The sequence below is a fragment of the Microcebus murinus genome, chromosome 9 (genome assembly GCF_040939455.1).
Source record: "Microcebus murinus isolate Inina chromosome 9, M.murinus_Inina_mat1.0, whole genome shotgun sequence".
Classification (NCBI taxonomy): Eukaryota; Metazoa; Chordata; class Mammalia; order Primates; family Cheirogaleidae; genus Microcebus; species Microcebus murinus.
In genome coordinates, this window is record NC_134112.1 from 51,069,468 (window position 1) to 51,275,476 (window position 206,009).

At 36.8% G+C, this 206,009-nt stretch overlaps 1 protein-coding gene across 2 annotated transcripts; it reads left to right on the forward strand.

Annotated features, from left to right (window-relative positions):
- The first annotated feature begins 57,375 nt into the window (after positions 1 to 57,375).
- Positions 57,376 to 205,774, forward strand: ELAPOR2 (endosome-lysosome associated apoptosis and autophagy regulator family member 2). Of its 2 annotated transcripts, XM_012779528.2 has the most exons (22): positions 57,376 to 57,703; positions 130,665 to 130,785; positions 137,333 to 137,528; positions 141,666 to 141,813; positions 144,589 to 144,675; positions 146,820 to 146,925; positions 147,975 to 148,127; positions 148,726 to 148,814; positions 156,886 to 157,066; positions 158,602 to 158,730; positions 165,366 to 165,456; positions 166,118 to 166,220; positions 169,333 to 169,470; positions 170,960 to 171,223; positions 171,925 to 172,098; positions 174,144 to 174,333; positions 175,609 to 175,705; positions 176,767 to 176,868; positions 186,999 to 187,125; positions 191,952 to 192,130; positions 193,189 to 193,354; positions 202,081 to 205,774. In XM_012779528.2, the coding sequence occupies exons 1-22, from the start codon at positions 57,515 to 57,517 to the stop codon at positions 202,138 to 202,140; spliced, it is 3,090 nt and encodes a 1,029-aa protein (XP_012634982.2). In that variant the 5' UTR covers positions 57,376 to 57,514; the 3' UTR covers positions 202,141 to 205,774. The 2 variants fall into 2 exon arrangements, with proteins under 2 accessions (XP_012634982.2, XP_012634983.2); XM_012779529.3 differs by lacking the exon at positions 130,665 to 130,785 and having other exon boundaries at positions 57,624 to 57,703.
- Positions 205,775 to 206,009: the final 235 nt, after the last annotated feature.

Sequence of the window (206,009 nt, forward strand, 5' to 3'; positions counted from 1 at the left end):
GGAGCAGGTGTGTCACACAGCAAGAGAGGGAGCAAGAGAGAGAGGAGGGGGTGCCAGGCTCTCATGTGAACTAATAAAGTGAGAACTCACTACTGCAGGGAGGCCACCAAGCTGGTCAGAGAGTCATTGGTTCCCATGACCCAAACACCTCCCACCAAGCCCCACCTCCAACACTGGGGATCAAATTTCAACGTGTGCTATGGAGGGTCAAAGGTCCAAACTATATCATTCACTTTGACCACTTGTTGAAGGTGGTTCCTGCCAGTTTTCTCCACTGTAAAGTTACCTTTTGTTCTCTCTGTAATTAATAATTTTTATGGGAGAAATTCTTTGGGACTATGTAAATATAGCATTCCTTATATTAATAGAATTCTCTTTCTTTTCTTCATGGACTCATGGATTTTTATGGACTATAAAGTAAAATGTAAAATAGTTATTTATAAAATAAATAAGTAAACAAACAGACCTCTTGTTCCAGGCTCATTTTGTACTTTCTTTGCTCCACCTTTTGAATAAGTCATTATTTCAAGAGCTCCTGGTTTCTTTTTAGTGGAGAATGGTAATTTAGTAATGAAGTACTGGGCACAGGTGTGGTCATTACTATTGGAATGTTGCTATTCTCAGTTCCTCTCAGTTGACAGAGCTTGACACATACCTTCATAAAGAGATGTATACAAGAATAGTTGTGCAGCTTTGATCATAAAAGCTTAAAACTGGAAGCAGCACAAATGTCTTCATCAAGAGAGTGCATAAAAAATTGTGGCATATTCATACAATGAAATACTGCTTAGGAAAACTATTTTTAGAAGATAAAACAAGAAACAAATGACATTTACTATCACATAGATAAATCTCAAAATCATTGTGCTGAATAAAAGGATCCAGACACAGACAAGAGCACTCTGCATGAATCTATGAGGCTCTAGAACAGGCGAAACTAAACCATAGAAATAGGTCAGAGCAGTGGCTGTCTGAGAGGACTGGAGTTGAGTGGAAGGAGGCAGTAATTGCTGCCATTATGGAAACATTTTATGTCTTAATTCGATTCTCATTGAATTATACATGTGAGATATGTACATTTTATTGTATGTAAATTTTAACTCAATTAAAAGAAAACATAAGTGATGGGCTGACTCAGCCTAGAAGAGAGGTTTTTGTGCCTTCTCTTGCCCTTTCTTCCTGGCAACCATCATGCAACTTTGAGGATATGTGTTTTATGGTTCTCCAGAGAAACAAATGCAATAGAAGATATATATTTATTTATTTACTTATTAGTAATTGGATCATGTGATTATGGAAGCTGAGAAGTCCCCTGATCTGCTGTATGCAAGCTGGAGACCTGGGAAAGTCAGTGGTATAAGTCAGTCTGAGACCAAAGGCCTGAGAACCAGGGGAGCAGCTGGTATAAATCCAGGTTCTGTTTAGCCCTCTATAGACTGGATGATTCCTGCCCACATTGGGGAGGGCAATCTATTTTACTGAGCCCACTGATTCAAATGCTAATCTCATCCTGAAACACCCTCACAGACACACCCAGAAGTAAGGTTTAATCTGGGAACTCATGGTCTGGTCAATTTGACACAAAAAAATTAGCCATCACAGGATGGAAGCCATGAGATAAGAATGATAAAATAGACAAAGTTTAAGTTCGTCATAACTTTGCAGGACCACATAGCACTACTGAACTGCATACCTCCAGAATGTGCATGTGTGCATGTGTGTGTGTGTGTGAGAGAGAGAGAGAGCGAGAGAGTGAGAGAGAGAGAGAGCGAGAGAGAGAGAGAGAGAGAGAAAGAGAGAGAGATTGATCTCCTTTTCTTTCATCTTGTCTGGTTGGGAGCACAATATTTCTAAAATGAAAAAAAAATACTATCAATCCTATCTGGGAGAATTAAGAAGTTATCTCACACAACAGTAATTTCCTACTCCTAAAATGTATTCCATGACATCTTAATATTACCGAAAGAATATTGTATATTCAAATAAACTGGATTTACCTTTTATGTATGAATAATTATAAATTATTGGGAATTGTAAATTCAAATTATTATTGGGAATTGTAAATTCCCACTAGGGGAAAACATTCTACTCTTTTCTCAAACATTTCTTGGCCACAGAAGTTTTTTTGTTTTTTAATGGTACATGAGGCTGGATCAGAATATACATCACTCTAGATCAAGTGTGAACCTTGGAATGAAATCCCAGCTATAAATAACTCTTCCTGTTTGGATTTGGTCTTCTTTACCCAACCTCTCCTCACTACAACAGGATATATAGCCTCCTTCAATTTGCTGGTATAGACCAGTCATACTTAGGAAATGTCTTTTTACCTTGGCAGAACTATAGATAAATTCCCTAAGAAAAAGTGTTTGAATTCTTAAAGTCCTCTTGATGCCATGACCTCACAGCTTTTGTCCTGCCTGTTTTGCTCTTTTTCAGTCCCTTATTCCCGACCATCTAGTCCTCAGATCTTACTCTTCTGTCCAGGGTGTCTGTAAATACCATGCATGTGCATGCAAAGCTCCAACAGGCACCATTCATATCGACAGTGGCATGAAAGGTGCCCCTCAGAACTGTCCAGTGGGGCAGCCCTAATCCTACTCTCAGTTTTTGGTTCTTGCCTGCACCAGTTTTCTGACTGACTCTATGTTCTGCGTTTCACGTTCATGGATCATGACTTCTGTTTGCCTTTCTAGTTTCTGACTTTTCTTGGTTTTCTTTACTTTCATCTTGTGTATGTTTTAGAGATTCTGACCTACTGCTCTGGGGACTGACTATGGCTAAAGTAAACTGGCACCCCCCCATCCAAATACCCAAATACTAACACTTCCCAATTATCTCCCTTTCTCTTTAATTGCAGCTCTGCTTAAAACAGTGCTTTGCCCAAATGACACTTCAAAGACATGTACAGGAGTCTAAAGAAGGACAGATTTTTGAAATTCAAGATTACTATGTGCTGTGAATATTTGGGGGTGAAGGTGAGCTCCCTTCCCCCTCAGAAAGACTTTAGATTGCCTGTTGAGAATTAAAAGTTCAAACAGATCACAGCATAGAATAGCAAAATCTTCTCTAAAGAGAAAGAATGGTTGCCCAGCAGGTAACATTGAACTGTAACCTGATGGAATGTATTTAGTATCTAAAGAAAGAATGTGTTAGTCATGTCTTATAGGGGCTTGGTTAGCACTGAAATTTCAGAAAGGGAAAGATCACAGAGGCAAACGTTGACTGTATCTAGAGACAGGATACTTTGGCCCAGAGATAGCATAAAAATGACACCACTCATTCCAAGTTAATGGTCTCTGAGAAAGTTTTTGATTATAATTTAGCTTCTCATGTAGTGTGTTCCTATAGGAATGAGTAGCGGGAAATACTTTTTCCTCTGCAAATTAATATACTTGAGTTTATATGGCAGTCTGTGAGCTGGATCAGTGAGAAGCTGCACGGTGTACTGACAGATCAGGGTTATGAGCTTTCGAGGCTGAGAGCCAAGCCTGTGAGGGATTCACTAAGGCAACACCACCCTGTTAGGAGGTGAGTGAGTGGCTAGCCACTCCTCCGTAGTCATCTCCTCCAGATCAAGGATGTGGTGTGAATGTAGTTTTCTTCAGATTTCTTGTCCGTGTAACTCAGGTTAGTTAAGTGTATCCATATGAATGGCATAGCAGTGTCCACACACGTTCACAGTCTTCCTTCCTGCTTCCATTTCGGAGTGTAAGTATCAGCAGGAAATACAGGGATATTATGACCACACATGGGAAATCAGATAAAAGAAAGGATTTCTTAACAGGTCTTCTTTAAAAGGTTTGCTTCTTTTTTCTTTTAATGTAATTTAATTAATTAATTAGTTTGTTTTAGGAAAAGAATTCAACAGCAATTTGCCTGAAATAGGTCTTTTGTTTACTTTTTCTGCAAAAAGAGAGCTGGGCCTGATGATACCATTCTGTTCCTTCAAGCCCACAGATCCTTGATATGCCCATTGATATCAAAAGTACTGTTTGAGCAAGGACCTCTGTCAGTTACTTATTTAGGTTCGGGTGTTGGGTTTTCTCTCACAAAGTTGGGTGAAAAAGTAGGAAATTAATGTGTTTATATACTTATTAATAATTTAGGCAACCTCCCCTGAGTTTTGCTAAACTCTTGATTCCCTATTGATAAGAGAAACCTAGGTGGTTTCCTTTTATCTCAGCCTTTCTCTATGGAAACATCTTAATCAATGTACAATTGTTCTAATTGCTGTAACTGTCTCGTTTGATGTAGATCGCCACCTAATCTCTTCAGTGTCATAAGCTATACTGTTTTTAGATTGCCAAAATATTTATCTTGGTTGTGTTGACATGCTATTCAATGACAGTTTATGACCATAATTAATATGTTTAGGCTTCAGTTTCCCATAATGTAAGTGCAAAGTACAGTATTTGATGGATTATCTCATTGATGATTATAATGTTATTTGCATTTTTGAAACAATTCCAAATCATATGGGAGAAATACACTTAGGTTTACTGTCAGAAATAAGTTAAATGAAACTCTTAAACATTAAAATTGACAGAAAGAAGTCTGCGTGGGATGGCTGCAAGAACAGATCTAATTTTGTTCATGTTGAAAAAGTTAAATTTTCTATTCTGAGTAGCCATCATTTAGTGACAACAATTGTCACAAACCATTTTTGTTACAGTAGGATCAGGAAAGATCAGTAGGCCACTGCACCTATTAGGCCTTCCCGTCCCTGTACCCAGAGCTGTGTAATTTCCCTTGGAGAGCTGTTTTAACCCAGGCTCCAAGCTGACCTATTCTGATTCAGAGAAAATTTAAGGAAACTGCACCAGTCACTCAAGTACTAGTGTTGTGTAGTGTTATCTCTAACTGTAGTAATTTACAAACAAATCTCATTAGCTTTCATGAACTCCCAGTGATGACAAATGTTGCTGTGTAAATACAACTATAAAACTAGGTTTAAGTTACTTATGTATGTAGATGCACATTCACAAACCCAAAGTACATTTACAAATTAAATACCAAAAATATAACAAAACCAAGTAAGTTCAAATGCACAAGACTTAATGAGATAGATGCTGTTCTTTTACTGAAAGTAAATTTTTATTTGCAATATACATATCATATTGACCCATGTGGTGAAGGGTTTTTAAAAAATATCTAGTATGCCTACCTTTGAATGACTCAATTCCTACACTAGTTTTCTGTATTAGAGTCATTTTGCAGCCTCAGGTAACATTTCTGCTGCTCTTGGTGAGCTGCTGGTGGTGTGCCTCTCATTCCGAGGTGTCAGAGCTCCTCATAATCAGATCCTTCTCAGGCTAGGGTTGCTGTACTTCCCCATTCATAATCATAACTGGCAAAGAGAGAAACCAAGAAATGCCCAAGTGATCCCCTGAGTTTCACACTTACTCCTCCATGCCATGAATATGTCACAGAGCCCCATGTGTCCTACTGATCATGATTATTCACCTTTGATGCTATGGTAACTCCTCACCATGCCTACTGGTCCCTAGTTACAAATTGCCCTAAGCACCCAGGTGGTGTCTGTGGCATTCAGTTTATTAGGATCCTTGCGGTGTCCCCTGGCAAGAGTGTACTCCCTGCAGAGCCCAGAGTGGAGAGGATAGAAAGCTTTAAAGTCTCCCAGTACATCATTGGGAGTGATGGAAAGTGGGGTTACTTCTTCCACACTTGGTTTCTGAATGCTTGTATTCTTTTTTATTGGGGACACAGAATCATGTAAAGATCTCTTGACTCAAAGCATATATTGTGTCCTAGAAAAATGGTGCTTCATTCTAACAGAGCATTGCCTCTAAGCTAGTGCTGCAGCTGTGCCTTTAAAAGACCATTTCATTATGCTATCTGGCTGACAGTTTCTGGGTGGTGAGGTATGTGATATGGCCAGTGTATCCCATGCTCATTGTCTCATTCCTGTACTTCCTTTGCTATAAAGAGGGTTCCTGGTGAGATGCTGTGTTGTAGGAGACTCCATGCCTATGGATCAACCATAGTGGTATTGGCTGAGTCCTTGAGGGTAGTAAAAGCAAATTTATAGGTGTTTATTTTTTCAAGAAAGAATTGCTGACCTTCCAGGATAGAAGGGGTCTAATATATCCAACTTGCTACCAAGGAGCCAGTAGTTGATTTCCTAAAAGATGAGTATTATAGTAGGAACTTGGCTTTGGTCTCTGTTGCTGGAAAACAAGGCATTCAGAGGAAACCATGGGAGTCTATGGTATAAGGTCCATGCATAGCCTCCACCTCTGCTACCTTGATTACTTTGTTGTTCTAACTATTAGCTAGCACTGGAGTGGCTCCTAAGAAAGTCTGGCTATCACCAGCCAGTCAATTCATTTTGCCTAAGTTGTTTAGTCCCTTTTTGCACAGTGGGTACTTTCTGGTGGGTGTTAATATGTGCTACAAAGACCTTCACCCTTTGTGCTCATTCCCAAACATCTTTCCACATAGGCTTTCATGGATGACTCCTAATATAAAACATTGTGTTTTCCAGGTAGCAGATGCTAAGGTGGAATTAAAAGTTAAAAAGTTTTACTGGGGAGTAACATCTGTGAAAGAAAGTGGAGGAGAGAGAATTGGGCAGGTGGAGCATCAGACCTTGATGCAGAGCTGACAAATCTCAGGTAGTTGTGGAGCAAAAGAGTAGAGGAGACCTGCATTGTGTGGATATGGTTAGGCCTTTGTGCCACCAACTTGCTCCATCATCACTACCTTCCCAAGGAGAGTATGACTTTGTTTTGAAACCTGAGATGGACCCTGAGGGAGCCAACAGTCAAAGGCTGTCAGCTTGTTATGATGCATTTTTTTGCAGCTGGATGGTGAGTCATTTTTGAAGGGATTGGGGGTCTAAGTGGTGCTTATCAGTGTTTGCCACAGTTAGACAGTTGGATAACTGGGTCTGGGGCCAGTTGACTTGTCCAGGCCAAAGATATAAATTTGCAATCCATCTGCATGCAAGGGCTGGTGTAATAGGGTGTATCAAACCACTGTGTGCATGTGACATTTCCTAGAAAGAAAGGGAGGAGTGAGATAAAGAAACAGTCCTAGACTGATATTGAGGGGGACGCCTACATTTGATGGTCAGATAGGAGATAATAAGCCTATAAAGAAGACACAGATGGGGTGGTTAGAAAGATAGGAGGAAGATCACAGGAGAGAATAGTCAAAATGTTCAGAGAAAAAGAGTGTAATTTGTCCAAGTGTGGAAAGCCTTGAGAAACCAAGTAATGACATTCAAGGACTGAAAAATATCAGTTGAATTTAGTGATATAGAACTCACTGGTGATGATGATGGGATAGAAGCTAAATTCTGGGGAGGTTGAAAAATGTGTATGAGAGATCAGGAAGTGGAAATAGGAAGTATAGATAAATCTTTTGAGAAATATAGATTTTAAAGATATATTTTAATGATATATTAAAAATAAAGTCTAAATATGTTTGTAACTCTAGATAACCAGTCAAAAATGTGAACTGGCGTAGCAATTATACCATTACCCTTAACATTTTATTCTATATTATTTTAATTACTTTGAAAATTATTTGTCCCAGAACTTTAAATTTTAACTCAAGTATTTACCAAATGTATTCAAATCAACTGGAACAGATAAATACATTAAAAAGATGATAAAACAATATAGAAAAGCTTTGTTTTAGCAGTTTATACTTGGTGGTAAAGGTAGATATATAGCCTTACCTCTTGGAGAAAAAATTAGTTAAATGGGAACTTTTTGGATACACAGACAAATCAATTTTTAGCTTTTTAATAGTTCAATATTAAGTAAGACAATTACATTGAAATTAGAACATTTAGTATATTGGAAAGATTGTGTCTGGGTAAGACAAATGACTAAAAATGAGACTGAATATAATGAAAAAGTAAATGAGTAAAGATACATTTTTTTTTTTTGGTTTTACCTTGCACTTTAGTTTTTTGAAATAGTGGTAAGGAAAATTTCAGACCCCTTAGGGTATAATACAAAGAATGATTTAAAAGTCCAATGATTTAGTGATGTCCAGCTGCTTAAATGGTAGTCTTTAATAAGAATAGCATACCTCCAGAAAAATATTTATTTAACCAAAAAATTTTGATCTCTTATTATGAAAGAGATATTATTACAGTTCCTAGACATATAATAAAAGATGATATGATTCCATCATCATTTCCAGTATAAGCTTGGATTTATTTGTAATAATCCATATTTTGTTGCTGCATCTCATTTTCGGCACAAAGTAGGAACAGAGATAGGTACACTGTGCACACGTACTTATCTTTTTTATTTTTAAAAATATTTTCAATTTTATTTCAGAATATTATGAGAGTACAAATGTTTTAGTTACATAAATTGCTTTTGTACCATTTGAGTCAAAGTTATAAGTGTGCGCACCCCACAGATAGTGTGCATTGCACCCATTTAGGTGTGAATTTACCCATCCCCTGAACCTTGTTTTTGAACAGTGGTGAAAACATTCTCACCTAACACAACCGGGACTGGTTATTGCTTGGCTAATCAACAATGTGTCTAAAACCTAGAATCTTTTCTCACAATATTTTTTCTTTTTATTCAGATAATTCTTAAAAATTAATATATAAAACATGTAATTTAAACTTAAAACATAAAAAGGCATATTTATATGCCAAACTTTTGAAATAAAATAATGGCATTTTTATTTTTTGCATATGGGTCTCATGATTGAAGTTTTGTGATCTTTTTCATGTGTACATAATGTATACACACAATAGTTATCACCTATGTTTCTCACTTTTGTTTTCTTAAAATAGAATGGAAAGTTTAAAACACTTGTGAAGTGAACTGGGAGAAAGCTCCTATGTTTTTATAGTTTTTTTCACCTATTTTGGAATACCTGGCCAACACTAAATTCAATGACAAAAGTCACTAAAGTGAATAAGAGATAGTATGATTCTATTACTTATCATTTCTAAAACATTTAGTTTTTGTTAAAACAACTTCAGTTTTTCATTATATTTCATTGATTTTGGTGATATTTATTTGAATTTCATATTTACAATAATAAGCTCAGATGGAATAAACATGTTTGAGCAAACCCAACAGACTTGGTGACAGCACAATTCAACTGATGGGAATAGAATGTGTGGGCACCAAGCAGAGGAGTGTTAGATTCAAGTGTTCGGTGTGAGAGGGGCCTCAGTAAGTATGTTTTACAGAAGAAATAGAGAGCATCAGTTTTCCAGCAGGGCAGTTACATGAATAATGTTGAGAGATATTGCTACAACTGTATGTTGAGTAGATTTATCATATAGACATGATATTATGGTTTTAAAACTTTATATAATGTTTTCAATGGAAAGGTTGGGGCAGGAACTTCAGACATGGTTTTACCAGGGCTTTTCATTCATGAGTGATTCCTTCCTCCATATCTTGGCTTCATGCTCAGGCTGACTTCCCTTACAGTAGCAAAACAGCTACAGAATTCACATTCATATATTCCACTGATCAAAAGGATTAAGATGATCTCTTTAGGTGGTCTCAGTAGGAAGGGCAAGGATGCTTTCTTCCTAAAAGCCTGCAGCAAATATGTCTTGTTTCATTGACTTGAAGTATATTATGTGCCCTTCCCTGAATTAAATACTGTGCCCAGGTGATGGGTATGCTTTTAGGCTTAAACTCATCAGTGTATACCCATCAAACACATGAACTGAATGGGGGGAGGAGGATATTGGAATGAAAATTGTGGTACTCTAAGGGAGGGAAGAAAGAGAAAAAGTCCACTATAGGATAAAAACTAAGTCTATAAGTCTTCAATAAGTTGATTAATTTAATAATATATAATATCATCTTTGAAATTTCAGGAATTATTTTAAAGCAGTGGAAACTCAGCTAGGGTTTTTTTTCTTTTATTGTTATTATTGATGGGAAGTAGCATCTGTAGTGTAGTAGAATTAAATTTGTACATTGAATTTGATAGTAGGAAAATATTATTATGTTACTTACTGTCTCAGAGAAGAGCATGGCTTAGTGGCAAAAAACATGGGCTTCAAAGAATATTTCTGGATTCATATCCAAGCTGTACCATGTATTATCTCTGTGACCTCAGACAAATTTCATAACCTCCTTAAAACCTCAATTTCTTCATCTATAAAACATTAAGCATCATAGAGTTGTGAGGATTAAATAAAATCACCCATGTAAAGCACTTTCTATAGTTTCTGCACTTAATAAATGTTAATTATTATCATCAGGTTTGAACAGAGTGGGCTCATTACCATCTCACTACCTAGCAGACTTCTGGAGTTCTAGAATCAAACTTATTGCTACATCTTTGGAAAAAGCTTATATCACTTGAAGACCCATCCTCTTTATTTCTTTAAGTGAACTGATATATTCATCAGTTACTTTTCTTTCTCAAGATGAAAATGGAAGAAACTATACCTACATAAACCAACATAATGTTAAGCTAAGGAAGCTGGACAGAGAAGAGTAGTTACCATGTGATTCCATTCATATAAAGTCAGTACAGGCAAAACCAATCTATGTTGTTAGAAGACAGGATACTGATTAGTCTTAGTGGGTAGGAATTAAGTGACTGAAAGTGCACATGAAGGGAGACTTCTGGGCTGGTGGTCATGCTCCGTATCTTAATAAGGTGCTAGTTACAAAGTATGTTCACTTTGTGAAGATTTAGCTAGCTGTACAATAATAATTTTCCCACTCTCCTCTTTCTCTATTTTTATACTTTTAAAAAAGGTAAAAGTCAACATGCCTGATTTCCTTTTGATTAAGAGATATATCCTTAATTTGTGTTCAGAATAAAAGTTAAATGAAGATAAGCCAATAGGTACCAATTTCTTTGCAGGAAATGTGGCATTACAAGGGCAGTCTCTCCCATGACTTCTTGTATGGCAGAGCTGGCTACTGAGGTGGGAAATTTATGTGTGAGAAAAGAAGCATCCTGGAAAAGTAGAAATTGAAATATCAAACCCTTCTTTTTTGAGGTCCAATGTTACTAGTACCTTATTAATGGACTGTGTTGGTCCTGACAAAGGACAGATGACAGATTGTCCCCAAAGCCCTCCAAAGAGGAGCTAAACATTAGGGAAGGAGGAGATGGTCTGATATTTAAAGCTTGGAGGCTCATGAGTACAGAGCTGAGCCCATCACACATCTATTGTAGAACACGTGGTCCATGCTGGCTTGAGCTAATCTGTGTATCTCATTCTTCTGACCATAGTGATTGTTCCAGGCATAGGTGCATAACTGGATCTGAACAGTATTTAAGGTGAAACTTGCTAAACTATCTTGTTAAAAGGAAGGTAACAAAAAAATTCAATTCTGTGCAAAATGCCAGGGGAGATATCTCTTTTCTCCTAGGTGTTGAGGTGGAACATGTAAAGTTGGTTTCATTGTAGCCATGTTACTGCCACCAGCAGGAAAACCCTACACCTTCCCAGGAAGGCCACTGTATAGACCCTGAGGATAAAGCCTATGTTATGCAAGGCACAGTAGAGAGATGAAGAGAAACCAAGTCTGTGATGACATAGATACCTTTATTGTTAAAGCAAGTTTGAGTTTCATATGTAATGATTGCTAATAGATTCAATAATTACATTATTTTGAAGGATGTGTATAATATAGTTTTACCTGATTTCACCTGTATATGAATGTTGGCATGGGAAGCAACCACTTAAAATGACTGATGTGAGTACCTTAACCCTCATCAATAGTTCTGCGCTTATCACTCCCTAACTTCTACTTCTTCCTCCTATTTAGTCTTGAAGGGTGTCCCAAGATTATTGTGTCCTTACATCTAGTTTATTCTTATGTAAAATCTACTATACTTCCTTCACATATGGAAGAAGGCAAAAATTTGGTCAATAAAATGTTTGTTGAATAATGATTATTTATTTTAAAGTAGTCCTTACATTGTTTCTTTAATAACAGGAAGAGATGACTTCTTGTAATCACTTCTTAAGTAACCATATTTTAGAAATCTGTCATTCCTACATTTAAACTATATCCGTAGAGACCATGGGAGATGATTTTTGCTGAGCAACAGGAAAATCATTAACAGCCTGGCTTGCCTCCATTTTTTTGGTCCACACTCTCATATCCTCTTCTAATCTATTTCCAGTATGTTCATGTTTTCCCAGAATAGCTATAAAATCATGTAATTAGTCTCCAAATCAGCCATGCTGACACAGCCATTGGCATAAAGTACAGAAAAATTGATCAACTTATTTCTAAGAAAACATTCCAAAAGAGTCAGGTCTGCTTCCAAACACCAGGGAGAGTCTGATCTGTCCACTAACACCATGTTTCTGTTAGTAATATAATACTTTTTCCATGGCTACTGAAAGCTGTCCCCACACTGACTCCAAGAATGCCTACTCCTGGATGCAATAAACACCCTGCCAGTAATAGGTATGCCCACCACCAGACCAAAGTAGTTATACTCAGAGGCGATTACAGCCTCAGAAAAAGCCTGTAAAGTAATATGTTTAAAGGGAAAAGTACTCAATAGGTAGGTGGTATATAAGGGAAACATTGGTTTGCCATCCAAGAAATTTTAAAATAAGAGAAATGAGATTTTTCTTTGGGATTTAAACCATAAAATTAATATATGTTGGATGGGCCAGATATATAAAAGTTTACCCAAGAAGAAAGACTCATAAATAAAAGCAGGACACGATGGTAACCTAATTGGTGATTTGTGTGTGTGCGTGTGTGTGCGCGCACAAACACGTGTATTTGTGTGTGTCTATATATAAAGTGAGTCAATCCAATTTTCTCATTTGAAAAATTCAAATAATAACTGTTCCTATTTTATAGTGGCAAGGGAAGAATTAAATAGAATGATGCATGTAGAGCATTTAGTAGAGCACCTGCTGCATAACAATAGCTCAGTAAATGTTCAGTGTGATTAGAGGGGATGGGAAAAGAAGGAGCAGGTCCAAGAGTACACAAGCTATGCTATCCATCGTCTTCTTTCTGCACAGTCCATGGTCTCCCCAGGAGTTGCTCTAAGGGATTTATATGTTTTAACTTTCTTAATCCTCACAGTAGTCCTGTAAGGTAGGTAGAAATGTTATGCCCATTTTTCAAATTAAGAAACGGGCACCAGGAAGTTACTTAAAAGTACCCTTAAGATTACAGAGTTGGCAAGTGGACAGATGTTGCAGTCAGGATGAACCTCAGTCAGCCAGGTGTCAGAGTCTGTATTCTTGATCACTGTCCTGTGCTGTCAATGTCTGTGGAATGTTAGCGTATTCAGAGCAGCTTTCAAGGTTCTTTTTGCCCAGAGGCTTTCTTTTTAAAGACAAGGGCTCTGTCACCCATGCGGAAGTGCAGTTGGTCACAGCTCACTGCATGTCCTGAGGCTTTCTTATCCAAAATTAGTCATCTCATGGTTCTTGGTCTGTAAAATTGTTTATATAATCAAATAAATTTCCATAATTGTAGGTTTACAAAAGACCTCTATATCCTTTCATCTTTCCATCTGCTACAATGTAAACTTTTACTATTCTAGATGGATGGGAATTTTTCATAAAATTTTGTCAGATACTTTTTCTTCATCTATTGAAAAGATCATCTATATTTTCTTTTTTATTCTGTTAATATGGTGAGTTGCATTGATTGATTTTCAGATTTTATAGCAGTTGTGCATTTCTTGGATAGACTACACTTGGTTGGATGTATTATCCTCTTTATATATTGCTCGATCTTTTTTGTGTGAAAGACCCAGGAATTGGTCCATTTCACATAATTTGTTGAATTAATGGACATGTAGTTGTTTGTAGTATTTTTTATTACTTTTCAAATTTTTATAGGATCTGTAGTAATATTCTTTCTTTCATTCTTGATGTTTGTTAAACTGTCAAGTCAGGAATTGTGAAGGATCTGAGATTTTACTATACTTACGAAGTAATAAGTTTGTGACAGTTTCATAGATACTGGCATAAAAACATGAGGATCTAGGTCAGAAATAAAAGACAGTTTATTACAACAATCTCAGTAACCAGGGTAGGCAACTTTACTTGGAAATTATAACAATAACAGAATTAAAATATTTGCCTGATCATCCCAACACTTGGCATTTTGGGTTTGGCATTTGGTGAGCTTTTTTCTTATGAGTCATTTAGATTTTCCTGGTTCTTTGTATGCCAAGTAATTTTGGATTTTATTATAACCTGAACATTTTGAGTATTTTGTTATGAGCCCTTGGATCCTATAAAAAATCTTCTGGAAATTGTTGGTTTTGTTGTTCTGGTTGTTTGAGCAGGTGGTAAATCTGGTGAGGTTCGGACTACAAGTCCTGACTGCCTTCTGTAGGCAGTGGCTCAGTTTTTAAAGCCTTTATAGCTGCTTGGATTCATCCCATGGGTGTGCTACTGGGTGCCAGTCTGGGACCTGGGTGAGGCCTTCACTGTAGGTCAGTTCTAAAGCCTTCACAATGCTGTTTTGGGTCTGTCTTGAGCATACATGTCTCAGGGGTGAGCCTAAGACTTGTGTCAGTTCATATAGAGGTACACAGATTTAGAGACTCCTTCCTCAGCTCCCTCTCCTGTGATTAACTCAGGATCTCTTATCCCAGTCCTCTGGCTGGAAAGCTTCAGTTTCTCTCTGAGTTTTAGCCTTCCCACACTTTGTGCATTTTCTATAACTGGATATTCATTTGGGACACAATGGCAAAAGAAAAAATAGAGAACGGAGTAGCTTGGGTTTCTCCCAACACTCTCTGGGATGGTGAGTGGGCTCTTTCGTGGGTCTTCTGGCTAGAGATAAGGACTTTTTTCCCTGAGGTTTTTAGGGACCTGTACAACCACCACTGCCACTGCCCTCATTCTGGGGCTTACTTTGGGGTAGGGCTAGCATAGAAAAAAGAAAAAAAAAAATGGACAAACCCTACTGATTTGTGCTTTGATCTCTGGCATGCCCCTACTCAGTCCTCTGATTAGAAACAGAATGTTTCCCACTTAGAAATTTTCCTGCCCACACCTGCAGCACAGTTCCAGGATTGGGCTACCCTCAAGTCTAAACTCAGTGCTGTAAGGGTGGTTCTTTGAGTTTTGTTTTCATTCCCCAATATGCCTGCTTTTGCTTATTTTCAGAGTACTCAAATAGTTGCTTTTTGTATTCTGTTGCAGCAGTTTTAGTTGCAATCAGTTGTAGAACTAGGGTGTAGTGGGCTTATACCATCTTAAATGGAACCAGAAACTTCTTAGTTACCTGTTAAGTCAAAATATCACATTCCTCTGTTATCTGATAAATTCAATAGGACACCATGATAAGAAACCCTAATCCATTAGAATTACTCATTTATTGATTTGTTTATTCACTAAATACTTGAATGCTTACTATGTTCTACACTCTGAACAATGTGTTGGAAGACATATCTAAATAAGGCCCAATTTCTACCCAAGTTTCTAATTGTCTGGTGCTGAAGACAGATAAACCAGTAATTATAGCAGAGAATAAGTGCTACAGTGGAATTTGGATTTTTTTTTTTTTTTTTTTGATAAACTGCAAGTAGGGAACTTTCTCTTTCAAAGGCTAAGCTCTTTAGAACTCCTCTCTCCCTAGTCTTTCTTTTCCTCTTATAGTTTCCCCTTTTCCTCTCTCCCTATTTCTTTAATATAGTCCAGAATAGTTGGTTCTAGGGCACAACTAAATGTTCATATGTCACACAAAAAATGTCAAGGCATGTACTTTAAGCAAAATTAGAAGTAAATTCTCAGTGTACTTGGTTATTTGAGAGGGATATAGAACCTGGATTCATCTTTCCAATCTCTTCTAGGGTCATGACCTCTCGGTTTCAAGATCTTTTCTCTAAGGATTGATCCTTTGAGTTGCACATGTCAAAAATACATTCTCCTTTTAACCTTTGAGCTAGTGATATAAGGTATAGTTGTAAAAATTTTTTTTAGCTTCTCTTCAGGACTCTAAATCACCCTTTGTTTTAGTTTTCTATCACTATCTAACAAATTATCCTTAACACTAGCGATTTAAAATAGAAAACATTCATTATCTCACATTTTCTGAGAGTCAGGTTGCTAGATGCCTGTGGCTCCAGGACTCCTATGAGGTTGTGGTTAAGCTGTCGGATGAGACTGCAGTCTCACCTGAGTCTTGACTGGGGGAGCACATACTACCAAGCTCACTCATGCTTGTTGGCAGGATTCACTTCCTCCTGGGATGTTGGCCTGAGGGTGTCCATTCTTTGCTGGCTGTTGGCCTCTGTCAGTTCCTTGCTATGTAAACCTCTCAACATAGCAAGGGGAATTCTCTTAGAGTGAGTGTTTGAGACAGCAAAGGAGAGTATCCAAGATGAAAGCCACAGTTTATGGTACCTAATCTCAGAAGTGATATGCCATGACTTTTGCCATATTCCATTTGTTAGAAGCAAGTCACTAGATCCAACCCATAGCCAAGGGAAGAGGTTTATAAACCTTAACTGCCTGGATCAATGCATTTCTTATTGGCTTTATACAGAACTTCTCTGTCCCAAGCCACAGGCTATTATAACATTTGTATTAATATGTTGGCTCAAAGCTTCTTAAATTCTTTAGACATTAATCTCTACCCTGTTAATTTTATTTATCTTAGCTGTGAACTGTTAATATTTCTTTTCCAATATTCCAGATTTAGCCAAATGAGATCCTGCTTTAAAAATGTCCTGCAGGAAGTCATGATATACATTTATATGTTAACTAACCATTTTCCTAAGGAAGTTTCTACTGTCTTTCAAAAAGTATATAAAATATTTAAGACTCCATATTTATATTTGATTAAGACATGCCTTATCTGCTTGTTTGGTTCTCATTCTCATTTCCCAATTACTTTTGGGGAAGGGGAACATTTTCTCATAGTGGGAAATCTTTTATCACTCAGACCACTTCGGGTATAATTTTTTAGGACATAAGATTCTTTCTGGGAGAACTCTGTGAATTTGAAATCATATAATTATTTATGTGTTAATGGATAGCTAAAGAGTACTCATCAAAATCACAGTAAAGGTATTGCTACCATGGAAAATAAATATATTCCATTTTTATTATGTGATCTGTACCAATAGGACTATCTCTAATAGAAGAAAATTAGCAATCCTAACATTTTAGCACTGTATGAATTAGAATGGCAATACCGCTTATAATCTTCTGTTTATTCGATATGGATCCACTTCAGATTTTAATGAATTAAGTATATCTCATATCCTACAAAATATATTATTTTTCTTTTTTGGGATTCAATTCCCCCCCCCCCCCAATTCTTGAAAGTTCTCCATTTAACAAGACTAAATTTGGAGTATAGTCTTTCATCTGTTCAGGTAATAATCTACTTAAAGTTAATTGAACATAATTGTCCATATTATCTTCACAGTGTTACAGAGGCACATGGCACTTATGTTGAGAGCCATGTGAGATAAGGGTATGCGCACTCTGTGCTGAGGAGTTTAAAAGTCCAGAGATAGACTCTAAAGATAAGAAAATTAAAATAAAATCACTAGTACATAGATTAAGCAGAAGTGCAAAAATCAATCTTACTCCTATCCTGAAATGAGATATTTCCTTATCCATCATCAAAAATTTTATTCATTGAACAAAATGTATTGAATACCTATATGTGTCAGTACCAAACTGAGCACTGTACTTCCTTCAGAGTTCATGGTACAATAGAGAACACAGGAGTAAATGCTAGAAACAGTGTCTTTTTACACCTGCTTCTATTCTCTATCCTCTAAGGTTCAGCTTACAGCACACCTTCTTCAGGAAGTCTTTCAGATAATTTCTGCTCACAGAATTCTTTCCTTCCTTTAAAATTATTACGTCAAGGTAGTATGGAATAGAGCAATGGTTCTCAAACATGAGCAGATATCAGAATCCTGGTGGGGTGGGTTTGTTAAAGTAAATTCCTGGCCTCCACCCTTGAAGTGTCTAATAAGAAGGTCTGAAGAATTTGGAATTGAAGACTTTGCATTTTTAACAATGTCCCAAGTGAAACTGATGCTGCTTGTCTTGGGACCTCACTTTGAGAACCAATGCTGTATAGAAGCATAGAAGTCTGGCCTTAGAGCCAGACAGATCTCTATTTGTATTCCAGCTCCTCTGCTTACAAAATATATGACACTGAAATAGTTATTTTACCTCTCTGGTAAAAAGGCAACAATAATAATAACTATCTCAAGATAGTTTATTAGAATTAAACAAAATAAGACATGTAAATATTATAAAATACTGGATATCTTTAGTGTTATTTTTGTTTTATGGTAAATACTAGAAAGTGACATTGTTATTGTTGAAAGTGACAAAGAAATTGTATTTGTTATTAAGAAATTGTTATTGTAGAAAGTGACAAAGTTATTGTTGTTGAAAAATAAAAGGTTAAAGAGTAGTCAAGTGACATATAAAGAAAGTAGACATTTGTTGACATTCTTAGGTCAAACCCAGAGAGAATAGTCAGCACTTCCAAGACTGGTATGTGAGCAAGCTACATGGAGAAATGGAACAATTGTTTATCATACAATGGCTGCAGTGACCCACTTCTGAGTGCCTATGACTTCATCCTTAACAAGAAGAATGGATTTGGTTGGTGTTAGCATCTGATATGGAGCATTCCTCTTGGGCAGTTTCACTCCTAGCTTCTCAAAGGATTAGATCTTCTTAATGTTCAATTTATCAGGTCTGCCTTTAGCATAGACAACAATATCTGGAGCAATCTGCTGCGGTCAGAATAGCAGGATTGCTTATACTTGATGTACATGGGATAAGTCCCCGCAACTTTGTACAGAGATAGCAGGGAGCTGCTTTCTTCGCAAGAGTGCAATGAGAGTGGCAAATAGGAGTTTACATGCACCGTCCTGTGAGGTATTTTCACCCATAGTTCTTGGCGGAGCTTAGCTAAATGGCTGTGTTCAGGTTCTGTCTCCAGATTGAAGGAGCAGAGGCTACAAGGAAGCTAGCTACTCTCGTGGCTATGGCAAAGGCACAAGAAAAGAACAGAAACATGCAGGGATATTAAGCCCTAGGCTTAGCATGAGCATGCTGTCATTTCTGCATTTTTTTGACCAAAGCAAGTTTCATGAGATGGGAAAATATAGTCTGCCTCTATGATGCCATTAATGTAATCAATTTAACAAAAATTGTAACAAAACAAATAGACAATCTACATGAAGAAAACTATACCATTTTTAATTTAAAATCAAGGTTTGAACAACTGAAAAGCATACCATATTCTTGTATAAGATTTAATTATAAAAAGCTAATTATCCCAAATCAATTTATATATTTCATGCAATTCCAATGAGAATACTAACTTGGATTTATTTTTTGGAACTAGATACGACTTTAAAGTTCAGTTGGAAGAAAAAAAATACTTAAAAATAGCCAAGAAATATGCAGGTATCTAAAAGAAGAATAATTAGGGGAACTTTCCAGACATAGGAATATAGTATGAAGCACTGTAGCCCAAGTAATATGGAACTTGCATAGGAGTGGACAAATAGTTCATCTAAACATAAACCAGGAAACATGAAAATTTAGTGTATGATGAGATCATTTCAATTCAGGGATAAAAAATTTACTTAGTAATTGGTGCTGGCATAACTGACTTCCATCTATAAGAAAGTAAAATTGGATGCCTATATCTCATATATACAAAAATTAATTCCAGTTAAAAGACTTAAATATAAAAATTAAAATGATAAGAATTTTAGAAAAAAATCTGTGAAACAGCATATAGAGTTTAGGCGAAAGAAAGGCCTTAATAAAACAATCCTAGAAGCTATTATTAAAAATTGAAATATATGAGAATATAAATACTAAAAACTTTGTATGGCAAAAGAAACGATAAGCAATGCCTACAATCATTAGATTGTTACAAATATTTGCAAAACATATGATGGTCCTAGTAAGAATTTATAACTATAATATACACAGAACTCTTATCATTTGGCAAAAAACTCAAACGACTCAACAGAAAAACAAACACAAGATATGAATATGTAGTTCACAAGAGAAAATCCAGATAGCCAATAAACATATTAAAGTATGTTCTAATGCACAATTAACTTACCATTTTGGTACTGAATGTCACATTTTTCTTCCTATTTGTATAAAACTCTCACTTTCTTCTCAGAGTTCAAGATCTCTGTTTATTCTTCTTCATCAGGTCTCCTTGTGTTTTCCCAGGGTCAAATGACATATACACCTCAGTACAAATTACTGGTTCCCAACACAATCATATGCAATGATTAAGATGCAGAATAAGCTTCTATTTGGATGGGGGCAAAATGAAAAACCTCTGGTTGTCACTGGACCACAGCAAATATCAAACCCTGATGAGCAAGAGTGGCAAGACTCTCTGTTGCGTTAAGGAAGTTGCTGTCAATCTAGCAGACTGTTTCTGTTTTCTGGGATATCTCTCTTGTTGGCTCTGTTCTACAGCCTCTGGTAGTTCCCAGACTGGGTGTAGAGGATGCTTCTTGTCCATATATTTCATAACCATGGGTGTAGGAAAACAGCCTGTTGTATGGCAAGAGTGATGCCATCTTGAAGTTAAACCTCCATAATGACTGATGTTTAAGTCTTGCATACCAAGATGTTCTACAGCAAGGTCATTAAACAATGCCTATAGCATAGATAACCCCTAATAAAGATACTTGTTTAACCTCCCCAGTGGTCACAAATTTCAGCAAGAAAGTCTGACACACAACCAGCCGCACATGTCTTTACCCTAAAAGCTTGCTATATAAAGGATACTTTCTGGAGGTGAGTGTGGGGATCTATCCACTGTTTTGCAGCTGCCTAAGACATCACTTCTTTTGTAAGTCCTTATTAAATATTTTCTTTCTGAGAAACTGGATTTGTCAGCCTCTTTTTTCAGTCTCTCAGCTCCCAAAGCCTTTGGGGGTAGGTTTGCACAGACCTGCTCACCATGGAACAATGGGTGAGGTCAGCTGCCCCATTTTAACAGATCACTTCAGATTGGAGTGAGTTTGGGGATCTAGGGATGGCTTTAGGGACTGATTCATGGAACCAACAATCCAGTTTGAGGGTGGGGGTGGAGAGGTGGGATGGGGAGGTGGAAAAGGGAGTAGAGGGTGGGCCCAGAAGGGAAGGGAGTATATCTGCTGGCTCTTTTCTCTATCTCATCTCTCATAAAATGTAACCTTCTTCAAATCTGTGAGTTATTTTTACCTGGCCTCTGCAGTGGGGGATCAAGATCCCATGTAGCTGTTCAGAGCTGAGGTGGAAGGAAGAGCCAGAGCCTCAGTGAGCTTGTCAGTCTGGCTGGGACACAGGAACTGTGGTGGCTTCATCATGGTGGGCACAGTGGTTGCCATGCCAGAGCCTAGCCCTTCTGGGAGGACTGAGTCAGCAATGGTGGTAGGAGGTGCTGCCAACAGTGTGGACAGGTTTGGACACCAATGCATCACTGTCCTATGTTGGAGAGGCACAGGGAGGACTGAACAGACCCAGTATCATCAACCACCACTCATTGAGAGGGCTGGGTCTTATATAATTTCCTGCATCTCATGCATATGCACATCTTTAAAATGACTGTAATTGTAGGGCACACATGCTATTTAATATTTATTTGCATATGTGGTGTTTTTATAAAAATTGTGCAGGGTCTTATATTTTATCTCTGTTAATTTTCATTTTGTTAATTTTGTTGAAGGGCTGCTGAAATGGATAATAGGAAGGAAGCGAGATAGTCTGTGGTTTAGACAGGAGAGGAGCAAATCTTTTTATTAGGGCTTGCATATGCCAGGAATTGCACTAGATGGGGCAAATACATTAACTTGGTGGTTCTCAGCCTTGGGCATGTATCAGAGTCACCTGGGAACTTGGTATAAAATGCAGACATTCATGTCTTATCCTATTTCCCTGAGCCTCTGTAGCCCTTATTAAGTGCCCATGCGATTTCAATATACATCCAAGTTGGAGAACAAGTGCATTAACTCATTACCTTTGTGGTAGATATCATTTTTCTCTTCACAGAAACCCTAGAGTGCAAGGAAGTTAGGTAATTGGTTCAAATTAGGCTGGAAGACAGGGAGGGGCTTAAAAAGTATTTTCTGCCTGAATTGGTGGGGAGTTTAGAAGCTTGAAGATATTAATTGATGGTACTATGACATTATTCTTGTTTACAGTCTGGTGAGGATTGATAACATTACAAGTAGGTTTAGAAAAAAGTATTGCACATTAAACAATAAAGAAACATACAAAAATTCTCAGCGTTAGTTTGCCATCTTATATCCTTGCTCACTTTTTCATTAAACATTCAAAAATCATATGCACATAACTTAAAAAACAATAAAGAAAAAGTTCTTCCCCCAATATTAGCTATTTCTAATGCATTCTGGGGACCAGCATGGGGGTGTTTATGCATTTTAAAAAATATGTAAGTCATTCTGGGTGACCTTGCCCCAACCCCAGTTTTACAAGACTCTCCATGATCTGGCTCTGCCTGCTTCTTCAACTTCTATCATCTCCCCTGGCCATATTTCTCCTCACTGGCCTTGTGCTGTCTGAGGATCTTGCATTGGACGGTTTCTCTGCCTGAAAGACTCTCCCTCAGATGGGTCTGGCTTTCAGGTCTTGGCTCACCCTATTTATGTGATTTGTCAGTTGGTCTGTTTTGTTTTCTTTATAGCATTGATCATTATGTGAATGTATCTTATTTATCTGTTAATTTGTTTACTGTCTTTTTCCTCCACTCACAAGTAAACTCCATGAGAATAAGGACTTTGTCTTGTCCCCCTCTCTTTCCATAATATTCAGAAGAGAATGGTGCCTGGCACATAAAAGGGCATGATACTTATCTGTTGAATGAATGAATATATAAGGACACACACACACATACATACACACACACACTTTAAGAATTTACACCAATATGATGTAAAGGAAAGGAAAGGCAGGCCTTTCTATGTCTTAAGAAGCTAGTTATTGTTCTTACTTCTGTAACTTGTGGCTGCCCACGGGATGGTTAACATGCCAAAATGTAGACTGGGGTTGGGGGCAACAGGTGGAACGCTTAGGCTTATGTGAATGGTTTTAAAATAAACGCTGATAAACTGGAGTGTGTCCAGGGGAAGGTAACCCTCTGAGAAACACCGATCTAGGATATGCCATCTTTTTGTTTTTTAATTATGTATTGTGAAGACTTTTCCAGAAAAACAATACAGATCTTCGTTTTTTTTTTAATGGCTTTCTTTATTGATATGCTTATTTTGGTTCATTCCAGGTGTTTGCCATTTAAAAAACGCAGCGATGAAAAAATCCTGATACTAGAAACTTGGAGTACTTTTGTTTCTCTCTCAAAGATTTTAATATTTCAGATGCTCACATATTTGAGCAACATGTTATCAAAATCACCATGTTATGAGACTGTTATTGCTGGTAGGAGAGAGATATTACTATTAATTAGGATTAATACCTGAGATTTTTCAAAGATCAGTAGGATGATATTCAGGGAGAAAATCTTACTCCTCTTACTTAAGCTCCAGACTCACTGTAACTTACTATAAGTGATATTATTATATGTGAGATGCCAATTTTAAAATGAATTTTCTGGAAAAGAAAGAAGTAGTTTCCTGATTCCTCTGACTTTTGAAATAAAATCAAGAATTGGTTAACTTCTCAAGTGTAAAATTCAGCAGGACCCATGCTTGCTGACCCATGAGAAATTTCAAAAATCTGGCTAATGGATTATTGATTGTACTTACTCTAATTAGTTCTAGGAAGTGGGCAGTCTTTTGGGTGGGGTGGAGTGTGAAGGGCCTAGGGAAAATCATACTGTGTGTTCCCTGCTCTGCTCCAACAGGCTTGTTAATCTAGTGCTGTCAGGTTACACAAACCGGCACCGTGGAGAAGAGTCTCTGAAACAGCTATAGCCTGAGAAAATGGTGCAAGGAAGTATGGGGAGAGGCAGTTCCTCCAGCTGAGCTTTGTGGATGAGGATAAGAATAGACTTTTATGGACTGAATGTTCCATCCATAAGACTCGGGTCTGATTAGCCAGCAGAATCAATTCCTGCCTCATCCATGGCTGCCTCGTTGAATAATCCTTCATCTTTCAACTAGACGAGAGGAGAAAGGGAGGGGCTGTTTACCCCGGGGTGATTATCTGATTCACACATCCTAGATCAGTGTTTCTCAGAGGGTTACCTTCCCCTTGACATACTCCAGTTTATCAGTGTTTATTTTAAAAAGCATTCATGTAAGCCTAAGCCTTCCACCTGCTGCTCCCAACCCCAGTCTACATTTTGGCATGTTAACCATCCTCTGAGCAGCCACAGGTTACAGAAGTAATAACAATGACTAGCTTCCTAAGACCAGCAAGGCCTGCCTTTCCTTGGTGGCAATTCCAGATTGAGTTACACGCAGTCCCAAGAAGAAAGAGGCCAAAGGAGAATCTGTATGCAGCTTTTGCACTTGAAATGCACAGTGAATTCTTGCACTTTAAAGTGTGGCCAAATGAGTATTTTGAGCTTTATCACTCTGGTTAGCAATTCCTCTTCCCTTAGGGAGAAGAAGAAAGGGGTTGGCATAGGTAGGTAGAATGGCAGATGTGTTTTCTCTTCTATATATCTAGATTAAGTTTTAAAAGAGATTTTTCAAGCAGAAATGCTAGAACTCAAGTTTAAGCAAGAAAATTTGAAGTCGTGGGGGGATATTTTGAATCTATCTTGGCCTGTGTTCCTTTCTCTTTTGTATTTCTGTATTTCTTTTATGTAATTTTGATATTGGATTATATATTTCAATTTTAATTTTTAAACTAGATCTTGAGAAGGCAATATATAGATCTAAGTAACATCCCTGTTTATATGATATGAGGAGTGTTCTGATATATCCAGGGCCTTTTTCCAGTGCTAAGGGCTAAGATTGCACAAGAGGCCAGAAGACCTCAGGAAGAAGATGAGGTAACTGGCTGAGACCCTCATTCCCTAACCAGGGCAATATCTCAGAATTGCAGGTGAAAACCACATTGTTAGTTTTTTTCCCTCCCATCTTTTTATATCACAGTGCTTACTATTGAGAGTTTAATGGTAATGAGTATAGTATTAAACTCTGAGGAAATAATGAAATGTGGACAGGTTTTACATATATATATGAGCCTTTTCAAGAATGTTTGCCTTTGAGCTGGGCTCGAGGCATCTCATTACCTATTCCCATGAGGCCAGTAGACTGAATTATATAACAATTTCAAATGTTCTACATGGCACATTATTGTCTATTTTCATCTTGTATTCCAGAAGACTTTAGAAGGACCTGAATACTAAGGGATAGACAGCTGGCTCTGCTGGTGGTAACTGTTGGCATTTGTTAACTCTCTATTTGGGGAAATTGCCATTATTTCACCAAGATATTTGCTTTATTTTTTAAAAAAAATTTTAAATGATAATGTGGCATTTCCCCTTCAAAATAGGAAGAGTATAAATATTTTTCCCCAGACAACCTATTGTTAATGTTAATGATTTGTATTAATAAGTTACTGATTATTTTGCTTGCTACTGGTGGTGTAGGATCTGAAGGTCCCAGAACTTTACTCTCATAATTATATATACATTCTTTCTGTTACTAATTGAAAATTTGTTTGTAAATATAATTTTGTAAGTTGAATTGTAATTAAAGCTCTGTGGTGAATTCTTATATTTTGTGTTTCCATTTTATTGTATTGAGCTTTTTTGTTTAAGCCAGGTACACTTGTACTTTTGTATTGAGTAGTTTCCACTTTGGAAATGAATAATCACATATCTTTTATCCTAGAAAGGGGTAAAGGGGTGAAAATTACAGGAAATAGAAGTAGATTGAGTTATGTGGCCCACCTTGTGTATAATAAGGAGCACCTAGAGAATATGGTGTAAGGATGGAAAGAGGCTATTTCTTGAGTCTAGTTGCAGATATTCCATTAGAATAATATACTGTAATGAGCAGAGATGAGCACAGTACATAGTGAACAGTTTGTCTTCTCTATAGGAATAAAGGTTTACATCAAAGGCATATTTTCATACTTAATTTTTGGTTCTCTGCTCTGTTTCAAAGCTCCCAAATTATATCTGTGTAAAAGATTTAGAAGACAAATTGTGCATCTCTGGAAGGCTACAGTGAAGACAGGACCTGGAAAATCACTGTAGACAGTGGTAAAATGATCCAAATCTATGATACAGCATTCTCTAGCTTGACCAAATCTAGATTGAGAAATGGTGGCATAATGGAAAGGAAGAATAGGTGTTGTAAACCTCTGTAAGGAGGCAGCAGTGACAGGAAAAAAAAGAGGACTTTCAGTGTTGGCTTTTCATTGTCCTATCCTGAAAATACCAAGAAAATGCTTTCTAGAAAGTTTGGAAACAATGATTTGAAGGATGACAGCATTAAGACATCTTGACAAGCTTAGTACAATTCAGAGTGGTACAGGTAATAGAGTAAGCACAGAATAGCCCTTAATATGTAGACCAAGTTTTCTTGAGGGCCACCATGTCTAATTTCACATTGTCATGAAAAGATGGCAACCAATAAATAGCAAGGAGATAGGCCCGTTTATTATTATTTATTATTTCCTTTTTATTTTGTTGCTGTTTCATCCTGCAAGTCACCTCAAGAAAGGAATGGATACAATAGCATGCTCTGAGACCTCTCAGGCTTTGCATTCTTTCTCATTCCTCTTTTCCCCTTTTTGCTCAGTCTTAGGACATAATTCAGTGCTCTAGTTGTTTACCCTTTGAATTAATTATTATGAGTTACAGAGTCACAAGTTCTACTATCTGTTGCACATCGTTAAGTGGCTTCATTAAAGCATTAAATTATATCGGGGTGAAAAACATTTGTGAGTTTTGCTCATTCATATACCACCTTTGAAAATTCTCTTTCAGAACAACCATCTGCACAAAGATCTTGATGAGCAAAGAGAAGAAAAGCCTATGTAGTAAATAGCCTCTGATAAAAGCATAATTATACAGTAATTGATGGTTCACAATAAATCTAGTATGCAAATATAATTTGGTTGGGATTATGGCAAGAGGTCACCTGCCTTAACCTTTAAGAAAACTGTGTTCAGGCTGATCAGGGAACTTATACCAGCTTCCTACTAAGAGCATCCGTGTCACAGCATCTCTTTTAGAAAGTTACTGAACTCTGTAGGAGTGCTACTACCAAGGGCTCTGAATTTATACTTTAGATCATTGGTAGGAGGATGAAAAGTCAGCACATGAGCACTCACTGTGAGAGGCAGAAAAGGATGGATGTGAGGTTTGTTTGCAGTCTACTTCTGGGTAGTGATCACCCTGGGCTGACAGAACCCTAGAAATGGGTCTAAGATTTAAATCCATCATGCAGTGTAGAGTTTCATCTGTTAGGGCTCTGATCTCAGACAGCTATAAGTCTTAGGTCTGCCACTTACTGGCTGTGTGAACTCTAAGCCTCAGTTTCCACATCTATATTGCTTCCTAGAATTGTGAGGATTAAATTAAATCATGTCTGTAAAGGGGCACTTAAGGCTGGTCATTGTTGCTTCAGTGAGGTAAGGTGAAAGTGAAAATGCATGTCACAGATGCTTCAATTCTTTCCTAAAGACAAGGTATGAGTGCTAAGGGGCGGAAGATGAGTGTATGACTAGGAGCTAGCATGGGGACACTGCCTAGGATTTTCTCTATTCCCAGGGCTCACACTGAGTGCTGGCTTCTTGTCTATCCTTCGCTTCCTTCCCTTTCAGAGCCTGAGTTGTAAGAGTCAGAAATAGTGGACTGTTGAGGAGGTGGTAAGGTAAGCCTACAAAATATTTGTTTCTGGATAGATCTAAAATTAAATTGTAGTTAAAAGGAGGCCAGAGGCTATAGGTCAATCCTGCTCACCACTGAGTCCAAGGTAGAGTTTCTGAGTTCAAACTTCTACTAAATGTGGTCTCATGGGTTGAATTGTGCCCCTTCAAATTCATATGTTGAAATATCAAGCCCCACTACCTTAGAATGTGACTTTATTTGGAAATAGGGTGATTGCAGATGTAATTAGTTAAATTAAGATGAGATCATACTGGAGTAGGGTGAGCCCCTAATCCACTATGACTGGTGTCCTTATAATACGGGCAATTTGGAGACAGACAGACACACAGGGACAATGTCATGTGAACGTGAAAGCAGAGATTAGGGGCATCTAAAAGCCAAGGGATGCCAAAGATTTCCAGCAAACCATCAGAGCTAGGAGAGAGGCACGGAACAGATTTTTTAGCACAGCTCTCAGAAGGAATCAACCCTGCCAACACCTTGACCTTGAATTTCTAACCTCCAGACCATGAGACAATAAATTTGTGCTATTTAAGCCATCCAGTCTGTGGTACTTTGTTATAGCAGCCCTAGCAAACTAATACATATGGGTAATGTTATCTCCATTTCTCTTAAACAGAACTGGAACTAGGGTGAAGCAAATGAGGCATTTGTCTCAGGCACAAAATTTAAGGGGCACCAAAAATGTTTAGTAATCAAATAAATAATTTTTAATGCAATATATAAAAAAATCAAAATTAATGCAAAAATTCATGCCAAACAAAATGTCAAAATTTCAAATAAAGACAGGATTAGTAGTGGCTTCATGCTGAGCATATCAAAGCATGGGGCAAAAATAATGAAAATTAGCAATACTGATTTTGTCTTTATTTAAACTTCTGATATTTTGTTTATCATGGATTTTTATCTTAATTTTTTTCACAAAAATATTACATACAAATATTATATATCTTGATTGCCGAGATGTTTAGTGCCCCTTAAATATTCAACTATATTTTAACTTCTCAAATATGGTTGTTAATGTTCTGATGTTTAGGGTGTCATTAATTTTTTTGTTAAAATAGAATTTAAATTTACATTTAGTGAAAAGCATGATTTTAAGTGTACAATTTGATGACTCTAAGAAATGTACGATAAATCCCCAAGCTCCACCCACCAAAGAAACTATGGTTTTGCTTTCTATCACCATCTCTTGTTCTTGATAGAATCATGCAACACATGCTCTTTCATGTGTGTTTTTTTGTTGTTGTTGTTGTTGTTTGCCATAATGTTAAACAAATAGTGTAGCATGCCTCAGGAGTTCATACTTGTTTATTTGTGAGTAACATTTAATTATATTAATATAACCACACAATGCTTATTCATTCTCCTCCTGATGAACATTTGATTTGTTTTAAGATTTTGGCTATTATGAATAAAGCTTCTCTATACATTCTTGTAAACATCTTTTTGTAGATATATGCTTTCATTTCATTTGGATAATTACCTAGGGGAGAAATTGCTATGTCATAGCATAGGTATATATTTAACTTTATAAGAAACTGTGAATTTTCTTCAATTATTGTACTATTTTATACTTCCAGCACCAATATCCCAGAGTTCGATTTTATGCTGTCATTTCAGTAGGAATATTTTAATAGAAATAATACAAGTGGTTTTCTTGTGTGATAAAGTTTCATCTCAGCCTCATAATGAGTCTAACTATTTGAGTGTGAGCTAAAAATTTGATTTATACATAAAATCTAGGCACTGTTGTTTACCAGGCAATGATGCAAGTCTTTGGAATACAGCCTGGAATGGAATAACTACAGGCCTACCCTAGAAAAACCAGATTCATAATTGGTGGAAATAATAACTCATTAGGTAAGAAAGTGAAGGATTTTAATAAATTCTTATAGCCTAGTTCTTCTACCTGATATAATCAGAATCAGAACATGCCTACCAGGTGTGGTTTGCCTTTTGTGACAGAAACAGCAAGTTGTCTCCAGCATTCACTCCCCATTCTCTGTAGAAGGTCACCTGGCTTCCCAGCATTTAGATAATGTTCCTCAGCCCTCTTAGTAGATATGGCTATGTAACTAACTTCTGGCCAATGCATAGACATAAGGAAAGAAACATCTGGCCAATGCATAGACATAAAGAAACATCTTTTGGCAGTGTACCAGGTACTTGGTTATTGCCATTTTGTTCCAAATCTTCTCAACTCTGCTCTGTGATGATATAGTTGGGACTCTGTGAGCTACATTTCCCAGAATGCTTTGCCTGTTCTGTTCATCCAGTAGCTAGCCCTATAGGGAGATTGGAAATTAGGAGGAGGAGAGAAAGGATTTTCATCCTGTTTGCTTGTTATTCCTATCAGTGAGATTCCAGCATCAGTATTTTATTTCAGGCTTCAGCTTCTTTTGGTACTTACACAACTAGCCTCATTTGTCTCCTCAGAGGTACCTGGAGTAGCCAGGTCCCACTGCTTTTCAGAGCTTTTCAGAGCTTCTAGATTCTGATAATCTAAGCACTTCTTTTTCTCCTGGACTAAGGAATGGTTGCTGCACTTATCTCTTGGTTACCTCAGTCTTTCTATTTTGCTCTTTCAGCTCACCAATAACTGTGCAACCAATTCCTTGTATTTAATCCCCTTGTTGAAATACTTACTCTGGTGCTTGTTTTCCTGACTAGATCCTAATGCATAGTAATAGGAATGGTAATAGACCTAAAAGATGGAATTCTGGAATTGGTTCAGTTTTGTTCTTAGCCTTAAATGCACTGTTCAATTCCTTGCCAACAAAAAAATGAGTTGCTAATAATCCGTGACATGCAGTGGTATCATGATTAATTTAATGATCTCTTGTGGTTGAGTGTGATGAAGTATTTACTGAAGTAAATGTCTTGGAGATCAAGTAACATATCCATATCTATTTGGTAGTAATGAGAACCATAAAAACTAGAAGTTAGGGTAACCACTTTTAACTGCACTAGAGAACTTATAGAGAAAAAGTGACCAGTTCAGGTCTTTAAACTTTCAATTAAAGACACTATAAGAGAACCAGAGAGTTTCTATAGAAGCCAAAAATAATCTCTTATTTTTTTGTAGCCACGGAGCTGACTTTGCAGGTCAGTCCAGAATTTAATTGTGTGGGTTGCAGAATTACAAACTGAATTTACAGATTTGTCAATCTATTACTTGAAAGTTAGGACATTGATTGGCAAGGAGTGAGACTTGGAATTGGGTATCTGGGTGGACTTAGACAAAGCTGAGAGTCTCGAACTCCCAAATTTTCTTGCAGCAGAATCAGCTACTTCTATTGTCTTTGAAAAGACTGGCTTATTCAAAGACTTCCCTTATTCAAAGACTTCCTTTATTCAAAAGACTTCCCTTATTCAAAGGTCTTGTAATAACCTCAAAGGTCTTGTAATAACCTCGTGTGAGGCAGTTGCCTTATAGGGGAATGCCTAGTTTTGTCAAGACCCACCAGCACCACCTCTAATGGCCTATAGTTTAAGAATTTGAGTCAGATTAAGTACAGGGTATGACTCAGGAGAGTATAATTTATACATGAAAGAACTGCAAATGTTTGCTAATATATAGGTTGACAGAAACCTAGTGAAATATGTGGGAATGGATTTTCTGGTGGTTAGACTAATGTAAAAGGATTACGTTAAGTTTATTGATATGAATTCATAAAGAGTCTGGATTTAATGTATTAGCTTGAATAGCTGGAAATGACTGTAATAACTTGATTGGTTGATTGACTCAGTGGGAGTCTACATTCAGTGAGGTTGAGATGCTAGAGCTTCTGAGCATAATGTCGAGGAAAAAACTCAAAGGTTTAAGGAGGTTAGAACATTGGAGTGGATTAATCATATGGAATCTCACACTACCTTACCCCCTCCACTATAATACTAGGGAGGGCCCAGCGATTTTTCCCTTCACTAAGGCATTGAGACATATGTTAGTAAAAGGAGCTCCAGAATTCATAAAAATAACTGCAGTGGCTGTTCTCTGGAGGCTAGGGAGCATGGTGGGAAATGCTGCCATTGAGATAGCAGGGATGACGGCATCCCAGAAAGGCAGAGGGCAGGTAGTAATGCTTAAGTACCAGAGATAAGGTGGTATAATTGCTATAATTGGCAGCAGAATAAAGTAGAATCAAAATGCTTTGACATACTTTACACAGGAAGAAGACACTGAGGCCCCCTAAATTTAAGTTTGTTGAAAATGTAGAACTAGAACCCACATCTTTTGACTTCCCAGTCTGAGACTCCCCTTCATGTGGCCTAAACTTTATTTAGGCCAAAATCCATCATGTTGTTTTGGTCTGTACTTTGATTTTCAAGGCTAGTTTGATTTTCCATGTTTATATTCATACATACTTATTTTTGCACATATGACTAATAGATAGAAAATAATGAGACAATCCCATCATATACAAATACAAAAGTGTAATCCATTATAGCAATTTCATGTTTATGCTGCTTTTGAGCTACAAAGGCAGAGCTGAGTAGTTGCAACAGATATCTTATAACCTGTGAAGTCTAAAATGTTTGCTATCTGGCTTGATACAGAAAAAGTTTCCCTATTGCTGTTCTAAAAAATAAAAGCACAGCAGATAAAGCTTAGGTTCTTTGGGATCACTCCTCTTTTTTTGGTATCGAATCTGTAAGACCATGTTTTCAAATTTGTAGATTATTTGTAGGTTTGAATAATCTATCTAAAAGAATTGAAATCAGGATTTCAAAGAGATATTAGCACTCCCATGTTCAGTGTGGCACTATTCACGATAGCCAAGATGTGGAAACAACCTGAATGTTCATTGACAGATGAGTATATAAAGAAAATGTGGTATATGCATATAATGGAATATTATTTAGCCTTAAAAAGAAGGAAATGCTGCATATGCAATGAGACGAATTAATTATGTTAATTAAAATAAGTCAAACACTGCGTGATTTCACTTACATGAGATACCTAAAATAGTCAAACTCATAGAACAAAGAATGGAATGGTGGTTACTTGGGGTTAGGGGCAGAAGGGAATAAGGTATTACTAATCAATAGGTATAAAGTTTCAGTCATGTAATATAAATAAGCTCTAGAGGTCTGCTGTATATCATTGTACCTGTAGTACCAATAATTATTATACAGTTAACAATTTAAGAGGGTAGACCTCATGTTAAGTATTTTTATCACAATAATAATTTAAAACATAGTATACATTCATTATATTAAATTGGAAAAATATATTAAAAAGTAGAAAGAAGAAAAAAATTATAATTTTCTAGGTCCATCACTTAAAAACAACCATTGTTAACAATCTGGTTTCTTTCTTAGCATTAATTTTAATTTAAAAATGCTAAGTACCTAAAAAATTGATGCACTTCTTTTTTTTTCTGACTGTTTCTAGTGTAGCCTCAAATGTACTATTTATAGAATATTATTCAATAAATAATTAGTTGTCATCTGCTTATTTTGATATGGAATGTAAGGTTGTATGTATTTTCTGAAAATCAAGAAACATATCATATCTAGGACAGGCCATTACTTCCTAAATTATTGAAGTCATCCTGGAAATGAAGTTGTTTTGAGATGACTGATTTTTTTCATTATCCCAGAAGCCTGAATATTTACTACTGTGTTACTTTTTTACTGTTCATGTTTTAAAAATCTCTCAGGGAAACAGAAACATAAAAAATTTCTAGGATCCTGCCATTTCAGTGCCTCAGGTCACCCCATGCCCTTGTCTGGCCTCTTACCTTCCCTCCGGAACTCCACTGTAGGGAGGACGTCTCAGTCCGACTTGTCCACCGGAGAGGACAGTCCATGCTGAAATGCTTCCTGATGCATGGAACAACTGAAATTGTGCCAGTCTTGAGACCTATTTTGAATGCCACTTCCTAGGTGATTAACCAAATACATTGATTGAATAATGATTTGATTCTTACTTCAGCCTTGCTTCCCTCCCCCAAGATTATGTTTACATTTTAAAAGAGGCCGTCAATGACTGCTATATTAGTTTCCTATTGTATTGTAACAAACTGTTTCAAATTTAGTGGCTTAAACCAACACAAATCTATTATCTTACAGTTCTAGGGGGCAGATATCCAAGTGGTTCTTACTAGGATAACATCAAGGTGTTAGCGGGGCTATGTGTTCCTTTCTGGAGATGCCAGGGAGCATATCGGTTTTCTTGCCTTTTCCAGTTTCCAGTGGTTTTCCATATCCTGCTACCAGCTTCAAAGCCAGCAATGGCCGGTCAAGTCTTTCTCACATTACAGGACTCTGACGCTGACTCTTCTGCCTCCCTCTCCCACACTTAATATCCCTCATGATTCCACTGGGCCTGCCCTGCGTATTCCAGGTAGTCCCCCCACCAAGGTCCTTAACTTAACCACATTTGTAAAGTCCCTTTTGGCAAGTAAGGTGACATATTCACAAAATCTGAGGATTAGGATGTGGACATCTTTGGGGGAGGGGTTTGCATTATTATGCCTACCCCAAATTCTTTAACACAAAAGAGTGGAGAATATCTGAAATGGCAAGGAATCATTAGGGAGAGACTGCTTTCCTTTTGCTATTTCTCAATCATGCAAGTTTGCTACTTCAGCTGTTACAGCAATAAAATATCTCTCAAGAGTAAAATTACAGTTCTTGTACATTCTTTCTCAGGGCTTGACCCAAGGCAAAATTGTGAAGCAGAAATTTGTTTGGCCTGTCAAATTTTCTTCCTTCACTCCTATTTCCCCATGCCCCTCGAACTATCTTTCTAAGGTGATATCTCGTTTCATTTGGGGGTGAGGCTTATGTGATCACAAGATTGTAGGGTGATAAGAGTCTCTGGATTTTAGCTGGTCTCTGTTCTGGAGTGGCTATTCTGGCTGTCTTGCTAGACTAGTGTCCAGTGAAGTGCACTTGGGTCTGTGTGATCATTTGGACACCATGCTGGCATATACCCTAGTCCTAGTCACATGTTTCTAGAGGTGAAGTCTCCACATATCATGGCTTCACCATCCCAACTGTTCTTCCAGCTCTCTCGGCACCTCAGGCTCCTTTATTAGGGCATGCGGGGAATATATAGGTTCCTTGCATTTGTTGTGTGGGCTGTAGGAGGACAGGAGTGCAGCGTTAGACTTCTCGAGCCTTGGCCAATGCAGCAGCATTGCTTCTGTGCTGAGTGAGACTGCATGTGGCACTCCATCTAGAGGTACAACCTCTTCCAACCTATGCTTGGCTGGTACAAATAAGATTGCTGGAAGACAGACTCTGACATGGAGATATGCATGCAGAAATTTATTGAGGAGGGCTCCCAAATCTACTTCTGTGTGGGAATAATGACAGAAGGACTGAACTGTGATGCAATGCAGCAAAGCCTCAGGCAATCCCATGGAGAAGCTCTGAAGCTGCAATGAAACTTAAAGTTGTCCCAAATTAAGGCAAAGGTGCTGGGAGTGTATAGCCTTGTACTGATCAGTCACATGATGAGAGGTGCTTTCCTCACCCCCTCAAAGAAGGCATTGCCTTAGGCAATGCAAGTCTCTTTAGCTGAGAGCAGTTCCTAGAGAAATGTTTAGCTGTGAACTGTCAGACATCAACACTCAGCAGCTGGGGAAATGAAGAAGGGGGAACTGAGGGGCATATCACAGCATCCACAGCTCTAGGGAAGCATGACATTACCCTGTCCTGAATCCCAATGGACACTCTTGGGATCCCTCCCTCTACTTATCTGTATATTTCTACTGGTATCCATTTCTCCAATTCTATAGGCATTCCATCCTGAGAGACATAGTCATTTGATCTAACTTCTTGATTTGCTTGCCATTTCTATTTTCTACACTCTCCCTGGAACAGTAAGGTGTGGGCTTTCTCTGTCTCTTTGGAGTGGACTTCTTCTATATCATGTTGTTAAGAACCATGAAAGGTCTGAGATTTTATGCTGCTTTCAAGCTAACAAGTTGGCTTGCTGCAGTTTCATGGATGCTGGCAGAAGACATGAGATTTTTGAGTCAGAGGCTGAGGGCTGCATTACTAACAGCATGTTAGGTAGCATGAGCTTCATGTTACAGCCCATTCCCCATGTCCCTCAAGTCCCATGGAGCAGTGCTGATGGCCCTAGACGGGTCCTGTGGATGCAGCTGAGGAACCCTAAGCTTAGAAAACCCCAAACCTACATAAACTTTGAACCAGAGGAAATTATTATTTTTATTTTACTGTACAGCAAACAAACCTACCCTGTGTTTCCAAAGCTGTTCTCTATATCTGCAGTGCCCAAACTCAGGGCCATGGTACTGGTCTGTGGCCTCCTAGGAACTGGGCCGCAGAGCAAGAGGTGAGTGGCAGGTGGAGCCATCAAAGAAGCTTCATCAGTATTTATAGCCTTACAGCTGCTTCCCATCACTCACATCACCACATAGGCTCCACCTCCTGTCAGATCAGTAGTGGCATTAGATTCTCATAGGAGTGCGAACCCTCCTGTAAACTGTGCACGTGAGGGATCTAGGTTGCGTGCTCCTTATGAGAATCTAATGCCTGATGATCTGAGGTGGAGCTGAGGTGGAGATGCAAGTACTGGGAAGTGGCTGCAAATACAGATTATCATTAGTAGAGAGGTTTGACTGTACAATAAATGTAATATGCTTGAATCATCCCAAAACTATCCCCACCAACTCCAGTCCATGGAAAAACTGTCTTCCATGAAACCAGTCCCTGATGCCAAAATCGTTGGGGACCACTGCTCTATATGGTTATCTTTGAAAAGATAGTCCAGAATAAAAGGCTGTCAGTTTTTCTCTTCACAAGATGTAAAGAAACATGAAAGATTCATGGAAAATTATCTCTCAACACATACACCTTTAACCTATAACCACTAAGTTTCACAGTTCAGCCTTAAAGGTAGAAAGAGTATTTATTCTTTTTATATTATGGAAGAAACTGCGATAGGAGTCAAGTGTAACAATAGCTCAGTAAGAGATTTGGACTGGAAACTAGGGGTTATTAAGGATAAATGAATTGGTTTGATATCCCCCAAATATTTCCCACAGTATCTATCAGTTTTATATTCTTATGACTTTCCAAGTATTTATTAATGATACTTAGGGAGATCACACTTACATAGTGCTTGTAACACACAGATATGGTCTTGACTAGGACAATCACAGCCTGGATTATACTGACAGATCAGAGCCAGAGTATATAAGAAAATATTCTCAAAGATAGTTTAGGTTTCCTTTTCAAGGATGTTTAGGTTTCTCAGAATGAAGTTCATTTTATTAGCAGTTGCAGAGGAAGATTTATTTTAAAGTCAGAAGTGCTTAGGTGAAACAGTTAAGAGGAAGTTTAGGAGTTTATATATTACATCTAAGGTCTTTTCCATAGATAATTTGAACAACTTCATTTTTTAAAAACTGCACTTACCTGAATTATCAAAATTACTTTTAGGAACATTCCACAATTTTATCTTGTGCTTTATTCAAATATGTAAACTGTCAGGTAGTAAGGTGGTTCATTAGTCAGAGTAATTAACATTAGCTGCTATAAGAAACAACTTCCAAATGTTCAACTTCCTATATCAGGAGTCAGGCCAGAGAGTGAGGTATATCATCACCCACTTTTCTTTGGCCCAAACTAGTTACATGGTCTGATCTAGATCTAGCAAAGGGTAGGAAAAAGTGACCTTCCTAGTGTCTATGTCACATTCTTCCTAGTATCTATGTCAGTACTAATGATCAGCTTTGTGCATTTCACTGTATTAGGCACTGTGAAAGCAAAAGGAGAGTCAAAAGTTCCCATGCACAGATAGATATAGAAAATGGATTAAGGCAGGAAGTCTGGACTCATTCTGTTTAAGTAAGCCTTTCAGCAATAGGTTGAGCCCAAAGCTCCATTCTGAGTTAGTCATTTAGGAATTTGAGGCACATTTAACCCCTAGGAATAATATAAATTATAGTATATATCAGATGACCTGTTTTCTGGGTTCAAATTTTAGGTACCCAGATTCTCGGTAGTGGTTGCACACAGTCCTTCAAATACAGAGGACAACAGCTGGTGCAAGGTGGGCCTTAAGCAGTGTAGGAAATTGTGTGCACCAATGGCAGGTTCATTCTTTTCATAAGAATAAAAAGAGACTTCATAGTAAGTAGTCAGTGGTAACCTAAAGGAAGACTGAATTAGGAGTTTGGGATCTGGGTCATGAAGAAAATTACATAAAAGAACAGGAAACATGACAGAACATGATGATTGTCCTCAAACTGGCCAATGACTGTTACATAAAATGGGGGGAGGGAGAAATAAACTAGTGGGATTATTGAACAGGCAGTGATGTTAATAGCTAAGGAAAAGGAAACGTAAGTTAAAATTACCATGACCTCCTTTTTTGTCATAACAGACTTATAAATATATTTTCAACAGATTTAGTGACCTTAATTATGGAATGAGAGCAAATTAAGCAGCTGCTTGCCTTCTGAGGTCCAATTTACGCCTCCCCCCCCCCCCCCGGTTAATTTTATATGATCCAGATGATCAATTAGCACGATTATGATAGTAGGGAATTGATATTTGTTGAATGCCTACTACATGTTGGGCATCACACAGAAATTTAAAAAATTTGTTTACTATTTTGATTCTCAGGAGGATGTTCTGAGGCAGGTACGAGTATCTTTGTTTTAACAGAAGAGAAAACTGAAGCCCAGTGAAGCTGCAGGACTTTATGAAGGGCTAACTAATGGTGGAACTGGAACTAGAAACCAGGTCTTTGGACATGGCTCACTGCTATATGTTGTAATGCTGATATTAATATAACTGATTATTGTATTGTCTGGTTGATATTTTGAGTATTTTATAAAGGCATTTATGGTGGAATAAAAATTGTTTACTTGAACTCTGAAAAAAGGTAAAACAAAGAAAGGTATAATATTGAAATGTATTAATTTTGGCACCACAGAAAAATGTGTGTACCTCTCTCATTCTGCTGTTCATGCTTTATTCTCTTTTCCTTTCTAATTTATACCTCTCCAGTTGCTGAAAAAAGCATTGATGGAAGCTCTTGGCTGACTCCCAGGAAATTCACAATGTGATAAAATTATTTTTAAATTTCTAGCTAAATAGATTGCTTGCCTTCAGATTGTAAACAACAAACAGTGTTGATAAATAAGAAAATTCACTTAGGTGGTGCATATTTTTGTGCTTTATATACATGGTACTTATATTTATGCATTTTCTATAGCTTGCTTTTTTGTGTAATACTATGTTCTTGGGATTCATCCGTATTGCTTTGTGTAGCTGTAGTTTTAAAATTTTCACTGTTTTGTGTGAAGTTCCATTGTACATATATACCATAACTTGTTTTTCCTTTGTATTGTTGATAGACATTTGGATTGTTCCCAGGTTTTTGCTATAACCGACAATGCTGGTATGAATGTTCATTAACAAGTATTGTGCACACATTCAAATATTTCTGTAGGGGACATACATTCTTAGGAGTGCAATTGCTGGGTCATAGTATAAGTGCACCAACTTTTTTAGATAATGTCATAGTGGGTTTTTTTCCATAGTGTTTACCAATTTACACTCCCAAAAGCCATGAAAAAGGTTCTATTTACTCCACAACCACATCCTACTCTTGATGTTGTCACTTTTTAACTTTTGCCAATCTGGTAGCTAGCTCAGTGTAGTTTTAATTTATATACCTCTTGAGTTCTCATGAGTTTTAGTCATTCATGTTTTCGTTTCTTTATATCACATAGTTGTACATAGTTGATAAGTTAAATCTGTTGAAGGAATGTTTTTAAAATTTTTTATTGGTTTTTCTATTCTTATTGCTTTATAAGAATTTTTTACCTATTCTGGATACAAATCCTTTTCCTAGGAATATCTTCTTCTAGTTTATGGCTTTTTGTTTGTTTATTTTTAATATTTTTATCATGTCTTTTAAGGAACATAAGTTCTTATTTTTAATACAATTTTATCAATAATTTCTTATGTTTGTGTACTTTATTTAGGAAATAAATAACTCACTCTGAAAAAGAGTGAGGTCACAAAAATATTTTCCTATATTGTATTCTAATTATAGTTTTTTCAGTCACATATAGATTATTAACACAACTGAAATTGATTGCTGTTTATGGTATCAGGTAGGGATGGGTACAATATCATTTTTTTCCCCTTATGGATTCCCAACTGTCCCTGTACCATCTGTTGAAAAGTTCATTTATCTTCCAAAAATTTTCAATACCACCTTGGTCATATGTCAAGTGATAAATGTATGAGTTTGTTTCTAAGCTTTTTATTCCATTCTACTTCTCTAATTATTACCCCATGTTAATAGCAAATTGTGATATCTACTAGGGCAAGTACTCAATACTTTTTTCTTCTCCCTCAATAGAATATCTTGATAATTTTTGAGTTTTGAACCTCAAAATAAATTTTAGACTCAACATGGTAATTTAAACACACATACACAGTGAAGAAAAACCTGTAGAATTTTTTATTGGCACTGCATTGAATTTACATATCAATTATAGAACTGGCATCTTTATGAGATTGAGTCTTTTAGTTCACGAACATTGTATAGCTCCTGACTTATTTAAGTCTTCTTTAATGTACAACATTTCTGTACAGTTTTATATTTTTCTTAATAATAGATTTTTACAAAATTCTTAATTTTTTTGATTTCAGCATATTATGGGGGTACAAATGTTGAGGTTACATATATTGCCTTTGCCCCACCCAAGTCAGAGCTTCAAGCATGGCCATCCCCCAGATGATGCACACTGTACCCATTAGGTGTGAATAAACTCATCCTCTCCTCCCCTCTCCCACCTGACCAACACCCGATGAATGTTACTACTATATGTGCAGTTGATCAAATTAAAAAGCTTCTGCACAGCCAAGGAAACTATCACAAGAGCAAACAGACAACCTACAGAATGGGAGAAAATATACGCATGCTACACATCTGATAAAGGGCTGATAAGTAGAATCTATTTAGAACTCAGGAAAATCAGCAAGAAAAAAATCAAACAACCCTATCAAGAAGTGGGCAAAGGACATGAACAGAAACTTTTTTAAAGAAGATAGACTAATGGCCAAGAAACATATGAAAAAAATGCTCAATATCCCTAATCATCAGAGAAATGTAAATCAAAACCACAATGAGCTATCACTTATATCCAGTGAGAATAGCCTTTATCAAAAAGTCCCCAAACAATAAATGTTGGTATGGATGCAGAAAGATAGGAACACTCATACACTGCTGGTGGGACTGCAAACTAGTTCAACCTCTGTGGAAAGCAATATGGAGATACCTCAAAGAGCTACAAGTAGAACCACCATTTGATCCAGCAATCCCTTTACTGGATATCTACCCAAAGGAACAAAAGACATTCTATAAGAAAGACACCTGCACTCAAATGTTTAAGCAGCACAATTCACAATTGCAAAGATGTAGAAACAACCCAAGTGCCCATCAATACATGAGTGGATTAATAAAATGTGGTATATGTATACCATGGATTTCTGCTCAGCCACAGACAACAATGGTTATTTAGCACCTCTTGTATTATCCTGGATAGAGCTAGAGCCCATTCTACTAAATGAAGTATTACAAGAATTGAAAAACAAGCATCATATGTACTCACCATCAAATTGGTATTAACTGACTTGACTTTCAATAATGATTTTACACATTTTTATTACATTTATTTCTGATTGTTCCATAAATTTTTATTTTAGTTAAAAAAATTCCTTTCCAACTCTCTATTGGTGGTATATAAAAATGTAATAGATTTTTACATACTGTTTTTGTACTCTGAAAACTCTTTTCTTAATTCTAGAAATTATCTGTAGATTTTATTGAATTTTTTATAGCAAAGTTATAGCAATTTCAAATAATATTTTAATTTCTTCCCTTCTATTCTTTCTAACTTTATTTCCTTTTATTCCCTTATGGTATTGGCTAGAGACTCCAATACAAGGTTGAAAAAAGTGGGCAGTCATAATTTTCTTGATCTGAAAATAAATGTTTTTACCATTAAGTATAATGTTCAGTGGTAGTTGTTTTTGTAGATACTCTATATCGGGTAAAGGAATTTTGTTAATTCTTGGCCTGAACCAAGGGAAAGGGAAAGAGAATAAAAAAGGAGAATTTATTGAGTTTTTTTCAATTGTTATTATATTTTTAATTTCTGAATATTCTGTCCTTTCTTCCTTCCTTTTTCTTCCCTCTCTTCTTTCTTTCTCTTTTCCTCTCTCCCTTTCTTCCTCCTCTTTTCTCTCTCTCTCTTTCTTTCTTTTGAAACCCATTTTGTCTTTTCAATATTCTCTTATTTCCCCCTTATACTTTTAGGACCCTTTACATTTTTTAAATATATTAGACATATTTTATATTTATTCTTTGTCTTATAATTCCAATATCTAAAGTCTTTATGTATCTAACTTTGCCATTTGTTTCTTTTACTACCTCACCCTAGGTGTCTTGCTTCTTTGTGCATTTTGTGAATTTTAACTATCAGTTCACATTTTTTGGAATTTTATCTGTTTAAAGTTTTTGAGCCCTATTGAAAATTTATACCTCCAGTGACTATTGCACTTGCTTCTGCCAAGCACAGGGTGAGGGGTGCTTTACTAACACAAAAACATTTTAAATTTTCTTTTCTCTTTTTTTGGGGGGGAATATCCCCAGGTAGTGTAAGATTGGTTTATAAGCTCAGGTGAGGATAAGCTTGTGGATACGAATTCCAAGGGGGCAATTTTATGTTTCCTTCTACCCAAGGCCATATTTTATAATAGGTAATTTTCCTTGCTGTCCCCTGGATTTATTTCTAGTTCACCTTGAGGGTTTAGGCCTTTGGGGTCCCTGATTTATTAAGGATCTCTTATTAGATTCCTCATCTTGGGCATGTTCCTGCCAGGATTTGTTTCCTGTTATCTGTGAATACAGAAGCTCAAGTTCACCTTTGTGGGCAACTGTCCTCAAGGTGAGAGCCAGATTCAAAGCTCAGCTTACCTCTCAGGAGTCCTATTTTTACTTAGTTTTTTTACTTCTGAGGGTCCTTACTTTCTTGCTAACATACTAATGTATTTTTAAATAATTTTTATTATTTTAATTATTTTCAGTGGCAGGGTAGGTCATGGTGTGAAGTATTTCATATAACTGGAAATTGGATTTTTAGCGTCTTTGAAAATAATTTCTTCCTATAATAAAATTAAGATTGACATGGAAAGAATGGGGGGTCCTCTATGAAAATGATATAGTATAAATACAAGATCACAGACTAGACATTTATTTACATACACACACACACACATATATGTATGTATTTATTTACTGGGTATTCTGTTATATGAGGTGTTGTGTTATACTGCTGAAGATACCAGTAAACATATTGAAAGGTCTCTGGATTTCAAAGACTTTATGGATATAAGTGACAAATATAATAAAAATGATATAAATTAAATGCTCATACCTAATTGGGGAAATAAAACAAAGGATATTAAAGAAGGTTATGTTTTATCTCAATCTATAGGATAGACATAGGGAGATGAGTGGAAGATCGTTCCAGGTAGAAGGAACAAAGAACATGAACACAGGTATAGAGGTAAAAAAAGCATGGAATAACTTTAGATACCTGTGTATTTGGGTGGATTGTAAGTGATGTTAAGGAAATGGTTAATGACAAGAATGAAAAGCCAGACTGAGGCTAGAGCATAAAGGGGCCATGAATTTTGAACTTAAATTATAGGGAGACTAATTTATTTAATGTATTATTAAATTATACATACTATAAATGGTGAATGCATTTTTTATTTAATATATTATTTTTGAAACAAAATATGTTTAATATAATGTTTTTCAATAATATTTATTATTTTATTTATTTATTTTTTAGAGACAGGGTCTCACTCTGTCACCCAGGCTGGAGTGCAGTAACCCAATCATAGCTCACTGCAGTCTCAAACTCCTGGGCTCAAGTGATCCTCCTGCCTCAGCCTCCTGAGTAGCTGGGACTACAGGCATGCACCGCCACACCTGATTCATTTATGTTATTTTAAAAGAAAAATATATGTAACATAATATTATTTAATAATAACTTGAGTTATTTATAGAGGCATAAACCTGTCAGTTTTATATAATCTATAATGTGGCATTTATGGGAGACTGATAGTAGAATTAAGACTTATTTAGCTAAACTTTAGCAATTATAAATGGGTAAAATGAGAATGGGAGTGTGAAACAGTAAAATGACTCTATATTTTACTCTGTAAAAACTGTATTATTCAGTTGCTGACCCAAATTACCTCCACCTCTGATGATGGCTTGTTGTTGTTTACATAATCGCTTTCTTCCATTGCTTAGAAAAAATTCATTTGCTGAATAGATTTGACATCATGTCTTGACATTTCCTCCTATGAGTAAGATTCAAGCTTGAGTTATAGCTCTAAAAACCTAACATTTAGAGACTCTCTCCACCTCCTACCCCCTTACTTTTTAAAGAGAAAGAACTAAGTTGGTTTTTGCTCAAATGGTTTTGGTAATTTTATTTTAATTTTTTAGGTTGTAATACTAATTTAACAGGGCATCTTTATAAATTTCTTTAGGCCACCTCATTTTGTTAATAAGAAAAAGAAGCATTAAATGCCAGTCAGGATATATGGTATAAAAATTCAAGGTCTACTTTGTAAGTGCTAAGGATCAGAAAATCAAAGGAACACTAATAGGCATACTACAAATGGCTAATGCAATTTTTATTTCTGAACTGAGATGAAAAATGAGAATGTGTGTCCTTTTTCCCCTATTACCAAAAACCTCATTAAGATCTGGCCAACATGTGGGAAAGTGACACAGCTGAGTCTTTCTCAGGCAAAATACATTAACATTACAAATGAAACTTGGTCTGAATCTATCTCAAGGAGCATTTTCTCTCAGAGGTATAGTAAGAATTACATTAGCAGTGCAGTTATTAAGCTCTGTTGAATAATTCTGTGTTTTAGAAAAGGAAAGTGACCTTTTTTTTTTTATCTCTCAGAGGGATAATAGCATTACAAATATATTTAAAATGAAACTAATTAGGACACAGGACAGTGGCCATAATACCAGCTTTAGAAAAATACGTGTGGGGGGGTATGGTTTCCTGTTAAAAAATATAAGGTATTTTAAATAAAGTATTTCATAATATTAGATTTAGATATATGACCTTCATTTCTTCTTAATCAAACAGCTTCATTTTCTGTTTTAGGTTGTAGATAGAGGATGGAGACCAGAAATATACTGTTGAAAATTCTCAGTTTTGTATTGCTTTGAAATATGGATACAATTTGGGACCTCAACTTCTCAATAACTATTGTATTTCTTCAATTTTCAGAGTGACATATTTTCCAATTTTGACATACTTGAAATCTGGGTGTTCCCTACAAAGCAATGTCAAAGGAAACATGTCCCAGCTTCTATGCTTGTTACTGGTTATTATCTTTGTGAGTGATAATACAGTCATATGTGGTAGCATTCAGATGCTTGCATTTTGACATGTTTGAATCCCTAATGTTGCTTTAACTTTTTAAAAGAGATAATTCTGTAATGCAGAACAGAAGGAAATGTTATTTTATACAAAGAAGGGCTAATGCATGACAAATAATGCAATAAAAAGTAGTAGAAAATTACCAAATCTGTTGCCTATATTGTGGCATTTCAAAGCCAGGAAAGACTGCATGACAGATTCGTGGTCTTATAGGATTATTACTCAGGTGCCAAGCATCAATCTATCAAAAGCTTCTGGACAACGTTCAAAAGAAGGTAATTCAAGGTCAATTACCTTGCAGTGATGGATAGTTCAATTAAGGAAAAAGTGAAATTATTAGTTTAACTAAATAGGAAATGCAAACAAACCCTACAATTATACTCTTGGTCTTAAAGATGCCCAAGAGGTCAATCTCAAAAACATGGATTTTAAAAAGTAACATGCTGTCATGCTGCCTGGCCAAAATCAATTCAGAAGACTCTTAAAACTGAGTGGGAAGATACTGGAACTCAAATTTGATTTTGATAATGCAGAAAGTGCTATACATAATTACATGAATAAATACATGGTATCATGAGTATGGAAATAATTTAATGTATATCTAATTTAATGTTTTCTTAAAGCATAATAAATACTTAGAAGAAGAAATGGTAATAAAAAAGATTCAAGGTAGATTTACTATCCACAAATTACTTCACACTAACATGGTATTTTTTTGGATAAAGTTATTACATTTGAGCTGGGATGAGAAATCTATATTTCAGTAGGATACTTCGAAAATTCGCTATATCCTTGTGGACAAAATGGAGAAATATGGACATTAGTATTAGGGGTTGAATGACTGTGCTGACAAGGTCTGATGAGTGGATGGATGGCATCTGGAAAGAGGTTTCTAGTGGCTTGTGGATGAATCTTTCCTGGGCCTTCCATGCAATGTAATTTTTCTGTAACTTAAACACAAAAAGCCTTGTAAGATTTGCAGTTACATAAAAATAGCAAGGATAAAAATACTTTAAATGATGAAATCAGTATCTCTAAAAATTTTGACAGAGTAGAGTGATGCACTGAATCCAGTAAGTTTAATTTTGTAAGAAATAGATATAAGATCCTGAACCTGGAAAAATAAAGTAAACTTGTTCAGATAAGCTAGTTCTTAATTTCTAAACATTTTACTATACCTTTCTAAGCCTCAGTTTCCCTGTGTGTAAAATGGGAATAATAATTTTTCCCACTGAGATAAGGATTTAACACAGTGCTGGCACATAGTAAGTACTCAATAAATGCTATCTACCACTTTTCCAGAAATTCTGGGATAGAATCCAAATTTTGCCATTTATGGAGTACTTGACCTTGAGTTAGGTAGTTATTTTTCCTACGGTTTGTTTTCCTCATTTGAAAATGAGGATAAAAATAGTATCTACCTCATAGGTGGTTGTCGCAAGAGTTAAATGAGATGATGCATGTGGGGCTCTCTATGAGGTGCTTGGCACCTAGTGAGTGCCTAATGAATGTTAGCAATTATACCGGACATTGGAGTAGCTTCCAGAAAATCCACCTTGACATTAAACTGCAAAAATAGAACCATAACTTCTCTAGAATAAGGGAAATTATACTTTTACTGTACTCTATTGCAGACTAAAGCTGTGCTATTATGTCAGCTTGAGTGTAAATTTTAAGAGGAATATTGGAAAACTGAGGTGTATAAAAATCAAATCATGTGAAAAATAATGGAATAAACTGGGGATGTTTACCCTGGAGAAGAGATGATGAAGTGAGAAAGCTAAGTGCAGGGTCATCATTGGAAGAGGAATGAGGCTTGTCCTGTGTGGACCCTAGAGTGAGAATTGTGACAATACGAGATAGACGTTTGGCTCCCCTGAAGACTTTTTTACTGTGACAGCTGTCCAAAGGTAGATGGCTGCCTCAGAAGATAGTGATTTCTCAGTCACTAAATTTTTTTTAGGGCTGAAAAGTCATTTGAGGGCGAGTTGCAGAGAGGATTCAGGGATTTGAGATGGGATTTGGCTCAGTGATCTTTAAAGGCCAATCCTTCTCTGAGGTTCTGCGGTTCTGTAGCTATTGACTTTCTCACAGTGCTTAACATTTAAAACTCTTTAAAGCTTGTGTCCGGTCATTTCGTCTTTTCTTTCAGATTATTTGACTGAAATATCCCACACTAAGTAAGAATTGCATATCCCTGACCTTTAAGGACTAAAATTTATTTCCTTCATTGCTCTTATATGAGATATCTGGGTAAATGGATTTGCAGAATCTCCGCATGCCAATCATACTTGCATTTCTTCTAAAAATTGGGATGTTGGTAAAATAGTTAAAGAATTGCCAGGTCACAGGATTTCTGATGGTTCAGCTTTAATATCCTGCAATGCTCCTGTCCCAAATAAGGTCAATATTGGTTAATAGACATGCAAATATTGGGCATATGATTCACAAACAAGCTTGCTATTATAGGGAATTCTTTGAAACAAAGTGTTTCATAGGAAAAAATTGTATTGCCATTTACTGTCTCATTCAGGATAACATTCTGCCTCCAAGTGGTTTAATTTTTCATTTATTTTTAGTTCATGCTTCCTAGCCTTAGAATTATGATTTGGAAAACTCAAGGACTAGCCTTTTATATAGATTAACAAATATATCATGAGTGGCCCTGAAGGACAGTGGAGAGGGGAAGTCCTCCAATGGGTACAATCTTATGGTGTACTTTATCTGGGAGAAGGTGACATGATGTCAGATCTATACTAATTCATGGATAGTAGTTAAAGCCTTGGCCATATGGCAAAAAGAGTTAGAAGGCACAAAATTGGAAGTTTGCTGCAAAGAAAGATTGGGGAAGAATTTTGTGAATGAACTTCTTGAAATGGGCCCAGCATGTGAGACTATTAATGTCCCATGTGAATTTTCACCAAATGTTCAATAACCAGGTAAATCAGATGACCTACCCTATTGATGTCAGTCAACGTCTTTCCCCAGTGACCTTACTGTGTCATGAGTTCATAAACAATGTTCCATAATAACAGTGATGATGATTGTACATGCCTCAACAAAAATTACTTGCTTCTTTTCAAGGCTAACCTGGCTACTACCATGACTGAATGCCCAGTCCACCAGTACTAGAGACTAAGAGTGAATCCTCTGTACTGTATGATATAATGAGGGGACCGGCTTGCCTTCTGGTTAATTATATTGGGCTCCCCTTCATTATGAATTATATAGTGTTTTGTCCTCACTGGAATAAGAAATCAGGATACGGTTTGTCTTTCTGGATTACCATTTCATTTCTGTTGACTTAAATGAATATCTTATTTATATCATGCCTTTGTGCACAATGTTGCATTTAATCAAAAAACTCATTTTACAGCAAAATAATTAAGGCCAGTGACTTGGGGTTCCCCATTATGTCCACAAAACCTTTAATGAGAAGGAGCTGGCTTATGGCATACCAAAATAATCTAAGAAAGACTTAACTGTGTTAGCTGGAAAGAACCCTATTTGACAATGGGGGAGGGAAGTGCCCTTCAGAATAAAGTACATTCTCTGCACTAGTGACTAACATATGATGATGTTTCTCTCAAAAAGGAGTGAAGTGGGGGTGGTACTTCTCATTTTAAAACTGACTGACATCATGCACAAAATTTTTGCTTTCCAAGTCCATTACTTTAGACTCTGCAAGTTTGGAGGTCTTAGTATTCAGTGGAGAAATATTTCATCAGGGGATACAATTGAGCTGGAGGTTGGGATCACCACTTGGCCTTTTTGAACTCTTCTTGCCAATGGACCAGGAAGAAAAAAAAGTTTTCCATGATGGTTTAATGATTTTCTATGATGGAGCTCAGGGATTCCCTTGGAGTGCCACCTAGTATAGTACTATCCAGTGATAAAAGTTAATGGAAGACTACAGCAACTTCCTATAGTTAGGACCACCTAGGTTCAGCCAACTCAGGAATTAGACTTTATATTACCCTATCAGACAAAGAACCATGGCCAGGTAAGATGCTGGCTGAGCACAAAGGGAATGTGGAGAAAGAAAGTTATCAATACCAAAGATAATCCCAAAACCAACTGCAGAAATTAAAATTATTATGGCTGCTCATATGTTCTTCCTCGTTCTTCTATGTATATAGTTATATTGTTTTCCTCTTGTTTCCTTAGTTTGTTCCAAAATAAATAACCATTTAATATCTATAGATGTATCACCAACTTTAGTATTCATTAGGTTTCACTACTTTTCTAGAAATTTAATTTTTAAAAACATGCAGTAAAATTGACTTTTTTTGGTGTAAAGTTCTATGAATTTTAACACGTGATAACTAATAGCACAATCAAGACATAAAATAGTTTTATTACCTCTAAAAACCTCCCTTGTGTTATTGCCTTGAATTTATTAATATATCTCACTATCATCCCCTCAACCTATGACAACCACTGATTTCTATCACTCTAGTTTTGTCTTTTTGAGAATGCCATATAAAGGGAATCATATAGTAAATAACCTTTGAGAATGGTTTCTTTTCTTTAGCATAATGCCTTTGAGATTCATCCAAGTTATAATGTATGTGAAATAGCTCACTCATTTTTATTGCTGAATAGTACTGTAATCATCTAGTTTTTAATATAGGGTGGATTGGCAGTAGCCAACTTTATAATTCACTCAATAGATTTCAGGATATCAAAAGGGAATTGTCATTAAACTAGAAGAAAAATGAACATCACCTAGAGATGGAAATTTTAATGCAGGAATAAGAGTGTTTATGTATGTTGAATGGCAAGAGGGTGACTCTCTTACACCCCTTCTATTCCACTTTTAGTGCTCCTTCCCGAATCCAAGGGGCTAGACAGGTAGAAAATTCCTAAGATTCCCTTGTAGTAAGTGAGCAATATGAGGCAGCAGCTGCATGAACATAGGTTATTTCTTCTGGCAAACATGGCAACAGGAGCATTTGGTTCTTCTGTTCCAGGGGTTTGAGTGGCATGTGAAGGCTGGAATGTAGTTTCCACTACAGCACTCATGTGAGCTAGTAGGGCATCACTCCTAGCTATGTTTTACCTGGTTGCATAGATCCAAGCTTTGCTCAGTGGCTCTCCAAGAAATTCTGTAAGGTACTGAATCCTATATAATAAATTCCTTCCTTCTTAAAATTGGATGAAGTGGATTCTATTATCTGAAACTGATCCTTTGTTTCTCAAATTGAGAATTTGGGGATTCCCTCTCAAATTCATCTTTGGATAAATTTTGGAAACTATTAAATTGACTGCCCCGTGTCTGAAATATTTCATATTAGTAAAATCAATTGTTCTCATTTATGGTACTCACATAATGCATTCATTGATGTAACACATATTTATTGAGTACCTACATACTAGTTATGGAGCTATAACAATTGAAAGCAAAACCAAACCCTATTTTCATGCAGCTTCCTTTCTAGTGAAACGGACAATAAGTAAAGTATGCAGCAAGCAAGAAGATGATAGTCTCAGGGAGAAGCATAGAGCAAGGAAGGGATATAGGAAATGTCAGGGAAAGGGTGGCCAGGAAGTTCCTCACTGAGAAATGACATTTGAGTCAAGACCTTATTGTGGAGGGAACAACAAATCCAAGGCCCTGAGGTACCAGCATATCTGGCAGGTTGAAGGAACACCATGGAGGCAGGTGTGGCTGGCATGCAGGGCACGGAGTTGCACTCATAAACTTGAGTGCAAACAAAGGTACTAAAATTATATACTAAGAATCAACATACAAGTTATGTAAAATTGACACTTTTTTTTCTGATTAGTAATAATATGTAAATAAAACGAAAATTCTCAGAGAAAACTCCGGATCTAGGAAGACATTGGAGATGCCTCCTCTCCTGGGGTTTTTGGACTCCTGGGGTTATATACCGACGTAAATAATGTAGAAAGAGAATGTTTATAAGGAACCACAAATATACCAATAAGCATGGCAGATGGTTTATGTACATTAACTCGTTATGTACGTCAACTCGTTGCACATCAACCCTACAATGTCAGGTGTTTTTAGCTCTAATTTACAGTGATGAAAGTGAAGTTGAGGGTGGTTAGGTAATGTTCCCAAGATCACACAGCCAGTAAGTAGGGGAGTGTCAATTTAAAATGCTAGTTTGTCTGACATCCCATTTGTGATGGTTCGTTTTATGCATCAACTTGACGGGGCTAAGAGATGCCCAGAAAGGTGGTAAAACATTTCGGGGTGTGTCTTTGAGGGTGTTTCTGGAAGAGATTAGTATTTGAGTCAGTAGACTGAGTACAGATCTGCCCTCACCAATGCGGGCGGGCATCCTCCAATCTGTTGAAAGCCTGAATAGAACAAAAATGTGGAGGACAGACAAATTCTCTCTCTCCCTTTCAGCTAGGATATCCATCTTCTCCTCCTCCTGTCCTCAGATATATGAACTGCTGGTTCTCAGGCCTTCAGCCTCAGACTAAGTTACGCCACTGGCTCTCCCAGTTCTCAGGCCTTTGGACTTGAACTGAATTACGTCACCCACTTTCCTGTGCCTCTGGTTTGCAGAGGGAGGATCATGGGACTTCTCACCCTCCATAATTGAATGAGCCAATTCCCATAATAAATCTTCTCTTATATCTATATATCTATGCATATCCTATTTGCCTTGTTTCTCTGAAGAACCCTGACTAATACGACATTCTTCTTTCTACCACCTCTCACAGTAGGTTCATCTCTATATTTAAGTTTTTTTTTTTTTTCTCCTTTAACCACAAATAGTTTTGTTTTGATCCTTGAGGGAAATGGAGAGCAAAGGAGATATATCCTACTGGCGAAAGGCTTTCATGGACTTAGAGAAAGTAACTCAAAACACCCTAATTTAGCCTTTCCTCATATGACCCATTTTCCATTTTTTGAAATCATCTCTTTTTGTTCCTTTTAGAATCCTCTCTATTTATCCTTTCCACTTCCCCATTCTTCTTCCCCTGCAGTTATTTAAAATATGATGACCAAATGGATGTATAAAATATAGACTAGAAGAACAGCTTAAGTACCATACTCCTTTTCAATATACTCCTACCTTTCTTGTTTTAGAAATTAAACATATATTTTCTGTAAAAAATATTTAAGTGTGGAAAAGTATAAAAAAAAGAAAAAAAATTACCCATACATATTATTCAGAAAATTCCACTATTAATTATTTGGTCCATGCTCTTAGTTTTTTAAATATGGAATTTTAACTATATTCTTTTTTAAATTTCAAAATATTAATTAAGGGGGTGAAAGTGTTTTTGTTACAACGATGTCTTGTATAATGCTTAAGTCAGGGCTTTTCGTGTGTCCATCACCAGAATAGTGTTCATTGTATCCAATAGGTAAGTTTTATTCCACACTTGCCTTCCTACCCTCCCCCCTTCTTGTTTTTTCATGTGCTTTATATAGCTTTGTACCTGTGTGTACCCATCTATGAGCTCTCACTTATTAATGAGAACATAATGGTGTTTGTTTTTCCATTCCTCAGATACTTCACTTAGGATAATGGTCTCCAGTTCCCTCCATATTACTGCAAATGACATTATTTCATTCTGTTTTATGGCTCAGCAGTACTCCGTGTGTGTGTGTGTGTGTATATATATATATATATACACACACACACACACACATTTTCTTCATTTTCTTCATCTACTCATGAATTGAAGAGCACTTCCACATTTTTGCAATCATGAATTGTGCTGCAATAAACAAGACCATATTCTATGTAATAATTGAAATTACTAAATATTTTTAAAATATAGAAAAGTGCAGGGGGTAATAAAACTAACTCCCTAAGGTGATGAGCCTTAGAATCCACCTACCTGTGTTTGAAACTTCACACTATCACTTGCTGAGGAACTTGTGCCTTTATTTCCTCATTTGTAAAATGGAGATAAGAAAACCTACCTCATGTGGTTGTTTTGAGGGTTAAATGAAGTAGTAGTTGTAAAGCTTTTAGAATAGTGTTGGTATCTATTAAGTGCTCAGTAAGTGTAGCCATTATAATAACTGCCATCCATAATGCGCAACAAAGCAATAACACATTTTCTCACATGCTTCAGATATGGCTTCAGATATTCCTTCCTTCTTTTCTCCCTCCTTTCATTCTTATTTCCTTTCAGAAATAAAGTATAAAAGATGTAGTGCAGCCCCTTTTGTGCTCCTTCCCAATCTCATTCTTATTTCTTCTCTAGGTAATTACTATCCTGAAATTGGTTTGTATTCTTCTTTCCATGTTTTTTATAATTTTACTATGTTGAATATATCAATTGTGTATAAATATTGTATTGTGATGTTTTCCCACTTAATTGGAAGCATTTTCATAAGCATTTCCTTCTGTTACATACCTTTCATAAAATAATTCTTTGTGTCAGAATAATATACCACTGAATAACATTATTTAGTTTCTGTGGTATTAGATACTTAGGTTTCATTTATTTTCTTTTACAAATAACACTGGTGAACATTTTTGTCCTTGCGTATTTGTATATATACATCTTTGATGATTTTTTTCAGGTAGGATTGATTGGCATCAAAGAACACAAATACTTTAAGTAATTTGTAATAATTACAAAAATAATATATGATGATTATGGAAAAATTGAAAACACAGAGTCTGTGAAAATGAAAGTAAAAACATCTGTTATGCTACCATTAGAAGATAATCACTGCCGATAGTTTGGTTTATTTCCTCCTAGTCACATCCCTTCCGTGAGGCACATCCAAACACCCTGCCACTAACATCATATTTGGGGATGTACTGTTTATTCAGATTTGTTTCCAACTTTTTACATTAACATTGCAACATCACATTTCCTCAATTCATTTAGTATTCTCCAGTAAACAATTTTTAATATTTACATAATTCTACCACATGAAATAGTATTAATATAAGTTATTTAACCATTCCCTTATTTTGGAGTACTTTAGGTTATTTCATGTTTGCTCATACTAGCGGTCCCCAGTCTTTTTGGCACCAGGGACTGGTTTCGTGGAAGACACTTTTTCCATGGGGGATGGGGGTTGCAGTGGTGGATGGCTAGCGATGGGGAGTGGCTGTAAATACAGATGAAGCTTCTCTCACTCTGGCCAACCAGCTCACCTCCTGCTCTGCAGCCTGCTTCCTAACAGGCCACCGGTACCAGTCTGTGGCCTGGGGTTTGGGGACTGCATTAGTAAACAATACTGAGTGTTCTTGTACAGAAACTCTGTGCTCCTTACCTAAAAAGTTCCTTAAATTAGAGACCTATAAGTAAAAATTACTGGGTTAAGGCATAAACATATTAATGACATTGAACACATATTGTCAAATTGTTCTCCAGAAATACATGTTCTCCTGAATGTATAATCCACAGCATAAATTTGCCAGAATCATTGTGCTTTTGCTAATTTGATATGGAAAAAACACTTTACATTAATATTTCATTGATTGTTTAAAATTAATTTTTTAAAATTTTGCTGCTTGAATTCATTCAGATTATTTTTCTAAATTTTTGTGTTTAGATAATCTTTTAAAAATTGGAGTTGTTTATATCACAATCTGCTTTAAGTTAAAAAAGAAAACACAAATCTCTGTGTATAGCATCACTTTGGCTATGGCTTTTTTTGATATAGCTAAGGCTTTTGTTGATTTCTAACAAAGTTCAGTTCAATTTTCAGGTATACACTGCAAAAAAATAAAGTGGAAAACTGATGATCAGCTAGTGACTTTAAGCTATTTAAACCTTCATAATTAAATCTTTGCCCCCAAAATTTTCATTAGAAATTTTCTATTAAAGTATATTTTTAAAAAACTACACTTCAAGAGTAAATTTATTGATCAGATAATCACAAACTATTTGAATAATTTGCTATTAGATTCTAAAATAACAGGTACAAGGGAACCTTAGAGTTTTTGTGGAATTTCTTTTCTCTGTCAGCCTGTCTGGTGATTTTGGGTGGTTTTAATTACCCAAAGTCAAGATCTTTTCTATAGATGAGCCTACCATAAAAAAATTATGTATTGACAGTGGCAAATTGTCCCACTTAGTAAAATCTGTAATTTTCATTTAATATAGGTGCGTTGGCTGGGATAGCCTTTGTTTTTACAAGTAAAGAAGTTGTTTTCAATTCAATAGCCATGTTGTTAGTTGTCACTCAGATGACAAAAATAATATAATTTTACTCATATAAATTCCAGATGAGTTAAATAAAAATAAATAAAAAGGAAATAATAACAAATAAAGAAATGTAACAAAATAAGAAAATATAGGCATCTGTATGATTTTGCAGAGGTATGGTTACTTCTAAACATAAAAACAAGAAATCACAGAAGGAAATGTTGCTATATTTGAGTACATAAAAATGAAAATAATTTTAACCTGCAAGAAAGGTTACCAGAAAGAAAATTAAAAGAAAGGCTACAAACTGAGAAAAGTATTTGTGACATATATGATAAACACATACAAAACTTAGATTGCTTACAAGTCAATAAAAATGATGGAACTTCCATAGAAAAATAGTGAAAGAGTGCCAGTGAGAAATTCTCACATACTGACAAGAGAAGGAAATATACAAGTAGCCAGTATATATATATATGAAAAATTATTCAATATAACTAGTAATAAAAATACATTTTAAAAACAATAATAATATAGCATTTTTCTCTTCTACCAAAAAGCAAATATCTGAAGTATTATATTCTGGGGTGATGTGAAATAAATACTCATAAACTGCTGGTAACAATTGCTACAAAATTTTTGGAGGAAATTTGTGCACTATTCATCAAAAACTTTAAAGGTGCACATACTATGTGATCCAATGATATCAATTTTAGAAAGGTCTCATAGACAATTAAAAGATATGCACACAGATTATGTACCAAGGGTATGCCTTCTAGAATTATTTATAACATTGAATACTTGAGAAACAATGCCTAATGTCCAATAGCAAATTGCATGTATCTAAAGAGTGAAGATATTATACAAGGATTAAAGTTGTGTTGTTGGGGACTTTAATGACTTGAGGAAATATTCACGTTAAGAAAACAAAAATAAAAGGTTATAAACTATTATTCGAGTTTTGCAGTAGACACATAGTTAAAAGACCAGAAAGGAAGTTCCTCAAAATGTTAATATCATTAATGATGTCATCTGTGGGTAGTGGGATCTCTGTGATTTTTATATTCTTCCTGATACTCTTAAGTATTTTCCAAAATGTTTATAATTAACATACATCATTGTTATAAACATACATCATTGTTATAATCAAAATCTGTGTATGATACAAACATATACACACATTCTGATTATGTGTATTCTCTTTGTGTGTGTATATGAAGGAGTATATACAGAATATGTGTTTAGGATATACACATATATATGTGTATACATATATAACATATATACATAGAAAAAGAGAGAGAGAGACTTTCATGTGGAAATGTTTATTAAAAGGACATTAGAGACAGTGTCACAGAAAAATTCAGGTCAACTTATATTGAGCTTGCCAGGTAGATTTCAACCAACACATATGGCACCTACTGTGTGCCAGGCATTCTTCCAAGTGCTTTAGTTGTGTCAACTTATTTGATCCTCATAACAATTCTATGAGGTAGGTGTTATTATTTTCATTAAATAGGTGAGAACACTGAGTCACACACTCCATCCCCACCTCAGTCCTCCTTCTTCCGCGCCATTTCCCGCGAACGCTGACCACCTAGAAATTCGGCCTGACTCTAGCCAGCATAGATCCTCACGGGGACGTTCCCTGGGCGCCCGCGTGTGTGTGTTCGTGTGCGATGAGGGCAGTAGGGAGATTTTAAAGGCCCGCCCCCCAAAACAAGGTCCAGCTGCCCAGTGTTTACTCCGGCTTCCTCCCTGGAGCGCCCCTCCTGGTGGGCCACGAGCACTGGAGACAGGAGACGCGACCGGCGGACCCCAGCCCCGCTCGCCGCCGTCGCCTCACGAGCGGCCGCAGCCCCCGCCGCGCCACCTGCTCCCGCTCCCGCGTCCCCGCCCCGCGTCCCGCCCCCGCGCCGCGCCCGCGCCCCGCCGTCCCTCCCTCCGGCGTGACGGGAGCACCGGCGCCGGCTGCCCGGGCCGCGAGCGCAGCCGAGTTGTCAGCGGGCGGACGGGCAGGGGGCGAGGGAGCCGCGAGCCGAGCGCGCAGCCCTCGCGGCCGGGAGCCGGAGCCGCCGCCCACCGGCGAGGAGGCCGCCTTCCTGCGCGCCCGCCGCCCGCGGGGGCACGAAGATGCTGCTCCTCGCCCCGGGGCCGGCGCGGGGCGGGGGCCGGGGGCGGCCGGCGGGGCTTCCCCGCCGCGGGCGCTCGCCGCCCTGGAGCCCCGCCTGGATTTGCTGCTGGGCGCTCGCCGGCTACCAGGCGGCCTGGGCTGGGGACCTGCCCTCCGTTTCCAGCCGCCCGCTTCCTCCTTGCCAGGAGGTGAGCAGCACCTGGTCCTTCACCTGGAGTTTGCTGGGGGGAGGGGGCCGCAGAGGAGGGGCGAGAGCGGTGCCTGTTTGTGTCTCTGTTTACCGTCACCTTTTCCCTTGCTTGGAGGACAGGAGCTTTCGTCTGCTTCGATGGGTGAAGTTGCCCGCCCCGGGCAGCTGGCCGGGAGAGGGTGTGTGGCTTTGCTGTCTCTCGGGTGATGCTTTTCTGTCCGCGCTCGTGTGTTTTGGGGCTCTGCAGGACTTTGCGGCGCCCTCTTTGGAGAGCCTGGCTTGAAGACCTGGGGTCCAGGGACAGATTTCAGGAAGGGGAGGAGACTGGGGAAGCCCCGCCAGTGGGATTTGGAGAACCATCTCATCACAGCTTTTCCAGAGAGCCAGACACTGGCACCGGAGGATTTCCCGCTCCTCCTCCCCTTTTCTCCACTACCCAGTCTCTACAAACGCCTCGTCCTACTCCCCTGCCCTCAGCCTCCTGATAAGGCCCTGGGGGTTTGCTAAGCCAGTGTGCCCTGTCACTTGGCATCCTTCTGGCAAAATGTGGATTTGAATTAGGAAAAAAAAAGAGTTTGTATATAGAGAAGAGGCAGGTTGATGATGTAGAAAATTAGAAGACAGAGTGAATTATCTTTCTTGTGGGAGGTACTTTAACCCCTGGCCGAAGATTGCCTCTGTGTATTTTATAACTTGAGATTATTGTTGATTTACAGCCAAAAAGGATAAACAGTGGGTGATGAGACTTAGTGTGTCAAAAATTTACAAGGGGTGTCATTGGTACTTGTATTGGGTGTTTATCTCTCCCTTTAGTGTTCCAGAAAGTGAATTCTCTTAATGAAAATCAATGAGGGGAAGAAAGCAACATTTCTGACCTACTTTGAGTGATTATGTTGGGGAGGATATGAGGAGTGGATACTGTTTTTAGGAGATTGCTAGGAATTGGGGTGATGGGTCATTTTAATTTATGTAGCAAAAATAGGTTAGCCAATAGCCCCTCTGGGAAGAAAGGCCAGGCTCTGTTCCTTTGTGTATGTTGCTATAACTTCTGACTTTTACTCAGGCTTGAACTATAGAGAATCTGTGTTCTAGACATCATCCCTCATCCGTGGATTTTCATCTTTCTCTCCTTGGGTACAAGTCCCAAGACAGACTGAAATGAAAGAGAATCAGATCAAAGGCTTGTGTGCAAACACCCAGCAGTGTTGTAATTGGGGAACTCGGGGCAAGCTCTCAACAAACAGCTATGTTTAATTTCAGAGTTTTTTAGTCTAATTAGCCTAAGCTGTATCTACAACTTTACCTATCACCTGGGAATAATTCATAAGAATTCAGTAATTCAAATAATTCAATAATTCTTTCAGGTTTCCACAGAAAGCTGCTTCTTGGACATCCTCAGATTGAACAGTGGTGACAGGATAAATTTTATCCTCCAGCCTCCCCACCCCCACTCCCAATATGCAGAATATCATTTCTTTTCTAAATTGAAAAGTCTTAAACTTCTTGTAACATTAATTCTTAGTAATGAAGAATCTGCTTGAAATGGGTGAAGGTCAGTAACAGTGGAGGTGATGCTTTTGATCACTACAGCTAGACTAACCCTTTAGAAAAGCACACGTTCTACACATGTGTAGCTAGAAAGAACGGAGTAAGAGTCTGCAACCTAAGACAGAAACATTGAAAAGAGAGGCAGGGAAATGACAGAACGTTCAGGAAGGCTGTATTCAATTAATCCCAGCTCCTTATTGCATTGTCTTTATAAAAATTGTATATGACTCATCCTTTGAGGTCTCAAGTTTGAATTTTCCTTCTGAAAATGGGAATAAATAAAATACCTAGGATGCTACTGAGTCTGCCTATGGCTGGGTGCTTTTAGAAATGCTAATGCACAGAACCATTTATGTTCTTCCTGATGACTAACAAACAGCTGGAAGAAGACTGGGAATTAGAGGTTCCTTAGAACTAGGAGAGGCCTACTGGCCTCCCAAGGGCCAAATATGCTTCTTAGTGTCTATCTGGTCTGACCAGGGGGGCTAATTTATAGAATTGATAATTGTTTCTCTCTGACATTTTTAACGGAAAAGCAGGAAGGAAAAGTGATTGCCAGGCATTGAGGGTAAGAATCAGCTTATACTGGGGGTGGCAAAGGGTGTTCTCTTGAGCTTAGCCCTTTCCTCTGAGATATAGTTATGGGAATGAGGGGTAAACTCCTGTGGCAAAGACACAGTTACTATGTATCCATTCCTGCCCATTTATCCCTTTCCACTCTTTATTAACATTAAAGGAGGTGAATATCACAAAGGATAGCACTATATGACGGAGAATAGAATGAGAGCAATGACAGTGAGGTGTTTTGAGGCTGGAACCTAAAGCCAACTCTCAATATAAGAGCATGTTGAAGAGTATGGAAAAATATGTAGGTCATGCTGAACTCCAGTAGTTTTTCTCACCCTCATTCATCAATATTTTTATAAATACAGGCTTAACTCAGTTACATAGACTGTAATTTTCCTTGTTGTGTGGTTTTAGAGGAAAGGAACTAAAGGAAGAGAAGCATAGCAAATTGACCTGGGAGTAATCTACTCACGACTGCCTGAGTTCAGGAAAAAAGGCCCTTCACACAGGCAACTGTGTTATGGGTGAAAGTTTCACTTTGATTTTTTGCAGAAGATTGGATTCCGGGGTGAAGTTCCTAAAATACAGCTTCCTTCATCAAAGTCCTTGGATCATGGAGTCGAAAAGGGGAGAAAAATGATTGCTTTAGGATGTTCAGCTGGTGATCAAATCAGCAGAGTGGACACACAAGCACAAACAGGAAGTGATGGTTTGGGAGACAGAAATAAAAGTAAAGTCAACCTGCCAGCAGATGAAGGACAGGGATAGGATGTGACTTTGGTGAATAATATTCAGTGAAAAACAAAATGAGGGCTGGACATCAGAAAGTACAGAATTCCTTGGGTTTTTGTATAGGGGGACTTATAAAGGATAAGTACTTTCTGGGTTTCGTGGTCTCTGTTTTAACTTGTAAAATGATGGTAATAAACACTGACCTACCTGTTTTTGTGAAAATGAGAAGAGATAAATGTAAGTTAAAAGAAAAAAATGACATAAATGTGAGAGTCTATTTCTAGATTAATAGAGTTAGATCTTGATATTTCAGAAAGAGTCTACAGTGAGACCTCAGAGGTTCATAGGATAGGCCTATCCAAGAATTGGAATGGAGTTTTTGACTCAGTGATTAATAGGACTTAATCCGGCTGCCAGAGGAAAAAATATAAAGGCCAACAGATGATTCAGAGCTGGAGTAAGGTGTTAGAAGATAGAGTGCATGAGATTCAAAGAAAAAGAACTAAGTGGATTGTGTATGCATTATTTAAATTTGATAAATTAAATCACAAAATAGTTGATTCTCCACTGCTCTAAAATCTTGCATAATGAGATTCTATTGTTCTATCTGGATCTTTATTGAATGATGACTTTTGCCAACAGTTTTTATTCCACAGACATTTATTCAGTTTATACTGTGCCAGGCAAAATGTCAGAGGATGTGAAATTACTAATTTAAAAAATATAATTTAATTGGGTAAGGATGAGACAGATATGTAAAAATACCCTGCAATGAAGTAACTTGGAGCCAGGAGAGAACAAAGGGGCATTCAGATCTACAGGGGAGGATCAGAAAATGACTATAAGGGAAATGAATGAGACTTGAAAGATAAGTAGGAATTTGCTAAATAGATAAAAGTCAGATGTGAGTGTGGGCTAGATTGGGGGAAAGACGTTTCAGGTGTAGAGCACAGATTGGAAAAGGACAAACACAAAACAGCTTTGCGTTATAATTGGGTATCACTGATAGAGTGCATGATGAGAAGCCTAATGAGAGCTGAGTCTGAGAGGAAGGAGCCTGCTGGTAAGGGACCTTATGTCATGCTAAGAAGCTGGTCTTCATTTGGTAGGTAGGGAGCATAGAAAGATTTGAAAAAAGGGAGTCATAAAATATCCTTTAGTCTGGCAACAAGATGGAGGCCACATTGGAGAGGCAGGAAACAGAAAGAGGTGAGACCTGCCAGGAGGCAGTTATAAAAGTCCAGGTAAAGGATGGCAGAACCTCAGCGAAGGAAGGAGTGTCAATACGGTTGGAAAGGAGGGCATGTTCTTAGAAGATAGAATTGATAGTAAGTGGATGTGGAGGGTGAGGGAATGAAATGTTCTGGCTTGATTAGAGGATGGTGCCTCCAACCTCTGTGAGAAGGAATGTGAGGAAGATGGGATAAGGAGCTTGGTTCTTTCTAGAGAGGTTGAATTTGAGTAGAGTTGTTCAGTGCACAGGTATCAGGCCCTGATCCTCAGGGGCATGGTCTGGGCTGGTGTGGAGATTGCGGGATCACTTGAAGGAAAGGGATGGTTGAAAGTACTGGATTGGATGAGATCATCCAGGGAGTGAGAACAAAGAGGGCCAAAGATAGGACTGGAGTTTTACCAGCCTGAAAGGGGGCAGAAATTGAGGAATCGACAAAGGGGACACATGAGCAATGGCTAATCTAGGAGAAATGTGACAGTGTGGAGTTGTGAAGAAAGGGAGATAAGCCTTTGAAGAGGAAAGGGGTGGTTATGTGTCAGTTGCCCAACAAAATACAAATAAGATGAAGACTGAAAATAGAAGATAGAATTTGACCATGAGGTCACTGGTGATCCGTGCCAGAGTGGTTCCTGTGGGATGGCAGGGATGGGTTGAGTACTAACAGGGAGGTGAGCTGGTTGTGATGGGGTAGAATGGTGTTAGATAGCCTTCCTGGATTTGGTAAGGTATTAGGTCTTCCAAATCCACATATATCAGAAGACTTGTAATGGTCATGCTTTCTGTTTCAGAATTTTAAGGAAACAGTTCAGAAATGTCCTTTGTGCAAGTCTCTGAAGGTCACAGGCTATGGTTGGAGGTGTCAGAGATTTAAAGTCACACTGTCACTGAGTTAGGACTCAGCCTTTGTTTTCAAGCAGTTTATATAATTAATCTTGCCTGTTAATGCCTGCGGAGGTGAATTTTCCATTTCAAGTTCTTATGCTGAGAGCCATTTCTCATGTTTTAGGCAAATGTGAGCAAGTATTCACACCATCAATATTTACAATATAAAACCAAGAGTTGACAGATCTGTGAAGTGTCATATTTTAGCACAAGGGATGGAAATAGCAGAGCACAGTGTAGAGTGGCACATTTTCCTTTCATAGTGTAATTTTTTATTGTTGAAAACACCAGTCAAATTTTGGTTGCCTTTTCTTTCCTCTTGAAGAAACCATGGCTAATTCTCTTTCTTTTTTGCTTTTTAAAATCTACATTATATATTGTATTTCAGTATTCACATATTTATTATGTACTTATACCAGGAACTGAGAGTAAACTAATGAACAAAGCATATGACACCTGTCCCCTGGAGCTTTATAATCTCATGGGAGCAGGTTCAAAACAAAACCACACATCATATAATTACATTTGCTGTAAGTGCTGTGATAGAAAATTACTAGGTGCATTGACAGTATATAACCACCTTAGTTGGCTGAGGGCAGGGGAATTACCCAGGAAAAGATGTTTAAACTAAGACCCAAAGAATGAGTAGGAGTTAGTTGGATGAAGGTCGTGGGTGATGGAGATAGAACATCTCAGACAGAGGAAGCCTCCTGGCCTAGATCAATTCCTATGTCCTCCCTTAACCTTTCCTGGACTAGCAAAGACAAAGGGTTTTTTCTCTTCTCAGAATTCTAGTCACAGCTTATTGTTTACTCTCTGGCACATACATGCTGTCCTACAAATGGTTTGCACATACGCAGCGAGCCTATGTGGATGGGTGAGTAGTGCTCTGTACAAGGGCACACAGGTGAGGGGGCGAGCAAGAGCAAGAACCCATCCAGTCTCAGTGAGCCCAGCCGTCTGCCCTGGCACAGATCTGCATTCATCTGGAGGAAGGGATACCTTTTCCCAGTTTAAAAATGACCAGAGGGGGCACCGTTTTCTAAATCACATGAAGACTCCATATGCTTTACCAGAGGCTTCGAACACACAAACCTTATCTCTGCCCAAGTACACAATATGTTCATAGCAGGGATTACATCATCTTATTTAGCAAACAGCGAGTAAATATCTTTGTTTAAGGCATGTTAGGGATTTTAAAAAAATGAGTAAGATGTGTGTTCTCTTCTCTGGGAGCATTAATCATTGTGGTAGAAATATAGTAAGTGGATGGCTTCTGATTTTTTAGTTATAAACAGAAATTGATCTTTATGGTACATTTAATTCTAACTGACATCTCCTCTTGGTTGCACCAGATTTAAGACTGTGAAATAAAAATCCAGTGATCAGAATGTACTGGTTTACTGTCAACTCAGTTTATAATTCTGGAGTTGAAGATACTATTTATTACCCTTATTCAAAGCTTCCCTTTTTTAGTCTCTTTTCTCTAGGTCATTGGTTCTCAAAGTGTGATCCTAGGACCAGCAGTATCAACATTATTTAGGAACTTGTTAGAAATGCAAGTTCTTGGGCCCCGCACACAACCTACTAAATCAGAAACTCTGGAGTTAAGGCCCAGTGAGAACCATTGCTCTCAGTATAAAGTAAGGAATACAGTTTGGTTGCATGAAACCCAAAGACCTGTTTCATAGCTAAAATTCATTAAAATGTCACCCTTGCTTACTTCCTGTTTCTTCAGGGCATCTTAGAAACTGCTTAAATAATCACATCAAATAGACCATGAGATCCTCCCATTACCTTGAACTATAAGATACTGGTGATAAAACAAGATATGGAGGATATTGTCATCATTCTCTATGAGCTCACAGCCTGATAGAAGAAGCAAACATGGAAATTAATAAGTACTTTTTCCTTAGAGCAACATTAAAATAGAAAAACATGCTAATATTAAGAGGGAATGGTTAGCCTTCTTATTAAATGTTTGCTACTTATGGAGAGGGTAGTGTTTACATTTTGCTCCAACTGCAAAGTGTCTTCCTGTTATAGTACAAGTAGTACCTACTGAAGGTAATTAAAGAACCTGATTCAGATCTGAGCCCTGCCACTGGTTCCTGTGACCTTGAGCAAATCAACCCCTTTGAATCTTTCCTTGTCTGGAATGGAGAGAGTAAATCCTGCCTTATCTACGTTAAAATTGCTGTGAGGATCAAGCTAATGCATTTGAAAGTGCTTTGTAAATTCTAATGCAGTGGCTGATATTAGTTGTTATTCTCTTGTAAGTAAAGAACTGTGTTTCTCAGGGGATGGATTGAAGTGTCAAAGAACTGGGATGTGGATAAACTAATTTGTTTACTTAAAAAGTATTTTATGGGACTATTTTTTCTGCCTGTTCAAGTTGTGTGTTTTGAAATATTGGACCCAGTTTATTGCTGTGTCATCACTGAAACTTTTGCTTAGCTTCAAGCATCCTGTACTGTCTCGGTTTTTCTCTTACCCCACTGTAATCCTTCTCAGTCTTTGCCTCATCTTCATCTCCTCGACTTCTTTACTTCTGCGTGTTCCAGGGCTTTACTCCTTGGACTTCATCTTTTCTGTCATCCTCATGCTCTTGGGGATGTCACTTAGTCTCTGGGCTTTAAATACCACGTACACATGGATAGCTTCCAATTTACAGCTCCTGCATGGACAATCCCCCGGATTCCTATCAAGCATAGCTTCCATGTCCCCATTTGGATATGTGCCTCAAATTGGACATGTCCCAAGCATAAGTAAAAAACTGTCATTCTTCTGCTCTAAACCCATTGAAGGCGTGATTCAGAACCAAAGTTCTGATGGTGGCCTGCAAGGCTCAGCATGATCTGGCCCCTATGAAGCCTCTAATGTCACCTTTTCTTACTCTCCCTGCCTTTTTTGTTTGTTTGTTTGTTTTTTTTACACAGTCTTGTTCTGTTTCCTGGGCTAGAGTACAGTGGCATCCTCATAGCTCACTGCAGCCTCAAAGTCCTGGGCTCAAGTGATCCCTCTGACTCAGCCTCCCTTCTGAGTAGATGGGACTACAGGCATGTGCCACTGTGCCCGGCCATACTCTCCCTGTCTTAGTCTGTTTATGCTGCTATAACAGAATACCATACATTGAGTAATTTATAATGAACAGAAATTTATTTGGCTTATGGTTCTGGAGGTGGGGAGATCAAAGTCTGGGGGGCCACATTACAGGTTGCACAGAGTCCAACATATCTCATTCAAAGAAAATAGCATGTGTAACAGGACAGGAATTTAATACGATCATTTCCAGGGGCAGTATGAAAGGAGTGGGTGGGAATGGCGGGAGGTGGCAGAGACTGAGGATCTTCTGAAGCAAGCTGTGGGAAACCACTGATATCAAATCAGAAAGATTATTTTCTCTTCAGATGAAGGAAGATGAAAGGAAAATCATACTGGATGCAGGAAAATTGGTTAGGAGACTGTTGCTTCACCCATGGGGAGGAAAAAACCCAACCCAACAGTTATGCAAATGACAGTATGAATGGAGAGGGAAGCAGGAGATGGGTTTGACAATTATTAAAGAGATCCTGTTTTGAGGAATATGTGTCTGAGTGATAAATTTCAGTCCATCATGATTTCTAGGTTTTTGTCTGGGTAGATGCTGCTACTTTTCATTGAGATTAAAAATTCAGGAGAAGGAAGAAGAAGAGGAAGAGGCTGGGAGAAATAGGATGAGTTCAGTACTGGACATCCTGAGTTTAAAGTGCCCAAGGGACAGCCAAATGGTGCTCTCCCAAAGACAGTTGGAAATACAGGAGCACAGCTGAGAGACAGCTTGGTAGCCACGAGCCCATAAAGAGATAATTGAAGCTGCTGGTGTTGATGAGGTCACCCAGGCTCTGACATATAGTAAGAGCAGTGTGTGGAGACTGCTTAGGGAAATGTCAGCATTTAAGAAGCAAGCAGAGCCAGAAGCATTTGAGAATGAAACTGAGAAGGCACAGCCAGTAGAGAATGATTAGCCCAGAAGTTGGTTCAGAAGGAGACCAGTAAATCTGAAGTATACCATAGACATGGTGATTCTTGATACTCAGCAAGGCATTTGAATTATTGTCATATTTTTATGGTCAAGATGCAGAAATATATGATGAGTGATAATCTCTAGGCAGATTCTTGGCTATTTGATCAAATGTATCCTAAGGTTATTTAAGGAATTGATGCTAAGCTGAAAGAAGTCTCCAATGCAGTACTTTTGGGATTAGTGTCTAATCTCTGTTCTGTTACTGTATACTATGGCCATTTTAAACAATACTTTGGTTTTGAGAAGGTAAAACCAAATTTAATGAAGTCAGAAAGCTGAGGAAGATGCCTAATGAGTTGGAAAACAATTAGAATTCAAAATGATTTTGAAAGGTTAGAATAATTGGCACAGTACCATAATTGGTTCAAATGTAGGCTGTTCTTTTTGGTTCTAAAAATTAGATGTTCAAGCTAGGATGGAGAAAGCTTATTTAAAAGTACTTTTCAAACCACAGATGTCACATGGCTGCTAAAAGCAATGATGAAGGGTCTTAGGTTCTATTACTGAGCAGAATGCTTTATTCATGGGAGGTAGACATTTAATTTAGGTCATTAATTCAACTTAGGTGCAATATTTGAAGAGGGATATTGACAAAGGGCAACATTGGCTTGAGATATTGAATTAGGAAGATGAGTTAATTGGAAAGTATATCACATGAAGAGTTATCAAAGGAATTGGGGATGCTTGAGCTTGGAGAAGACTTGAAGGGGCCACAACATAAGCTTCAAACATGTAAAGTGCAGCCATGTATAGCAGACATTGGTATTATATAGTGCTCATTTACAGGATAAGATCTGGATTAGTGGGTAGTAGACAGAAAACTGCAGGATTTAGTTCATCCAAGAAGGTGTTTTATATCTGTAGGAGTCATGAACTGCTTATTTGTACTCTGAAAATTGCAGAGCTTTTGTGTTGGATGGACTGCTGACCTGGGTTGCTTCCATGGGAACAATGAGTTCTAGTTTACGGCGCAGTGCCTATATTACCATGATGGATTTCAGGGGCAGTTCAATGATTACTGAAGGTTATATGCATACCTACTGTCACAGACAAGAAGATCAATCTTTGCCCTTGGTGTTTTAGTCCTATGACATATTCTTTCTTATTCTATTATACTTAGTACTTTATTCTAAGATTGCTACAATGTAAACAAAAACCAATGCCCTCTGTTGTTTAGTCTAACATCCAAAAATTGAGAACAAAAAGAATTGTACATTTGAAAGTTTAATTCAGACTTCTATTTGATAATTCTTGGGCATATCAATAATGCATACTAGGAAATAACTTGAACCAAAACAACAGTTGATGCTTAAACGTATCTGTGTCTATTATGCTAAGGAAGTGCCTCCATATCTAAAGAGCAGATAAATATTAATATCATTTGCTCTAGTTATTTTTTATGGTTTCATTTTTACATTTGTCATACTTTAAAATTAAAAGAGTGCATTCTAGAAAAATTAAGCAATAAAAACACTAAAACACTATTTAGTGGGACTAAAAAGTCCCACTAAATAAGCACACCACTCTTAACATCTTAGCATTTGTAGGAGGAATAATGAATAATAAAAAAAATAGCCAGGTCCAATTTTAAGTGCATTTTACGTATTAACTGACTTACTCATCATCCCCCAAACTCTGATGAGCTGGGTCCTAATATTTTCCAGTGTGGTTAAGTTACTTATGAGCCACGGCTGCTACACGAGGGCTCACACTATTTCTTTCTTTTTTTTTTTTTGAGACAGAGTCTTGCTCTGTCACCCCGGGGAGAGTGCAGTGACATCATCATAGCTCACTGCAACCTCAAACACCTGGGTTCAAGCGGTCCTTTTGCCTCAGCCTCCTGAGTAGTTGAGACTACAGGTGAGTGCCATACTCCTGGCTAATTTTTCTATCTGTAGTAGAGATGGGCTCTTGCCCTTGGCTCAGGCTGGTCTTGAAATCCTGAGCTCAAGCAATCCTCCCACCTTAGCCTCCCAGAGTGCTAGGATTACGGATGTGAGCCACTGTGCCCAGCCCCCATCCATACTCTCAATTCTCAGGATATACTGCCTCTATCCTATACATCAAATGTCCTTTACATATGTTTCATTATGAATGTACACATATGGTTACAAAATGGGAATATTCTGCACATACAGTTTGGTAAACTTTTTGTTTTTGCATTTAACAATGTGTGTGAACTTACTCCTCTATTTTGACTCATTAAGAATTTTATCTGGTTTTTGATATAAATCTCTGACTTTGTTTTTTGGATAGCCAGTTTTTGCAAATAGTATTTTAAAAATCCCCAATTTATTCTTACTCTGTTGATTTGTTTTATATACCATCTATTGTATATATGGGTGTATATATATTCTTTATAATTTATTTTATGTATAATATATGGCATCTGTTATATATGTGCCCAAACATTTGATTTCTTTTGAGCTATTTTCTATATTTTTGATTTTTTTGTACCAAGATTGCACATAGACTTATATGGTTTTATTTGATACTTCTTCTTTTTCTTTCGTTCAAAGATTTCTCAGATGTACTCATTTGTCTTCCAGTTCAACTTCAGAATAATTTTGAAAAGTTTCAAAATTTCTCTTGAATTCTGTTAAATCTCTTCATTTACTTGGGAAAGTGTCATTTTTATAATATTATCTTCATATTTAAAGGCATAGTCTGTTTCAGCATTTATTGAGGCATTCTGTATTTCTCATAGCACAGTCTTTGTATTCCTATTTTATGTTACTATTTTCCATGATAGTTTCTCCCAAACATTTTACCTTTTATTAATAATTGATTTTTTCTTGATATGGTGAAAAGCCATTGGTTTTTGGAAATTAATTGTGTATCTATCCAGTTTCTTACAGAACTGTCTTGTTAATTCTAACATTTTGTCAATTAATTATCTTTGATTTTCTTGATAAAAAGTACTATTTGTTGAGTGGTTAAATGTGTGAAACAGTTTTCTCACAGCAATGTATACCTTTGCTGTTAGAGATGAGGAAACTGAAGCTCAAAGGCAATTAATAACTTGCAAAAAGATGACAAAACTAGTGAGTCATAAAGCTGTGATATATTTGTCTCCAGAGACCTCGCTTTCCACTGAACTCTACTACCTCCCCTTCTGCCCACAGGGAACCGATCTATGCTTACAGCTCTCCACCACTGATTTGTAGAGACTACATATTTAATCTTATTAGGTGTGTCAGGCATCTATTTATAATTTTCTCACAGTAGTCAATCATTTTCAGATGATTCTTTTTCTCAAGGTAGTAATCTCTTTCTCATGTGTTTCAGGAATCTTTCATTTTCTCCAAGGCAGATGTTAGTTTTCCACAAGGAGAGCTCTACAAACCACTGTGTTTTACTCATACACAAGGTGTGCAGGTGGCCATTGATCCTCCTCTCTTGAGGATGGCATATCTGTGCAGAGTCTGTAGCCCAATTTCTGCTGTCTGGCAAACTTCCTTCCCATACTATGCTGATGAACTGAGGAGACCTCATTCTGTTTCTATCAGATTCTTGATTAGGAGAATTTGTTTTAAAGAAGCAGAGCTGTCTGTAGTTCTTCCATGGTCAGCAGCACATGACAGGTACAGGACCTAGGGCATCTTCTGCCTCTGTCTTTATCTGTACAGTTCTGGGAATAAAGGATATAGATAAAGAGGTGCGAGTAACGTGGGGTAATCCAATGTCATCTTAAACCAGAAACCTGTAAAACTTCAAAAATAAAAGGCCTTTCTCTGTTGTTGAAAAAACAGTATATACCACAGAAAATTCAGAATTAAAATTGATGCGTCATAATGTTATCACTTTATTATATTTTAGTGTTTTTTCCCCTCTTTCTTATCCCTTTTTCTTTCTTCTAAGACTTATTCACAGTTATTTTGGCCCAGGCATTGTTCTAAATGTTTTAGACATACTAACCCATTTAATGACAGTCATTTGCTATCAGTTCATTCATTGTTCATATGTGAATGATACCACTTTAAAGTGATATTCAGATATTTTATGGGAAAGTTAAACCATTGCCTCAATTTTTTAAAAACTTTACTGAAGATTAATCGAAGTACACTAAACTATGTATATTTAAAGTATACAATTTGGTCCGTTTTGACATATGTATGCACTCATGAAATCATCATCATAATCAAGATTATCATTTTCAATACCCTCAAAAGTTTCCTGCTTCCAACCCTTCTTGTACTCTGTCCCTAGGAAGCTATGGATCTGCTTTCTGTCACTACAAATCAGTTGCATTTTCTAGAATCTTAGATAAATGGAATTATATTGGACGTACTCTATTTTTACCTAGCTTCTTTCACTTAGCGTAATGATTTAGAGGTTTATTCACTTTGTGTTGTGTATCAAGTTTGTTCCTTTTTATTGCTAAGTAATATTCCATTATATGGCTATACCACAATTTGTTATTTAATAGACCTATTTTTAACAAAATATAGTTCTAATCACAGTATTTGATATTCTTAAACTTCAATATGATAATGTAATCTATGAACATGAAGAACTAATTAGTGAGTACTTTAAATAGGTTGTTTATAAAGTTGAGCAGCAGCAGTCTAAAATGTAAATGTAAGCACTAAGGGACTCTTGGCATTCTGAGCTATTTCTGGAGGCGATTTTCTGTTTCACTCTATATTTAGTGCTATTCTGATAAATCTTGATATTTGAAGAGCTAATCGTTTGGTTAGATATGCGTGTTGTAGGAACGACTTTAACTTGCTTGCCTGTCTGTAGATCATTTCATTATCAATTAATGACGGCATGTCTCTCAGAGTACAGGTAAGAAAGGTAGATCTCACAGCACTTATTCAGAGGCTAAAATGAAGACTCTGTTTAGTTCACAGTAATGAACATTTGCATACTCTACAGATAATAAGAGTAGTCTTTTTTGTGTTCAATTGGAAGAACAAATATATTCATTATTAATTGAAATTATGTTTCTATTGCTAAAGAAAAAGCAGGAATTAAATTTAACAAAGTTTATTTGAGAAAGAAAAAGGTTCTAGAACTGGGCAGCATTCCTGATGAAGTTGAATGCCTGTACCTACAACCTGTAGGGCTATATTTATAACCAGAAAACAGGAAAATGACATACAGAAAGTACCTTACTGGTATAGCTCAACATTTACTTTATTTGGAGGTAATATGGCAGCTTTCACCCTTTGATTGGCTGAAGGTTCAGCTGCTATGACTGGCTGAGACTCCACTACTTGTTACAAGAGTACACTTCCAGGTTGAGTTACAGTTTACTATGTACAGAGAAACCATTATGCCAAATTTAATGTATGGAGCACCTTTCAGCCAAACTTAATATTATAAATCATAAATCCAGTACAATAGCTAGGTCTCTTCTCCTCTCTTTTCTCTTTTCTTTCTTTTATTTTCTCTCTCTCTCTTTTGATGGGAATTTGGTTGACTAACATGTTTGCATTTAGAGCAAGATAAGAGAGATGGTGATTCTGCAAGTTTTGAGTCTTTCTTTGTTGTTCCAGGAAGACAGAAGGTATTGGTATGTACTATGACTGGCTAACATGTCCCATCTAGGTTTATTTCTTCTTAGAATCCATCTTCTGTAGCAGTAGGTGATGACCTTAACAGGACAGGGAAAATGAATGTAACTCACTTGGCAATATAATAGCAAATTCTGAAATCTCCATGATGGACACAGATCCAGGCAGGCTAGTCCTTAACCTGATCTTTTCAGCTGTGGCTTTTTTTCTAACTTTCTGTTCAAAACAGGACTCTTTACCTTTATTGCCTCAATTCTCTACTCTCTTTTCAACTCCCTGTAGTCTGGTGTTTATCCCAATTGTTTTCCTAAATCTGTTGTTATGTTAATAATCATCTAATTGCCAGTGGTTTCTTTAATCCTCATCCTACTCTGTCTCTCTGTGACATTTGACCCTGCTTCCAGGCTGCTCCTCTCTTGCTTTCTGAGACACTTTAATGTTGTGTCATACATTGTTATATTCTCATTTCTTTATCTAGTCAGTCTTCTATGACTTCTTTTTAAATGTTGATTGTCCTAGGTTTTTGCTTTTGATCTTCTTCCCTTTGTGTTATAGATTTCCTTTCTGAATGATGTTATCAATGTTTCCTTTCATTCTTATTTTGTGTACATGGAAATAATATATACTTATAAGCAATTTGAATAATTTGAACAAACAAAAAAGAATCACCTGTGATCCCACCTATGGAGAACCATTGTTGACATTTTTTAATCTAACTGCCTGTCTTACCTACAACCTTTGTTTAAATGACTCTTAAATCCAACTTGCAACATTTAGTTCTCCGTCAAGTTCCAAAAGCACATCTACAACTCCTTCAATTATAAAAAGTATTATGAAAGCACATCCTTTTCTTTAAGGAGATCATAGTCTAGTGAAGTGGCAGCCAATCTGGCTGTACATTAGAATCATAGACCAATAATTTATTTCCAAATTAGGAATCTCTGAAGGCAGCATCCAGGAGCTGGTGCACAGCCAGGGTTAGGAATCACTTGTTTAATTGCTATTTTTCAAAGTGCCATTTATTGAACACCAGCTCTATGGCAGGCAATGTGGTGTTCATTTGTTCTTTCAACAAATATTTATTCAGCACCTCTTTTGTGTTTGTCCCTGGCCTAGATACCAGGAGTACATCAGAGAACAGAGTTCCAGTAGTTCCTGTTCTTATGGAGTTTATAGAATGATAGAAAGAGATAGACATTATACAAATACATGACAAGTGGTGGTAAGTGTAGGAAGAAAAATAAGGGAGGTAATGGGATGTGGGTGTGTGTCTATTTGAAAAGTCAGAAAAGGGCTTTTGATGTTACGGCATTTGAACAGTGCCTGAGTGAAGAGAGGGATCAAACCTGCAGACATCTAGGGGAACAGCTTCCAGGCACAGGAAACAAGTGCAAAGGCCCTGAGATAAGCATATGCTTGGCATGTTCAAAGAAGAGTAACCCACTGTGGCTTGAGTAGAATGAGAGAGGGACATATCAGGAGATGAGAACACAGGGGACAGGTGGGTGAAGTGTGGTAGATCACATGGTACCTTTTAGGGGGTGTTAAAATTCAATGGAAATGAAGCAGGTGGGAGGGGGGAAAAGGGGATGGGTGAAATCACACCTAACAGGTACAATGCACACTATTTGGTGATGGGCACACTTATAACTTTGACTCAAACTGTACAAAAGCAATTCATGTAGCCAAAACATTTGTACCCTTGTAATATTCTGAAATTTAAAAAAATCTGCCTTTTATTCTGAATGAAATGAAAGCCATAGAGAGTTTTGGGTACAGAAATAACATGATACATGTGTAAAAAGATCAATCTGGCTGCTATGTGGGAAACAGACTGCTGGAGATGTGAGAACAGATGAATTAGGTTATTACAGTAATCTACGTGAGGCATTACAGCAGTTTAGATTAAGGTTTTAAGGGTGGAATGGTGGGAAGCAATTGGATTCTGTATGTATTTTGTATATAAAATATATACATACATATATATATATTATATATAAAATTTTCTTTTCTTTCTGTTTTTTGGTTTTTTTTTTTTTTTGAGACAGAGTCTCACTTTGTTGCCCAGGCTACAGTGAGTGCCATGGCATCAGCCTAGCTCACAGCAACCTCAATCTTCTGGGCGTAAGCGATCCTACTGCCTCAGCCTCCTGAGTAGCTGGGACTACAGGCATGCACCACCATGCCTGGCTAATTTTTTGTACATATGGTTTTAGTTGGTCAATTAATTTCTTTCTAGTTTTAGTAGAGACGGGGTCTCGCTCAGGGTAGTTTCGAACTACTGACCTCGAGCAATCCTCCCACCTCGACCTCCCAGAGTGCTGGGATTACATGCAGGAGCCACCACGCCCAGCCTCTCTTTCTGTTTTATGAGACAGGATCTCACTCTGTTCCTCAGGCCAGTGTGCAGTGGCATCATCATAGCTCATTGCAAGTTCAAGCGATTCTCCTGCAGCAACCTACTGGGTAGCTGGGACTATAGGTGTGAGCCACCTGCCTGGCTAATTTTTCTATTTTTTGTAGAGACAGGGTCTCACTATTGCTCAGGATGGTCTTGAACTCCTGGCCTCAAGCGATCCTCCCGTCTTGGCCTTACAAAGTGCTAGGATTACAGGCGTGAGCCACTGCACCTGGCCTATGTACACATTTTAAAAGAGATAATATGATAGGCTTTACTAAGATCTCCTAAGGAGCGATTTTAGCTAGAGAAAGAAGTTGTCAAGGACCAAATGCTGGGGAAATTCGAGAGTTAGGAGAAGCAATGAAGAATGGTATCCCAGAGAGTCTTATCAATGAGCAGTTTTGATTGAGTGTTGGAGGCAAAAACTTGGTTGGAGTGGGTTCAGGAGAGAATGGGAAGAAAGGAGGAAAACACAATAAGAATAGACAGTTCTTTTGAGGAGTTTTGCTAATCATAAGGTGGGGGGAGGAATGGCAGTAACTGAAGGTGGAAGTGAAAACAATTACTTGGTGAGAGTAATGCTGAACAAAGAGTAATGTTTCTTCCACATGCAAGATTTTGTTCTAAGAATAGCAACTCTGGTTTTATTTTTAATTTATGATATATTGTTTAAGAATCTCTTAAAATGAGGCATACTTATAACTTTCCATCCTTTAATGTGAAACATTTTGAATAAGCTCAGCCATTTTATTAATAGCACAGGACTATTCCTCCTTTCTGGTTTGGGGATATCCTTTGGAATGACTTTGCTAGGGCAGCTATAACAAAGCCATGGGAGTGTATTTCAATTTCTTGCATTTTACTTTTTGTGTATCTGTTGTAGGTTTTTTGATTTGGGGTTATCACGAGGCTTGCAAAAAACATTTCATAACCAATTATTTTAAACATATGGCAACTCTGTTTGCAAACAAATTAATAAGCAGAGAGAAGTCTAAAAGAAATTCTACCCTTTAACTCCATCCCCCCTCTACTTTTTGTTTTCTTCCATCTATATCTTTTTATACAATCTATCTCTCAAAAAGTTGTTGTAGTTATTTTCAATAGGTTTGTCTTTTAGTCTTCCTACCCAAGATATTATATAATTGGTTAATACACTGCAATTACAGCAGTGGAATAGTCTGCATTTGTGTCCTTACTGTTACCGGTGAATTGTATGACTTCAGAAGATTTCTTATGTTCATTAATGTGCTTTTCTTTCAGATTGAAGGACTCCTTTTAGCATTTCTTGTAGGACAGGTCTGGTGTTAATGAAATCTTTCAGCTTTTGTTTGTCTGGGAAAGTGTTTCTCCTCCATGTTTGAAGGATATTTTTCAGGGTATACTATTCTAGGGTTAAGGTTTTTTCCCTATAGCACTTTGAATATGTCATGCCATGGTCTCTTGGCCTGTAAGGTTTCTACTGAGAAGTCTGCTGCCAGACTGATTGGAGCTCATTAATATGTTATTTTTTCTTTCTTGCTTGCATTAAGATCTTTTCTTTATGTGTGATTTTTGGGAGCTTATTAAATGCCTTGAGGTAGTCTTGTTAGGGTTAAATATACTTGGTGTTCTATAACTTTCTTGTACTTGAATCTCTTTCTCTAGGTTTGGAAAATTCTCTGTTATTATTTATTTGAATAAACCTTCTATCCTAATCTGTCTCTCTCTATATCCTCTTTCAGGCCAATAACTCTTAGATTCACCCTTTTGAGGCTACTTTCTAGATCTTGTAAGCATGCTTCATTCTTTTTTTCTCTTCTGACCATGTATTTTCAAACAGCCTGTCTTCAAGCTCACTAATTATTTCTTCTGCTTGAGCAATTCTGTTGAGAGACCCTGATGCATTTCTCAGTTTGTCAGTTGAATTCGTAAGCTCCAGAATTTCTGCTTGATTTTTAAATCAATATTTTTGTTAAATTTCTCTGATAGGCTTCTGAATTCCTTCTCTGTATTGTCTTGAAGTTCACTGAGCTTCTTCAGGACAGCTCTTTTGAATTCTGTGTGTGAAAGTTCACATATCTCTATTGCTCCAAGATTGGTCATTGGTGCCTTATTTGATTTGTTTGGTGAGGTCATTTTTCCTGCATGTTCTTGATGCTTGTGGATGTTTATTGATTTCTGGGATGAGTTAGGTATTTTAATCTTTCCAGTCTGGACTTGTTTGAACCCATCTTTCTTGAGAAGGCTTTACAGATATTCAAAGGGAATTGAGTTTTGTGATCTAAGTCTTTGGTCGCTGCACTGCACCCAAGCCCAGTAATGCTGTGACTTTCACAGCTTCCTAGTGGTACCACCTTGGCGGACTTGGGTAAGATATGGGAGAATTGCCTGAATTACCAGCAAGTCTCTCACTCTCTTCCCTCACTCTCTGTGCTGGGCTGCTGAAGTTGGGGGAGGAGTGACGTGGGCACTGCCTTGAGGCCATCAGCACCAGGTCATGCTTGAAGCTAGCCCAGTCTTACTAAAGCTTGTGGTGACTGTTGCCTGGCTACCTCTGATGTTTATTTAAAGCCCAAGGTCTCTTTAGTGAGTGGGTGGTGAATCCTGGCAGGACTAGGTCCTTGCCTTCAGGACAGCATGTTTCCTTCTGGCCCGGGGTGGGTCTAGAAATGCCTTCCAGGAACTAAGGCCTGGACTCAGGGCCTTCACGAGTCTGCTTGGTACTTTATTTTACTGTGGCTGAGCTGGTACTCAAGTTGTTAAAGTCCTCTGAGCTTTTCCCTTTCCTTTCTCCAAGTGAAAGAAGACTCCTTGAGCCACACTGCTTATAATTGGTGGTAGTAGGGGGAGTGACAAAGACAGTGGCTTGGCCACCCTGCTGATGTCTCACCAGGTCATGTGCACTCCCAAGTCCGCTGGCTCTGAGCCAGCACAGCCACAGGAATTGCCCAAGGACTGCAGCCTTTGTGGCCTGACTACCTTATAAATTTAGTCCAGGCCCAAGGCTGTTCTTTGTCAGCTGGTGGAGGGGCTAGCTGGAACTTGGGTTTCCCAGCAGAGAATTTCCCTCTGGCTGGGCTGATTTAATGCTCTTTCCATGGGCACTGGCAGAATTCTGTCCTGTGCTGTGTTCCCCTGTGCCAAGGAGACCCGAGTTTCAGTGCAAAGTCTCCCAATCATTTCACTCCTTCCAAGCCCCCTCCCACATTCTCTCTCCACTTGGTGCTAGCTAGCAGTGGCATTGCTGGGGGGCAGGGTAGGGATGGGGAAGGGGTGGCCTAGGCAATGCATGGTTGTCTTTTCTGCCCTCCTCAGTGCCTCTTTCCATGACATAATGTTAAAACCAGGTAGTATGCTCACTCACCTGATTGTTGGTTCTTCTGAAGGTGCTTGCTTGCGTGGATAGTTGTTGAATTTGGTGTTTGTGTGGAGGGGCCATTGCTGGAGGTTTCTATTTGGCCATCTTGTTCCACCCCCTCCCCTTATAGTCTTAAGGCAAAATATAATACCTAAAATGAACAAAACATTTGTTGCAAAAGTTAATGTTAAATAAAATCCTTATTTGAATATTTTTCAAATTAATTTCTGGCTTGGAATCCTAACCTTCAGCCATGCCTTAAAATAGCCACTGTGAGACTTGATTTTTTAAACTTTATATACTTTAAATAATTTAAATAATTTTTTAAAATTTCATATTGTTTAACTTTAAACATTAAAAAAAGATTGAGTAAGTGACAAATTTTTTTTTTTCTAGAGTAAAATAGAAACATGTTCTCAGTGGTTTCTCTAAGGGTAACACCTAGTAGCAGTTCAGATACTAACCATATTCAAGGAGAAAATTTCTTCAGGATAGATTCTTGTCCTGGCTTCATAGTCTACCTCATTAATGACTGTGACTCACTCTGAATTGAATCTTCCTCTGTATCCATGAAATCACAGCTTCTCTTCTTACTTCCTCAGGTTCAGTGATGCTGGAAAGATATTTGTCTTGGTTCTTTCTCACTGACTATACTGATGAAAATACAAAGAGCATATGGAAGGAGATATATGCGTAGGTCTTAATTTTATGTTTTGGTGGACTGGTTTATTCAAGCAAATACAACAGGAGAACATGTTTGTTTAACATTTTCTTTTGTGCCTTTTGCTGTTTTTTCTCTTTCCTGGCCTGGCCTCCCAGAAACGTACACTTTTATTTCTATGCTAATTGACAGACACTTCCAGTTGACAAATTTTTCAGTGAATTAATGCTGCTAATAAAATATACGTCTAACATCTTGAAGGTTTTTGAAGAACTGTGCTCAAATTTGATTTCGTTCGAAATGAAAGTCTTAAATTTAGTAAAATTATTTATTTATTGTTAAAGGCTTAATGGTATTTAAGTGTTGCATATAGAATTGGCCTTAATTTACGACAGCTTAAAAAGCATAGTCTAATTTTAATTACTTAGAAGAAAAAATTTATTTTTATCATTTTTTTTGGGAAATGAATTGATAAGGCTGTATTGTTCAATGGGTGTAGAGATGTGTGTGTGTGTGTGTGTGTGTCTATTGAGAAAATATGCAACAAATTAACATAGTTGTCTGTGAGTGGCAAGATTATGGGTGGTCTTCCCCTGATTCATGTACTTATTCTGTTTCTAGTTTTTCTGTAAAGATCATGGATTCTCTGAAAGGAAGTAGAGCATAACAGTTAAAGCAGGTGAGAGGGGTGGACACAGTCTGCCTGGGTTTAAATCCCAATTCTATCACTAGCTATGTCATCTTGAGGAAGTCACTTTATTTCTCTGTATCTTCCTCATCTGTAAAATAGAAATAATATAATAAGAAAGAATAATAACACATACCTCATAGAGCTGTTGTGAGGATTCAACATACTTAATATATATGAACTCTTTAGAACAATTCATAGTAAGTACTGTATTAATGTTAGCTATTATTTGTATAGTAAAAATAGGAAGGGAAACAGACTGATTAGCATGTTTACCATCTATCGATAGAGAAAATGGTCTCTTAGAGTATCAAGTGATCGAAACAATTTGGTAAACTGTAAAGAGGAATATGATGATTAGATGTTCACTTTTTTTCTTTACTATTTTTTAATTTAAAAATTTTTAAAGTAATTTATTGAGGTGAAATTCACATAACATAAAATTTACCATTGTAAAGTGACCAAATCAGTGGTATTTAATATATTCATAATGTTGGCCACCACCACCTTTATTCCAAAACATTTCCGTCATTCCAAAGTAAAACCCTGTGACCATTGGGCAGTTTCTTCCCATTCTCCCTTCTCTGCAGCTCCTGGCAACCACTAATCTACATTCTCTCTCTATGAAATTATCTACTCTGGAGATTTCATATAAATGGAATCCTACAATATGTGACCTTTTATGTTTGGCTTTCTTGACTTAGTATATTACTTTCTGAGGATAAAGTCCTAGGAATATGATTGTTTTGTCAATGAGTATGCACTTTTAAGGCTTTTGACACACACTGCAGATTTCCCTATGGAAAAGTTATACTGGTTTACATTCCTACTAGCAATATTTGAGTGTCTGTTTCCTCTCGTTTGCTCATATGCTTGTATTCATAATCATTGCCATTTTAACAGAAATAGCACCTATTTTGTGTTTTTAAAGTTCTATTCATATAAAATGTTTTACCAGATATTAGTTTTCTTCCTTTTGTGATGCTTGCTTGCTTCATGACGTTTAGTGAGTTTTATCTTTTTCTTAATGACTAGAATAGTTTTTATTAATAATAGAATGAAGATGTAAATCTTGACAATCTATTACAAATAGTTTTCATTAGGTTGCTATTTGTCTTCTCTCTCTCTTTCTTTTTTTTGTTTTTGAGACAGTGCCTTGCTATGTTGCCCAGGCTGGTCTCAGACTCCTGAGCTCAAGCTTGCTTTTGGCTCAGCTCCTAGGCACTGGTTGAGATTATAGGCACCTGCCACCACACCTGGCTTGTCTTCTCATTTTGTCTGTGGTATTTTGGTCACGAGGAACTTATAAGTCTCAATGTAGTGAAATCTCTCATCTTTTGCTTTTTTAGTTTCTGCCTTTGCTCACATGTTTTTCTAAGCCTTCCTTAGGTGATTGGTATATATATTTGACAATGAGCAAAAATTCTAATATTGTCTTGTTTGAACATGGAATGCTTGTTTCAGTATTATTTGGCTACTAAAAGTATTCCCCAAAGACTTAGAAAAAAAACTACACTTAACCTGAGAGCTATTTGATCATATAAGCTTAGGATCTTCTGTGTTATATTTCAGAGACAGACACGTATCACTAGAAAATAAGGGCATAACTGGGATGTTTTCAGGGAACCCATTTCCACTATGAGTGCTGAAGTCACATTCACTTAGTCACATTCAAAGTGAACACATTCACTTAGCCTTCCCTCTATTTCATCTGTGCCCATAGCCTTATAACTTGCATTGACCTTTGAGGCACTCAGATTCTCATTCATCAAAGAAAAATTAAATGTTGTTCATCACACTCCATTTACTCCTATGGGAAATTGAACTGATTCATTTTTGGGTGAAATTGTTTTTTGAAATTCTTTTAACTAGAACACCTCATTTCTTTGACATTCCAATTCATTTGTCCTTATTATACAGAGGTAAAATATTCCTACATCTTAAGGAAACAAATTACATGACTTGATACTAACGTAGGTAAGTATCTATTAATAGCATTTTTTCTTGCATTAAATGTCAGAATTGGAATTGACTTTTCTGGTGGTGTGAAATGGAACATCTGTTTACTTCAGGCTGATGATGTTAATGATAAGTCCTTTTAATCTTTGCTTGTTTTTGTATTTTACTTCTGAATGATTCTTTTTGTTTGTACAAAAATAATGCATGCTTATAAGTGAAATCAGGAAATATAAGCAAGTCAAACATTCTAAGATGATTGCTGTTAATACCTTTGCATATATAGCCACTCAGAATCCCTTTCATATATATGCTGTCATTCACACATTTAATAAAAGTGGAATCATATTATACTCATCGTATCATGAGCATCTGGCCATGTCAGGGGTAGATGTATACAATTTTAGATAAGTATACAGAATTCCACTGTGTGGGTGTATCGAAATATATTTCAGCAATTCCCCATTGTTGATCCTTCAGAATGTTTTCTACTTCTTGCTATTATAGCTTATAATAAACATTTAATAGTGAAATCTTGGCTATATTTAGATATTTATCTTTAGATATTTCTTTGAATAGGTTTCCCAAAATGGAATGCATCCAGTTTCTGAATCTTATAAGTTTGGGGTGGGGGGAGAAATGAAATTATCAGGAATGCATGACAGAAGCTCTAAACTGGGTGACTTTTGAAATTTAATACATGAAATCAAATAAAAAATTTTTGTCTTCAGTGTAAAGGCATTGTTTATCTTTGTTTCTCTCTCTCTCTGTGGCAATTCATCTTCCCCTCTCATTTATTTTTCTCACTGTGGAAAACAAATATGAGAGGGTGAGTAGGATAGGACTCCAGAAGATTTGTTTTCTACCTTTATTCTTGTTGGAAAGTTGGTTTTTTTTTTGGTTTCTTTTGACTTTGCCTAGTCTGTCTTTTTTGACATTTAGAGAAATTTTTACTGTGGATGTTGCTGTTTGTTGATGATTACTTACCTTGTTATCAACTTCTACCTTTTTCTTTTCCATGGACATTTAGAGCCCACCTTGTATAGTTGCTGGACAAGACACAGGGATAGAGAGAAGGTGGGTTCATTGTCTCAGGATAGTCATATAATCTGGTGTGGCAATTACTTCAGTAGGGTAATTGCTATGTAATTGATAAAAGCAGTTAGAATGTTACAAGTTATTTGGGTACTGCCCTTATTTCTATGATTTCTAATCATCTTGTGTTCCCTTCCTGATCAGTCCTAAAACTTTCTAACCTAGCAGTTTATAATTTTCTCAGTGATAAATAACCTCATTCTGAAAACAGAGATAGAGTTTGAGTTTAAAATATCCCTGTACACATAAACACAGAACAGTTTCATTGTTATAAAAGTCTCTGAGAAATGATGAACTCTTTCTCTACCTCTTGAAGGTTAAGAAAGAATTTTTTACCTGTTTGCTTTCATGTGTTAGGATTTGTCTTAGGTTTCAGTTTCACAGTGAATCATTAACCACAGAAAAGGACACAACACTAATTTAGGGAATATTTGAGAGTGTGAAGGTAATCACACCTTCAGAGAGATATCTGTTACCCTGAAAGGAAATGGCTGCTGTTATTTTCAGTGCTTTAATTAAGAAACTGGCCAACGCAGGCCTGTTGGCTGACAAATAACCTACTTTAAGAAAATCCATTGTATAAAGAACCCAATCTGAAATATGAAATATAGGAATATTCATTATCTTTAGAAAAAGATTTTTCATCATTGAAGGATTTATAATAGGAGACCTTTCAATAAAGAGCTTTTATAATTTTTGTTAGTGAGAAATTAAAAATAGTTATATTTGTTGAAGAAATTTTAGGCAGAGAATAGGGAAGAGTTGACATTAAAATTAGTGTCAGATAACTTCTTACGCAGATAACCTACTTTTATCTAGTAGACAACTTTTATATATAGTATTGTATGTAGTTCATAACAATTTCTCAGTCTTATATATGGTCCCATATTTCGATACAGAATATTGATAAAGATTATTTTGATAAAAGATTAAAGTTAAAAAGTCACTTTTTAATATAATGCAAAAATACTTACAAAAATATTAAAACAGAGTTTATAATATACCAAGTGGTTATTTTCTGCTGATAGAAATCTGTCATTCTGTTAATATGTGCAAATACACTTACTAGCATGGCAATAATTTATAGTTATAGCAGGTACTTTTTTTTCCTGCAATGTACCACTTTTTTCTACTAGCTTTATTAATATAAAGTCAATAAAGTTTTCATCGATATACAAAAAACTGCATATATTTAGTATATACAATTTGATAAGTTTAGATGGATGCATACACCTATGAAACCATCATCACAATCAAAGTAATAAGCACATTCATCACCTCCAGAAATTTTCTCCCGTAGTAATTGGTTGTGAAGCAAATTGAAGAATATTTAGTTTATATGCAGTGTTGCTTTTGTGTTTTCTTGTGTAAATATAATGTTGCATTACAGAAATCAAGAGCTCTCTACCTATAGTGGGTAAGAGAAAAAGTTTGCTAACTTTTTATGTTAAATGGTTGATTTATAGAAATCAAAATTTAATTTTAAAACTTATACCCATACTTGCTTTGCTTCATCCAGCAAAATGTTTTTTAGTTATTTCTTTAAACTTCACATTGTTTGTGAATCACATTAGTGTGTTTATGAATAGAGTAGATGTGGTGTTGACATTGGGGTGCTTAAAATTGTAGTGCTGTGTTTTGGCCATTCCCTTTAGCTTCTTATTATAGCTACATCTTAACCAAATCCAGTATTACTAAGTAATTATCTGGAAGTGTCATCTATTTAAGCACTGAAGCTTTACCGTACACAGTTAATTCTTGTTATTCATGGTAGTTATGGTCTGTACAGTTGCCTCAAAGACTGAATTAACTGACACTGAACAATTAATTGCTCCTAGGGGAAATACAAGCCCCTCTGGTCATAGTTTTGTCAACATATTGAAACATAATGTTGTTTTATGTGTGTTTCTGTTTAAAGGAATCTTATTGAATAGATATTGTTGATTCATTAATGTTGAATTCACAGCCACCAGCACCATAACTCATACCAGAAGGAAGCTTTACCCAATACACGTATTTTTCCACAGGGTACATCTAGATAGCACTATGATTGGGGCCATTATAAAGGGCGAAGTCACCAACATAAAACAAAAAGATATGAAAAACGTGGCACAAAATATACCAAGAAAAAGACACTAATTTACAGTATGAAAGCTGAAAAAAGGCAGAACATCACCTTGCTTGCCTCACCTGGAAATGTGTGTGTCAGGGGACTCGATTTTTTTTTTTTTACTGCTCTGTGCATGTCCATGAATGACCAGGAAAGTACCACTAGTATTGATTTTTGGATTTCAAATAAATTTTAGTGAATAGAAGAATTTGCAAATATGGAATCCACAAATAATGACAATCAACTGTAGCTGTTTTTTGGTGGGAATTTTTCTAAATTAAATAGGATTAACCATAATTTAAATTTATCTTGATGATATAGGTTAATCATTATGGAGATGCTTATGAAGATAGTCCAACGTTTATTGTCATTGCTGCCCCCAGTGTGTGTGACTGTATGACAGCGTCCCCGGTATTTCACCATTGTCTTCTTCACCACCTGTGCCTTCCTCACTTCATCCCTGCTGGTCCTTCTCAATGGGGTGGCTCTTAGGTATCTAACACTCTGCTCAACCTGTCTTGCTTTCCTAATCTGCTGTCTCCTATTACCTAGGAAAACCCTGGGGATTTTAGGAGAAAGTGAAAAACAAGCTCATTATATGATTAAGAATGATTTTTAGATATGAGACTCAATAAAGTATTGTATGAGGGACTTTAATACATTGTCTTTATGGCAGTTTTTTTTTCTCTCTTCTGACTTAAAGGCTTTTGTTTTGTTTTGTTAACATTTTCCCCCCACAATATGTGAGATGATTTGTAATGCCAGAGTTTTGCCATTAGATCAGTGGGGATAATCATTCAAGCTTGGGTTAATATCTTGAGCTCTGTTCTCTTCCATTGGAATTGAATATAAGCTATGATATAAAGCAGACCCTTTTGGGTCATTTTTGCATACATTCCTGTGGTCTATTATCTTCATTTTATAAGATTGGTGGCTGAGGTTTGCAAACACAAGCTAAATTCTTAGAGCAGTAGGGGCGCTGATGAGGAAGCTTGCAAAATATTTCTTTGTGCTCGGTTTGATGACATTGTTATACCACATTTGCATGATTTTGTGCTTTATTGCCCACCTATTTGGACTAGCTTTAAAATTTTTTATGGTCAATTTTCTAGAGATTTTTCTAGTCATTAAATTTCTTGAATTTTAATCTAATGCCTTACTTGTCACACAGCAGTGGCAGGCTGTGTGAATTTTTCTTAGAACAGTTGCAGATGTAAAGCTACCTTCTGCCAAAAGATCCATTGCAATAGGGCTTTTGTTATACTCTGTTCATTCCAGTTGGAATGTTCTTTTAAGCCCTACTTATGTTAGATTTAACTCTTATCATATCTTTGTTGCAATGAAAATGTTGAGAGTATTATACATGTCCTAAATGCAAAAAATGATCACCAGCTCAGGATAGAAAGACATGATATAGTTGAATAAAAACTTACTGATTGCATGTAGAAAGAGTATATCTATCTGGACTATCTAATACTGTAGTTACTAGCCATGTGTGGATATTGACCACTTTAAATGTGGCTAGTTCAGATTAAGATGTGCCATGTATGTAAAACACACACTGGATTTAGATGATTTAGTACAATAAAAGAATGTAGTTTTGTATTACTATTTTAATATTACATGTTCAAATGATATAAAGTTAAAATATAGTATTAAATGTTTAATACTCTACTTTATATTTCTTTTTACCTTTTTAGTGTGGTTACTAGAAAACTTAAATTTACATCTGACTTGTGTTTGTAGCATATATTTCTACTGGGCAGTATATAATGTATAGCTGGTATAGATGTTATGCAGGATATTTAAAATATATAGACTCTGCCTTTTGTTTCTCTCATCTTTCTTCCTGTCCTATAAATATACCTGTAATGTCCTGTTGGGTAGAAGATAAAGAAATATGAAATGATTACTCAATGATCAACTCTCTGGTGACCCCCCTACCACACTTCCCATTATGGGTAGTTGTCATGCCCTTTTGTGCTCCCAAGATACCAAATTGGTAAAAACTGAATATTATGACACCATATTTTTTATTTGACAAAGTTAAGCCCATTGGTAATTTTGAGAACTCAACTGAAACTGAAAAAAATGTACTGAGCATTTGTACTAAAAGGAATTTAAAATAAACATCTACAATCCTTGCTCAAGTATGAGTTATCTTGAAGTTTGCTGTCAGTAAGAATTGGCAGTATTACCAGAGTATTCAGCAGTATTATGAGTTCTAAAATTTGGATGCAGTTTTCAGGTGTTACACAAAGATGAATTCAGTACAAGAAATGTTCTGTCCTTTATTACTTTGCTTGGTATAGCATCAAGCATGTTGTTCATTTGCAAACTTGTATTTTTAATTTTCTAAAGCCTTGATTTTAAAAGTAACATTTTACTCATATAAATTTAGACAATGTAAAATTATGTATACAGTTGGCAATCTGTGTCCATGGGTTCTGGATCCATGGATTCAACCAATTGCAGATTGAAAATACTTGGGAAAAAAACTTGCATCTGTATGGAACATGTATAGGCCTATTTCTTGTCATTATTCCTTAAACAATATCGTATAACAATGATTTACATAGCAATTACACTGTGTTAGGTATTATAAGTAATTTAGAGATGATTTAAAGTATATGGGAGGATGTGCATAGATTATATGCAAATATTACACCATTTTATAACAAGGATTTGAGCATCTAGGGACTTTGGTATCTGTGGGAGGTCCTGGAACCAATCCCCCTTGGATACCAAGGGATGACTATATTTATATAATTTTAATATACTGTCTATCACAATTGAATACATATCCACTATGCTATACTAATATATAGTCTTTTAACAGACAATAATTGAGTGTGTATAGGGACCTTTAGACAGCAGTGGAAATCAATCTCTAATATTTGCTAATGAAGTTATTGTTTGATACAATGTGATGGATGAAAAAATGTTTAGCAATTTAAAAAAGAAAGCTCATCCACTTGCTTTCTGATTGTAGAAGGAGGCACAGTATATACTGACTCAGAAATAATATTGACAGTGATAATTACAGCACCCTTTGTGACTTTTTCCTTTAAGAGCTACTTTGACTTCTGTCATTTCTTCTGAATTCATTTTGGAAAGGGTGTATTTGGATTTCCATTCATTCCTTGGAATTCATTTCAGATTTTGTTAATTTTATTAGGCAAAAAAGTGTCATGGCACAAAATAATTTATAGTTTAATTAAACTATTTCATGTCCATCCCCAGCTTAGGTGCTTGTTTGTGCTGTTTTTTTCTATACTGGGTCAGTGGTCTTTGTAATGTCACCAAGTTGGAATTGTGAGCTAGAACTGAGGTCTAAGGTAGTCAGCCCTTATTCACCTTATGTGGCTTTTTTAGCCTTTTTGGGGAGGATAGGGAATCAAAGAAAGGAACAGAATGTCACTGCCAGGAGAATTTGAAAATGTTATGTTTTACCAATTTTCTTTATTTAATTTAGTAACTTGATTTTATTAATGTTCCCTCCCCACTACTGCTCCCTCAGGGGTATTCTCTCAATGTTTTTAGGAGGACTGGTTAATTGCATCTGTTAAGTTAGAAATTTTGTTTATTCCTCCATTAATAAAAAATATCTTAGTTATAGACTGTAGGATATTCTTTTTTAAAGCTTTATTGAGGTATAACTAATACACAAACATTGCACATATTTAATGTATATATTTTGATGAATTTAGACATATGCATATGCTTGTGATACTATCACCATAATCAAGGAACTAAACATACCCATCAACTCCAAAAATTTCCTTATGTTCTTTTGTGTTTTTAAATTTTTTTGGTGGTAAGAACACTTAACATGAGATCTACCTTCTTACAGTACATTTGTGGTACTGTGGTTAACTATAGGCACTCTCCAGAACTTATTCATCTTGCATAACTGAAACTTTATGCCCATTGGACAATAGTTCACCATTTCCCCCTCCCCACCATCCCCTGGCAATCACCATTCTTGTCTCTGCTTTTATGAATTTGGCTTTCTAAGATACCTCACATATAAGTGGAATCATGCAGTATTTGTCCCTTTGTGCATGGTTTATTTCACTGACTGTAATGGTTTTTGGGTTCATCCATGTTGTCACAAATGGTAGAATTCCTTTTTTAAGGCTTAATGATTCTGTTGTATGTATACATCACATTATCCATACATTTGTCTGTGGACATTTGGGTTATTTCCATATCTTGGCTGCGTGAAATGGTGATACAAATATCTCTTTGAGATACTGATTTCAACTGTTTTAGTTATATACCCAGATATAAGATTGCTGGATCATATAGTAGTTCTATTTAAATATTTTTGGGCAACCTCCATACTCTTTCCATAGTACGGGGGGTTCAAATTTCTCTACTCCTTGCCAACACTTATTTTTTTTTAACAGCCATCCTAACAGGTGTGAAGTGACACCTCATTGTGGTTCTGATCTACATTTCTCTGATGATTAGTCACATTGAATGCCTGGTGGCCTTTTGTATATCTTCTTTTGAGAAATGTCTCTTCAAGTCCTTTGCTCATTTTTAATTGGATTATTTGGTGATTTGTTTGTGGATTTTGTTTATTTTTTGGCTGTTTAGTTGTAGGAGATATCCTTGAAGATAAATGGTTTCTAAGTTCTGCTGTTCCCACTCATTGTCTTATCATGCTTTAAGAATAATAGCTACTACCTTTTTTGAATGCTTATTTGGGACCATAGCTGACCTATACTGTGCCTTTGTGTGACTTAAAAAAGAGGAGGAAGTGCCCTCTGTATGGGCATAGCTTTCTCCAGGAGAAATGACTTACTCTGTACAGTTTGGGCTGGATTTCAAGACCCTACTCAGCCCCCTTACGAGGGTATGTTCATATATGTGTGTATAGACTGCACAGCCATGCATGGATAACCTGTGCTTGTGATGTGCTGAGTACTGCTTGGAATGTCTTCCATATATTTTCTAATTTAATCTTTGCAACCTTTTATATTTACCTAAGTATTAAATCCAAGTATAATTATTTTACTAGGACTATTTATTTTTATTACCATTTTTAATTTTTATTTCTACAGGAAACTGAAGTTCTGAGAGGCCAAGTAACTTGCACAGGGTTGTATACCTGGCAGTGGGCAGAGTGCAGAGCTATGTCCAGATTGGTGTTGCCCAAAGCCTGTGCTTATGTCTACCTCCACCTAATTTGTACACTAGTTTTATGGTTAGAAGTTAAGAGGAGCAAAGATAGACAATCCACAGTCATGGGTTGAATGCTGTTGGTTACCAAATTATAGAATGTAGTAATTGATGGGAGTTTAAATGGATCTTCATGTTTCCTTGTATCAACTTAAAGAGATTTTAGATATTGTCTTATATGGAATTTTCACTGGCTTTATATTTATAAATGATAGTAGAACTTGTCTATCAATTGTGCAAATTGTGCTATAATATCCCTAGATAAATAGGAAAGATGTCAGCAGAACCAGGTTCTTCTCTCTTCTACTCCAAGGTCCATCTCTCCTGCCATGTCCAAAAAACAGGAAAAATTCTTAGTGAAATTCAAATTTAAAAAGTTCTTGGTGGTCCTTCATTAGAAATGTATAATCATGTATTGTTTGTTTTATTCCCAAAATGTCAGTGAATGCTTAGTCTTCCCCCATGCAGCCTATAATTTTAGTTCTGTGTTGATATGAACACTGATGAAAGGCATATGTAGTACTTCTGATTGTGCATTTTCACTTCCTATGTTGGAACTTTATTTGACTCCGTTTCTGTTAAATCAGCTTAGCACTACTTGAATCCTAATTTCCAAGATTTCCAACTGGAAATCTGATGAAACTATCGGTGGGGACAGAAAGTATCAAGAATTTTGCTTTTAGTTGTTGTTTCTCCCCTTGGAAAAGGATATATTCATTTCTAAGAATTAAAATTAGTTGTAGGTTGATACTATGTAGGAAATGTTAATGTAAAGTTTGACAAAGTTTTCCATTGTAAAATTTGACAGTAGCCACAGGCACAGATTTTATTTCTGAATCTAGAAAAGGAGACCCTTGGAGAAATGAAGTGTTTTGAATGTGGACTATTTTCTTTAGGAATGAGTTTACCTGGAAATAAGTTTCAAAGGTGGTGTTTATAAAAGAGTGTTCTTTAAAGCTCTTTTAGGTTTATTGGAGAAACACAGAAGGGCTAATAAATCTAAATAACTTTATTGTAGGGTGGATAGTGTTAGTAGGCTTCTTTAAAGATGAACTTATAAAATGCTTTATGAGCACACTTAATGCTTATTAGTCTGCTTGACAACCTATGGTTATCTTGAGCATTTTTATGGCTAGAGGTGAGAAGACTAGAAAACGGATTAGGAACGCCAGTCTTTTTTGCCTCTTTTTGGTACAGACTCTTATCCCAGCTTTTCTGGACTAGCTTCTTGTCTTACTTTCCCCCATCTTTCCTAATCCAAAGCGCTAGGGAAATCCACTGACCATAAAATTAAATTTATACACCTCTGGCATTCAAATCTCTTAAATGATCTGGCCTCAAACTCTTTTTCTAATATTTCTCTTACTAATTTTGCTCATGCTCTCTACTCTCAAGCCAAAGTCTCTCTTTACAATTCCTACAATAAATCCCACAAATTTTTTCTCAGTGCCTTTCCTCATACTGTTCTCTCTGTGTAGAACACCTCTGTGGTTTGCTCCCGCTTTCTATTCTGTATGTTGAAATACTTGCCATAGATTGAATCGCGACTTCCTCCATGAAGTCATGGGATATGCCAGGCTCAGGTAAATGGCCTCTTTGTCTACCCATTACACTTTGTAACTCTATTGTAGTAATTATCACAATTCCCCTTCCATGATGGCTAGTTGAATTTGTGTTTTAGCTATTCTATGGTGAAGGTAACTACTCATGTCTTGCAGTTTTTTTTTTTTAACTCAGCATTTCTTAATAAAAAGTGGGGACCCAAGTACTTTTTGCATTCATAAATCAATGAATTCAGAGAGGTTCTCTTTCCTCCAAAATATCCCAAATTCAGTGTACTACTGCGTGTGTATTTTTTCCATTTATAAAATAGCTTTTCTATGGCTCACTTATGTTTACCTGATTACTTTTTTTGTACAGAATTTTAATTTTTTTTAAAAGAAAAATGGCAAGGATACTGCAAGGAGCTCCTGTGTAGCCTTTACTCAGATTCACTAATTATTTACCTTTTCTCTAATTATTTTATTCATGTTCTCTCTCTCTGTTTGAACTGTTTAAGAATAACTTAAAGACATCATGGTCCTTTATCACTAAATACTTCAGTACATGTTTCCTAAGAACAGGTCATTCTTTGACAATCATAGTATAATGATCAAAATCAGAATATTTTCCATTGATGCATTCTTCTGTCTAATCTATAGCCCATATTCAAATTTCATCAGGTGTTTTGAATGATGACCTTCGTAGCTATTTTTTCCCAATCCAGGATGCAGCATTGCTTTGTGTTGTCTTGTCTCTTTAGCCTTCAGTCTGAAACAGTGCCTTAGTCATGTCTTTCTTGATCTTGACACTTCTGAAGAGTATACACCTGTTATTATGTAGAATGTCCCTGAAATTGGATTTGTGGGATGTTTCTTCATTATTAGATTAAGATTTTATGTTTTTGACACAAATAACACGGAAGCAGTCTTATATCGTATCCAATGCATCATATCAGGAAGCACATGATGTCAATTTGTTTCATTACTTGGTGATGAGAACCTTCTATCATTTGGTTAAGTCTGACAGCACTTTCCACTATGAAATTACTGTTATCCCTTTGTAATCAGTTAGTAATTTCTGGGGAGATATATTCAAAATATGTGAATATTCTGGTGCCTTATCAAACTTTCAGCTACCAGTTTTGGCAAATATTGATGGTTTTCTAACTTTATTACTTCTATGCTTATTATTAATAATTGACTTTCTAATGAAAAGAAGGCATTTCCCTTCCTTCTCATTTATTTATATTGATATGCACTGATGCATTCTTAGTTTAGTCAATGCTTTCTATTATTTATTTTAAATTTTATTTTTAATTGACATATAATCATATATATTTATGGGGTACATATGATATTTTGATACATACAATGTATAGTGCTCTGATCAGGGTAATTAGCATATCCATCATCTCAAACATTTATCCTTTGTGTTGGGAACTTTTAGTATCCTTCTTTTGGGTATTTAAAACTTTATAATATATTAATATTAGTGTTAAGTAGAGTCATCCAACAGTGGTATAGAACCTTAGAATTTATCTAGCTGTAATTTTGTGTCCTTTAACAAATCTCTCCCTATCCTCTTCTTCCCCCTACTCTTTTCAGCCTCTAGTATCCTTTGTTTTACTTTTTACTTCTATGCGATCAACTTTTTATTGTTTTAGCTTCCACATATGAGTGAGAATATGTGGTGTTTAACTTTCTGTTCCTGGCTTATTTTATGTAACATAATGTCCCCCAACTCCATCTGTGTTGCTGTGAATGACAGGATTTTATTCTTTTTAATGGCTGAATAATATTCCATTGTGTTTATATGCCACATTTTCTTTATTCATTCGTCTGTTGTTAGACACTGAGTTGATTCCATATCTTGGCTATTGTGAATAGTGCTGCAATAAACATGGGAATACAGATGTCTCTTCGATATACTGATTTCGTTTTTATTTTTGGATGAGTGCCCAATAGTGAGATTGCTGGATCATATAGTAGTTATACTGGTAGATTTTTAGGAATCGCCATGCTGTTCTCCATAGTGGCTGTACTAGTTTATATTTCAACTTACAGGGTATAAGAGTTTCCTTTTCTCCACATCCTTGCTAGCATTTGTTATTTTTTTTGTGTGTGTCTTTTTTATAATAGCCATCCTAACCGGGGTGAGATGATACCTTATTATGATTTTAATTTGCATCTCCCTGATGATTAGGGATGTTCAGCATTTTTTTCATATATTTCTTGGCCATTTGTATGTTGTCTTTTGGAGAAATGTTTGTTCAGTTCCTTTGCCCATTTTTAAAAATTGGATTTTTTTTTCTTTTTTTTGCCATTGAGATGTTTGAATTCCTTGTATATTCTGGATATTAATACCCTGTCAGATGTATAGTTTGCAGATATTTTCTCTCAGTCTGTAGGTTACCTTTTCACTCTGTTGGTTGTTTCCTTTGCTGTGCAGATGCATTTTAATTTGATATATCATTATTTTTGTTTTATTGCCTTTGCTTTTGAGATCTTATTCATAAAATCTTTTCTCAGACCAATGCCCTGTTTCCCCTATATTTTTATTTATTTTTATCATTTCAGGTCTTACATTTAGATCTTTGATTCATTTTGAGTTGATTTTTTTTTTTTTTTTAAATGTGAGAGCTGAGAGTCTAGTTACATTTATCTGCCTATGGATATCCAGTTTTCTCAGCATAATTTATTGATTGATTTAGGGTGTCCTTTCTCCAGTGAAATCAGTTGTCTGTAGATCTGTGTATTAATTTCTGGGTTCTCTATTTCATTGTTCTGTGTGTCTGTTTTTATGTCAATACCATGCTGTTTGGGTTACTACAGATTTGTGTTTGAAGTCTTGTAATGTGATACACTCAGCTTTGTTCTTTTTGCCATGGATTGCTTTGGATTTCAGGTTCTTTTTTTGTTCCATATGAATTTTAGGATTGTTTTTTCTAATTCTGTGAAGAATGTCATTGGTATTTTGATAGTGATTGCATCGAATCTGTAGATTGCTTTGGGTAATACGGTTATTTTCACAATATTCTTTTAATCCATGAGCATGGGATATCTTTCCATTTGTTTGCTTTATTTACATCCTTGTAACATTTGGAGTTTTCAGCCATTCTAGTGGATGTGTAGTAGAACCTCATTATTATTTTAATTTACGTTTCTCTGGTGACCAGTTATGAAAGGACTGTTTTGTGGATTGGTCATTTGTATATCTTTCTTTGTAAAGTTTCTATTTCAGTCTTGTCCTGATCCTGAATTTGGTTGTTTTTATTATTGAGTTGTGGGAGTCATTTGTATATTCTGAATGCAACTTCTGTGTCAGAAGTATGATTTTAGAATATTTTCTCCCTGCCTATGACTTGCCTATTCTTTTTTTTTTTTTTTTTGGTGGGCAGGAATTTTACATTTCAATAAGGTCTAATTTACCTTTTTTCATTTTTTAAAATAATTATTGCATTGTGTTTCCTATCAAAGAAATCTTTTCCTATTCCTGATCCTGAAGTTAGTCTCCTGTTTTCTTCTAAAAGTTTACAATTTTAACTTTAACACTTAGGTCCAAGATCCACCTTGAATTAATTTTTGTGTGTATATATATGTATGAGAGTAGGTATTTAGGTTTATTTATTTTTCCATACGGACATTCTGTTGTTCCAACACCATTTGTTGAGAAGACTTTTCTTTCTCCATTGAATTATTTTGGCACCATTTTGGAAAATCAGTTGCCCGTGAAAGTGTGAGTTCTCTCTTTAATTATAGCCAGGGCTTTGATTTTCATTGAGCTCTTACTTTATATTTCAAGCAGCATTCATAAAAACCTACTCTCAGCTTTTACCTAGAGAAAATTTTTGGGGCTCTGCCACCCGCCTCTTCAAATGCCAGGATAAATCGGTGTGTGTTTTGCTCTGGGGCGAAATTTATCATGTGTGTATCTAGTACATATGCTATGTGCCTCTCTTAGCATCCTCCTTTTACCAGTATAGAAGACTTCTTCCTGGGTGGTTCTCTTTTTTGCCTATTTAGGAAGTATAGACTTTAGTAATGTCATAAAGTCTTTCATTTTTACTAAGCATTATGTGCCATGATGTTTATAGTACATACAATAAAGGCAATTGGCATGCTTTTGTTTTTGTCCCTTTTTTGTGTACATATGTTCAGTGTGTATGTATTGAGCTTCTACTATAAACTGCCTCACTGTGGGCCCATAGGACGATTGGCAATTGATTTGTTGTGATCACATTTCATAAAGCATTGCTAAGTTTTAGTGCATAGATAGAGCTTTACTTTGCCATAATGAGTACCCTGCACTCAGCCCACACAATATGCACTCTTGTATCCTTCCCCTGCTTTTTGGAAGGATTAGAAAGCTGCCTTGGAGATCTCATTACTAGTAGCTCTGAGCTTTTGTAAAGAGAGGCCATGGCTCTCCTTCCTACTGCTTACTATTTAGGATTCATTTTGCCAGGGTTAGCGATTTTCTTTATGGTTTAATATTCTTTAGTGGTAGATATTTAAAGTTGTCTCATTTTTCTCTGTTGTCTCTCTTGTGCATAGCAGTTTAGGGCCACCTCCTCTGTTAATATTTCCAGTGGCTTTCATGGTAAGAATGCACTATCTGTAATTAGGTGTGCAGCTGACAATATGCCTCCAGTAGCCATCAGCATGTGACCTTGACAGTGGCTAAGTGTTAGGAAAAATGTGTTGGGAGCTGTTGTTATCTCTAATCCACCGCAGCTGAGAAAGAATAATGGCAGCTGACAGGGCAAGCAGGCTCAATGCTCCCACGAAGAGTTGCTTTCTGCAGCATCTTGTGTACAATGGCCTGTCAAAGATGCTTAGAGTTTGTGGAGGGAGCTCCACATGGCTGACAAGGCAGCAGCATTATGTTTGGAATGTGGACATGTATTGAATTTGTATTAGCTTGGTTTGTAAGGCAAAGTGGAAGTACATAATGAAATAAGTAACGTGTGTAGAAACATTGATTTTTGTCTCATACTGGGGCACAGAGGCCGGGCCTGTTCTCTGCTCTAGCATTTGAATGGGGGCTGATCTTTTAGCCTGCAGCTATTTTGCCTTCATTTTGGAAACAAGCTCATTCTTCCTTTGTTGCCCCCACCCATCCAGGAAAGAGAGCATCTGTTGTCATATCCATTATTTATCTGTGAGAAACAGTTTTACTTAATTATCTTCTCTGCTACTGCAGGCCTGGCGTGGCTCTCTGCCTTTTGAAAGCATAATAGGACTTGATGCTGTTAATACGTTTTAATTAGTGAGCTCATGGCACAGCCAGTGCCTCACACTTAGCTTTGTAGATGGCTTTATAGATAAGAACCTCCACAGCAAAAAGAGAAGCCTGGGAGAGTGCACACTTCCGCAGAGCCATGTTCAAATCTCACAGCAGCTAAGTGAAGTGCTTATTTCCTCAGCACCATTATTCCTGTCTGACTCTGCCAAAGTGGCAGAGATTGCTTTCTATCTATTGCTTTCATGTGGTTCCTTTGCATTGTACTTTTACCAGCTTTGGAGAAAAAACAGCTCTTTACTTCCGCATAACACAGCTTATATTCTGGGAGAATGCTTTATTCTCAGAGCCCCAGCTCCTTTATTTTAAAATAAGGCATTTGAGCCACCATGAGCTTTCAGGCACTTGTGTGCTCTAAGTTTGGATTCCTTGGTGAATGTTGAGGTTTTGGAAGCCATGATGTCCAAAGCCCTGAGATTCAACAAAAGAGGCCCTTGGTTGGTACCACACATGTTATAGTCACGAGAAAGGGATGGGTTCATCTGTTCCCTGCAATGTTATTCTGTCTTTGCCTTTGTGAAAATGTAGGGCAGGGTCTTCTAATATAAGGAAAATAAATGGCATGGTATTTTTCTCTTGGGAGACTAATGTGTTTTTGCAACTTTTTGGTTTTTAAAATGCATTCATTAGTCTGTTTCAGTCCTGTGAGATTTGATTTGATGGGCAGATGGTATTATATCTTTTGAGGAACATAAACACAGCTTTTGAGAAGTTAGATGACCATCTCAACCATGACCACTCTGCTGGTATCTACTGAGGCTGGGGGTGAGAACACAAGTTTCCAACTCTTTATATAATACTACGGTATTGTGTGGTGATGTGTGATATCACTAAGAGATGCCCTCCTTTCTTCCTTCCTGATTTCCCTTTGCTCTGTAGACAGCTCACTGTGGAGAGCGTAAGGAGATGCATTAACTCTTATGTTATATCAGAGAAATGCCCTTCTTGTTATCAATCCCACAAAGCAGGGCTTACTGAGAGAGGGCCGACTTTAGGACCTGTGTAACTCTCCCTGTCCACTCTGCTAAGGAGTGACAAGTTTCTGGGAGAGCAAAGTTTTGATGTAGTAACAATTACCCCTTTCCTCCTCTTGGGAGGGCCATTCATCATGTTTCCCTCTCCAGAATCAAGCCCTAAAGCCAGGAGAACATCTAGTCCTGCATCTAGCATGGGGAGTTTTGAAGGAGTGTGGTTCACTACACACCTGGAGTTACTGTTGACTGATAAGTCACAGAAGTACCCCATGCTACACCGGAGTGAAGTGCTGGTGGGTGGGGCATCTAGCCCCGCAGGGCACAAAGCTTCACAAAATACCAGAATACTTGGAGCAAGGGGGCTACAGTTTCCTGAAGTCCTCAATATTAAGGATGCGGTGGTTGTGTAGGAGGCATTGAAGGGCTGCCTTGGGAGCTCTACCCCAACTAAATGAGAAGGTGCATGCCTGAGGAGGGAGTGCTCTGCTTACCTTTGGTGTGGGGCCTAGAGGCAATGCAAAAACTCCCCTCTCAGAATCTTGTGTATCTTCGTGGAGGGAATAATGCCTAGTAGCATGCTGTGTCTACCTCAAGAATACTTGAGTGGAGAAGGCTCTCAGTATTTAGCACTCACATTGTGGGAGCAGACCATGGTGATGGTGATAATTATTTGTCACTGGCATCAGACAGAGAAATAGCAGTGGCCAACAGAAGGAGACAGCTGCTGCTGCAGAAGCCAACTTTACCCTACCTTCTCTCTACCCCTTGCTTTCTTTTGCTGTCCTCAGTAGAACCAATGCATGGGACATGGAGGATGGAGAAAAGAGAGCAGGCCACTTCTTCAACTAGTAACTGTGCACAAATACAGTCTATGCTAGGAGTGCACCCTGGCTTTGAACTGAACTGGGCTACAGTTTAAACTGAAGGTGACGAGAATCATTACCGGTTTGGACTGAAGATATCTCTAATTGGCAAGTTAAAATTTGACTGCTGCCTAGCTGGCTGGGTTCCTTGACATAAGATTGGTAACATTTAACGGAAAAAGTAAAGTACGACATAATAGCCCGACATAATAGCAGATCAGCGTTGACTTGTAGTTCTGGTGCATCACATTTTACACCTTTAAGTTCAGATATGCATGGAAAATAGAGCTTCTTAATTTTTTATAACCGAGCTCCCTCATGAGGCCCCCATGCTGCTGAACTAAAGGGAACAGTGGACTATTTTTTGAACATCTAGGCAAACTTAGTCTGATTTCCAAATTTAAACAGATCTTTTTAGGTAATTCAATTTTTCTGGATATATATTCCTTCTTTATGATTAGAGCCTGTTGTCTGAAGTGGCGCCTGGATGAATTGGGAGGGAGTGGGGCTTAGGGGATCTTATGGTGGAGGGACTGAGGAGCTGTTGAATCCATGAGGACAGTCTTTGTATTGTTCTGTGGCTGTGCAGCAGTCACCACACTGTCCCCGCTTGGCATGTAGAACTGAAGCCTGAGGTTAGGGAACTTGTGATCTGTTCTCTTTGCTTTATCAGGGAACAGTGGTCCTGCCCATTGGCCTGGCTTCCCTCCTCACTGTGGCTTGGTATTGTGGACCTTGGAGGTTTGGCGCTGACTCCCTCAGCCATATACTGTGTCATTTCCTCTGGCATGTTCTCCAGCCAGACACTGAGCTGTTTCCATGTCTGTCCTCAGGGTCCTGAAGGGATTTCTGGGTCCCTTCCATTCCTCACAGAAGTGGAGGTAGGCTGGACCTTGTACATTTAGACATTTTCTCCAACTGACCCCATGGCTGTCTTGGGTTATTGTAGGGGTACCCAGGGTGATGGTTGCATCCCAGAGTCTCAGACTGGAAACTAAGCAGGAGATTTTCTGCTTTTGGCTTATCCCTCAATCTGTCTAACAATACGTCTACCTTTCTGGGACTTTAGTTTAGTGAAGGGAGGCTGAGGCACATGTGTCTCACCATTTGCTTGCCTACCCTCCTTTATTCCTCACAGTCAGTTGGGGGCCACCATCCTGGGCTTTCTACTTCCAGTAGACCAAGGCTTTCTCTATGTCATTCCTGGCAGAGCAGTTTCCAGGGAGTCTAATTTATGGAGGATAAGAATAAACAATGCACTATTACCCATGATACACTTGATCTTATTTAATCCTCCCCACAGTTCTGAGTTAATATTTTCAGTTATGAATGAAGAAAGAATTTTAGATGAAGCCTAGAGAAGTTAAGGAAATCTCCCAGGTCAAACATCAAGTCAGAGGCAGAACTGAGATTTTTAACTCCTCACTGCATTAGCATGCAGGTGTTCTAGGTCAGGTCTCTTTGTAGGATATAGCAGTTTTGTCAGAAATTCAGCAATGCAGCTGTATTTTGGTGTGGGTCAGTGGATAATGTTTTGTTTTTGTGATTGAAAATGCTGAAATGATAATGCTTTTCCTATGTTTTTAATTAGCAAGCTTGTGATGTCAAGTCAGCAGGTGGGGTTTGTCTCCTATTACACATTCAGTACAATACAGGGAATGGGGTTGGCACTTGCTTAGGCTAATAGCAAGGGCAGGGTAATGAAAGCAGCAGCGGCAAAATAAATGGCTGGCTCCAAATCTCCAGCAAATTGGTGACATTAAGGGCTGAGTCAGACATTGCGTCTGGGCCAGTGGATGAATCCACCGCTGCTCTTTAGATGCCTTCAGGCATCTCTGGCAGGAATTATATTTACATGGCACCTTAATTTTTACTAGGAAAGGGTTTCAGAAGCTTTCTGTTTCCTGGCTTAGAAAACCACCCAAGGAAAAGGGTTAAGCACTTTGGTCTGTGGCTGGGGGCAATGGGGAAGCTTTTCCTAAATAGCCACCTATGAAGGCTGCAATTTCCCTGGATGTGCCACTTTTGCCTACAGCTTCATTTGCATACGTCTCCTTTTGCATGTGTGTGTGCGCGCGCGCACACGTGTTTGAAGACGTCCTTTCCTAAGAGAGAGGAATGATGAGCATTAACCAGGACAGTTTCACAAGGGGTGGTATGATGGCTTGCAGGGATGGTCATCAAATGTCACATTTAGTCTTCGATAGTCCACCCAGCATTTTGCCTTGCATATGGACAGTAATGTGTCCTCTGTGAGGTTAATCTGGCTCTTTTGGATGTGTTTTTCAGTCAAATGCAGGAAGCACCATATGGCACTGTTTTTATTCTTGCATCATCTTTACTAGGTGTTAACCTTTGGACCTGAAATTGGTCTGCTCTGAAAACGGATGAAATATGAATGAGAATCATCTCGTGTGTATGGATCTTTGTTCTGAAAATGCAAGGAGTTTATCCTTAGTGCTTTAGGCCATCAAATTGGCCCAAACCACAGATGAATTCATGTATAGGAATAGAATCTGTTCAACATAATCTAGATTCACTGTCTTAAAAACACAGGTACAATATGGTGCTGAAACTGTACTGAATGTTGCTACCATAGACAGAGTTACCATAGTTATTTATTGCTCAGTTTTCCCTGGGGAGGCGTGGAGCTTTATTCATTATTGTTGATAAAGCTGAGTACGCTGCCTGCAGAAGATGATGCATAATTCTAATGAACTGAAGCCGAGGGGAGACCCAGAGTAGGTAATATCGAAACTGACCTAATTTTTTACTTCATTCTGTAATTCCAAATCATTTATATTCTTTACACTGCATTTCATATACTCAATTGATTTTTAAAATTGAATAATCAAGATGGTAATTGATAGAATATTTACTTCATTGCTAAAGTTATTAATAGGTAAGTTACACTAGAAAATTTACTGATGGGGGTATACTTTTTTCATTTTAACCATTTCCCTTCCAGGACTTTTGTTGGAAAAGTTTCTTTATTCCTATAGCAAAGCAAAGCACGTGATAGAATGATTAAAACAAACCCTATTTTTTAAAAAATGCTAGAAAATCAAAATACTGAATACTCTGCATGAATCAAGTGGGATTACATACTCAATGTTCTTAAGTAGCACACACTGGAGAATGCCAAGGGAAGGCTGTTGGTGCCAGTGGAGGGGGCTTTGTCAGCTGGTTTTTTTTTTTTTCCCCTTGGCTGATATTGACTGGGTAATTTGTTAGGTGTCTCTTCTTACCTCCCTTCCACAGCTATAAAATATGGATAGTACTAGAAGCAGGAAGATAGAGGCTAGAAAGGAAACTAGTTTGATACATTTTTTTACCTGCCTAATATATAAATAAACTTAAGAAAAAAAGTTTGTTTTTTTTAAAAAACCTTGAAAGCTCCCGAACTCTTTGTTAATGAAAACTCTTTACTACCTGGCATTTTCTTACATCTATAGCTCAATGTTTCTGTTGATGATAAGGCAGTATAATTCTCTCAGTTTCTTTGAAATAAATAAGGAACCATGGAATTAAAAAAAACTGTGGAAGAATAGATTGTTATTTTTTTTTTGCTTTTGGTTTATGAAAAATTGATGATCAGAATTGCCATATATGGTAAATGTATAGTTTCTATTAATCTGAATAGAATCCTGAAAGTGGACTAGGTGAGTGGTTCTCAGTGTGTGAAGGATGGGGTGGGACATTTGACAAGTCTGAAGGCATTTTTGATTGTCAAGACTGGAGTGAGGTTCTTGCAGCTACTGTTATTTGGTGAGTAGAGGCCAGGGGTGTTGCTAAATATCCTGCAATGTGCAGGGAAGCCCTCCTACTACAAACAGCTATCTGTCCCCCAATGTCAGAAGTACCACTGTTGAGAAAGCGTGGACTTGATCCAGAGGTGGGAAGCCATGGATTTGAGTTCTAGCCCCACCACTCTATAATTATCATTAAGCAAAACTGCTTGACATCTGTGAGCCCTACTTCCTTCTATGTAAAAACACAGATAATGCTTTGTCATTCACCAGTTTTTTAGCCTTGCAGTGGAAATCACTGTGAGATAATGGATGTTAAAATATTATATAAGCTAAGGAAGGAGGGGTGTGCAAATTGTGTGATAGTAAGATAAATTTGAGTGATTTTTTTAATTATCATTATCATTGTTTAACCAAAATACCTTCTTTTTGATGAATTCAGAATTTTCTATATAATGATATCTTCAGGGATAGGGATTTTGCTTGCTTTTATAGTTTCAAGTACAATGCCATGTATGTAAAGAAACAGTGCATTTTTATTAAATATGTATATGCATTTCGTAGACTTTCCATTAATGATAGTTTTATCTTTTGTCTACTCTTGCATATTGTTTAATTCCTTCAGCTCCCAGAGAGTGGGTCTAGCTGCTTCTAATTTGTTTCCTAAGATGCCCATCACATACCATGTGTTTCCTGTGTGGACACATACTAAAGGATTTTTCATAAACTGATTCAGTGCCATAACTGACTGATTAAGTTATGGTTTTTAGAGCAAATCACTTTGTGGTTCAAGTAACTAGATGAACACTTGATTGAGAGATACTTCTATGACCTGTGATCAGGTCTTCTATACCTGATCTTTCTAGAACATATGTGATCTAGAGCAGATCCAGAGACCATGGTGGGAAGGGATGCTTATGATGTTTTTAGAGTCAGACCAAGGAATGTGATCAGTTCTGGAGAGGCTCTGAATTCCTTGACTTGATATGAAAGCCTATTCCCTTCACAGGCTGTTAAGTGAGGGTGGTGTTAATGGCTGCATGTCTTCTCATGCCTCATGCCCATTGAACTGCTTCTGCCTAAATGTTTTAAAAGCATGGAGACATAGGTAGAGAAATAACGTCAGGGTTTTTAATGCTGAACGTTAAAATCATTCCTGGTGCCATTTCAGTCTGGTAGAGGAAAAGAGTACCTTTGGGCATAAAGGATGAACAGAGGGGGAGGCTGGTAGCTTCTGATCTCTTCTTTCTCAGTTGAAGTTGGATATAGTACTTCTATAATAAATCCCTGGAGAACTATACAGACTTCTTTTTGTAATGGGCATCTGCTTTCATTTAAGTTTATATATAAATGCCGCCCATTCAGACTGTCAGAATATTATTTAAATGTGTTTAGGTTACTTCCGGCTTCTTTCACGTGACAACTTTTCAAAAATCTGTCTAGTCCTCTCCTCTCCAGATACTTTATTCTAAATCTACATAAAACATGAAAATGTGAAAAAAAAAATCCAAGCTTTTTTCCCCTTCTGTTTATTGATTTAACTATGGGCAATCCTCCCACCTCGGCCTCCCAGAGTGCTAGGATTACAGGCAAGAGCCACTGCACCCAGCCAACTTTTCTGGAATCTAATCTTACCTTACACTCTTCCCCTTACCCCCATTCCCAGCCTCCTGAGGCAAGTCACTTTATATTTTTGTCATAATCCTTGAAAGAGGAAAAGAAATCATAGAAGAGTGACAGGCAGCCTGGTCTTACATTGTTAGCATTGCACAAGGTGCAAAGCAGGTTGTAGTAGACCCAGTTAGTTGCTGCCTCCATTTGCCTTTCCAGCTTTCTTCCTCCTACCTCAATTTTGTTTACAAGTCTACTATGTGATTCTGGGAAACTAATTCTTTATATAACTATAAAGATAACTTCTGTTAGTCTAACTAGTAGAATTCAGCTGACTACAGAAAAACAAATCCAGGCCTCCACCTGTTTTTGTAAATAAAGTTGGAACACAGCCACTTTTATTCATTTATGTATTATCCATCCCTGCTACAATGGCTGAGGTAAGTAGTAGTTTGCTGAGAAGTGGTCTGAGCTAATCCTGGAGTTCTTCTTTTCCTTCCCAGTGACTAAAGGTGAGCAGGTGACCCTGTCTTGGCCGTAGAAGTGAGGGGAGGTTTTCTTGATCATAAGAAAGAGAAATTGAAAGAGATGATTTTTATTCTGTCTCCGGATATTGTCTTGCCTGGAGGTGATACTTGGAACTACTACAACCGTCTTGTTGCCAGTTTAAGGATGGCACCAACCCTGATAAGAAAGAAAAAGAGGTAGAATAGTCCTTGAGGGCATTCTTGAGCCACTGGATCAGTCAACTTTGAAAAATCTCCTACCTTGGTAACTTCATGTTATATAAGAAAATTGTTTTCTTCTTTAAACCATTTTGAGTAATAATTTTCTGTTACTGTAGCCTAAGGTATTCTAACGGATACATTGGTTCTTAACATGTGTAATGGATGAATGAGGTGTGGGGCAGGAAGTGTAGCCCTGTCTCTTTTACTTTGGTCATGGAGGGGTTGATCTCCAGGCGGACTGCCTGCTACATATGTCTGTCTATAAAACTCAGATTTCTTTTCAGTACGAGCTAAAGTACTAAGTCAATTTTTTCTTGCTCCCCCAGCCAATTCCTAAGACACCAACCAGTTTATTTTTACTGCATTAGCAGTGAAACTGCTGCCTGCCCCACCCCCCAAGCTCCATGACAGGGGAGATTCTTTAGAAATGGCTTTCTTGTTATAAGGTGTTAGGAAACCATATAGGAAAACTTCATCATATTTTAAACAATAGACAAGGATTGTTTAACTAACTCAGTTTTCAAAAAGCATATGTGTTTAGGCTGTTCCTTGGGGATATGCATTGTGTTAAATATTTATGCTTTGCCACATCATTCAAGCATCTAAGGTGGTGGATGAGGATCTTATACAGTAGTAATTTGACACCTTTTATCTGGAAATTCCAAAACACCTGATAAATGACTTTTATTTACTCATTGCTATACCTCCTAATTCAAGAGAGCATTTTAGGCTTATCTTTGCAACTCTCTGTGTGTCTGGAAGAAAGGACAGTCTAATGTGGTTTCTCCGTTTCCCAAGTGGGCATGCCATTTCTAGTGCTATTCCCCTGTCCTTCCCTCTGTATATAGGGAAAAGGGATATGACTTATAATTACCAAAAATTATCAACATTCATTGCACATCTTTTTTACTAGGCTCAGATGATACAAAGAGATATAAGACTGAATTCCTACTCCCATAGAGATTAAAATTTGGCCAGGAATATAAACTTTATAATAAAGTAAATCTGGGGAATTATATCAGTGGTATAGATTAAAAGGCTCAAAGAAATCAAAGAGAGATTTTGATCTGGGGAAGATTCCATTGAGAAGAGCTATTGAATGGATTTGTAAGAAGATAAGAATTTAGCTGAATGTTCTGTGTGTGTGTATGTGCATGCATGTGTGGTGAGTAGGTGAAACTTGTTAATAATAGAGCAGACAGATATGCACATGGTGCATTTGGAAGTTAGTAATTAGACCAGTTTGGGGGGAGTGTTGGGATTACGTAGAAGTTGGGTTTTGGGAAGGCTTTCAGGGCTAGGTTATGGAGGATTTGAGATGATGGGCAAGTGGCAATCTTAAATCCGTGATTGTTTTTGGTAAAAGAAAATGAGAGGCAGGAGTATAATTCTAATATAATTCAAATTTAATATAAAATATAGTTATTAGAAAGATTTATCAGCATCAGTAATTAGCTCTCCTCCAAATATTTATAAGATTCCTCTCATTTTAATAACTTAGAAAGCTGATTTTCTTCCCTCTTTTGAATTTCTGCATTGATTAGATATGGTATTGTATTGAAATAATTTGAAATCTCTTTAAGTCCTCCATTTTTTCTAGAGGGCAGGACTTTGTCTCATTCACTGTTATATTTCCCTGTGCTTATTGCATGGGAGGGGATCACCATGGTTAAGTGCACTCAGTTCTGGGTTCCAGCCACTGTGTTTTGCAAGATTTTATTTATACTGTCAGTGAGTCTTTGTAGTTTTTAAAGTTGTGGCATTTTTAAGAAGATAGAGGATCATGATTGTGGCATTCGTTAATGAAAAAGATTCCAGGTATTGTTTTCAAAGTGATGAAGGAGTCCAAAATCTAACATTGTAAAGTTATTTTTGACTCAGAACATCAGTGAGAGCATTCAACAAAGTTCTTTTTTGAATGATATAGTTTTGTCCCAATAGTAGCAATTTATGCTATCTAAGAAATAACTTCACCTTTTCATTTAATGAGCTTAGACAGTCTGTGCTGGGAAAGACAAAGAAAGCAGATTAGGGATTAGTTAAAATTGCTGTTTCCTGATATTTTCCACATGAATGTAGGTTAGGAAATAATGTGGGTCTGATTTCTTTGGTATAAGATTATGGTAAATCTCTATCCATTTTTATTTGGATTAATCTTAGCAGAAGATTCTTGAGTTGTATCTAGGAATACTTAGTTTTATACATTTCTTTTATTAGGAGCTACTTTTTCTTTTTAAAGAAAAAATCAGCTTCATGTTGTAGCAGCAGTTTACTTCCCTTTCCTTCATTGATGACACTACTTTTATTTACACATTGGAAAAAGTATATGATGTGATTTCATTCCAAAATCTATTATCCCCTTTTTCCTTAGTTACAGAAACCTGGGCAGTGTGCCTAGTTAAAAGACCCTTTCCTAGGCTGCCTTACATCCTGTGATCATTGACCAGGTTTTGGCAAATGAAATACAAACAGATGTATCAGGTATGATTTTCAGGAAGGCTTTTAAAAGGGGGGAGGGAACACATTCTTGCATCTTTCTCTTCAGTTCTTTTTATCTTGCTGACTCACTGTCATATGAATAAAATGGTTGGAATTTTAGCAGCCACCTTGGATCCTGGGGTCACCTAGAGGATGGAAACCAAGGGGGGTGAAGCAGGAAGATAGAAGGGGCCTCATGACTTTGTAGAGCCTCCAAACCAGCTCTGGACTGCTTGGCTTATTATGCCAGGGACTGCCCTGGTATAAGAGAGCTGGGGCAAATTTTCCCAATTGTCAACAAAAATTTAGTAATTACTTTTATAATCAGAAAAAAATTATGTTTGTGTTTTGAAAGTAGGAGATTGTAAATTCTTCTGACAGACCATATATATGATGCTACTATCACTAGAAACAAGGAAATCTGGAGGTAGAACCTATTTTTACTGGAAAGAGAGGCAGTGTTGTGTACTAGATAAAACACCAGCCTTGGGAGTAAGGAGGAATATGTCTTGGAATGTTTGTCCCAGTGCTGTTGCTGACCAGCTATTCAGTGACACAGTTATTTAATAACATTGGTACTTCTTGTTCCTTCAACTATAGAACGAATCACTATCATTTACCTGATATATCAATCACCTGGTACTGTCACTTGTCAAGTGTTTGCTTTGTGCCAACTATGTGTAGGCACTTAGCTCATTCTTGGGACTCTCCTAGCACTTAATCTGTATCTTACCTGGAGTAATCATTGCCTGCTATAATGATATGTGACAGATCTAAATATGATACATTTATAAATCTGTCCATGATTTTTACAGTGATAGATTAATAAACAGTGCTGGTGAGTTTACAGCTCAGGTGAATAAATTCAGGTGTTATTTTTTTATGGCAAACATATTCTATAGCTTAAAGGAACAAACCCAGTTTCTTTTGGTATACATATTTTCTAAGCTTTGTGGCTACTAAATGCTTGGCAGTTGAAGCATCTATTCCTGAGAGAGTAAATAACATTCTTGTAGTTAGCAGTTGAAGAGTTTATTGCTGCTTCTCTGGGAAGCCTGAAGAGAGGGATATTTTATGATGAGAGCCACAAACTCTATAGGTTTAAACTGAAATAAGGCTTTCAGGCCACTTAGCTCGTTCTCTTTGCCATTTGTTCAGTGTGTTGTAATGGTCCTCAGAAAATAAATCATCTCTGACCTGTTTTCATCTCCCTGAGAAGACTAACAGCTAGCTCACTACTTTGAATTCCTAATGCACTAAGATTTACAGGATCATTTCCTTGTGTGGTAACTATTATTAGTCTGTTTTCTGTTCTTTGTAACAGAACACCTGAAACTGGTTAATTTATAAAGAAAAATAATTTGTTTCTTACATTTATGGAGGCTGGGAGGTTCAAGGTCAAGGGCCTGCATCTGGTGGAGATCCTTCTTGTTGGTCACACCACAACATGCTCTTTCAGGTCTCTTTTCCTGCTATAAAGCTCCCAGTCTCACTCCTGTGATAACCCATTAATTTATAACACATTAATCCATTCATGAGGGCAGAGCCCTCGGGATCCAGTCACCCCTGAAAGGCCCCACCTCTCAAGTGCCCCCACATTGGGAGTTAAATTTCAACATGCATTTTGGAGGAGACAAATATTCATTACCATACCAGCAACTCTTAAAGTGCTATTTGACCTAAAGTTTCTCCTTTAATTTTACCCAAGGCTGAATAGAGGAGCTTGTAGTTTTAAATTTTAGGGGCTTAGAATTTTGTTCTACACTAATAAAGATACACCATTTTTGTTATCTTCCGACATTTGGTAATTTCCTGCTCCTTAAGAACTCATTTGAAAGAACAGAACTCAGTAAAGGGCATTCCACTTGGAACTTGAAGAAAAGAAGCAAGCTGCAAATAATAGGCATCAGAAATGGTGGCCAGAGCTGCTGCCTGGAGATAAAGTGTGAGCTAAAAATGAAAATCAACTCTGGTCGACAAGTTTCGTTTCAGTCACTTCTACGTAAGTGGTAGTAAGTCATGTTGGCAGTGGCATGGCAGGCAGTTTTCTCTAAATGTAAAGGATAAAAATATGTGCAAATGTTACTTTTAAAATGGAGCTCTCTGTTCTCCTATGTTTGTTTATATTTACAGTTCTTCAGAACACTTTGAAATGCAATCACAACCTATAGCCCAGTGGCCTCATTACGATTATTTGCCACTGTCCTGCCTACTTCGGGCTTTCCCATTTGTGAGCCAAGGTAGCCAAAAACCAGGGTGCAAGAATCACCAATCTCTAAATATGCACGTATTTTGTATGTGCATAGATTCCTCCCTTCATTATAGCTACACAGAAAGGTATTTATTTGGAGCCCAGAACTTAGAGCCTGTATAATTTAAAAGAGAAACAAAGTCAACCTTGATTAAAATTGCATCTTTAAAATATATCCACAATCTGGTGGCTCGCTAATTATGAAACTCACGAAAATAGATGATTGGTTAGCCTTCCTGTGTTCATTTTATTTTAATAACATGAAAATGTTTTATTATTTATGAAGGATTTTTGGAATTTTTATTTGTAATTATGGTTTTGTAATACTCTGAGTTAGGTTGAGTCAGTTTCTACTTAAATTGCTTGATATGCATGAAAGGAAAGATTTATTTGCTTAGGTTTTCTCTTTATTTTCTCTAAACGTTTGAGAGAAATTTATTTTTGGTTAAGTGGGATATATTTTGCTTCATTGTCTCATGCAACAAAACATACTTTGAATCAGTTGTGTGCAACTTAAGGCTCCATGATAGGTTCTATGAGAGTTATAAAGAAAGAAATGACATTATCCTTTCCCTTGGTTGCTTAGATTTTCTAGAGCAGCAGTCCCTAACCTTTCTAGCACCAGGGATCGGTTTCATGGAAGACAATTTTTCCAAAGACTAGCAATAGGGGGTAGGTTGGTTTTGGGATGATTCAAATGCATTACATTTATTGTGCACTTTATTATTAAATTATAACATATAATCAAATAATTATGCAACTCACCATAATGCAGAATCTAATGCTGTCTCTGACCTGACAGGAGGCGGAGCTCAGGCCGTGATGTGAGCAATGGGGAGTGGCTGTAAATATGGATGAAGCTTCCCTGGCTCACCCACCACCTACCTCCCCTGTGCGCCCCAGCTCCTTACAGGCCATAGACCAGTATTGGTCTGCAGCCTGGGGTTTGAGGACTGCAGCTCTAGAGGAAGGGAGACAGGCACACACAATGTAAATGTAGCAAGAATACTTTATTATAATTTTGATATAGATGTGCTTTTTGAAAACTATGTTTAAATTGTTTTGTAGTAATAGTGGTAATACTTATGTAGCAGTTACTATAATCTATACTCTGTCCTAAGTACAGTTGTCCCTTGGTGTCTGTGGGAGATTGGTTCCAGCACCCCCTAAGGATAGCAAAATCTGTGGGTGCTAATGTCTCATAAAAATGGTGTAGTATTTGCATATAACCTGTGCACATCCTCCCATATACTTTCAATCATCTCTAGATTACTGATAATACCTAATATAATATAAATGCAATGTAAATGGTTATTATGCTATATGTTTTGTATATATTACAAAATTTATTGTGGTATTATTGTTTATTGTTTTTTTTTCTGAATATTTTTGATCTGTGGTTGGTTAAATCTAAAGATTTAGAACCTGCAGATATAGAGGGCCACTGTACTTTCATATTTATATTAACTCATTTAATTTTCACAACAGTCCTATGAAGAAGATGCTATTATTAACCCCATTCTACAGATGACAGAAAGTTAAGCAACCTGCCCAGTAATAAAACTAGGTCTAGTTAAAACTAAAGATTCTTGTGCTTTTGTTAATATCAACTACACACTTCTGTCTCTTGACTGAAACATAATTTAAAAGAATAACAGAGTTTCCTCTGAAATTTCCAGAATAAACTTCAGAACTCGAAGAGTTAGTTTCTTGCTCCTAATGCCAGAGAGCATCACTGTTAGAGACTGGAAGTTTGTGTCCTCCCTCTTCCAAATTAATGTGAAAACCCTAACCCCCAGTGTAGTGGTATTTGGAGATGGGGCCTTTAGGGGTAATTAGGGTTAGATTAGGTCATGAGGAAGGGGTCTTGTTAATATAAAAAGAGGATGTGAGATCTCTCTTTCCTCATGCGTGTTCCGTGGAAAGGCCATGTGAGCACACAGCGAGAAGGCAGCTGTCTGCAAGGAGATCCTTCACCAGGAATCAAATCGGTACCTTGATCTTGGACTTCCCAGCCTTCAGACTGTGAGGAATAAATCGCTGTTACTTAAGCCATCCAATCTGTGGTATTTTATTATAGCATCCCGAGCTAAGACCAGAGCCCTGCTGCTGAGCTGTCTCCTATGAGAGGTGAGCTGTGATAAGCATTAATTTTCACTAGGCTCATGGCTGTGTTCTTGTTTCTGTTATTGGAGATCCCAAATCTCATCACAGTGGACTCAAAGGGGTATTCAGAATTTTTCTGGAGTATCACATCATTAGATTACATTCCGTTTTAATGAAGGCTTTGTAATCTTTCAATACAGGCATATATATATATATATATATATATATATATATAAAGTATTTGACTCACAGAAAATACTGTGGAAACCATCAAAAATTAAAAGTAAATATCTCCCTTAACATTTTTGTTAAAATGCTCTCCTTAAATGTTTATTTTGATGTTTTTTTACTGAATTGTGAGTTTTCTGTTGAAAGAAACCATATATTTACAATAATTTTCTTAGCTACAATCTTTCCTACAGGTGCTTGAACTAAGCTGAGGGTGTGGATGTTGCATGTACATAGATTTCCACTCATCACTAGCAAGGACTCTGACAGACATGACTGTTCCCAGATTAGGTTTTGGGCGCAGGCTGATTTTTCTGCTTTGAAGTTGAAATGGCTAATTTGTCGACCCTCCCTTATTTGCTCAGTTTAAGCATGGGGCTGGGTAACTATGACCACAAATTGATTTAGATTCCTTGCTTCTTATTTAAAAAGGGTCTGTGGAATTCTTTTCAATCTCTTTTCCAGACTGTCTAAAATTATCAACTGAAATGATATTTTTAGACTTACGTAGATGCTAGTAGTGAAGTAAACGTAGAGCATGTGGGGTGGGGAATGTAAGCGTGGACTTTACAGTGATGCTGGAGAGTTGCTTTGGTTCTTCGGAGAATGATCACTGTAGAATTTGAACCCCATTAAGAAGCCATTTCCTAATTATTTCTACAACATTACTATTAGAAAAAGTGATTTAGTTGAATGACAGCATTTCTTATGGGGTAATTAGGGTTAGATTAGGTCATGAGGAAGGGGTCTTGTTAATATAAAAAGAGGATGTGAGATCTCTTATTTGTAAGCTATAAGATTAATCTGAATTAAATGGGTGGGGACGGTCTTGCACAATGAAGATTGTCATGTCCAGACAACTGAGAAAAACATAATTGGTAAATAAAACATCTTAGTTTGGGGTGTTAGGCTTATCTCTTTCTGAAAGGGAAGACACTATAAAAATGTCGAACTTGTTTGTGACACTTTGGAGTCCTTCTTCTAATTTTTGAATTACAAATGCTCACTAACCTCAGAATTGGCAGCAATTTGGTACCATTTAAGGTGTTAATGCTATATGGACCTACCCATTGAGAGATTTAGACCTCTCAATGGAGATTTTTCAATTAGGCAAAAGTATAAATTCTTCTTCTAATAAGTTAAGAACTATTTACCAAGTGCCTATTATCTTTCTAAAACTTTTCTGGGTTCTTGAGCCACATTCAGTTTATACATCATCTTATAAGTGTGCACTTGTCTTACTTGTCTTCTGCTGTTTCCCACAGTTGTGGGTGGGGTTGCTGCAGGAACACTCTTCCTTCACATTGCTTGAAGGAAGAACCAACCCAGCAGCATCTTGCTTTATGCCCATGTCATGTAACTCTTGTCCTTGGATTTCCCTGTTGCCACCACAACACTGAGGTACCTGTTGGAACTCACATGTGCAACCTGGAAGTTCCAAGGACTTAACATTCCATGTGGTCAAACATTTTCTCAATGAGAGAAGGGAGTTGGTGTATAAATTTTTCCTTCATCCTACTCCTGAACTGACTGACTGGAGACTCAGCTTCATACCACCTCCCTGAAGACATTCTGTAAATCTGGGCAATCTGTTTATGAGAAAGCTGTGGCCAGCTCTGTGACACACTCTCTCGTGTTTGTTCTCACTCCTTTCCTGCCTTGTTTCTGCAGCCCTGGAATTGCACTTCTCTAGAAAGTGTTATCATATAAACTTTTGCCTCCAGGTCTGTTTTCTGGGGAATCTGGTCTCATTCTGTCCTGAAATACATAACTATTTGGTAGGATTACAATGTAAATTATAATGATATTATAATGAGATGAGTACAAGAGTTGGATCTAGGATCTGGGTATACAAACAAAAAATAATTAATTCTTGTTGGTAGAGGATGGGAGAGTAAGGGAAGTATTTCCCAGAAGGAGGTGCTTCCTCAGTTGATGCTTGCACAATGGCTAGGGGTTCACTAGTTACCTGAAGCAGAGAAGGACTGCTGGAGGGAATCATGTAAGAGTGTCCAAGACAGCGTGGGACAGTTGTGATTGTGCACATGGTTTAGTGGCAGATGGTGGGAGATACAGCTGGAAGGTAGTCAGGGCTGGATCACAAATGACCTAGAATAGCACAGTGGAGAGATCAGTTTAGTGGATTCATGAGAGGGCAGAAGTCAGGTCATAGTGACTTGAGGTCTAGATGAGAGATGATAGTGGGAGTTAGTGAGTATAGACTAGTCTTTCAGGAAGCATGGCTGGGAAGAAATAGAAAGGAGCTAGAAAGAGGCATGAGGTATATTTCTAAGAGTCCCTGCAGGAAACAGATGGTTCATGCAAAAAGTTCAACTGAATAGAATTTAATAAAGAAACTTTTTATGGAGGTGTGGACTTATTTAAGAGAACCAACAACAGAAGCATTGGGAACTAAGTAGGAGCAGAAGATAAGGAACCTGCTAGCATTTGCAGGCCTGACCCTTCAGCAAGTGGAGGGAGTGGTGTTCTGTAAGCTCAGTGGCTGTAGAAGGCAGAAGGGAGATAAATCCTTTCTTCCGATCTCCTGCTGGTACCTCTGATGGATGAACATAGTCAGAATCCAGAGGGCAAGGGAACCCGAGTGGTTTAGTCGAAAGAGGTCTGCCTCTCCAGCCTACCTTGGGGCAAATTAGGGTGGAGGATGGATCTGGAGAGTAAATGATGAATCACCAACACACAGGGTCAGGGGGGATTTTGTTTTATTTTTTAATAATGGAAGAAACTCTAATGACTTATTTGTTGGAAGGGGAACCAGAAGGGAGAGAGAGGCATTACAGAAATAAGAAAGAGGCAGAATAATTAATGGGACACATTTGAGGAGAGGATGATATTTGAAGAACAGGCTCAAATACCCATTTTGGAAAGTAGAAGGATACATTGCTCCTGAGGCCCTTGGGAAGGAGGTGAGCATGTAAATTTTGCATGCATAAACGCGCACAGAAGACGGGGGACCATTTGGGGAAACTCATGTCTGGAAAGCTTTTATTTTCTTATCAAGGTAGGGTGCAAGGTTACTTGTTGAGTGTGGAGAGACTGGGCCTTAGTGTATGGCTTGAAAATATGACTGCTAATTTCAGAATTGTCATGATGAGAATGGGAAAGAGAGCTGACTAGGGAAGGGGTGCAAAAAGACTGTTGAGAGGAGGTGGGGACCCAGCTGAGACAGGAAGTGCTAAAGTACCAAAATCAAGTAATAAGAGGGAAATGCCCATAATACATATTAATAAGTAAATTGCTAACATTAGTAGCTGTAATCTAGTAAAGACAGAATTGTACATGTGCTATTTTTGACTCTTAGTCTCGACTCACACATACTGTTGTATCCCAGAAACCTTGAATCTCAATTTCTCACAGTGTCATATTTCCTCAATTCTAAGGCATCGTTGATCCTAAAATGTACCAGAATTTTATTGCCTTTTTTGGTGAGTGGGAGAAATCTCCACTCTATTAAATGTGCAATAATTTTTTCCCCAACCAACAACAGTGTGAATGTATCCTTTTAATTTTATGTAATTTCTTCTTTAATATCTCTGTCAAAGACCAAGTCTGTGCCTTTGCCTGAAATATATAAAGATTCTCCTGAATTACCTGTGTCTATGAGCAATTAGTGACATTGGGTGATGTATTTCTTTTCTAAACATGTGCTTGGGATCTCAGGCTGCACTGTTTTGACCTGATACTCCCTCTGTCTTGCCTTCCATGACTTGGTCTCTGCCTGATTTTCTTCTTTTATTATCCTACTCCTTCTCTTGCATTCTCCCCACACTCTGGCTTTGCCCACCACCAAGGCTCTTTTCTTCTGTGAGCTCAGGCTCTGGCTCAACAGGATTTATTGATCTGCCAGTTTATGTTCTTAATTAGTTCTTACATCATCCCCTAACTGAAGGCTGGACTGCGGTCTCAAATTTCCTATTGTTTTTGTTTGTTAATTTTCAATTTATATTTCCCTAGTGTAAATGATTTGAGCTCTGTTAATAAATATTCCTAAAAGCTTCTTTTTCCTGTTAGATTACACTCATGGTTTTGTCACTTATAGTTAAACCCTGTTGGGGTTTAACTTAGGGGTTATTCAGAGACGTTTGGCAGATAGAATCTGAGTGATAGTCCTTCGAGATGCATGAAGTAGTTCTGTTCTAGCTTTTATTTTTGTGTATGTATGTATGTATTTCAAAATATTAAGGAGGTACAAATTTTTTTTGTTAGGTGGTCACCTTGTATAATGCTTAAGTTGGGGCTTTTCGTGTGCCCATCACCAGAATAGTGTTCATTGTACCCAATAGGTAAGTTTTTACCCGTCACTGTCACCCACCCTCTCCCCTTCTTGGCTTCCAATGTCCTTTACATCTCTTTGAGCTGTATGTGCCCACTGTTTAGCTCCCAGTTATTAGAGAGTACATGTAATGTTTGTTTTTCCATGTCTGAGATACTTCACTTAAGATACTGGTCTCTAGTCCCATCTATGTTGCTGGAAAATAATATCTCATTCCTTTTTATAGCTGAGTGGTACCCTGTGGTATATATATACCACATTTTCTTTATCCATTCATGAATTGATGGGTACTTAGGTTGATTCCACATCTTTACAATTCTCTTCTAGCTTTTAAACACATGTGGTCTGTTCTGAGGGAATCAGTAACTTCTGTCCTCTTAATTGCATTATCTCTGTGGCAGAGGTGGTCTTTTTTATACATTAACTTTTGGTTTCTTTGCTGCATCATTGTGTAGTCTTTTTTTCAGAAGCTGGAAGCAACAAATAAATTAAAGATTAAATCTAACTCTTGTGATACTAATAACAAAAGTGGTGACAAAATTGATGTATAATTAGCCTATTAAGTTTGCATAGGGATAGGCTATGACAATTTTGTCTTTCTGCATAGCTAGTGACAAGTTTCTTTTGATGTTCATTTCAGAATTGTTCAAAAATTGCATTTTAGAATTGAGGAAATGTTTTAGTACCTGCCTCATAGTGTTGCAATGAAGATCAAATAAGAAAATATATGTAAAACATCTTTGCAAACTGCAATGAGCTAAACAGGTTACAGTTCTTATTTTATGGTACCTAGTATAGTTCATGACCTGAAATACACTAATTCAGTAAGAGTTTTCTTGGCACATAAACCTGCATATTATTGTATCTGTGTATGAATAATCATCTGTTATTTGTATAGTAATTTCAGTTAGTCTATTTATTCTTATAACCTTATAAGATAAGGATATAAGATATTAGACTTTTATTATAGATAGAAAAGAAAATTGAGATTCAGAGATGTCAGGCGGCTTCCCTAAGGCACACAGTTGGAAAAATTGTGGTGCTGGGATTAGAATCAAGTTCTCCTCAGACGACTCCTTGGACTATAAATAATCTGTCTGCTTAAAGTTTCTGGGATGGATTATGGAAAAAGGTATGACAGCACTGAAAAAATGTTTATTTTAGCCACAAAAGAAAGATACCAGCAAGTATTAGGGGAAAGAGTAGGTGAATAGGCTTCATAATTCCCAACCAGTGTACCTTATGTTTTTTGTCGTAATTTATTCCTAGGTGAAGAAAAGTATATTATATTTTGTGAGGAGATAAATGTTTAATTTTCTTACTTGGAGTGACCATGTTATATATTGCTTTTAAAAATATGGATAAAGAGAAACCTGTAAAAAAGAAAGCCATTCTTATCTGTATTTTCTAATTTTTCTGCTTGCATAATAAAAAACTTGATATAATAAATTATATCTCAATGTTTAAAATAAATGTGCTTAGAAAAATGACATCCTAACAGTGAGAATTTCTGGTTGGAGAGATTATGATAGATATTTATTTCCTTTATGTGTTCCCCTATTTTCTAGACTCTTCACACTGAATATACATTGCTTTGCAATCAGAAAAACCAAAACTGTTAAATATTATTTTGAAATCAACATAGATAGAAAACAGACAAAGTAATTAGAAGGCTTTTGATAGAACATAAAGATATTTTGGAACGAATAACTTGTGAAGAATTATTTTTAAATTTGCTTAAAAATAAGTGAATTGATTCCCCAGGAGACAGGGTGATGTGTAGTGCTGAGACTCTGGGGAGACATGGAGAGGGATTGGGTGGAAGAGGCTATTGCTAGCCAAATTCTGCTTTCTGTGAAGTTCAAAGAGGGACAGTGAGGAATCAGTTTTTGCTTTGATTTCTGCTTATGAAGCTTTAAGATTTAGCATTAGCTCACGGGATCTAACAAAGAATCTATAGTGGTCCTGAGGACGTGCTTTGGAGTTAGACAGACTCAGGTTCTAATTCCAGGTGTGCTCCAGATCAGCAGTATGACATTGGGCGGTTACTTACATCTTTGCCGGTTTCTTTATCTATAAAAACTCTGCCTCATAAAGTAGTGGACAGCACTGAGATATTTGTGAAAATCCTAGCACAATAATTGGCGTATGTTAATCAGTAATGAGTGGCAGCTGTCACCACCACCACCACAATCATCTATCCGGTCTGGGATTGGAGACATAACTTGATTATGAATTGGTATTATAGAACTACTGCATATCTCAAATATCTGTCAGCACCCTTAGTTGCCGCTGACAGCAGCCCAACTCACACAGTTAAAGCTGTATTTACTAGACAGCTCGAGAATTGGTTGAAATACAGAATAACCCTGGACCTCAGGCTCTAGGGCACCTACCCCACGGAGGATGGTTATGAGAGCTGCTTTAAGTTCATGAGAAGTCTGGGCCAGACGCAGAGCTCACGCCTGTAATCCTAGCACTCTGGGAGGCCGAGGCAGGAGGATTGCTTGAGGTAAGTAGTTCGACACCAGCCTGAGCAAGAGCGAGACCCTGTCTCTACTAAAAATAGAAAAATTAGCCGGGCATGGTGGCACATGCCTGTAGTCCCAGTTACTAGGGAGGCTGAGGCAGAAGAATCGCTTGATCCCAGGAGTTTGAGGTTGCTGTGAGCTAGGCTGACACCATGGTACTCACCTGGGAAAAAGAGTGAGACTACATCTCAAAAACAAAACAAAAATAAGTTCATGAGAAGTCTCATATCTGTGACATTTTGGTGTTGTCATATGTTGATTGTCTTTTCTCCTGAATATCAGTCAGATTTTCCTAAATCTTTGTCTATCAAGTAATGTTTTCTTGTATTCTGGATATTTTAAATATTATATGGTGAGACTGAATTCTTTTAAAATCCTCTGTACAAAGGTTGATTTGTTTTATCAGGCAGTTAACCTGGTCAGGTACAGTCCATATGTTCTTTTTCCACCTTCTGTATGTGGTAGTGTAGTTTTCAAAGATTTTTCTATTTATTTTTTTCTTGGAGGGTGGGGTTGTCTGGCCTTGCTCAAGCCACTCAGGTTTTAGGTCAGGAGGTAGTTTATAGTCTCCATGGCTTTGCTGTGCTTCTTTGAGTATATTCTACCAGGCACAGTTTTGGCGTGAGCCTGGGATTGTGTCACTTCAAAGAAGGAACGGAGGGATTCTCTTCTCCATTACTCTCTGGATATTTTCTCAGGACTTCTTTTTATATTTTGTCTGGCTAGAAAGATAGATTATTGCATAGTTTTAGCCTCCATGCTAGTGTGTAATTCCACTTGACTGGGATGGAGTGGCAAGAGAAGGAATGGAGAAAAGAATAACTAGAACTTTCCCCCAACCTCTTTGCACGGCAGGAATCCCTTGTTCTAGTTCCTTTATCTAGAAAGATAAGTTTTCTCTTGGGAGTATTAGGTGCTTGCCTTGCTGTGGTGGAATCCGTGCAGTTCTACAACTGGTGCTGGCCTTTGGGCAGGGCTGGAAGAGAAAAAAGAAAAAAGAAGAAAAAACTACATGGATTTCTCTCTCACCCCCTCACCCTCCGCTCTCCAACTAATAGGGATCCTTTGTTCTTCTAGTCATAAAAATGGGCTTCTTTTGGAGTGTTTGCATTCTGTACCTACTGTGCAACTCCCTGATTTGGCCTTCCTTCAGCTCACAGACAGGAAACGAGAAACCAGACAACTCATTACCAGTATATTAGTTGTTAGAAAGTTTTGACTTTTTTCAGCCGGGCGCGGTGGCTCACGCCTGTAATCCTAGCTCTCTGGGAGGCTGAGGCGGGCGGATTGCTCAAGGTCAGGAGTTCGAAACCAGCCTGAGCAAGAGTGAGACCCCGTCTCTACTATAAATAGAAAGAAATTAATTGGCCAACTAATATATATACAAAAAATTAGCCGGGCATGGTGGCGAATGCCTGTAGTCCCAGCTACTTGGGAGGCTGAGGCAGCAGGATTGCTTGAGCCAGGAGTTTGAGGTTGCTGTGAGCTAGGCTGACACCACGGCACTCACTCTAGCCTGGGCAACAAAGCGAGACTCTGTCTCAAAAAAAAAAAAAAAAAAGAAAGTTTTGACTTTTTTCTCCAATCTAACTGCTACTATTTATTTTGCAGACTCTCACTTTTTGAATTTTGAGCAGAGTAGAAAAGAGAAGCCATAGTGGGCTTTCTACACCTTGGCTGGCCCCAGTGCATAGTTTTATCATATTGGCCAGGTAGTGTGTCCATATGAGGGCCTGGCCAGGGGTTGGAATTAGGTGATTGACTGCCCAGTCAGAACTACATGGAATCTTAGACTAGTTCCCCAAAGTATAATGACGGTATAGGCATGCTATTACCTGAAGAAATGGGAAGGCAATGCCAGGCAGAAAGAACAGCAGGTATCTACTGTTTATGGTTAAAAAGAAAACCTCTTAATAGATGTTTTAAGTTTGTTTTCTAGAAAGTATAGTTATGACAGAGGTATTATTAAGGTTATTCTTATTTAAAAATTTTTATTTGAGAGATTCTTGTGGGGTCAGTTGAGTGCAGAAGAACTTACATGACTAGGTGATTTTTTACTTTTCTCATAAGATTTGCAAGCAAAACCATAATTTGGGATGTCACATTTCAGAGCTGCTTATCACTTATGCTATTTCTGTAGACGTTCTTTACAAGTAAAGCTCAATTTCAAGTGGCAGCATTGACAAGAATTAGCTTTTGAATTTTATAATAAATTTTTACTGTTTGAGTTCTGCCAGTGGCTTAGCTGAATTCAAATGTAAAATTAGCCCTTCTATAGCCAAATTGTGAAATCAGCAAAGTGTGTTTTCCGTGCTGTCACCTCCTTATTTTCTTTTCTCCTATTTGACTATTGTCACTTTTCTTTATATACTTTGTAGCAGAATCCTTCTTTTACCTGCCCTTCTGTACAGTGTTTAAGCCTTGCTAGTGGAGAGACACCCATTAGAGAGACAAACTTAGACTGAGGTGCTGATGAATGATAATAATCTTTCAGTGACATCCTTTGAATTTTTGCATATGCTACCAGGTACGTTATTCTAAAGCTAGGAGAAATACAAATATTTTTTATGTCTTGGCAAAGCAGTTATCTGAACTTAGGGATAGTAATATATTTTAACTGTAGAAAAATTTGAAAATGTATTATATAAGAGAAAATAAAAATCTCTCTGTTAACTACTGTCAATCTTTTGATATATACCTACAATCTTTTTTTCCATGTAGTGATCACTCACACACACTTTAAAAGGGTTTAGATGTATTGCTTGACAACCTATATTTTACACTTAAATATGTCATAAATATTTTGTCAATAAATATTCCTTGGCATTATAATTTTAAAATGGCCTATGTAAAATCCCATTATGTGTGTACCATATTTTATTAACCAGTCTCATATTATTGCACATTTATATTGTTTTAAAATTTTCACTATTTTAAAGAATGTTGTGATGCAAGCATATGATTTCCTTGGATTTCCACTAGAAGTGGAATTGATGTCTACTGGGGTATATATAATACATTTCTGAAACTTTGGTGCAGTTTCTTTTGGTGCTTATTAAATAATAAGCAGTTACTCAAATCTTGCAAAAGCAAGGAAGCCTTTTCAGTTTCAGTCTGATTAATTTAGAAAAGTTATGGTTTGTATTATATACAGGTAACTTTGCAACCATATATAATTAGGTAAAACAAATAGGTTAGATTTCCAAAGATTTTATTTTTCCCTTTTTGGAAAATTGTACTTTTACATACTATTTTACAGTTTTAATTTAGGTTAGTCCAAAAACAAACAAAAAAAAAATAAAAGAAGAAATAAATTACCTTTACTAAAGAAACCTTCAAAAGGTAGATGGGCCCTCTTTCCCTTCCAGAAAATTTAAAATTGTATCTCATGAAGTGGTAGATCTATTTCTTTTGTTTGAATGTTATATATTGTCACATAATAGAGAGTAGTACCACCTTTAGACCAGGCAAGAGGGGCCCCCGCTGGTCCTCTTCCGGCCGTGTCCCTCCCCCTGCCTTGTAGTCTGTGGGCTAAGGAGTTGTATCCACCTGGATGTCACGTCCCACACCTTTTATACCATATTCCAGGTAACATGACTTTGGAATTACACACTTAAAAGGCTCGAGATTGCTTCCAGGGCCTTCTCAGGGCCTTTCCCAGGCCCATCCTCCTGATTCTAAATTATGCCATTATGGGAGAGGCACTTACAGGACTTGGGTGTGTGGGCTGGAGTTACCACTTGCTTGTGAGAAGGCCTCTCGAGGTGTGGGGTGGGTAGAAGAGGAAGAGGCACTTCAGTTTATACTCTTGCTCTGGGTGCTGCAAATAATAGAGAACCTGTTACATAGTGATTTGTTATTATACAGATTTCCCTGTGTTACTACAAGGCGTGGGCAGAGACAGGCTTCGAGGCAGAGGAGAAGTCATGTAGGGCCTGGGGACAAGGAAGATTATGGCATGTTTGATACCGTTATTTCAATGTTTCATACAAGAAGAAGTTTGGGAAATGAAGCTTGGAGAAGCAGATAGAGGAATCAAGAAAGCCTTTTATGCTATGCTGAGATTATGGACATTTTCTTCGGGCCAGTGGGAAGTCATTGTGGGGTTTTGAGAAGGGATGGCATAATGAGATATTTCCTTTAGTCCTGGCTGTGGAGTGTAAGGGGTGTGGGCAAAAGCAGAAGCAGGGAGGGCAGGCAGGCTTTGGGTGGTGTTCATCCAGCAGGAGACGATGATTGTTGTAGGGCAGTGGCCATGAGGATGACCATTGCCTACCATGTAGGACCATGCCATGGACAAATTCAAGTGGAATAATATGAAAATTATTTTGGAAAACCTATAGGATTCTACAAATGTTCCTAGAGTTATTAATGACACTAATAATTATCATATTACGGATACAGGCTCCATTCCAGCTAATTTCAATTCTAGGGTAAGCAGGTGTGAAAATCAGCTGAACTGATGTGGGAAAAGGATACCAGTGTGGGGTGTAACAGGCCACCTCTGGGAGAGCTGGATGGTGGCTCTGCTAGTCTTTGGGGTTCAAGTGCAAAGACAGTGGTGTTGAAGTCAGCTGGGCATGGGTTTCAGTGTTGGGGAAGTGTGACTGAGGCAGATCTCATCTTTAAGTATTTAGCTGTTGACACAGTCCTATTTTCTGTAACATGTTTTTTTTTTTTCTTTTGATTTTTGTCTTGATGTCCCTGAATTAGTAACCTCTCTAGTTCAGTTTTTCCAGAGGAAATAACTCTTTTCTCTTGCCATGATGTGGAAGGGAAACTGAGGGGACTACATTCTCAAATAGGTTTTCAACCAATCTTTCTGTTTTTAGATCTATTTTTCACCTCTGATTTCTGAGGTATTTGGTGCCTTCAATTATGAGTCCTTCTAGAGCTCAAATTGCCTTTCCTCTTGTTATCCTCTGCCTCTGGAGCCCTGAGCTTTCAGATTTTCTTGCTTTGTTAGGTCAGTTAGAGATCACCTTATGCTTTCCATCTTCCAGAAATAATTGTTGACAGCAGCATCTATTGCCATTTTTATTTTTCTTTATTTTTGGGAGCTTATGGCATTTTTATTACTTTGTTTTCTGTTCCATTTTAGAAATTCTATTCTTTTGCAGGTTTGTGGGGAACAGAGATAAACATATATTTAATTCAGCAAGTTTAAATGTAATTAGATAATAAGATGTACATGCTTACATACTTTGCAAATGCAAAAGACATACATTCTCCCCATTATCTTCTATGAGGGTTTTTGTTAATATTGCTAATATTAATTCAATATTATAGATTAGCTGCAGATTTCTTGAGAAAATGGAAAAGTTTCCTTCATTTCTTCATGGTAGACTTGTTTTAAAATGTTCATTTTTTGAAAATTTCCTCAGAAGTACATAATTACAGGATGTGGTTGGCTTCCATTTATCAAGAATAGTGAAAATATGGGACATAATCTATAATATGAGAAGTGTAGCTTTTTCTTTCAAAGATTAAAAGGAGCTCGAGAGGCAAAAAGCTAGTTGAATCATTCAGGGTCTTAACTTTAGTAGTGGCAGAGGTGAGACTGGCATCTAGGTCTGTTGTTCCCAGTCCATTGCCTATCCCTTGACAAGCTTGGATTGAAAGCCAGAGAAAGAAAACGATCTAAGCTGGGTCTTTCTAAGAAAGAAACCCTGTGCACTTTCATTAACATTAAAATGTAAGCCCATGAGACCAGGGACTTTGTTCACTGCTGCATGCACAGTGAGTATAGAGTGGCTTACGGGATGTGTTCGATGAACATAAATTAAATTGAAAAAAATGAATCGAGTGCCTCTAAGTCCTTGCTTACAAAGACAGATATTGAACTTAGGTTTAAACTGTGAACTTTTTCAAAATAATTTCTAAAAGGCAACAGTGTCCACAAATGAGGAGAAAAGGATGTGTCATAAATAGATCAAATACATATTACTTTACTTAGCAGTAGGTTTCCATGGTGACATCATGTTCCTTTTATAAAAGAAAAATTTGAATGTAAGTATTTCTGCACAGTTCTACTGTGCTCATATAGTTAATATAGCTAAAGGAGCTACTATTAGTTATCAGTGTGTCCGCATTAAGTATTCTCAGGCTTTTGGCCTTTCCAATAGTTTAATGAGGTATGCTTGCTCATCGGAATTGGAGTTGAAGTATTTGTGCCATGCATGACAGTCTCGCCCCCTTTTTCTCTCTTGCCGTTTCGCTCTCTCAAATAAGTGTGCCAAGTGCTTTGCTGAGCACTTAAATTCGGGAGTCTTTCTCCCAGAGGAGTTGCAGTCTCATCAAATACAAGGTTATGCTGTTCTCAACATTTCACATAAAAAAATTCAAAGAGAAAGAACTTTACCTGAAAAAAAAATGAATTATGTTTGCTTCTTTTTGTCTCTTTTCTCTGTGTGTTCTAGGTTATCAGCATTTTCTCTGCTTTGAAGCCAGAGGCCTTGCATTGACTGCCTCTACTGCAGCTGATTCTGTGCTAGAATTTGTGGTCATCTGCTGTATCTTTATAATTAACTGCAGTCAACTCTTTAATTGCCTACAGAGGATAGATAGGGAGCATCAGGAAGCTGATGTGAACAAATCTGAGCACAGAAGACCAGCAGCTAAGTTCCCTCTCTCCCTCATCTATTTTTCCATTCCTAGGCTAACACATTTCACTGCATACCCATAGGCATATTCTCTTCGGGCTTGATCTCATTGCTTACCACACCCTGTCAAAGTAGCTATTTATGAAGGAGCAGGGAAGCACTAGAAGAATTACAAATCCTGCCTATCTTTCAGGGCCTTCTCCTTAATGCCTTTTCATACTGTTTCAGCTCACAGGGATTTCTTCTAACTCAGAAATTGTAATATTAATATAATAGGGTCGCATTTTGCAAACTCTACCACACGTAGTTTGCAGAGCGTGATTCTAACATTTAAAAATCCTTATTTTTCTAGAAAGCCTCGCCCCTAAAATGCAAGCCATCCGAGTGCTAAGAAATAGATATCTGATGGAGTGCTTAAGGAAACATTGGCTGTGATGAATCTATTGAACAGTGGTACAACATTGTACTTTATGGGAGAGTTAAGAGATTTTGACCAGAGTTTTCAATTGCGCCCTGACTTGTGATGTCGCTATTCCACTTTGAGCCCTTATTCTTTGTTTTCCTATAAAATCATGTTGTGTGTGTATGGGTGTGTGTATGCCAATGAAATCATAAGCTTACTAAGCACAGATACAATGTTTTATTTTAAATCTCCCCCATATTTCTTAGGCCATTGTACTTATTTTAATTAAGTGCCAGGTAGTGGAGAATGATGTATATTAATATATAAAATGATATATTGATATATATAAATGATATCTAATATGTGATATATGTTAATGTCAATATAAAAATAATCTATATTGTCCATATGTCAACATATATGCACATCATTTTTATATGTAAGATTTATTTGAAACATTGTCTAGTGTAGGGAGCAAGGCTCTTGTCCCCCTAAGGTTTGCTGAGAAATCACCAACATGAAGCAGATTGATTAAAACAAACATGAAAATACAAATTCATTTTAATCTGTATACATGGGAGCCTTCAGAATGAAAATTCAAAGATACAAGGGAAGTTGTTCATTTGTATGCTTAGGTTTAACAAAGTATGGACAAAGTATGTAGAAATATGATTGGACAAAAAGGTTAAGGTCTAATGTTAGTAGACTGAGTAAGGAACCCCAGCAAGGCCTGTGTGTCTAGATTCTTCTTGGCCTCTCTGAGCATGCATTCCTTCCTTTTGGGTGTGGGGCAGGACCCTAACTGGAATGAGGGTCTTATGGCCTATAGTTAAACAAGGTAGGTCAGATAATTACTTTATGGCTAGTTTTTACACAGAATATATATATATTTTTTAAGACAGATTCTCACTCTGTTGCCCTGGCTAGAGTGCCATGGGATCAGCCTAGCTCATACCAACCTCAAACTCCTGGACTCAAGCAATCCTTCTGCCTCAGCCTCCCGAGTAGCTGGGACAACAGGCATGTGCCACCACGGACGGCTAATTTTTTCTATATATTTTTAGCTGTCCAGCTAATTTCTTTCTAATTTTAGTAGAGATGGGGGTCTTGCTCTTGCTCAGGCTGGTTTTGAACTCCTGACCTTGAGCGATCCACCCGCCTCGGCCTCCCAGAGTGCTAGGATTATAGATGTGAGCCGTCTCACCTGGCCTGAGAATAACTTTGGGTTTTATGGCTGGCTTTTGGGAAAAGGGGTTCTGGCTTTTATGACCCACCTTGGGAAAGAGGGTTCTAGTTTCTGTGGCTACCTCAGGGAAGAATGGAACTGAGAAGCAGGAAGACAGGAGAAGGTCAGAGAACTTTTGCTTCTGAGGCCTTAATTGTGGAGCACTGTTTTATGAGCCTTGTCAGGAGGGTATGTGTAAACTGTAAATATTGTCATCAAAATTGGGAGATGATACCCAAGGTTTACAGAGAGCTCCATGGGGCTTTTGTAGTATAGATGACTTGGGTGTTTAGGGGAGTATTATAGGCCTCCAATATTTATTTGGATGTAACCTGAATTTTTGTGTTTTAGGTGTAAGATAATGCAATATGAAATTTTGTTACCTGAGAGTTCCTGGCTGTACCTTGATTTGTGAATGAACGTGCATAGGCGTGAATCTGTGTGTGTGTGGTGCATGGTTTCTATGGGAGGGTAATTTTCTCTTAAGTGTTTTGTGATTAGGAGTAATTCCATGCTTTCTTTTTGGGTTGTTTCCTGGTTCCCTCATATTTACAATGTTTACATTGTTGTCATTTTGTTATTTGGGGCAGTGTCTCCTCACCCCAGCTTTCTGTGATTTGCAGATATGTGTAAATACTGTCAGCGTTTGAGTTGGATTAGGCCCAGGCATTTCTTCCAGTTTGTAATTTGAAGAGTACGGTTTGTGAGCTGACGTTCTGTTGTTTAGAGTGTGTTCTGACTCATATCAACGTGTTTGCTGATAAACTGTCAAAAGCCCTGAAGTGTAGGAAAAATTGTCAAGAATTTTCCCCTTGTTAGGAAAAATTGTGAAACACATTGAAATAGGCAGAAACGATTATTGGCTGTTCTGTTTGGTGTGCTTTTCTGAACAATCGGTTTCTATAGCAGCTTGCCCTTTTCTTTGTCTTTGAACTACTTTACAACACTGAATTGTAAGAAACTGATAATAACATTAATGATTCTTGTCCATATAAAAGGAAATGCATTTTATCATTTGGAATGCAGTTATTATCCTCTATAGATTTACCAATTTTGTGTTTCTTAGTAAACTCATTTCACTTTCCTAATTGTTTATTTTTGTGTGTCCTTTGATTTCTCCTTTAAACTACTGGTAACAACCTACTGGCTGACTTGTTAATTAATGGCAAATAAAATCTTTGACATATATTAATTTTACATTTGAGCAATTAACTTACCTTTTCTTTTAAGATTGCCCTAAGTTTCCATTTCTGAGGAACTGGTTTAAGTACTCTGTTTACTTGGATCTATGGTTGGGGATTTGGGGTGTTATCTATAAATCTGAAAACTTGTATGCTGTAATTCTTTCTTCAGCATCCTGAATACCATTCAGAATATTTGGGAGGTATATATTGTATCTTTAATGATCATCCTGTACCACACTATTTCTTAGATCTTTCTATGGATTTAAGGCTTGCCTTCAGAAGCAGATATTTTGTTTTTTATTTTTTGTTACCAGCCCAAATGAATTGCCTATTAAATAATTGAAAATAAAACTCAATCTGGTTCAGGGTAAAATCTAAATCCCCGACCCCAAGTTCTGCCCTATGCATGAAATAGGTTTGCATTTCAGTATTTTAAAATTACAAATAAACACATGAAAGCTTCCCACTGGAATCCTAAGTGTTTGGTAACAACAGCAGCTGTGGCCTTTTAGATTCCTTGAGTAATATAGAGGAGCAGGCAGGATAAAAGAATCTTAGGAAAATGAATTGGCATATGACATCCAACATTACAGCTAGAAAACACAATTCCTTTTTCCGTGTTCTTATCACATAATTGGCAACATGAATAACACAGAGGCAGTAGTAGAGGAGACTTTTCTAGAGCTTACCTATTTTATTCAGAGGCCTTGCTTTATTTGAAATTCGTGCCAGCCTTTACAGCATTATTGTTTTGCTAGGAGACAAGAAATTACTGGAATTTTACATATGGAGGCCAGAATCTTCTCAGTGGGTTATGTAAATAAGAGAGACATCCTAATACAAATAACAGGGAACAAGAGAAACAAGAAAGCCATTATGCAACTACATATCTGGTGAAGGCTGTTCTACAGTGGGAGATTGTGGTAGGCTGAATAATGTTCCTTTCTACTCCCTCCCCTAACACCACCAAAAAACCGATTTCCAAATCCTAATCCCAGGAATTTGCAAATATTTTCTTACATGACAAACAAGGACTTTGAAGATATAAGTTAAGAATGTTGAGAAGGGGAGAGATTACCCTGGTGGACCCTAAATGTGATCAAAAGAGTGGAGAGGGCAGTGTGACCACAGAGGCAGAGATTGGAGTGATGCTGGCAGCCACCAGAAGCTAGAAGTGGCAAGGTGTGGATTCTCTCCTAGAGCTTCCTGAGGGAGCATGGCCTGGCAATACCTTGATTAACCTGGTGACACTGCTGTTGGATTCCTGGCCTTCAAAACTGTGAGGGAATTAATTTCTGTTGTTTTAAATTGCTAAGTTTGTGGTAATGTGTTACGGCTGCTGTAGGAATCAATACAGATTTTGGTACCTGGAAGGGAAGTGCTATATAACAAATAGCTAAAAGTGAGGGAGTTGGGGAATGGGCACTGGAAGAATTTTGAGATACATGATAGAAAAGCCCAGATTGCCTTGAACAGAGTGTGGGTAGAAATATGGACTTTAAAGACTGCCAGTGAGGGCTCAGGAGGGAATGAGCATGGTAGAAAATATCTGTACTGTCATCGAGAACATGTAAATTGTCATAAGCAGAATATTGTTAAAAACATTAAAAGAGATACTAGTGAAGGCTTCAAAGGGAAAGAGGAACACATCATTGGGAATTGGAGGAAAGGTGATCCTCTTTATGGAGTGGCAGAAAACCCAGCAGAATCGTGTCCTGTGTTTGTGTGGAGAGCAAAAGTTTAAGTGAGGAACTTGGATGTTTAAGTGAGGAACTTGGATATTTAACTGAGGAGGTTTCCCAAGCAAAATGTTGAAGGTACCGCCTGGTTTCTTCTTGCTGCTTATGGTAAAATATGAGAGGAAAAAGGTAAATAGAAGGAAGAACTATTAAAACAAAAGAAAACAAAACTTGATGATTTGGGAAATTCTCGGCTTATCCAGAGTGCAAAAGATGGCAAAATTAGGGGATTCACTGTTAGGAAAGTGTGCTGTGCAGAAAGAGAAGGTCAAGGATAATGGCCCTTCCCTTCCCAACTTCCCCATGGTGATGTGACTTGATGTTTCTATTCTTATCTGTCATTGATGCAGTAAGGGAGGCACAGGCAAATAGCAACATCCAAGGTATTAACTGAATATGTAGGGTATAAAACTAGATATTTTGGGATAGATTTGGAACTTCTTTCATTCTTAAAATGCTCCAAAAACATTTTGTCCTGGTTCCTCTCAGTTCAAACGTCACATATGTGCTCTGACCAAGGGAGGTCACTGTGAGATTTTCAAAGCAACCGAAGGCTGGAGACGAGTGGGTTGGTTTCAATTTGGTAATCATAACTAATGGTCTATTTTAATCATCTGTGATTGATGGCAACCAGCTGTGGTAGGTGTGTATTAAACCCCGGAAAGCTGCTTAAAATCTTGTAGTCTTTTACTAGTATTTGATGATTAATTATTATGCCTGTTAAGTTTTAAACGGAGTGAGAATTAGGTCAATAGGAATGTTTTTCTTATTTCTTTCTTTGAAACAGTTGGGACAGTGACAGCGGTCAGTTTCCTAGTGTTATTTTGCTGTTTCCCATACTCATATCTGTGGGTTATTGAGAGCTTAAAAAGCCTGCAAAAGAGATAAGGAAGTGTGCTGTAGCCTTTTTGAGAGGATAAGAGGAGAGGACAATGGTCACAACCGAGAGTGTTGACTGTCGTGTCCCACATTACCTCCTCTGTGCCTAGCACACCACATTTTCGATCATGAAGCTATTTGGTGGGGTTGGGGTAGGAGTGGGATGAGAGTGAAGGAAAGGGTACAGTTTGGAAACAGGCTTGTAGAGGGTTGGGGTGATTGAGAAAGCACAGTTGTCCCCTTAGAACTGGCTCTAACAAAGGCTTGTTTTGTGATTGTTTGCAGAAAGATTACCACTTTGAATATACGGAATGTGATAGCAGTGGCTCCAGGTGGAGAGTTGCCATTCCAAACTCTGCAGTGGACTGCTCTGGCCTGCCTGACCCAGTGAGAGGCAAAGAATGCAGTATGTTTTGTCTTTCTGACCATTTATTTTCCTGGTTAAACCATAAGATGTTCAAATTAGCAAGATGTTAATTATAATGAATATAAGAAGCCTTACAAAAATGAACTTGTGGCATTTATGTCTAGCAGAATAAATGCAGTCTTCCTCCACACTAGATGCTCTTATGTCTGAAGCCTGTAATGAGACACAGGCACTATTAAAGGATGTTATTATTTTAAAAATATGTTTATTCTCTTATTCAAATAAGAGGCAGTAAAAAAAATCCCACTGAAGACTTTTTATTAAAAAAAAGAAAAAGAAAAACAAATACGAGGCAGGCAGAGTGGCAGAATCTCTCTTTAGTGGATTTCTTCTTATTTAAAAAATTTTTAAATAATTAAAATTTGGGTAAAATGTTCATAACTTAAAATTTACCATGTTAAAGAACCATTTTGAAGTATACAGTTCAGTGGCATTAAGTGTATTCACATTGTTGTATTATCATCACCACCATTCCATAGAACTCTTTCATTTTGTAAGGGATTTCTTTTTTTTTAGCCATAGAAATAACTTAATATAATTTGTTTTTGTTAGTGTAACCTACAGAGAGATTGTAGAATTGCTGAATATCATATTCAACAGCTTGTCTTTTGGTGATTAAGCAGGTTCGAAGTGCAGCATTATGAATTAACAGAGAAATTGTCATTAAATTTATCTTTGTTTATAAATTCTACTTTTTTTTTAATCCTTTAATTTAGTGAGTCAGAGGTTTCTGTAGTGAAATAGTCTGGGGGTTGCCTGCAGTTCAGAGCTGGAAGTAAAACAGGGAGAATTTATTATGGTTTTCCTGCAGTCTTCCAAGTGGTATTCCAAAAAGCTTAGTTCTTCTGTTCCCAAATGCAAGAGTGGGTAAGCAAATATCAGATGGATAACTAATTCCTTCCCATTCATACAGAGAGTGTGCCTCTGTTACTAGCTGGAGGAGTTTTAGCATGACTGGTGGGTTTACTGAGAAAAGGGACTATGATAATCGTATGAAGAAATTTAGGGATAAATTATTTCTTGGTGAATGATGTTAAATGAACACAGACCCTGAGAAAACTCTGTGGGCAGGTGAAAGTTTCAGTCTAGCAACAGTCTTAAGAGACAGTGGGGTCTGCATGGAAGAAGAAGATGCCAGGCTGGGGTACAGGCAACCACTTGTGCAGAGGGCAGATTAGCTCTCAGGGAGGAATGTCATTACAAGGGAAACAAAGCCTGAATATTTAATATTTAAACATTTACCAGCATACCACCTATGTAATTAGCCCATTGTAAATTTGCTTTAGTTACTTGCCTAGAAAATCTGTAAATCATATATCTATACTGACTTTTTACTTTTGGGCTAGTTCCCTGGTTTTCTCATAAACAACCCTGTTCAGGTGATTACCTAACCATTGTGAATACTAACTGCGTATCTGGATGGTGTGGTGGTGCTAGTTAGCACTGACTTTTGAGAGCTGATTGTCAATTTGCAATGGGCCAGGGTGGAGTGTTGTTTTACACCATGGAAATTGGCAAACACTGCAAATCAGGGTCCTCCCTTCCCTTGGGAGCTGGATTTTTAAATTCACCACACACCACTAATTAAATTTATTGGCCAGGGGGTCAAAAATCTGTTACAGAATTGATGCCAGCATAGGAATTAGTTTTAGTTGAATGTTGCCAGAGAAATTTTTGCTCATTATTTACTATGATGTTCCACAGATAAGGTTTTGAATCTGACACTCCAGCAAGAACTTTTCTAAAAACTGACTAATCCAGTCACAATTAGTTATGACTTACTTTAAGAATTATAATACATATGTAATGGCTGGGACATTTTTTATCTTTGCAATTTGTCTTAAATCTGAATTTCCAAGTACTCCTGTGTAATATGTTTGCTCTGGAAGTTGCCAGTCTACCCTTAGATCTGTGACCTTTCCTTTGTTATGCTAAAGGAAAATTATTTTAAAACTCACGAGTAAGGTAATGGATCTGTATTAACTTAGAAGTAACTTATAAGTATAATTTATAGCATTAAACATGTATGTTATTTACCACTTTACCAGTCATTAGAGATTGGCTGCTAAAAGCAGTGTAATAATAACTGAATATTTTTTCAGTGGCTTAGATTTTTGATTGCTAATAATATCATTTCTCAAATACAGATTATGTGCCAAACATTGTGCTTAGAGCTGTATGTCATTATCCCAGTGTATCTTCACACCAACTGTCTCAGATAACCACTATCAGTGTTTCCATTTTACTGATGAGAAAACTCAGACTTAAAGTGGTGAAGTAACTTTCCTCAGGCCATATATCCTGGATGTGGCAGATGTGGTGTTTAAATATAGACATGTCTGATTCCAGAGCCTGTCTCTTGCACACCGAGTTAACCTTCCACTTGAAGGTGGAGCCTGCAGGAGCTTCCAGGTCTTCATATGGGGACCATAAAGCTCTGTTGGTAGACCTAGCAGTTGGCTCATATAGAAAAAGAAATTGAAAAGTGGAATATGGCAACTTCAAGTAAGTGAAGAATATTTAGGGCAGTGATTATGTGGGACATGATTTTCCCAGATTCTAGCATCTCTAAATAAAATCAAACCCAGAATTTGGCCTTTGTTGAACTTGCTGTAGATTCTTCAAAATGTAATTGGGTAGCTCTTTTATTGTTTCTCAGAAAGACACAGTGGAGGGGGACTTTCCCAGGAAAGGGATTATAGGAATACTCATGAAGCAGTTGTGAATTTTTCTAGAAAATTGACCAGCAAGCTATATTATATATTTGTTTTTTAAAAATCATGTACTGGCTACAAGGCTTCTCTGAGTGAAGTTAATGAGAAGTTAGGTGTCCATTTTTGTTGTGCGGGAACCCTGGGGTATATGTGAGCCAGAAGCTTATAGGGCTCAGGAAATGACATAGAGAGGCCCCTAGTTATTAATTGACACTGATCCCCATTGTCCTCTTGTCCCCTCTGCTGTGGAGAACTCATCAGTCTTCTTTGTTAATGTAGCTAGTGGTCTGTCGATTTTGTTTGTTTTCAACGAACCAATTTTTCATTTTATTGATCCTTTGTATTTTTTTTTTAATTTCTATTTTGTTTAGTTTTGCTCTGATGTTTATTGTTTCTTGTATTCTGTTAGCTTTGGGTTTGGTTTGTTCTTGTTTTTCTAGTGCCTGGAGGTGTGAAATTAGGTTGTTAGTGTGTTATGTTTCTGCCTTATCGATATAGGTATTCAGTGCTCTGAGCTCCCCTCTTAGCACTACCTTTTCTGTATCCTAGAGATTTTGGTAGCTTGTGTTGCCATTGTCAATCAATTAAAAAAATATTTTATTTATATATTGATTTTGTCATTGACCCAAAGATTGTCCAGCAGCAGGTTTTATTTAACTTCCACGTATTTGTATACTTTTGAGAGTTCCTACTGGAATTAATTTCTATTCCACTGTGGTCTGAGAAGATATATGGTATGATTTCAGTTTTTTAAGATTTGCTGAGACATGTTTTTTAGCCTAATATAAGTCTATCTTGGAAAATGTTCCATGTGCTGATGAGAAGAATGTATATTTTTTAGTTTTTGGATAGAATGTTCTGCAAATGTCTGTTTGGTCCTTTTGTTCTAGAGTCCATCTTAAGTCCAGTGTTTCTTTGTTGGTTTTCTGCCTTGATGATCAGTCTAATTCTGTCACTGTAGTGTTGAAGTCCCCAGCTATTATGATGTTGTTGCTTATTTTGTTTCTTAAATCTAGTAGTATTTGTTTTATGAACCTGGGTGCTCTAATGTTGGGTGCTCCAATCCAATATATATTCAGGATTGTCATATCTTCTTGAGTTGATCCTTTTATCATTATATCATGGCCATCTTTTTTTTTGTTTGTTTTCACTGTTGTTGATTTAAAGTTTGTTTTCTACATGACATAAGAATAGCTACTCCTGCTCACTTTTGGTTTCTATTTGTGTGGAACAGTTTTTCTACCCTTTCACCCTGAGTATGTGCTACCTTTTAGGAGTTAAATTGTTTAACTCATAAAAGTTAAACAACTTGTTTAACAAGTTAAACAATTAAAACTTGGAGACAGCAGATATTTGGGTTATTTTATTTTATTTTTTATTCATTCTGTCAATCTAGATCTTCTAAGTGGGGCATTTAGACCATTTACATTTAATGTTAATATTGATAAGTGAGGTACTGTTGCAGTCATCATGTTGATTGTTACCTGTTTGCTTTGTATTTTCCCACTTGGTACTGTCTATAATAACTGTGAATTTTTAATTTTGAGTATTTTTACACTGGTGTGTATTGACTGTTCTCTTTGGTGTTTAGAGCTCTTTTGAGCATTTCCTATAGGGAAGGTCTAGTGACAAATTTCCTTAGAGATTGCTCATCTGGGAAAGATTTCATTTCTCTTTCATTTATGCAACTTTGCAGGATATAGTAATCTTGATTGACATTTATGCTGTTTAAGAATACAAAAATGGGGCCTCAGTTCCTTCTGGCTTGTAAAGTTTCTGATGAGACTTCTGCTGTTAGTCTGATGGGTTTTTCTTTGTAAGTTGCTTGATGCTTTCATCTCGCAGCTGGTAAGATTTTTTTCCTTCACTTTGATTTTGGTCAGATTGATAACTATGTGTCATGGTGAGGTTCTATTTGCGATAAATCTTCCAGGAGTTCATTGAGCTTCTTGTAAATAGATGTCTAAATCTCTAGCAAGACCATAGAAGTTTTCCTCCATTATATCCTCAAATAGATTTTCTATAATCTTTACTTTTTCTTCTTCTTCAGGAATATCTATGATTCTTATAATTGTATGTTTCACATAATCCCACATTTCTTGATTTCTCGATTGTTTTTATTTTTGTCTTTATTTTTGACTGAGTTAATTTGAAAGCCTTGTCTTTAAGCTCTGAAATTCTTTCTTCAGACTGGTTTAGTTTGTTTTTAAAGCTTTCTGCTATAATTTGAAATTCCCTAAATGACTCTTCCATTTCCAGGAGGTCTGTAATTTTTTGTGCTATCTATCTCTTTTGTGAATTTTTTATTCATGTCTTGAATTTTCTTTTGTTTCTTTGTGTTGGTTTGTAGGTCATGGATAGGTTTACAGCATAGATTGTAGTAATAGTTTCACAGGTGTATAGTTATCTCCAAACTCATCAAGTTGTATATATTAAATATATACATATTAAATGTATGCAGATTTTTGCATGTCTATCTTATATTGATAAAGTAGTTTTTAAAAAAGGAGTAAGTAGAACAATAGTGGCAGTTTGAATCAATAGCTTTTGTGTCTGTATATGTTATGTGTCTGGGGTATGTTTAGAAAAGCTTTTATGAAATGAAAACTGTTGTAATTAATTCAGTGAATAAGTAAATGAGCATGGGTTTTTAGGTCTAATTTTTTAATTACTTTTTCAAAATTAACTTATTTTTATTTCTGGCTAAGCTTTCCAATGTATTCTAAAAGAGGAGTCTACCTAAATGTGAGGCTTTGCAGCTTCTCTCTCTGTTGGGAGATCTGTTTTCTTCATTGAATATTACGGAGGTTTTATTTTGTTCTTGTTCCTTTAATATCTTAATTAAAGGATTAGAAAGCCTTTTTCTAGATTTGAGTCACTAATACCACCCTGTGTGGAGCTGCACACTTGGGGGACATTGATTTGTGTTTGTTGAATGAATAATAACTTAGTAGCAGAATTGCTTTTCTTTCTGTAACTGTGTCAACTATTCTTCATATCTGCTATCTCTTGGTACAGTTCTCAGACTTAGCAGAGAACTTGACATGATGAATCATGATGAATAAGATGTATGTTATGGAAATGACTAGGTTGATTTTGTGAATATTGAAAATACGGCTCATGTTTTTAGAGTGGAGATAAATTGTTCAGCTATTGCACTGCTGTCCTGTTTTCCTCTTTGTCCTTTGTTGTTACTGACTGGATCAGCATTTTATTTGGACTTACCATGTGCCAGATATAGTTAGGAATCCAAAAAAACTGATCCTTGTTTTCTTTAAGCTCAAAGTTTCACATTAACTGATAAGTAGGGTATGTATACACACACACTGATAAGTGGGATATATATACACACACGTATGCGTGCACATATATATGTATATATTCTTGGACGTATTATAAAAGAATACTGTAGTAGTATAAGGGGAGGCACAGCTCAATGCCTGGTGGGGACTAGGAAGGTGCTCTGTCATGAAGAGGGTCATTTTTGAGTTAATAGGAGTTTTCCAGGAAGAGAAAGTGTGTTGGCCAACATCTCTGGGGAAGAAGACCACCACAACAAGTGAGAGGATGAATATTTTGGGAACGATACGAATTTTGTTATGATTGGAGAAGGGTGGGGCAAGGGTGGGGCTTGGTAAAATACTGTGGGGCCAGACTGTGAAATGCATGCAGTGATAAGGGAGACATTGGAAGGCTTTAGGTAGGGTGTGACATGATCAGAGTTTTGTAAAAATAATCCTGGTGACAGCATGAAGTGGGGGGGATTGATGGAGGAGGACAGTGAATAATATGTTGTCCGTTCTGTCTTGCAGCTTTCTCCTGTGCTTCTGGAGAGTATCTAGAAATGAAGAACCAGGTATGCAGTAAGTGTGGTGAAGGCACCTACTCCCTGGGCAGTGGCATCAAATTTGATGAGTGGGATGAATTGCCAGCAGGATTTTCCAACATTGCAACTTTCATGGACACTGTGGTGGGTCCTTCTGACAGCAGGCCCGACGGCTGTAACAAGTAAGAATCCAGAGCAGCCTGTAGATCTTGACTGAATACTTGAGAAGAATATAGTTGCTCTTTTCCAGAAAGAAGATGAGGATAATCTTGATACTAGTTGGGATCATAGATATGCTAATTGCAGAATCATATTTTTGGACAATCATGATTAATAATGTAGCTGAGTTTTCATAAGGTTAAAATCATTGCTCTGCAGTAGATACTGTATGCAAAAGTGCAATAAAGCTATTAGACAAATGAATTAATTTTCTCATATTTATAACTAAACTAAGTCCATGGTGTTTAACCTTTTTCTAACTTTTTTTTTTTTTGAGACAACAGAGTCTCACTCTGTTACCCAGGCTAGAGTGCAGTGGGGTCAGTTTAGCTCATAGCAACCTCAAATTCCTGGGCTCAAGCAATCCCATTGCCTCAGCCTTCCAAGTAGCTGGGACTACAGGCACATGCCACCATGCCCAGCTAATTTTTTCTATATATTTTTAGTTGTCCAGCTAATTTCTTTCTATTTTTAGTAGAGATGGGGTCTCGCTGTTGCTCAGGCTGGTCTCAAACTCCTGAGCTTAAGCAATCCTCATGCCTCAGCCTCCCAGAGTGCTAAGATTACATGTGTGAGCCACTGTGCCTGGCCACCTTTATCTAATTTTTAATGGATAACTTCAGATTTCTTTTTCCTTTGAAAGGAAAAACACATAACCTTCATTTACCACTTGATTATCTCCTCCTATAAGAGAGAGTGGGTGACGTACCTAAGGTAGAAAGTGCCTTTGCTTAATTTCTACCTCTTTTATAGGGGATTATTAAGTTTGCCTGTGACAATGTTGGAAGAATGTTAAATTGTTCTGAAAAAAACAAAACAAATGTTTATCTTTGACTATTCCCCTCCATGTTCTCATGTATTGATAATGCCACATTTCCTTTCATGTGGACATAGGAGAATTAAACTTTAGGTGTTTGGTTACCTTCTGACAGGAATGGTCTCTTAGGACCCCCAAATTTTTACCAGGAGCTGAGGATCCTGGGGAGTTATTTAGCTGTGCTAAAAGTTGAGTTTCCTTCATCCTTCTTTCCTTCCTATCTTTCTTCTTTCTCTCTTTCACTCTTGCTGTCTATCTCTCTCTGCCAAATGACATCGATTTCTTTATTGTACTCCTCTCATCACAGGATTATTCCTCTAAATGTGTGTGTTTTAATAAAAGAGTTCCTTATAAGAAGGTACTAGAAGGATGTTATGGGATCTCAGATCTTTGTTTTTGGTGGGCAGGAGATACTTACATGACTTCTTTTGTTTTTAACCTGGAGTAGCTATTCATCAAAGAAATTGAATGATAAGCAGTTTTTCAGTGTAGTGTCTTCTAGTGTACTTTTCTCAATGTAAATTTCAGTCTGATATTGCTGTATTTATTTTCCTTCCTTTTTTCCCTCCTTCCTTTTTTCTACCCATCTGATCTTGTAATCTCTTCACTATTTTTAATTGATTGAGTCATATAGGAGCTATATGTTGAAATTTATAAAAAAAATTGTTTTCCCAAATGGTTGTATTATAAATCCCCCCAGGAGTATATTTGAGTTCTCATTATTTCATGTTTGCCAACATTTGTATTGTCAAGTCTTGTTTTATTTTAGCCATTTAAGTGTGTGTCAGTGAAATGAATCTTATTGTGGCTTTTGCATTTCCCTGTTGTATAATACCATTGAACATGTTTCATGTGTTCATTGTCCATGTGTTTATTTTCTTTTGTGAAATGTCTAAGTGTTTTATTCATTTTCTACCTTTTTTTTGGTCATTTGATTACCAAGCTGAAGGAATTCTTTGTGTATTCTGGACATTAGTTCTTATATGAATATATTTGTATAATTTATATGAGGTCTGTCTGGAAAGTATGCAGCCATTGTTAACATGATGAGAATGGTTTGTGCAACATTGATGTAACCTGGCAGTCAGAGAGAGTGGACTGTAATGTGCACGTGTGAACAATGATGCCTTCACTGTAGTAATCTGTGGAGTGCTAGACACTGTTGGGTGAGCATGTGTACTGTGTGGCTGTCGCTTTCAAAATGACTGAGCAATGCATCTGCATCAAATTTTGTGTTAAGCTTGAATATTCCTCTGTGGAACCTATTTGGATGATTTAGAAGGCTTTCGGGGACAATGCAATGAGTACAGCGCAATTAAAAGTTTGTTGAAGTAGCCCGGTGCAGTGGCTCATGCCTGTAATCCTAGCACTCTGGGAGGCTGAGGCGGGAGGATCGCTTGACATCAGGAGTTCGAGACCAGGCAGAGCAAGACCGAGACCCCATCTCTACTAAAAAAAAAAAAAAAAAAAAAGAAAAAAAAAAAAAGAAAAAAGAAGAAAGAAAGAAAGAAATTAGCTGGACAACTAAAAATATGTAGAAAAAATACACCAGGCTTAGTGGCGCATGCCTATAGTCCCAGTTACTAGGGAGGCTGAGGCAGGATGATTGCCTGAGCCCAGGAGTTTGAGGTTGCTGGGCTGACACTGTGGCACTCTAGCCTGTGCAACAGAGTGAGACTCTATCTCAAAAAAAATAAAAAAAGTTATTTGAAGCGCAAATGCTTCAAAGATGGTCTAGAATCTGTTGAAAGTGATCCATGTTCTGGAAAGCCTGCAACAAGTGGAACACCTGAGGATGCTGAACATGTACACCTTAAGAGAGATGCTTGGGAGAACTGTGTGAGGTCCCAAGGTGCCTACTTTGAAGGGGACTGAGCCGTCATTGTCCTATGTACAACAACATTTCTTATATCTTCTTCAATAAATGTCTATTTTTCATATTACATGGCTGAATACTTTTTGGACAGACCTTGTATATATTATACAAACGTGTTTATGTACATACATTTTTGTGTGTATATGTAATATTTCTTCCCAGTTTGTGGCCTTTGCCTTTTTGTTTTCTTAATGGTATCCTTTGATAAGCAGAAGTAAAATTTATCATTTTTTGCTTTTGTTATGGTTAGTGTGTGATGTTTCTTAGGATATCATAGCTAACCCTAGGTTGTAAAGACTAGAAATTACAATGTGTATTCTTATCATAGTGTAGTTAGGGTTATTGTGCTTTTACATAATTTTCAATTTTATAACAGTATAGCTACATTTACAATTTGTACCCTCATCTTTGTACTCTTGTGGCATATTTAGAAACATGTTATATACATTACAATAAAATGATGTATTTTAAATAATCAATTGCTTTTTAAACAAACTTACAAAGACTTAGGAATTCAAAGGCCAAGTCCATTACTGAGAAGAGGTTCATTTCTTGTGCCACATGACTTCCTAAATAAATCAAGAGGTGAAGAAATACAGCTTTATATGTTAATCTACATGTTTACTATTATTGGTACTCTTTCTTCCTTTCTGTAGATCTGTCATGTTCGTGTGTTTATAAATAAAACTTCAGTTGTTATTTGAAAGGATAATTCTACCTAAGGCTACGAAAATGAGTTGTCATCTATTTGGCGATCAAATTTTTTGGTGAAAACAGTTTCATAGCAAATTGATCACATAACCTTAGAAAGATTTGGGAAGTCATGTGCTATTGTTACCAAACAAAGAATGAGGATAAGCAGTTTGAGGAAAAGAAAAGAGATTTTTTTTGCTGACACATGAGGAAGATGGTACACTGTTGTCTTAGCAGATCATCGTCCTGCTTTTAAGCAGAAATACAAAGGGGGTTTTTAGCTTTGGGCCTTTGTGTTTTAACTATGGTTGGTGGTCCTGGTTGGCCTTATCTCCACCGAAGATGACCTCATGCCCTCTGCCTGGACAATTCTGTTAAGCCCTCTCCTGTGGTTTAAAACAAAGAATAAGGAATACTCCTCTGCCCTTTGGATTACTGGCTGGAGCCAGAATACAGGTTTTAATTCCCAAAAAGAGTGGGGGAGGTTTTAAAGAGACAACTTGTAATACATTTTGCCCCCTTTTAGGCCCTTACTTTGTTACACTGTATGAAATGAACCTTTTCTCAGTTGGCCTCTGAGTTCCAGAAAAGCTTCTGGTGTTTTCTGCTGTACTTTCCTGATGGAACTGCTTTTGAATCTGGGTTACATAGTTTTATGAGCAGAAGTGGTTTCTGAACACTAGCTTAAAATACATCCTGGTTTTGTTTCCACAGCTCTTCTTGGATCCCTCGTGGAAACTACATAGAGTCTAACCGTGATGACTGCACGGTATCTTTGATCTATGCTGTGCACCTTAAGAAGTCAGGTTATGTCTTCTTTGAGTACCAGTATGTCGACAACAACATCTTCTTTGAGTTCTTTGTAAGGCCTTTTATTTTCTGGAATTTACTTTTTAAGGGACATTCATGTAAATTTCCCTTAATCAGTTGTTCCCATTCTACTTTATGCCTCCTCAGTTTTTGTGTTAACTGAACCTTGAGGGTAAACTTTAATTTTTTCTATAATATTTTGTTTTCTAGTTAATATTGTTTACCTCTGAGATCTCACTTTGTGGAATAACATTGGGCATGTTTTATTTTGGGTTATGATCATTAGATTATCATTTGATTTAGACTTTTTGTGTGATAAATATTTTCTCCAAGATTCATTTTAACCTTATATTTTTATAGATATGGATGATATTTTGTTAAAAATATGTTTTTACCAATTTTAGTTTTTACTTAAAAGTTTTTTCTTCTCTTCGCAATTTCAAATGTTTTTTAATAACTAGAATTATTTAAGTGAATTCATGGGCAATTATTTCAAAATTAGAAGTGGCTGTATGTTTCTGATTCTATGAATTTTGTACAGTCTATAAGAATCAATGGATGGGTTAGTTGATGTCTCTGGTGAGAGATTAAATAGCATTACAGAAGATAGGATAATAGTCAAATAGAATAGGCTGTTAGCCATTAAAGTTATTTAATGATATTTACAGATTAGATCTAATCTAGCAAATATTTATTGTGGCAGTGACCTAAATGCTTGAGAGAATGTTTTCAGATTGACTTCTACCAAACAAAGTGTGTGTTATGTAAATAAATGGGAAACTATCTTAAAAAATTCTGGTCCAGATTTCAGGAACAAATGTCCACAAAATTCTAAAACAAATTTATATTGCTCTTGGTAACAGACATTTCCAAATCAAAAGTTTGATAGCAAGAGACATTTTTCATAAAAATATGAGCTTTAGAATTGAAGTCAAAGATTCCGGCTCTAGTTCCAACTCTGTAATTGGTAGCTATGGGTTATTGAGCAATTAAGTGAACTTTCTGGCCCTCAGCATTCCCTTATATAAAGTGGATTGTTTGACAATATCTTTTAAAGAGCTTCCTAGCACTAATATCCTTTGATAAGTTTAAGATTTTAAGCAACATTCAAACAGATTTACTTTTAAGCTACATTTTATTTGCTAAACACTCCTCAGAGTGAATTTCAGTGGGCATTTGGCAATATTACTAAAACTAAAATAGAGTTAAGAAATAAGGCAGTTATCTAATTGTTAGCATAAGCATTTAGTATCGCTCAGTAAGTCATTTGAGAGCTGTTAATAAGGATATTTGGATGGTAAAAGAATCTTAAGGGTCCTTGTCTTAAGGCATAAAGTTTCATCACTTCCTTGCAATGATGCCTTTGTTTGGCTGTAGCCTGGGCATTGATGTTACAGCTCAATAGGTTGCAGTTTAGTTACTCTGAGGCTGAATACTTCATGGTCATCATGCTAATAGTTAATGGAAAGGAAATGTCTGACAACTGAAAGATGCTGTTGTGCTCTGAGAGTTATACATGTGGGCATTATATATTTTAATGCAATAAAGTAGGTAATTTGGGATCTATATGAAATTTTCATTGAGCTCTCTTTAAATAATAAAACTGAAGCACTTATAAGAATAAATGATTAGAATAAAGTTATACCTTTACTAGTTACTTTTAGAATGAGTAACAGAACTCAGGTCTCCAGAATTCCAGTAGAATGTCATGGCAACACATGATGTCTGCTTTCAGGTATAAAAAAGCTTTCAGTTTATTCTCACCCTGACCATTAAAGGTATATTCGGGGTTGTTATCTACTTTTAAATAGCTTAACCCTTGCATTAAAATAGTCATTATGCTTACAATATAAATATGACTCTTAAATTCAAGGAAAGTAAGTATTAAATAGTTTCAGTAGCTGATATTCTCTGGTATTTGCATAATGAAAGGATCTACTTTGTAGTTAATATGGCTTTAGAAAGTGACTCTTATGGAGAACATTTTAGTGTTTATAAATTGGTCAGAAGGAAGAGTGGAGCAGCAAAATGAGTTAGAGCTGAAAGAAGGAGCCATTTCTTTCAGTGGAAATACAGATGATGACATCTCATTTTAACCCTACTCTTGTCACTGGCTATTTTGCAATATTGGAAAGATGGCCTAAGGTTTTAATGTCTCTGTATTCTTTGTAGACCTGGAAAAGTAGCGTCCAACCCTTAGGCATTTTGGAAGAATTGCCTTGGAAATTGCATTTTGGAAAGTACAAGGTGTTCGGTACTGGAGACATTATTTGTAGTCATTTGAATTGGCATGGCAAATGATTAACATTTACACCCAAATAAAAATGTGAGACTTTGAAATAGCCACTTACATACAGATTTGGATTAAGTCCTCAGAAATTGAAAACAAAGCAGACTCTATTTATTTTTAATTTAAAGTTTTACTCATGTAAATATTGCAAAAAAATGAAGTTTATTTTTATACTATTGGGCCTGTGTGGTGAATGCAATGTCTTAGAACACTTTGGTAAATTGGTAGATGTTTTGTAATGACTTTATTTCCTTCCTGTGCATTGTCAGTGTTAACTATTCTCCCTCCCCACCCCACCCTGCCCCCCTTAATGAGTTAGCCTTTTTGTTACAATAATGAATATGGTTTACTTGGAACCACTCACTCATATGCAGTTGTCACTTAGGCTCCAGAGATCTTGATGTGTTTACTTGGAAATTATTCATGCCATTGTTTAGTGCATATTGAAAGATACACTTGCAGTCTGTGTTGGGTACAGAATTTAATTAAAACCTTTATTCAAGAAGCTTTACTAGGGCCCTTGTATTTAATCCACAGATTCAAAATGATCAGTGCCAGGAGATGGACACCACCACTGACAAGTGGGTAAAACTCACAGACAATGGAGAATGGGGCTCTCATTCTGTAAGTCTCTTCCTGTTTTTCCTTCTCCTTTTCCACCAACCTCATTCTTCTCTTTCATTTTTCCAACTTTTTCTGAAAGTTTGTTTTAAGAAAAGAAAATATTAAAATTGTCTATTAATTTAGATGATTTCCAGTTAGGGAAAAGTTTGCCCCTAAGTTTTCTAAACTAGGATTCCAATTTTTAGGGTTTTTTTTCCTTGCCTTTTTCTTTCTCCTTAGCTTCCTTTCCCATCATGCTCCAACTTTCCTCCGTTTCAAATGGGCATTGTCAAGAAAGAAGGCTATTCAAAACTAATACACATAACATTTGAGTATGTAAGTTTACAAATGTCCCTGTCACATGTGATAGGATCAGTAGTTTTTGTCATCAGAAGGATTCTTGAATTCCTTTTATTTAAAATTCTCTGCAGTATCTCCAGCAAGTGATTTTCAAGTTTGTTTTGTTGGGTACTGTGCTGTCTCCATTGTGGGAAGTTCTAAGTATCACAAAATGTATCTATGTTTGGAGCCTCAAGCTGTTTCCTACGTATTTGCCATGCATTGGTCAAAATTCTACCTTCTCTGGTCACATCAAGTAAAGGAACTGCCTACATCTCCATAAGACATCTCTTTAAAATGCTTGAAGGCAATTATCAGGTAACATGATGCAGTGAATCTGTTACTATTTGAGGCATTGTCTCTTTGGAGTGAGACATGGGTTTAAAATCTAGCTCTGGCTTATAGTTGTGTTTCTACAGGTGATTTGGGAATAATCTTGCAGGATTAAATTAGGTGATGTATAGGAAGGGCCTAGTACAATGCCTGTAATGCAAATTGAGCTCTGTATCAGTAAGTGCCCATCTACCCTTGCCTTTGTGGTTGTAGCAGGTGCCTCATCCCTGGGTCATTTATACAATGTACTCTTTCAGAGTATTTTTTTAAATCTGTATGCCTGAAAGTAATATTAAAAGCACTGAAGTTCCATTTACCTAAATATGCAGTGAACTGGGCTTTGAAGGTACAAGTAATCCTTGACAACAAATGTACTTTCTTCACTTATAAAGTCTTAATACAAGGGAAAAGTGCTTAATGCACTACTTTCCCTTAATGCACCATTTCTCTGAATCTCTGGCAGGGTGAAATAGTTGGGTGGATTTTAATTTTATACTGTTTGAATTTTACCAGCCAAAGACTGCTTAGAAGAATAAAGAGGCAAATGAAGGAACCCAAAGCAAGGAACCCTTAAAATTAGTTCACTTACCTCCATCAGCAAGAAATTTATCAGAAAATTAGTTGGATTTTATAATTAGAAAAATATTCCAGGGGCAAATACTAGACATAGTATCATTAAATTTCTAGAGTCAGAGAGTTAAATCAGGTTATCCTGTAAGAACAGTCCAATTTTTTGTTGCTGTTGCAGTGTTGTTTATTACAATAAATAATTTTTAGAAGAAGCAAACTCATTCTGTTGCCTTTTTGTTTTCAGAAAGATCTACCTATGAAGTGCAACCTATAAATATACAAGAGGGCTGATAGAATTTTACCCTCTAAAATGAATCCCTTTTAAATATGAACCAAGACTTCATGAAATGGTTTAAAAATAATTTATCTTTTTGTTCAAATTTGAAGATTTCTTCTCCTTCTTTACTACTATATTTTATGGATTGGGAAACTATTTTTTTTTGTTTTGTTTATAGAAAATGTCAACTTCTGCAAAGCTAAGGTCTAAGTTAACAGTTGACTTAAATTTGGGGGTTTTGACCAGATGTGATGGCTCACACCTGAAATCCTAGTACTTTGGGAGGCCAAGGTGGGAGGATCACTTGAGGCCAGGAGTCTGAGACCAGTCTGAGCAACATAGTGAATCCCATCACTCCAAAAAATAGAAAAACTAGCCTAATGTGGTGGTACACACCTGTAGTTCCAGAATCTCAGGAGGCTGAGGCAGGAGGATTACTTGAGCCCAGGAGTTTGAGGTCGTAATGAGCTATGATGATGCCACTGCACTCTAGCCTAGATGACAGAGTAAGACTCTGTCCTTCCTACCAAAAATTGTAGGTTTTAAATTAATGGTATTTTATTGTAATACATTAAAAAATGTGTAAGGGAATAGCTTTTGGGGTGTGGCTTTATCTGATCTGAATGTCTTATGTTTCTATTTACAGGTAATGCTGAAGTCAGGCACAAACATTCTATACTGGAGAACTACAGGAATCCTTATGGGTTCTAAAGCTGTGAAGCCTGTGTTGGTAAAAAATATCACAATTGAAGGTATTTCACAGCAATCTGTTTTAGAAGTCATCTATCACATCTTATAGTTAGTTAAAATATTTAGTAGAGTTTTGGTTTGGCTGGCTCAAGGGTGTATAGGACAGAAATTAATGTGTTAGGCATCATACAGGTCTAGAGACCCTGGTTTTATTCCCAGTTGACTGTTATTTTAGTTTTTTTTCTTGTACCCTTAAACTGAATTTTTTAATCAGTGTGAAAAAGTAAAAATGACGAAAAATAAAAGTTTCTTTGTTAATAAGTGCCTATTATTTACTTGAGAAATGTCTATTGTGCCAAACACTGAGCTTATGCAGGGAATTGATAATCTAGTCACTGCTATATCCTTGAAAATAACAATAAATCTCTTGCCCTATTTCCTGAACCTCTTATGTCTGTCTGAACCAACTGTGTAATTCCTGGCCCAGGAGAGCAGCTGATAAGCTCTGGCAGGGTTCATTCTCAATTAGGGGTATTTTTAATTAAGGCAGTGATTCTCCTTTATTAAAGTGTGACTTACATTCTAATACATTCTAAGTGGGCTTGTTCCTGTGAACATTGTGTTAACTCGTTGGTCATAGGGACACCTGCCGGCAAGGGCTGGAATTACAAACCCGAAGGCAAGTCAAGCTATTCCTAGGGCTTGTTAGTTCTTTCTTGTGACTGGAGCAGTGGAGGAAAAAGGGAGCAGGTTACCTATCACAAGGATCAGAGAATAGTAGGCCTGCAGAATTGGAGGGAACCTTAGGGTTTATCTTATGAGTTTTTGGAATTATCTCTTGATAACTCAGTTTACACACTTACTATATCTCTGTCAAATCTCAACCTCGTGTTTAAGTGTTTGCCATATTACTGTGTTTAGTTCAGTATCTATCCCAGTTCTTTGCACACAGCAAATGCTTTCTTAGCACTGAATTAATGGGTTAAAGGATGTGGGCTGAGCTTATGTCTAATATTTCTCTCTCACTTCTGGGTAGGAGCAGCAAGAGGTGCTGATTTGCTTGTTGGTGCTAGGTCCTCCCTCCCATGCTGTGCTTTTCATTCCCATGCAGGGGTGGCATACACATCCGAATGCTTTCCGTGCAAGCCAGGCACTTTCAGCAACAAACCTGGTTCGTTCTCCTGTCAAGTATGTCCCAGAAACACCTATTCTGAGAAAGGAGCCAAAGAATGCATAAGGTGTAAAGAGGATTCCCAATTTTCAGGTATAGCTAGTTTGCATTCTTTTTTTTTTTTTTTTTTCTAAATTTATGTTGGTCAAGTGCGCACTCGAAAGCCAGAAGTCACACGTAGAGTGTGATGGCAACGGTGGGCCAAATACCAAAGTGCTGAAGTGAACTGATATTGAATGGGTAATATATGACATCTTATTATCCCTTTCTGCATGGCTTTCCCCTTTGTCTATGACTTTTTTCTATCCCACACCCCACAGGTAACTGCTGTGGATATGTTGACACTGATATAAAAACATTTATACTTTTAGATGATTTATTGGCATAAAGTTATATTTAGAAACTTTTAATTTGTTGCAAATTTCCAATGGACAGTTATAATTGGAAGAAATCTAATATCTTCTTGGAAGAACTATGATATGCTCCATGTGTATCATGGAAACATTTATTATTGCTCTAGGGAAAATAAAAATGTAGGCATTTATTTTCTTTGGGCCTACCCAGTTCTACCTAAATTGCTCTAGTAAGGTTATTTTTACTTTTAAGTTTGTTTTTTTGTGGTTTTGATTTTTGCCTTCTCTTGGAGTCATAAAGGAATTGACCCATTTCTGAAGTGCTTTTTATGTTGCAGAGGAAGGATCCAGTGAATGTATAGAGCGCCCTCCCTGTACCACAAAAGACTATTTCCAGATCCACACTCCATGTGATGAAGAAGGAAAGGTATCAGCAGTGTTTAGTCAACTCCATTTCCTGTTTACCCAATCCTCTTCCTGATTTGAGCAGACTCTAATTTGTTCATGAGACAGATTCATGACAAATGTGTGTAAGTGTACAAAATAAATTTAAGAGTTTAGGTTCTGAAGCCCACCTTCCTGTCTTAGAATTTCTGATCTACTACTTACTTCTGGGACAAAGAATTTGCTGTCTCTAAGCTTCAGTTTTTCCATCTATAAAATGGGGATGATGTTATTAATAGTACCTACTTTATAAGGCTGCCATGAGAATACAGGAGCTATTCAATGTTAAGAGCCTAGCACATAGCTCAATGAATTACTGGTATTTTTAAAAAATGATATTTATTTTCAACATATTAGGGGGTGCAAATGTTCTTTTTACATGGATGAATTGTATAATGATGAAGTCAGGGCTTTTAGTGTGCCTGTCACTAGAATAGTGTTCATTATACCTGATAGATACGTTTTTATCCTTAACCCCCTTCCCACCCTTCTTAGTTTCCAATGTCCTTTACACCACTTTATGACCTTGTTTACCCATTGTTTAGCTCTCACTTATTAGTGAGAACATGTGGTGTTTGTTTTTCCATTCCTGAGATAATGTCCTCTGCCTCCATCCAAGTTGCTGCAAATGACATTATTTCCTTCCTTTTTATGGCTGAGTAGTACTCCATGGTGTGTGTCTGTGTGCGCGCGCGTGTGTATACATACCACATTTTCTTTATCTACTCATCAATTGATGGGCACTTAGGTTGATTCCATGTCTTTGCAAACGTGAATTGTGCTGTGAAATTTCTGCTATTTTTAGCAGTTATATTTTTTTCCGGAAGTGATAACATCAGGATGGGCACAGCCTTAAAATCATAGGATAGAAATATCTTTTAAGTTCTCTCTAATTGTTTGGTTACTCAGTAGGTTTTGTCAATAAGAGTCATGCTATTCAGTTGTGGCAGATTACTGTGTAATTGCATTTAGAAAATACAAAGTAATTACCATATAAACGGCATTTAGCCAGAGGAAAACACACACATAAACTCTGCAGTTGACCCACCATTCTCTTAATTAAAGAATTAGCCTCTACCGGTGTATGTTAGTGAGGGGAAAGTGAGATTAAAGTGGCTGCTATGCAGCACTCCTTATATATGTTTGCATCTTTGAAATAATGACATTTATTTTCTTAACTTAGTTTGGAAAATGCAGATAGATGTCAGTAAAATTATTACGTTTCTTAATTTTACATCCTTAGTTTCTAATCTACATTTTTATACTAGTATAATTATTATTCTTATCCTTAGATTCTTAAGGTTTTTTTTTTTATAAGGAATATTCTTTTGAATACTTAAGACCAAGTACATTCTAAGTTAATGGAAATTTAAGTTTAAGTTAATGGGAAATTTCACTGATAAGAAGTACAGCTATTACTTTAATAAGAACAGTAACTCAAACTAACAGCTATTAACTGACAAGGAGTTGTAAAGTCAGGTCTCAGTGACTCTATAATAATAGCTAAGTAAGGACTATTTCTATTTAGAAAATATATGTAGAGAGGTGTCACTAAGGTAGATTAAAAAGTAATTTGGATAATGTTTGTTTAGGTACATTTATCTTAGTACTACTGAAGCTTATATGAATGAGATCTAATATACAATAGGATCTTGACTATAATGAAAATATATAAAACTATACTTTTATTATGCCAATGAGTAGTTTATTATATCAATGAGTGTAATGTCAATAAATAGTATGACAAAGTCTAGTTGACCTTGGTCTAATGGAAGTAAGACCACATGTTAAATGTATAAATGCAGAATATACACATTTGGATATATGAGGTACCCACAGGCATGATGTATACACACAAATGCACAAATTATATTTTTCTCTTGAGTCTGGGTGAACTCTGAACATGTTTTTAGTATACAAGAAAACAATGTACTAGCATTCCATAAACTTAGTGATTTTTTTTTAAATAAAGGGATTTAAGCCATTTCAGAATAAATATTTCTAGCTACAGAAGTAAACAAAAAGGCAATAGGAATTTAGTAAAATAATATATATAGTGAAGAAGCTAAGATTGCTCATGTAAATATGAGATCTTTTTTGTTTTTGTTCCAACATTTTTGTTTGTTGTGGTTTCATCTTTGAAAAATGTATTTTATTTTTACTGATGATTTGCCAGTGGCTTAATGATATTTCCCCGGTTGTTCAATGACTGTGTTTTGGTTCTCTTTGTCCTGTTATGCTCTCTTTGATCCTATTTTGCCCTTGCTCAGAGAGGATCAAATTGACTGACAAGGAAAGCATCTATTGAAGTATATAGATTAAATATTACCATTTATATGACACAGCAACGTTACAAGTTTAGATTGCTTATTGCATGCAAGGAAAGCTTTTCAGGAAAATTTTAATTGGTAATTGAAATTATTCTAATCCTGAGAGACTCTCATTAATATCATGGAAAATATGAAATGTCTTCTCATTCATTCTTCTAGTAAATCTTTACTGAGCACTGATTAAATACAGAGTATGGGGTGATGAGGGAAGAGCTAAGGATAGAAGAAAAATGTCAATGTCTTTGTAGATGTAGAGCAGTGGTTGTCAAACTTTAGTGTGCTTCAGACTCACCAGGAAGGCCCTGTCCCAGATTTTCTGATTTAGTAGGTCTGGAGCAGGGTCTGAGAATTTACATTTCTTGAAAAGTCTCAGGTAATTCTGAATCTGCTGGTCCAGGATCTCAGCACTTTCAGAACCATTGATCTAGACTGTAGAGGAAGAGAAAGTCAATCAAAAAAATGAATTATTATTTCTAATTATTATTATTGCTACAGCAGAGAAGTCTGAATTTTCTGGGAATCTGACCCAGTGTGGGGAAGAGCCTATTTCTTACCTGAAATGAAGTATACCCAAATAGGTACTTACAAGCACATGTACAAGTTCAGTGCTTGAAGGTTGAACTCAAAAGAATACTGAGCAGTGATACTAGACAAGTGTTCAGCAAGAGAAGGCATGTTTTAATGTTAGCAGGATATTTGGTAGAACTTCTCATGATCTCCTTGTGGATAAGACAGAGAATTGCAGACTAAGTGATATGGTTAAGTGGATATCTAATTGAAGGACCATATGTGAAATGTTTGATTTAATAAATGAATATCAACTAGGAGTATACTATCATGTATTTGCCAGAGTGATATAAATATAGCAAATTATTTATATATATGTCCTATATATATGTCCTATTTATATATATGTCCTAATTCATGCAAAGAAGAATATGAGTCAGGTGACTTATTTTCAACATTTCATTTAAAAAATCATTAACTTTATGAAGACATTTGGAGTATGTATATCAAATTGTGAATCAATAAAGATGAGAAGAAGTATGATTGAAGGATCTGGAAATTTATTTTTCAAGTAGAAGGAAAGGCACTATGGGATGGAAAAAATCATGATTATCTTTGTGATGTTTCCTATTTCTTTCAGAGACTTCATATCTTTCCTTTGGGCTTTCATGTTACTTTGTGTTTTTCTTGGAGATGATAATGATGAGATAATTATAGTGATAGTAATGATAATATTAATACCAGAAGCAGCTATCATTTATATATTTGTGTACATACTTCATATATGCATGTGTGTATATTCAAAACATTCAAGCATTACTTCTAATTTCTTTTAACAGCTATGCAATTTAGATATTATTGCACCCAGTTTGCAGATGAGTAAACTGAGGCTTAATGAGGTTAAGTAATTTCCCTAAAGTCATAGCTAGTAAGTCTTAGGGGTGGAGTTTCTTTTTTCTTTTTTTTGAGACAGAGTCTCACTCTGTTGCCTGGCTAGAGTGCTGTGGCATCAGCCAAACTCACAGCAACCTCAAAATCCTGGGCTCCAGCAATTCTTCTGCCTCAGCCTCCCAAGTAGCTGGGACTACAGGCATGTGTCACCCTGCACGGCTAATTTTTTCTATATATTTTTAGCTGTCCAAGTAATTTCTTTCTATTTTTAATAGAGATGAGGTCTCTTTCTTGCTCAGGCTGGTCTTGAACTCCTGAGCTCAAACCATCCATCTGCCTCCGCCTCCCAGAGTGCTAGGATTACAGGCAAGAGCCACCATGCCTGGCCCAAGGGGTGGAGTTTTAACCCCAATTGTCTGTTTCTAACTCCAATGCTTTGTATCCTTTTTATGTTTTTTTATTTTTTATAATAAATAGCTATTGTGAACCTGTCTTATCACTATTAGACTATAAACTCCTTCAGAGAAATTTATCTTATTAATAGTTAAATCGTCCACAGTACTTTGCTCTATACATAGGAGATACTCAATAAGAATTTCCTAAATAATTATTTTAAGTATTCGAAGGGAAATTTTAGAAGAGAGAGACTTTTCTGTGTTATCCCATATGGTAAAATCAGGTGGATTTATAGAAGGTAAATTCCAGTGGGATATACTGATGTAACAAGCAGAGCTCCCCAATCTTGGAATGAATGTTTTGTCAAAGAGAAGACTTTCTGCCAAGGCTTGAAGAGCGCTTGGGAGGGAGGATGTTTAGAAAGGAGCCTTCTAGGAGGAGGGATTAGACAATACAACCTCTCCATCTCTGAATCTAGGAAATTCATGGATCATAGAGAGTTTGCTAGTGTTTTGATATTAGATTGTCTTATACTTCCTTCACCTTTTAATGATCTTTAATATTACAAATTATCCCAAATGCTCAATATCTAACATAGTATTTCTGAATTATAAAGCAGGAGAAAGGGGTAGGGGGTATTAAAAACAGTGTATAAAGGGTTATAGTTTTTAGATTTGCCTTTCTTTGTATAGGATTTAAGAAAGTAAAATATACTATGCTCCTTAATTAGGCTAATGGGAAAACAGCATTTCTCCAAGACTAGAGATTTCTGAATTTTTTTAAAATAAACATTTCTAGGTAGTCTCTTTTTATCATCTCCTTTTAAAAAAGACAGCTTTACTGAGATACAATTCTCAGACATATCATTCATACATTTAAAGTGTATCATTCAGTGTTTTTAGCATATTCACCACAATTTAATTTTAGAACATTTTCTTGCCTAAAGCCTTGGTTAGAATTGCCAGTAAAATATTAACTTCCCATGGTGTCTTCCACATAAAGGAAGATGATGATCAAGGCTGTTAAGCATTTAGAAAGGGGAGAAGGAGGTCACCACATGGGAAAACAAAGGCAGCAAAAGTCGTCATAGAAAAGGAATCTGGGTGAATGCTGATATGTAGTTGGTAGGCTAAGGACCTTCATAGGGCAGAGACTCAATCTGCCATGTGACACAAGAAGCAGAACGCTTACTGCAGAGCATTCAAAATTTGACTTCTAAGTTGGGTGCACATTTTTTAATTTTTAAAAATTTGGTTTGCTTACATCAAAGGCATGTGGTTAGCTGACTTCTCAAGATATGTTTGCATATTCTATTTGTACCCTTTCTAAACCCGACTCTTGTGTACTGATGTTACTTTACCATTTATTAGTTGTATATTACTTTTGGACAAGTTCTTTAATAGCTCTCATCTGGAATGTTTCCTCACTTATAGACTTGAGGATAAGAACATATACCTCCCCAAGTGGTGGAGAAGATTACTTGGTGCACAGCGTCAGCACTGGCCTTCACCCCCATGTGGGAAGTGACTATTCCCCAAAATGCAGTAGCTCACATATAACTCCATCCATTTTTTATTAATGTAAAAATAAACCATCAAATTAGTGAATTGACTAGAAGGATTTGAAATTTGTTTTCTATACTTGTTAAGCCAGAATTTTAAAAAGACAGTCTCCCAAATATAATGATGTTTCATTTGCTTAGATTCTCTGAGTTTTAGAGTGCCTTTCTTGAGAGGTGTTAAGAGCCCCTTCTGGATACCACCTCTAATTTACTTTTACAGCTATTTAGGAAGCCCCAGCAGGTGGACATTATTTTACAGATGGTAAGAGGCAGATGTGAAGTGGCTGATTAAAATGTATCATGACATAAGTGGTCAAATGAATATAGGAAAAGAGAGCTGTAAAAAGAAAAAATTTTATTTATAAGTCTTCTGAGACATTTACCTTGAAACCATTTTATTAAACATCTTTCTTCAGATAAGGTAATCTCCTTTTCCATAAGAATACTTGAGAATAAGATTGAGTGGCCTAAAGGGCTTACTATACATAATTTTCTATTAACTGGAACTAGCTCTAGAGAACTGCCCTTAATTTTGGTTCTTAAGCTTCCATAGAAGACTTACTGTTGCAGAAGTTATTTTAAAGGAGAAAGAATACTTTCAGCAGAAATGTCTAAAAGGAACATTTAGTGGCTTTTTAAAATGTTGTATTTAGTTATGAGATAGTTGATTTATTTTTCTCTTTGCATTTAGAATACCTTTTCCTTTTTCTCTACTGAGCATATCAATTTTGTTTTGGATTGGCTAACCCATTTGATATTTTTGTTTTCAAAATGAGAATAATTCTATGATAACTTTTTGGGTTTAGCTGAGTTACTGCTATTTGCATATGCAACAGGTCCTCGAATAATGTTTTGTTCAGTGTTGTTTGGTTGTAACATTGATGAGAAAAAAATCCATCCCTGACTGGGGCCACTGTGTATGATGAGTTCGTTCTCCCCATGTCTACGTGGGTTTTCTCTGGGTACTCTGGTTTCTTCCCACAGCCCAAAGATATGGATGTTAGGTTACTCTGCATGTCTACATTTCCCCAGTCTGCATAAGTGTGGGTGGGTGTGAGTGCACCTGTCATTGAGTGGCGTCCTATCCAGGGCAGGTGGGTTCCTGCCTTGAGCCCTGAGCTGCTGGGATAGGCCCTGGCCAACCGCCGCCCTGAACTGGAATAAGCAGGCTAGACAATGAATGAATGAGTGAACACAAATGATTGTAAGGTAAAACTTTGTAAAGTCTATGGTAATAATACAAACACATGACAATAAATCGTGCTGTATAAAAGCTCCCAGCAAGTCCACCAGCTTTATTCTTGTTTGCTTTTGAACTGCATGGTGGTAGGAGGAGCTCGTGACAATTTTCATTTTGCAAACATTTATTCCTTGATTTAACCCACCACCACTACAATCACCATCACTTGCTGATTCGCCAAAAATTGGGTAAATAATTATGTTGCTTGTTTATTAATCTTTCTTAAATGCATGTATAACTTAGATTTATTTCAGTATTTAATCTTAGAAGTGTTTAGGGTCTTTATTTAGACATTTGGTGATGTTTTTGTGGCCAGAAATATGCCATAGGAACTTAATTCTTGTTTATATCAATTTAGCTTATGGTAAAATTGGCCTTGTTTTATGTCATTTCACTTAAAAAGTTACAGTTTCCACGAACCTATCTGTGACATTAAGTGAGGACTTAAACTGTATTTTGTTTTGTGTGGGGGTGAATATGTGTGTGAGAGACTGAAAGAATAGGGTTTAAAAGACTAATCCCCTTATGACAGAGGCGGGTCTCAATGCCGATGTTCAGAGCACATGGAACTCGGTCTAGACAATATTTTAGCCACAGCTTTTACAGTCTAACATCAGGTTATTGAACAAGACTCAGAAAGCAACTACCAGTATTTATGAACTAAGAGGATTAAAGTGTAAAGCTTTATCTCTTCTTTTTGAAAAATAACCTTTTTCTTCTGTGATCACTATGTGCAAAGCATCCGGAGGACAGGAAGAGAGTAGTGTGGAGGTCTCAAAATGGAAAAGAGAGTTGCTGCATAGAAGCCTACGTCAGTTATGGAATAAAGGCAGTGAGTGGCTAGGGGAGTAGGAGTAATAGTCATGTTACCTATGTTTTAAAGAGGGATTTTATGATGGGGAACATGCTACGTATGAGGTAAGGCCACATGCAGTTTAGCATAAAAACATTTGGAAGTAATGGTCATTTCCCCACCAAAGTTTTCTGTTTTTCTTTGATTTTGTCACTAATGTTTTAGATTCCCTTCAGCTGGCCATTCTATTCTGTCACTACTTATACTTTTCCTAGGCTGTCAGTTTAACATTTTTGTTGTAAGGCATGTTATATGACTTTCTCACTTTTTTTGCAGACTCAGATAATGTACAAATGGATAGAGCCCAAAATCTGCCGGGAGGATGCCACAGATGCTATTAGATTGCCCCCTTCTGGAGAGAAGAAGGATTGTCCACCTTGCAACCCTGGATTTTATAACAATGGATCATCTTCTTGCCATCCCTGCCCTTCTGGAACATTTTCAGATGGAACAAAAGGTAAGATGTCAATTCACTCAATAATTGGACCTTTAGCAAAATGACCTCGTTGGAATACTGTGACCTTGTTACAAATTGTTTTTATGGAAGGTTTTTTTTTTCTATGGAAAGAATGTTAAAACACTTTCTAATATCATTGAGACTGAAGAAGTGCTGAGAAATATGATAATGGAATTGTGAGGCCACAATGGCTTATTTAAAATATGCCATTGATAGCTGTTTTAATGGCATCTCATGTAACTTTCTTTTAGTGGGATGACTGTTTGTGGATATTGGTAAGAAAATTTCACCTTATATATAAGTGATTAAGGATAGGCGCCCCTTCTCTAGTATGTGTGTCTGCACATATATTTATGGAAGCAAAAAATGTCATTTCCTATAATTTACCTTTGGAATAGTAAATTACATTTTATGCTATAATAGCAAATGTTGCTCATTTTGATCATATGGCAATTAAAATAGTACCTAAGTAGATTGCTTAAAAGTGTACTGTTGGAAAAATTTTAATACTTACCAAATAATAATATAAAAAGTAGTTACAGAATTTATTTTAATCTTAGACAAATATTACAGCACATTTTAGTTGCAGGTATCTAGCTTGAATACAAGTTGTGCCATATACTTAATATCCTCTGATAGATAGCATAAAAACGACTCTAAAGTCAAAGTGACTTAGGTTGAATCTATGTCCTGCACATTACCAATAGTGTGATTTACTCAAGTTGTTTAAATCTTTTAAACCTCAATTTTCTTGTCTGTAATATTGTAGATAATATCTAGCTTATCATTGTTGAGAAGGTTATATAAAAATGTCTTCTGTAGTGCTTTGGCAGCTGGGAGTGTTTGCTGAATGAATGTTTTCTTTCCCTTCTCCTTTTCTTACTGATGGGATGATGCAAAGCATCTTTAAAAATAATTGGAAAAGACCCTACTATTTTGATGTCGCAAATGTTAATTTACATCAGGTTTATTTACAAACCCAATTGTTCCCCAACCCCTCAACTCTTAACAGCATTTCTCAACATAGTCAATATTTTGAGTTTCAAATAATCAGTCCATAATTAAATGGTATTAATATTCTGTTACATTTAGTAACCAAAAGGAAGGGTGAAATCTTTTCTTATTCATAAGTAGAGAGAACCGATTCTAAGGTCACATGTAGGAGAATTCGAACTTGTTTCAGAATTATTCTTCTTATGGTGGGTAATTCAGTATTAGCAATTACTCCCAGAAATGAAGGAAACAATTATTTTAAAAGGTTTTATATCTCTTTTCTTTTTCATGTTGGTATGGTATACATATATGTGTATATATGATATACATAATATATATATATATGTGTGTGTATATATATATTCCAGTATTTTTTTTCTAGATTTCTTTTGAAACATTTATTATTTCCTAGGGGAATTGGTGGTCCAATATCTTTCCTTTTCTCTCTGATAATTATAGTTTAGTAGTGCTTAGAACAGAGGGAGAGGATGTTGTCCAGATGCAGTTTCATTTTAATTGTTTACCCCACTTTTCCCTTGTAGAATGCAGACCGTGTCCAGCCGGAACGGAGCCTGCTCTTGGCTTTGAATATAAATGGTGGAATGTCCTCCCTGGCAACATGAAAACTTCCTGCTTCAATGTTGGGAATTCAAAGTGTGATGGAATGAATGGTAAGTTCAGAATCAGCCTACTTGGTGTATTTTGGCAGCGGAAACATGATTCATTATCGGATTCAGCTCTCTAAAACATACCAAACATTGGTATGAGGAACTTTAATCTTATTGTTTGGCTACTTGCTACTTAACCCATTTTCTAGTGCTCACATAAAAATAGTAAATGTGGTGTCACAGCCAGATGATTTTCCTATACAAATATAACTATTAATTTTTCATTTTCTGGAGTCAGTTTTGAGGTAGATATTGAGGGTCACCAATTTACGAGTATAAACACCAGGGTAGATTTACCAAGGAGGATAATGAAATCTATGTTGTTTACCATTTTAAAGAGTATTTAAAGAGCATTTCTGTCTTGATTGATTTAGTCTGGCTCAGCATTGTACAATAGTGAGGGATTAGGTGATCTCAGATTCCCCTTGCCTATGAAATTTATGATTGTGTTTACAAAACATATATGATTCTCACTTATTGAAAAGTTGAAAATGTTACTTAGGGTTACATTAGTACACTTACTATAGAGTTCTGTAGGAAAGTTGCTGAATTTTATTTGTTCTTCCACTTTAGGTGCTTAGAGAGCCTAGCACTTAGTTGTTCTGCAATATTTGTTAGTTGAATGAATGACAATATCTATGTATGTATTTTTAAGCTCGATGCTAGGGGTAGGTATTATAAATACCAGAGCTTTACACTAAAATGCATTCTTTATTTTTATCAGCTCATTAGCATTTTTTTATTAGCTCACTTTCCTCCATATTATGTTCAGTTATTATAAACACACAAATGCAGGCTTTTTAACACATATGTTTTAAGTCAATACCTATCCAAAATAAACAGGCTTTAGATATAGAAAGTGAAGTGTACACATGAGTACAGAGATTGACAAATAATGGGTCTTTGAATCATGTTGGTTAAAAAGTGAGTGAAAAAGGGAAAGATAAAGCTTTGATATATATTAAACACAAAATATTTTTCTTTACTGACAAATAATCCCATTTTTAAAAATTTCTCCTAAGGGAGAAGAAGAAAAAGTACAATTGTTATTACCTAACCATGATGGCTTATATCCTAAAATGTCCTAGTATTGTGTTTTAAGTTGAAAAAGTTAAGACCTATTGGAAAAATAAGATTGGGAAGGCCAGGGTATTGAATGACTCCATGAAAGGACTAATATACGTGTGTGTGCATGTGTATGTGTGTGTGTGTGGCCACTTACTAGTAAAGATTATTTTGTATTTTGTATTTGATTTTATAGAGGACTTAGTCTAACTGATATGACAATCAATACTTGATTGATTCACTTGCTTACTAATTTATGTAGAGGGTATATTTTAAATTTTTGCTAATTTTCAGAAATGTTCAATTATTCATTTGAAAAGTATAAATTTCTACAATACTAGTGTGTATGATGAGTTAGAGCAGATGTGCTTTGACACCTCGACTGTGTGACTTGGAGTGCTTTGAGATTCATGTATTCTCAGTCTGAAATTTGCACAGTTGCAGAACAGGTACGTAGCAGTAAATCTTCATGTACTGGAATTTTGCCTGAGAGGAATTCAAAGTTGGAAACAAGTTACTGCTTATTCATGAGGATACTCATTGGATATTATCTATAACAACAAAAATTGACATAATCTAAATATCCAGAAATAGGATACTGTTTATGAAAGTTATGCTCTATAAATAGGACTAAATGTTATGCAACCATTATAAGCAAGCTATATGAGAAATAATTTGGTGCAGTATATTTCAGAAACTTAGAATGTTCCCTTTTTCCAACCAAATAAAATTCTACTTCTGGGAATTTATACCAAGGAAATAATGTGATGTAAAGAAAGAAATTATGCACAAAGATGTTAATTTTAATGCTATTTATAAGAGCAAAAAAATAGGAGAAAACAAACTACATTTTTAACAGTGGGGATATGGATAAATAAAATGATAATATAACCAACATACTGTTAAGTTGTTAAAATTAAATGTAGAAAAGATTTTTAAAGTGGGTGTATTTTTGATATAATGATGATTAGAAAAATCAGAAGAGATTGCTATATTGAAAAGATCAGAAAATATATAGTAAAGCCTAATGTCTATTAAAAAAAACTATATAATAGAGAAAGACTAAAAAGAAATACACCAAAATGTGAAGAGGCTATCTTTTGAGGGTGAGAAGTTTCTGGGAAGTATGAATTACTTTTATTTTCATTTATTGTAGTTTACTATATTTAATAAATATTCCACATAGACACACATTGCTTTCAAAATCAGAATAACAGCATAAAATATTAGTTTAAAAACATATTCATTTGACCCAGTAACTCTTTTATTGGTATTCTTTTCTAGAGAAATACTGAAATACAGAAAAACTTACCAAAAATATGCTTATTATAGTGATATTTATATGAGTAAAAGGTAAAAATAATCCAAATGGTTAAAATAGATGTGTGGTCAATAGTAGGTGAGTCCTGTAGTGAGTGATTTGGTAAATTATGGAAATTAAGTATATCTACTTAAATGATAAAATGTTAATTCAGTCATTAACACATCAATGAAATATTTATAAATGAAAAGTACTTATACAATAATGTTAATTTATAAAACCATAACAAAATGTTATCTATAAGAGCTCAGCAATGTAAAAACATATATGTATCTAAAGATAGAAAAAGAAAGATAATAAAAAAAATTAGAAACATCTAAACATGTTAATGTTATTTTTTTTCCTGGGTGATGAGATTATAAGTAATTTTAAGTTTTATCTTTTAATTTTTTCTATAGCTTAAAACATTTTATAATATGATTTTTAAAAACAAAAAAAATCTTAAAATATAAGATATATAGAGAAACATGGAAAATATGGGATTCACTCTTGGTGAAAAAGGAAAATATAATATTGCATATACACTTATAAACCTGTGCATATAGACAAAGTCTAGAAGGGAATATATAAAAATTATAATAGTTATTAGGGTATTAGGTTAGAAGTAAATGTTTTTGAAAACAATATTTTTGTTGACATTATTCCATATAGTTTTTATGATTGAGAATGGATAAAAATGACAACTAGGGCATAGTAAAAGGCAGTATTTCCTGAGTTTCTACTACTTCTGGTATGCCCTACTTTCAGATCTCTGCTTTGAAAAATTCTTGAGACATGTTGTCCAATGCAGTGGCCATTTAGCCACATGTGGCCATTGAGCAATTGAAATGTGGCTAGTCTGACTGTGATGTGCTGAAAGTATGAAATGCACACTAGTGTATTCAGAGCTTTAGTATGAAAAAAGTAAAATGTTTATTAATTTTTCATATTGATTACATGTCAAAATGGTAACATTCTAGGTATTGAGTTAAATAAGATATATTTAAATCAATTTCACATTCTTTTAATTTTCAAAATGTGGCTCTTAGAACATTTAAACTCACATTCGTGGCTCACTTATTTCTCCTGGACAGGAATAATCTATATACCTTAAGGCACTTGGATGGATGCTAGCCTTCTGGTTTCATTTTGAGGCCATTCTCCTGCTTTTCTTGTCCAGTTTATTATCCTGTGTGTGTCTTTCCTCTTATAGCTCTCCTTTTTATATTGGCAATCGGGAGTTTCAAGCCTGGAGTTTCAAAGCACTGGATTCCTTTATTTTCCCTACTCAATGCCTCTCCTGCTAAGCATATTATAGGTTTTTCGTTGCTTAGGCTGCCACAACATATAGCCACAAACTGGGTGGCTTAAAACAACAGAAATGTATTCCCTTCCAGTTCTGGAGGCTAGAAGTCTGAAATCAAGTTGTTGGCATGGCCATGTTCCCTCTGAAGCCTCTGGGGAAAATCCGATCTTGCCTCTTCTACCTTCTGGTAGCCCCAGGCACTCCTTGACTTGTGGCAACATCACTCCAGTCTCTGTGTCTGTCTTCACATGGCTGTCTCTTCTCTGTGTCTTTGTGCCTTCACATGCGGCCCTCCCTGCGTGTCTGTGTCCATATTTCCATCTTCTCCAAAGGATACCAGTCATGTTGGATTAAGGCCTGTCCTAATGACCTCATCTTAATTTGATTATATCTGTGAGGTCTCTATTTCCAAATAAGGTCCCATTCACAGGTATTGGAGGTTAGGACTTCAACATATGTTTTCTGGGGGACACATTAAACCCATAATAGCAGATGTTCCGTTCAGCTCAGCCTGTGGCTGGGATCTCCCCAAAAGTGGCTGGCAGGGGAGTTCCCACAAGGGAGTGCCCCAAACTGGCCCAAGTAGGGTCCCCTGGTTGGTATTCCAAAGAAGGAAGCACTAATCCCAGGGTGATCAGTCCAAAGCATTTATTAGGGGAATTTACCCTAGACAGGCCCTGCAGTATGTCCTTGCCATGGACAGCGAGACAAGGGACATTCTACCTAGGCATGTCTGAAATGAGAGAGTTGGGTTATGGAGTTTATATGTGGATTTGAGGAGTTTGGCTCAGGGCTGGGGCTACTTTCTTTCAGAGTTTTGGACAACAACCAAAACACCTTTGTCAGTGCCTGGGTATGCTCAAGGCCCCAGTTTGGGTTCAAGCTTGGTTTGGGGGGCATACACTACTAGCCAGGTCACAGGGTGGTCAGTGCACTCTGTGTTTCTTGGTCAGGACAGAAAAAAAAGTGGGGGAACCTGGGGGCCCTGCAATGGGTGATATTCAAACATGAGAAATGTGTTTCCTCTTGCAGGGGTGTCAGTCCCTTCCAAACGTGTCTCTCTTTACCGTCCACGTGCTGCCACCTTTTCTTTGGCCTTTCTTGCCTTTCTGACCCTCCTCATGGCCTATTTGAACACTAGGAGATGTTCTTGCTGAAACATTTGTAAAGTCCTTCCTTTCTTGGCACAGAATTGCTCCATGTGGGAACATCCCTCTCCCTCTTACGCCTACCACAAGTTCACAGTCTCTCTAACCTCTTTTATTACTTATACTGCAGTCAAGGGCCTGTTGTTCCACTGAGTAAAGAAAATTTTAAGGCTATTCAGCTCTTAGAATTAGGAGTTAATACCTGCTTATCTCTCTGTTTAACTACAGGAATCTTTAGATGGTTGAGCAATTGGCATTTCTCTCCTAAGTAAGTGGGGAAAACTGGGGGGACCCTGAAATGGGCAGTATTCAAACATGAGAAATGTTTGTACATATTGCTTTTAAGATTAGCCTGATGGATGTGTATTCAACATATCACCTTTCTATAAACTGCTGATTGTAATATTTCAAAAATTGTCAAATCAGTCCAACCGTGATATTAATTCCTTTTTCAGTTTCTCTTTCTCTCTTACACCTCTTAAAGTGGCTAAGGTATTGCCATTAATTAATAACCTTGCTTGATGCTCTGTTGGGGACACTTCTCTTTTCCTCATTTTACTGTGGTCATTTCAGTTTAAGGAATGTTGATTGTTCCTGTGCAGAGGACAGACCTCATATAACCTTCCGTGCACAGCTCTATACCGTTGACAGTTGTTAGCATGTGTCTGCCTCTTGTATTCTGCTGATATAAGTGAATCCAAGCTTGTATCACTCACTGCATGACAGCCAATAAGTTGAGAGATAAGGTGTTGGGGCAAGGAAAGTGAGTTTTATTCTGGAAGCTAGCAAACCGAGAAGATGGCAGACTAATGTCCTACAGAACCATCTTAAATTAGTATGAACTTTAGGCTCCTTTTTATGTTAAGGGAATGGAGGAAAGGAGGGAGGGTCTCAAGAGGTGACTGATGACCACAGGCATCTGCAAGGGTCCAAGGAGGTCATGTGACTTCTTTGTTCTTGGTCAGTTAACTTTGGATGACAAAGGTCAGGTCACGATGTTCCTATAAATCTTTAACACAGCATTGTTACTTATGTGCATACTTTCCTTATCTCCCCAGGAGTTAATTTTGGGAAGGGGACAGTTACCTTCTTTCTTCTACAGTTGAACTACAAACGAAATTCTTCCTATAATTAGCTGGACTATATGCAGAGCTAAGCAGAAGCTTTTAACCTACAGGATATTACCATAGGATGTTAATAGCAAAATTGGGCTAGTCATGCCAAGCTTACACTTGCCGTTACACTGACTCCTCAGTGAGGGTGGACCTTGTCTTATTTTTCTATCTTAGTGTACGTTATAGTTCTTGGCACTCAATACATGCTAGTTGCATAATTAAATAAGTGAATTAATGCAGGACAAGGATTAAGTTAGGGAACAACAAGGAACAACTATAAGAAAGAACTCCAGAATCCAAATCTTCTTCATTAAGTAATATGAAGTTTCTCCTCCTCATTGGTTGCCTGAAGACTAGGATTTTCTATCTCACTATATTAGAATGGATAAAGACCATCTGTTTTAGTTAAAAGTCATGCTTCACTGAGAAAACTGTTTTAATTCTCCCATTAAATAACTTTTATGCAAAATAGGGCATTAGTTGGTTCCTCCTGAAGGATGATTTGGAACATCTTTATTGGTATGTAGAAGTCTACCTCTGCATGAAATTTGCAACTGCAAATTAAAAATAGGGAATTCTCTTAGAGTATTTCTAACTTTGAACATAAACACTAAGACTTCTTTTTATTTTACCTTATTAAAAAAGATGGTTGGAAATTCATTAATGGAATTTTTATTAATAAAAATAACTTTTATCATTTCCAGGTTGGGAGGTGGCTGGAGATCATATCCAGAGTGGGGCTGGAGGTTCTGATAATGATTACCTGATCTTAAACTTGCATATCCCAGGATTTAAGTAAGGAAAATCAATTCTGATTCTTTTCTGTAAGAATCCCACATCTGTTTCCCCATAGAAATAAATGAAGTAGGGCTGCTTATAGAATATATTAATATTAAAAAATACTTAGTAAATAACAAGCTGTCACAGGGTAATACATTATGTTTAAGACTATCCATAGAATCAGTGATTGAGAAACTAGAGATATTAGTTGTATATTACTTAGATAGAGCCGAATGTTTTAACAATAGTGTATCCAAATGTTATTATAACCATGATTCTTGGATACTTAATAAAGAGATCTTAGTCCAAGTTATTTGTAGGAATATTCTTTGTCTTATTTATTTTTTTTCTCAGTTCTCTCTGTAAAGTAGAATGTTACAAATTTCCTAATCTTGTTATGAAAATTTCCAGTAGGAGTCTCTTTTTTTTTAAAAGGATGGATTGGTAGCATTAACAGCAGGAGATTCAAGCTTATTACCTTGGTTGTGTAGATGCCATATTAGAACAGAGGGTGTGGACATGCAAGATTGAGTGAGGGAGAAGTTGTGGATGGGGGCAGCAGTAGATCAGAAGAGAAGAGCATGGATTTTAGATGAATAAAGAAAAATGGCTTAATTTTATTCTAAATTGTATTTGGAACATACCATAAATATTGCTATTTTAATCTGTCAAATAGACCACCTACATCTATGACTGGAGCCATGGGTTCTGAACTAGGAAGAATAACCTTTGTCTTTGAGACCCTGTGTTCAGCAGACTGTGTTCTGTACTTCATGGTGGTAAGTGGATAAGCAGCTTTTGGAGGCAGATTTCTCAGCCTCTCATTCTTTTTCAAGTGAGAATTTATTTGTGCAAATTGGGGTAAGAATCCCATTTTTCTTGCCATTCATAGGGCCTTCCAAAACCATTAAAAATATCTAAATTAGTCACGAAGAATTGTGGAATAAAGTCCACGAAGAAAGTATTGTTTCCTCATGGGGAAGACCCAGTGGGGTGGGGGGCAGTGACTGATAGAGGCCAGGGAACATTAATCTGTTAAAAAATTCCTTCATAAAAATATATCGCTAGCAGAATGGTAATTCTCCCCTAATAACTATTCAGCCACTCAGACCAACAGTAGGGAAAAAAGTGTGTCAATAAGTCAGGGAAGAAAATAAAACAATGGAGATGTAGAGCATTAGAAGGAAAGAGAACTCTTCCTTGTTAAATCTAATACATTTAGACAAAGTACTTTGCTATGCACGTGTTATCATTGCCTGTTTCTTTTCTAGATGTCATACAAAACTCTTGAGAAAAGTAACACCACCAAATTTACTATCACCTCATGTGGGTTTTAGAAGGTTGTTGGCTAAGATTTTAAAATTACAATTAAATCATGACATTATAGACCTGCTTTGCTTTTGTTTGTGTTTTTTCCCAATGACCCTGTAGTAGCTAGTTAACATTCCATTTAAGAGTTTTCTCTATGGTATGCAAGATGTGTGGAGATTTAGACATTTATTTATGATTATAAATAGCTTTGCTGAAGGCAAACTATTTGGTTCTGAAAAAATAATGACTTCATAGCAGTAGAAGATCATGAATAATCTTTAACATATCCGTCTACACCACGAATAACCTACAAATATTCAGTTTTCCCAACTCTGCCTCCTTATTTTTTTAATCTGTTCTTCTTCATACTCAGGGCCATTGATGAAATTCCAATTTTAATGCCTATTATCTCTCAACTAGACTATTCACTAGTCTCCTATCCATTCTTCTCATCTCCACTCTCTCATCTGTCCTGCTATCAAAATTATCTTTAAACATAAAAACAACAGTAAAGCCATCAACAGCTAACCCATCCCCTTCTCCTTGATGTTTTTTATTGTGTATAGCAGGAATTCTTAAAGTGTGGGCCCTGGACTAGCAGCATCAACATCCCCTGGGAACTGTCAGAAATGCAAATTTCCTGGTCCCATCTTAGTCTTACTGAATGAAAGAGAAACCCCAGGGAAATAGCAATATCTATTTTAGCAAGCCTTGAGGGTGATCCTGGTACACGCTAAAGTCTGAGAACCAACTGCCTAGGAATATACGTCACTTCCCTTAGCGTGGCATCTCTGTGGCTCTTTATCTTTTTTTTCCCCCAAACTCAGTTATCAAAGCTTGTACTACCACTCACCTCTCTTTAGTCACCCTGAATTTCTTAGTGTTAGTGGAACACTCTGTATGTTTTCATTCTCTGTGTGAGGACACTCTAAGCTAGAATGACATCCTTCCTTTTGCTCTTTTGACTGGTGAACTCTCAAGATACTTCAAGGGCAGCTGAAATTTAACCTCTCTGGGAAGCTCTCTCTGCTCTCATTCCTTTAAGTAAAGTTAACCACTCTCTCCAGTGTGTTCCTAAAATGCTTTGAAAAATCCCTATTTCAATTATGTGAATTTACTTATGTTTTTGTCTCTCTCACTTGCCCAGGCACTCCTGATGGTAATGACCATATTTATTTTGATAAAACAATCCCAGATTGTTTTGCTTTTAGAAAAATTGGCTAATTTTCTTTCCTTTTTGAGTGAGTTGATCTCACAGGATTTTTGGAGATGTCAAATTAACACGTAAAATATCATGTAGTACTTTACAAATGTAAGATGGTATTATTTGTAGTAATGCATCAGATTCCATTTATTATGACCCCAAAAGATGATGTTTAATGAAGCACTGTCTGTATATCATGAGCTCCATTTTGGAAATGGCATGTATGATGATTTGGTGGTTTGATAACGTGAGGATTTCTGTAATGAATGACCAGCATTTTCTCTTATTCCTATCTGTGGTGTGAACTCAAGACGTGACTCTGTAGCATATTTGATTACTTTATAATATATTTTATTCCTATGGTTATTACCTCAGGAAGAGAAAGAAAGAGACATGTCTTGAACTCATGCCACCCTATTGCCAACATTCTAAATAACCAATGGAAGCCCATCCAAGTTCCTAAGTGAAGGGTTTCTGCAGGGGAGACTTGGAAAAACTGAAGATTTGTGGGTTATTTGTGGTGTAGATGGGTGTGTTAAAGGTTATTCATGATCTTCTACTGCTATGAGATCGATATTTTTTTAGAATCAAATAGTCTGCCTTCATTGAAGCTATTTGTAATCATAAGTAAATGTATAAATTTCCACACATCTTGTATATCATTTCAGATAAATTAGATGTGCATTACATTATTTGGTTGACTTATAATATTTGCTTTCTAGCCATGTTAATGGCAGCATATCAGTTGAAACACCAACACTTTGTATGATTACTCTAAATCTTGAATTTAGCTAAGGAAATCAGAAATAAATATTATATTAATAAAATCCTTTTGCAATTCAAATATAAGCAAGAGAGTATTTTATGTATTTCATAAGCATAAGTAATATTCTGGTCAACCTGTGCTTGAGGAAGCCTGGAACTTGCAAGTATAATTCTGGGGGATGTAGGCATTCCTCTGTTGTAAGAGCTGTCTATCAGAATCTCTCAAAGACAAAGATAAAAATGGAAAGTCTTTCTGTTTTATGAGGATACTAGAAGTTTGTTGCAAGAAGCTTGCAGAATTACATTTCCTCTTCTATTTCCCAAGCTAGAATCACACACATGATACAATAACAACAAGCAAAAAGCAACCATTAAACATGCTATGATTTGAGACCTCTTTCAAGTTATATAAACAATATGGTTCAGATGTTGTAATTACTGAGTGAGTGAGGTGCTTGTGCAGACGTGAAGGAAAGTTTTGAGAATTCAAGGGTTATGTGCTCTGCCAGTAGTCACAAACTCTACATGCAAACACATTTGTAATATATACACATGTATATTAATATCGAGTTTGTGCTTTATTTGTATATATATTTTTTCCACTGTTTTAGGATATTAATAGAAAAAGTACCAATGTGGTGGAATCATGGGGTGGAACCAAGGAAAAACAAGCTTACACCCACATCATCTTCAAGAATGCAACATTTACATTCACATGGGCATTCCAGAGAACTAATCAGGGTCAAGATGTAAGTTCCAAGCATTTTCTTTTTAAGCACTATGAGTATGCCCCCTTGTGGAGATGAATACAAAGTGATCAGTCAAATCTGGAGGAAAAGACAGCTTTTCATTGGTATAATGTCAGTCATCTGGTTATGGGGTGGATTGGTATAAAAATGGTAAACTTTTTTATTTTTTTGAGAGTAAGAATGTATGAAATGGCATAAAATGTATTTTTGAATTGTTCTGCACCCTAAATGAATAGAGTTGCTTAAAGCTTAAGAGAAAGAAAATCTGATTTTGTAGTTATTTAAAAATAACTTGTTTTTAATGCTCTCTGAGGCTTTGTGAAGGCTGGTGACTTTCTTCATCTGGATGGTCTGACATTTATCTAGGAGCCATTAACTGGTGTTGTTTTATTTTTTCCATTACAGTAATGTTTCCTTTTACAGCCTAGAGAATGTGAATTATTTCCTTTCTTTTACTTTCCCTGCTAGAATAGACTTAATCCTCCCCTAAGTATGCATTGTACAGTATGTTTTGGTAGTAGCAGGACTGTTATTTTTGTGGATCTCCATAGACATGACTTCCCAAGGTGAGAACAAGGTAAACCACCTGTGCAGAAATGGCCCGAATGCTATGGTGGCAGATGGAGAGCATACTATCTTTCTCCTTCAGGCTTTCAGTGGGGAAGCTATTCCTCAGATTTTACCTGACTCCGCTTTTTCCTTATGAGTGCTCAGTTTACCATCGTGTGGGTTATGAACATGCCAGGGGATCCTACCTTTTCCTTGGCTTCAGCTTATCTTTGCCCCAGACAGAAAAGCATTAAGTAGTTGGGGTACCACTGCTCTGTACTGATGGAGTGATGCCCACCGCTTGATGAAAACCAGACCTTAAATAGATCCAGGGTCACGAGAAGTAAAAATATAGTAAGACCTAGGTTTTTGCTTTCCATTCAATATCCTCTCAGTACAAACCAGAGTATATAGATCAGGGAGAGGACTAGAGAGGGGAGAGAAGGCTCAAAGAAGTGGTATGATCACATTGATATTACACAGTTAGTGTTTGGGTGACAACCAGAGGTGCTGGTCTTCCAAGATTGTTTAATCCCTATGCCAGAGCTTTTCCACCCTGCCACACTGTCCACATCCTACTGTATCTTTTGATTAGCCTTATATCTGAATGATGGGAGAGAAAGTTGCTCCTCTCTTAAACTATACCAGTTCTTCCAGACATGATGCCTATAAGTACACCCGAGTTTGTAACAATCATGACATATCTCATGGTAATTGTGGTAAAACTCCTGGAACTCCATTTCTGTGGAAATTAGCTTATAGTGTCAAGTTTTAAGATATTTTTTTAGAGAAACAAAATAGGAGTGATATTAATCTATTATCAATTACAAACTACTAGGCTGGAACACTCTTGTTATTTTGATGATATCAACCTAAGTCATAATGTGGTTGTGCAACTAAGCTCCAAGGCAGAAGTCATTACTTTCTGCTCTTTTTTTAGAATAGACGGTTCATCAATGACATGGTGAAGATCTATTCTATCACAGCCACTAATGCAGTTGATGGGGTGGCATCCTCCTGCCGTGCCTGTGCCCTCGGTTCTGAACAGTCGGGCTCATCGTGTGTCCCCTGCCCCCCAGGCCACTACATTGAGAAAGAGACCAACCAGTGCAAGGAATGTCCACTGGACACCTACCTGTCCATACATCAGGTCTATGGCAAAGAGGCTTGTATTCCATGCGGGCCTGGGAGTAAAAGCACTCAGGTAAGTGGGTCTGCATTTCATTTATCTGCAGGAAAGCACATTTTAATATAGAAATTCAAGGGCTCGCCTTAGTGACTCTCCAGGAGCTATGAAGTTTCTATTTATTCTGAAATAAGACTTTTTGATTCCCCTTTCTCTTTTCTTTCCTCTTATATTTATTGAGCACTTAATGTGGGTCATGAAAGTGCTAGTTACTTGGGACATGAGATATTAGGAAAAGCACGCAAAGAAGAATGCTTTCCAAAAATATTAAAACTGATTTATTGTGTATTGTTAAGGCACAGCAAGTAAACTCCCTCTCTAGGCTGCTATGGTAGTCATCTGGGAAGCAGCTAGTATATCTTGTAACATTTTAATGGCAAAGGTTGATACTGTTTTATGGGTGAAGGATAGAGCAATTTTATTGTCTGTTGAAACTGACATAACAGGAAATTTTTCCTATGTCTTAAGATACCTTTCTACAAGAAACTAATATGGGGATAACTTTTCTCTGACTTTACAAAACATCCCGAATTTTCTGAATTTTGCCTAGAAAAATCCAAGGTATAGATATTTTCTATATTAGTATGGTAAAACATATTATTACTAAGATCAAATTACTGAAATAGGTTTTATTCGTAGAACTTTATTTTTGAAAGACGTTTGTAGTAGCAGCTGATACATTCTTTTCTACTATGTTGTTTCTTTATCTTTAATCAAAGGACCACTCGGTTTGCTATAGTGACTGCTTTTTCTACCATGAAAAAGAAAATCAGAGTTTGCACTATGACTTTAGCAACCTCAGCAGTGTGGGCTCGTTCATGAATGGTCCCAGCTTCACCTCCAAAGGAACAAAATACTTCCATTTCTTCAATATCAGTTTATGTGGGCATGAGGTGAGTTCTGGCTGTCAAGGTGAGGTGGAGCATATTTCATCTGGAGTGAGTCAATAGTTTCTGTGTTGATGGACCAACAAATTCTCTATGGAAGCTTAACAAACAAGTATCAGAAACAGAGCTTTGACTGCCAAATCCTCTGTTGCTTCCTAGTATATTGACAGCTTTCCCCACTAGGAGCGACCCTGTCTGGCTCTCAGTGCCTCAAAGCACTGCGCAGTCAGTTGAATCCCAAAGCTTGGAGCTATGGTGTAAGTGCTTTGAGGATCTTTCATTTTTGTAAAAGTGGGTCAGGCTTGTCAATCTCACCTGTTATTCAGGGAGGAAGTTATCAGTTGAGAAAGTTTACTGTTGCTTATATTGTCAATTTTGTGTTTTAAAAAGAAAAAGACTTCCAAAAGGAAGTTTGTCTGAAATAAAAAGGACATATGCAAGGCAGGGACAAATGTCAGTTGATAAGGTAGACTTAAATAATAAATAATAGGATTTTATTTTCTGTGGGAACCTTAATTGATACTGGCAATGGGGAGAGTTACAGGACTATATGTCCAATTTTCTTATGAACATACGAAGTTGGGTTTGGGAAGAATGTACAGGTATATACCATTAGCAAAGGTAAAAACATAATAAGGCATTTCCTCCATATCTCTTTCCATGTTAATGCCTATATCTCTCGTTATCTTCATTATGAGATACTATGGTAAACTTCGTGCAAAGGAAATAAAAAGAAATCTGGTGACCACAGAGGTTTTCAAACAAAAAAATCCATAAATTTTTCATGGTATGACATTATTCCTGACATTTATCTGATTTTCCATGGGGTGAGCCAACACACTCCTAGATTGGTTAGTCACTCAGTTCACTCAATAAATAAATGTATATTAAATGTCTGTTATATGCCAGACACTGTGTGAAGCAGTGAATAAGATTAACTCAATTATCTATCACACTTCTCAATTTTATTTCTATATTTCTACTCCCTTTTCTTCCATCTTCTCTCCTCTTTTCTCCTATCTTCTTTCTTTCTTTCCTTTTTTTTTTCATTTCTGTTATTTCCTTTTTTCCCTCCCAGTAATTTCTCTCTGCTCTTTGCCATTATTTCTTATTGGCTTCAACAATTTCATTTAAACTTAGTAAAAATATATTGCACCTGTATTGTGGTGAGAAGGCCTATGGGGGAAGAAAAATCAAGAGGTTAGGATTGCTAGCTGTATTAAGAAAATCTTTATACTTTTCTTTATGCCCATCTGTGTACACTTTACATCTAAGACCAATAAAATAGCTTTCCTATTTTCTTTTTACATTTCTTTGTAGAAATTATGGAACAAGTTATAGTTCTTTGCAGTTGGACTGTAGTATATTTAAACATACTATATTTAAACAGTCTTCCAATTTTTATAAATTATACTTTCCAGCTAACCTCTAAATGATTAAAAAAGTAAACTCCTGTATTCCCTTTAACTTATTTTATAGTTGAACAGATACACATCATTGAATCTAAGAGCAAACAAATAAAGATGCTTGTGGTGACCAACTGTTTAGAATTCAGGTGTTGTCCTAGGATTTTGCTGCAATATGGCTTTTATGTTTTCTTCTTTAGCCTTCATGTTACCTTTCTGCCACACATAGGCCCATAAAGAAGAAAGTAGACCAAGTCTTTTTCTTTGACATTAAAATTTTCATCAGCAGTTTGCTGGTCTTTGCATGCATTGTTATCTTATGAATTGAACATTTCATAGATGACTTTTATTTTCTTAAGTTAGATGGCTTTCATCCAACACAAATGATGCTTATAGTGGGAGGAACAGTGCAGCCTCAAATTAGTGTATTTGCTATAAGTACAGTGACTCTCAATACTGGCTGAACATTGGAATTGCCTTGAGACCTTTTAAGAAATGCTAGTGCCTAGGCCTCCCACCAGATCAATGAAATCAGAATCTCTGGTGGAAAAACAGCCACTGCTCTGCTGGAGTCACTAGCTAGCTGAGATTCAGTTTAGAGACTGACATTCAATAAAACTCTTCTTTATGACTTTGTTTTCCTAGGGGAAGAAGATGGCTCTCTGCACCAACAATATAACAGACTTTACAGTAAAGGAAATAGTGGCAGGGTCGGATGATTACACAAACTTGGTAGGAGCATTTGTGTGCCAGTCAACTATTATTCCTTCTGAAAGTAAGGGTTTCCGAGCAGCCTTATCATCACAATCCATCATACTGGCAGATACATTTTTAGGTAAGCCTCATTTGGTTCATACATGCATGCATACATTTATTCTAAAATTATGGTGCTGATAACTTGCCATGGCAGTGCTGTTTACCATAGATGATTAAGGGCCATAGGTAATTCTAAATCATCATTTTGTAAAATGATTTTTAAAAATCCTTACCAGTGGGATCTATTGATCAATCTCAGTGTGTACAAGATGCTTCCAAATTTATGTATTAACTCACATGTGGTATGACATTTTCTGAGAATCTGTGCCTTTCATCAAATTCTCTAGGAGTTGAAAGGGCAGAATAATTTTAAAAACCAAAGCTAAAAGCAAAATAAGAACTCATAATCTAAACCTTAGTCATAATATATGCCACCAATTTTTATCATCTTTTCTCATGCCAAAGGATAGCTGGTGTCAAGTAGCAAAGGTGAAGGTGCCGAGTTTATTCCCCATGTGCCCTTTCTGTCTCTGTGATCCTAGCAGGTATAGGAAAGTTTTAAGAAGAATGCAGGTCTCTATTTAGTGATTCTTAGGGATCAAATTCATTATAACCTCTGGGGTAGGGTTTAGGAATCTGTAGTTTTAATAAACTTCATAGGTAATTCTGATGTGCAGCTATATTTGAGAACCCTATAGACTTCATAGCAAATTAGCTTTAAGTTTCAGCACCAAGGCCAGCTACTGGGCTTACGCTCAGCATAACTCTGTTCAAGAAGCAAAGGTTGCTGTTATTGCTTGTGTTTTGGCTCTGCCATCATTTTGCCTTACAAGAGATAGGGGGAAAAGCCTTACTTTTCTGCTTATTGGATTAAGGAAAAATTTGGGGTTATTTTCTGGAAATTATTACGGCACAAAAATTTTTGCTTTGTCATATATGTCTATATTGAATGTGAGCAAAAAGCTAAATTAACAAAAGTAGCACAGCTCATTTGACAAAATTCACCAGAGGATGAAAATTTTAATAGTAGGTTTGTGAGATTTTGAAAGCGGAAGGAACTTTATAGAATATCTAAATTACTGTGTATATTTTACAGATTTGGGAAATAAGATCCAGAGAGGAGAAATGAATGACTTAAGCAAAATTACAAAGCTAGAGGGTAGAATCTTTTCTGTCTTATTCTGGAGACTTTAGAAAGTTTCTTGTTTTTATCATGAATGTACTAATTTAGTACAGTATTTCTGGTAAAATGATAGTCATCAAAATAAAGCTATTTTCGATTGAGACAAATAGAGACTAAATAAACCTAATTTTCCCATATTGCTTAATAGTTTCTTTTCCGAATGCTTTCTAGGAGTAACAGTTGAAAGCACATTGCAAAATATTAATATAAAAGAAGATATGTTTCCAGTTCCATCAAGCCAAATACCAGATGTGCATTTCTTTTATAAGTAAGTGAAAATGCTACTTCCCATGACTATTTTTTTTTTTTTTTTTTTTTTGAGACAGAGTCTCGCTTTGTTGCCCAGGCTAGAGTGAGTGCCGTGGCATCAGCCTAGCTCACAGCAACCTCAAACTCCTGGGCTGGAGCGATCCTTCTGCCTCAGCCTCCCGAGTAGCTGGGACTACAGGCATGCACCACCATGCCCGGCTAATTTTTTATATATATATCAGTTGGCCAATTAATTTCTTTCTACTTATAGTAGAGACGGGGTCTCGCTCTTGCTCAGGCTGGTTTTGAACTCCTGACCTTGAGCAATCCGCCCGCCTCGGCCTCCCAAGAGCTAGGATTACAGGCGTGAGCCACAGCGCCCGGCCTATTTTTTTTATAAAAAGAAGCTTATGTATATATGCACGCACACACACACACACACACACACACATATATAAAATATATGCAACTCATATGCTCATATACTTATAATTATGTGTATATGATCATATACTGCATTGTGAGTTACTATGGTGGGAAAGATAGAGTATGTCACCTTGGGATTCCTTGTATGTAGGTTGTACTTAATAGTCAATAACTGGTTCTTAAATGAGAGACTTAATAAAAAGTAGGAAACATGGAATATTTTGAAAGCCTTATATAGTTGCTCTCATATATATATGTATAGTTATACTCTTTTAAATTAGGAAATAAAGAGATTCTACTTCATTGTCTAGGCAGTAATTATTTATAATTCACACCTCAAAGCATCAGCCTAGGTAGATGTGGCCCCTGTTCCTTTAAAATTTTTTATGATTATAATTGTGATTCAAATTATAATAGCTTTACTAAACACCTTGATGATAGATTATGACTTTACTTGGGAACATAGTCAACTTTTCATAGGCAGTGAGAGTAAATGAGCTGAGTTTGTATTAAAATTCTAAATTAGTGAACTTTAATACATTTTTCTTTTTTATTTGTTCATAGAGCATGATGAGAATAATTATTCACGTGATGTTTTTGTCTTTATAATCTGCATTATATCTGTTTTTTAAAATATTATTTGCCTCACAATAGGTCTTCCACAACTACAACATCTTGTATTAATGGCCGGTCAACTGCTGTGAAAATGAGGTGTGATCCTGCCAAGCCTGGAGCGGGAGTGATTTCAGTCCCCAGGTATTCTTATTTCCCTATGATTATGCCACATTTGTATTTGTCACGAGGAAACAAAACTCTTCACTGTCTTGCTGTTTTAAAACATATTCTCTATGGGTGTAATGCAGTCAGAGAACAAAAGAATCTGTAGGTTTTTGTTGTGGGAATGTGCTGAGCACCTATTAAGTGGGATAGGTCCTTGTCCAAACTCAATACTTCCCAGCCTTTTAAAAGACGTATTCTTGTCCTGTTTGCTTTGAGTGTCTAATTCTCTTGAAGGTTATTTAAGCAATATGCAATTAATTACATTGTTGTATACTTCTGTTTATCTTATTGTTTAGCCTCAACTTATTTGAAAACTGGATTAGAAACTTTCCTAGATTATATTAAGTAGTACTGGATCAGCAGTTAACTAGCAGAGTGATCTAGATTAAGTAATCTAACTTTGGAATCATGGTTCCTTTCTCTGGAAGGGAATGGGGGCCAGGGTAGATAATTTATATAATCTATTTCCAACTTTTCAGTTTTTTAAATTAATGGTGGCATAATTGCCAGGTAAGTCTGAATTGTAGAATACATAATGCAGTTCATTTAATATAGATTGGCATTGGGACAATATAGCTCTCTGCGGTCAATATCTGATTAATATAGTTCATATGTATTTGGAACACTAGGAAAGAATAAGCAATTTCATGGACACAGAAGAATTGTCAACTTAAATATAGACTGCTTTGATGGCATGAGTGGCACATGAATGTCTCCTGATTTTTATTTTTCACAGTTATTCATCGTTCAGTATGTAGGTTATTTAGTTCTAATCTTTTTAGGGTTAAGATACCTTTGGACCATAGTTTGATTTGCAGATTTTTCTTCATCAAACTAGCAAAAGTATGCATTTTAAAAAGACAACGATGGACTTAATTTTGTTTTTGATAATTTCACAGTAACCTCTGAGAAATTTTAAGCTATCCTGCTTATGTCACATCAGCATTGGAAGTCAGTGTTCTAAACATTGCTTCAACTACTTGTGTGTCCTAAAAATAATTACAGTGGTTAACACAGTATTTTGGGCTTACTTTTGGGTGTAAAGACATACTGGCTTTCACTTCTCACCAACTGCATTTCTCAGCTTCTTGCAGATCTATAACTTAGTTATTCTTTTCACCTACTGAAGGTGAGAGGAGAGTCTGAGGACAGGAGTACATAATACAAGATAGGAGACACCAGAGAAAGCAGAGGTGGCCTGATGCTCAAGGGCCTTATGTGGTCAAGGACGCCTCTGCCAGTCTCCAGGCTAGAGCCAAGGCAGCAAACCACACTCTATGAAAAGGTGTCTCAGAGCTTCCAGCAATAAAGGCATGAGTCTTTCATTATTCTCTGATATTCTACCATATAGCTTTTAGTTGAGGTGCTTCCTTTGTTTTATAAAACTTTGGAGATCCTTTTGTTTTGGACCTAGCAACTAAACTCTCTGGTCTAATTTCTAGGCATCTGCTTGAATAACTTCTAAAGCCTCCTCCAGGTCTATGACTCAAGGAGATGATATTACTAAAGATTAGGTTTGTCCTTTAGAAGATATATACCTCCAACTCTCCCAATGCATATTCTGATGTTTTAATATAATAAAGAAGATGATCTCCTGGGGTTAAATGATGCCACCTAGAAACTGAAATTTTCCTTGTGAGGAGAGGAAAAGTGAAGTTTCTCTTCTGACCTTCAGCAATCTGCTACTTACGAACTTAATTATCTTTGCCAGGGTTTCTCAGTGGAATACCTTACGGTGTCATTTATTTTAAAAATTAATTTCTCGGCCTTCCCTAAAACCTATGTCTGGATTTTGAGCACAGGAATGTCTTTAAAATTTGAGAACCATTTGTCTTAACCCACATTTTGAAAATTTGACTTGTTTTTTTCTGAGACAGATTCTCAAACTTTGTTCTGAATTCTAGCTTTCTGAAAAGCTAATTTAAAATGTCACAGTCTACAGGGTGGAATCCTTTACTCATATTCTGATAAATTTACTTATAATTATGATGTGCACTGAAGTGTGTGGACCACACACTTCAGTATGAGCTACTTGACCCCACAGCCTAACCTTTCTTTCTTCAATCAATTTCCCATCAAGGCACAAGGGGGAGCTCTGGGATCAGAACATGAGAAACAGCCGCTTGTTCTGAAATAATTAGAGTATTTTTTAGCTGTAGGGCTGAATGAAGATTTCCTACTAACAGGAAAAAAATGTTCACAGAGCCAGGTTTCTTGGGCTACTTTTGAAGAGGACCTTTTATTTTCTTTTATTTTTTGAACTTTAAGATCTTCAAGGGGCAGAGAGGGAGATACTAGAACCCTTGCCTTGAGAAGTCTCATGTGCTGACCGAGAAGTGTCAGAGTGCAGAAGGGATGCCACCCACAGGAATTCTCATTTCTCAGCCAAGAACCTTGGCAAACTGGGCAAAGGCAACTTTAACAGTCCTAACGTTAGTTGGGGCTCTATAAGAGCCTGATACCCCAGCCCTGGGAAAATTAGAATGTCTTTTTTCCCCCTTCTTTTTAATTTATATACATTTATGGGGTACAAGTGCAATTTTGTTACATGCATACATCATGTAGTGGTCAAGTCAGGGATTTTAAGGTATCCCTTACCCAAATAATGGACATTGTGCCCATTGTAAGTAATTTCTCATCATCCACCTCCTCCTGCCCCCTCACCCATCTGAGTCTCCATTGTCTATCATTCAACTCTCTACATCCCTATGGAGACATTTTTTAGCACCCACATATGAGTGAGAACATGCAATATTTCTCTTTCTGTGCCTGGCTTGTTTCACTTAGGATAATGATTTCCTGTTCCATACATGTTTCTGCAAAGACATTATTTCATTCTTTTTTATGGCTGAATAGTATTCTCCATTGTGTGTATACACCACATTTTCTTTATTCTGTCATCCATTGATAGACACTTAGATTGATTCTATATCTTTGCTATCATATTGTGAATAGTGCTGTGATGAACATATGAGTGCAGGTATTTTTTTGATATATTGATTTCTTTTCCTTGGGGTAGATGTCCGTAGTGGGTTTGCTGGATCTAATGGTAGTTCTATTTTTAGTATTTTGGGGAATCTCCATACTGTTTTCCATACAGTTTATACTAATTTACATTCCCACCAGAAAAATGAGAATGTCTAAATAGAAATTGAATAGAGCAGGAAAAAGAGGGAAATATGTGTTCTTTGTGTATTGCCTGAGAAATTAGAGGGATAAGCAGATTATCTGGCTGCCTACTCATCTGCAATTGGACATTCCAGCCTGTCTATTTGGTCTGGCAAATGTAATTGGCTTCTAATTCCATAAAGTGTCTGGAGGGTGTGAGACATTATAGATAAAAACAGCACAGTGTTTGTGGCAGATGGAATCTAAGAGCTGGAGTGGACCTTTGAGATTTTCTAGTGCAGTTTGCACCTTGGGCAGAGAATAAACTGCTAACACAATAGACTGCTGATATCCCTAAATAGATGCCCATTTAGCTGCTGCCTAAAAGGCTTCCCAAACCTTTAATTATAATCTTAGGTGGATAGAGGAACTAAAGGCTTTTCTTTCATTAGGAAGAATTTAGACCTAAGCATGTGCCCAAAGGGCTCTTTCAAAAACATGAGAAATTTCTGTTAGTTTATAGAATATAAAAAGACCTTATTAGAAAGCAGGCAAATGGAACAATTTTTACTCTGATAATAGAGATGCCCTAGCATCTATGAGATCTTTGCATCAAACCCATTTACTTTACAGAGTAGGAAACACTGACGCCCCAGGTTGTATAACTATAGAAAGGCACAATCAAGATGGAATAGTTTCCTGACTCTATCTATTGTTCTTTTCATGCCATCATTCTTTCATCTTGACATTTTTTCTCTCTGATTCCTCATGGGCAGAGATTTTCAAAGAATCCCACTAAAAGCAAATATCGCATTTATCCTAGAGGAGAACTCAACTGATCTGCAAGTTATTGGTGCCTTATTTTAAATGAATCATCTTTCCCCAAACAGGGTCTTTATTAATGTTATGAGTTATAGGAAAATCATGATCTCTCTTTCTCTTTCTTTCTCTCTCTCTCTCAACTTATGACTATATTTAACTGCTTGGGGAGTTTATAAATAAGTCTAAAATTGTTTTGCCAAAGCCACCTTCAAAATCCAAATTCATCTTCATTATGAGTGTAGCCTCTGGGAATATTGTATCTCACAATAGGAATGCTTCACAGTTCTATTCTGATAATATTCAGTGGTCAAACACTCCAGGGGTTTATTCCAGAGACTCCAATCTATGGATACTAATGTCGTATTTTCTTTGGTCTTTTGGGAAGGACTGTTAAAGCCAAAGTCTATCTGTTTTTAAGTTCTTCAGAGCTACAGAATGATGACTGGCTAAATGAGTCCTTTGTTTTCTTTTTCCTCTGAACAACTTATAGAAAGATAATAAATAGATGTCTAAATCTTTGCAAGTTAAAAAGGCAATTGAATTCAATAGATTAAAACCAAATATGTTCTTAGAGCATTAAAAAGTAAGGAGGTATACAAAAACATTATGAGCATAAGTGAAAACAACTAAAAGCCATTATGATCAAGAAATGGAAAATTTCTAAAACAGAATTGCTAAAATTATATAATTTAAACACTAATAAGCAATCTTTGTGATATAAAAATCATGAAATAGTCATAAAATTTTAGGATCCATTTTGAAATAAGGATGATAAAACTTAGTTTTTTAAAAAAGAAACTAGGGAGTGTCAGGTTAATTTAGTTTGTCTAGATCTTGATCTGATGCTGGCTTTTGGTAGTTAATTCAGGACAGAATCTTTAGATAGGAGGGTTTTTTTGCAGGAGATTGGTAGAATTTTATAACTCTGCATCTAAGAAGAGCTATGGGTAAAACAATCTTATGTTCAAACTTGGTCTGCTATGATCTGAATATTTGTATCTCCCTAAATTCATATGTTGAAATATCATCAATATTAATACTGATACCAAAGTGATGGCATTAGAAGGTGGTGCCTTTGGGAGGTGATTGATTAGGTCATGATGGCTCTGCCTACATGAATGGGATTAGTACCCTTATAAAAGAGACTCCAGAGAACTAGCTAACCACTTCTACTGTGTGAGCATGCAGCAAGAGAGTGGTATCTTTGAAGCAGAGAGCAAGTCCTCGCCAGACATTGAATCTCTTGACATCTTGACCTTGGATTTCCCAGCCTCTAGAATTGTAAGAACTACATTTCTGTTGTTTGTAAGCTACCTATGTTAATATATTTTGTTATAGAAGCCTGAATGGACTAAGACACACTTATAAGCAATTTATATGCTAACAAAATTGGGGCAAGATGCAGTAGTGTTTTGTGGACCACACACAAGGGGGGACAAGACATCCTCAACAGAGAAAGGCTGAGTTTTCTGAGATGCCAAAGCTGAGAGGAATCACGAGCAGCAGGTTAGAGACAGCATCACCAGTGCCAGTCTGAATGCCCTACCTTGGAGAGCTCCAAGAAACACTCCAAAGCCCTATATGAAAGAAATTCAGCAAGAATAGTTTATCCCAAAGGATAACTCAACTGACAAATATTCTAGGCACACAAGACCATGGTCTTTACCCCCAGTCTCCTGACACAAAATCCAGAAGGGTCAGAAACATATCAACAATGTAGATAAGTTTGTTTTAACTTTTGTATTTCAAATGAAGTTTTGGCATATAATAAATTTATACTGAAGTAAGAAGGATGCAAACAGTTAATAATAGGTTGAGTATTAGGTCATAATAGTTCATAAGAAAATATTCTTCTCCATGAATTCATGATATGAACCTAGTAGATCCTGCTTTAGGAAAGTCGATTTATTTAAAAAATGACACCAATAGTTCTGTCCAGTTATACTCCAGGAAATGTATCCCATTTTAGAATCTAGGAAGTAACTTCCTACAAAAAGCTTAATCTGAATTCTTACACATTGCCAGTACCCTCTTACACATTGCCAGATTCATAAGGTAATCCCAAAAGTAAAGTAAAGAAACTGGGAAGTCTATGCCTCATTTACCAATAAAACCAAATCAAGGTCCACCCGCTTGTCCTTTGAATCGGTCTTTTATCTGCCTAGAACTCACAGCACATCTAGCAATCTTGGAGAATCCTAGCCTTGCCTGCCCCAGCTATTCATGACCATGTACCATCTCTTTAGATGTTTACTCACTGGTTTCTCTGGTGATCACATAAATCAAAAGTTACAAAAGAAGCACTGTTAGTGGCACCTCTGCATTCTATCTTTGAATAGCTGGGAGGAGGTGGGAGGAGTTGGTGGTAGTGCAGGTAATCAAAGGAAAAAGTATTTCAAATATTTGGCAATAAAGCATTTATTTTACTGTTTGCTTTTTGTTCTTGGTAGAAGAAAGTAATTTTTTCTCTTGTACTTTTTTCCCTATTTTCATTCTATAAAGGAGCACTATTGAAATTATTATTGCCTCATACATCCTTGTCATTTCACAGGGAAGGCCTGATTTAAACTGTGAAACTGAGGTTTATAACAAAAGATTAAATTTGGATATTCTGCATTTTAAATGACTCATTGGGTTAAAAGAATTAAAGAATTGATTCTAAATTAAACTACTATTAACTTAAGAGTATCTTTTAAAAAGTGAAGTCTACTAAGGTACTGAATCCTTGTACTGTTTTGACACCTAATGGCAGCTTTATAAATTACATAAGTGTCTTGATTTTTTCTGTTGTTGTTGCAGTTTCAATGGTTCTATCAGTTCTTTAGAAGATGATGTGCATTGCTAGTACTCTTTTATGTTTTTGCAGTGCTTTGAACTTTTCAAAATTGTTCTGTCATTTCATCTATTATAACCAACCTGGGAAGGCAGTATAGCAGACATTCGATTTTGACAAATTATAAAAATGAGGCAGGGGAAAGGCAGAGTTGAGTCATTTGTGGGAAAACACACAACCATTTGAAAGTCCAGTTAGAATTGGAACCCAAGTCTTCTCTTTAGAAGTTTTTGCAACTTTCATTAATTTTCTTTTTTGGTTTTTTTCATTTTTTGAGTTCTTTTTTTCTCATACTTTAACAGACTTTTCTATTTTCCCATGATAAGTACTTTTGTTCCCACCCCTTCCTCCAAATAACTTCTCTGTGTTAGAAAGATAAAGAAGAAAATAATTTGGGGAATAGAGATTTGAAATGGAGAGCATATTGGTAGTTTTTGCTAAATGATTGGATAAACATAATTATTTTTAAAGTAGCACATCATCATTGTTATGCAAAAACTAGTATTCTTGAAGAATTTTTCTCATTTTTATTTTTTTTTTGAGAAGGAGTCTCACCCTGTTGCCCAGCTAGAGTGCCATGGCATCAGCCTAGCTCACAGCAACCTCAAACTCCTGGGCTCAAGCAATCCTTCTGCCTCAACCTCCTGAGTAGCTGGGACTACAGGCATGCGCCACCATGCCTGGCTAATTTTTTCTATATATTTTCAGTTGGCCAATTAATTTGTTTCTATTTTTAGTAGAGATGGGGTCTCGCTCTTGCTCAGGCTGGTTTTGAACTCCTGACCTTGAATGATTCGCCCACCTCAGCCTCTCAGAGTGCTAGGAATTTTTCTTATTGATACTCAATTTTTAAAAAAACAATTTTGAATTGCCTTCATTGATATAGAAGGTAGAAAGTAGGGATAAAACTTTATGTGGAATGATTTCCATTTATCCTACTTACCTTTTTAAATCTTTGTTTCTTAGTCTGAATATATTCATTACTCCCTTTTTACAAACAGTGAAATTAAGGCAGATAAGAGTGAAGCTATTTTTCTAAAAATCAGTATTCACCATTGTTCTTAGCCCTGATAAGTAACACTGAGACTCCGTTACAATATGTTATAAAGAACATTGCTTTTCTTCACATCCCACCATGTCTGCTTAGTCTACAGCACACAGACACTTTGGAAAAATAGGTATGCAAAAATGCAGTTAATTTTTAGACACATAGATTTGTTTTTTTTAGTGTTCATATTGTAGAGTTTCTTAGACTATATTTAGTTAACTAAGAGTATGAAATTTTACTTTGCTGGTAGACTGAAAATTATAATTTTGTAGCATGAATCATTAGAAAGGCATTTGAAGTTAAAGAGCAGTCCTTTTTTGATTCTCATTATTTTGTGTCCTTTTGCTATTAGAGTTTCAGGACACCTGTCCTCAGCACCAGCTGAAGTCTGAAGGAGGTTTTCAGGAAAATCTTATATTTATATGGTTTGACTTAAGGCAGCTTAAAGTATAGCAGACAAATTAAGAGAACAGTATTCCCCTAGTTTTAATGAATTCATGAACAGAACAGCCATGCTCTCTAGAACCTTTCCAAATAGCTTCTGGCTTTTATCAGTAAGGATTCTATACACAGTAGCAGCAGGTTCATTTTTCAGCCATGCTGTGTTTTTCTGTTCCTAAAATGAAAGAGGCAAGTTGATGTAATGGGTCCACCTCTCAAAAAGCAGAATTTCAAAAAGTCTCCATCCAGGTCCTGCCTTGTGGTTGGTTCAGTGCGATTCTGTCCCTGTTTGTAAGACCCATCCATCATCTGCAGAGTGGTGAAGGTAACCACCTCTTGAAATCATCATTAGGCCAAGGAAACCCAGGAGTGTGAAATCATTTATATCACTGAGTTGTGTGTTGACCAAATGGTTGGTTGGCATCTCAGATCATCAGGCGTTGGATTCTCTTGGGGAGCGCACAACCCGAATCCTTTGCATGTGCAGTTTGCAGTGGGGTTTGCACTCCTCCAATGGTCTGATGCCACGGCTGATCTGAGGGTGGGATGGGGGCTAGGGCTAGGGCGATGGGGAGTGGCTGTGGGTGCAGGTGGGGCTTCACTCACTCACTGCTGCCTCCTGCTGTGTGGCTTGGTTCCTGGTAGCCTGCAGACAGGGGGTTGGGGACTGCAACCCTGAAGCACCTTGCCTAAGTATGTTACCTTAGACAGAAATGGCAACTTTCTTAACATATGAGGCCTTTCCTGCCTGTATGTCCAGCACTCACTGCCTTGCTCCTGAAGCTCCAGTAACAATGACCTACGTGTAATCTCTTACTGATTCATCATACCATCTCATCCCTCTGGCAGAAATTCCTTTGCTTTCTTCACTTATATTCTGGTTAACTCCTATTGAATATTCAAGACTCAGCTTAGACATGATTTCCACCAAGAAGCCTTTCCAGAGCTATTTATCATTATCTGTTTGTCTCTTTTTAAAAATTTTACAAACAGCTTTATAGAAATATAATTCACACTCCATACAATTTATCCATGTAAAGAATACAATTAAGTAGTTTTTAGTATATTGTGCAACCAGAAATGTGCAACCACCATCATAGTCAATTTTAGAACATTCTTATCACCTCAAAAAGAAACCTCATACCCTTTAGTTATCACCTCCGTGTGCCCTAGCTCCTTTCTCAGCCCTAAGCAACTGTCAGTTCACTCTCTGTCTGTACAGATTTCCCTATTCTGGACTTTCATAAGAATAGCATAATATGTTGAATTTTGTGACTTGTTTCTTTCACTTGGCATAATATTTTTAAGGTTCATCCAAGTTGTGGCATGTGTTGGTACTGTATTTCTTTCTATGGTGGAATAATACTGCATTGTACAGATATACTACATTTTGTTCATCCATTCATCTGTTCGTAAACATTTAGGTTGTTCCCACCTTTTGGTTATTATGATTCATGCCACTCTGCATTCATTTGCAAGTTTTTGTGTGGACATATGTTTTTACACCTAGGAGTGGACCTGCTGGATTATATGGTAATTCTATATTTAATTGTCTAAGGTAGTGTTCCAAAGCAGCTGCACAATTTTACAGTCTTATTAGCAGTATATGAGCATTCCAATTTCTCCACATCCTCACAACATTTGTTATTATCTGTTTTTTTAATACTAGGTACCCAAATAAGTGCAAAATATTATCTCATTGTAGTTTTGTGTCTTTTAGATTTTTTTCCACATGGGTTTCCTCAGCATCCAAACAATGCTTCCCAGAATGCCATAGGAACCCAAATGTTGATTGGCTTGAATGTGTTACAGAAGCTGTCATTTTTGTGGGGTTGTGTTTGTTTTTTGTTTCAGCAAGTGCCCAGCAGGCACTTGTGATGGGTGTGCATTCTATTTCCTGTGGGAGAGTGCTGAAGCTTGCCCCCTGTGCACGGAGCATGACTTCCACGAGATTGAGGGAGCCTGCAAGAGAGGATTTCAGGTAAGGACCAAATCCATCTGAGCAGAACTGTGTCGTTGAAGATATAGTTGGTTAATGTGGCATCATATCATAGAAATTTAAGTTCAGAAGTATGGCTAATGCTTATAGTTGACTTAATGTGACATTAATATATATTTAAAATGAAGTTTGGTGGCTAAACTCCCAAATGCTGGGATACCTGCAGATACACTGGACTTGAGGAACATCAATCATGGCAAAGGAGACATAGGCCAAAGGATATTTACTTGGCTGATAAAGAGATGATATCATTAAACTAAGATATAGTTTATGTAATGCAGGTAGGAATAATTAAGATGAGGATGGTATAAGTGAGTCACCACATGAAGCATGTCAAAAAACTAAAGCATATACATATAAAATCAAGATTCTATTCTCCATATTTTCTTGGAAATCATTTGTTTGCTTATTTGCTGCTTGTTTTCTTAAATTAGGTTGGGGTTCTACCCCATATATATATATATATATATATATATATATATTTTTTTTTTTTTTTTTTTTTTTTTTTTTTTTTTGAGACAGAGTCTCGCTTGTTGCCCAGGCTATAGTGAGTGCCGTGGCGTCAGCCTAGCTCACAGCAACCTCAAACTCCTGGGCTCAAGCAATCCTTCTGCCTCAGCCTCCCGAGTAGCTGGGACTACAGGCACGCGCCACCATGCCCAGCTAATTTTATATATATATATATTGGTTGGCCGATTAATTTCTTTCTATTTTTATAGTAGAGACAGGGTCTCGCTCAGGCTGGTTTTGAACTCCTGACCTTGAGCAATCCGCCCGCCTTGGCCTCCCAGAGTGCTAGGATTACAAGCGTGAGCCACCACGCCCGGCCTACCCTATATATTTTTGATTCCTTTTTATATTTAATATATCATTAAAGATTTCCCTTCTTGTTAAATTTTTTAAAACATGATTTTTTGTTATTGACAAATATTCCATTATTTATATAATTTTGGATTTAATAACTTTCCTTTTAGACACTCAAGGAAAAATGGAAAACAATCTTTTTGTAAATAACTTTGTAAAGAACATCTTTGTTAGAAATTTGATTATTTCCTTAGAGTTTATTACCAGTAAGAAGTTTAACCCAATTTAATCTCCTTCAAGACTACTTGCATCCCACCTCACAATCCCCAAGTTCCATTGAAATGACAGTATGAAAGTTCAGGGGAAAGTAAATCAAAACCAGTGCTGTAAACCCTAGTGGAAAGTGGGCCTCAGAGGAACAGAAATTTAGATGGGATGTCTGCAAGCTAGGAGGTAGATGGGATAGGACTGATCTGCAGGTCAGCATGGAGAGGGGAACACACTAGAACACCCACTGACTAAGGGGATCAGAGAGGGAGAGCTTTTTTGCCCAGGAAAGTCTTGAAGAACATGTAGTTAGCAGGTTTGGAGGGCAGGAATGTGAGAGGGTTGGAATCAGAATGGTTCCACCCAGTCCCGTGCATTCAGAGTATTTGTCAGCAGTTGTGTTCAACTTACCCCTAGGAAACAAATATAGAGAACTATTTTCTAAGTGGGTGTTTTTCAAATTTTAATGACAGTGAACTTATAGTCAGAAATATATTATTGTACCTTCAACTTAGTACACTGACACAAATTAGACACTCATAGATATGACTAAGGGTGAAATGCAGTTCCATAGAACAATACTTTTTTTCATATTTTATGATGAAGTACTAACATCAGGTTAATATAAAGCATATTCTTTTTAATCATTTAATACAAAACAGGAAAAATCCCCAAATAGACAAGACTAAAATAAAACTTAGGAAATGTGTTATTTAATATGTCAAATGTGCTTACCTGGAGATGGCTTATTCCAGTTCAAACCACCCAGGAATGGTACCACTTACTCAGTGAACTGTTGAGACAGTTTCTTGTTAACATTTTTAAGTGGGTCAAGGATGAAAATTCCAGGCTCACAAAAATGGTTTCTTGTTAATCTTCATAATAACAATGATACTTTTTCTGCTTCAGAAATTGAAATTGTTTTTCTTTATTCTAAAATTATGATTTATCATATAATTGTTGGTTAAAATAAATGAAAAACTAAGCCAGATCCCCTTCTTTGGACACCAAATTGAACTCAAAGGTTTTGAAAGCTTCATGATCTTTTATCCAAACGTTCTTTAATATTCAATATTTCTCTTCTGGAAGGTAATGATGAGATGTTGAAGACACTGAGGTTGCAACAATTTCTCTAATTTTATTTCAGTCAGCTGTCTTAATTGATAAGGTTCTCTTCAACTTATTATAAGAATATTGCAAATAGGTAGTTGCTAGGTGATTCTTCTTAAGTATTTGCTTTTGCCTTTAAGAATAATATCTTTTGGATTACTTCGATGTGCTTGACATGTTGGAATTTATAGTTCCACCCCTACAATTATAAATTTAATTTGAGAAATACCAGAATCAGTTAAATATATCCTCCTGTTATACTTAGATATCAATTTTGAAAATGTTTGCCAAAGGATATTGAGCTTCAAGTAGAAATATATGAATGTCATTCCTGAGTTCATTTACCTACTTAGCATATTCCACTGCAACTGCAAAGGGGTGTGCTTTGGTAGAGCTTACTACCATGTAGTAAGTGGGGATGGCCACCTACAGTCTCCGAATAAAATATTTCAAAAGAGTTTCATATACAAATAACTTTTTCTGTGTTTTCCATTATATCAATGAACAAATGTGGATATTTTTGGATGCCAAAGCTTCCTGATAGGAAAAAATAGTTATTATAAAATATTGCAATGGTATTCTAAAAATTTTAAATCATCCCACAGTGTTTCAGCACTATTTTTCTGTACCACCCTTTAAAATTTTTCACTTTATATTGACTGACCATGCACTTCCCAAATTCTATAAATATATCTACTACAGATGCATATGAAGTTAAATTGACACAATACAACAAGCCTGCCATATATAGCTGATATAAACAAAAAGAACTACACAACATGGGATAAAAGTGCTTATATCAAATTGGATCTCCAAAATCTATACTAGGTTCTAAGTGTGTATTAAGCATTACTTCTGAATGTCATGCAGTGATAAAGATTTGAAGAGATACTGTGTTATCACTGAGAGGAATGTTTTTCTATTTATCATCAAATTGATCTTACCCTGTTTACAAAATATTCCTACATGCTAGAAGAATACATTTTTCAGCTGCAGTGTCAGCCATTTTCTGTTTTCCAATGATATGTGATTGAATGAGGGAATAATGCTTTCTAATTAATAGTTATATAATTACCGAGAGATTTTGCCAATAGCTTGATTTTTTTCTTTGTCAGTATTTGAGGAGCTTATTGAAAAGTTAGGTATCCTGGATTTGCACATATCTTTTTAATTTTGAAGTTTTACAAATTTGAAGTTTTAATTTTGAGTTTACAAGACTGTCATTACACATTAGAGCTTGCCATTTTTGTTGGGTGTTGCACATTTGATAAAGCCATGTGAACTCTGGCATGGTATTTTTTCTTATTAGAATGTTCTTCAAATGAAGTCAATGTTTGTCAACTAGAGTTCACATTTTTCTCTGCATTGTCATTATTTATACTTCGAGATGTAGCAGTTGAATTTGAACATGTCTCAGCATTTCTTACCTCATCATTTTTATAAAAATAATGTGACCCATGTTAAAAGTAATTTATTTGTACTAAGTTTCGTGAAAATGTTACAAATGGCATGTACCAACAAAAAAATTCAATCACTAATATCCTTTCTAAAAAACATGCTGAAAGTTCCTATCCAAAACTTGATTGAAACTTTTCCTCAAAGTAAATAAGATTCTCCTGCATATCACTTCATGACTAACCATAAAAATATGTTTATGTATATAAAATATAAAATTAAACATTATGGTGTTATCCTTCTGTTAAGAGTGTTGATAAAAGTGACACATTACAAGGTAAATGCCCTGTGTCATTTAATGTCAATGGATATAATCATGCAAATTGCTACTGGTCACTGTATATGTTGAAATATACAAGAAACCATGTACTATACTCTGATTTTCTCTTTTGATATGCCTTATTTAATCTGTTAAAAACAATTCTGGTTGAGACCCAATATATTGATTTTTTTTTATTCACTGGATAACTGTACCTTGCAGTTTGCAAAGCATTCTCTTAAAGGGAGTGAGTCATCTATTTTGAGAGGACCAGAGCACCTGGTGTTGGTAGTGATGGCCTGAAATAATGCCTTTCTTGTTTTGGCATGGGGAAGGAGAATGCAGTCCATGTGCCCTCCTCACATGAGTCACGAGTCACCCAAGTCTACCAGCCATGGTGCCACCAATATCTCCTCGGTCCAGGGTCTGCTCTTCTGCTCAGAGTGGATGCTTGTTGGGAAAATGGGCCTACATGATAGGTGGGTGAAACCCACTCCCACTAATCATATGAAACAACCTAAGCTTATATGCAAAAACATGACTAAGAAGTCAGGGATCATCAAAATTTAAGGAATATAGCCCAAAAGATGTGTTCAAATGAAGTGATTTTTATTCAGCCTCTTCAGCATGTATTGAGCCCTTCTGATGTGACAATCCATGTCTTTTTTTGATTTTCACATTTTCACTCATCATTTTCTTATTCACTCACTTCTATTTCCTTTTCCCCCTATTTTTGGAGCTTCTGTTAAATGAGTGGTGAATAATCCTGTGTCTGTTATACTATGAGTAAAGGGTTAGCAAAACCCTTTCTTCTTCTAGATGAGAAATTGACCTTGTAACAAATCTAGCTTTCACAATTGAATCTGAACCTCGTTTCTCATGTTGTACGGTTTTATTTATTTATTTAAAAAAGGAAACCTTATATGTATGGAATGAACCTAAATGGTGCATTAAAGGAATTTCTTTGCCTGAGAAAAAGTTGTCAACCTGCGAAACTGTTGACTTTTGGCTGAAAGTGGGAGCAGGTGTGGGAGCTTTCACGGCTGTTTTGCTGGTGGCTCTGACTTGCTACTTCTGGAAAAAGAATCAAAAGTAAGTACTGTCATTGGAATGATCGTGTAAGAACTGGAGGGTCTATTTTGTTGTGAAAATTTTAGACTTAACCATTTTACTTAACCCATAAATAGATTGATTGTTTTAGGGAAACAAGAAATTTCTCCTCATGAAAGAATTGCAGGAAAGGCCTTTGAGAATGCAATCAGAGGAAATGATTGTTATTCTGATAATAAAAAGATCATAGACGGTTAGAGATCATTGAATTAGAGCCATTTATTATAAAACAAAGAAAACTGAAGGCTCCATGTTACTCAGGTAGATGGTAGTAGAGCTGAGATTGCCAGACTGATTTTCTGTGTGTCTGTTTTTCTTTTTATGACAATGCTGTCTTCTTGCTTCACCTTTTATTTTTTAGTTTCTTGGGGGCAGATATTTGCAAAGAAGTAGATCAAGTATAATGCCAAATATCACATTTATTTGCTGTAGGTCTCCAAGAATCTGGAATTGAGTATTGAGACTAACATCAGAATGTATATTGATCTGTTACATGATTTGAATTTTTGACAATGATTTAAATCTCAGTTGGGCTGTGGAGTTTCTATATAGTAATATCTAAGCACAGTTGTAGTGTCTGGGGTGGTAGTATAAAGGAATTAATGACATAGAGACTGTAAAGACCAAATCACTTGCCAATTTGATATTCTTATCCTTATGAACTAAACTTTAGAAAACCCGATGGTGAATTGGCTTCCAAATATTGATAAATTAAGAAAATGCATTCAGACCTCAAAGTTTTTATTTTTTTCCCCCAAAAGTTCTTCATAATTGGACAATTTGGTCAATATAAAGTAAGTGGTAGAATGAACTGTACTGAACTGATTCTGTGACATCTGGGCAATATTTGTATGTAAATGGTAGATAAATGAGAACACTGATTGCTATGGCTCTAGGTGAGGGAAATTTGTTAATGGAGTAACAAGACAATTTAATGAGCTGGTGTATGACCACCTAAAATAAGAATTAATTTATATAAAAATAAATGGACATTTATCTATCTATTTACTTCTTTGTTTATTTTATCTACTACCACTTAGACTGGAGTACAAATATTCCAAGTTAGTAATGACAACTAATTCAAAAGAGTGTGAACTCCCAGCTGCAGACAGTTGTGCTATCATGGAAGGAGAAGATAATGAAGAGGAAGTTGTATATTCCAATAAACAGTCACTACTAGGAAAACTCAAATCCTTGGCAACAAAGGTGAGAGCAGAATTTTAACCTGGTATTACTGGGCATTTATAATAGGGACCATATTAACCTAATAGAATTCATGCAAACTCTGTTATTCAGTATGTTTATATCTCAGTGGGTATTTATTCAGCAGAAATACTCCTGGAAGTACAGGATGTAAATACTAGAATATTCATTGCAGCATGGTTTTTGCTAGTTAACAAAGTAGAAGCAACCTTAAGTACCATGAATAAAGAGTTAGATGAAAAATTTTCTTATATCAAAGTAATGGAATATTGTGCAACTCTACAGCTGTTAAAGATTGAGATATCTGTGTGTACTGATAAGTTAATAGGTCTAAGATACAGTGAGAACAACAAATATACTATTATAATTTTATTAAATATATATTTATGTTATTTAGTATTTGCATAGCAAACTTAATAGTAGCTGCTTTTTGTGTATAGGGAATTAATAGAGTATTTGGTATTTGAAAGTAATACATTTTTGTAATATTTGAATTTTCACAAAGATAATATACTTTATAATTTTAAGAAATAAAATATTAGATCAATAAAAGATCTCATATTCATCCATACTGTTATTTTTTGTTTTTATTTTATAACAAGGTTGTTTTACATAGAGAAAACAGAAGTTATATAACTTCTATTGAGTTATATAACTTATATTGAAATATAGAAGGTACTATATCAGATGTTATCACATTTGTTGGCTTTGGAGTTTTGGAATGACTACTGTATCCAAACATAACATGAAATCTTAAATATTGTTTGAAAATACATTCTTCACCATTGACTTAAAAGAAGGGAAGTTACCAGTTCACCCACTCAAGATTAAAAATAGAAGAAATTAAATGACTTTCAAATAATTTATAGCGGATGAACTAGTGACAAAAGATTACATTTATAGAGAGTATTTTTTAACCATTGGCTTTTACTCTTCTAATTTAGGCATATAAATATACTATAGGGAATTATTTAGGAATAAAATGAATATACCATCTTTCCCTTCTGGTTGATTTTTTTTCATATATTATCATGGAAGTTTAAGGAAGGTACTATTGCCATGGAATAATAAATATATAGTGATGGTTATGAACTGAGATTTTTACTCTACTTGCAAGCTAACAAGTGACTCTGCCACAGTTTCATGGATACTTTAGACAACAAGACTCCTGGTCAGAGACAAAGGACAGTTTAGTACTCACAGAGAAGTACTAGCCAGAGTAATAGCATTTATACCAGCTGTCAAAGCCACAAGTAACCCACAGGGCTGTGTTCCCACAGGACTATGTGCAAAGGAAATGATAACACTTGTTGTATTACAGGAAAGGGACCTTAACCTTTGGGAACCTGAATTTTCAGAATGGATAGTAAGCATGCCCACCCTTTGCTCAAAAGAGAGCTATGATCTTTACTGGACAGGTGGCATGCTATTCATTGATTTCCAGGAGACACTGTTTCCAAGACTATAAGTAAGACTTAGCTTTGCTCAGGAAGGAGACAATATTTTTATATTCCAAGGCTGTTTTCTATACTAAGATTCTTGAAAAGATAGTCTAGAACAAAGAAAAGTCAATGTCTCACTCATGAAGATGTGCAGACATGAAAGAGAACCATGGAGAATTGTCTCTAGCAATATCCAAACCTCATTTTTATACCATCTTGGGTTCTGGTGAGTTTTCTCTTTAGTATGCCATTCTACCCACCATTCTAATTAATAGGACTGACTGAGGCTGGGATCAAATCTGGTCAGTTTGCCTGATACAGGATTTAAATAAAGCTACTATCAGCAGGACACCAAGCAGCAAGATGAAGTCAACCTATATTATTTTCTTTTCTTTTCAGACCTTTATTTATTTTTTTAAATTTCAAAATACTAAGGGGGTACAAGTGTTTTTGTTACATGGATACATTGTAAAATACTTAAGTCAGGACTTTTAGTGTGTCTGTCACTAGAATAGTGTTTATTGTACCAATATGTAAGTTTTTATCCCCTGCCCCTACTCTCCACCTTTTTGGTTTCCAATGTCCTTTACATCTCTTTGTGCCCGTGTGTACTCATCACTTAGCTCCCACTTATGAGTGAGAACATGTGGTGTTTGTTTCTCCATTCCTGAGATACTTCACTTAGGATGATGGTCTCCAGTTCTATCCAAGTTGCTGCAGAAGATATTATTTCATTCCTTTTTATGTCTGTACCATGGAATACTACTTAGTCATAACATTTTCTTTATCCACTCATGAATTGATGGACGCTAAAGTTGATTCCATATCTTTGCAATTATGAGTTGTACTGTGATAAACATTTTAGTGCAGGTGTCTTTTTTTTCTTGGTAAAGTGACTTCTTTTCCTTTGGGGAGACACCCAGTAGTGGGATTGCTGGATCAAATGATCACTAAATCATCAGGGAAATGAAAATTAAAATCACAATGAGATACTACCTTACCCCTGTTAGAATGGCCATTATTAAAAAGTCAAAACACAAAAGATGCTGGCATGGATGCAGAGAGAAAGGAATGCTCATACACTGGTTGGTGAGACTGCAAATTAGTACCACCTCTATGGAAAATAGTATGGACATTCCTCAAAGAAATAAATGTAGACTTACCATTTGATCCATAAATCTATATTATTAACCTCAATTATACCCACAGGGTTCCAGACCCAACCAGCTGAACAAATGCTGTAAACCATTGGGGTTTAGGTGGTTTTCTCCTTAAGCCTCTGTGTTGTTCTTTCTATTCAGCCTGAGACCTTTCTCATGGTATCCAGATGTTTCCTCCATAATATTCAGATGGAAGAGGGACAAAAATATTTTTAAAAACTTACAGAGATCCAATATACAGAAGCCCCCCTTATTTATAGTTTCATTTTCCATGGTTTCAGTTACCCCTGGTCAACTGCAGTCTGAAAATATTAAATGGAAAATTCTGGAAATATTCAGTTATAAATTGTGCACTGTTCCAAGTAGCATGATGTTCCATTCCATCCCACCCTAGATGTGAATCAGCCCTTTGTCCAGCGGGTCTACACTGCATAAACTTCTCACCCCTTAGTTACTTAGTAGCCATCTTGATTACTAGATTGAAAAAAACAGTAAATATAGGGTTTGGTATTATCATTGTTTCAGACATCCTCTGGGGGTCTTGGGACATATCCCCCATTGATAAGGGGGGACCACTGTGTCTGCCACTTTTGTCTACATGGGCCATGGTAGAGGGACTTAATGGGCAGTATACTCAACCAAGTGGTTATTATCCTTTTGCTCTAGGATCACAGCAATCCAACAAGACAATCCAGGCACACTAATCCAGATACAATGGGATGTACTAGTGATCGCACACTTTTTCTTGGCCTGCAATAGATGGTAATTAAATTGTCAATAACAATGTATAGACGATAAGATGATGTTCTGAATGCCTTTAAAGGTTGAGTTGGTATCATTGATTAATTATTTCAGCTAAAGTCAGAGACAAATTTCATACCATGTTTTCTAATTAAATAATCACCCATATGGCCGGGCGCTGTGGCTCACGCCTGTAATCCTAGCTCTTGGGAGGCCGAGGCGGGCAGATTGCTCAAGGTCAGGAGTTCGAAACCAGCCTGAGCAAGAGTGAGACCCCGTCTCTACTATAAATAGAAAGAAATTAATTGGCCAACTGATATATATATAAAAAATTAGCCGGGAATGGTGGCGCATGCCTGTAGTCCCAGCTACCCGGGAGGCTGAGGCAGAAGGATCCCTTGAGCCCAGGAGTTTGAGGTTGCTGTGAGCTAGGCTGATGCCACGGCACTCACTCTAGCCTGGGCAACAAAGCGAGACTCTGTCTCAAAAAAAAAAAAAAAAAAAAAAAAAAAAAAAAAAAAAATCACCCATAGGATGAATGTGAATAAATTAGTTATTCACTCATTTTGGAAAGGTTCTTGCAGTTGTGTAAGGGCTACGTGATCTATTGGGGGATGTTTCCATAAACAATCAAAGATATTTTATACAATACTTCTAAGGTGCAAGCTACCATGTTTTTGGATGGAAACAAGTTAATGAAGAAGTTCTGTCCTCTTTTTGTAAAGAAAGAATTACTTGCAATTTTGGGGCACACTAAGTGGAACCTACATCACTTACACAACACAGGTCAACAGTGCCTTAAGTGGCTTCCTTGCTGGCTAGTAAACCTTAGGGTTTCCAGTTTACTTCATAGAACTGTGTCTCTTCTTTGTATTTGGGGAGACTTCTTGAGGGAAATCAGTTAAACTTTTCCTGTTTGTCTACACTGCAAACTGGTGGCATTTGTCTACCTCATGAAATGACTTAATATTGGCTACAAGAATGATGGTTTTGATTGGTGTTCTTCTGGGGCAGGGGCTGAGGCTATCCCTCTCTGTTTTGGATAGATTTCTCAGCACATTTAAGAGGAATGGCAATAAAACTGTGGTTAGAGCATGCATGGGTATGGCAGGCCCAGCAGTCAGTTAAATTAAAGAACTTGCAACAGTTCGAGAGAGCCATGCCAGGGCATTTTTCTTCATAGGAAGGTGACAGGTGGCTCTGAAAAATAAATGATTGTTAACATTTCTCCTTCCTTCGTACCTCCCAGGGTCTGAGGTATCTCCTCCCCTTGTTATCAAACTGCATTGTTGCCTCCATGCCTTTGCCAAAAAATCAGTTTGTCTCATATCAGTAGCTGTAACTTCATCTTATTTCTACTCATCTTCTACTGGCACCCAGATCTATCCTCTGGAACATTCAGGTACAAGAGGGATGAAGGCATTTTAAAAAACACATGGAGACCCATTGTGTACCCAACCTTTGTCCATGTGGGCCATGGTAGGGGGACTTGGTGAGCAGTGTATTCAACAAGTGGCCATTATCCTTTTGATCTGCGATCATAACAAATCAACAAGACAATAATACGGGTGGTTAAGCCAGAATTATGTTTGAGCCTCCTAGACCTGCTTCTGGCTGGGCTATCACTAGAGGTAGTACCCAGGTAGCCTGGGGGTTAATGTTGGAGTAAATAAGGACATATCCTGCCCAGGAATGGTCAGGCAGAATCCTGGATTTTCAGATAAGTGTAGATAACCTTATGTGGGGTGTGTGTATGAATAAAATTAGTGACCAAACTGACCTAATAAGATGTGTGGACCAGGAGAAATTGGGGGAGATAGAGTCGTAAATCTTTCTGAGTTATTTCCCGAGAAGACCCTTCTAATGCTCAATGATACCACATGCCTTTGGGCAGTAGGAAGTGTGGAAGGTCTATTGAATACCTCTCATTTCTAGGTGGCTTTTGTGATTAAAAAGTACACCATTGTTAGATTGAAATGGTCCATAAAGCCACTAACTTTATACAGATTTGTTTCAAGGGCCACAATGGTGTGGCTAGAGTTAGCTAATCAGACTGGAACAGCAACACCATAACCTGAACAGGTGACAACAGTGGTGAGGCACTCGTGATAGCCCAAAGCAGTGGCCAGAGGTAGACTGAAATCAATTTGCCAGGGGAAAACTGGTCAATTTTTGGCATGAGTCCCAAGTCTATCATGCTGTGGTAACCTCTGCATTGGAAATATAGAAAGAGTCCTTTACTTTGTGTCCATCTACGATGGCAGACACATTGCCATGTTGGGCAAGATGAACGATCCATGAAGCATTTGTGGCAGTCTGTCTTGTGTGATTTCTATCAACAAGATTGATTCTATTTGGTCTTTTCATAGGATGGGTCCTTAATCTGGGCATCTATATATGAGTGACATAGACGATTTGATCAGAAGCTAAAATTTATTTCCAGAGTTTCTGATCCCCAAAAGGGGTGACTGTAATATGTCAACAGTCTGTTGTTTTCCAGGTGGCATACAAAACAGGCCATTGAAAATGTCTCAAGAGTCTGTAAAAATATGACAAGTTTTTTTTAAAGGAAGTATTCTACTCCTGGTGTACATTGTATGGATATACTAGAATTTATCGGTTCTGATGATGGATACCTGTGCTATTTCCAGTGTTTGACTATGAATAAAGCTGCTGTAAATATCATTGTACACATCTTATTGTGTGTCTACTTTTGAAAAAGTTTGTTATGTATGACTTCACAGAGCAAAAATGTTTATAAGTTTATTAACTGCCATGTCCTGTATGGCTTGTTTTATATATCTTCATTCATGTTCTAAAGGCCATGCCTTATTTGGTATTTCCTTAGCACTGCACTGACTTTGTGGGGTTTTATTTATGGATTTATTTTTCTTGGCTTTTCTCAGCAATTTAAAAAATATGTTCAATTAATTTTTTTCATTTAAAAAAATTTTATTTCATAGTTATTTATAGGACACTGTGAGACACTTCACCAGGTTTTGGGGATATGTCAAACTGAACACAGTTTCTTATGTGAAATACCATCTGGAATATTGGGGGGAAGACACATCACACACACACACACACACACACACACACACACACACACACACACGATCATCCAGTAAGGCAAGAAGTGTAGGGTCTCTTGGAACACAGGGGAGATGGGAGCGTAGGTAGTGACAAGGTATGGAGAAGCTTCTCGGAGAAATTGGCTTTTGAGTAGATTCCTGAATTTGGAGTTTAAAAAGACCATCCCATGTGGTAGCATTATTTAACCCACAAATAGACAGACTTAGAGAGGTTCACTTATTTGTCCAAGGGTGTTTAGATAGGGATTAGAAAGCCACAACCCCCAGTTCCAATCCCATGTTTTTCCTTCTATTAATGCAATGTGGTATTTCAATATATTTTCATGACCATTGATTGACAGCTTACCATGTGCTAGGCCATGGGATGTGTCTTAGGAATTCAAAAATGAACAAGCTATATAGTTCCTGCCATCAGGAAGTCCCAGCCAATAGTGGCACTACCTACCTAACTATACACACACACACACATGCATATATCCCACCGTATCAACGCAGGAGCAAAACCCCAATGTGAATGCAGAGGATATGGCGACTAAAGCCCTGTGATCTCAAGATGATTTTCTAAAGGGTTTTCAGTGTGTTACTTTAAATATTACCTTGAGCATAACCAACAGGTCTCTGCCCTTCCTCCTTTCAGGAACATGTTGAGTCAGATCTTCTCAAGGAAAGCCTGCAAAAATTTCAAATTTCCTTTTTAGTTTATGACAGACAACCTAAATTCTTTCCTTTAATATGCTGTGAGCTCCTTGAGGGTAAACATTTTGTTGTACTCACTTTTGTATCCCTGAAGTCTAGTGCTGTGCCTGCAACACAGTGAGTGCTTAATAAATATTTGAATTGTCAGTGGTTATTCTAAAAAATTGTTAAGGCTGACAATCATGAGACTTCAGGCAAGTCAGCAAGAGCACTGAGGAGATCTGCAGTCTCCTCCCCAGGGGCTTGTCATCTCAGCAAATGCAGGGAAAGAGTGATATTGGTGTTTATGCTGTGATTTTTTTTTCTATAGCTCCATCCCTGTAGCTCTAAAGCTCTTGGACTTATACACTCAAATGATAGCAAACACAAAAGCAAATTTCCCCTTTAAGACAGCTACTACTCACTGTCTACTTCCTATTATTTTCTCATTTCACTATTCTACTTTAGACACTCATTTTTTTTTTTTTTTTTGAGACAGAGTCTTGCTGTCGCCTGGGCTAGAGTGCAGTAGCATCATCATAGCTCACTGCAGCCTCAAACTCCTGGGCTTAAGGGATCCCCCTGCCTTAGCCTCCCAAGTAGCTGGGAGTACAGATGTGTGCCACCATGGCCAGCTAATTTTTTCTATTTTTTGTAGAGACAAGGTCTCACTCTTGCTCAGGCTGGTCTGAAACTCCTGACCACAAACAATCTTCCTGCCATGGCCTCCCAAAGTGCTAGGATTACAGGCATGAGCCACCACCACGCTCGGCCTTAGATGAACATCTATTTGTATTGTACTAAGACCGGTTGGCCTTCTATTTCTTTTACTTTTAAAATACTCCCAGTTCTCTTCATCTTTATTCTTTTTAGTAGCATAGTCTCCCTACCCCATTCCAGTGGCCTTCAGAAAACTATCTCTAACAATAAAAAGTTTGGGAGAAACCTCACCTACTACTTTCTCTTTCCCCTCATTAAAGGAAAAGAATTTATTTTTAACAGGGTATCCTTTGAGTGTATGACATACTCACAATATTATCAGCAATGATATATTTGAGTTAAAATTTTGATCTATTATCTAAGATGATGTGTTTAATATCTTTAATAGGCATGTATCCAAGAGCTTTTCCTAAAACACATCAGTGATCCCAAATAATCTTATGTTTTATTAGTGTCCTCCTTATTTATTTCTGCTGTCCTTTTCCTTATTGTTCAGCCTATATTGTCTTGAGAATATTTAGTTTCTTTCAGTTCTGTTTTGCCCCCAGTTAGCATGGCAAGGTCATTGATTTCAGCACCCAGGTCAGGTGTACCCTTAGGAAGAGGCTCAGTGTTTTCTTCCCAGGAATCACAACTATATCTTTTGGTATCTATTGTAATCATGTTTTGCTTCTATTTTGGATTTGTCTGTCTTATCTCTTGGACATCAAAAGCACCCTTAAGGGTAGGCATGCTATTTGTTTTATAGCTGGCACCCAACTTTAAATGTAAACTTCTAATCATAAGTGGCAGGTACATAGATTGAGATGATTTCTAAAACTTCCCTTCTGGACATGTAAGATCCTAAAATCTTATGAGAATTGCAGTGAGTTGATTTTGTTTTTAATATTTTTCCTTAGGAAAAAGAAGACCATTTTGAATCTGTTCAACTGAAGTCCTCAAGATCCCCAAATATATGAAGAGACAGTGCTGTAGCCTTCAGACTGATGAACAGAGAAACCTGCTCTCGTTTTATAGGACCATATTTTAGGGCCGGTCCTCACACCTGTCACGCTGGTGATCTCACTGAGGAGGGCCATGCTGCTGAAAAGGGAAGGAGGTTGAAATGTTCGATTGCCTTATCACATGGTCAAGTACCTTGCCAAAAAAGGAAAGCAAATGATTTGGGTCTCAACTGAAGATGAAACTCAACTCAGGAAGAGATTTATCTGTATATACACATAACTGAAAACCAAGTTTAAGCCCACCAGTGCACTGCTGATGCATGCCATATAATTAATGGGTAACTTTTATTCTTTATAATGTCTACATAAAAAAGTGTGCTTTGGAGGGCAGATATTAACATATGCGTTGTGATCCCATTTATGTTTTTTCTTTATATTTTGGGAAAGATTTGAAAAAAATTTTAAGGTATAGTTATTTTTCCCATTATTTATTTTCCTGAGAGACCTTAAAACAGCTTTTCTATTAAAAATGGGGAGCAACAAAAGACAATAAATTTTTCTTTTTTTCCATAAGTTTATCTTCTCTTGATTTCAGAAGCTTAAATGATCAGTAATATTTTAGGAAGAGTTAGCATGTGCTGAAATTGTCTAAACTTAGAATCGCCTTTGAAATTCCATCGTTGTTGAAATTGGTAAGAAGGGCTTGACTGGAAGTTCGAAGGAGCCTTAAATAAACAAACAAAAGGCAAGAAGCAGCCTTGATTGTCCATTAATACAAACAAGCTGGTACTATCATAGAAGTCAAATGGCTTTAAACAGTTGATGTAGTGCTTCAGTATGATTTAAAGTGACTGGGAAAGTCTGTTTATCAAATCGCTGGCAATATCATGAAGAAGAAAGTGGGATGGCTTGTCTATAAGTACAGACAACTGTACAAAGGTATTGGGTAATTTCATGGTCTCCAGAAAATGTCAGTGGGGCATGTGCCCTATGTCAAGCACTAGAGGTTATATGGTTATTTTTCTTCTACAATACTTTGAGGATTATGACTTTCTTGAAAGTTTTTTTTAAGCCAATAAGGCAGGAATTTAATTGTGGAAAATTGCATATAATTGTATTCATAATAAGAATATGGTTGTACCATAAGCAATTATGAAATAAGTGTTGGTCCTATTCAAAAGTAATCCAGATAATTGTGATATTTCCTATGAATACAATAACAGGTAACTAGTATTATCTCAACTTGGATATTATTTGTTGAATGAAGTTTGAATGCATTTGACTAATTTTGCTAACTTTGTGTAAACCTTAATTGTTTTAGAACTGAAAAAGAAGGGAGTTTCCTGGTCATTGATGATCTAAGGTGCTCTGGCTTGTTTCCAATAAAGAGTAATCTTTATAGATCTTAATTCAGATTTTTAAAAAGACTCTTGATTGGCTGAGAGAGGCAGGGCATATGAGTAGGGTTAGTCGACAGGTTTTCCCCAAGCATTTCAATGAAGTATGACTTGTAACTTTTGATCTGCAGGTGATTTCTTTATTTTTATGGAAAATGGAAGAAAAATGAATAATCCTGTTTATTTGGCTGGTGGGTAAAACACTAGACCATCCTGTTATTATTGAATGAATGTTTGTTTTATATATATTTCTACTGTTAACGCATACGAGTGAGGTTACCATTCTTGTTTGTTGTGAAATTCAGGGAGGGTGTCACTTCGCATAAGCCTTTTTTTATTTTTTGCATTTTATTTCTTGAGTCTTTTTTATGAAGAAGAAATTATTTTGGCCTTGTTACCACTGTTACCCTGCTAACAGAGTGCTGACGAGCCTTTTCTCATCTTGATCAAAATTTAAACAGAAGATTGGAAATACATTTGAAATGCACCCTTTCAGAGGAGCCTTGGCAAAGTTGTCTAGACTGGACAGAGCCAGAAAATTTCCACCTGTCACCTCTGTCTTCATCTTCAGCTGTGCTCAATGCGTATGTTCCAAGCCATGGAGATAATTGGGATTTGCTCCCAGGTAGCTTCTTTCTTCTCCTGTCACTGGACTTAAAATCTCTGACATGTCAAAAATGCCTTAAATTTTAATGAACTCTCTGAAAATGTAGTTGATATTGAAGAATTTATTTTATTTCTAATTTTAGATCTTAAATGGATTTTTGTCAGCTCAGTCTCATCTTTGGAAAGGAGCTGACTTTTTCCTTTGGATTCCAGTGGTTTGTCATTTTATTCCAAGCACAGAAGAAGCATGGCAGAAAGAATATTATGAGGAAAATATTCAGACCAATCCTGGCTATAAAATTCACTTTAGTTTTATGTCTGGCCTTTGCAAAGCTCAGTGAAATGTTGAAAGGCATAAACAAATTAATCATATTTCTGTGACTTTTAATTGACATTTGTTGTTCCTTTTTCCCCATAAATGGGAGAAGAAGAGGTTATTTGTTATTTTTCTAAAAGGCACAGTTTTAAAGCCTTAAATACTTCATTAAGTCAACTGTCACCTATAATATCTCTTAGCACTCTGTCAAAACGTATTTAAACCAGTTTTCTGCTGGATGAGAACATGTCTTCTATGGATAAATTAATATCATGCCATTTAACAATGTTGATCAATTTGATATGTGTTCACTTGATTAAAAAGTCTGAATTTTATTATTGTTGATTTCCTCCCCCCCTCTTTAGTTACTAGTAATGAAATCCTTTCTAGGATTAAAAATATTTCATAGTATTTTTGTGTAGATGTCTGTCCTTATTTTCTTTCCAAAGAAAAAGGAGGTTTAAATTGGTTTTGTGGAAGAATTGCTCGAATGCAGTCATTTACCATCTGGGGTCTCCAGGTCCCCAGGTGGTGGGTCGTGATTGACTGTGTGTCTTCAAGACCCATCTGGCCAAATGTCATTTGATGTCTAACGATAAAGCTGCTTCCGTTGGCTCACGGTAATTTCTAATGGGAGGCTAATGTATAGATCATTTATCTCTTCCTCATTAAAATAAATTTCCTGGGATTTGGGGTGGGAAGATAACTCCATTGGCCAAGTTTAAAGTCAGGGTACTGCTCGCATTTATCTTTTTACACCAACGATATGTAGAGTAGATTTCAGAGGACTTAAAACGCCCTCACATGTATTTTATAGTAGTGAACATTATCCCAGGTTTATAGGCCCAAGTCCTAAGTTAAGGTTGTCCTAAAGTATAGGTCCTAAAGGAAGTAAACCTTTCAAAAATCTCAATACCTCTCTCATTCTTTGGAAACTAAAATGGAGTTTGCCTTCACAGTAACTGGCTACAGATTATTCTTTTTCTGGATTTTATTTATTTTAGTTTAACACTTTTAGATGAGTTCCTTTAGGATCATAAATGGAAGAAGTAAAACTTTAAGATGGGGATGTGTATTTAAAAAGAAAATTACTATTAATATTATAATTGATATTAATTTATGTTACTGTTGCACTTGTCTTGATCAGAGGCTGGCAAACTCTTTTTTTTTTTAAAGGGTCAGATAGTAATATGTTTTTGGCTTTGCAGGGCATGTGGTCTCTGTTGCATCTACTCAACTCTGCCATTGTAGCATGAAAGCAGTCACAGACTATATGTAGATGAATGGGTGTGGCTGCATTCCAATTAAACTGTATTTATGGACACTGAAATTTGAGTTTCATTTAAATTTCATGTGTCATGAAATAGTCTTCTTTTGATGTTTTCCCAACTATTTAAAAAATGTAAAAGCATTCTTAGCTCACAGGCTTTACGAGAACAGGTGGTAGGCTAGGATTTGGCCTGTGGGTTATGATTTCCTGACCCTTGGTTTAGATCACTGCAACCCTACCACAGGCAAAACTGTTCAGAAGAATCTGTTCACACACAGGTTCTTTGCCTTTAGGA

Coding starts and splice junctions, on each gene's coding strand:
- ELAPOR2 (XM_012779528.2), top strand. CDS start 57,515: ATGCTGCTCCTCGCCCCGGGGCCGGCGCGGGGCGGGGGCCGGGGGCGG. Junction 165,457..166,117: donor TTGCATATCCCAGGATTTAA/GTAAGGAAAATC, acceptor TCTGTCAAATAG/ACCACCTACATCTATGACTG. Junction 166,221..169,332: donor GTGTTCTGTACTTCATGGTG/GTAAGTGGATAA, acceptor CCACTGTTTTAG/GATATTAATAGAAAAAGTAC.